This window comes from Denticeps clupeoides, chromosome 1 (assembly GCF_900700375.1).
Source record: "Denticeps clupeoides chromosome 1, fDenClu1.1, whole genome shotgun sequence".
NCBI lineage: Eukaryota > Metazoa > Chordata > Actinopteri > Clupeiformes > Denticipitidae > Denticeps > Denticeps clupeoides.
The window spans coordinates 30,735,836-30,979,628 of NC_041707.1; the positions used below are offsets into that span (position 1 = coordinate 30,735,836).

At 41.6% G+C, this 243,793-nt stretch overlaps 10 protein-coding genes and 9 non-coding genes across 27 annotated transcripts in view; 15 read left to right on the plus strand and 4 right to left on the minus strand.

The window, feature by feature from the left end:
• The window catches only part of sh3yl1 (SH3 and SYLF domain containing 1), a 99,387-nt gene extending 96,230 nt beyond the window's left edge, over window positions 1-3,157 (plus strand). The window contains exons 11-12 of the transcript XR_003751500.1: window positions 2,599-2,755; window positions 3,039-3,157. The gene's annotated coding sequence lies outside the window, so the exon portion shown is untranslated. The remainder of the gene's footprint in view (window positions 1-2,598; window positions 2,756-3,038) is intronic.
• A 92,768-nt stretch (window positions 3,158-95,925) lies between these two features.
• snx9a (sorting nexin 9a) lies at window positions 95,926-113,171 on the plus strand. The gene is made up of 18 exons (XM_028976769.1): window positions 95,926-96,167; window positions 97,252-97,338; window positions 98,107-98,181; window positions 98,810-98,884; window positions 103,571-103,637; window positions 103,831-103,972; window positions 104,062-104,143; window positions 104,243-104,368; window positions 104,448-104,565; window positions 105,198-105,328; window positions 105,542-105,645; window positions 105,743-105,846; window positions 105,935-106,012; window positions 106,087-106,163; window positions 106,505-106,594; window positions 111,026-111,140; window positions 112,395-112,486; window positions 112,568-113,171. Exons 1-18 carry the CDS (start codon window positions 96,156-96,158, stop codon window positions 112,613-112,615), a joined length of 1,623 nt encoding a protein of 540 aa, XP_028832602.1. The 5' UTR covers window positions 95,926-96,155; the 3' UTR covers window positions 112,616-113,171.
• A 1,322-nt stretch (window positions 113,172-114,493) lies between these two features.
• Window positions 114,494-120,367, minus strand: LOC114788317 (fibroleukin). Of its 2 annotated transcripts, none has more exons than XM_028976792.1 (7): window positions 120,264-120,367; window positions 118,767-119,206; window positions 117,373-117,607; window positions 116,518-116,655; window positions 116,137-116,353; window positions 115,476-115,671; window positions 114,494-115,267 (listed from the first exon to the last, which is right to left on the minus strand). In XM_028976792.1, the coding sequence occupies exons 2-7, from the start codon at window positions 119,136-119,138 to the stop codon at window positions 115,121-115,123; spliced, it is 1,305 nt and encodes a 434-aa protein (XP_028832625.1). In that variant the 5' UTR covers window positions 119,139-119,206; window positions 120,264-120,367; the 3' UTR covers window positions 114,494-115,120. The 2 variants fall into 2 exon arrangements, with proteins under 2 accessions (XP_028832625.1, XP_028832616.1); XM_028976783.1 differs by having other exon boundaries at window positions 118,767-119,223; window positions 120,264-120,338.
• An 807-nt stretch (window positions 120,368-121,174) lies between these two features.
• Window positions 121,175-123,262, plus strand: pomca (proopiomelanocortin a). Of its 2 annotated transcripts, XM_028974248.1 has the most exons (4): window positions 121,175-121,595; window positions 122,062-122,207; window positions 122,538-122,557; window positions 122,663-123,262. In XM_028974248.1, exons 1-4 carry the CDS (start codon window positions 121,586-121,588, stop codon window positions 123,063-123,065), a joined length of 579 nt encoding a protein of 192 aa, XP_028830081.1. In that variant the 5' UTR covers window positions 121,175-121,585; the 3' UTR covers window positions 123,066-123,262. The 2 variants fall into 2 exon arrangements, with proteins under 2 accessions (XP_028830081.1, XP_028830073.1); XM_028974240.1 differs by having other exon boundaries at window positions 122,538-123,262.
• Window positions 123,263-123,469: 207 nt separating this feature from the next.
• efr3ba (EFR3 homolog Ba (S. cerevisiae)) lies at window positions 123,470-149,034 on the minus strand. Of its 4 annotated transcripts, none has more exons than XM_028974211.1 (23): window positions 148,858-149,034; window positions 141,438-141,514; window positions 140,788-140,915; window positions 140,449-140,599; window positions 137,342-137,463; window positions 137,102-137,251; window positions 135,972-136,100; window positions 134,495-134,573; window positions 134,259-134,394; window positions 133,449-133,607; window positions 133,227-133,338; window positions 131,766-131,817; window positions 131,495-131,667; window positions 130,872-130,947; window positions 130,109-130,270; window positions 129,671-129,796; window positions 128,799-128,866; window positions 128,402-128,538; window positions 127,792-127,883; window positions 127,596-127,644; window positions 126,645-126,748; window positions 126,507-126,556; window positions 123,470-126,299 (listed from the first exon to the last, which is right to left on the minus strand). In XM_028974211.1, exons 1-23 carry the CDS (start codon window positions 148,940-148,942, stop codon window positions 126,194-126,196), a joined length of 2,523 nt encoding a protein of 840 aa, XP_028830044.1. In that variant the 5' UTR covers window positions 148,943-149,034; the 3' UTR covers window positions 123,470-126,193. The 4 variants fall into 4 exon arrangements, with proteins under 4 accessions (XP_028830044.1, XP_028830033.1, XP_028830062.1 ...); XM_028974200.1 differs by having other exon boundaries at window positions 126,645-126,751; XM_028974229.1 differs by lacking the exon at window positions 148,858-149,034 and adding an exon at window positions 145,843-146,097 and having other exon boundaries at window positions 126,645-126,751; window positions 140,788-140,857.
• Window positions 149,035-149,406: 372 nt separating this feature from the next.
• Window positions 149,407-161,188, plus strand: dnajc27 (DnaJ (Hsp40) homolog, subfamily C, member 27). The gene is made up of 7 exons (XM_029000530.1): window positions 149,407-149,826; window positions 149,979-150,061; window positions 150,310-150,379; window positions 151,276-151,440; window positions 153,621-153,743; window positions 153,910-154,070; window positions 157,566-161,188. Exons 1-7 carry the CDS (start codon window positions 149,740-149,742, stop codon window positions 157,696-157,698), a joined length of 822 nt encoding a protein of 273 aa, XP_028856363.1. The 5' UTR covers window positions 149,407-149,739; the 3' UTR covers window positions 157,699-161,188.
• A 1,885-nt stretch (window positions 161,189-163,073) lies between these two features.
• On the plus strand, window positions 163,074-173,452 carry LOC114787481 (adenylate cyclase type 8). Of its 2 annotated transcripts, XM_028975059.1 has the most exons (18): window positions 163,076-165,225; window positions 165,390-165,539; window positions 165,624-165,754; window positions 165,910-166,021; window positions 166,581-166,708; window positions 166,852-167,010; window positions 167,088-167,319; window positions 167,573-167,761; window positions 167,855-167,955; window positions 168,386-168,587; window positions 169,055-169,153; window positions 169,236-169,408; window positions 170,227-170,308; window positions 170,374-170,532; window positions 170,665-170,811; window positions 170,893-170,985; window positions 171,087-171,201; window positions 172,086-173,452. In XM_028975059.1, exons 1-18 carry the CDS (start codon window positions 164,284-164,286, stop codon window positions 172,487-172,489), a joined length of 3,618 nt encoding a protein of 1,205 aa, XP_028830892.1. In that variant the 5' UTR covers window positions 163,076-164,283; the 3' UTR covers window positions 172,490-173,452. The 2 variants fall into 2 exon arrangements, with proteins under 2 accessions (XP_028830894.1, XP_028830892.1); XM_028975061.1 differs by lacking the exon at window positions 167,855-167,955 and having other exon boundaries at window positions 163,074-165,225; window positions 167,573-167,790.
• Window positions 173,453-184,115: 10,663 nt separating this feature from the next.
• xdh (xanthine dehydrogenase) lies at window positions 184,116-210,616 on the plus strand. Of its 3 annotated transcripts, XM_028970914.1 has the most exons (36): window positions 184,131-184,216; window positions 184,326-184,383; window positions 186,617-186,713; window positions 186,887-186,995; window positions 187,212-187,338; window positions 187,444-187,505; window positions 187,602-187,679; window positions 188,078-188,170; window positions 188,369-188,510; window positions 189,336-189,428; window positions 189,635-189,786; window positions 190,317-190,410; window positions 190,662-190,771; window positions 191,778-191,962; window positions 192,063-192,237; window positions 192,456-192,545; window positions 193,459-193,628; window positions 193,858-193,984; window positions 196,966-197,085; window positions 197,742-197,838; window positions 198,128-198,252; window positions 198,551-198,684; window positions 199,256-199,343; window positions 199,435-199,521; window positions 199,744-199,935; window positions 200,111-200,256; window positions 200,523-200,604; window positions 200,965-201,060; window positions 201,150-201,278; window positions 201,573-201,647; window positions 201,753-201,805; window positions 201,911-202,025; window positions 202,106-202,171; window positions 202,244-202,432; window positions 208,832-208,999; window positions 209,118-210,616. In XM_028970914.1, exons 1-36 carry the CDS (start codon window positions 184,169-184,171, stop codon window positions 209,166-209,168), a joined length of 4,023 nt encoding a protein of 1,340 aa, XP_028826747.1. In that variant the 5' UTR covers window positions 184,131-184,168; the 3' UTR covers window positions 209,169-210,616. The 3 variants fall into 3 exon arrangements, 2 of the variants coding, with proteins under 2 accessions (XP_028826747.1, XP_028826748.1); XR_003749015.1 differs by lacking the exon at window positions 209,118-210,616 and having other exon boundaries at window positions 184,116-184,216; window positions 202,248-202,432; window positions 208,832-208,966; XM_028970915.1 differs by lacking the exon at window positions 186,617-186,713 and having other exon boundaries at window positions 184,170-184,216.
• On the minus strand, window positions 206,956-208,325 carry LOC114785144 (uncharacterized). The gene is made up of 2 exons (XM_028970930.1): window positions 207,759-208,325; window positions 206,956-207,661 (listed from the first exon to the last, which is right to left on the minus strand). The coding sequence occupies exons 1-2, from the start codon at window positions 208,272-208,274 to the stop codon at window positions 207,263-207,265; spliced, it is 915 nt and encodes a 304-aa protein (XP_028826763.1). The 5' UTR covers window positions 208,275-208,325; the 3' UTR covers window positions 206,956-207,262.
• Window positions 210,617-211,428: 812 nt separating the features above from the next.
• On the minus strand, window positions 211,429-211,547 carry LOC114802705 (5S ribosomal RNA). Its single transcript, XR_003751764.1, has one exon. It is a non-coding gene; the product is annotated as a 5S ribosomal RNA (ribosomal RNA).
• Window positions 211,548-224,427: 12,880 nt separating this feature from the next.
• Window positions 224,428-228,548, plus strand: LOC114795949 (Golgi resident protein GCP60-like). The gene is made up of 8 exons (XM_028989706.1): window positions 224,428-224,658; window positions 225,210-225,351; window positions 225,442-225,582; window positions 225,660-225,785; window positions 226,756-226,918; window positions 227,092-227,248; window positions 227,618-227,878; window positions 227,968-228,548. The coding sequence occupies exons 1-8, from the start codon at window positions 224,469-224,471 to the stop codon at window positions 228,177-228,179; spliced, it is 1,392 nt and encodes a 463-aa protein (XP_028845539.1). The 5' UTR covers window positions 224,428-224,468; the 3' UTR covers window positions 228,180-228,548.
• Window positions 228,549-229,055: 507 nt separating this feature from the next.
• On the plus strand, window positions 229,056-229,174 carry LOC114803021 (5S ribosomal RNA). The gene has a single exon (XR_003751862.1). It is a non-coding gene; the product is annotated as a 5S ribosomal RNA (ribosomal RNA).
• A 1,862-nt stretch (window positions 229,175-231,036) lies between these two features.
• On the plus strand, window positions 231,037-231,155 carry LOC114803069 (5S ribosomal RNA). Its single transcript, XR_003751872.1, has one exon. It is a non-coding gene; the product is annotated as a 5S ribosomal RNA (ribosomal RNA).
• A 1,862-nt stretch (window positions 231,156-233,017) lies between these two features.
• Window positions 233,018-233,136, plus strand: LOC114803118 (5S ribosomal RNA). The gene has a single exon (XR_003751875.1). It is a non-coding gene; the product is annotated as a 5S ribosomal RNA (ribosomal RNA).
• A 1,864-nt stretch (window positions 233,137-235,000) lies between these two features.
• Window positions 235,001-235,119, plus strand: LOC114803167 (5S ribosomal RNA). Its single transcript, XR_003751888.1, has one exon. It is a non-coding gene; the product is annotated as a 5S ribosomal RNA (ribosomal RNA).
• A 1,870-nt stretch (window positions 235,120-236,989) lies between these two features.
• Window positions 236,990-237,108, plus strand: LOC114802707 (5S ribosomal RNA). The gene has a single exon (XR_003751765.1). It is a non-coding gene; the product is annotated as a 5S ribosomal RNA (ribosomal RNA).
• Window positions 237,109-238,973: 1,865 nt separating this feature from the next.
• LOC114802710 (5S ribosomal RNA) lies at window positions 238,974-239,092 on the plus strand. Its single transcript, XR_003751766.1, has one exon. It is a non-coding gene; the product is annotated as a 5S ribosomal RNA (ribosomal RNA).
• A 2,346-nt stretch (window positions 239,093-241,438) lies between these two features.
• On the plus strand, window positions 241,439-241,557 carry LOC114802714 (5S ribosomal RNA). Its single transcript, XR_003751768.1, has one exon. It is a non-coding gene; the product is annotated as a 5S ribosomal RNA (ribosomal RNA).
• A 1,863-nt stretch (window positions 241,558-243,420) lies between these two features.
• On the plus strand, window positions 243,421-243,539 carry LOC114802776 (5S ribosomal RNA). The gene has a single exon (XR_003751793.1). It is a non-coding gene; the product is annotated as a 5S ribosomal RNA (ribosomal RNA).
• Window positions 243,540-243,793: the final 254 nt, after the last annotated feature.

Consider the following 243,793-nt stretch of genomic DNA (forward strand, 5'->3'; position numbering starts at 1 on the left):
TGAACTGTGCCAAACTGTGCAAACATGTTTTCAAAAAAAAAAAGAAAAAAGGGTTGCGCTCCCCAGGGCAGTCACGCACCTCAGATTGGTCAGGGATGCGGACGCCATGTCACCTTCCTCAAACAACAAACGCCATTGGCTCGTGAGGCAATTCAAAGGACTGGAGGTCCGTAAAAATGGCAGGAAACATATATCTGTCACTCTCCATTTAAAGTTCACCTGCGAGGAAACGGTGCCAGTAAGTGCTGACACAATCACAGTGCCTAGCAACACATCCTCCCCATCCGAGTGGCTTTGTGAAGCATGGACTGGTGCGTGGCGAGCCAGAAAGATTTCCTGCTTGGTGAGCACACTGTCTCTGTGGCGGTCTTCTTTGCTTTCTATTGTTCAGCACGTATTCTTGTTTCGGGGAGAGACGGCGTGAAAAGCAGGGGGACACTGATATCTGCCACCGTCAAACAGAGTGACCTCTCATCCCTGCATGCCACAAGGAAAGCCACATGATGATGTCTTCAAATGTCACATGGCCCGTGTTGTGCGGAGGCCAAGAATGGTTGAAGGTTGTGGTATAACGCTCCCATTCTTCTGCTGTACTAAAGGCCCTCAGAAAGCGGAGATGCAATGACCCTTTCTTTGTTTTCTGAAGAGAGGTAGAGTCCAGTTCCAGCGTAAAACTGGACTTTTTCCCCCCGTTTTTTTTCGGTGACCAGGGGCGCGATAGGCTCGTCCCGTCTATTGTCTTTTGTTATGTTATCCATTCCCTTTTTAGGTCTAGAGGGTTAATAGTCCTGAAAGCGCGGCTGAGGAAGGATGGAAGGGTGCGCTGTCTGTCCACCTGGCTCAAACGTGCTGCCAAAGTTTCAGTCACACCTCGCAGACCCCTCGGCCCACCGCCTCAGCTCTTTCCTGTGACAGATTGAACATTTTTTTCTCTGCAGGCCTTTTTCCCCCCCCATATCCCCAGAAGAGAGGGCCGGCCAGTGAAATGACCTCTGTGATCTTCCACCTTTCAACCAAATTAGTCATATTCATATGAAAGGCCTGTCACTTAAAAGGGGCTGGCTGCGCTGGTTTCAGAAGCGGGAATATTTGAAGGCTTCTGTCGCACTGCTGCTGCCGTCCGAGGACAAAATGTGCAACTTTTTATTTCCCCCAAAATAAGAAACAAACACAGGTACCTAAAATACACACACTGGTGTTCGCTTTACTGCTACTTGTGGGACTGCAGGCACTCGATTTATTTTGCCCTTTGTGCTTGTAATGTGCGTACAATGAGCGTTTCCCCCTCTCTCTATCATTCCTTTGTAACAACAATGAGAAGTATTGGGTTGCATGCTTCGGTCAAACAAAGATGCCTCTGAAGTATCCAGAACAGCCTTTGGGACAGTGTGATTCACGGGACACTGAAGGCTTCCTCTCCTTCTCTCTCTCTCTCTCTCTCTCTCTCTCTCTCTCTCTCTCTCTCTCTCTCTCTCTCTATCTCAGCTCTGAGCGAGGTTCGGTGGCTGCGTGTGCCAGGGCAGGGCGGCGCTTTCTTTTTCGGTGGCAGGGGTCACCTGCTCTTTGCTACGGAGGGCCTTGAATGAAGGAGGGCGCCGCCTGCAGGCGGAAGGGGCCTGCTTTTTTTGGGCGGCAGTCGCGGCGGCATGCTCCCGACAGCTGGCGGCCTCACACCATAATCACGGCATTAACGGCTCCGGTTCTGTGTCTGTTGGTGTATTTGCAGATCGCTCCGCTCCACAGCTGTTAAGCCTGTTCAAGCATTTGCACACGACCAGCATGAGGCACGAACCTTCGAGTGGCTCAACTAGACAAAAAGGGCAAATGAAGACTGGCAAATGTAGACATGCTTGGACCAAGTTATTCGGATGTGATCATCATTTCAGGAAATGTGGAGGTGCTTCATGATTCAACCTCAGCTCAGATTTGACACCATTTCTATTATAAATAAAAGAAATATACAACATACCTTTATATGTACTGCATGGTACATGGTACTGCATATGAGGTACCTCTCACAAAAACAGACTAAAATATAGTCATGAAACATTCTTGAAGAGTTTTTGAAGAGCATGCATGTTGGATAAATATTGTCTTCCATGTGAGCGTTCAGAGGTCAAGGGCCGGTGCCACACAGCTGCATCCAAAAGGATATCGAATCTGTTTTTCAACCTAAGGTGACTGGAAAAAAGGGTACTATAGCAGCCGGACATACGGTGTGAACAGTCTGTGCATAATATTGAGAATGAAAATAAATGACCGTTATTTCAAGTACATTCCTCACAACACTTTACAGCTAGGCCATACTGTAAGCTGTAAAATAAACTGTAGTTATTTATCATCACATGTGTACTGGTGTTCAAAATGCCACAAATATGCTGCCCAAGTGTCTGCAGATGCCATACATGATAAATAAATAATAACAAAAACATTAATAAATAATAATAAATAAACAAAAAGAAAACAAATTCATTAGCAAACAAATACGGGAATTATTTTTTGTGATGTTTGCCAGGTCGGTAGTATGTGTATGACAGAACCTGTTAGGAATTATGCACCAATTTATTCAGCCAATCTGGACTTCTGTCATGTTCTCAGGTGCCACCATTTCTCAAGACTTTCTCAAGTAGAAGGGCAACACAGATGTACTTTCAGAGCCACCTGAAGAAGTATTCTGATCATGGAATCCATCCTGCGCTCCCCCATAACAGATTGGACTGGTCAGGAGCAGGACAGGAGCAGACAAGACGTTAAGGTCTGCAGGAAAAATAATTGTGAAAATGACAATTAATCTTTGCCAAGTCATTGCATCATATTGCTGCTGGTCTGAAGCATCTGTAGTTTAAACTCGTTCAACCCGCAGGACACAAGGGGCCACGCTTTACAACCCAAATGTACAGAGCAGACTTAGCTGCATTAGACCCCGAATCTTTCCATGAATTTCTCTGCATGGGTGATATTAGACATCAGCGATCCAGCAGCTGGTTGTTTATCCCTTTTCCTTGGGTGCATTAACCTCTGTGACCTTATTCATTCAGGGAGAAGAAGCCACGCTGGAAGCACATTGGCCTGGCACACAGACACGCTGTAAAGTCCAGCATCCCTGCGTAAACAGAGCTTTGGGGTCTGAGCAAGTAAGGCGAGTAAAGGTTAAGGGCACTGGTGTTTTTTTTTTTTTTTCGAGTTTGTTTTTCAGGCCTTTACTTACCCATACCATGACTTTAACCGCCAAAAAAAAAGAGGTCAAGCAGATCACGGAGCTGGTGGCTGGTGGTGTGTTCCTGGTGGATTCCAGAGACGACGTGGATAAGACGCTGTCACGTCGACTGCTCTGCCCTTAAGAAAAAAGACGGTGAATAACATCCCACTGTGAGCAGCCAAATCAGGACTGCACTCAACCGCTGATGGGGTAATGAAGAAGAAGAGGCACATCTGCACTGCCACGTAACGTCCTTGGAGAAGGCCGCGCACAGGGCGCATTAGCGCTGCATTAGCACCGTAGCACCGTAGCGCTGCACATGCAATAACGTGCTGAGAGGATAGGAAGAATTGAGAATGCAGTAACAAGAAGATTGTGAATAATTGTACAGCTGATATTGATTTAAAAAAACAGACATTAAATTCAACCAAAAAATTGTGGGTACTGAAAAGGCCAACCAGGCTGGTCCAATATGAATGTGAAATTTAGTATCTATGACCACACAGCAAGGCTAATTCATCCAAAAAAAAACTAAGACAATTGCATGGCAATGATGTGCATCTTAAGATCACGACTTAATCTTTTCACCATTTCACGCTAGTCATACGTTTCTGACTTGGCCGAATGCAGCAGGTGTATTTGAATATATACCAATTCCTTTTTTATTACTTGTGCAAGCATAAATGCATTGGTAACGATATAATTCCCTGACATAATGTCTCCTCAAGTGACAGACACTTGCATGAAAATTGTCGGTCACTGACAGACACGACTCTATTTCTGCTTGTGTTAACACCTGATTGAAGTATTAAGGAATACATTCATCTACGATGCTGTATCTAGCAACGGATTATCTCAATCTAAACCAATCAGTTCAAACCAAACTAAAAACAATCAAACAGTCTCTTGAGAACAACTTTGTTTTTCTCGAGATCATGATAGCCAAAATGGAGGCGCAATTGTTATGTTGCCACAGCAATAACATTTTCATCATAAACGATTCTACAAAAAAAAAAAGACTGCTTTAAGACCAAGTACCCATAGCTCTTGAACCGTGTGCCAAGCTGGCATCACAGATCCTCCTTACGATGCGGTAGCAGACATGGGCACAGATGTTGGTTGAGAACGGTCATGGACCGGGAAGACAAAGCAGCAGGTGTTCCCATTTTCATTAATGTGCTTGAAGAAAGCAGAGCAGCCTCTTTCGTAACCATTCATAATAAAGCACTAAAGACATAAATTGTTTGTCCAGGTTCTTTCCTCAATCATATGTTAATGATGCCGAATGATTTGTCTTTGTAATATCTGTTTGGTTTTACTGTGTACAAAACAGTGGGGCGCGTGCACCAAAAAACACGTGCAAGCTCGGCAGTCGCTCGGCTCGGCTCGGCCTGCCCCCCTCTGCGGAGAAACTGCAGACAAACAAACAATCAGGGGTCAAGGCGCGATGACACCATTTCACATGACAGCACAGCGAGAAATTAATTAGAGGGGAGAGGGCTGCGCGATAGTGGTACTACCTTCAGTGCGCGCCAGCAAAACCCTACAGACATGGCCTGAAGGCACTGCTCACCTCCAGAGATGAAAAGAAAAGCAAGGAGGGCACAGCGTGGTCAACTTCAACATCAGGGTCTGAAGGGAACAGCCAAACCGCGGTACAAGAAGAGTGGCTGGAGTTCACTCGGCGTTGTTATCTGTGTCAACTGTGTCATGCGCAGAAAGCAAGAAAGCCCCAAATTGTTCCCCTGGTAGCTGAAATTAATACAACAGTGTAAAGAGCTTAGAACCAAGCACTCCAAAGTGTCTATCTGCATCCAACACTCACACACAGAGGATTGGCTTTGCTCTTTGTCACAGAACCAAATGTTTGGATGTCAGCATGCATTACAACTGCAAAGGGATCATCTTTTCAACAGAAGAATTACAAAGAGGCACAAACCACAGAAAAACACCCACACTGAAAAACCATGTGATTATGGTCGATGATGGGATTTGGGGGGAATATATGACATTTAAAGTGATGTAGCTGTAAAGTTATCAACTGAAAAAAAATAATGTAAAAAATATTCTGAATAAATAGAAGGGGCAGAGGTGGCCTAGTGGTTAAGGAAGTGACCCCGTAATCATAAGGTTGCCGGTTTGAATCCCAATCCGCCAAGGTACCACTGAGGTGCCACTCAGCAAAGCACCGTCTCCACACACACTGCTCCCTGGGCTTCTTTCATCAGGAAAGAACAGCAGTTGCCCATAATGGTTTATTTCTCAACCCATACCTGAAATGGCTTTTGCATTAGCCTTTGGATGCTAAATGCTTACACTTCATTTCAATATTTTAATAGGGTATCAAAACAGTGGTGTGGTTTTATTCAAGTTTTATAGAATTTACAGTCCTGAAATTGGCTCTCCAGGCCAAAAGTTCGAATTAAAAGCAGTCTACCAGAAAAATTACATATAACACAGATCCAGTTATACATCCCCCATATACTGATGTCTGAAAAGCATTGAAAAGTGAAAGTGAAGTAATTGTCTTTGTGAAACACTGCAGTACTGCACACGATGAATTTCCGCAGCATTTAACCCCTCACTATTAGTGAGCAGTGGGCAGCCATGAAAGGCGCCCAGGGAGCAGACTGAGGGGATGGCACTAAGTAGCACCTTTGTGGTTTGGCAATCAAACCAGCAACCTTACAGGTCTGTTTCCTTACCCGCTTGGCCATTCACTGTCCCATTTACAAGATGCATTCACTTTTTAGCTGTCAGAGTTATACCTCGTTCCTTCCGACTGTCAAAAGCATCCCATTATTCTTGTTGGAGGGATATCCCCTAACAATGACCTTTGCACAAGACACTGTTCAAGAAAAAGAAGTCACAAGATGGATGGAGGATAGAGGAAAATGGAGGCTAATGCAGGAAACAGTGACTTTTTCACCTTGTCCATGTTGTTCATTTCCTCACTGGAGGGCTGGTTTCTCACCAGCTGTCATCCTGAAGGGGAAGGAGTAGCCCGGAACACCTCCTGTGTGTTGGAGAGGATCTGTGTAAGAACCTCCGTTGATTATGGCATACGAAGCGGCCCCTGCACGGCCGAAAAACAACAGTCCAGAGGGATGCCCCAATGATCTGTACCCTACCAATGAAGCTGAATTTGGCATTGTGTGTTTACTGTACTGTAAACTATATACTTATGTGTGTGTGTGTGTGTGTGTATGAGTGTGTGTACGTATGTATGTGTGTGTGTGCTGTCTTATTTAAAAAAAATAAACAAACTAAACAAAACCCAGTTTTGATATTTTTTCACCAAATATAATACTGAATTAAACAAACTAATAACTTGAAAATATGGTCAGTGTTGGAAGCAGGTATGTCCTGAAATGCTCCCTTCCTACATACCTGTGGGTTTACACTCCAAGTTCATCTTCTTTGCTAATTATCACCTACCTGGGTTGACTCAGGGGTTGTGGAAAATGGAAGCTGGTGCCTCCAGAACTGGAGATCAATGTTCATTAGATCCTTCGCTATAAGTTAGTCTCGTGTTCACCAGAAGCCTCGGACATTTTTAAAAACAAACAAACAGCAGCATTTCGATCTAACCCAGCTTGTAAACTCTTAATGTGCTGGTGATCTTTAAAACCTCATGATGGACATCAGATCCGTTCATCTCCAGACTCCAGCACTCACGCCCAGCACTCTCATCGTTCTGTTCTCACTGTGTGCCCACTAACATATGTTTGGCATCATCTTGGTCTCACCCATAAACAGAGAATAAATCTGACAAAATAAGTTTATGAGACATTAATCAGATGGTTAACTAGGATGTCTGACTTTTAAAAGCAAAACCCGACTGTTTCTTGGCAGTTCAGCCTTTTCACTTCAGCCTTTTCAGTTCATGGAAGCATTATTCATTATTCGGTGGATAGATTACATTGAAAAAGCTGAATATTTTAATGCTCTAAAAAATTCCATCATTTCCTAAACTACTTGAATATTGAATATTACTTGAAAGGGGAGATAAACTCTCCTCAGCATGAGAAGGTATCTCTCCACAGACAGTAAACGGTTAAGCTCTATTGCCGCGCCATTGTCTCAGAATCATGACTGCCGCTTCCACAAGAGCGTTAAGTAACAGATGTTCACCTGGCTACGCGAAGCCTGTTTGGACGGGTAGACGTCCATATGCTGGGAGGAGATGACATGTGCCCACCTTCCTGGAGAGTGTCACATGTCTCACAGTTACCAATCTTACAGAGAAAACCGACACAAGGCACAGAGCCATAGGATTGAATGCAGAGAGAGAGGGATAGAGAGAGAAGACAAGGACAGATGGGCAGAAACTGGACAGGGGGAACGGAAAGGGACAGATATCAAATGTAGAGTAGTTGTAAGAACTCCACTTTACAATATTAACTAAATAAAATATGAACAGAATGTGAGTAAATGTTATCTCTGTGTCTATGCATTATTTTGGCAAGATATTTACTGAAGTTAGCATGCTCGCTAGCCTATTGTGTCTTGTAATACCACTGTGTACCTCAAGAGGCAATAGTGAGGTTGGAGAACTGGGCTTTTTGTTATTTCGTGGAATCTGTATAAAGGAGACATTTTATGTATATTACATTTCATCCCATGGCATCACAAATGATTTCACTTGCCAAGCAGCTTATAGCAAGGCGACACTCTGTTGCCTGTTACAGACCAAGTAAGGAATGACGTTTATTGAAGGGTAGATCATTGTCCCAAATTCTAGCTCTAGCAAAACATTCACCACTGTTCCGGTCCAATAAAGCTATTTTTTCTCCTCAAACCTGCAATTGATGCTTGAGAAAGTTGCATTGCATTAGCATTTTCAGCAGACATGCCTCCCGGCAGCAGGGGATACTGCTCAATGTCTTGTGATTTTAGCCTTAATCACCTATCGTATTTTAGATCATTGAAATCGGGCTCAGTCATTAATAAAAACTTCCTTTATGGTGTGACAAATTCACCGTGTTAAACGACTTAACAAAATTGGTATAGCCCGGATCTGGCTCACACAGTGCGGCTAGGTCCACACACTTGGGCCAGATACCGCAAAGAATGATGGCCCTTGCTCAGATCTGCCAGAGGTGAGTAATCCAGATCTGAGTAAAAACCTCTTCGGCACAATTGTTCCATCATGAGGTTTCATCATAGTTTAGAAAAGAAGTTTGATAAATTACAGAAATGTCAAAAAAGCTCCACACTTTTCTATTGTTGTTTTAGCCAGGTTTGATAATTATAAAGAACCCATACGGATGCAAGAATCATCCCTGATTTAGCCATTTATATTTGTAAAACTGACAATAATTACCTTAAAATCAGTGACTCTGCCCCTCCTCAGGTAACATATGAAAATGAAGTGATTGTCATTGTGAAACACTGCACAGCACACAATGAAATGTGTAACCCATCGCCCTTAGCAAGCAGGTGGCAGCTATGACAGGTGCCCGGGGAGCCGGGGGTGCTTTGCTCAGTGGCACCTCAGTGGCACGTTGGCTGATTGGGATTCTGATTATGGGTCCGTTAATTCAGACCCATGTAAGGTTCAAGAGGATTGCAATGGATGGTCTACCGGCTGAAGAAACGGACCTTTAATCAGAAGGTTCCTGCTTTGAATCCCAAGCTGCCAAGGTGCCACTGAGGTGCCATTGAGCAAAGCACCCTCCCCACGCACTGCTCCCCAGGCCCCTCTCATGATCCCACTGCTATCCAAGGGTGATGGGTTAAAAGCAGAGAACACATTTCGATGTGTGCACAATGACAATCACTTTTTCAATCACTTTTGCCCTTGATTTACCCACCGTCATGTAAAAGACTCAGACCAACATAGACCTCACTTACTTCTCTGCTTTTACTGGTAAAGCTTGATTTCAGTTTTGCCTTAGGGCTCTAAGCTGATAAAAACTCCTAATTACTAGTGATGTGCAGATTGATCCAATTTTTTTTAACATGAATGTAAAGTTAATTTTGGATCTTGGAATTATAATTCTATATTATTCTTGGTTTAGTCCCACAAGCAAAACAAAGCCACAAAGACACAACTTTAATATAGAAATAGTACAGACAGTGAGGTCCAAGTTAGTCTGAGTGTTCTTCATGATGATGGGTAAATCAAGGGTTACTTTTGCTCCCTGTATTGGTTCAGTTTAATTAATAAATCTGGCTAAAACTAACATAAGAAAGGTGTGTAACTGTTATGGTGTAATTTTTGTGATTAATCACATTTCTTTTCTAAACCTGAACTATACGCTACTGGAAACCTCTTGATGGTACATTTGTGCCTACAAAATCCTGGTGAGGGTTTGTAAACCAGGCAAACCAGATCTGGGCCGACAAAGGGTCATTATTCTTTGTGGTATACGGGCTGAGTGAAGCCGCACTGTGGACATTTCAATTTTGCTATACGGGAAAGGTGAATTAAAAAACTAAATAGTAAACTCTGTGAAAGCATTTGATTTACTCAGTAGTCATCTGCAAACTTTTTTTCTAAACCTGCGACTCAAGTGGACCAAATAAGTCTGCTTAACGTATCCTCAGACTGTTTCATCTGCTTCTCGGGCTTAATGTAGACACGAATATGTCTGTTTATATGGTTTGTTTACATGTCTTTTAAGCATGTAAACGTATATTATGCTCACACACAAGCATGTCCACTTGACATTAAAAGAATTACAGACAGCAACAGATAGAGGACACAGTGTGTGTGTGTGTGTGTGTGTGTATGTGTGTGTGTGTGCTGGCCACCATGCAGACACTGCAGTGTCTTACTTTTTAGTCCTAAGTGAGGACACAATGCACAATGAAAATAAACATGATGATTTGTGGTTATTAATATCCTCGGCTTGTTAGGACTGGAGCATCTGTTAGTCTGAAAGGAATTTCAGCACTGGGCTGTGTGGAAAATATGAAGACATTCTGCAGTCCCGGGTATATTCCAAGACTCTCATCTCACAGTCATGCAGGTTGCCTCGTAATTTAATACATCCTGGGATGTCTTCAGAGGATTTCAGAAAACAATATATTAGCCGTGGAGAAGAGAGGCTGCGCGTGAAATGACAGCGATTTTGCTAGTCGCCTAGTAAAACACTGTCAGCTGGTTTAAACGTGGTGCAATGGTTACTGAAGAGGAATTACAAACATTTTTGGTGCTGATTTGATTCCTTTAGGGCTAATTTGAATTTGGAGAAACTGTTTATGAAACATTTATGCCTAGATAATTATATGATTATAAAATGAGGAAATAACGTCTCTTGAGAAGGTCTGACAAGCCCTAGTAACCATAATAAGCATGACACTTTGACCCTATGAAATATATTATCAGCTAATTTTATTTATTCATGTTGTGTACCCTTTGAAATTCACCTCGTGTAAATATTAATGTGTGTGTGTTTGTTGTTATCGTTGTATTTTTCCTTTGTGTTACAGTTTGGAACAGATTGAATCGAACCCACTGCTGCAAAAAGCAAATCCAGTAGACATATTCATTTTGGCTTGTAGTATTTTTTATCAATTATTAAACTGGTGTCAGTGATTCAGATCAAAGTGCTGATTTTCGGGGACATTTTTTTTTACCGTACGCCTGACTTTCAAAATGTAAACACAGTATCCAAACCCCACCTCCCCAGAAGAGTTTTTAAAAGGAAGTACAATGGAGAGAGTGAGAGCCAGAGAGAAAGTGAGGCAGAGGAAGCGGTGGGTGGGCCAGAGAGAAAGAGAAGCAAGTTGCCATGAAAAATTTGTTAATACAATATTTGCACAGAAGTGTGCTCTGGGCAGGGCAGATAACCTATCTCTGTTTGAGCTTAGCTTCCGGTGTTCTAAATACCCATCTTCTGCCGGTTTGGCTTATTGATTGGCTTGGCAAGAAACTAGGCCTCTTCAGCAATGACCAAGGTCAAATCACACAGACACACACACACACACACACACACACACACACACACACACACAGACACAAGCAAACATGCACACACACACACACACACACACACACACACACAAATAAATAAATAAATGAAGAAACTGGAAAAAATGAAACGTAAAATCGATGGCATTTTCAGCAGCTCTCAGCTTTTGTCCATGGAATAAGCTATGGTAATTTTAACAGTAGCACTGTTGATAAGACTAGGCCTACGTGCATGTGTCGGTACAAACGGGACACACGGTGACACCCAGATCCAGTTGCATCTTTGCCTTGATGTGGAATCAGGCGGGTTTAACAAACAGGGACTGAACTAGGTGGCCTGTGTGGAAACAGCACCACTTCCAGAGATTTAAAGTTCCTGCTGGAGAGGTGGGGCAAAGAGGGGGATGGACCCACCCATGCGACTAGCTTCCACCCGTAATTACGCACGCTGGAGTTTGAGGGCACAAGCCACCCACTCCTCACAGCAATCAATGGTATTGAAATCTGAAGGTTATTTTGGGGACGCCGAGCCCCGGACTGTCAATGTCATTCCCATCACATGTGCATTTACCCCGGAGCCTGTTCTGCAAGTGTCGAGGGCACAGGCCAGGCAAAAAGCGTCCTTAATTTCGAGCACTTTGTTTAACCTCCGACAACAAGGACTCGTCCGGAATGACTTGTGGGCCCACGTGATTGGCTATTATTATCCCCACATCAAGCCTTGTCTCCCACAGTCCCTAAACCTCTGCTTCCCTCTGTGTCCTTATGTACACTTATACACATCAGCCTGCTGACCACAGAGACGAGCAGCGTGACCTCCTGTTGCAATGAATATCTGGCACGTGTCCCTGCCTCTCGGATTTGGAGAAGCATTGTTCTTCCAGGCTACGAGCAGCGTGCTTGTCCGCGCTTGAAGACACTGGTTGACATTTTTCGGGGCTTTTTTACCGCGCAGCCAGCCCCATTAATCAATGCGCTGCATCTGTTTTTGGAGGGAGCGAGCGAGGGGAGACTCAGAGCAAACATGCAGGCCTAATCCGACGGCAAATGGAGGAGCTGCGAGGGCCGTTTGACTTTGACTGGCGCGGCCCCCATGTCAGTTCCACCGGCGCGTTATCTCATCGCTTCAGTATTAGCACATTGCATTTTGTACTCAAGTGCTTAGCATATATGTAAATTTTACACCAGACCTCCTGTTTATCGCTTGCTATTGCCAGGGTAATGTTTGCCTACGAAACTAGAAAACAGAGCGTGTGTGCGTGTGTGTGTCACACAGAAACGTTAGAGCATTTTGCAGAGTGAAGGTGTTTAAATGTAACAATTTCTTTGTGCAGGCATATATATATATATATATATATATATGTAAGTTTAAAATAAATAAAAAAACATTAATTGCGACAATCACGACACTATTATAAATGGTACTGTGCTTTGAAGTATATTCATCTTATGGGATCAAGTTTCCATAATGAATTAAAGATGCAGGCGCATCACCGACTGCAATTGTGCAAATGTGAGAAATCAGAATCACCCCAAAAACTCTTTTACTGTCCATCTCCAGCTATATATATGGATTGCCTCTAGTTAGGATGAATTTTGCACCCATGTTAAAATGCCAGGATTTTGTAACAAAAAAAAAAGATAATAAAAAGATAACAATAATTTCAAAACTTTTGCCAACTTTAATAACTTAAGTCAACTAAAAAACAAACAAAAAAACAAAAAGGGTTTGTCAGACTGCATGTAGAGAGTAAACAAAACACAGCTGCTGAAAAAGTGTTAGAATTCATTTTAATGAGATTAATGTGTTCATTTTATAATAATAATAATAATAAAGTGAAGTGATTGTCACATGTGATACACAGCAGCACAGCACACAGTGCACACAGTGAAATTTGTCCTCTGCATTTAACCCATCACCCTGAGTGAGCAGTGGGCAGCCATGACCGGCGCCCGGGGAGCAGTGTGTGGGGACGGTGCTTTGCTCAGTGGCACCTTGGCGGATCGGGATTCGAACCGGCAACCTTCTGATTACGGGGCCGCTTCCTTAACCGCTAGGCCACCACTGCCCCTTTTGACAGCCCTAGTGTTTCATTCATAGAACTCTGTATTTCGTTCTGGCCACAATGCTATAGTTAATTTCTACAAATTCATCTTCACCATCTTTCCGATCATAAGCCCTTCAAACACCTGCATCTGGGTCACTTCAATGCTACGCTAGATCCAGATATGTGGTTCCCAAGCTCTACACCCTCTAAATGCACACACACACACACACACACACACTGCTATATACTTCAAACACACACACACATTTACTGTGTATTTACTGCTATATACTGCTACTCCAAGTGTTATGGGGCTGAGGTGTCATGGGCTCAGGAGCGTCATATTCACTAAATCATCAAATAAAAATGATTTAATAAACGCTCTGACAAAGACAGAAACCAGAGGCGGGAGGAGGCAGGATCTTGCTATCTGTCGTGCCTTGGCTAACCTGGCCTAGCCAGGCAAAGCCTGTTGAGAAGTGTATTGAGAGGACTCTTTTTATTTCAGTCTCATGTCTCTGTCGGTTTTTGAAGGACTACTGTGGTACGTTCTTGTTTCATCTGTGGCCTGTGTAGATGTTCCTGGCCATTGTGGCATTTATTTAAACCCCCCTCTCTCACTCAGGTCATGCTCTGGTGCCTACTCCATGACTCTGGTGCCTACTACTCATGCATGCACCATGACGGAAGAACCGACCTCCCGTGGGGGAGGGTCGTGGCGCGAGCTGACTTCCGCAATCCCAGAGAGTCGTACCTCCTGTTGTCGCAATATTCGAAGGAAGAACCAAAGGTTGATGACAGCGACGAGGAGGCAGAAAGACTCCACTGGTCCCAACTCCACCATTCCTGAACCTTGCCCCCTGAAGTGCCTCCACAGATTTCAGGACTACAGATGGACGACTTGCTTTGTATGTGTGTGTGTGTGTGTGTGTGTGTGTGTGTGCTGGAGGCTGATGCACCTCGTTGCTGTTGGGGAGGGCAGAGAGGGCCCTAAAAAGGCTCCAGATATGCCCCCAGGTGAAAGACACACAGCTGAATGCCAGGTTCCACCTCCCTGGAAGGAGCGTGCAGGGAGGCTGACTGAGTGTCCGGGCCCGACTCTGTTTGGGAGGAGGAGAGGAGTGTTCCCTGAGTGTTCTGGGCCCACTTTCTCTCAGAGATGCAGAAGAGGGGGATGACAGAGTGTTCTGGTCCACCTGCGCTTCGGCGCCATCATGGCCTGTAACTTTTTTGTGCGCCTCTTGGGTCGCACACATTGGGTGGGGACTGTTACACCTCGGCTCACCTGGACTAGCCAAATGAAGAGGTGTGTTGGGGTCAATTTATTAGGGCCTGGTGATTAGATGTTGGCCCTCGAATGATGCTAAACTACTGTTATGGTGCGTTTTTGTATAATTTGTGGCCTGTTAAGATGTTCCTGGCCATTGTGGTTTTCATTTATTAATACCCTCCTCTGTCACTCAGATCGTGATCTGCTGCCTACTCCTACTTTTGTACCGTGCAGTTATCAGTTTTGGCAGATTGGGCAGTTCTTTTTTTTTTTAGAAAAGGAAACTACTTTGAGAATATGACGTATTGAGGGGATTTATATTTTAGCTAGTAGTGTGTGTGAGAGCTGTCAAATATGGCTATGTGCTAAAATCTTTTTATAAAAGCACCATAAAAGATTATGGTTAAGGGTGACAAAATAATTATGCTCCAACTAAAGGGTAATCTCTTTTACAAGATACAAAAAACCTAGTAAGTGATTCTTTTCAAATCTTTTTCTATGTAAATCTTGAGAACACCTTAAACCTTACACAAGTGAATAAGCCCCATGCTCAACATCTATTATAGCACTTTGGGCTCTTACAGTGCAAACAAATACAGTGCAAACAATGACAGGGTCTCAGCACAGTGCTGGAGGAGAAGCCAACGATCACCACATTCTCCTCGCGTCTTACAGAGAATTAGAGAGACGAGATCACAAGACCTCAGTTAAGAACCAGGCAGCATATTGCAGCGAACAGAAGGAGCAATTACGCAGGATCACAGTGCGAGTGAGGAGGAACAAGAGGAGGAGGAGGAGGAGGGAAGGATTATCTTTTTTTTTATTATTTTTTTTTTCTTTTTGCTTTCCCTCTTAGTCAAGTCAATCTTCTCAAGTCACCAATGGCGGTTTTAAAGACTCGGATCATCAGGCTCTGCTCACATATTAACAGCCAGACAGATGCATTTCCTCTGGCTGACACTCACCCCAAGGAATTCCCAGCATTCCCTTGGAATAAAAGGGTTGGGGAGGGGAGCTGTGTTAATCTGTCATTTTCAACTGCAGTCATGGGGCATAATTTTTTTTTACCTTCTTTTACTCACTGCATTGCATGGCTGCATGCTAGAGGTTAGCAAGAAGTGCTTCACCCTTGGCTAATTAAAGGGGGTGAGGAGAATTGGAGGGCTATCTGGGCAGATGGACATGTCTCACCATGGAGCCACTGATCTTTGTACTTGAACTTCAGGGTGTATTTAATTAAAGACCTCAATTCAGTATCATGTTGTTCTCTTTCTGTAATTGTATTGTGCTGAATTTCTTTCAATATATGGTGAATTTATAGGTTTTGTAGAAAGAGATTATGAGCTTTATTTAAAAAGAGAGAAAGAAATTGGAAGTATTTACTACTACTACATATAAAAACATTCAGATTTTGTCTCTGTTCTTTCTGTCAAATTAGTAACTCAGGGGTTGGTGAAAGAGATGAAACAGCCTCACAACGACAGAATAAACTGGCAGAACATCTGAGAATCAATGGTAGATTATTTAGATGCTGCACCTTTGTACACCAAGTACATCCAGATGCCACTGAACAAAGCCAGCATTAAAAAAACATGCGCCTCCAAACTGACTAGGCCTATTCATATGGAATCCTATGATATGTAAATATCTGAGCAATCAAGTGTAGTACAGCAACTGAGCCAAATTATTAAAACCACTGAGATTTGAAGTGATAAGTATTCATAAACTCTCAATTAATAAATAAATCAGACAACAAGCAAACGGACCGCAAGAAAATGGGCCAAGGGGGCAATTGTACCAAAAGCCAAATTTTAACAAATCTCTAAAAAGTTTCCAAAAATGTAGTTAGTGTTTTCTAAAATGGTCCAAGGAAGGGCAACTGGTAGAAACTTGTATTTAAGCATTATTAAGTTAATATTGTATTGCAAATAATTGAAAACATTAATGTTGCCCCTTGCTCCTTATTTGCTTGTGCTGCAGATGAGACATAGTGCTCATGCTAACATTTGTCTATCACCAAATTTTCAACAGACGTATTGTAGGTATTTTTCAATGGACCAGTGATAGACTGTGGCTTGGTGTGATGAATCAAATTTTCCACCCGAAATTTAACACCCAAGATGCCCAAATTCCCTGACCTCAATCTGATTGTGCTTCTGCTGAAATATGTTAGAAAAACAGATCAAATCAATAAAAGCTTCACCTCTCAACAATGTCTCTACATTGTGTTTTTATTGTTGTGGCTACTTGGTATATATCTTTGTACAACTTCAAACACAGTATTATTTGATACTGTTCTGAGAATCATGGACCTTGGTAAAAAAGTGGCTTTCTGTCATTGGTTGGGTCTATAATATACATTCCAAGCTAGTGGCTTGTCATTTTTGAATAGTATTGCGCAAAGTACATACCATGCACAGATCTGTAATAAAAGTAATAATATAAAGTGTGTGTAAATATCTACTTGCATTTTATACCTTACAATTTCTAACATGATCCACCACCTACCATGCGCTGGTTGGAAGTTGGAGGTTTGTAGTGCATGCGTGAAAGATGACCTGAACAACACCGTTCACATTTAGTTGTCCTCTGTTGTGGCTGTAAGGGCCCTGTAGGACTTCCCTCAGCCAGGTCTTCACTCTGCAGCCTGCAGTCAACCAGCAGAGAGCCTAATTACAGATGATGTTGAGCGTGCACTGGGATAAAAAAAAAAAAAAAACACTAAATCATCCCTTGGGAGAATTCAGGGTCACATGCCAGGCAGGGGAGAAGCCTCTGTGTGAAAGCTGACCCTCTCTACCTACTGCTTCCCCATAACCAGGAGGAGAAAAGGCCAAAAGGTGAGGGGAAAAAAGAATACCTGGTCTGACACCCAGCACCTCCCCCATATCAAGCCAATTTATCCTTGTGCACCATTCATTCTCAGGATTACCACCTTTTGACATAATTTTTTTAAATCTTCTGTCAGCGCTACACATAGTGTATTAGCCTGAATGGATTGAGGAAGAGAGCAAAGACGGGGAGAGAGAATCTCTTCTCATGTCCCAAAGCCCTTTTGGCTGTGATTTATGACACAATGCAACTCAAAGTTCATAAACTTCCCGACCTGCAGATAATTTAGACAAGTGCTGTGATTTATTTTGGCCCCACTCTGTGGAGCGTGTTTTTTTCCCCACCATGTGACAGAATGATATTCCTGGAGTCCTTGCTTTGGCGACCGTTCAATTTAAGGTTGCGTGGAGGTTCGGGGTGGATTCTGGGTAATGCCTTGGACACTATAAATGTCACTCACCATGGGAGACCCAGGTAGTGTCCCATTCTTTCTGCCATCTGTGAAATTTGGCGACAAGTGTTCAATTGTTCATTGTTCAAAGTTGATTGTCTTTGGCAGGTGTCACATGAAGTCAAGATCAGCATTAAGGAAAATCCTACCAAAAAAACTATTCCTAATCCTGAGAGATTTTACCTTTTGTCCAAAAAAAGGGTTGACATTGAATTTCCCAAGAGATCATATAATGTAATAAAAACATTATAAACACAAAACTTTAAGTGCATTCCAATAATGAGTGTGTGTGTGTGTGTGCGTTCGCATATATTTATTGCTATATCGCTCTCTAACACTGACACTACATTTCAGCATACATGGGAATAAATAGATTAAAGTGATTTTTTTGTCCATTTGGGTTCTACAAAACCCCAATCTCACCTCTACCCTAAGAAGCAGATGATCCTCCAGCCTCCACCCCGAGTACAGAGTTGCAGAGATATTGCTTGTGCCATTCAGTCATCCTGTATGGACGTTGGCCTCCTCTCCACACGTTCCTGCGGGCCGGTGCCACCTGTGCTGCAGGACTCAGTAAACAGCTGTCACGGCAAACTCTGTCATGCAGGAGCATGCTCAATCACTGTCATCCTCCCATCACCTGAATTCCTTTACCTCATCCCTCGCTCCTTCTATCCATCAGCTTTTTAGGAGTGCCATCTGACAAGGTCACGTCCGCTGCCGAGGCCATGAATCACATTCATGCGGGGGGCATCGACAGCGTTTAGGATATAGACTCAGCTAATTCCTCAAAAAGGGCTGATAGGTGTGAGGTATGGGGACAAAGTAAATAAATACGTTTACCACAGACATGAGGAGGACGGGTTGCTCCACTGGTGACAAAGGAGTATGTCTTCTACTTCCTCTACTTCCGTTAAACAGAATGAAAATGAGAAGACATCACTTATATTCTGTTAAAGAATGAAGAGAGCTGTCTTTGATGGACAGTGACCTTCAGCCACCATGAGATAAAAAAAAGAAAGTGTCATAATTAATTGTGCCTCCAGTGCTGGGGGGGGGTAAAGAACTCCAGCTAACCAAGGTTGGTGTTGATCTGTTTGACTTTGTGGTAAAAAGAATCCTGGTCATTATTAGATACTCATAATTATATGAAAGCTTCATGAAGTGGTGTGGCATGTTTGCATTGTGGCCACTGGGCTCTCAATTCAAGTCAAACAAGTCAACTGCACCAGTTCAGTCCCACTGCTATAAACATGAATGCACGCATTTACTAGGCCAGTCATTACCACAGTGTGAAAAATCTATTTCTTCCTCCTCAGTTTCGCTCTGGTCCACACCCAACTCGTGGTGGAGAAGGGGGTCGCCATGGGACTGCCAGAGCTTTGCCTTAGGCCCCGGAACATTTTTCTGTGTCATTTTGTATAAAGAGATTAGAAAATGCACACAGGGACTAGCTTTAAAACCACAGACAGACTGTCATTTTTATTCTCCCTCTCATCTCCTTCAAGACAAAAAAGAAAGGAAGGATGGAGAGAAAGACATCCTTTATTTTGCCATTCATCACCTATTAACACAGACATACTTTCATGTTGTGTCCCACATGGGGACACTGGTGGAACCTGGTGGTGATATGTCTTTCTGAAGAGAATGGAAAGTGTGCGTGGGAAAGCCTTTTTAAAACGAAAAGGATGACAGGAATGAAGGGAGCTTGACTTGGAACGATGTGTCTGAACTGTTTAGGGGATTTTTCTAGGTAAAACCTGTCAGATTCATCACAAGGGACCACGTGGCAGCTCATGTCTGAAGTCCTCGTATTCATTAAATAAACTCAAGTGTCAGAATAGCTGTGCTTTCTAATGTCCCCAATGATCACTGAAGTCGATGTTTAAGCCGTGCACTCTGTGATCAGTTCCACTAAAGGACATTTGGAGTTCAGTCCCAGTCTTGGCTCCACCTTTCACTTTCTTGTCTTAGAATCTACATATTTCATTCAATATAAGATATCATTTTACACCTTAAGACCAGTTCTTCTCCCTCCCAGCAGAAAATAACTTCTGTTTTCAACACTTTTCATTCCATTAATACAGCTGGTCTAGGAGCTTGATACAACATGTCATCATCAATCAATGTTTCATAATCAATTATTCTTCAGGTTTTTTCATAGAAATCATTTATTTGTTTGACATTTCAGCATATAAAACACAAATACTGACCCATTTTTAAAATAAAATATTTAAAAATAATGTACTACGTTCCTTAAAATTTGGTCTCTGACACCATGACACATACATTTCTGCAATGTGCCAGAAATTCAGGGTATCCTGTGTTTGAATAAGAATGAATATAGATGTCTCATCCACCCATGACTGGTTTGGTGTTTCTGATCTGCTCGCACCACTCACACATTGCTGTCCTGTGACCAACACTGGAAGGGAACAATATCGCACTCATAACAAAACCAATAGCTATGTGTCATTAAATCCAAAGTCATAATTTCCCAATTGTGAAGCACTTACTTCAGAAGATCTCATCAATGGGTAATTTCCCAGTGGGAATGAAAGGGTGATCTGTCATTCATCCTGTGGTTACCTGTGGGTGCCGTGCAGGGTTATTTGTTACTTGCTGTGCCATGGGCGGTTAGGTTACTGTTAAGATGCTGATTAGTTTCAAGAAAGAACTTTTTAAAGTCATGTGTCTGATGGTTACTTGCTCCAAGAGTTTCACATACATATGATTACCAAATTTTGTAATTTTCATGCCACAGGGTGTGAAGGAGGCACAAAATCTCGACATTAGGAAAATGTGATATTAATAAACAGAAAATAATGACCGGGGAAAAAAAAATAGAAAAGCAGTAAAACATCACCATGCAGGACAAGGGTGTGAGTGAGAAAACTTACCTATAAAATGAGTAGCAGTGATTAGACCAAGATCACCAAGGCAGGACCTTGATTGCTTCAGATCATTGAGATGACAATGATGACTTAGTTTTTGCTGACAGAATTAGATTTTATAAATGTCTATTATGCCATGTACTCACATAAGTTTCCCACGACCTATCAATGAAAAAATTCCAGCAAACACAGATGCTTACTAAAGAAACCCACCTTCAGTCTTTATTGTCATAGAACACCTGATGCTTCCATTTTATTTTATTGTTTTTATCTGTCATACCTTCAAAATGATTTGATGTTATGTTGGTGGTGTCTGATGGAGGTTTTGGAGAAGAGTGGTCCTTTTTAACACCTTCTTAAGTGGGAGAAAAACACACTTGGTCCCACTTTCAGGGTGACGTCAACTTCAGAACACAGACAAAAAAATATTACTTCAACTGTGTTCGCCACGATGTCTAGGCTTGCAGTCTTTTTTTTTTTTTTTTGCTGATGGACTTGTTTTCCTCTGAAAAATTGAACAATAGCAGTGGGAGGGGGGCACCGTTTAAAACAGCATTGACATTTTTCTCAGTTTCCTTTGCAGGTTGTTCCTGTCGTCTTCAAGTGTTGTGTTACAAAATGATTTTCATTTTCTCATTCACAGTGTGTGTGCCATCCTTCTTAAATTCCCTGGAATTTCTGACTCACAAAAACACAGGAAGGGCCTCAGATAGGAGACAAGTCCCTTTAGACTTTCTTGGGCATCTCGGGTCTCAGCTTTCATCTCTTGGTTTTTCTGATAAAGAAGACTTGAGCCAGTGTGTCTGGCCAACCTGCCACAAGCCATAAACTGTGTGCCTGTGCCAGCGCTGTAATAATAACAATAATAAAAAAATAACAATGCAGAGTGCAGAAATGAATAAATAGTCTATCGTGCACCATTTTGGTCCAACGCAGCCCAGCATCTACTTCAAATCTTCATTACCGAGTGACATGGAAATGGTTTTCAGCACCTAAAAACCACAAGCAGGTCCGAAAGCATCTGCTGCACAGTTCAGCACAGTTCAGCACAGGGGCCTGAATGTTAGCACTGACACATCAAGCCCCACGATGACACTCAGATCTCAAGAAAGGATGCAGCTGCTTTCAAGTTAATCACAGCCTCTCACAGGGCAAAAAGCAACAATCATACCGGACATCTGCACCTCCAGACCTGACCAAGCAAGAATAAAAAAGTATATAACAATACCAATGTGTCAACTAAAACAAGGAAAATCTCGGTCTCTGGCTTTGTGATATTCATGAGAAGACATGACCCGCTTTGTCCGGTTGGAATTTCTGAACATACCTTCTGGACTGGAGCTCTGATAACGTACCATGAGTGGCGCTCAGACTGAACTCCAGTGGCCGGAGTGAGACAGCGCCTGGGGCTCACCCGGAGGCATCCACAGCCTGGAGGAGTTCCACGCCAAACAACAAGTAAATAAAAGATGGAAGAAATGTCACTGCAGGAAGGCCATGGACATTGTGTTGGAATGAAAGACTCCCTTTGCTCAGATGTGAACTGGAGCTTCATGGAGGTGTTGCACCCATGCCGATTGATCCAAGTTGTCCAATTGCAAGCACTGTAATGTTAGTTATATATCACAAAGGCAGGTTTTTATTGTGTTCTAAGAACAGTTGCTTAAAACTAATTAATAAACAAGTGAATGGTATACCTCAGTCTATGAAGGTCTAGTGTCATATGGCCACATTTTTTAAGCATGTCGTTTCTGGTCATTATTAACTGAGTCGATCTAGTCTACAGTGAGGTGCAACCCCTTCTCTGCTCTGCTAGAGCAACTTACAATTTCAACTTACAATGGAGGATGGCTCAGCAAGAAGCATTTATCTGATCATCTCGGTGTCAACAAAAAAAAAGGAGGTATTTAAAAAGGAGGTATTTAAATGAGGTACATTTGAAGGACCCTCCCAGTTGGTACAGCCATACCATGTCTCGATGCTTGTGTCCACTGAAAGGATTCACAGAAATTCCAATACCTACAAGTCCGATGTCCAGGTTTTGATATCAACATTTAAAAAATTCTGGCTATGGCCTTAGGGGCAATGGCAGGTGTTTCACCATGTCTTCTGCTTATCTTTAGTGTTAAATCTGACTTAACCACGTTTCGGTGATATTTTACTGTGGACTGACGTGTCACGACTGAGCTGACCCCAATCAACTCTACAAAGCAATCCCAATCAGGCACTCGCTAAACTTTCACATCGCTCCTTGAACGCTGTGACTTGGAAAATCACTTAATGCTGTGCTAGACGGCTGATGTTGGACTAACTCTGCACCCCGGAGGCGAAAGGTGAGGGTAGTCGATCTGCCTGCCTAGCGTTCCGGTGTTAAGAAACAGTTTTGCTCGTGTTTTATCTCTGCCGATCTTTGTGGCTGGAGAGCGAGGCGTGAGATTTCACTTTTCTTGCGACTCTCATTAACCGCCATTAAGCAGCTGCCTTGTTCCTCGAGACCTAATTATTCTTGTCCTTTACAAATTAACAAACTAATTTCCTTCCCGGCGCAATCATTGAGGGGACCATGAGTGCTTGTGTCACCCCAGTTCACTCTTAATTGTCTCAAATTCCTCATGAATCATTTTTATAGCCTGCAGTTAAAGCTATGTTACTTTCCAGTCTGACCAGAGGCTATGTCTTCATTCTCAACACGCTTTCTTGGGCATGCTGTTAACAAACATTCATTACCTTTGTGGACAAATGGCCCTCTGTTAATTCACATCAGGGTGCTGCGTTTCAGATTATTTAAAATTTCACAGTAAATGCATGCAAAATATCATTTCTGATCATTCATTTATATGTGGTAATTGTTGAAATAACACTTAGTACAAAATAACACACAATAAATCATTTAATCTTTTAGCATTACATCCGTAAGAAGGATTACTATATATAAAAAATATGTGTTTCTCAATTCAGAATAAAATCCCCGGACAATCCGTGTTTAATGCAGAACATGGCACTGTTTTAGAGGCAAAGTCGGTTTACATGAGATTTTCTTTGCACCAAAAATATATTCTTGAATTTTTTTTCTTGCTTTGTCTACCATTGAGGTGCAGTGTATACATGCATTCAAACGTTCATAGAAAAAGCATGGAGCTCGCTATTGCGATATTGGTGCCAAGAACACAGCTCATTGTTGTGTGTCAGTAAAACCGTGCCCCTGCGCATCCTCACTCCAGACATCTCCCTGGTGACCATTTGAAATAATTACAATGGCTACTTGAGTGAGCATCTCTAAGACATGTAAAGGACTTTTACACTCCCAACACTTACACTTACAAAAGAGATTACACTCCCAGTCTACAGCAAGATGGCATGTCCAATTTAACAGCTTTCTGCAAGTAATTGTCTGTCCTTAGCTTCCCCCTAATGATGTTTAAAGTCTCATTATTTACCATTTCTAAAGGCCTTTTAACTAAAAAAAAAAAAGAAAAAAGCCTAAGCAACTGTGAGCTAAGCTCTTCACCACTGAGTAAGATCCTTATGTGTATCAAGTGTCATTTATTAATCCAAGCTGTAATCACATAAGTCTTCTCTCATCCCTCAATGGGTCCTAACTTTTCTCACAGATGGAATTACAAGTTGGGTTTGTTCTTGTGCCCCTGATGGTTTGTAACTGCTTTCTTTGCAAGAGTTCAAGCTTCTCATCAAGCGGCTTGTAAACATACCCCACTGATGTTAATTACCAAGACTAATCCACACAACTGTCTTATGGAATTTTAAAAAGATTGGACACTGCTGGACGGCAGAGAAATAAGCAATTTAGCATCTAAACATCATTATTTGTGTAGTTTCTGAATTCTTTGATTGGATTAGACACACCATATTGGACCTCACTGTAGTATATAAAGCAGTTTAACAGTTGGAATGTGATTTACATTGAAATGTTCCAAGCACCTGTCACCAAGGGCCGAAACCATGTAACCTTTTTTAGGTGCATCTAATCCTATTGCTGTGTTGAGGAAAATGTCCTCAAGCATTTTAATAAACTGTTATAAATTTTTTAAATTATTAATTATAATAAATTATTATTAAGTGTACTCACACAAGAACATTTTGGAGAGCTTGTATCTGCATGATATTTAGTTTTTGGCTTCTTCTCTAACACTTGCTAATGATGCTAATAGTGCTAAGTGGCTATGCCGACATAGACACATACGTCTATTTAACTGCAAATTCATTTTTGTAGAAATTTATTTAGGTAGTAGTATGTAGTACAGTATAATGTTTCAATTCTGACTGCAGTCAAATCGGTCCTCTTTGTTGACAGTACAAGTTCCTTACTGTTGCACATGAGTGGGTCTGACTGCAGTGTTCTTAAGAAAATCTATAAATGTCGTGGTGAGGAAGAAAAACTGATAAAATCTTCATTGACAAGCAAATGACATTGGGCGTCCCTTGATAAGCGATTAAATCTGAAATGATCTAATCTCTCAAGATTACTGATAGGATAGGTAATTGTTGTCAAATGGGACAAAATGTCATTGACGCAGTAAACGAAAAAGTATTTAGAAAGAAAATGCATTAGAAAAGACATTTCGACATTGCCAGTGATGCTGGTACTGAAAAGATCTGGTCAAACCTACACAATAATCTATGAAACAAATGCAATTGACAGGAGCATTTAGTCCCTGTTTTATTTAATGTCTTGTTTGTAAGACCTAAACACTTTTGTAACACCTAATATGTGCAGAAGTAAAAGGGGCAGATATGTGGAGGCGATGACAATGATAGGTGTTGAGACTGGATGCAAGTGAGCGCAGGCAGTGCAGACAGGCTGATGCCGTTACGTCACCATTTCCCATTGTAATGTAGAATATATGTTATTATGGAATTTTAGGCTACGTGGGCTGGCAGCAGTTGGTAGACACATACACATAAAACATAATGGGTGGAAATAGCCTCACAGTTTGACTAGTTATATATGTCCCTGGAGCAAATACACCCTGACCTACAATAAAACTCTTGTTTATTGGAATATCTTCATTACTTTAAAGTCAGTGGCTTAATGTGGAATTTGTGTTCAATTCATAGTGTATAAAACAGCAGATTTCTAGATCAATTTCTGTCATTCTAAAGTCACTGATTCTTTAATGAAACCTATAATGAACTATGTATTTTGTTTACAATACACACATACAGTACTGCTTATTCTTCCCCATATTTATAACAACAAAGTAAATCCATGCACTGAAACAATGTGAAGTTAAATAAATGAATCAGCTCAATTTGGCCTTGTTATGTTTTCAGCCTGGTACTGAAATAGTTTGAGACTGTATCCTGCAACATTCGTCTCATCTTGTTGCATTGGAGAGCTCTTGAGAATTTTATTAACTGGGTGTTCGCCTTGCCATTTTCCACCCGAGGCAGATGGGTAATTACCGAACTAACAGTCTGATTGAGAAAAATCAGATGCAGTGGCTCACCCAATTAGATGATACATTAGCTTTCTTTCTTTGTAAGCAGCTAATGTGTGAAGCAAAGTGGCATTTTCCAAGGGTCATACTCTCACACAAGCTCCGAGCTGCAGATTACTGTGCTCATGCACTAACGCCCCCCAAACCCCACCACTAACCCCTCCCTCCTTCCTTTTTTCTAATGGACTGAAAGAGTGAAGACTTCATCACAAAAAAAGCACACAGAATGCAAATCAGGTAGCCTCCCAAACAAAAGCATAGAGGGGGCTAAGTATGATATTCATGCCTGGTGTGTCAACCTACAACATCAATTACACCCTAATACATGGCAGCTAGTGAGAGATGCTCTAATTGTCATAATTGTAATATTCTTTTGTTAGAGAATTGCTCTCCTTCTTGGGTGCAACTCTTTCTAAGTTTCTTTTAATGAGACATACGTACTAAAAGGTTCCCAAGGTGTAGACCAGGGAGCGCAATTTTAATCAGCAGTCTATCATCACCCCAAACACCAACCTTAAAAAACATGTTCATGCTGATTTTAGGCATTTAGGTTTTTCAAATAGATAAGTGTTCTTTTCTTCATTGAGCCCTTCCTTTAGCTGAAGAGCATCTATTGTGCTTGTCAGCCAGAAGAATTACCATATCTTTATCTTTGTTTCGAGCTTGTCTCTGGGTGTACCCATGTTGTTGAGTGCCAGCCAAAACACATTAGAGCACATCTGTCCACTCTGGAGCAGCAGTGCATCCAAGTTCTTCCTCCGCCATATTCTGAAGAGCTCTCAGTACCGCCATTGTTCACTTTCTGTGACTATTTGCTCTTTCATCCACTTTTATTTAATTTTTTTTCTGGCAGTGCCGAATGATGGCTTTTGGAAACCATAGAGCAGTGATTGTTTAAAAAAACAGAACCAAAAAAAAAAGTAAAAAACAGAGTGAGTGAGAGAGAGAGAGGGAGAAGAAATGGTGGATTTTCTGTTTGCTCCAGTGTCATGTTTAAATACGCTGCCTTGTCATGTGAAAGGTACAATTTGACATTCTGAAACTGATCATGCATTTGAGACACAAAAAAGTTTGATGGTTGATTTTTTTTTTAAACACTGACCATTTCACTTCTGAATATTACATGATCAAGCTAATAATGCCAATATAGTTCTAAAATCCGTTAATAGTGGACCTTTGTATCCTATGTGATCTTTGTTTATACTCTGAAGTTTCTTCTTTTATTCACGATATGTTTATTATAGTAACACCATTTTTTTCTTTTTCCTTTGGGCAATATTGGGCTTCTCCAGCGCTCGAACCATATTAATCTATTTGCCATATGGCTTTTAAGTGGAATCCGCTGTACTTCAGTGACAATACAACATTTGGAGTGGAAAGCAATGACATCTGGATTTGCAGTTGAGAAAAAAAAACCCTGTGCACCTATTAGCAGCGATGGCGTGGCAATTGGTGCAGTCATTGTTCTGAATGGTCAACAATACGCACCACCTGCTGTATCGGATAAGTCAAGGAGCAGCCCTTGCAGGCACGGAAATGAAGGGACGAGCCAGAGTGAGATAAAGCCTTACGAGCCCCCCGGGTCAGCAAGACCAGCGCCATTTGCACTCTCCTCCAGTCATTACGGCTTGTTTATGTAAATGCACAGTATAAAGGCAGTCGTGGCCTCTGAGGTTTCACGGCAGAAACTGACAATAAATTTGAAATGAGATGTATATAAAATTCGCGCAAGGGGGCTTGGCGGAGGGATCTTCAAGAGGCACAGTGGGCACAATATGTACTCAAGCTTGCAGGCTGTGCACAGCAGCCGCACTGTCGCACCGAGCTTTACACACCTTAATCAGCGCAAATTAACCAGCTCTCCTAAATAAAAAGGGGAGTAGTGAAAGATTTCAAGTGCATGGTGTGCAGGAGGGGAAAAAAAGTTATTAGGGGAGAAAGTGCACTGAAGGTGTCATTATGTGGCCAAATGGCCTTCATGGAAATGATCTGTCACAAAAGAGAAAGACCCTCAGGATTCACTTGAACATTGTTAACCAACAATGAGAAGAGAGAGCCTCCTCACCAGCAAAATGTCAACATTCACACTTGGAAACATATGTGTGTTTTATTCTCCCCTGTGAAGTGCTACATAAAGAACAATTATTCCTGCAATCTCATCCAATGAGGGAAATGTTCTTCCCTGCCTGGACTTCATTACAAAATGCAAAAGCTCTGTTACAGATACAATGGGAAGGCTTTTTTTTCGTACTTCGATTATGTGACCACATTTTTCATTTTATCCACACAATGTCCTTTATCTCTAAAATGGTAAAAAAAACTTTTTATGAAAACATTGACGTATTAGCCCAACCTCCAACCTGACCTGTGTAAGATGGGACATTCTGCAGGACCACGATTCTTCTGCAGAGGCCATCACCTCTTTGATCTACATATCTTTGTCCAACGGCACTAAGAGATCCCCCCCTCTATTTGTCTGCCCCAGACGGGAGACACCGGGGGCGTGACAAGACAGAAACAACAAATTCTGATTGGTCTGTGATGACTTCTTGTGAGTCAAATGTATAAAAGAATGTCCACTTGTGGTCTCTGGACTTCCATTTTTCTTTTCCATTGGGAGCTGAGGGGAATCTTCCCATCATTCCCTCATTCTTTTCTATTTACCTATTTTTCTCCTGGCTTTTCTCTCTGTTTCTTTAACTTTTCTCCTTTCTCTAATTTTTGGTTTTTCTCTGTAACATTGGTACCTTTTTACACTCAATATTTACATTTAAGTGCAATAATAATTGAGTGGTGTTAATAATTTAGAAACTGTTCATCCTTTTATCCTCTAGTTATCCTCATTATGCCAGGTAGTGGTTTTAATACAGTGCTTTTGTGTGTAGAGAGAGAGTTTTTATACTATTCTGCACAGTAATACCTAAAAGCATCATACATACAACAATGGCGGATAACATGTTCTTGGTTGTGCTCTCTACGGTGCATATTTCTAACGACAAGGCTGAAGAACAACGACATATTTAGCTCACCATGCAAGAGAACAAGACGTGAAACAAGCAGAGCACTTTGGGTGAGAACAGTGAGTTCAAACATTGTTTGTGTCTCCGTGTGGATGACAGCATTTCAGATAATGCTTCCGTGTGGATGCAAGTTTTTAGAAACTGATAAACTGTTTGAGAGAAAACCATTGTCGTGTGGACAGGGCCTAAATGAGCACACAAAAGAGGCATCATCTGATGATTGTTTTAGTATGAATTTAGTATGATTATGTCTCATATCAGAGTAAACAAAATGCAGCTGCATTTATTTTGTTAATCGCTGCAATGTTAATATTGACAGCCAAGTAAGGGATACTCTTGACATTCTTGTGGAACCTTACCTGGTATTTTGTGACTTCATATATCTTGAGAATGTTCCCATTGCTCTTTTTATTACTATATTTTTTACAGAGAACTACCTGGGGTTAACCTTCTCATACTGAGAGTGTACTCGAGTGAAGGCAGAAAATCAATAAACGCCATTGCCCCTTTGGCAAAACATAGTTGTGGATCACTGGGGTGCTTGTAAATCAGTCTGGCATAAGTGCCTGGTTTACTGGTATTGATTTGCTTTTTTTCTTTCAGTGAATGAAGCAGAGCTGTCTCACAGGTGCACCGTGAGAAACAATTTATATGGGCATCCATTTGTATGATAGTTACTGAGACGCTATTCAAACATTTGGGAGATCTGCGGTCAAGGTTAAGTCCTTTGAAGATCATTCAAGCATTTGAACCTCTAACATTAGCATCATTAGCCTCATGGTCCACTAGTAGAGCCATGTCAAAGCTACAAACATAGGTTTTCCTGACAATACAGGCTACACACATCTTACGTCAGCCCAGCCCCTGCCTTCTCTGGTCCCCTTCTGGAAATGCTTCTTGGTGACAGTGGCTTTGGGGAGGCTCCCAGCGACCCCCTATCCCTGCCTCACCTTGTGCAGCTTGCTGCAGGCGATCCTTTCTCATCAGACTGCTAATGCAGCTAATGAATGGAGAGGGGCCGGAAAAAAAAAAAAAACCCTCACAATTAAAGCAGTGTTTTGTCACAGACGAGACAAGCTCCTTCTCAAACTTTCTCCTTCGACAGATCCTCTATGGTCAGATCAAGGCTCTTTCAGATCTTTGCTGTACTGACATTTCATCTGTAGGCAAAAAAAGTCCTTGATGAACTAAAGGAAAAGTCAAAGATGTTTCAAAAGGTAGAAACAAAAGTTTGGACAAATCGTTTCTTCACTGGAGTTAAGTTCAAATTAATTTTCAGACAATATTTGATCTACGGGAGAAGAGTAAAGTCACATGAAAAGCAGAGAGGACTTTTTGTTTTGTGGTCCATCATCTTAACAATAAGTGAGAAAAATAATGACATATTCAAAACGTCTCTACTTTTTTGTATGTGGGATGTGTGCTTGTGCATTTGTAGAAGGGAAATGGTTTCAAGGTTCCTCGGTGTGTTCACAGCACTTTGTCGTGGAGGTGCTGATAATTACAACCTAGAATCCAGCACATTCAGGTGCATGAATGGAAACAGAAAGCCCTTTTCCATTCATATTTCTCAAATAAAAATGATGGTGAGCCCAAAGACAGAAGACTAAAATAACCTTTAATTCTAATAATTAGCTATTGGTTTCATTATGTGATTTTTTTTCCCCCTTCATATTGGTTTTTGGTTTTAATTATGTCTTCTTAATGGCAGGACTATTTGTAGGCATTTACATATATGCAATGAAATCTGCAAGTTGCGTGATAATTAAGTGGCTGAACTATATAATTATGCTCCGTATTTACAGAGGGCTTCTTTAATTAATGTAGTTACATTCTGTCCTTTGTGTGAAAGCGTTACAAAATGTTATTATTTGCATTCTTTCTGTTTCTTGTGATTTGCTCATTAAATGTGTGACTTTGAATTAATTAATGACCTCAGCGGAAAATTCAAAAGATGGCCATCACAAAAGCTCCTTCCCTATTAGTTCTGCTTGAGCTAAAGACAGAGCAGCATCCCAGCCTCCTGTCTCCACGGCTCTATTCAACTGAAAACGCAAAAGGAGCATTGAACAAGTTGCAGGTTAATGAAAATATTAACAGAAATTACTGAAAACATTAGATCAATGAAAAGAAAAGTGTTGTCCTTGTGGTGTGTGCCTGGAAGAATGTCCAAGGTTTTTTGGGGGGATGGGGGTGGCCTGGGCGTAGATTGTCCTTTTATTCCTGCTTCATATTCATCCTCATTGGAAAATTTTCAATGGTGTATATTTACCCACAAACAATGACATTCAAATAGGAATAAGAAATAATTTGAAAAATCTTTAATTGAAAGGAGCCTTCAATAATTAACATCTGCAAATGTTTTATGAAGTTGCCATTGTGCCTGCATGTAGACAGATTTACAAATATTTATACTAATCCCAGCAAAAAAGCATTTTTCGTTCATACAGTCATGAAATGTTGTTAGGGGATTGTTCAATGGAGCTGTCTATGGTGCTGATTCCTGCGGTTAAGGGCTAAGTAATTACTAGATTTAAACATTACAATGTCATTATTTATTTTTCTTAGGGTGCACTTTTAAGGGGAATACTAGTGTTGTATATATTTATTGGTTTGGGCATATAATAATCTGTCCTGCCAAGATTGTGCTACGTTCAACCGAGCTGTGGAAATCAGGCGACATTTCCGCAAATTTATACTGCCACTCTGCTAAAAAGGCTGAAATATGTCTGATATTAATAATAGATTAAACCTATATAAAATATTTTTGAGTTACAATATTACAAAAAGCTTGTTTACACTACAGGATTACAGGGCAGTGGTGGCCTAGAGGTTAAGAAAGAACCTCCCTGTAATCAGAAGGTTGCCGGTTCGAATCCAGATCTGCCAAGGTGCCACTGAGCAAAGCACCGTCCCCACACACTGCTCCTATGGTGCCTGTCATGGCTACCCACTGCTTACAAAGGGTGAGGGGTTAAAAGAAGAGGACACATTTCGTTACAGATTTTGAGCAGTTTGTGCTGTGCTGCAGTGGATCACATTGACAATCACTTCACTTCACTTTCACTTTCACTTGACCATGCACATGTGGACAATGCCCCCCATGTTAACACCATTTACTGATTCAATTGAACAAACCATGGAAAAAATGTTTAATGCCAAACACAAAGAAACACACACACACACACACACACACACACACACACCTTAAAAACACAGATGGAAAACAAGATACAGCTTGAAAATAATTAGTCTCAAAGGGTATAACCATGTGTGTATATCAGGTACAATTCACTGCAGTCACGTCTGTGGTGACCCAATGTGCCAGTGTGCCAAGAAAACTGATGTTGTGTTCATATGCGTTCAGAACATGGCCAGAGAGTCGCAGTGACACATTAAGCAGCTCTGAAGGATGTGTCCCTCAAAAAGAACTCTTAGGTTGCTTGGCACTGGGTGAATGCTTACGTTGAAGCATTCAACATAAGCATTCTTTCTGTCTTTCTGATGTATTCAAAATGTATTTGTTTTTTGTTCAGTTGCACACCCTTGTTTCAAATTCTACGTTCAGTCTACTTTTTCTGGATGATCGGGATGTTTCTCACCAGTTTGTCTATTTTGCTCACATCTCAAGAATGACATGACATTCACTGTCAGCTAGCACTGTCAGCCTACTTTTCCAACACTTGACATGTCTACTGTGGAGGATTGATCATCTTGAATTGAATCAGATTCATCATCAGTGTCACTGTAGACGCAAACTGATCAAGGAGAAGCCCTCATGCTGGTTCCTTCACTGATTAAAGAGCCATTTTACTAACAGCCTCACAAAGGTGATAGGTGTTTGGGGAGCACTGGTTCACAAATGGAAATGAGAGGCGAAACTTGTGAAGAACCCCCTTCGTGGGAGCGGTGTGAAGCTCTCAAGGGTCCTAGCCAAGAGCATCTTCCCAAGCTCCACCCCTCTTCAAAAACCCAGACCCTGTCACCTCCTGTCCCTGTAGCTTGCATTGCATAGCCTACACTGTCTTGGAGCTTTGTGGCTCAAAAAAGGCCCTGTCCCTGTCTATTGTGTACCCCCTGTGCCCCCTTCCTTCTCCAGACAAGCCCCATTCATCTTCTCCCCATGGCTGCATAAAAGCTTCTCCACAAGACAGGCCCCATTCTCCGCCTTTCCAGCAATTTGCTTATCTGAGTGGCTCCTAGTGTTTACTGAGAGAGGCAAACAAGTGGCTGGGGGAGGTGTGATAGAGGTGGTGGTGGGAGTAGGGAGGGTGGAGGAGACATTTCGGCTGAGGTGAGACTAATAACAAGGAAGCAGTTTGAGGTACTGATGGTGATGGAGAGGGCAGAGGATGGCTGCGATTCTGTGTAAAATGAGTTTGTAAAGGCTGTAGACCACTCTCACACCTATCACACACACACAGAGATACTTTGCGTTTATGGCAAATGGAAGTTTTGCTGTGCAAAGCCTGTTCCAATTTCATAATGACCCTTGTTTCTTTCCTTGAATAAAGGATTCTGTTGTTTTGGCCATCATTCTCTTCCTAAGTGTTTTTGCACGTCCTCATTCATCACCATGCCACTCCACAGAGCTGTTCACGACTATGTTTCATCAAGGATCTCAACCTGAAGTCTGAACTCATTAGGTCCTACATTATTTTTAAACTAAATTTGAAATGCAAATTTTTTTCAATGCATGAATGTATGTATCTCCAGGGAATCCAGATCTGTAAGGTGGTGGAGGATCCAGTCCTTTATGGTGGCTGAAATTAAATTTGATTATATTAAATCATAAAATAATATATTAAAATCATATATAAAATCATCCATGTTTTTAGGTATTTTTTATATAAATATTTAAATTCCAGCAATAATCATCATGTTTCTTTCATGTGTGTGTGTGTGTGTGTGTGTATCCACACTGTTTTTCTCAATCATTTCCTGCTTTCTCACACTTGTGGGTGAGATAAATCATAACCCAATTCTGATTACCCTCTCACCCCCATCCATTTGCTTGTTGTGACATCCCTGTTTAGGGTCAGGTCATGCAACAAAAGGTAGTGGCCAAGACATCATTCACATAAGATCACTGCTGTTGGGACACTTTGTGTCAAACCGAAATTCGCCACAGGAATCCACTCTGAGAACACAGGATCCAAATTTTCTGTTTATTGGAGGCCAATCACAACAAGGGGAAGGACCAACAATCATCCAATCTTAACTTGACACAATACAGCCCTGCAAAACACACACGTCAGAGGCAGACACAAAGCAACAAGACACCCAATACCACCACAAAGCACATGGGACTTGCTGAAGAGCAGCAGCACAGAGGAGTATATTGTCAACACAGAGTAACTGGATTCCTCAAACAGGTACTCTCAACTAATCAACTATGACAATGTACTGTTTCCTCTTCAGAAAGGAGACAGGGAGAAGTATGAATAATACCAAACTAGACCAATAGCCTTAACAGGTCAAATGAGGCAACGAGGGCTGCAATAATGATTGATCCCACCCATCAGCAAAACTGACAAGTCAATGCTTGTTTATCACTTGATAATCAATTGTCCTTGTGTGTCACATAATCTGGATTGTCAATCTTAGATCTGCATTTGTGATTTTCAATCAATTTTAGCAATATTATAACAAAAAAACATTCTTTCCAATATGACTGGCCACCCCGTTTCCCCTAAAAACCCTGGACATTCTTTCAGGCACATCCGATGATGTGCTGCATCCGATGACCCGACCTCCACAGACACTATAAAGCCATCATAAGCCATGAGGAAGGAGTCTTGGAGCAGCCAACAAATGCTGAGAATATGTGGGAACTCCAAGAAGATGAGAAGATGGTCAGTTTTAGATGAAGAAAAAATTACCTGTCCAAGTAAAGTCGTCCAAGAACATCCCAAGTAAAAACAAAGATTTTGCATTGCTTTCAATGTTCATACTATTTTATGATCTAAATCCACGATGAGTGAATATCAAAATCTTTCTCTTACTTTAATTATTCCATGACTCTGCCTTTGTGAACTTTGCATCAAAGCAAAAAAAAGAACAAAAGAGCAGAGCCAGCTGACAAAGACAAGAATGGATGGTATGTGGAGCCATCTGTTTTGGAGGATGCCCAAAATCTTGTGTATGGACATACTTAACTATCGCGCAATTCTCCATTCCAGGAGTGTACTAGCTCCTATTCACAAAGTGGGCCATATACTGCCCATCTCTTGGCTGGGTCTTTTTTTTTGTACAATTAAGTAATTTATTCCTTTCTTCGCCCTCCTTTTTAATGAATCCAAGCCACAAACAAGCCCCAGTTGCTCCTATTCAGGGTTTGTGATTGCATCTGGCAGTAATTGCTGCTGAAGTGGGCACAGGATGGAAGCACATTGTTTTGGGGGTAATAGGTGAGGACCTGCCTCTCTTGACCTGTAATACATTAGTGTCAGTGAACATTTGGCAGCCCTCAAATGATTAGCAATGAAGATGAATTGAGCAAAAAAAGGTAGAAATCTGCCTCATCTGAAACACTGCAGCCGCATAAATTTGCATGCTGATCAGCTGTTCTTTTGTCCACGGCCCTAATTATTATGACACATTATGTCTTCATCATGCAAGATTCAGATCTGTCTTGTTCTGAATTCATGTAGGAAAAATGCCTAGTGATTCTGCATAGAAGTGCTTTTTTTGTTGTTGTTGAATTTTTATGTTTGCTTTAATTGAAGACAAATTTGACTGCCTTTGACTGGCGCTCTCCACACGTGAGTTTTAAATCATATTTGTTTGCAAGTGTTGACAAACACACAGGTAACCCCATTTCCTGGTGGCGTGAAGAAGCACAGGGCTGTTCTTTGAAAATAATTTTTAAATGAAGTGATGCTGGCAGGGACGATGGGATGAGCTTTTCCCAGATTCCAAGAAACTGAGATTGTAGGAGGGGGGTGGGAATTACTTGTCTTGTCTGAATAATTGGGCATTATGTGACCATCTGCACTTCTGCCATCCCAGCCCTTTAATAACATATTTTGAATAAATGTATATTTTGAAATTTGCACAGATTGGCCCATTTAAAGATATGGAGGAATTAAATTTCCAGATTAGAGATTATATTTTGCGCCTTTTATTGAAGGGGGCAGGGGAAGTAGGGGTCTGTCTGGTCAACAGCCAGCCTGCTAAGGCATGTGCTGTCTCTGAATTTGGGCTGTTGCCATGTAACACAGAAGGGCAACTGGTTCAAGTTAGTGTAAGTACAGTCAAAGACAAAGAGATAATGGCTATTTTTTTAGCTTCCCGTGTCCAAGATCACTTGTTTCATGTTACCCACAGCATTGTTTAACCATGCAATACATTTAATAAATTAAAATGATAGAAATATGATTAAATTGAATAATTTATGATAACTATAACCATATACTACATATGGTTATGTCTCCTGGGAGACTGTAAACTACTCAATGTATTACAAAATAATTTCAGTAACAGTAAATATGCACTTTTGTATGAATTCAAGTTTACTCTTTTAGCCTCTTAAATAATCATATGTTTCTGTGTCATCAGTGCAGCACTACACCACATCACAGGGACATAAATGTAACCTTTTCTTTGGAGGAGGGTGTCTGCCGCCCTTATTTGTTTGACATGGGCGCATTAGCCGACACCAGCCTCCCCTCCCCTCTCCTGGCTGGGGGTTCATGGTAGAGCACAGCAGGGCACACTGCTTCCACATAGTGTGCCCAGTCAGCAACGACTCTAGGCTGAGCGGATGTGTGTATGGGGGACAGCAGAGGGAGCCCCCACCATCCATACAAAAGTGCAAGAATATAATTTACCTGATTATCTGTTAATGCTGTTGCTCTGTATATATTTCATGGAATTCATAAAGAGTGAGGAAAAGAAAAATTGATTCATAACTTGATTTTTTTCTGATTCAAAAGCCCTTTGCTTGATCTTTAGCTTATTGCCACCTGCAGCGCATTCAATATAGAGAGGTCATAAAAAGATTCTTAAACACATCTCACAAATGCACAATACTAGCCTTGGGGCACTGAAGTCTGGATCATTTGTCATTTTCACATTATTCCATGTTGAAATCCTATATGAAACCCCACTGCAATTAACACAATCAATACTAATCTGAGTAGAGAGGCAGAGCTGTAAATTACAGGATATTGGTAATGGAAGTTACAAATGTGCCTTTTTGGTTTTAGTCATTTACAGTTTAAAATGTGTTTAATAACACGTCTTCAGCAATGAAAATATGAAAATAAGACCATATCATTTTGTGTTTGAGTCTGTATATATATATATAACTAATTTAACAATTATACAACTAATTATAACAGTAAGAATATACAGTATATCTGTAATTAATTTAAATTAGGGAAAATATGGAGTTTAAAATGGCCCTGACATTGCCAATAATGATTATGGTAGACTGTAGTTCTCATTCATTCATAAGAGATCCAGAGCCGTTGTAGTATGCTGCCCTGTGGTCCGGTGTATAGTGTCAGTGGAGGCCTGGGATTCCTGCTCCACTCCTGTTTCAATAAGCTCTTGTCCCAAAGGAGCCACCAAGCTCAGACTGGCGCAGGGGGCATGGCAGGCCTGCGACCACATCAGCCAGCTAATTTGTTTACAGCCAGCGTTTAGCCATGCAGCTCTGTTTGATGGCACCTGAACACTTGGTAAAGTCAAGAAATTATCCAGCCCACTGGAGGACACACACATTGAAATCCCAGACTAAGTTTATTAACTGTTCAGTAGATCCTTCTGCGCTTTTCCCCTACTTCAGACGCAGCACAGTGTATTCTCTGAGGGCTGGCAAACGCAGCCCCTGCATGCGTGCGTATTCTTGCTCATATCCTCGTGAAAAGGGTCCTGTTGCATTCGCGCTCCATGAAATGTACTTTATTTGATTATTGTCGCTCCAGTGTCTTCATTTGTTCATGTGGCCCATGTTTGTCCTCACATTAACATTTTGAGGAACATGAGGAGAATGCGACATTGTTCTCTCACTTTCATGGCTGAATTCTGAACCATAAGACACCGACAGTTTATCAAATAATAGAGAGTACTATTTCAGAGCAGGACAAACCGAGGGTTACATTAGAACATGTAATGTGTGACAATGACAATTTGTAGTAAAAAAAAATTGCACAATTAATCCTAATGTTGGAGAGTTATTCAGACAATTGGCATAATTATCCTTTTCACGTGAAACCGTTACCCCAGTACACCTCATGGAAACCTCTAGAATAGAGTTGTGACCAGATTAATTGGTGCATCTGATAATGCATGAGGCTCCTACACTTATGATAAGAATATGCTTTACAATGTCTGCTCAGGATGTGCTGAACACATATTCAGCGAGGCTGCTGAACTCAGGTCTTCTGTATGTAATTGAATATAATTGCAATTCTTCCTTTTAATTTACAGCATACTGAAAATCTACTTACATGTGGACAGTAAGTTCATCTGCTAAGCCTTAAACTGAAATTAGTGAGCAATTAAATAAAAAAGAAGGAAAATACAAAATGGACAATGAACACGGCTGATTTCTGTCCATGTTAAGATAGACAAAGTTCTGTGGATGCAGAATGAAACATCTCTACATTAAAGAAAGAAAGTCCAGTTGCCATGACTCAACTTTCAAACAAATTCACCTGGATGACTGAGAATCTTCACAGACATACGTCCATGTTAATGTTTAAAGTTACATATCTACATTCAAAATAAGAATATGTAACGTCAGATGGGAATAAATTATGAGTTTAAGTTTGCACTGTTTGTTTGTTTGTTTGTTTGTTTTGGTTGCCATTTTATAGTGTTGTGTTTGGGGTTTGAAAAGTTCTTCCGGTTCTCCGGGGTCATGGTTGTTGGACCACCCCCTGTTGGATTAGCAGCCATGACAAGTACACATTGCTACCTACACCTACACCAATCTTCCTGAAGGGTCATATTCCTAAAAAATATAAGTGCTGTGTAGAGTGAAGCACATTCAATGCATGTTTGTTCACTTCAAATCAATGACAGTTAAATAAATGTTATATTTGCCATTTCCACACTGTTAAAGCGCTGAACCAGTGCTTGACAAAAATATATCAGTCACTAGCCAGTCACTAGTAAATAATATGCAAGAAATAGAAAGAACTTCAAAATAAAACACTTTCCAATACAACACAGCTTCTGATCATTAGGCTGGTGGGTGGTGTCAGGCAAAAGGACTATATGCTAATAAAATACTCACATAATCATAATATGAAGTTGTCAGTAATATATGAGACATGAGTAGCTGTCACTCAAAATGCATGCAAATTACTATAGCCCATATAGTGCATATGCTTCTTGATATCTGAATCTTGGAAAATAATTAGCTATTGAGCAAATGGGATAAGAATCATCTCATGCCTATTATGAAAACAATACTTTTTTTGTCCTCCTCTAGTTCGTCTATCCAGTTTACATATTTCGACAAAAACAGCTTTTTAGGAAGACTTCTGCATGATTAAACCCCTCAAACATCCTGTGACAAAGGGAACATTGTCTTTGATTTGGACATCTCATCTGTTACTTTTCACTCCATTATATTTTGGGTTCTGGGGGGTATGGTGGTGGCTATGCCTGCCTCCCATTTTGCCAGGGATACTGAAAATTGATCCAACATTTCAGATTACAACTCATATTATTTTCATTATTCCCATCTGCAAGAATGTTGTATTAACACTAATGCAAACTCAGGTAAGGTAATTGGTACTAATGGATGTGAAGGGCTCCAAAATTGGATGTTATTAAAGCCGTCAACACATTCTCTGGATAGTTCAATTGTATGGCTATGCAGGCAGAGATGGAGAAATGGAGACAGCGAGAGGGAAGAGCATTCGTCTGCCTAAAACACAAGGCACAGCTGAGAAAGGAGGTCAGCTCAAACAAATTGGGGTTGTCCATGCAAGGAACTTTCAGCAACAAATAACATATAATAAGGTTCTTTGCCTAGCCACTAATCTATGTGTTTTAAGGCAATTTGGTCTGTTTTTTTCCCCCAACACAGGACAAAACTAGTGTACCATGGGAGCTATAGTATGTAATGCTATTACTGAATGAAATATTGCAAAAGACAGATGAAAGAACAAAAGAAGAATGTTAAAAGGACTGGTAAAAAGTTTAGAACCACAAAAATTAAGGGTGAAAAAATAACCTTTCTGTTTTGGATGCGGCAAAGTCTGTTTACTTGTTATTAATTTCCCCCTTTGTCATTCACACAGAACTGGACCATTACCCACTGGCAGGTCACCACAATTCTAGGTCCTGCATCAATCTGTGAGCTGTTTTGGTCCATTATTAAAAATATGAATTCTGGCCAGGTTTTGCAGCACATGCTTGGCAATATCAATTAATGTACACCATAAAATATTTTTACTGAAAAAAGTTGAAAGAAAAATAAATTCATAAATATGCTTTGTCAATTATTGTATAATTTACATTACTCAACTACTTACGTTTCATCAAGGCAACGAGTATAATTGTTCTTGAAACATTTTACTGTACAACAAACTGTTGGCCGAGTAAGATGGAGCTCTGCGTATGCAAAACAGCATTCTTCCAGAATCATTGATCTTCTACTAGCATCTAACTTCTGGCCAGATAATGATCCAGAAGTGATTGTTAACGAATCCAAATACAATTAGGAAAAAAATCACTACAACAAACTTATATACAAAAATAATTAAACAAAACAAATGAACATGTAAGTGTTCACTTTACAACAAACAAGGAAAGCAATCATTCACCATACACTAATAAAGCAATAACTCCAATTCTCCAATAACTCAAAAACTCAAAAACCTAACCAAACCTCTTCCGGAATGTCTAAGACTGTGTTGAATCATGGAGGGGGCGTTTCCACAAAGTGTGCATCGAGGCTTACTTCATTTAGGGATGCAGCCAAAAATGATGACGTACAAAACCTCACTGCCTGGCTGTACCACATGACTGCTGTTGTTAGGCCATGTGCTGGATCCTACCCAATTTTCAGACACACACACACCCCACGCTCGTGCAAGTGGAATTTTCACTAGCACCCCATCCCACTGCTAATGTGTTTATCACAAGCTCAACCAGGAGCAACCAGTGACCAGGAGCAATGCGGAAATGAGGTAAGGCGACTTCCATAAAAAGGCAAGATGGCTGCCGCCAGTTGCTCAGTGATTATTTGCCCTAGCCTGCAAACGACTCAGCCATTTCATCATCTTCTTGATTCAGTAAGACTGTTCCTATTTCTGTTCTTTTGTGTTTTTTTCCTTCCCTCATCTCGTTTGTACTTGCAAACATCAACATCTCTGGTTTCACCTGCCTCCTTGCCTCCTTCACCTCTTTTCCCTTTTCTGGGGTTTTCATTTCCGCCTGCACGCGCTCACTCCCCTGTTTCATTGAATCGCCTTGATAATTCTGGGGCTTTTCCAAGTTAACTAACTATGCCTATTCATGCCCAGCTGAAGACACCTATAATCATGCCTACAGGCAGGAGATAGGGCAACATTGTGAGGGGCTGCACCCACCAATAAAACCAGCGCCAGGACTGGGCAATATAGTGTTGTACTTCCTTCCTCTTACTAAGGGAAAACACCACGCCTGATGACCAAGACAGGCGCGGTTTGTGGATGGCCAGCCAGGCAAAACAGAGGAGGAGAGGTGAGGTGATGATAGTGGTAATCAGGAAATGGACGTCTTCAACATGGGAATCAACTTGGGGCCACCATGCAGTGAATTATTGGTCCAAAGGAAATGGGCCGACCATCCATGGAGGTAACTGTGAGTGGAGATGAAAACGATTCAGAGGGGATTTGATACAGTCTGACAAAGTTATGGTCTATGAGGTCCCTTGCCACTCCGGAGTCCACAAAGGTGGTGGTGGAGATTGTGTGCTGGATCTACTTCAGGATGGCTGAGAGGGGTGTCGGCTGTCGAGATGTCACCGTTGATGGGTGGGAGGAAGAGTCGGGATGTCGCCGTTGATGAGGAAGGAGGAAGAGGTCCAGTTGATCGCGCTGCTCCAATCAACTGGGTGGCATGTTTCCTGAACGGAAGAGGAAGCACAGTATGCACAAAGGCCCTCCCAAAATCGCCGTTCTCTCTCCTGATCTGCATGCTGCATGGGTTCCCCCAGGATGTCTGGATGGGTGGCAGCGTGTGGTGATGGTGGACATCGGGAAGTCTGGTGCACAACAGGAGTTGAAGTGGCAGTTCTCGGATGAGCCAGCGGGTGGTTGGTCGATGTGCAGAGCCAGTCGCTTGGTGCCACTCCAGCGCTCTGGAAGAGCCAGACTGGGTTCCGGAACCAAGGGTGGCGGAGCACCTTGCGCCGCGCCCACCATGTCATGCCCCCTCCAGCCACCTCATGTTAGCACTGTCAAACGTTCAATGATGGTAGCTTGCTGGGACACCTGATCGCATAACGCAAATAACTCTGCGGGGTTAACAGAGGGCTCAGTCCTTCTGTCATGATACCAGCACAGGACCAGAAAGTGAGTGCGTGTGGGAGGAAACGAGGAAACCCGGTGAGATAGGATGTCACCAGGAACAGTACCAGTCTAAAATATAGAATTCCGATGCAGACCAGGCATGCCTTGTGGCAATCCTTACCATAGGTGGAAGGACAGTGACAAACAGTGGACTTTCCTTTCACCATGGGAGCATTGGTGGACATTGTTGTGGAATTTTCCCAAAATCAAATCACCCAAGAGAGACCTTTTTGGAGCAACTTAATGAACCAGGTAAGATTTAAAACTGTTAAATTTAAAACTGTTTGCAGCAGCTAAATTTTGATTAGTTTCTGATGCGATTCTGACCTTGTTGACAAGCACAGTGATGGCGTTCTCCAATGGCAGCGAGCTGCCCAGGTCAGATAAGCACAACCCCTGGAACACCCACCTGAGACTGATAAATTTTCTCCAGCAGAAACAACATAGCTTGGAGGGGAGCACAGCAGCACCCGCAACCCCCTGATTATGTCTCGAAGCGAGACAGGAGGCCAACAAAGTCACGCACCATTCCAGCGTCGTCTGTTCGAGCTGGAGACAGAGCTGGCGACACAACTCTGGCAGGGACAGTGCCAGTCTAGCATGGACAATTCTTAGTTAGACATGCCTCATGATGATCTTTATCACGGAAAAGCCACAGTATCATTGGACATCGTTGTGGAATTTCAGTGCCCCACAAAAAAATGACTCACCTAGAAGAGTCTGTTGTCTGTCAAACCATTTGCAGCAGCTTAACTAAATTTGATATGCATAAAAGTGTCCTTAGCAAGGTGAAGAGCATTATAACTGAGGGAAGATGACAGCAACAGGAGGTTTAATTAAGGGCCGTGATTAAAGGTGTCTTTAGCGGGGCAAGCAGAGACACAAGAAGTATGGTTATCCCATGCTTCTTGTGTTGTATTGAGTGAAAGGAAACTAAATGAAGCACTGCTACTGTATATATATTCTACACAACAGCAAGACATTCTGCTCAAGCATTACAGGCCTTATCACTCTTAGGGGCAGTGGTGTAATCAGAAGGTTCCCGATCCCGATCCGCCAAGGTGCCACTGAGGTGCCACTGAGGAATGAACCGTCCCCACACACTGCTCCCTGGGTGCCTGTCATGGCTGCCCACTGCTCACCAAGGGTGATGGGTTAAATGCAGAGGACAAATTTTACTGTGTGCTATGCTGTTGTGTATCACAAGTGACAATCACTTCACTTCACTTCACTAGGAAGCTAGTTTAAACAATCTGCTGTACTATTTGACTGAGTTATATCAGTATGTTTTTTTTTCCAAGAAACTAGTTTGAGTGTGATATTAGTAAGCTTTATAACCTGAATGCTTCAGACACTGTCATTTGCATTTTGAAATGTTGTTTGCATATGTTGTTGCATATATGTTTACATACACTTTTGCGCTTCATCAACATTGATAGGCTTTAACAGGTATTTAAAGGTTATATAAAAAAAATATTTACTTGAATGTTCCATGTTGAAGTCAACATGGAACATTTAATTGACACAACACAATAGTTGAGTGTAAGAATAGTTTGAGTGTTAGAGCAGGTGGGGGACTTACACATCATCATAAAGTGTGCAGGACCAGACATTAATAACAGCCATCCCCTCTCTGCCAAGTAAGACAAATTGAAAGTGAGTGTTGACTGCCTGATTCCACCTACTGGCTTTTGTTTCAAAAGAAATTTCTCTTTGAGTTTGCTTGTTGACCTAACTAAGCACATTTAGTCAATATAAAACTTAACTTAAACTTTTAATTGACTCAATGTTAACATGGGTCTACAGTTAAGCGTAATAAACGCAACCAACATCAAAACTTCAATTGAACCGTTTTTACTTGGAACAGAATGTTCTTACAGTGCAATTCAAAATGTACTGTTGTGTCAATTAAATGTACTTGGAACATTTAATTGACACAACATATTTCAGTTTGAGTCTGCTGGTTGGCATGTTTAATCTGCAAAAACAATCTAGTTTACACAAACTCAATTGGACCAACTAAAAATGTTAGGTGCAACAGGTCACTAAATATTTTTAGTTGGAGTAGCCAGATTTTTTTCATGGTGTATAACATGTTCACCAAACAACAAGACAGGACAAATCTAATGCTAACATCACATTCACTAATATGACATTTGGGGCACAACGTGACAGGTGTATGTCTTAATCGCTTAGCGTCTAGCGCTGTGTAAGTGCACGTTAGCGGAAGCACCAGTTTGAAAATAGTGCCCTAAATGTCAAAGTGAACGTGGATGTGTTTTAGCACTACCAAGAGTTTGTGCATCTTACAAGAAAACAATGGTCTCATCATGTTACATTTTTACAGCCTATTTTACAGCCTTAAACATTAATAGATTAAAGTATGTTTTCTGGATTTTTAAAATAATAACAGACACAAAGACGGCTGTAGTTGTTCCTCTCCAAGATTCAGCAAACTAGCAAGATAGTCCTTTTTTATTCTACATGTTACATAAGCTGACATAAGCTAAGCTATGTCTCAGTTAGTTAGCATTAGTTTCATGTAGAAGCTGTAAGAATACTGTTCTGATTAATTTTCTTTCTTCATTGTACATCAAATATTTTTCCTGTCAGGAACACTGGACGTCTTCAGAAGAAAGATATTAATTGCTAACCAGTGAACACAATGGACAAAAAAAAACATGTCTTATTGTAAACGTATCGGTTGCAGTGTGTAATTTTGAGAACTCTGAAACCCTTTATCACAGCTTTTATTGTGTTACTGACTCAAGGTATTTTGAATCTCTGCATTCATGTTCAATTCTTTTTGTGGGCTATGAGCTACACAATGAAATCTGTACTCTTTGAATATAAAATTGTGACAGCTATAAATTAATGCATCAGCCTTAGAGAAGTAAGGCATAAACAATGATTTTCACTGTTCATTAGCTCATGTCATCCGCATCCACCTTCTCTGAGAAAAAAATCTGGCAGAAAGAAGAGAGAGCGGGTTAACAAGAGCACCTTTCCATCTCCTCAAAAGAGAAGAAATGAAGGGGGATAATTGACTGGATTGAAAGAACGGATCTTTCACACTTAAATAACAGGATGCGAATGCTGTCGCACATTAAGGTGTCCGTGGCCAGTTAACAGCACTTCACAAAAGAGAAGTGAGGCAAGTGTTGTACCTTGTCAGTGCGGGGGCCAGTGGAAAGTGTTCCCAGACATGTTGCCCATTCATTTTCACACCGGGTAATTACATCAAACCCTACATTTCCATGGTAATGAGAATCTACTGTACTGTCAACTCTGTCAAGCAAAAAAACAAGATTTCCCCAGAACATTTTCAAACAGGTAGTTCAGTCACCCACCAGCTACTCATTCTGAGGGTGAGCAGTTTAAGGCAATAAAATAACTCGCCACTCTGAGCTGACAAACTGACATCATGCAGACTTAAGGGCACAATGAGTAAACTCTTTACTTCACAAAAGGCGACAGTGCTTCATTGCTATGTTAACTCTGGCCCCATTTACATTTACAGCATTTTTCAGACGCCCTTGTCCAGAGCGACTTACAATCAGTAGTTACCGGGACAGTCCCCCTGGAGCAACTTAGGCTTAAGTGTCTTGCTCAGGGACACAATGGTAGTAAGTGGGATTTGTACCTGGGTCTTCTGGTTCATAGACGAGTGTGTTACTTACTAAGCTACTACCACCCTATACACTCACAAGAGTGGTGCACATAGGAAGGAGATCTAAAATATTACTAGCAATATATTTGCTAGCAAAATATTTTTCGATAATATCTCAAATAAAGAAAAGGGGTTAAAATGTGATTTAGATTCTTCTGCAGAAGTTGTGTTTTATTCTACTTCCTTTTTGTGATGCTTGGCTTAAATGGAAAGTACAAATGATATGGATACAGCAAGTATCACAATAGGAGTGAAACAATGGGAACTATAAGCCTGTTCCTTCCCTTAATAAAGTCGCACATTAATGCATATGCATTAACCCGTCATATTTTGCATTGTAACAGCCCTGATGCTATATTCCAGATTGCTGTTTAAGGTATTGTGTCACAGCTGCTGTCCCACCACCAGGGCCCACAGGGGGCAAATGGCCGACGAGGATGACCTGGAAGTATTTGGGACCTGGAGGTTGTGTCCAACACAGCTGCCGCAAACTTATCAGTTGGATTTATTCATGTTGTTGTAAGCCGTTACTGATTCTGATAAATCTCACACCAACCGATTGCCCTCTCACCTTGATTTTTGGATCACCATGCCTGCTATTGTTTGCTCCTGATAATGACAAACCCCTGCTATGTCCCCGATGATCAAACTGCCCCTGCCTGTGATATTCCAAGCCTTTCTGGTACCGACCGTTTTCGCCTGACTATTCTTTAGACTGCTGCTTTCCTGTACTGTTATGCTGCAGTAGATCCTGCTGTTTCTCTGTTGCCATCTTGTCCCCCTCCCTCTGCGGAGCGAGCACATGAACTGTACAGCGCTTCCAAGTGCTGTACACTTCCGCACGTGCGCCCCGGGACCTGAGCCTTGACATAATTGTATGTATATTGTAATAAAGGGCTGATTCCCGGCACACTGATGTGGCTGTGAAAATAAATACATTTATAAATATAAATCATGTTTGTCCAGTGATCTGATTCAAATATCAAAGGCCAATCAAAGATATCAACGCAAACTTTAAGTCATAGACAGCATGTTTATAATGCCAAGAAAGACACAAAAGATGTCAAAAAAGGCCTAAGTAATAAATGGCTTGGACAGAGGAGGTGGGTCGAGACGAAAAGCTCTTTGAAAGCTGGTGCCAAAAGCTCCAGTAACCGAGCGCATGCTTCTGCACTTTGTGCGCAAGGAAGCTGTTCTGTTGAACTAGCGGGAAAAAGTTCTGTCATAGAATGAATTAAACCCTAGTCATAAAGCAGCACCGCTCACATTCGAGCTGTAAATCTTGCTGGGATCAATCTGTATGAATTGTCAGCCCAGAAGAGGTGGAGAAGAAACAGGATAGGGAATTGGGCACAATGTATGTTCATGTACTATATTGTAAATGACAGTCATGCTGATAAATAATGCATTAGTCTTAGCATGCTGTTGCTGACCTCACAGTGTCTGTTTGCGTGCACAATCCACACTGTGCTGGGATCACACCTTGTGATGCGTACTGTAGTCATGCATTTGTATCATATGCCAGGAACTCACTCTCGCGCTTTTTCCAGCACCAGGCAGCAACTTAATCGCCTTCTTCAAACACCACTAATAAAACATTTAGGCAATGCTTTCAGTTTGTCCTGCTAAGGGGCATTTTGGTTACTACTGCTCAAAAAAAAAATTTTTTTTCCACATTTCTAATTAAATTCACGCTTGTTTCTGGCATTGTTGGCTCCCATCCTGAGGTGCACTACATTAAGTCAGCTTTGCCCAGTATGTTCGACAAAGGCTTTGCATGGCTCTGGAAAAAAAAGTGTCCTTTTTGCACCCATGTAATGACATGAAAAGACATCTGTAATGGGTAAAAGGTTAAATAAAGAATTAGATAGCAAAAGGCTGTATATAATTATTGGCCTCTGCTAATTTTCGAGAGCACTAATGGAAACACATTTGAGGTGAAATGTCTTAGTATCATCATTTTATCTCACACATTTTCACAGAAATTTCCCAGTCTCTTTTGTGCAAATAAATAAATAAATAAATAAATAATGAAAAAAAAAAAAAAAAACCCTTTGCCCTGCTTTCTGTGTGGGGTAATTATCCCTGGTTGCAATGATATCCTGCACAACGTGTTTCCCCTTCAAAACAAGTGAAAGTTTCTGGGAGAGTAATTGAGAGAAGCAATGCATTATGTGTTATTTTTTATGCAATAAATTATATTACTCAGAGCGTGTTTATTTTATGTTCCGTATTTTTGTCAGCCTTGTTTGCCTGTTTGTTGATAAGCAAACCAAAAATAATTGGCATAATTCTAACATGCTGTCCCACCTTGTACATTTCTGTAAAAGGTCGGGTCTTCTTATCAATGTTTTACAGCGGCATTGCAGCTTTGTGTACTTTTTTATAATAATAAAAATATCCTCCCGGATCTTGAGAATTTCCGATGAAAAAGAGGATTTGCTGGGTTGGGTTTAAATAGTGGGTCAGAGCCACAGCTGCATGTACCTATTGTTCTCTGATTCAGTTGTTTTGTTTGTGTAAAGCTATGACAAAAAAATGAATGGATAAACAAATAAATAAATAAATAAATAAATAATGTGTCCCAGAGAAGCGATGTGCATGGCGGACGTCCGACAAAAAAACAAATCCACACACATATTCACAGAAGGCTCTGGCGCGTTCAGATTCCGCAAAGAAATTATAATAAAAAGAATTCAATGAAACTGCTCTGGTTTCATCCTTCGTCGATCCCTTTTTCCAAAAGCAGTCGGGCAGAGCAAGGGCCATCGGAAGCAGATTTTCTTACAGCGGGAGTGGGAATGCGTCCCGCAGACTCCGGGGGCTGTGATCTCCGTGAGCAGGAGCTGCCATTGGCACCGACAGAAATAAGAAGAGACAGGGCAGGGAGTGGGAGCGCGGGGCAAGCCAGGGATCAGCTGATACAGACATCACACAGATACCCCACACCACCCCTTTACACTGGCGTGGTGGTCTACCACATGTGGGCGCAGCAGTCCTCTGGAGAGGCCGAGCGTGCTCCGCTTAAAGGTCTTAGGAAGAAAACGGATGTACGCTTTAAGGAGATAGTCGTGGCGTGGCGGAATCTGGTTAGCGTTGTCCCCGGCCAGCGCTGGTTTCACACCATACCTTCCGGCCCGTTGGATCACTCGGCCCGTGGTGCCCCCGGGCCGCGTTTTCCTAGAGGGGGGTCCCCCCATACCGGTGCCCAGCCTGCCCCTCAGCATCCAGGCCAGGCCCCCCCACCCTCGGCTAAACCCAGCCTGACACCAGGGGGGCCATGGCTCTGCCTCCCTGCAGCCTCTATCTCTGCCACACCTGACATCTAGAGTGGAGGCGAGCCTCGCAGGAACTTTAATCTACGCCAGACACAACCTTCAGTCCCCAGAACAAAGGAGGCGTTGGATGCCACGGATCTGCACAGCAAGTGCTCGCGCTTTAAGTTTTTTTTTTTTTTTTTCATATTTAATTTTTGTTTGTTTGGGTTTTTTTGTCATTGTGAGCAACCCATCGAATTCTGTGATAAAAAAGAGGATGCCTCCATGCCACTCATGCACATCTTTCGGCTTCATGCGGCCAGCACAAAAGGATTGCTGGACTCAGACCTGCTCACAATGCGGCAGGGAGTAGGCCTGCCCAGAGCTTTTAGACCCGACCTCCTTAATGTTTTTTCTTCTTCTTCCACGATAAAGTAAGCTAAATTTGATGAAATGTCTGCAAAGAAAGTCTGCAAATATGCGATTCAATTAACATGTCCGACCCCAGTGATAAGGAAAATACATAAAAAAAAAGAACCACAAAGACATTCAGACAAACTATTCTGGTCTCACCTTGAGCTGCACCTAAATGTCTAGGGCCAGATCCCTTGTCTCTGCAGCACTCACTTTTCCTGACAAACTAATCTGGGCACTGGGGTCCCTCTCTGCACCACTGTGCCACAAACAAGGGGATGTCCGCACATCACTCATTAACCCACCCCCAACGTCAGCCGCCATTAAAAATAACCGCATCCCTGACGTGGCCTCCGAAGGGCGGCCGCATCAAAAACACCTTCCCGCCCGAGCCCAGCCTCGCACCCCCATCCCTCCACGTTCATTAAACCAGCCGGTTTGCCTCTTCCTGCCCGTGCGGCGCGCCATCTACACCATAACTAAGGCTGTTAGCATCTGTTTTACTCCGAGCAAAGTCAAAAGGTGCAGGGCTTCGAGGAGCTCTGGGCTCCCGCTAGGATTTCCCCCCATTACTTTGCATGGCGAGAAATGTCACCTTACTCCGGCAAGCTGTTACTGAGCCTCCTCCATGCCAAAACGCCGAGCCTCAAAGGACACAAATGAATCCTGCATTTTTCAGTGATGGCTCTTAAAAGGCATCGGATGCCTGAGGCACCTCAGGCGCCGGCAGCACAAGGAGATGTGATATAATGGTGTTGGAACCAAGGACTGTGCCTCAAAGTCAAACTCAGTTTTGCGACGCTGAGGGTGGTTTTGTAAGGGGAGGGGGGATGGATATTCCCAACTGCTGATTTCTTGGCTCCGACAAAGAGTCGGTTTGGATGAGCGCAAGAGAGACAAATATTAAGCCTTTTTAAAGATTTATCACAGACTAAAAACCTTGACTAAAACTGAGTTCCTGCGTGACTGCTAGTTGTTCAGAAATGTTATGTTAGTAAGAATGATTGCATATTTATTTGTATATGGTCTTTTTTTTTATTTGCGACTTAAGAAATGTACATCTTGACCTTCCACAATTTTCTTCCAAATGTATGCATTTTAGAGCAGCATGAGTTCAGTTAACAGCAACTACTTTTCATGGCATCATGCATCAGTCACTTCAGTCACTCACTGCTGTATTTTCTTTTACATTTAGGTCACTGGAAACCTGTATTTATCCAACCTGCTAAAATACAGGTTGGATAAATCTCACACACTCCATAACTTTTATATAATATATAATTGTTCTCTTTTTTTCTTCGGACGGTTTAATTCTGTGTGTTCTGCGTATATATATATCAATATATATAAGGTAATATACAACAACTGAAATTTATTACTGGTTATCAACCATACATTTGTACGCAGTTCTATTTACACTCTGTTATTAATAGCAGGTAAAAAGATATAATATTTACCCTCTTGGATGCAGAGCTTTTCACCTTTATACTCCTTTATTATTTGGTGTATATTTTTATATCCTTGTGTAAAGTGAAGTTATGTTTACATTTATGACAGACATATTTTTTAAAAATTGAATAAACCACAATTCTGCTCAGTGTTTCAGTGTGGCTGTTGACGATTAGTTAATATTATGGCATGAAGCCGATTCTAAATGAATTTTTTTTTTATTTTACAATAAAAGTAAAATAATCAAGTACATTGCCACCTTGAGTTCTCCTTGAAATGTCCAAAAAAATTTTTTGCCTAATATTTTCTGCATTCTTCTGGAGCCCATGTAGGGTGTTGGCAGCGTACAATGCAAGGTGACCATGGCACCTGAGCTGGGGAAGGTGGGGCACACGTTGTCTCATCTGCTCTTTTTTCCGCCAGGAGGGGGAGGCAGGGAGGGAGGAGAGTCCACCTGTCTCCCTTCATCGCGCCCACCTCTTCATTCTCCCTGGAAGCAACTGCACCAGGTCTCTAACACTAATCTAATTATGCCGCTAAAAAGAAAAGGAGAGGAACAAGAGCCTTAGTCTGTCCTAATTAAGGCAGTGCCAGAGGTTGGAGACAATGCCTGTGAATTTTTTATTTTTTACTTTTACTTAAGGCAAGGCTATTGAAATATGTAGGACATTTGTAGGGAAGAGGTAAAAAAAAAAAAAAAACCTGACCAACAGCAATCTGATGTTAAGGTCATACAATGAGTGTGTGTGCTGGTGTGTGAGAGAGAAACAGAGAAAGAGACTGAAGCAGGAGCCAGGCTATATGAATCATAAGTTTCTCATAAGAGGTAGTGGCAGCCAGGATCGCACAACAGCAAGGTCGTAGGTCAGAACCGAGCCTGAGGACCTGCATGTGCACTTAAGCAACAGCCTCAGACACTCGGTCTGTCCACCGCCAGGGACTGGATCTCGTCCGGCAGATTGGTCACCCTGTGACTGTCCTTCACCTCAACTCACGTATTGTTTACTATGAGAGATAAAGGGGAATAAGAGACTTTTTTTATTGCTGGAGAGACAGAGTGTTCACTTTGAAAGAGTCCTCTACGGGGCCTGGAGCTCCATTTGTACACAAGAGTCCTCCAGATCTCCACGACCACTGCCATTAGACAACTGCACAACATGCTTGCTGCCTTGCTCCACCTGCGGTTGGTGGGATGTAGGGAGCCATGGTGATCACATTGAAACAAAAGTGTTTAAAACACAAAAAAAACAGAGGAGAAATTCACCAAAAAAATATCTCAAATACAGAACAGTACATCCATCCAATCAAATGTATGAAAAGCTTTGGACATCTGTTTAATAGGAGGTCTGAGGACACCTGCCTTTGCATGGTAGCCAGTAAGTGGCTGACGCGAGCCAAATCATTACATCAGAATCCAGTGGTAGTAAAAGAAACTTGTGGCTCAAAACCTCATCAGTGCAGCACATTATCAATGTCTATAGATTTATTTAACAAAAACAGAATGCAAATGGTAAGGATAACTAAACATTTTAATAATTTGAACAAATTGTGAAAGTGCTCAATTCATGTCATCATTTATTATGATGAATACACACTGGTAGCTACACTACCAGTGAAAAATTCGGGTGTACAGTGTATCTGGAAAGTATTCACAGCGCATCATTTTTACCACATTTTGTTCTGTTACAGCCCACAATGGCAATGTGGAAATAGTTTACTTGAGGTTTTGGCAAATGTATTAAAAATAAAAAAAATTTACAGTATTCACAGCCTTTGCTCAATAATTTACAGAAAAATCTTTTTGTTTTCCCATTCCTCTTTGCAGCACTTCTCAAACTCTATCAGTTTGGATAGGAATTGTCGTACAGCCAGTACGTTTTGGCAAACTCCAGCTAGGTTGCCATGTGCCTTTTACTAGTGTCTGAATGGCCACTCTACCATACATGCCTAATTAGTGGATTGCTGCAGAGATGGTTGTCCTTTTAGAAGGTTCTGGAGCTCTGACGGGTTTTTGGTTACCTCCCTCACTAAGACCCTTCTCTCCCGATCACTCAGTTTAGGTGGCCGGCCAGAAAGAGTCCTGTGTCACGTGACCCCAGACAGGCACATAAGCGGAAGTGGGTGACCAACATATTTGACCAACCGATATCAGTTTGTGGACATCAATGGTGTTTCGTCTTCACATAGTAAAGTAGAGTTTGGTGCAGGAGGTCACAGCTGGGAGCAGATCCTTCTCCTATAGAGCTCCGCAGTTGTGGAACAGCTTGCCTGTCAGTGTCCGGGACTCAGACACAGTCTCAGTGTTTAAATCCAATCTCAAAACCTATCTGTTTTCTCTGGCTTTTTGCTTAAGTCCTAGACCCATTTCACTTCATTTTGACGCATTGTCAATTATAAAGTCCAGTTTATCAGAGTCCCCCTGTTAGACACAGACAAAGTTAAATTAACCCTAGTTAGGCTGTCCTAGTTAGGGTACTGGGCCACTGCACTAATATACCACTATAACCACATACTTCAGTAAGAATACTTACCAGATGCACTGTACCTACTCTTCGGCAGTTATGCAGACTGAGATTAAGTTGTCTTTTTACCTTCATGACTGCTTTGTTCACTATTGTCATCATCAAAAGTCATTTCATGAGATGCTAATTTACATGAGTTAATGATAAGAAAGTGTTCAGCAGAATCCTTCAGGACTGTTGGAACCATCACCATTGTTTAACTTATGAACACAGAGTATGAAATGTTGCCATCACAGCAAAAGCTCCCTGCCTTAGAGCCTCAAATGTTCAACTTTTGCTTTGTTTGCTATATTTTTGTTTATTATATGACTTCAGTCTTATTTCATAGTTTTGTGTCTTAAGATTTGTTTTATAATGAATAATATGCAATGATTTGATGGCCTCTGATATAGCACTAAAAGGGCAAAACTAATTGTTTGCTTATTAAAATTACTGTTTTTGTGTACTTGTAATATATTTTAATGTGTTTTATTTTAGAAAGTCTTGACTAAAGTGACTAAAGGCAAGCAATGCACAAGAATTCCAAACTACCATGATATTCGCATCCACAAGTGTCTGTACACTTCTGAGCACAATGGTATATAGTAGATTTCTTCTTATAAAATGAAATAGTTCACATAGGTTCAAATTCATTGACAGATATTTCAGATAGAATGTGAAAAGATATGAAAGCACCTCTTTACACAGTGTGTAGTTGGAGTATTGCTACTGTAAGGCTCCACACAACTTTACTCTTGACTGTATTTTATATAAACATTATATAACGTGGATGGTAGAATATGTATGAGTAAATATGAAAAACGTAGAAAACGAGGCATGCCAGACAGTGTTGGATGCCTCACAGGTTGTGAAAGTGATATTCAAAGATTCAAGTGCAAAGGCTTTTTTTTTATTATTTAAAAAAAGGAACTCTGAACAAAGCCAAGTTAAAATACAAAATCAAATAGAATGAATAACTGGTTGTGAATGGCAAGGCAAGGTAGATAAAGGATGATAAAGGGACTGACATGCTATAATGTGCAGGTATTGGTTTGGGGTGAAACAGGGTGATTCCCCTCCTAGCAAAATACCAAGGACCTCAAAAATGATATGTCTGTGGGAAAACTGATTCATTAACATTTAAGCATTATGCCAGTGAAGGACCTGCACTGCCAGAATGTATTATATTACTTTCACCAAATAATGCAGCCTCGAATGTATTTGCATCAGCATTATTAAAATATCAGCTTTCAGCTTTTAATTCAACTGCCACTGCTTTCTTTTATGCATTCTTGGGAAACCAGCCAGTGTATCTAATGTTGGTGTTTCAACTGTGCTGTTGTATTAACAATGAATGAACACATCTAATTGATGTCAAAGGTCTTGTGTTTTAAAAAGCAGTCCATTGGCAGATTTTATTATGGAAGTCTTCAAAGCAGATGAATAGACACCATGTCCTGTAAAAAGTACATATAAACTGGGATGTTTGCAATTAACACAAATGTAATACAGTGAATAACATCATGTAAGGCAATGTAAGACAAACTATCAGGCTAACACTGTAATGCATTTACAATTCCTTAGTTGGACACTGGGAACAATTTCAATGTATTTAAAGGCATCAACATAACTGATGAGGTAAAACACGCTGAACTTCGCTTGTATTAATTCTTCAGGCACATACACTAGACACAGGGTGGCACATGTTCTGCATTAATTTGAACCCTTAGCCCAAGACAAATGCAGACAGAACATCTGTCATTAATGGTTATTGTGGATGCTGCCAGTGTACTTCACCAAATGAAGACATGGCTTTTGAAGACTTCTGATCACACTTCTGGACACATCTGCACTGAATATATTCACCACTCAGCTGACAGACGCCACTGGCTGGGTGGCTAGTAAGTAAGTGTTGGCACGTAGAGGGGGAGATAGAAGTGCATTTGTTTGAGCTGAACCTGCCCTGGGCATGTGGCATCTACGGCAAGTGGCCCTCTGCAGCTGACTGGCGGCGTGAGCATGATACAGCTAAAGTGCTCTTGTCTAAAAAGCTGAATGTCAGTATGGCCCTGATCCAAGTCAACAAATTAGGCCTCAGAACAAGCTGACCACCGCCACGGCCTTGCATAAGGCCTGCAGCTTTCCTATCAGCCAGCCCATGCATCTGTAAGCAAAGCCATGTGTCCATATGCAACGTTGCGTCAGAATACTAGTAATGTCCAAGCACACCAACAGTGGCAGATTTAATTTATGTCTGTAGACCACATTGATAGTAATGATTATCTTCAGTACTACGCATTTGTGTTATGGAAAAATATATGTAGATTTGGAGAAAAAAAGGGCATGCATACAGCTATTACACCTTATGGCAGTTTTATATAATTTAGTAAATTAATTACCTCATAGTATTCAGAACCTCTGATGGACTGGAAGATCACCTAATTTCAAGTTGACCTGTCAGGCAGTATCACATCTCCTATTGCTGCACATTGAGTCATTACAAGATTAGGTTCTGTCCGAGGCATAATTGTACCTGTCAGGATGACATGTCACCCTAATGCCAGGTTCAATAAAGTGGTCACAGAAAAAGCTTTCCCAAGCAAATATCCAGGAAATTATCTTATTAGTGGCAGCAAAACACAGTCTCTTCAACCTATATGATAGCTCTGTGTGATTTGCCCTGGCAAAAATTTTGCTCTCTGAATTTGAATGAATTAGCATGCAGGGAAGAGCCTGTTAATAACTGCAGTGAGATGTTATGTAATCTTAAAATGTCATTTAACCTGACCACGTGGTGACATCTGTCACAACTTGGGGTCGGAAAGGAGGCACAGAAGCAGGGCATCTCTGAAATCTGATTTTATTATAAAGAAACAAAAACACCCAAAAACATGTGTCTAGAAGACAGGAACTGAGCAAACATGAAGTTCAGAAACCACATTAATGCAGCCGAGTCGACTGCCTGTTCTTATTGAGTCTTGACCAATCCCACCTAATTGATTTCAGCTTGGATTGATCTGGACTCCATAATCAGGTGTCATGACAGCAACTTTCTGCGACCAGTTGCTCCTGGCTGCGGAAGATGTTGCTGGGTTTCAGAAGGGCCAAATTATTGAACTGCATCTTGCAAATGAAACAACTATGAAGAATGCTAAGGTTCCTGCTAGTACAAAATGGCATCTTACACATCTTCTGTAGCAGTGATATCAAAGCCAATAGACATTCACTCCTTAATTTTGTGTTGTCCTCAATATTTTTTTTATTTTTAAACAGGACATTAATAAATGTGTTTAATAAATGAACATGACATTTCACATAAATTGTCTAAAATTATTAGTATGTTATTTATTAATATTCAACTTTTGGTCTCTATCACCCATGTTTACTCTATAACCAGTAGAAGAACTGGGGGGTAAAGACAATACCCAGTTTTCCTCCAGTAGCATTAAGACCCTCACCAACTGTCCAAAAAAAAGTGTGCATTTGTTAGCTATTTGATTAAAGGACACTGCAAATGGTTAGCAAATGATTTGAAAATGGGGAAAACATCATTGCTGGCACTGATTAGCATTTATCTGGCCCTGTTTCCTGTGTGCATAGGTGCTCAAGTCTTTTGCCATGCTGGTGATTATGCATTTGGCCCATGATGCAGAAATGCTTAAGTATCCTTTCAAATAGTATAGCCCCAAGGTCTGGGCTACATTCAAAGCTGTGAGCAATCTTTTACACGGGCTGGATATACCCCAAATCCAACAGAGAGCAAAACCAAATCCGCATGGAGCCATGGCATACCTACAGGTAATTTTTTTTTAAACTGTTAAAAAAGAAAAGAAACAAACCTTTAAAAGTATTTCTTTCTGCGTTCATATAAAACCTACATAGCATGTGAAAAGGCAGATAATTCAATTGCAGAATGCTGTTGTAAAATTATTCAGCGGGGTCTTTTTTAATTAAGCTCCTTTTTTTGTGCCTAAGAAGACTTTTTCTTCAAAATAATCCTTATGATTGCATTCAGTCTGATAGTCGGCCGGCCTTGAAACTTGTGTAGACAAGGATCTTGGCTTTATTACAATATTTCCCAATGTCTTTCAACAGAAGACTATTTTGATGACGCGCATTCACCTATGCCTGATTCTTTTTTTACTGCATTCTTTGCCCACTAATGAGTGAGTCCGTCTTTCATTAGAACGTGGCATTCATTAGTTAAATGCCTGCTCCTTAGGGACGCAAGATTTTAATTACCAAGAGGTTTCTCATAATGCTGATTGCTTTGAGTTGGATGGCTGGAATATTTATTCTAAAGCGAGCTTGTTTTGTCATCAGGCCTCATTCTTATGGTGCCTTTGAAGAGGGCGAGCGGCTTCGTATCTGAATTCTTAATTCCAATTCTTAATTACAAACATAGCGGTTCAAGGCAGTTAGCCAGAAGCCAAGAACTCTGAACGAAATCGCGTCTAATTACTTTTGAAAACTTTTTTTATTTTAAATTAAAAAAATAATAGATTCATCTGTTACTTCTCTCCGATGGACCTTTTTCTTCAACATGTAAAGTTTTATTTTCTTTAAACAGTCGAGTGAATGTTGTTTACAGTTTACAGATCCATGAGGTGTTTTTTTATGAAAAAAAAAATGGATATGATTAACTTTGCCTTTTGGCTGCAACGACAAGACCTCTGCCTGCCGTGTGCAAATGAGTCCCGATCCTGCCGAGGATAATTGTTTGTCTTAAATAGCGTCTGACAGGGGTAGGTCCAGGCAGACGTTAACAGCGCAGGCGGGTCGAGTTAGCGAGGTGACAGCTGACTAGGCAGCCGGAGGGGGCTGGCAGGGTGGCTGGGGGCAGGGGGTGGAGGTCTCCAATCTGCCCGGGCTCCTTCCGCAGCCAGCCGCACATCGCCAGCGACTCACTGAGATCAAACCTGCCGCCGCCGCTGACGGGGGTCTCCCTCACGCTTCTTCACACCCACGCCTCTCTTTCTTTAATGTAAAAGGGGGTCTGTTACACCGTCTCAGTCTGCATTTCACAACAGAGCATCTAAATTGGCTCAAACGGAGAAGGAAGGAAGCTGTAATTAATCCCTTTGAATGCTTTTCAAAAGGTGTGTTTGAAATCCTTTCTCTTTTTTTTTTTTTGTGTGTGATGGTTAGCCGTGTGTTAGGGGTCTTTGTGACATCAATGGTAAAAGACAGGGCGTTTGGGGGGGTGCGTGCAGCTGTTTGTGGAAAATAGATACTCTCTGTGATACGCCTGGGATTTTCTGGGCTATTACACAAGGAGGCTGCGGCTCACTTAACCGCCTTCGCTGCATGCCGTAGCTCCAGGCAAGTGCATTTCTTCTCAAGACGCGAGGAGCTCCTCTCTGTAAATGTTTGCGTTTCGTCAGCTGTTGGTAAAACCAGCGCACTCTAAATAGCCCCCGGAGAGGGAAGACGCTGATGCCGCTGAGAACGAGACGGAGGGAAATCCGTTTTTTAATAAGGGGCCTGTTCCATGGATAGATGAAGATTGGCCTTCATAATGCGCGACTGTTTGTGCGGCCCAGAGAATGCGCGGCTGACGATTTTTCAGGCGCAAGTCTCTGAGCAGATCGAGGGCTGACCTTCTCGACCCTCTCGCTCCACCAGATGGAGTGGAAGGCTGTGTGGCTGGCAGGCTGCACGTTGGCACAACTGGAAAGTGCCAAACCAGAGCAGGAAGCCAAGATGCGTATCCTTTGTCTGTCTTCATAAAAATCCCCTTCGATCCAGTGAAGAACATTTTTGATCCTTTCTCCATTCTCAATACAGAGTGAAGACAATGGCTTCATCCAGGGAGAGACAGTAGATTATTACAGATTTGGGTTTTGAAAAATCAGGTTTTAAAAAAACAAAAGAGATTCATAAAATAAGACACGTCCGTGTATGAGGATTGCATTGACCCAGATTTTCATTTTTGGGACTACCTGAAGGGTGATTATAATACTGAAAGAAGGACGGAGAGGAGAAGAGTGCAAGAGAGAGGAACTGGAAGAGGAAGGAACATTTGCAGGGGGGTTCGGCTCCTGTGGAAGACGCTCCTTGCCAGCCCACCTGTCTGTGTGGCTGCCAGCTGTACGTTTCTGTCGAGGAGTGTGACAAACAGCCACTAATTCCACCAACACATTAGACACAGTTGGCACTCTTTTTTTTTTACTCCTGTGAAGAAATAACCAGTGTAGGGGGAACATTCAGCCGAATTGTTTTTGCCCCGAAGGCGGGGTGGGCGCTCGCCCTTTTTTTTTTCCAGGCAGTGTACTTGATTCTTCACTCCGGTGGGCTTCTGTCGAGAGAAGGAATGCCAGTGGTGAGCTTGGACACCTGGTGTTGCCTGGTAGCTGAAGCGGAAAAGCGGGGCTTGGAAAAAGCTGCCACTTTCTCTTTTTATTTCTTTTTTTTTTTTTGTAAAAAAATTCCTTATGCTCCAAACAGCCTCCCAGAGAGTCTTTCAAACAGGACTGGATCCTGAGCACATACCTTCCTTGCCACCAGCCTCTTTACAAACTCTTCCAAATGTCTAAATCAAGAACACACAGGGAAAGGAGGAAAACTTAACTGAGTCCAGTTCTAACACAAAAAAAATTGTAGGAACACTCACATGCTCAAGGCATTTTGTGTAGTGCCACTACAAGTATCTATTTCCTAGATTGTAGCTGATCTCTGATCAGTCTGAGGGCTTTCCAAATGATTAACCCCCCCAGGTCACTGCCCCTTAAGACTTCGATTGAATGTGATAAACAACGGAGTCCAAACCAGACATCAGAGTCTCCACTCCACATTTTCCACTAAAACGATTTACTTGCCCAAGTGCAGCAAGGCTCATCACTCTCAGGAAAATTAGCCACAACCAGCTCTGCTCTCCAAGGAAAAGGAGTATTCAGGATAATTGCAGCAGCATTTTCCGACAAGTCTGTCTCAGCTCAACGCTGGCCGGGAAAGTTAATTCGACTGCATTAGATCTTAGAATGGAGAGGTACAGATGGGAAAAAATGGGAATAATGGAAATAATAATAATTGGCTAAATTGCTTAAGTAAAGCACAAGATGGGCTGGTTAAATAATATTGCAGGCATGGTGTTTTAACACACGTGTGCATTCAGTGAAGTTGGTGTTTTAGAATCATTTCCATTCATGCTGCACTGTGCATGAGTACAATCTGATATCTCTTATTCTTATTAATCTTATTTTAGATATTTCTATTTTTTTTTAAGAATTCATGGCTGCATGTTGATAGTCTGATCTGAATAACTGAACAATCCAACAAGGGGCTAACTGAGCTACAATTCGTACCAGTTGGGTATATTTCTGTGGTTTCTGCCCTAATCTTGTGGTACTATTGTACTAAGTATGATTGTACAATGACAATAAAGTTTTAAAAACTTACAGTATCTCCAATACCCGGAATTTGTTTTGGGTATGTTCATTGAAGCACATGGGTAGCACTTCTGCAACTCAAATGGCTAAAAAATATATCAATGCAGGTCATGAGAGGTTTCAAATTATGGTGGAAAATTAGTATTTGGTCACTAACAAAAGTTCATCCCAATACTTTGTTATATACCCTTTGTTGCCAATGACGTTTTCAAACGTTTTCTGTAAGTCTTCACAGGTTTTCACACACTGTATTTTGGCCCATTGTTCCATGCAGATCTCCTCTAGAGCAGTGATGTTTTGGGGCTGTCGCTGGGTAACACGGACTTTCAACTCCCTTCAAAGATTTTCTATGTGGTTGAGATCTGGAGACTGGCTAGGCCACTCCAGAACCTTGAAATGCTTCTTACGAAGCCACTCCTTCATTGCCCGGGCGGTGTGTTTTGGATCATTGTCATGCTGAAAGACCCAGCCACGTTTCATCTTCAATGCCCTTGATGATGGAAGGAGGTTTTCACTCAAAATTTCATGATACATGGCCCCATTCATTCTTTCCTTTACACAGATCAGTCGTCTGGGTCCCTTTGCAGAAAAACACCCCCAAAGCATGATGTTTCCACCACCATACTTCCCAGTAGGTATGGTGTTCTTTGGATGCAACTCAGCATTCTTTCTCCTCCAAACACGACAAGCAGAGTTTTTACCAAAAAGTTCTATTTTAGTTTCATCGGACCATATGACATTCTCCCAATCCTCTTCTGGATCATCCAGATGCTCTCTAGCTAACTTCAGACGGGTCCGGACATGTACTGGCTTAAGCAGGGGAACACGTCTGGCACTGCAGGATTTGAGTCCCTGGCGACGTAGTGTGTTAATGATGGTAGCCTTTGTTACTTTGGTCCCAGATCTCTGCAGGTCATTCACTAGGTCCCACCGTGTGGTTCTGGGATTTTTGATCACCGTTCTTGTAATAATTTTGACCCCATGGGGTGAGATCATGCGTGGAGCCTCAGATCGAGGGAGAAGTTATAGGTCTGTGAGAGTCAGAAATCTTGCTTGTTTGTTAGTGACCAAATACAAAATTTGCACAGAAATTCTTTTAAAAATCAGAAGATGTGATTTTCGGGATTTTTTTCTCATTTTGTCTCTCATAGTGGAGATATACCTATGATGAAAATTACAGGCCTCTCTCATCTTTTTAAGTGGTAGAACTTGCACAATTGGTGGCTGACTAAATACTTTTTTGCCCCACTGTATATGTATATTAGCACTCAGTTACTCCACCAACAATCCTGTTACTGGTCTCTCATTTTCATTTAGTGAAAACATTATTTTGTCACTGTTTTCACAGGAGTCCATTATCCATCTGCAAAGCTAAGATTATCTCATGTTTTTTTTTTAAAGGCAGGCCTTTTAATTTCTCGCCCCATGCTGATCTGTGGGGACAGAGAAAACATTGAAATCAAGCTGTTATCATGGTGGAGCCATATTTATTTCCATTAAACACGACCCAGTACTCTGGTGGGAACCACCCAAAAAAAATACAAAAACACAACCAACCCTTTGCCAGACAACTACATAAAAATATGTATATGTATAACACTTCCCATCACAGTCTTTTAAAAAGAATATATTATATATAAGTTTCTGATAATGCATAATCCAACAGGTTCCAAACTCCAATTGATCGCCCTCTTGGTTCACCCTTCATCATATGCTGTGTGCAGGCAGAGGCAGCCGAAGCTGCCGCCCTCAGGCCAAGTCTATTCCTTAGCGCCTTTCTCTCTCTCTGCCTCTCTCACTCTCTCTGTCTCTCTGCGTCTCACAAGCGGCTTCCAGCTGAGCCTCCCTCGGCCCTGACGAGGGAGGTGTTAATGAGACTCAAGTTGCAGTGCATCCCACTGTGAGACCGCACAAGTCACAACACTGACTGGCCACGCTGGTCTCACCCATTAAGTAAGCAGTGGGCCGCGGATAAAGCTGCAGCATCACGCCTGTGTGAGCGCTCACTCACACACTCAAGAAACCCAGGGCCCCTTCCACAGCACTTGCATCGCTTCTGCAACTAATGACCTCGATGGTTTTAATTGCTCCAGTGAAGAAAAAATTAATTACAAATACTGTAATGTATAATAGAATATTTGGGCTGTCAGATGGTTTTAAAAAGAATATCATATTTTGCAATGATTTTATCACAATGAATCATCATGAATTCTTAAGACTGAAGCTATGTGCAATTGTGGGAAAAAGGCTTAGACAGGAAGTGTTGATTATTATTATTATTTTAATAAAACACCCTGTAAACAGTATATAAAATCTGCCACAGTGACACATCTGCATTAATTTGTTTTAACATGCGAAACATATTTATGAATTAATTACAATGATTAGCATACCCCAGTAATACAAGATAATAGAACATGAGAATATGGCAATCATCTGCATTTGGTAAAGCAGTATAGATTGGCACTGCAATGTCACATGACATAATAACAGCAAATGCAAGTGTACCCGCATCTTGTTTCATTGTAGAGGATGGAGCCATATATTTCAAATGCAGTGGAATTGGTGGGTGGGGGCATGTAGGGGGAGAGCACCAACGTTGGCAGTGTGTGTAAACAACAGTATTTTACATATTCATCGACCAATAATGGACAAGAAGGCGGGACTGTTTCCAACACAAACTGATACGTACACCCACCAAACCAAGTTTCTTTTTTCATTTTTGCCCTCTGTCCCCTGCTTGATTTTCCCTCACTCTTGTCTTTTCCGCTTGAACCCATGGAGGTGGGATTTGACCGCGGAGTCTGTCAGGTCTCGTTGGCGCAGAGTTTCTCAAGGTGAAAGGACGCGTGTCCCCCGGTCAGTCGCCGGTGGGCCCGGTCTTGCAGAACCATTTAGGAAAGACGGAACAGACAGTGAGAGTGACAAGGAGGTCAGCGTCGAGGCTCCCGGGGCTACCAGATGGCCCTTGTTGTAGTTTTTTTGTCCGTCACGAAGGCGAATCGTTTTAGCACAATGGCCTGCAGTGGTCAAGGCGGGCACTCCTGGCTGCGTGAGGGCAGCGCCGGACTGTCCGGCAGCTCGTGTGAGAGCTGCACACTCCGATACCTTGGGGCAGAAATGACAGCTCTCTACCAGCCAAGGTTATGAAAGACTCCGACGGCCCTGTTCTGTTTACGGAGGAAAAAAGCGATATGCCAAGTACCCATGATTCAAGGGTACGCTATACCTTACACATGGCAGGCGTAAATAGTGTTTATTTTATGCAGGACTTTTGTTTGCGCAGCGCTTTCTTCAGAATGGCATTTTGAATGTGTAAATTCTGCTTCATTATTTAGCGATTTATGTACATCACATGTTTAATGATTTATGGACATTATCACACAACAGGTGCAGGCAGGTGAAGCCCTGTGGAAATATGGAACTGACATCTGGATCGAACTGCCATTCAAGGCAGAAGATAAGACATCCATGGAGCGCAGACTGGGGACTGAATTGAACTGTGGTTGCCCTCAGTTGCTCATTAAGAGATTTAGAAATTTGGGGATCCTGCAACCTGAGATCAGGGATTGCAGTGAAAGTGTTAAACAGGATGCAACTCCAGAGAAATTAACTGTAATCTTCAAATGACCCAACAACCAGCTGCATGCTAACGGACGAAAGGCATCACCTTGCCCACCATTTAACTTCAACCATCAGATATTGTGGCTTCGCCCTCCAGGACTAACATCCATTCTGTCATCCATTGTAGTGTGGGCGGGGTTGGAGATGGTGATTAAATATCTTTATGATGGTTACAATGGGCACATCTCCCCAGGGAGTGAGCAGACACCCCAATGTGTGTGTGTGTGTGTGTATATATATACACACACACACACACACACACACACACACACACACACACAGACACATGCACGTCTGCACTCATGCCCTTCGGGGGATAAACACGCATTAATGCACACATACACACACAGCTGCAGCCTTAAAGAAGATCTTACATGTGTGCATGTTTAAGGCCTTATCACCACACTCCACCTCCACGACACACACAGAGAGACTTGCAGCCTCGCTCACCCTCGCTCTCTCTGAGAGCTCTGTTTGCATGGTGTGTGTAGGCCTGTGTGTCAGGGTCTCCAGAGCGTCGCTGCTGCCTCTTCTTTTCGCCCCTTACAACCAGACCCATTTCTTCTCCCTCCTCTTCGTCTCCTTTTTGCGCATCATTATAGGATGCAGCCTTGTCCACTGGGGGGTTTCAAACTGCGACAAAATGTTGTGAAAAGAGAGCGAAAAGAGATATACGTGTCCTTCCTCAGGGCCGTGTTCACATGCACCCCCCCAGTTTGCTCTTAAACACTACCAGCCACTAAAGCAATCAGACAGTCAGTGGGAGCAATTGAAGCAGATAAATGTCTTTTTATCCGCTGTGGCTTTTGAGGGGGTCAGTCTCAGAGGTGTGTTCACAAGCAATAACAGATCCCCAAAAAAGTCAAGTACTGGGATAATCGCTTCGTTGTAAATAGAAAGAAAGAAAAAAAAACGCAGACCAGGTTCTTTTTGCCATGTCTGGAAGGTCTTCACGTGAAGATAAGTGCCTGGTCATTTAGTTGGTGCAGCCTGCACAAAGGCAAGAGTCATGCATAAGGAAAATTGCCAATCATGCTCTGCCTCACCGAGAGGCATGGCAGAACAATTTTGTGAACATAAAAGAAGCATGAGTTTTGCAGTTGTGTGACGTCCCCTTCCCGTCTTGTTCTTTTTTTTTTTTGAGGAAAACATGTTGTTTTAGCCGGCTGTTATTTATAGATCCACAACAAAAGGGAGCCCTGCTCGTTTTCTGGCACATGCTCACAAATCTGTCATCAGAAAATGAAGTTGTTGCCTCAACCTGTTTTGGCCAAGGGTGGAAGAGGAGAGACAGGGAGGCCTGCTGGACCTGGTGGCTTATAATCCTCCAACTAGTCTAGCTGGGAAAAGAAGCTCCTGACCTCCTGAAACAATGACCCTTGACCTCTGAAATCACTGTGCCCAGTTGAATTAGACAAATTGTTTGTCAGCAATAGGTATGTAGGTTTTAACAGCAAGTACAACAACAACAGCATTTATTTCTTATATAGCTCAAAATCACATACAGTATGTCTCAATGGGCTTTGACAAGCCCTACAGTTGACACCCCCACACTTGACCCTTCTGCTCACAAGGAAAAACTCCACACAAAAAAACTCTAGGAGAGAGAGAAAGAAAGGAAGAAACCTTGGGAAGGAGTGATACAGAGAGGGACCCCCTTCCAGGGTAGAGTGAGCCTGCAATTGGTGTCAGTGCAGGGTTTGTGATGATTTGTCCAATAAGAAAGAAAGAAAGAAATAATAATAAGTCCTACAATTGTAGCGTTGGAGAAGTCCAGAGTGTAGTCCAGTGTCATGGTCTACATTACATGTCCATTATGGAGTTACTGGTCCATTTGAAGATCCCTGAAGCTGTAGTTGTTACGGTGGTGGTGGCTGTGGTGACCCTCTGGTTCGTTTCATGGTAGTTAATTACTTAAACTGTAGTTTAGGCAGTTTTTTGCTTTTGGCAATCAAATTTTCGTCTCCTCCTTCTTTAAATCTTAGATATATGTGCATCATTACAGTTTGTCTTCTGGAAAGAACATGATCATGATTATCAGGTATTAAATGAATAATATTTCAAATGAAATTTTTCTATTTTATAAACCCTGATTATAAAGAATTAGCTAATTTGTTCTTCCTGAGCATAGTTTTTAAAAAGTGTGTGTGTGTGTGTGTGTGTGTGTGTGTATGAGTATAAAAATAATATATATATTCTTTTCTTTTAACAAAAGAAAAATGTATACTTCATTAATATTATATTTAACTAAATGTATATGTATTCTTAATTAATATGTATTTTAGTATGTATGTATTATTACGGGATTTTGATCAGTGTCCAAAATATTCAATCTTTTTTTTTTTTTTTGGTCTAGTCCAATCCTCAGAATCCATAAATCCTCAGCAAAGCAGAGAGGGAAACGGCCGGAGACGAAAGGGGAACTCAGTGAAGAGCAGGATGAAGGGGAGGCCCTTCTCTCTCAGCTGGGCAGAGAAACAGCGCACGTCGCCACCTAATGGTTGAGAGGAATCACTGCTTCTGCTGAAAACCAGCAATCTTTTAAAACCTTATCAGAATATAATTGTATTAATTATTTGTTAAATATATCTGTTTGTGTTAATCATTGTAAAAAAAACAACAACAACTATTTTGGGCTTAATATGTTGGGCCTTGATAGGTCATGTTTTAGAAGCTTTTTCTCTGATTTCTTTATCAGAATCACAAGGCAACTACGACGTTCAAAAATAAATAGATTCCCAAAAAGCACAAAACCATTGCTGGTGAACCCGTGGACACCATTTGATCCTCTTTTGTGAGCTCTTATAGGATCCAGGACACTCACCATCTCATCAGTTTAGCCTCTTGACCCTGAACGTCTTTCTGAGACTGCCATATGCTGGGATTTTGCCAACAACAGCCTACATGATTTAAGCCTTGAGCATTTCAATATTTGACTGATTATCATGCTTTCAACTTATTATGGAGGAGAGCATACGTTTCAGCTCGTCGAAGACCAATCTCCTTTCACCCCCTGATCTTCAAGTACTTTCTGCTGAATGTCCTAGAATCACATTTCCATCCTTACAATCATTTCCAAAAGGGCTTCTTCGGTTGATTGGACAAAAGCATTTTCTCCAAATCTGAAAGAGGTTTTGTGAAATTAGGGAAATGTACAAATTCAAAGTAATGTTTTAGTTCTTTTTTTTTTTTAAACCAGTGAAAGGCTGAGCCATTTTTTAATAATAGGAATCCCATAAAGCTTAACTCGAAAATAGGATATAAAGGTTATGTATCTCATCATAGTGTATTCCAAAAGAACAATTCATAAATACATTAATTACATATTTTGGGAAAGAAAAGCCTAACTTAGGTCAAATGCATGAAAAAATGAGCTTTGTTTTATATTTGTAGATTTAATTAGCTTTTTTGAATTTAGAGCAAAATTAATTTAAAAACATGTCTTTTCAGTTTAATTAGTCATAAAAGTATTACAATTAGATGTTGAGGCCACCTTATGTATACAAAATGCATGAAAATTATGAATTTCCTAACTCCGGTGTTTTATGTTTTGTTCACTTTCCCGTCTCCGAAAAAGAGACAGGAGACAGAGAAAGAGGGGAAGGAAGGAAAGAGGGGGTGAGGACCTCAGGTGCGTGGCAGGAACGGCCTCCTCACTCACTCACTCACACACTCACTCAGTCAGGCAAATGCTCTCCAAGCAGCGTCTGGATCAGTGCGCCGTGCGCATCAAGCCCTGTTAGCCGTGGGTTGTTGAGCAGACTGTCGGATCGTGTAAAGGAACGGACACTCTTTCCTGTGGCTATAATGCCAGACCTGATGGGATAAGCAGACAGATGGAAATTAGCCTGGCATGGAATCAGTGCAGAGTAACAACAAAGACCCTTGTTCATTTGCCTTACGATTTTGTGTCTTTTTTTGTTTTTTTTTGCTTGTTTGTTTTAACCATCCAATGACTTGCGCGCATATTCCTTTAAGCATTTGCACACAGACTGCTGCATATTTTTTTGCGAACCGGTTTCCTGTCAGGAATAAGGGCCACATTTCCTACAGCAGCCTGCAGACTCATTTCAAAAGTAATGCAAAAACACCATAATTTACCCCAAATGAAACAAAGTAGCAGGAAAATGTTGTGTTTTATATATTCAGTGGAAAAAGTCGCAGACAGCATCCATTCCCGAGAGCCCATGGTGAACTCACAGCTGAATCATCGTGGTGCAAACACTCCGACAGCTTCATTATGTTGCCCCTGGCTCAGGACGAGGCCCATTTTGACAGCCTGGAAAGACCTTTATATTTCATTAGATGCAGCAAAATGACCATCGAAAAATGCGGCGCTGTGAAGATCGATGGAGTGACTTCTCCACATTTTCATGGCATACACTTGGACATCTGGTCGGTGACACATTTGAGCACTGTGGGTTTAGATAATAGGGCTGGCTCTCTTGGAATGGCTTCCAAAGTGTAATGGCTATTTAGAGTATTTTAATATGATATTTTAGATGGCTGATTTGATCCACCAGCCATCTGATCAACAGAGGTTTTGGAAGTTGATCAACTCTGACAACTTGATAGCATCGGCCAGGATGCCACACTTCAGTGTTGCAACTCATCCTAGATTCTATTTCCAACACTATAATACATCCCTGCAATGAAATTCGAAATAAATAATGTTCCATTTTCACATCATTGTGTTTCAGGTGCTTTAGATACTGAAATGGCTATATTGAGAACCAGAATAATTCCAAAAACATCTCCACCTTCAATTATGGACTCGGTTGTAGCATTCTTCCAATTAGTTTGACTGAATTTTTGCTTTCTAGAACACAGAAAAGAAGAAAAAAAATTCTGTCTATGACACTAATGATTATATTCTTAGAGTGGCATTGCCTGAATATTATGAAGCATTATGGGAACTTTGTAATAAGCCTTGTGCTATGTTTTGGTAATAATGTGGACATAGTGAGAATTGGCTGATGTGTCTTGAGCTTGAATAGGCTGCTCTTAATTTTCTTCGTGCATTAGTAGCAAAAAAAACGAGCTTATTGTTTCCATAGCAAATTCTTTTGGCTTGAAACCAACTAAGTGACAAGAGCCAAAAACGCAAATCATAAGAAAATTGGACTATTTATGCATACATGAAAATAATTGATCCATTTCAGCTGCTTTGTCTCAGAGTGTTGAAGGGGCTCCTTTGTTTAGACCCGAAGCCCCAGGATCCACACGTGTGCAGTGGTTTCACTGTCGCTAGACTTATTTGCCTTGGAACTGTCGGAAAATGTGATAGTTGACAACAGTGCACATCCTAAAAACAAAATGACAGGAGAAATCCAAACAGTTTTTCTACTTGTGCATTTCCAGCAGAAGTGAACTGTAATTATTCCTTTGTAGCTAAAAACAGTATCATTAAGAATAATGGCATCATTAAGTACTAGAAGCTATTACTGCGGGTGAATTTGCCGCATTGATAATGAGGCTTCAGACAGGAAATGAAGATACTAATTATGGGATAAAACGCCTACTCAGTTAATTGGAAGCAAAGAGCGAACTGAAAAGAAATGCATTTGCACAAAAAAAAGAGCAAGAAAAGTCTACGACCTTTTATGGCTGAATATGATGTTTGAGCTCAGATCTCACCATGGGATGTTATCCAGTTGGGAAGGCTGCAGATGGCCTCACAGGCTTTCTCTGAATATTGAAACTCCTGTGCCCTTGTGACTTTACCAGAGGTTGAGTCTGTTGTTCTGAAACCTAAAATAATGACATAATTAATAACGCCAGTGTCACAAGAAAACCTCCACTGCCAATTCTATTCAAGGTTTCCAGCCTGTTCTTCATGATTCTACATGAACAAAGAATTTGAAAGTATATCATTATATGACATGGTTACGTCAAATAAAAAAATTCACTCAACATCCATAAGTTTTGGTTAGCCCAAGCCAGCCTCATTGCAGAGCAGATAACCTTCACATAGCATCATCTCCTTGAAGAAGGTGAGGAAGGTCTTCCAAACTCTTCTCGCTGTCAAAAACTCTTAAATTCTCCAGTGTAATCAACACCTTGTGTCATACATGAGTGGCATTCAGTCGACACAAGGAAGACCTTCAGGGGATAAATGCTCCATTTATTTCACATTTCCAGGATTGCAGAGAACAGTATTGGCTCTTTTGTCAAGAAATTCCCTGTCCAACTCTCAGAATACTTGAGACACTCGTCTTTCCCTTTTTCTTGTGTGCTGTAAGGGGAATGTGTAGAAAGTGCATTGAATCCAGAACTACCTGTCTACTTACAGATCTCTAATGTGTAAAATATCTTTCTTCAGGAATAGATATGGGACCTAAGTTGTTAGATGTTGATTCTGAATATATTTGACTTCTCTCAGAGTTCGAGATTTGCATGTCTACTTTCTTTAACAGTGCAGCTTTGCAGGCACGTCATCCGACTTGGAACATCACAATGAATTAAAATAAGAAGTTCAAATGTGGAACCTTTTACAATTATTTTATGGACAACTAGTATATAAACGTTAATGTTCTATAAATATATATAAATGTTCAACCAGTACAATCTGTATCCATGAGCTCAAATTAAAAGGACTGAATGTTTGATTTATATCTCTGTCTACTGTTCTGACAAAGAACAAAAAAACATGGAAAAAATGGTATGGTAAAAAAGTAGGGGCTAATAAAAGTGAGGCTAATATGGTATCCAAAGTGCAGTCCAAAAAGCAAAGCGTGAGAAGGTCAGCCAGGAATTCAAATGGAAGACATTTGCAGTTCCAACAAGACCGGGAGTCGGAACACACAGCTGAACCATGGTGTTTGCTGGAATAATTGTTGGACCACATCTGGTGCACTTTGAAAATGAATTGGCCTGGCACTGCCATGATAATGATAGCACGGTAGTCTAATAATTTAGGGAATTCTGCATTCCAAATGTCACCCTGAGTCCGTCCAGCACTTAGTTAGTTCACTGACATGGCCGGGCTACCCGTGAATTTTCCCCCAGCCACCTTGCCTGTTTTACTTGTTAAGTCAATTTTTTTAAATAATTATTCATAGATATAAACTTAGAACTAAGATGGCAAATGGACAGACCACTCACTGATTTCATTGTGTTTCATTTTATTTCATTTCATTTTTTCGGCATGTCCGGTTATGAAACACACAAGAGATAATGTTTAACAGGTTGCAGAAAAGAGATTGGACAAAAGCAAGGTCATGCAGAATTCATGGGAGTCAGAGGAATTTGTGTTAATTGTTGCAATCACATAATCGAATATACTGATTTAATGATAGTTAATCATTAAACACGTAAAATTAATACATACCCCTCAGAGACAAATGCGTGGACACATTAAACCTAATTGTTGACCAAATTGTCATTTTGACGGGAGGATCCAGCAGAAATGTTTACATGCAGTTGATTTGGTTGGTTTTAGTAAATACCAAAAATATGAAGTTGAGGTACATATTTAGCTTTTCGATTGGTGATTTTAGTTTACGATGTGCCAGTGTGTTCCGCTAGCATGGGCTATTTGTGTTAGCCTGTGCCACAGAGCCGCTCCTTGGTTCTTCCAGGAGTATCATGGCAGCCCCCCCAAGACAAATCCGCATTAGCCGGCTAATGTTCTGTCTAAGTGAGTCACGGTGGTGGTGCAATTGAGCTTAAGAAGGGCATGTTCTGAGTCACAAGCTGCCGTCTGGCTCCGCAGTGGTGGCTGCCCCCCCAGGCGGCATCAGCAGGGACGGCCCCTCCACTGAACACTGCTCTCCGCGGCCCTTCCAGGCAGCTCATTAGCCTAACCGGCACGCAGGTATTCTTGCAAATCTTGTCAGGGGGCGAAATGACCCGGTGTCCAATTAGGCAGCAGATCTGTGTCTCTGTCTCTCTCGCCGAGCAGAAAACAAGGAGACGCCTGAGTGTGCCTGCCCCTAATAATGACCCGCCATGCCACCTGCTGTAGGGAGCCAGGACCTGCGCCGCGCCTCCTCCTCCGCCTCAACATCTGGCCGGGCCGAGGGCAATGAGAGAGGAGGGCGGCCTAGGAAAGGAGGACAGGCGCCCGTGGCCCCTCCGCCCGACGTCAGGAACCCCTTCTGCCAGACGGGGGCCCTGATTGCAGTCATTCCCGCCGAATGCTTCAGTTCTGCCGAAGCAGTAAATTAATACAATTAGACACAGTTGTTTTTTTTTTCACCCTCCCCTTTTTTTTCCGGCACATGTGGGTATTGTTCTGCATGCGTTCACTTAAATCCTAATCCCTGAGCTCGTGTGCAACAAGGAGAGGGAGCTAGGAGAGTGAGAGAGAGAGAGAGAGAGAGAGAGAGAGGGGGGGGGAAAGAGGAGGGGTTGGGGTGACTGTAAGGTTTGTTGAAGAGGCCAGCCGTTAATTTTTAATGTGACACAGATGCGTCCATTTGTAAGTTGAGCATTAAGCACTTGCTAATTTATCTGTGTTGGTGTACATCTGGCAGGCATCAGTGAGGTAAATTAGACAGAGAAGTTCGCCCTCGAAAAAAAAAAACTTGCAGACGTGGCGTGGCTTTTAAATGCCGTCGTTTAAAAAGTCTGACCTTCAAACTTTATTTTGATCCAAATATTATTCTAATGAAAAGCATCCTCCATCGAGTCCAATTTTCTGTTTTTTTTTCTGGCCTTTTGGAAAAGAAAGCTTAAAACAATCAATGGGGAATAATAATAATAATACCTGGGCATTTTATTCCAGTCGATATCAGTCATACATCACTCCTCCGTGGGCATTTAGGAGATGTGAACTACCCCACAGACAACACTCCGGAGCTCATGCCAGCCGTAACCTTCATTTGCTCAGTGTGTATTAAAGTGTCTTTTTCACCCCGCCACGAGCCCTGGAACCGGCGCTCCTCCACAAAAGAAACAAACAGTGTGAAGCACTTAAAACAAGGGCTCCTTTCCAAGCAGGCAGCCCTTCCCTTCGGCTAAAAGCTGCCAAGACCCTGGAAGTATCAGGAGAAAGTCGTGTAAATAAAAGCGACCCCCTGACGTCCTCTCCCCTTAGCCCCGATTACCGTCTCTCGCTTGCCCTGCATAATAACAGGCAATAATAAAGACCCCGATGGAGCAAACATTTGCCTGGAAAGGTCTAATAACAGGTTTCCAAAACCCTCCCAAAAAGCTTTCCCCCCCACCACAAACACACACAGACACTGGATAAACAACAACAGTGCCCCCCCCCCAAAAAAAATGAAAAAAGAGCCTAACAATGTGGTTTTATGTAGCTGCACCTTTGCGTGGTGAACAGGGGGGAGAGGGAGGCACGGTGTCTTCGGAGACGATGTCCCTCATGCAGGCGCACCATGTTGGGCGCGCGGTCGGGGATGATGGTCTTTTTTGTTCCCGCCGCCCTCGCCACTTCTCCTCAGCCCCTGACAGAGAACAAAAAGGTCAGTTGTACCCTCGGTCGCCTTTGGAGGCACGCTGCGCTCTGTGTTTATCAACCAAACTAATCTATTCTTGTTACTCTCCACTTCAGAGGCAGGCGTTCATCTGTGGCTCCGCAGCCCCACCGTCCCCCCAGGGGCTGCGCTGATGGCATCTGGACGCCATCCAGCAAGCAAGGGAAAGATGGCACAGGGCTGCCATTAAAATCAATTACATGGGTCAATGTTTTTATTAGAGGATTTTCTCAAACTAAGTCATCAGGGTGGCAACTGCGGTCACTTCCCTGCGACCTTTTGCTGCAGAGGAGAAGGAGCAGGAGGAGATCTGAGACCATCAGAGGCTGCTGGTTCTTTTTCTTTTGGTTGTTTTTTTTTATTATTATTCACACAACTGTCCATGCAACTATGGACTACAAAACATGTCATACATGTGTGTACATCATTAGTGATTCTCCCTTTTTATTTTTTTTTATTTTGCATATTTATGAGGCAACATTAATGCGACCAACTCTTCTGCTCTCGCTGTGTGTTCTCTTAGTGATGCAAAAGCAGCACATTACAAAAGAAAAAAAATCATACTGTTGTAACTGCTTTCACAATGACCACTCACGGCACCATATTATGCACTTACATGAAGAGGCTTAGTGTTTCAAGGGTGTATTTAATTGTAAATGGAACGGTTCTCTGTAATAACTGCTACAGAGCGGCGCTAACAATAAAACTTCTCTTAATATAAGCCGCCCTTATTGACAAGTGAAAAAAGAGGGAGGAAAAAATTGAAGAGGAAAAAAAACGCAAGATGTTTCACCTGCGCGTGCATATCTTAGTGATAAAAAGTAATGATAACAGCTGCTTTAATGGCCGTCCGTCTCTGTAATGTCTGATTGAAAATAGTAATTATCAGAAGGGAGTTAAGCCTTCGGTATCATTTTTCTATTGTGGTAGGTAGTTACCCAGCTGGCCCATCGTGGTGTAGAGCTGTTGATGGGCCATCACTTACAGCCTATTGAGCGGCAAGTCTTTCATTAAAGCGTGTTCTCGAAACAAGTGTAATGTACCACTGGGGAAGAGGGTTTTTTTTTTCCCCACACCAAATTCTGCCGAGAATTTCTGGAAACTCATAATGCAGGAAGGTTAAGATGGCAAATGTTCAAGGGTGTCCAAGCCTATCATCAAAGAGCAGGTTTTCCTGATTCATTTTACTAATACATTTAAAGGATAACCACAAAAACGAAAAGATTACAACAAAGTTCGCCCAAGAGGCTAACAAAGCCTGGTACAGTGTAAATATGGACACATTTAGGGCAAATACTTTGAAAGCTGGTCAAGGATAATTCAAGACAAAAGCATTTTCCCTTCTTCTGTATACTGTCTATTTGAAAATAAGGATCACTACCATGTGCTTAACGACACCTTACCTTGTACTTGTGAGCAAGTGAGCAAGATTTGTACATAATGCCCTTAATCTAATACAGTGATAGCATTGCTCAGTATACCTCAGTATACGGTTTAATATGTTACTTAACCAACACCATATGAAACATTTTTTTGCTTGAATGTGCTCATTGGCATTCACAATCAACATGACAAACACTGAATATGACAATAACATATCATAATGTATATTTTATGAAAAATACTAGGACAACAGACTAATTATTGCCTTTTTAATTTCAATTTTCCTGTGGTCTGCATATGAGCTCCCACTACTGGCTGCCATTGGAGACCCACCCATGCCTTAGCTCAACCTCCACACTCTCTCTCTCTACTTTCAGACTTTCAGGCTGTCGAGTAAAAAAGTCAAACACATCGGCCTGCTCTGGCCTGGTGGGGGCCATCAGAGCCGACAGCTTTGGGGAAGGGGGCAAAAGCACTCCCCTCCCTGCAGTCCCCACCCTCTGTGCACTGTGGAAGGCCACGCTTCAAACAAGCACGCTCAGAGGCCTGACCTTTCCAAAGCTCCGACTCCGCCGATGGGGGTTTCAGATCAGTGGCCCTCGGCCGAGTCTGTCAATAAAGTGGCTTGATTACAGCAAATTCTTTCACCCGACATTGTGAAAATCCTGCCGTTTTTTGCCTGCTATTTCTTCTCTTGGATTGCTGTTTGATTGCTCTTTTTGTTGATGTGTGCGTATCCGACTGTGCAGATCCAGAATTCGCAAATTAGCATATCCAGGTGAAATTTTCAGGCCCCAGCTGTATGGAAACACACAGTTTCTGACGCGCTGTGATTTTGCTAACAAAGCGAGCAGTTAAAGAGCGCAGTTCTGGCAGTGCTCTTTATTAGGAGGACTTCACCCCTGTGCTCTACAACTCCACTTCTTGTATGAATGTTCACACACAGTAGAGTTGTGAACATCAACTTTTGGCAGTTTTTCACTGATCAAGGAAAGGCAGACACTGCTAGTATTGGAAATTTTTAAATCAGTCAAATGACATACTGATTATATATCACTCTATTGCTCTCTCACCCACTCTCTCTCTCTCTGTCTGACATGTCATATATGACATGTATGTATATGTTTGTGCGCTTATGCAGCCAATAAGAGCACAAACTCAAGAAAGTGAGCAACATTTAACTGAGCTTTGGTTTTGTACTTGTTTTCTGTTTTGCAAGAATATCTTTGTGACAGAATGTTGTTTTGGAGACCCATGGGTGAAAAATCATCATAGTGTGTGATCAGAAATGAACTTGTGTGAACTGTACAGAGACATTTTTACTAAGGTCTGAACTTAGTATAAATGTGTTTGTGAGCCGAGAGGAGGCATAACAGGTACCAGAAAAATTCCTAGTTCCAAAAAGGAACTAGTGGAGAAATAGGCCACTAGTCCTGTTGTCTCAGTCACTAATGTCACTAATGTCAGTGTATGATCTGTACTGGCTGCCTGAATCCATTCCAATTCTGCATCTGTGGCAAATCTAGACGTTTTGTGCAGTGTCTGTACATTGGATCAGGTAGATATTGTAATGGATGTCAATAAAAAGGCTTCACAAAAGACACATTTAGGGAACGCTGCTTGTTGAACATGTTTATGTAAAACTGGCCTACTGGAAACTAGCCTATTATACAAAATTTGGTAACATCACCTCTATTGTCATAAGGGTTACAAGATTTATTTATTATCTCTGTAAAGGTACAATGCTATTGTAAGATAAGATTTTAAATGTTTATTTTGAGAATATTGTACCTGATGAGAAGTCTCGCCTATCTTCCATGGAGACTGAATCCTGCCTGCCGCCTATTTGTTGTCATACCTGGCAACCAACTGAACTGAAACTTTACATGTCCTGGACTATTTCAGGGTCATGGCACTAATTTCACAGATCAAACCCACCTTCAGCAGGGTCACCCACTATGGTCAGACCGTTGTGAGTCACGTGGTCTGATCACTCAGCCACACAGCTCAAACCCCGTCTCTTCACCGCTAGTTTACTTTTAATTTTTTTGTACTTCATATAAAATCATAGCCCTAGTCTGTCTGACCTCAGCACCCTGACCCTCCATCCACAGGCTGCTCCCTCACTGCCTCTGTCAGACACAGGCACAGGGAAGCAAAGGCAACATTCACCATTTCCCTGCCGCCTGGACATTTCCTCTTTTTTTTTCCTCAAACAGGTGTTGGCTAAATGATTATAAATCGGCAGCGGGATGAACATCTATCGTAGATCCATGCAGGGTTGGAGCTAATATAATTAGGGGAGAAACATCAGGGGTAGAGAGGCATCTCCATCTGTCCAGCTTGCCTGGACTGTTCTACACCATGGGTCTGTGGCACTGAACCTCAATGAGAAGAAAGGAAGCAGCAGAGAAAGAAATAAAAAAGGACGGCAGTTGTCCTTGGTGACCCTGTGCCAAGTGGTTGGATGGCACGCTTGATTTGAGGTGCAGCAGCAGGTTCCAGGGAGAGTCGGGAGGAACGTCTGTAATTGTGCAGAAAAGAGGAGAAGAAGGACGGTAAGGAGACACCAGGCCTGAGGGCAAAGATGGAGAGAGACTCAACAAGGACATCTTGAGGTCCCTGTTTAGCCTCCATGAACCTTCTTTCCCTATTTTTTATGTCAGAATTTTAAATAATTGGCCTGAAGGCCAGAAATATGAAGATGAAGGATATAGTAAAAAATGTACTTAAACTGGTACTTTTAGAAAAAAATACAATTAAACAGTAAACATGTCTCTACTGTAAGCTAAGACCTATAAATCACACACAAACTCACAACCCACCCCTACACCCTTGGAAAGCAGAAGAACTTCTTCTGCACTGATGGGTCTTCATTTAAACCGGCAGAAAAAAAAGAGCAGGAAAAAAAGTTAGGAAATGAAGACCAGTTTGACCAGCGGAGGCCTGAAGGTCCGCCATCTGCCACCATCCCGAAGTGGCAGCGCCGGCCACCTTCAGAACATATGCATCAAAGCCCTGGGTGAGTGGGGCTGAAGGAGTCCTGCCGAACGCCAGCAGAAGGCGAGTGCCAGGCCCTGGGGCAGCAACCAGGCGGGCCACCAGAGGAGGAGCTGGTGGCCATCTTCGCCACCTCCAGCCCCCCACGCCATCGCATCACATGCTGCCACCAAGGTCGGCAAGGACAACATGCCGGCAGGGGCGGGGAAACAGCAGGGGAGGGTCGAACAGAGAGAGAGAGAGAGAGAGAGAGAGAGAGAGAGAGAGAGAGAGAGAGAGAGAGAAAGGCCTGGCAGTGACCAAGATAAACAAGCAGTAACTCATCCAGGGCAGAAAATGAGCCGGGGGCTTTCTCAGCCTCAGCCACCATATTCACCGCTTTTAACAAACTAGCAAATCATGCCATTATAACAGCAAGCATTTAATTTACCATTATTGGAAGTGCCTGGAAGTAAGTCCAAGTTTATTATATACAATGAGGGGCAAGGTGGTGAATTACAAGAAAAAGTAAAATCAGACACCCCCTTCATGGCAACAGATCAAAAGCCCTCCCTGTTATTTAACAGTGGAATGGATCTGTTTGACTGGGGCCAATTTCTATGATGAAAGTATAACATTTCAAAAAATGTTAAGATGGCCTTAATGACAACTGTATAATCTGTGGTATATTACATAGCATAATAGTATGATGGACTCCAGAAAACAAAAATTTCTTCCAGCACAACAATGATCCATAGCATATGTACACATCAACACAAAAAAATTATATTGGTAAAATAGAAATTCTGTTTTCTTGGGTGCTCAGAGGTGGTACTCCATGTTTTTTTTGTGTGTAAAACTTCTGAAAGATACAAAAGTGCATTTACTTCTTCTCAGAAAGAAGCACGAGAAGCACATAGATTTGTCATGCATTCAACATTGTATTTGAGACACCTTTATTCCAGCCAGTAATGGAGGTTTGATGGTCTGATCGGTCTCCACAGGAACAGATGGGAGTTTTGGGTGGCACAGCCTGATGGCTGTCCCCGTTGACTGAAGGGTTAATAGTCCAGAGTGTTGATCCACCTGCTTTTAATTAATGTGGTTAAGGGATGTGGTAAAGTTTGTCCCTCTGTTTATCACCCTGAGTTTTTCAAAATTTCAACGTTATAGTTCTATCTATATGAATATATGCAATATTCTCAGAATAAGCTCATAGACAAATATGGAAAGAAAGGGGTTATTTCCTTGGGCTGTCGCATGTCCAGCTTGAAAAATACAAAGCAATTGGCAAATACTGTAATATGTATGGATTCATTTGGCTTTGTGAAAATTTCAAGATCATGCTTGGTCTAACTTGGGTGGGTGGTAGTAGCCTAGTGGGTAAGACACTCGCCTATGAACCAGAAGACCCAGGTTCAAATCCCACGTACTATAATTGTGTCCCTGAGCAAGACAGTCCAAGGGGACTGTCCCTGTCACTACTGACTCTGGATAAGGGGTTCTGATAAATGCTGTAAATGTAACGTGTGAAGATTTGTGAATCCATTACTTTCATGTATTTAATTTATATGCAGATATTCCAAATGGACCGTCTTTTTTTTCTAGGTAATTACTTGTCTCTCTTGACCTTATATCTGCAGCGCTGACAGAAGTTCGGAGCAGCTTACACTTTCCTTTTAACCCCTTTTTAATCTTACGTAAGTTGTTGCCGTTTCCCCCCTCCTTAGAGCTCCAGGAACACAAGTGAATTTTGTGACCTATACAATTACTAAATAAATCAACGCAACCTTTGGCTTGACCTTTTCAATCCTGCGAACTTTGCCTGACCTTACAAGACGTAACTGGATTAAAGGGGGCTTTTCTTCTATTTCACAAGTACCTCCCGGCCCCTGGAGCTCCCTCACCCACCCCTGGCTCCCGATCCCTCCCTGCCCCCGGGGATAGATGAATTTCAATCCGCCCCAGTCATTTTTTGTTTCATATTCTTAAGATCTGCCACTTCAAAAGGCAGGGCTCACTGTGTCTACCACTGAACTCCCCAAGAGGCCACTCAAGAATCACCTCGATGTTCGCTGCCAGGACCCCGAAGACCTTCAGAGTCGCCATGGGGGCCCCGGTGGGGACCCGTTAAAGGATATCAAAGATTAAACATCAATCAGAGCCACTTGAAGGATACACAACTCTGAGACAGAGAAAAGGCCATAGCAAAAAATATGAAGCATGACAGTAGCAGGGATGGGCATTTAGAAATTCAACAGGAAGTTAAACAAAAAATCTAGAGTCAAAAAACATTGATCAACTTCTGCTAATTTAATCATCAAACTGATGATTTGTATAGTCATCTATGGTAGCCTGTGTACAAGGGCTGATAGCAGCATAGAGAATGGAAGAAAGCAGAGTAGGGATGATTGACAGGGGCAAGTTTAAATGACTTAGAACGAGGATGCCATCAATAATGCCCTCAGACTCTTCCCTTTTAATCATCATTAAGGCTCAGAAATAAATACCCAGCAGTTGGTTCTTCCTTTCTGACACGCAACCTACTAGAAATCAGAGTTCCAAACTTCTGCTCTGTTCTTTGTATGGAATAACGAGTCAAATTGGTTAGCAAAATATATATATATATATATATGTGTGTGTGTGTGTGTGTGTATATATGTGTGTGTGTGTGTGTGTGTGTGTGTGTGTGTGTGTATATATATATATATATATATATATATATTTTTTTTTTTTTTTTTTTTTTTTTTTATGAGAACAGCTTTCAGTCTCAGCTGCACAGACAGGGGACAGCGCTCTCTTTTCTTTCTCATCCACAAACCCCACAAAAAAGACGTGATTCGAGCTGCATCACACACAAAAAGGAGATAAATAGTTAAGATCAGGGATTACATCTTTGACAGAAAAGAACTGATTTTTTTCACTAAAGCAACAATCCTCTCAGTGCTTGGTGACGGCCTAGTTTATCTCAAAGTTCTCCCCAAGCATCAGCCAAAGGGTCCCATCCAAGAGCTTGGAAAGCAGCGGGAGCGGATAGGGCTCTGATTAGAATCCTCTCTCACAATTAGCTCTAAGCTTTGTTTTCTCGCCCCTGTTTCAGGCACTGCCACAAAGGTTTCTATCTGGCATTACAGATTAGTACATACCTTTTCACCTGACTTGGACGTGCTGTGCAGAGAATTGTCTATCTGAGAGAGCTCGCCCGCGAGCGCGGGGGCCTTTTGTCTCCGCAGCCACACGGCCCGTTTCACAGAGCGCCACTGCAGATTGAAGTGGAGGACGAGACGGGCTGCCTGTCCGCTCTGTGGGCCGTCCCCGCGGTGCCATGGCAGGTACTGGAGGATCATGGGCGACAAATGCAAAGATTAACACATTTCTAAGCACCTTCATGGCACCGCTGGCGGCCGGCAATACCCGGAAGGGAGTGCCAGGAGGAGGGCAGGAGAGTAGACACGAAGCGCTTGAGGTTTGGGGCTGTTTCCACCAACCTTGTTCTTGTAATCTTCTAGAGGAGAAATTCTTGCCTCAGCCCTTCCCCTGGAGTGTCTGCCAATGTCATGATAACGTTGTCACAGTTGCACAGGCCGCGCTTTTGGTTCTGACGTGACAATGTCTCCAATTTTGCCACTTCGTACGAATTTCAGAGCATCCCTTTCACTTGCAGCGAGCAGTAAGCAGCTCAGGAGCTGGAGAACACACAGGCCTGTGTGTTTTGGGGATGGTGGTTCAGGGGCCGGCAGGGATGGGGGGCTGGGAGGCCGACTGGAGATGGCTCCCTGCTCAGACAGTGGCAGAGAATCCTGGCTCCGCTGGCCAAGATGAGCAGCTTGCCGGAGCCAACAGTCGAAATGGCACAATATGCTGTGAAGACTGGGGGTGAGGCGAGACTGGCTGATAAAGCCCGACCCGTGAAATCCAGTGTTTGCGAACAAACACGGCTGTTTGATAAAGCTTAGGGAACATGAGTGGCACCGCGAGAGAAAACAGATAGGGTGATCCGTCCCTCTCTTGTGATACAATGATAAAGCTCTTCTTCTGATACTGTGCCGAAACTCCCTGCAAATGGGGGAGCTGAGAGTTGGCAGTCTACAGTTTCACAGATTTCGTCTCTTTCTGAATGTACTGATTGCTTCAGACCCACATAAAAAACTATGTATTTTTACTGTTTCTGGGGTATTAAATATTCCTTTTTTTCATGGACTGTTTTAGTCTACTGAACTAGTCCAAATATATTTCAACATTTTTTAAACTTTTGACAAAACCAACACATTATGACAAGGGAAGAAATAACACCATTCACTAACATTGTGTCCCTGAGCAAGCTACATATCCCAGGGGGACTGTCCCTGTACATACTGATTGTAAGTCACTCTGGATAAAGGTGTCTACTAAATGCTGTAAATGAAAATATAGACATTTTGGTTAGATTTCAGTTAGCTGCAACCCAAATCTAACACACCACCTCCACCAGCCAACCTCTCACAAAGTCAGAGTGTGACATTAGGGATTTAAATGTTCAGAGTACATCCAAAACACACATTGCTTCAAACCACATATGTTCAGTGTGCATTGTACATCTGAAAAAAAAATATATCTGGATGTCAGTTAAGAGTATGTCAAGCTCATAAGCTCATCTTTAGCCTTATGCCTTTTTCTGATCAAATCGTCTTCTGCCTAGTCACAGGCAATGGGTCATTGACATCAAGACCCAGTGTACAGGACTGCTGTCTGGACCATGTTAGTTCCAACCCGGTCTACCTGCACTTGTTTACTGCACTTGTTCACCTGAACTTACACTACCTCCACTACCAAACAAGGTGCTAAGGACCCAGTTCTCTCAATCTTCATGGGACATGCTTTTATTCCTGAAGAACTGGGTTTATTTTCTGGAATACTAACAAGTTACTCACAAGTTAAATCTAACCCTCGTTTTACACTGGTGGACCACCAACTTTACTTTACTTTACTTTACTTTATTTAGCAGACGCTTTTATCCAAAGAGACTTACAAGAGGAAGACACCAGCAATTCTCGTTCGATTTCTATAGAATATCGAGTATACAAACTAAGAGCCCTGATAAGGCTTAGACTTGTCATTGAAGAGCATGCTCGGAGAGTGTTGGGTGCTAGACTAAGAAAAATTATAATGTATTTATGCATTTTGTATTTGTTTGTTCAATGTGTATGCATGTGTATGTGTTAGATTTGTCTGTAATATTTTTGGAATAAGAGGGTTTTCACCTTCTTCTTAAAAGTGGTGATAGTCTCGGCTAGTCGTGTGGAGGAGGGCAGGTTGTTCCACCAGCCAGGGACAACAACAGAGAACAGACATGATTGGAATCGGAGACCCTGTGAAGAAGGAATTTTTAGTCTCCTTTCGTTTGCCGATCTGAGAGAGCGTGCAGGAGTGTAGCTAGGTAGTAGTGTGTTGATGTAGGAGGGCGCAGTTCCATTTACAGCCCTGTAGGCAAGCATCAAGGATTTGAACTCAATGCGAGCAGCTACCGGGAGCCAGTGGAGGGAGGTAAGAAGAGGTGTAACTGAGCAACTGAACTATACACAGTGCCAGGTTTAGCACTCTCATCATTATCGATGCCAGTACTGTATTACTATTCACCCACTGGTTTACCCATCACTGTAGCCAGTATAAGAGAGTTGGTCATAAAACGTCCATAATTTGCTGCAAGATATTCTTTTTCTGCTAGAGACTGATGAACCCCAATCATGCCGAGGCTGGAACCTCAGCTTGTGTGGGCAACAGGCATTGAGTGGGAGTCAGGGAACAGGCACATTAACATTCACTTAGTGGCATGGCAAAATTAAAAGTGTGTCCCTTTGTGTGGATGAGTCTCGGCCAAAACAACACTGCATGTAAATCTTCAGATTGGAACAAGAGCTGTGTTTATGGGAAATCGAGAGAGGGTGGGTGTATCCAGGTGAACATTGCAAATAAGACCCACCGCTGTTCCTCAGTAAAATTCCTGTTATTAAAAAGCTATCTTATCATTGTATTGTCTGAATGCCCTTTTTCCCATAAAAAAGGTTCCCTAATCCAGCACCAGGACAACTAAAATGCTAAAAGGGACAATCTGTCGCCTTTTGAGTGGACAGACTATATAGACAATGAGGTTTCTGTTGTCCAGCAGGGGTGGAAAAACAAAGAGTTGTTTGCCTGTGCTGCAATTAAATAATAGTAATCCATGGAAAAAGCATATTCTCGGCAAGGTTACGCCAGGACCCTACGATTTGCACAAATTAACACACAAACAAAAAATCCATTATCTCTTTAAAAAAAACAGCAATATGTTGTTTCTTTATCCTTTATCCATGATTGCTGGCACTTGCTTGAATAAAAAAAAAAACACTCTCCATTATTAGTGGCCACATACAAATGTGCCATTCCTCAGCACAATTACAGTTAACGTAAGTAAGAAAGTAAAAAAGGAATTGAAGCCCACGATGAAAAATGATCAGGCAGTGATGAAAGCCTGGTCCTAATGACAACCTTGCTGGGCCTTTCCTCCTATTTACTTCCATCTGCTACAGCTGTGCCGCATAGCAATCTGCATGAATGAAGGTAAATTCGCAAGACGACTCCCATTTATTTTTATTTTTGTCTCACTTTCCCATAATTATTCCCTAAACTGTTTGCACAACAATGCTGGAAAACATCTGCAAAAACAGGTAATTAATGTGTCACACCAAACTAATGCATTTCATATAGAGACTATGCTTCACTGGCTATAATTATGACACATTTTTTTCTTCCCTCCCTCTGAAATGATTACTTGTTGGATAATGCTTCATGTAACATGTAAGTGCTTATTTGTGAAGTGTATGCTCAGATGCATTTGCTGTTACACTGATCGCTTGCAGAACACAAAATTGACAATAGCCCTCAACTTGTATGTTTTTCAGCCATCTGAACCAGACATTTTTCTAAATCTTGTTACCATAAAATATGTGATTTTGACTGAATTTAAATACAAAAATATGATGTACTGTACGGAAAAAAAAATTGCAACACGACTGTGATGTAATTATTTTTATAAGTATGCAGTTTGCCATAATTTATGTAAATGTAAAAAAAAAAATGCTTGACATTAAGGAAATTGTGATTGTTTAATACATTTATAAAACAGGCATGATGCCTAAAACCACAAAATGGAATTAAAGTACGCAGAATAACAGTAAGTCTTCATCACAAGACAACCCCGAATGCTGCACACATTCTGACCTATGAAGCGTTCTAATCACAGACACAGAACGAGAGGAAGCTGTGGGTGAATAGGACCCATTCACACCTGATTCAGTGCCATGGGTACAGATCCCGACACTCAGGTGACTTCCCTCTACATGTCAGGGATGGAGGCAGGCACGGACAGTCTGGAGTAGGGTCTGGGGTCTGAGCCCTGGCCTGGCATAGCAAATTATAGGTTAACCAGCATAGGGCCAACTGGGAATGGTTCCCAGGGTGAAGAGATTTGCAGTGGTGGTGCAGTGGTGCACCGGAATTTGCAGTGGTGGTGCAGGTGGTGGATCGGTTTCTGCTTCCTCTCACCACCATTATTCAGCCTCACTGTCTTTATCCTCCATCGGATCGTGGGCACAATGGGACAGTCAAAACCATAACACTACCCCTGACAGGGGTTACTCAACTGACTAGTACCACACCCACAGGAAATACCACTGCCTGATGCAGCTTGCACAGCCACTGCACGACCGACTCCCATGGACGACAATTTGACGTTTCTCGCTGGAGTCCACTCCCGTTGAGACCGGAGTTCTTCCTCTGTCTTTGTCTTCCCCGTCCATTCTGTAATGCCACAAGGGTGTAAAATGGAGGATGCACAAACGCTCAACATTAAGGAAATAGTGATTCTTAATAAACAAGTTAGAAAAGGGCACGATGGTCAAAACACAAACTGAAACGAAAGCACACAGCATAACAGGGATTCTTCTTCACAAAGACAAACAATCTGCAACCTCAACTGCTGCATGCATTCTGACCTATGAAGTGTTCTAATCACGCACACTAGCAGCTGTATTAATTCCAAAACTCAAAACACAGATTATATAAACCATCAAGAATCAAATGTGAATTACAGAATAAATTAAGTGTAAGAAATTATTTAATAGAATTTTTTTATTTCATACATGGAATATGGCACAGAATGGGTAAATAATAAGATATATTTGAGCAGTTATAAATTATTTTATTTGTCCATTTTGAAATTATGACTTGCTGGTTGACCATTTTGTTGATTCATTGTGAAGGTCTAGGTTAGTTTTTTTTCGATTGCCATATATTCTTTATGTAACACGGATTTGAATGAACTCACACCCATTTGAGCAAGATACAACAATCTCCAGGTAGCAGTGATGCCATCTTGATGACAGAGGCATTTCATTATGAAGGATGTGAAGGTGATGGCCAACTCAACAGACATAGTGGCATTAGAGTGGCTTTTGTAGATTCAAAGATAATAATAACCTATGAAACTATACAATTGTTAATTTTGCTATAGTTTTAAATTAATATTAAAAAGACTAGCAAAAATGTGAAGTTAAAACCATGTGAATCCAAAACCCACTGCAAAGTCTTTCTAGTTGTTCTTCCAAAAAAGTAATTAACAATATAAACAAGGCTTCAACAGAGATGCCGGGAGGAGGCCTGTCATTAATTCCTTGCTCGCTCAGTGTCCGGCGCGCTTCCCTGCATGGCAGTGCCCGGAGGCTGAGCCCTTAGCCTTGCCAAAGTGACAAGAGGTGTCTGACAAGCAGGTGGGGGAGATAAATGCCACGCAGGCTTGAGCGGGATCACAGAGAAGATGTGGAGCATGGCGTTGGCCATTTGTCTGTGCTCCTGCAGCAGGAGTGTTTTGGCATGAAAGTGAAATGTGTGAATGTGTGGCCTCCTGTTTATAATTAATGCACAATATAATGACAAAATGCACTCGATACGGTTGATCCCAGCAGTTGTGACAAGTTCATAGACAGAGGAAGTTGTTCTTTTTGAATACTGTTAATGTTTTACACATTATGAGTAAGATTAAGAACTACTCCTTTTTTATATATTCTGACATTGTGAGAAGTTTTTCTACTCTTGATATATGAATAGGAAAAAACACACACATAGACTGCATGGTCTTCCCCCTTCAAGCAGACAGCCAAGCCGTTGTCCTACTGGCCAGAGCTGTGACTGTGGTGTGTGCCGGAATCCGGGCCTCCAGAGATAGCCTCCTCTTCTGTGGGTCAGCGGGACCAGTCCAGCCCTTAGCCAGCAGCCAGCGGGGAGCTCCTCGCAGGGGAAACAATACAGCCCCCGCAGCCCAGCATGACTGCAGACCTGAGGCAGGCTCTGGGAAGAAATTGGGAGGGTTGGGGCTGGTTGGGTGGAAGACATGCTGTGGTGTCACGCTTTTTCTGTGTGTGTGCGTGTGTGTGTTTGTTTTTGTTTTTTTTTCAGGGGTAAAAAGACAAAAAGAGGCAAATTGTAGCACTTGTCTAAGTTCAGCCAATATGTCAGCAGGCTGTGGTTTGTTGCCAGGTACCACCTCATGAACCACATGTGGATTCAAAAAGACAATAAATTCAGCTCTTTTGTTAGAGTCTTGGCTCCATTTAAACAACTGGAGGTGACAAAAAGCCGCTTATTATTAACACCTACTCGACTAACATTCACGTTTGATAGTCATTTTCAGTGTCTTTAAGTGTTTTGTTATTCGAAATGTTTTTCAATAACCTAACATGGACAATGATACCTTTTTTCAAGTGTTTTCTTTTTTTCAATTTCCAGCACTTCAGATTTTCCAGAGAAAAGAATCCCAACCCACCAAAAGACAAGCAAGCATGCTTAAACACCATAATTATGATTTTGCATTCTGATCTACCACAGGAACAATGCAGTGCATGGTCTTCATCCTGCACCCATTTTTCAACTCACCAATCTCAGGAACTTCCCTCCTTGGCATCGTGTGTTTCCTCTGTCTTGCCTTCAACCGCACACATTTTCCTGTACAAATTTCTCTACAATCGTAGACAATCATTCCACTGGGTTCAAAACATGCTCTGTTGAAAGAAAGTTGAGAAGAAAGTGAGATGTGTGGATGAGAGCCCTTTTCAGGGATGATTTTGTTTTTTTACATGCTTTGCCTTTTTCTTTTTCTGCCATTCTTGCTTTGACTAATCACCACAATAAATATCGAAATGGAAACGCATGGTATGCTATGTACGTACCACACAGCAAATCACCCAAGACTTAGGATCTTAAAAAAACAAACATTGCAGCCAAATTAATCAAGCCCCGTTACATACATCAATTACCCTAAAGTGGAGGTCAGCCCCGATTGAGGGACTTCATATATTAATGCAGGTGCAGTGAATGCTAATATGTCCTGTATAATGAAGTGGGAGAGTCAATACAAAAACACTTAGGGGAGCTGGGTTTGTCAAAGATACTTACTGAGCGAATTAATCATGGGCATGAAGCAAAAACATGGTTGTTTTAAAACTGGGAAAACGTCACAAGGGTGATGCCCTATGACAAATGTTTCAGAAAAGACATATATTTGATACAGACAATTTCTTGCCAGGACATTGTATGAATTCCCTCCCTTCTGTCAACCAATTGAATAAAGACCATTATTATGTTGATAGACTAAAGCATATATTTTAAAACATCATTTTCAACATAAGAATGGCATGGCATGATCCCAGTTATGTCATCTTCAAACTCAAACATGCGATCTGGTTAATTGCTTTGGATATGACTGCCCACGCAGCATGAATCATGTGATTCCTTCCCCAATGTGCATTTTAGAAAACATGAAACCTACACACTAACAACTCGCAATCAGCGCACACTTCATAAAACTGTCAGGGAATTTAATTAGCCGGATCTGAGCAGAACAGCACGACTGTAAACCGGTTCTCCGTAGAAAAGTACCTTCGTCTGATTATGATGCTCATCAAATTAAACCAAGGCAAGTAAACGCAAGTAATGAAATTAAGGGCACAACCACTGCAGGCTGAAAAGGATACTTCTATTACAATTATCCTAATATGAAACATAAACATAGGCCTGTGTTTGCACTGGCACAGAAAATCCTTTCTTTTTCTATGCCATTAAAAGGACACCACGGACTTTTCCAATTCTAATATCTGCACTGTATTCAGTGCTGCAAAACACGTATTCTTAAAAAAAACATACAATAGAATTTACCTTAACTAAAAACTAATTTAACTTAAAATAATTTAAGCTTCTCATTGAATTTAAAATTTTAAATGGCATCTTTGACACCATGATTGCATAGATTCCACAAAATGCTTTTATGAACAGTGTAAAAACCCTCCTTTGCATTCAATTATTTTGTTACTTTAAAATCTAAGCAAATACTTTGCTGGTCAAACCAATATTCAGAGATCAAAGTTCAGACTAGAACATATTGAAGTGTTTGTCCGAGGTCATTATCAAACACTCATGTGAAAGAACGTTGTTTTGTACCCAATCTGACTAGCTGGCGTACAGGGAGGACAACAGCCTTATTTCTGGGTCACAGCTGTTCCAAGACCCTCGATCTAACCCTGTTGCCCCCACTCCCAGCACCACCCATCCGACTTCCCTCCCGCGTCTGCTTCCTCACACAGGGCCACTCTGGGCATTCTGGTTATATACAGGTAAAAAAAAACTACACAGTACCCACACAAACAAAACACACACACAGATGCATGAATTTACCATGTTCAGCCAAATGCTTCAGAACATTTACAATCAAGTCATCATGAGAATAAACTGAAACACACAGACAAGAACAAGAAAGCGTGTAACACATACACACATGCATACACGGTGCCTTTAGCAGTCTGCTCCATTGTCCTGTTCTCCCAATTCTCCACGCCAGCGCAGGCTGTTCACATCAAATTCAAAGCATGCACAGATGTTTGCATTACAGATGTGCTAACTTGATTTTTTTAACCCCCCCTCTGTATAGTAATCCATAAATGCCATTTACTGTGATGCTTAGTGTGGCAAAGTGAATTGAAACGGTGATCTGCAACATCAGGCTGCAGCTTTGTTCTTCTCTGTGTATTTATGGCTCACCTGGTTGGGTTGTACATACACTTTGGCAGCCACAAAAAAAAGGGGGCTGCCAAATAAAAAATTGTATTAATAAATCTGCACCGCGGCTTGCATAATTTTTGTCATCGGCATGAACCTTTCATAGCTAAAGCGCAGCAGGCTCTGGTGTGTCCTCAGCAGCAGCCGCAGCAGCACTCAGGCATTCAGTAAAATGATAAATACAGAAATGTGAGAGAGTGCTATGCTAATGGATGAAGGGATACGGAAACGAACAGAGCTTTTTTTTCTTCTTCTGCACACTCATCTGCTGCCATTTTATTCTGGTTCAACGCACATTTGTAGGAAAAACAGATAAGTAATGTTTGTTTTTTGTTTTTTTTTTTATATTTATGGCTTTATTTAAATGGGTGCTGTTGCTGAAATCAGAAACACAGAGAAGAACGTTAATAGCCTGATATGTCACAACTTGTTTATCATTCGAAAATTGCAAACAACAACCTCCAGAAATGTTTTAGGCAAAACGTATGCCCAACATCTCTCTGCACCTGCACAGCGTTCTTCATTCTAAAAAAAATATTAAATGTTTTATTTATTAGAACTATTCATGCAAATATGCTGACATTTTTAATGATTGAAAAACAATGATCAAAGGAACAGTCAAAATTTTACCAAAAAGTTAACAAATCATAAAACATTCAACTGATGGACTTCAGTGTCAGTTGATTGTACACAGTTAACTGAATTTAAAAAAATCTGTTTAAAATTTAGTACGAATACAATTTTATACACGGATGAAAGGGATTACAGGGTGTCTGGCACAGTTGATTTACCAGAAGATAAAATTAATAATTTTGTATTTATTTATTTATTCAAAGGCCGAGGCTGCACATAAGGTGACAGACTGAAGGAGTCAGTGACCGGCACTGCAGAATTAATTTCCACACTGTCATTTCAGCCGACTTGCAGGGTTTAATGAACTGACAGTCCATTCTTTATTTTGGATAATTTATTGTGATAATAGAGGTTAAACGATATTCAATGTTCTATTAATGAACAATATGCAGATAGTTAGTGACACATTAAAACTAGGAACAGTTCATTAAATCAAATTAAAGTGCATACTTCATTTTGTGTGTGTGCTATTAACACCTCATAAATAATACATAAAACTCGCAAACTCCAGTTGTATGGAACGTTTGCTGTGTGGCCCCGTCCAGCACGGTGATGCTACAGAGACCTCTAGTGGATGTCCTGTAGAAATGCTACAGAGAAAATCCACATTTCCAGTGTTTTTTGAACTATTTAGACCGATTACTTACCTTAACAGCATAAAAGCCTTTAAAATATATCTGAATAATATGGAAAACCTTTTTTTTATTGAGTTGTAATTTTGTTAAATCTTTGTGGAAATGACTCTGAAATAATGTCTTCCTATTTCGTTTTAATTTTTTATAATTTATTTTTATAGTTTATTTTAATTCCAATTAACATTTTTTAACATAACATTATTGTGGCTATGAACAGACAGTATTAATGGTTAATATTTACACAACTTTACATAACATTTTTAATTACAGAATGGCCATAAAATGAATTCCTCATAACATGACCGGTGACCCTCTTCTGTTGAGGTAAGACAATTCAGCAAAATTGAATACATTTTAAACATTTTATATCCATGGTTTCTTTGTTCCACGCCCATGTTGTGATATGTGCATGTTGTGATATGTCTATTCATGTTGTTAGAAACATATTTTCTCCAGCATTTACAAGGGCTAGAGTAATTCATACCATTATCCAGGGACAGGAATCTAGGTTAATGTGTCATAGAACTGCCTCAGAATTCTCCCTCAAACACGCTCCCGAATGCCTCGGTGGCGAGAGCAGTGACAGATTCACAAAAACTTCTGACAGCAAAGGATAATTTGGTAATCAAAGAGACTTGGAGCATCTGGTGGGATGGTGATTGTGCTGTACTGCTGGTCCCCTGCTCTGGCACAGGCCGGGTCTCCTCTGGGTACCCGTGTGGATCTGGGGTTAAAGATGGGGAAGAAAATTGGGGTCTAATCAGGACAGGCTGGACAGCTGGTGCCTCTTTGTGACTCTCCCAAAACTTTCTTTAGCATCAGCTACCAAAAACCATATTACAGCAAGAGTTACAAGGTTACTCAGTTAACCACACACACACACACATACACACACACTTCAACATCGTCCACTAATCATTTTGCTCACTTGTGACAATTTTTCACAAATATTTGTGATAAATTGATCAAGATATCCATTAAAATCCATTAAAATCTGTTTTTAAAAATATGTTAAAATCTGTCACTATTTTGAGCAGAGCATAAAGGACAGGCCAAATGTTTGGACACACCTTCTCTTCTTTGTTGCTTTATTTTCATGACCATTTACATTGGTAGATTCTCACTGAAGGCATAAAAACTATCAATGAACTGTGGAGTTACTTAGTTAACTTAACAAAAAGTGGAGACCTGGCCTCCACAGTCACCGGACCTGAACCCAATCCAGATGGTTTGGGGTGAGCTGGACCGCAGAGTGAAGGCAAAGGGGCTAACAAGTGTTAAACACCTCTGGGAACTCCTTCAAGACTGTTGGAAAACCATTTCAGGTGACGACCTCTTGAAGCTCATCGAGAATATAAGAATATAAAACATGTTTTCAGTTATTTCACCTTTTTTTGTTAAGTACATAACTCCACATGTGTTCATTCATAGTTTTGATGCCTTCAGTGAGAATCTACCAATGTAAATGGTCATGAAAATAAAGAAAACACATTGAAGGAGAAGGTGTGTCCAAACTTTTGGCCTGTACTGTATGTCACAAGGCTTCTTTGAGTGGCTATCCAGGTTAACTCTAAATCATACCTTGATGGACGGATGGTGGGTGAACAGAAAGACAGATGAGGAATGAAAGAAGCATCAGTCGAGCAGTGAGTTGAGCAGGGCAGATATACAAGGGAGCAGGTAAGCAGGTTGCAGGCTGACAGATGGGTGGCTGAGCAGGTAAGCAACTGATACTCAAATAGTTCATATTTGACGATTAGAAGGAAATCTTTCAAAGAATGCTATCAAAGTAAATATATTGTGTGCCCGCTATGTCTCCTTCGTCCTTTGCTTTTTGCTTCCTGGGTCAAAGGTGATTGACAGCCATTTTAACTTTAAGTGTCTAACCCATACAGAACTAAGAGTCTTATACTCAAACAAAGGATCTTATTACTAAATAACTATGGGCACTCCTATATGTCAGATACTATATCTGACATATATATGACATACTATATTTTAATAATAACTCTGAGTCCATTAAATAGCCCCTACACACTCTTCACACACGGTTGATTCTGCTATGATTTCATGGGACTTCCTTTTTGTTGAAATATACATTAAAACATTTGGGTATAAAAATCCACTCCCTGTGGAGGGTTGTTGCAGGCAACAAAGGAAGCTCCTCTTAGCACTGATATTGAGCACAGCCTGAGGTGGCCAGCTCACATCATCCCCATGGGAACAAGCGACCAAACTGTGTTTATGTCTCAATATTTCATCAGAACTGACAACAAAGGCAAGTCACATTGTTTATTTGCCCTTATTTACCTAATGGTCACACCTCCTAATACGCAAGGTTTTACTCTGTCAGTGCACAGCTGAAACAGTGTTCTATGGTGACAATTCACAAGACATTAAAGTGCAGATACAAGCCTTGACAGTGCAGTATAACAGTGCAGAGATACAGACTTTTAAACAGTGAGTAAGCAGGAGGTTAAAGGTCAGACTAAGCTGCATTAATGTGTTATATGCTTATATGCTGCTAGTGGCAAGATGACTGGAATCCTACTGCGTGTCTGCATTGCTTGACTGAGCATCCTTCATTCATCAAGATGTTATTTTGTCCTTGTTTGGTTATTATTATCATATTTATGGTAACTGCATTATTATTCTATTATTTTCATGAAATATAGGTTTTAAGGAACTTTCAGCCCTATGCTATTATTATTACATTAGGACAAGAAGAAGCATTATTTATGTAGCATATTTCATAAATAAAATGCTGCACACATTTACATTTACAGCATTTATCAGACGCCCTTATCCAGAGCGACTTACAATCAGTAGTTACAGGGACAGTCTCCCTGGAGCAATTTAGGGTTAAGTGTCTTGCTCAGGGACACAATGGTAGTAAGTGGGATTCGAACCCGGGTCTTCTGGTTCATAGGCGAGTGTGTGATAGAGTTAACAAAAAAAATATTAAAAATAGAGAAAACAGAAAATAATGGTAATCACTGTGGTAATAATTATAATAACAGTAATTATTCATTAAATTATTATTATTATTACCCATTCTGTACTTTTGTTTCTTATTTCACCTCCCAATCCTTTTGTAAATGAAAATCATTTATAGCTTGGTTTCATTTAATACCTGTTTAATACTTGGGTTTTTTTTTTATTACTGAAAGATTATTAGTACTTTTGGAGCCATTATTACAATAGAAAAGAGTTTGAGAACGATGCAGTGTCAATATAATTGCGTCCTGTCCGACTGTGTCGAGGTCTTCAATGGCGGGGATGCGCTGTACATCTTATGATGCATCATAGACGACAGTCCTGCAGTGTAGTGTGAAATCACCATTGTCCCTTTCTAGCGTCACCTCCGAGGTTCCCATAGTGCTGACGTGTCATTGTGACGGGGATGGTAGATTGGAAATAGGCGGCTGATTGTCCCCCCACCCAACCACTTTAACTGGACCCATCCAGTAGATGTCGCCCCAAAACTGCAAACTTCTAAACTGTCAGATAAAAAGTTATTTTTTTTGTTTTTTTTTTTTTTTTACAACTTTTCTGCGGCGATCATTCCGTTTCCATCACTGTTAGAACGCGACGGAAGCTGAATACGAGTAAAAAGAAGAGCAGGTCTCTCACTCCTTTATTCATTTTGTCTTTATTTGAATTGAAATAAATAGCTGCTGGGAGAACATCCTTCCTTCCCCTCCTGTTCCCCAGCGAGGAACAACGTTGCGCAACTTCTCTGGCCAGAAGCGAGAAGCTCTACCTGTTTATTCTAGACGCTGCCACCACCCAAAAAAAAAAAAAAAAAAAAAGCCCAGTAGTTTCGCCCAGTGGAGCTGTGCTGGAGGAACTGGAGGAGGAACTACTGGGATGTGTCCCTCGAGTCCCCGCGAACCTGTCAGACGCGCCGCGCTTTTCCGGGTCTCCATGTTAAAGAAGGGCCGCGCCGGACATTTTGCTCTTTCCAGCGCGGTGTCCTGCTGGCCGTGTCCGGGGAGCCGCGCCGTCTTCCTCCGGGACGTATGAGCCGCTGGCGGGCGGCGGGGCTGCGATGGCAGGAAAGGTGGGTGACAGGGACGTCGTCGTTCCTCCTTTACAACTCATAACCACACGTGTGAGGAAGGAGAAGAAGAAAAAAAAAGTGTTTTACACAGAATTTTTCTGCATAAAGCCTGTCCGGTCTTCTCTTGTTGTGGCGTATTATACATTGAATTCGATGCAAATGTCGGGGGTAATTCTGCTCGCGTGCCCTCGGGACGGCTCTGTCGTGTTTTTCTCATGGACGTCGTTGACCCGGCGGCGTGTGCTGGACACCAGGAATGTGCCAACCAGCGCAGGTTGACGGCGGGGCGGATCGGGGCGCGGGGGCGCGCGCGGCGCGTGCACGTGCGCGTGCCCGGACGCGACGTGGTGGAGCTGCAGCTGACAAAGGGGCTTTTCACATCAAGATGCGACAGAGTGCGGACTGCCAGCGAAAGACAGAAAACTTTGAATATGTGTCTGTGTGTGTGTGTGTGTGTGTCTGTGTGTGTGTGTGTGTGTGTGTGTGTGTGTCCCACAAACTGTGCACTTTTGCACAGGATGGGGACAAGGTTTGTCAGGACAAGTGTGGTGACAACAAATCCCTCAGGAACAGGAAAAACTGGAAATGTTGGGAAAAACAGAAAATAATTACCAAATACTACTAGTAATACAAATAATGTATTTCATGTTTTCATTCATTGCAAAGGTCCCATTATAAATGTATTGATTATTATTATATAATAATTGATTCTCATATAGCCCCTCGATAGGATTCTGAATTATTTCTTGATTTCGATTCGCGAGTGTTGGTTGGCAGATAGCATGTGTCCCTGCCCCACCCCCAAATTCATTCCTCAGAATGTCAGGCTTTTTACTTCTCCTGGGTTTGAAATGTGCCCTGAATACCTTCCAGTGCATGTTTGCACATTTACACGAAATCTCTTAATAACGCATTGTTTTGCGGGTGATTTTACTCATATTTGGGTAATTTTTAACAAGCTCTTTGCTCCAACATGGATTCAGTTGGCCTTACAGGGTGTGTCACATTAACATTGGTTTATTAAACTATATGACCCTGATCTATATACTGATCATTTTATTTTTTATCTTTTTTTTTCTGGCAGGCTCAGGTTTTGTATGAATTCTTAGCAGAACCAGGGAACAATGAACTGTCTGTGAGGGAGGGAGAGATCATTACAATCATCAACCAGGTAAGAGAAGTTTTTTTACTCTAATTCAGTTCTTAAAAATGATGTCACGTGTAGAGTTTGAAAAGAGCCATTATTATTTCATCAGTATTTCACTATTATCATAACCAGCCTCAACTTTTTGAGAGAAGGCCACAAGAGAAAATGCTGTCATCAAATGAATAGTTTGCTGCCTAAAATATTCAAATATCTTCATAACCTAAATGAAACTACAGACTATTTGCAGTTTTTTTTTTTTTTTTATACAATATATACTCAAACTCATTTGAACCTATATAGAGTATTTACAACTCTATGAGGAGTAAACCAGCTCTAACAGCAGAGTTAAAAGTCAGTGTAAAGTTCGGCAGTCACGTAGTGAAAATTCCACTCTACACAGTGTGGATTAGTACCAGCATGCATTGTATGCAGAAGATGCAGGGAAAGGGGGTGCACTAGATCAAGTGAGTGTTGTCCAGGCTGCTCACATCCTGTTATCGACTTGGTCCAACCCAGTTGCCTGACCTGTCATTCCAACACCAAACTCTACAAGTGTATTATAGTTTAATGATATTGTCAAGTAGTTATATGTTACTTAATATCTGAAACAGAGTAAAAATGAACTCTTTAAGTGTAAAATTGTTTTTCACAGTTTTTACTGTGTACATACTTTTTGCTTTGCAGATATGATGTGTGATTACTGGTCATACTGTGCTTTGGCAGCACTGGTAGTTGTACGTTGTTTGCTTGTGGACAGCGTTGCAGTACGTTCTCTGTTCTCTTCCTGTTTAGAATGTAGGTGGTGGCTGGATAGAAGCAGAAAACTCTGCAGGAGTGGTTGGTTTGGTGCCAGAAGATTATGTGGAGGTGACTGCAACAAGCTACATTGTTTTTTTTTTACTTTTACACAGTCTAATTCATTGCATGCCATAAATTATGCTTATTGTTTACTCTTATTAGATAATTATTAGGTTAATGAAAATTTTTAATTACGGTTCATCTAGCATTGCACCTTCAATGTATGACAGGTTTCAACTTGCCATTGAAGCAAAAGAATGAGCTCTGTCTCCGGCTGACTTCTAGAGCTTTGGAAAGCATTCCTTCCTAATCCGTGTGCTTTGAATGAGCTAAGGAAGTGTTATTGCATGACATGCATGTCATTGCAGTATTAGTCATGATACAGTGGGTCAGTTCACACAGGCGTATGTGGTTTTTTTTTTTTTTTGCATTTTTTAAAGTCTTTTGCAAGTCTTTTCCATTCAGAAAAGTACATGCAAAAGTCAAGCTAAGATAAGCATGCAAAGATAAGCAGAGATATTTGAAAAAGGTTACATATGTTCCTTCAGAAGCTCACAAATGACTTCCATATGGAGCACACATCCTCGTGGCTAAAAAAAACCTTGCATTACTCAGCCATGTTGAAGAACAAGCGCCGTTTTGCAACTCCGCTTTTTTGAAAATGCCTGCATTCATTTTTATAATTTGTTGTTTCCAGTTGGTGAACTCTGTGTATGAGTATCTGCCGCAGACACAAGTTGCCGGGCCATCATGCAGTTCCTACAGTTCTCAGGTATAGCCGCAGCCACCTTTGTGGATTTTTTAAAGTGGAATATTCATGACTTGCTTTCACATTGCAGTATCAAAAACAGTATAGAAGTATGTGTCAATTGTCCATCTGAAATATACTGAATAACGTAAATCTGAACAGAGTTGAGGCAGTTCAGTTCAAAATAAAGGTCACTCAGTGTTGCACAGAATTCGGAGGTAATTCTGCTTGTGTGCTCTCGTGACTGCTGTGGTGATCTGTGTGTGTGTGTGTGTGTGTGTGTATGTGTGTGTGTGCGTGTGTGTGTATACACAAGTGTGTGATTATTCACATTGTTCATTTTTAAAATGATTTTGTTCAATATATTCAACGCATTCATGCCTGACACTGGTCACTATGGCCAGACTGGCAATATGCACTAATGCACCTTGTTCACTAGTGTACGATCAAAGGTGTCCTCAGGATTTATATAAATACATCACTTTTACCACATTTGGTTAAGTTATGATCTTCTTTCAAAATGAATTAATGTTTGTGAGTGAAAGTGATTGTCATTGTGATACACAGCACAGCACACGGTGCACACAATGAAATGTGTCCTCTGCCCATCACCCTTAGTGAGCATTGGGCACCCACGACAGGTGCCTGGGGAGAAATAAATAAAATTAAATAAATTCCTCAGAATTCTACACGCAGTACCCCATAATGACAACATAAAAACAGTTTACTTGATGTGTTGGCAAATGTAATAAAAATAAAAAATAACTGAGGAAGCACATTGATCAAAATTGATCTCAGGTGCATCCTGTTTCCCCTGATCATTCTAGAGATGTTTCTGCAGCTTAATTGGAGTTCACCTGTGGAAAAAACTCTCATCAGCAGGCCAATAGCATACCAGTGAAGCATGGTGGTGGCAGTATCATGCTGTGGGGAGGTCAGCAGCAGGAACTGGGAGACTGTTGAGGATAGAGGAAAAGATGACTGCAACATTGTACAAAGACATCCTGGATGAAAAGCTGCTCCAGAGGGCTCTTGACAGTTCATCTTTCAGCAGGACAACGACTTTAAGCACATAGCCAAGATATCAAAGTAGTGGCTTCAGGACAACTGTGAATGTCCTGAGTTGCCCATCCAGAGCTCAGACTTGAATCTTATTGAACATCTCTCAGGAGATCTTAAAATGGCACGACACTTCCCATTCAACCTAATGGAGCTTGAGAAGTGTTGTAAAGAGGAAACTGGCCAGGGGTAGGTGTGCCAAGATTGTGGCATCATATTCAAAAAGACTTGAGGTTCTAATTGCTGCCAAAGGGGCATATGTGAATACTTATGTACATGTGTTTTTACTTTTTTTTTTTTAAGAAATTTGCCAATACCGAAAGTAAACTTTTTTTCATGTTGTGACTATGGGGTGTAAAATTCTGAGGAAAGAAATGTATTTAATCAATTTTGGAATAATGATGTCAAAATGTGGGAAAAGTGATGCGCTATGAATTCTATCTGGATGCACTGTAGATTAAACTGAGATGCCCACGGGGCATGGGCCTGATTATGGAGTCCTGGTCCATCCCAGCTGAAACCAATTAGGCTGGATGGACCAGTAGCTGATATGGCAGCCTCTCCAAGAAGACATCAGAAAAGTAAGCTGGAGGGCCAGTACTGGGAGAGGATTGCACCATGGCAGCAGGAGCCGACATTCAATCACAGCAAGTAGCGCCATGGTGGCGCATCGACCCCAGTGTGGTCTTGCCTTGTGGGGAATCCGCCTCCTCCAGCTCCGGTCGCAGACTTGCCAGCCTTAGCAGGGCGGCAGTGCAGAAACTGCACCCGGCCCGCTGCAGAAAGTGTCCATCCTTTCTGCAGGCAACGATACCATCTCCCCCCACTCGACCACCAACAGCACTTTGTGTGGCTGCCATCCATTTCTGGCACTTGCCCACCACCAACTGCAGCGATGAGCTCAGCCCACTGCAGTCCAAAACAAAATGGCCTGCCAGTCGCCTGCCTCTCACATCAGTGCACACCTCCGGCCGCCAATGAGAGGGGACATGGAGCCAGTTGGCGGCCCAAGGTTCCCGACTCCCACTGTGTGTTTGTGTCTTTGTCGTCTGTCCGTATGTCGTCCCCGATTCCCCTCTTCTGTTCCACCTGGTCACAGTCGAACAGAACCCCGAAGAGGAGGACCCTTTACCGACTGTGGTGGCCCGGCCACGGGAAGCCCCTTTATCCAGCCAGGTGCCAAGGTGTTCCTCCACAGATCTTTGGCTTGTGCATTCCGGATTGGGGGCTTCTTCTGATGTGGGTCGGGCATAGAAGTGACGGTGCTGGTCCCCCAGGTAGCCGGTGTGGAGGGCGGGCCTGGCGTGGGCCTGGGTCTGCCTCCAGGGGGACAGAAATCCAATGAGACCCCGAGATGGCAGGTGGGGCCAGCCAGGATGGGCCGAAAGAGGGACTGTTCGTCCCAACAGATGCAGCTGGGGCTGAGCCAGGATGGGTCCCGCAAAACCCCCATACCTCATGCATAGGTAAATGGCCAGGTAAATGTCTCTTGCTCTGCTGGAGGCTGGGCCATACATTGGCATGGGCTGTGCGGGCCCAGAAGGTACCGCCCAGTGGTATGGTACACCATCTCTGCGTGGTCCGGGACCGCCTCCCTGTGGGCAGCAGGGAGGGATGCTAAAAGTGTCTGTAGGGACATGCACGTGCCTGGATGGTACAGCCCTGCAGGTTGGGTATCGGCCGGGACCTCCTCCCTGCAGGGGCGTGCAGGACCTGAGAACGTGCTCAGATGGCAGTTCGGTAACTGGTCTCTGAGTGGTCCGGGATCGCCTCACTGGGGGCAGCAGTGAATGACGCAAGAAGCGTTGGCAGGGAGGTGCCGTTGCATGGGCTGCACGTGCCCGGAAGGAACAGCCCTGAATCATGTTCCTGTCTTAAAGACAGATACATTTTTTTTATCCTTTGCGGTGTGTTCATTTTGTGTTTAATAAATATTGTTTACCTTCATTATGTACAGTTTCCACGCCTTTGTTCCTCACTGACCCCGATATGTGACAAGAACAAAAAGAACCACTTAGTAGGTGTCTGTATCTGAAGTACCCATTCTTCTTTATAAACATAAGAAAATTGTGTCTAAATGTAGTTTAGTTTTTTTATTTATTTATGCAAAACCGAGCGCTTAGGGCCAGTTTGAAAATAGTGCCCTTAAAGTGGATAGAAATGGATAGAAAATATTTTCTGAAATCATTCAACTTTGTGCATGCTTCATGCCAGTACATGTGGCAATAGGTGTAATCTGACCATTTATAATTTTCTTTTGTAAACATCAAGAGCCACTTAAACAGTGTGCTCTGTGAGTTCCAGCTATCAGAGATTATCTTTAACTAGGGCTGGAACAGGATTGGCCTTTTCTGCCGATGGTCTTTATCAGTATTGTTATAGACGCAACGTTTTTTCAATGTCATTGTCACACCTCTGCACATATTGGCTTCTCAAACTTTTATCTAAACGTCAAACAAACAATTAAACTTTAGCAAGCAGTTATGTGAAGTTTAGTTGGTGTAATGGCCAGAGAACAGTTGGTAAGGGTTATTAAAATATTTTTTGTGCAAATGTGCAGAGAAGCATCTGAAAGGAAGAGAAGCATGAAACCTGTATGAAAAGGAAGGATTATTATTTTTAGCAATTGTTATTATTAAATGGTCTTAGTGATCTCAGTAATGCTAAAATCAATCTTTGGCCTAGAGTCTCACAGCAACTTTTCATTTATTAATGCTTAATTGAAATGATGTCTGAAAGTTTTTTATCAGTTTAAGGTTTTGGTGTAAAATGCTGATATGTTCTGAATACAGATTCACTGAACACACTGTATGTTTTTGTGCCCACCATCTGGCTGGAACATGGGTTGTAGATGATGGCACTGTGGGTCGGGGACTTTGCGCTCATTTATTCTCTATAGGATCTGTGTTTCTTGCCTGATTGAAAACAGCCCCTCTTCCTACTTCCTTTGAGAGAAAATCTGCAGGAATGGCCATAAAGTGCTGAAAGGGTCCATCAACGGGTTGTGACTCATTGACATAAGGAGTGATTTGCTACTAAATTTAAACACTTTATCCAGCCGATGAATTGGTGTTTGTACGATGAGTCACTGGCAGCAATACGGAAGGACGTAGGGCTTTAGTGCTTTAGTGGGCCCAAGGCCACGCGTATTGACGGAATTAGCCATTAAGGACGCTTCACGCAAGCAGAGGGTCAGATAAAAGGACATAAGAGCTTCAAACCTTTTACCCCACGCTTGAATATTGGGGGAAATTAGGCTTTTGAGAATGAATGCACTGTAGGATTTACAAGGACCTTGTCTGCAGCCATTTTTTTCTGGCCATTTGCAAAGCACTCATCGAAAAATCTCCATGGTCTGCGGTGAACAAACACAGTAATGGTCTTGTCTGCATCTGAGGTATTGCTATGTGGCATGAATGACCAGAAAATACTAATAATGTACAAACACTGCTGTTGACCAGCTGTGACTTCTGAAGTATTTTCTTACTAACATTATTAGTATTGGCATTACACTGTTGCTAAGAGAGAGCTTAGTATATAAGGAGTGGTATTGTGTAGGGTAAATGTATTGTAACTTTCAGCCTTTTTTATTGAAGTCATATCACCATATATGCACAGTGCAGTGTGGATTAAAGATATTTGTCATTTCAGAAATCAAATGGAAGTGACATCTGCTCTCCTCCAGCATGGGACAGCGCAGAGCAGCACCAGAGCCAGGGTAACAATATGTCCAAAATATGAGCATTCAGCTAAATGTTTCACTTAATGTTATCATTCATATTGGATATAGAGTTCAATGCAATTCAATTGCCAGGCCTTCTTATTACCTTTTAACATCTACAACTTTATTCTTAATAAGTGGTGTAGTGCAGTGTCATCAATTGATGATCTGTCTGATTGGATCCTCTTAGCATATGTGGATGATGACGAATGGGATGATGACTCTGATGATGGCAGGCCAACTGTAGGGTACAGCGCCTCCCAGACAGAGGAGGGAACGGTGCCTCAGCGTGGAGCCATCCACCACCCTTCCATGAAAATATCCCTCAACAAGTAAGATGTTTACCAATCTCTCATCACACTAGTCACTCATTAACAAAACATTCTTACCATGCTGAATGCAGTATCTCCATACCTTCCAGATTTCCATTTTCTAAAACTCCAAATCCAGAGCTTTACTTACTTGGAAAATTTTCCAAAGGAAAGGACAGGTTACCAATATATGTGAGTAACCTCCAGCCATGTTACTGTAACTGTAGAAAACAATACGTTTAAAATATATGTGGAATGCCACTGTGTTTCTTTTTTCTATAACACTGGTAGGTGGGAGAGGTCGGTCCTGTGTGGCTATACCCTCAGAAGCCACTGGAATGTGTCGTTGCAGATCCGAAAAAGGGTTCAAAGATGTATGGCTTGAAGAGTTACATTGAATACCAAGTCACACCCAATGTATGTCTGACTTCTTGGATATTTGCCTGTTTGTAATGTTTTAGTAGAGCACTAAATGAAGCAGCGTGCTTGTTTGCAGAACACAAACAGGCCGGTCAACCACAGATACAAACACTTTGACTGGCTTTACGAGAGACTTCTTGAAAAGTTTGGATCAGCTGTCCCCATCCCCTGTCTTCCTGACAAACAGATCACAGGTCTGTAGTGTCTCATAGAGTTCTTGTGACATTATGCAAATTAAATATTAAGATATAAATATAATTCCATGTCTAGAACCTGGATTTTATACAATTATATATTCATAATTAGCCATAACATAAGGACCACAGAGAGTAAATAAAATTGATTGTCTTGTTACCATGATAACTGGCAGTGGCAGGGATATATTAGTCAGCTGTTGTGGAATAATCCCAGCCTGCATTGGTCAGGACTTAGGGACAGCAGTCTGCTCCCTGTTGTCTGATCCAATAGAAGAGCTGCTGAAAATGTATGGGGCTGCATAGCTGCTGACTGGTTAGGATGGTACCTGTAACGTCCACTTATTTGTCCTGGGGATCAGTTATGTCCGGCTTTAGGTCTACAGGATCCTGCATAAATGACCCCCCCAACCAAAAACACTCTCCCCCGTGGGTTGAATGTTTGAAAAGTTAACTGGAATAATACCTTTTATCTGTAATTGAAAAAAAATTATGTTTCAGTTTTCATTTACAATCCCTCATCCTAATTAATAAGACATTCATTTACAACTCTATGCTTAATCATATGATTTGTGCTGCTAAAGAAAGGCAGTGAGTGTCTTAGGTGTGTGTGTGTGTGTGTGTGTTTTCAGGTCGGTTTGATGATGACTTCATCAAGATGCGTATGGAGCGCCTGCAGGGCTGGATGAACAGAATGTGTCGTCACCCAGTCATCTGTGACAGCGAGGTCTTCCAGCTCTTCCTCACTTACAGGGATGAGAAGGTAGTGCTGAGCTCCACTACCAGCATATACTGACACTATTTACAGTAAATATTTAGTGTAAATCAAAGATAAAGCCAGAGTTCTGAGAGTGTTGTTAATTGCTCAGGAGTCATACTCCATCACTGTAAACACACTTGCCAATGACAGTAACTTTTTGGTGTCTGTGGTGATTACAGACAATCACTGATTTTCTTTATCTATTGTCTCTGTCAGGAGTGGAAGATTGGTAAAAGAAAAGCTGAAAAAGACGAGACAACAGGAGTAATAATCTTCTCCACTGTAGATCCGGAGGCTGCAGATCTGGACCCTTCTGAAGTGTAAGTTATGTTTTAATCCTGGAAAATTTTGTAATAATTCCATGTCCTGGTTCATGCTCGTACTGAAAAACAAATTGGTCTTTAACTTTGGACACAGGGAGCAGAAGTGTGAGCTTTTCAGTCGTTTTACAAAATCCATGGATGACGGGGTGAGGGAACTTCTTGCTGTTGGGCATTTACACTGGAAACGGTGTACAGGCCGTAAGTGTCACATATTAATGTTGCCATTGTAATAATTTGCTCAGGCAAAAAAAAAGAGTGGACTTCTTTTGTTGCCTTTATATACAAGCCCTTCAGAAGGAATACACAAAGATCGGGAAGGCTTTTCAGAACCTGTCTGCAGTTTTCAACACCAGTGGATATTCAGGTACACCAAGACTTTGGTTCATTTGGTCTTTTTTAATATGGGAGAAATAGTCACTAAATCAAATGTAAATACAGGAGAGTCCACGCTCACTGAAGCTTTGACTGCGACTGGGAAGACATATGAAGAAATAGCTGAAATTGTGGCTGGACAGGTACTGATTCTTCTTACTGTTTTTGGTTCTTTGACATCAAAAATGCCTGGAACAATGAGACTTTTCACCCTGAGATGTTCACCCTATCTATAGGAATGCTGTCCTTTATGTTAATGTCAGTCCTTGAACTTTTCCCTTGCTGAAAACAAACTGGCTTCCTGTGTTGATTTAGATTTTTCTGCAGCATATGTTTCCTCTTTTTCCTCCCATCTTCTGTAGTAAATGTCTCTTGGTGTTTTGTTATATTGGCTATGTACTATTTTTGGGTTGTTATCACAAATTTGAGGAAGAAGCTTCCAAATGAAGAATTATGTTTGATTTTTGTCGTCATCTTATCACAGCCAAAACAAGACCTGCATTTCCTCATGGAAACAAACCATGAGTACAAGGGGCTGTTGGGCTGCTTTCCGGACACCATAGGAGTCCACAAGGTATTGTAGTGTGTATGAGACTGGTTTTTAACTCTGTTTACATCAGTTTTATAGGCCACAGTAAACCTGGAAATTTTCATAAAGCTTTAAGGAACTTTTTTATGTACAGCACTTTGGTCAGCTCCTTTGTTGTGAAAGTGAAAGTAAAGTGATTGTCATTGTGATACACTGCAGCACAGCACACATGCACACAACGAAATGTGTCCTCTGCTTTTAACCCATCACCCTTAGTCAGTAGTGGGCAGCCATGACAGGCGCCCAGGGAGCAGTGTGTGGGGACCATGCTTTGCTCAGTGGCACCTCAGTGGCATCTTGGCCACCTCTGCCCCACTTGTGTTAAAGTGCTTTATAAATAAATATGGTATGGTATGGTCTGTTACGTTTTATGAATGGAGGGGTGCAGAGGGGGATTAAAGCTGCATTTCTTTATCAGATCTTAAGCAAGTGTATCAAATTTGGAAGTCAGAAGATAAGCATTAGCACAGGGATACGCAAAATGTTAGCTGAGCATGTGATTGCAAAACATTTGCATTATACCTTCATGTTAGATATTATCTCACTGACACGTCTCATTTTTTGATCCTTTGTAAAAGGGCCTGTTGCGGTATAAACATTTAATTCACTGTTCATTTTGTTTTTCGTTTTTTGTGGGTTGATCACTTTTGATCATAATTTGACTGTTGTGACCAGTTGTGGATAAAGTACTTGAGTTAAAGTGTAAATTTTTACTCAGTATAGGTACAAATTCTCCTTTTAAAAGACCATTTGAGTAAAAGTACAAAAGCATTGGCTTTTAAGTGTACATCTTCGTCTGCGTCTCCCTTCGCTTATCTGGGTCCAGGTCGTGGGGGCAGAATCCCAGACAGCCCTCTCCAACTCCGGCAGGACCCCAAGGCGTTCCCAGACCAGATTGTAGATATAATTTCTCCAGCGTGTCCTGGGTCGACCTGGGGGCCTCCTGCAGGCAGGACATGCCCGAAACACCTCCCCAGGGAGGCCTCCTGACCAGATGCCTGAACCACCTCAACTGGTTCCTTTCGATGTGGACGAGCACTACTCTGAGTCACTCCCGAATGTCCGATCTCCTCACCCTATCTCTAAGGTTGCGCCCGCCACCCTACGGAGGAAACTCAGCTCCCTCTTCACCAGACACTGCCCCAATCTGCCTGTCGATCTCCTGCTCCCTTCTTCCCTCACCGGTGAACAAGACCCCAAGATACTTAAACTCCTCCACTTGAGGCAGGACCTCTCTCCCGACCGGGAGTTGGCAAGCCACCCTTTTCCGGTCAAGAACCATGGTCTCAGATTTGGAGGTGCTGATCCTCATCCCAGCCACTTCACATTCGGCTGCGAACGTACCCAGCAAGAGCTGAAGGTCAGAGCATGATGAAGCTAGGAGGACCACATCATCCGCAAAAAGCAGAGACGAGATTCTCCTGCCACCAAACTCGACACCCTCCACACCACGGCTGCACCTAGATATTCTGTCCATATAGGTTATGAACAGAACCGGTGACAAATGGCAGCCCTGGTGGAGTCCAACCCTCACCAGGAACAGGTCGACTTAATGCCGGCTATGCGGCCCAAGCTCATGCTCCTCTGGTACAGGGACTTAAGGGCCCTTAACAAAAGGCCATCCACCCCATACACCCCATAGTTAGAGATCCCCTGGGGACATGGTCATAAGCCTTCTCCAAATCTGCAAAACACATGCGGATCGGTTTGGCAAACTCCCATGCCTCCTCCATCACTGCATCAAGGGTAAAGAGCTTGTCCACAGTTCCATGGCCAGTACGAAAACCACATTGCTCCTCCTCAATCCAAGATTCAACTATCGACCGGACCTTTCCAGGGAGGCTGAGGAGTGTGATCCCCCTATAGTTGGAACACACCCTTTGGTCCCCCTTCTTAAAAACGGGGACCACCACCAGAGATGCCTCAACCATGACAACCCTACAACATCCATAGCCATGAGATACCCAGAACGGATCTCATCCACCCCCCGGGGCTCCGCCGCTGTGTAGCTGTTTGACTACCTCAGCAACTTCTGCCCCTGAGATTAGACAGTCCATACCCAGGTATCTCAGCCTTGGTTCCTTCTCAGAATGTGTGTCGGGGGGATTGAGGAGCTCCTCAAAGTATTCCTTACACCAGCCAATTATAACCCCAGTCGATGTCAGCAGCTCCCCATCCCCACTTGCTGCCTTCCTCTCCAGAGGCGTCGGATGGTTTGCCAGAACTTCTTTGGAGCCAATCGGTAGCCTTGGAGCTTTTCTCCATGGCCTCACCGAACTCCTCCCACACCCAAGATTTTGCCTTGGCAATGCCACTGCTGCACCATCCAGAACCTGTCTGCTGCTTCTGGAGACCTACAGACCAGCCATGCCCTGTAGGTGTCCTTCTTCAGCCTGATGGCCCCCCTAAACTCGGGTGTCCACCCACAGGTACGGGGGTTACCGCCACGACTGGCACCGGCCACCTTGTGACCACAGCTAGCAACAATCACAGAGCAGAACAAGGTCCATTCGGACTCAGTGTCCCCCACTGCTCTCGGGATGTGGTCAAAGCTCTACCGGAGGTGGGAATTGAAGACCATCTTGACAGGTTCTTCTTGATTCCAATAATGAAACACCACTCGAGTTTAGATCTGGCAGGCCGTTCCCAATCACGCCCCTCAAGGTCATGCTGTCATTGTCCACATGAGAATTGAAGTGCCTCAGCTGGACAATTGAGTCCCTAGTCGGAGCACTATCTAGCACTCGTCCCAGGGACCCCAAAAATGGTGGATACTCTGAGCTGCGCAAACAACAGTCAGAACCCATTACCCAACTGAAGGCGCATGAAAGCTACCCTCTCATCCCCTAGTGTAAACCCCAACAAACAGGCTGAGAGACTTGGGGTTAACAAAAAGCCAAACCCAGCCCTCCGCCTCTCACCCGGAGCAACTCCAGCAAGGGAGAGTGTCGAACCTCTCTCAAGGACTTGGGTTCCAGAGCCAATGCTATGTGTCGCTCCTGTTACTTCCCCTCCTGAGAGGTGACGTTCCATGTCCCAATAGCCAGTGTCCTTGTCCGGGGATCGGACCTCCAAAGTTCAGTCTGCCACCAGACCCACATTGCACCATGTTCCTCCTGCGGGTGGTGGGTCCACAGTTGGATGACCCCATGTATCCGGTTCGGGCTGGGCCCATGGGAGAAAGCCCGGCCACCAGGCACTCGCCCATGGGCCCCAACCCCAGGCCTCTTTGTTGTTCCTTCCATGAAAGATCTTCTGAACTGTTCTTTGTCTCACCCTTTACCTAAGACCAATTTGTCATGGAAGACCCTACCAGAGGCACCAAATGCCCCAGACAACAGAGCTCATAAGATCATTAGGGCTCTCAAAATCCTCCAGCACGATAAGGTGACAGACAAAAGTAAATGTACAGTGATTTATGATGATTGTAATATTCTTCTTTTGTAAGAGAGGCCTTGATTAATCAACTGATTTTAGAGAAAAAGACTGTCACTCTTGGAACAACAGTCTTTTAACAGAATGTCGTTCATTTCTCTGACGTTCAATAAAATGATCATAATCACACAACACTGATTGAAAATAATTTGCATGAGATGATGAGATGAAATACAGTGACTGTTCAATAAAGGGTTTGAGAACAAGCAAAGTTTAATTACAAACCTGGCCATGGTCAGCTTTACTAATAGGAACTGGTGTTTGTATAAATTCAGAAGTAAGGTGCTTCGGTAACGTCAGGGGGCGGGGGGGACACTTTGTGTGCTGCACTAAACATGAGAAGAGGGTTCATGCTTGCTGTAAAGTTTAAACCTCTTTTTTTGTTCCTCTACCCATTTGTATGAATAGTTTGAATAGTTCCTACAAACAACTAGATATAGAATTACAGTAGATTCCATTAAAAAAACCTTTCTTATAATGCACTGTTAATATGACATATGTATGAATGATGATGTCAGTGTAGTTTTGATTGTCTGCACTTGAACATGTGAGGAGCTCTGCACACACAGGCATGTTTAAAATTCACTGATTTTAGCAAATAAATCTTGGTTTCTGGACTCCCACTGGCATGCAGCAAACAGAAATGTCAGAGACTGATTCAGGACAGAGCTGCACAGCCTGCATGTACAAAAATAACACAGGTCGGGAAGTTATGTCACTTCATAATAACTCATAACCTAAAGGGTACCATAGATGTAACATAGTGGAATAAAGAGTAAAGTGGAGTTAAGGAGTAAAAAGATATTTCATTTTGAAAGTTAAAGTACTGTAAAGCTACAGTAACACAGTAGCATATAACAATACTTTGTTACTTTCCAGCGCTGGTTGTGACATACCACTATCCAAGCACTGCTTTACACTCTCTCTAACGGCTCTGCTTCTAACAGCTTTAATGATGCAAAGCCTTTTCTTTCTACTCAGACAGCAATTGAAAAGGTGAAAGAAGCAGATCGTCTGGTGGCCATGAACAAAATCACACACCAGGACAAGCAAGTCATGTCCAAACGTCTGAGCACCATGTCCTATGCATTGCAAGGTAAGAGCAAGTGAAATGGATTTTTAATAGATTTACATGTGAAATTTTGCAAATGTTGATTTGGGATCAAAAAAATAAATATATGGTGGTGGCTGTGGTGACCCTCGTTTTATGCTATGTCCTCGTTTAGCAGGAACCAGGATTTATCTGCTGGTCTCTTCACTGGAGTCTGCCTAACTCTGTCTGTGTCTAACAGGGGGACTGTGTGATAAACTGGACTTTATAATTGACACTGTGTCAAAGTGAAGTGAAATGAGTGTCTGGGAATTTAACAAAAAGCCAAAGAAAACAGATTGGATTTAAACACTGAGACTGTGTCTGAGTCCCGGACACTGATAGGCAAGTTGTTCCACAACTGTGGAGCTCTATAGGAGAAGGATCTGCTCCCAGCTGTGACCTTCTGTACTTTTGGTACCAGTAGTGACCCCGCACCCATTGATCGAAGGGGGTGTGGCGGGTCGTAAAGAACTAAAAGTTCACTCAGGTATTGCGGGGCAAGACCATTTAGAGCTTTATAGGTCAAAAGTCGGATTTTGTAGTCAATCCTAAATTTGATGGGTAACAGTGCAGTGATTGTAAGACTGGGGTGGTGTGGTCAAATTTCCTAGTTCTAGTTAGAACTCTGGCTGCAGCATTCTGTACTAGCTGGAGTTTACTCATGCATCTCTAGTTCTAACTAGATGTTAATCTGTGAATCCTCATCTGGGCTACACTAATGCAGCTGCCTAACGGTTCTGCCCCTATACAATTTGAAACAATATTAATAATACATACATATTGTTTCAGTTTGTAGCAGCTTATGAAAGTGAAAAGTGAAAGTGAAGTGATGGTCATTGTGATACACAGCACAGCACATGGTGCACACAACGAAATGTGTCCTCTGCTTTTAACCATCACCCTTAGTGAGCAGTGGTCGGCCATGACAGGCACCCGGGGAGCTGTGTAGGGACAGTGCTTTGCTCAGTGACACCTCAGTGGTACTTGGCGGATCGGGGACCTTCCTCAGGAACCGGCAACCTTCTGATTACAGGGCCGCTTCCTTAACCGCTAGGCCACCACTGCCCATGGTAATCATGGTAATGTTGCAGGACTGTTGGCATCATAGTCACTACAACATGGAGTTATGAAATGTTTGTAGGCTTTGTCTTTAAGGCAGGCAAACTGCCTCCATCTTATTTTACATTGTTTTCCCTTCTGATTCTCACCTGTGCCTTGTGTAACCTAACACTCTGAAACTGGCTTCTATGTCCCTAGCGGAGATGAACCACTTCCATAGCAACCGTATCTATGACTACAACCGGATCATGCAATTCTACCTGGAACAGCAGATCAAATTCTATGAAACGGTAAGCAGGCTTAACATGTGCCTGTCTAAATTCCATAATTCCCTGTGTGTAAATTTTACAGAGGATTTTTTTTTCCACCAGATTGCTGAAAGATTGAGGCAGGCACTCAGTCAGTACACCAACCTATGAAGAGGATTTCAAACTGTGCTTCACTTACATCCACACAGTGGAAGACTAACATTGCAGGTCTACTATTGTAACCCACTTCCCAAGACATCAAAACCACGTTATTATTGGTGATCTTACTAAGAATCATTATAGGGTTTCTTAGGTTCTGTGTGTATTTCTCAGGGTGAGATGTAAGTCTAACATAAATATAACGCCACTGACTATAGTTAATGTGAGTTATTAAACTATCAAATTAATTTCAGTGAGCAGCCACAGAAAAGTTCTAACCTATTCATCACTTACAGAGCCCTTGCTCTTTTGTAATGAGGCATCATTCTTTAAAGGAGGTGTAGCCAATGAGGCTGGTCCTTGCGTTGTAAGCAGGCAGAAGAATGTAATTTTGCATCGTTTTAACAACCTCTTTTGTGACATAAGCAGAGATATATTTTAAAGGGATTGCATGACATTGCAGTAACACCTATAAAGCCATAACATATAAACACTCAGCATTTTTTATGCTTTTCAAAGAATTTAAGCATATATGTAATCAAATAATAAATATTAATTTGTAATTAAATCTAATTGTTTCATTTGATATCATGGTTGTACTTTATGTTCCAAAATCAGACAAAGACATTGTTTTTCTCTCCTGCATGAAAGTGAGATTAGCATCCGCTCTAGGAAACTGGTCGTTGACCTTAAACAGGAAGAGGAGGAAACCAACAGACGGTTTGCTCAACTTTGACCTCAGGTTGTCGTGTGCACCCAGCATGTTGCAGACAACAGGCCATATCTTGCTGTCATATTTTGCACTGATGTGAACATGACATCTTGGGAAAGGAAGAATGGAATCTTCCTGGCCAGGGTTTGGGCTATGAAATGAAGCGGTTGAGTAATGTTCTGGAATTCCACCCAAACATCTGTGATGGGGATGTCAAAAGAATTTATACGGGAAGAGTTCCAAGTTTCCTCTGCATCTAGGGTACTCCTTCCCATTCAGACTTTAGATAATGTACAATGTTAGAATGTATAAACTGTTGAAAGAACAATACTGCTGAATACACATATACATCGGTCATATTCCCCTACATTTATTCGAATTTTTCAGAAGTATACACACACTTATTGTGGGCAAGACAAATTTGGTGCTTTCAGTAATTTTGTGCACAGTTGAGCTGCTTGGCCATGTTTCCAGGTCAGAGGTATGGTTTGTTGGCTGCAACACTTCCATGAAGACCACTTCTGGCCAGACTTCTTCAGTCAGTAGATGAGTGTACCTGGGCTCCAAGGAGCTGATGGCACTTTTTGACACCTTCCAACAGGAAATATAAATATATTTTTTGTTTGGCTGGGAGACCTTGTTAATGCAACTTTGTTGTTGTGCTCAGTCTTGCCACATTGTGTGCCCTGTAGCATGAAACTGGCTTCCACAACCTAACCTTGGTATTAGCTTTTGGGTGTTCCCCACTGAGCCTCCTATAAGCCTTCTACACATCTGTACATGACTGTGTTTCAAATTTGTGTGAAATTGATGATCATTAACTTGAATATAATCCCACTAAATCTTCTAATCCCTCCCTACCTAAAAGAAATTATGATGGTTTGAAGGCAAGGGGTATGGTACAGGTCTGTATGTATGAATTTAGCTCTCTAGGTATTTTTTCAAAAATCTAAAACAGATAAAAAAAACATGTAAACACAAGATTGAAGGAATGATTGAAAGAAACTATGTTCATGTTGAGTGTATGTAGACATCTGAGCACAACTGTACAAAATATTTACGTCATAATCCCAAAGTGTTAAATGCTTTTCAGTACAGAGAATGACTGTGATGAAATAATGCCAGTAGTAACCCAGTTTGTAACTGGTTATAGTCTCTGAAAATCAAAATATGTTGGATTCACATAGCAAACACCTTTGTTTATTGTTCAGGCAGTGGTAGTCTAGAGAACAGCATTGATGTGGTGTGGGTGGTAGTAGCCTAGTGGTTAACACACTCGCCTATGAACCAGAAGACCCAGGTTCAAATCACACTTACTACCATTGTGTCCCTGAGTAAGACACTTAACCCTAAGTGGCTCCAGGGAGACTGTCCCTGTAACTACTGATTGTAAGTCACTCTGGATAAGGGTGTCTGATAAATGCTCTAAATGTAAATGTAAATGTAAATGTGGTGCCATGGAGTTACAAGGAAATGAAATTCACTACAGTATTTATAAATGTAATAACACCCTTAAAACAATTAACAGATTTAAATTCAAAAGCGAGTCAACATTTACATTACATATACATAGTATAAACAATAATTATCATTGGATGATGTCCAATATATAAAAAAAATTGATTAAGCATCAAATTGTTGTTTTACTTTATTATTTTGATTTGATGGCCTGAAGTGTCACTGAGCAGCCAGGGCCTTCAATTACTGTCACACAATGTGGCTCCGCAATGTCACGATCACCAGACTTCCACTTTTTCTTTCTGTTTGATGTCTGAGTTTTCTTGCATTTCACATGGTGCCGGTTGTCATGGCGAGAGGCGGGGCCTGAAGGTTCTTGGACGAATCATCATGCTGACTTTCTTCAGAGAGTAGTAGTCAGAGTCTTTCCAAGTATACCAAACTATTCCATCAGGGCCAAGGAGGTTCTTACTTTTTGCAGAGTAGCGCCCTCCCTGGTGGTCAAGAGAAATAAAAGTTAAGATAATACACCCTATCAAGTTCCCATTCAGGTTGAGGTTACAGAGATCAAACTACTGCCATTTATAACTGAAGAATGTGCATAGAAAGTAGGAAGCTGCTCTGATAACAAGTCAACCATTACAACCAAATTAGAGTCTTTTCTACTGAACTTAAAATAACAGGTGCGTTCTGAATTCACACCTTGTAATACACGCCATTCAAATTAGCAAAGAAACACTGGTGGTACCACCAGCCACCATGGGAGATCTCAGCACAGATGTTTCCTGTGTCTGCAGTGCTGAAGCTCTGCTTGTCGTGGTACCAGCTGAAGGAGTCTTCCACTGTGCCACTGAAACCAGACACGTGGAGTCGGTAACGGTTGTCTTCATTCTCAATTCTGTCAGAGAGACAGAGAGAGACGATTACTTTCTTTGGAATGAACATACAGTACAGTATTTTCATGACCATTTACATTGGTAGATTCTCACTGAAGTCATCAAAACTATGAATGAACACATGTGGAGTTACATACTTTTTTATCATCTTTTTTTGTTAAGTACATAACTCCACATGTGTTCATTCAAAGTTTTGATGCCTTCAGTGAGAATCTACCAACGTAAATGGTCATGAAAATAAAGAAAACACATTGAATGAGAAGGTGTGTCCAAACCTTTGCCCTGTACTGTATGCTTCAGCAGCTAACATAGTAAAGTAATAAAATATAAATTAAACATTTATAATGAATTGTATGGAATTGCATTACTAGGACTGTGAGTATATGGATGATGCTTCAGAAAATCATCATAGTTGCACTCAGACAAGTCATCATCCTCAGCAAGTGGAAGAACAAAGTAAAAAGTACCGGAAGCTATCATAGAGCGCATGCTTGTGCTTGCCGTTCCAGTCCTCCAGGTCGATGCGCAGTGAGTAGTCTCCCTGACTCGAGACGTCATGGATGTTGTCATTACCCAGCCAGAATTCACCCCGAAGGTCACCAAAGCCTTCCCTATATTCCTTCCATTTACGGTTGAAATTCACTTTGCCGTCCTGCCTCCTCTGGAACATGGTCCAGCCACCACCTAGGTTAATAATACACCTATACGTTGATGTCTGAACATGAGGAGTCCTTTAATGGTGACTTATTATCTAATTATCTAAATAATTTCTTTTTATGAGAACTTTTTCTGAAAATGGAAGTTATTAATCTGTTGCATACAAAATCAAAACAAACTGATGTTGTTACCTTCAGTATCCATGTCACAGTACACTTCAATAGGCATTGTCCCCAGGGATGGTACAATAGTGAATACACCAGATTTATACACTCCATTGTAGTAAAGAGAGGCACAGTCGACTGGGCAGTTCCTAATATGCTGGACCTCTGGGAAAACACAGGTTCATTATTCAAATTATTTGGATGAAGTGTAAATCAATTAATTTGGGAATTAACTGGTAACTTTTATCCATCTGAGATGCTCTGGAGTCTGTAGGACATTTAAAAAAATCACTTGTCTTAAATATTCCAACCTATTCTAAACATGTCTTAGTTATAAATCTGGCCTATAGAATGCTTTAATTAAAATCTTGAGCAATTCATTGCAATATTTTTTTTTAATCGGTGTAATCTTCTGAAATTTTTATGGTTTCATTCCAAACGATTAAAAGCAGAAATGCTCTGCTGGAGGTGTGCATTGAAACACAATTCCAGATGTAAGAATGAGTAATGGCCATTATCTGAAGATTTGTTCTGTAAATGGTAATCCATCGCCTGCTGACAGCGTTTCTGTGTGTAAGGAAGGGTTATGCAACGGCACATAAGCCTCCGCATCAAATGGCTTTTGGAAAAGTCCAACAACACAAGATTGGAGTCTCAAATTATTATATAAAAGCTCATATAATATCTTGTTGCAATTTTTGTTATGATGATTAAAACCCAACATTTATATAGTCCACAAGTTCATTTCTATGGATTTTTCCCACAGAATTCCAATAAATGCAATCAGTTCAATTCAATATGAAAATATACTGCTAATGATGGCAACTGGGTGGCTAAGGGCTTCAGTCCTTCCGACAGAGGAGTTCTTCTGAACATTCTAACCTGGGTGCAGGGTGTCCTTGGCACTGAGCAGGGGGCTGGTGCGGACGATGTTGATCATGCAGCCGGGGTTGCGACGGATGCGCTCCACCACCATTGACAGGTTGCGTATCTGTGTCTGCATGTCGTACATGAGGGAACCATGAATGTGCAGCAGTGTGGTGGCCTCTGCATAGTTCTGCTCCAGCACATGGAACCTGTGCTCCAGGGAGTGGTTCAAGCCATTTCTCTCCTCGCTCTGCCAAACCACAAACATTGTAAGACTGGGTTATCAACCAGACATGCAGGACAAGACGCATCCCAGAGAACAAGTTCTCAAACCTGGAGGCACATCAGCCATTGTCTTAATGGATTATTTGATGGATGCATTGTTTTTGGATGAAATAAAGTTGTTTGGTTTTGTATTGTTTTTATCACTCTCATGTTGCCCCCCATAGTGTTTCAGCTCCTTAATTCTTTAAATGCATTGCTTTTACCCAAGCCCAATTAGAATAAGTAGAAGTGAGCGCACCAATCACCGGATCAAATGACACACACCATATGCCACTAGGAGCACCTTACCAAGTCACTTGTTTTATCATAGTAAACTGTAGGCACACCGTATGACTATTAGCTCAGGGAAGAAATGTCAGGCAGGATTTCTTATAGACAAGACCACCTGATGGGCCCTCGCAATGGGAAACGAGTGAGACGTATGCAGCAGAGCTGAGTTTAATCCTGTTACAGTCCAGGGTTAAGGAGGCATTAGCAGAGGCAGGCTGGGCACTTTCTGTGAAGTTGGAGAGATGAGGTCTGGGTTTGTGAGCAGAATCTCCAGCCACTGTGTTACCAGGATTAATTCATAGTGGAGTCATCCCTTGCAGAAAATGAAATATGATCAGGAAACAAAGCCAGGATCTCTCGCTTTCGACCTGCTCCTATCATCACGACACAGCGACTATTTTATGTACAGTATAACAAGTTAATTTCATTGGTCTCATTGCCTCAATGTGAATTTGTTTCAATGTTTTGAACTGTGTGAATTTCTTTCACCACACCAGCAACCCAACCAAAGTGGCATGAATCTGGTATGAAGAAATCAGTGGATCAGGTGAACAGTGTGAAGAGCTAGCAGTGACGTGACATGTAATAGAAATATGATATGATATTTAATTCAGATTTAATTTGTCACAGGCCCTCCATCATCCATAGTGAATCAGTTAATAAAATGAATAAAAATATTAAATAAACACTTAGAGCGGTAACACTAATTCCTACACACAGTCACGTCCCAAAAGTTTTAATACTGTAGATACTTTTTATGGAACACTGGGAGTTTCCTATGACATCCTTTGATTCATTAAATCGATAAATCAGCAATTTGTGCCATCAATTGAGCGCAAGAACCTTTGCATCACCTGCAGTTCCAGGACTTTAATGCGATGGCGGTGGTTACGGAGCTCCTCCTGCAGCTCTGAGATGGTCTCCTTCAGGTCCTGCATCTGCTGCTTGCGGTCCTCGTTCTCATGCAGCCAGTAGGACACCTCGTCGGTGCAGCGGAACATGTCCGGGCAGCGCTGGTGCTCCAGCTGCGGCAGAGTGGCCATGAGGCGGCACTGCCCATTGGGCATGACCTCATTGCTGTACTCCCCGCACTGCATCAGGCCACTGCTGATTTGGTGGGTGTCTCCCTGCTGCCGAAGGTTGTAGGTCTCATCAGTGACATTGTCCCCAAACACAAACCAAGTAATCCCCACCAGGGTGAGCCCATGGAGCAGGGAGACCCTCATGTCTTGGGGTCCGGGGTGTAGGGTCCTCAGCTGAGGTGCAGTCAGAAAAGACAACTGGTCTAAAGTTTCTAAGAAAGAAGATGTCCTGGAAGTTAAATTAAAATAAAAGACAACAAAGAACATATTCTGAGGTAATATTGCAATAATTATGCATACAATAATTAAATATACATAATATCAGAATATATTTAAATGCATGTATATGTTTATGTACCATTCAGTTCAGTAAAATAGAAAACAATTCTTTAATCGATTTTAAAATCCCACGTCTTAATTTCACAATAGGGGACAGGACATGGAACTGCAGTGAGTTCATTATGCTTTAATATTGTATAATGCAAATATATATAGAAATTATTTGAAAAATTTATCTATTATTCTATTATGAAATGAGTAGCTATGAATCTTCCACTATTCCAAACTTTTTAAACTGTAATTTGGAGTTGAAGTTAAAAGGTTTAGACTACACTTTTTACAATAAGTGTGTTTTCAAAAATAAATGCATAAAGACAGAAGTAATATTTGCTACAATATTTCATTCAAACCACAATATGACAGTACCTCAACAACAACAAGACTGTTAAAACATTTAATTGATCTACTGAGTCAGGGCTTACAAAAAAAGATATATACTAGAAAATAGATTTTCACACATTAAAACGTATCTTTCCTCATTAGAGTTTTTTAATTAATTCAACCTCTGAACAACACAGCGGCCTGCTTGGCCCGTTAAGTGCTCACTTCCGCAAAGTGGGAACATTATAGCCTGTAAAAGCAGCAGTTGCCAACTAATAATGAACCTGACTTGGTGGCATCCTCTTAATTGGTCATTAAGTCAGTTTAACCCTTGCTATGCTGCTTATGATTTCTGATATAGTTCTACATATTCTGAATGGATTTAATCATAGCACATCTTTATCATCTTCATTGTCTACTTAAACTCAAAACAGTCATAGATATGCTTTAGATATGACTGGCTGTTCACTGTTTTGTAGATGTTGCTATAATATTAGTTATATTATAAAGAAAAGGAAAAAGAAAATGTAAGAGAAAATATTTTATATAATTTAAGATTGACATATGTTTCAGAAATTTATGCCTTTTCTGATTCAAAAGCTTCAGTACCTTGTACCCCACAGTGAAGATGTCTCAGAAGAAAGGCCGGCTGCGGTGTGTAGGGTGTGCATTTCTATCCTCAGTGTAGAGTTACTGTGCAGCAACAAGACATCTTATCCTCATAATCCACTCTAATAGGATTCTTCTAGACGAGAGTGCAACGAGACTGTAAATGCACAGCATGGCACACAGTCGCTTGCCTCTGAAATATGAATGAGTTTTAATCTTATCACGACATTATTGTGAAAAATGGGCAAGAGACTGTTTTTTATTAGTTAATAGCTGTTTGCTATTTACATGGATATACAGGATTCAGAATTTAATTGTCCATATACTATGTGTTATTACATGTTTTCCGTTTCCTATTATTCTTTTCTATTGCCTTACTGTGCTTCTCTAATGCAGAAAAAGAGTTGCAGTGACAGCGCCATCTGCTGTTTCCTAAATCTATGTCTAGTGATATGTATTTTAATTCAATGTTACTTAATTTATTGCTGTGCTTTATTCCAAGCATAAGCCATTTGTTCTAATTTCATTGTTATGTAACTAATTACTGAAATTAATTGGAAACTAATAACCTTTTATTTTTAAGATGTACAAATAACTGTATTCCTCCTAAAACATATCCATAATTAGAGGATATAGATAATCAATCTAAAATGCAAAATGCATATTTTAAAATGTATAATGAGACAGTTAGATTAAACAACTATTTTATCTGACTAATTCAAACTAAATAATATTAATACCAGTAATAATAATGCAAATGTTTACATTGTTTGAAATATTCATTTGGAAACATGAGAGTCAAAAAGGTATAAATGTATAACATTTCCACACTTGATGACAGGATGTGGAATGATGGCTTTTTTAGGAAGTCCTTTATTTCTGTGCCCTTTAAAAAGTGGAACTAACACGTTTATGCCGCTGTATTATGAAAAAATATCTTTAATTTTCCTCCATTCACGTCACACAAGCGGAAATTTGAACCCTCACACGGGTCATGAGCTCCCAGGTTAACCAACTAGCAGCCACTTGCTAATCCCCTTCCAACATCTTCTGACATTTAAAGTGTTGATTGCTGGGGCATTATTCAGGCTTCATCTTCCTAAAATGTTCCTGTCTGTGGCCCTGTTCTCATTTGAAAGGCATGAAAGGACAATGGTCTGAATATATCGACCATGAAAGGTTGAGGCAGAAGTGTGGTTATAAAAGAGCCCCTGGTCACAGAGACACACACACGTAGAGAGTCGCTGCTCTGAGGACACACGCTGAAGACAACTTTAGCCAGAGAAAGCGCAACTCACCGGCCAGACAGAGAACACAGATACATGAGGAAAGGTTAGTAAAGAAAGTCCAGAATTTTGTTACTTCAATTTATTTTATACGTTGCTGTCTCTTTTCCGCAGGTAAAGAAAAAGTGCACGTATTTGTTTTTGTTTGTTTGTTTGTTTTCATTTTTGCTGTTGCAATATATGTTGGTGAAATATATTTTACCTGTATTGTACTTTTTTTTTATTTCTCACAGAATTTCTTAAAATGATGAATGACGTTCTCTTTCTTCATTTAAATTATGAATTTCTGTAAGGTTTTGGAAAAAAAAAATTTAAATAGACAATTTGTAAAATTTGGCTTTTTTTTTCAAAATTACCAAATTTTTCTGTTTTTGTACTGTACTGATTCTTCAACCAAATAAAAGCCACAGTTGTTCTAAGTCTTACGCTCGAGTATAAAACAGCCCTGGCCTGACCAGTGTCTTTAAGCTTTTGACTGAACGTGTGAATACAGTGTGACTGTGCCCCTGCAGTGATGGTGAAGGAGGGCAGGATGCTCAGTCCAGCCAGGGTTCTGGCTCTCGCCCTGGCGATATTGTGTGTGAGCAGCACTGGGGCGAGGGGGCAGTGCTGGGAACACAAGCGCTGCAAAGACCTCAGCTCCGAGGAGAACATTTTGGTGAGTCTTCGTTATGCCGGTTTAAGCTATGCACGTGAGTGTAATGAGTAGAGCTGAAAATGGGATGATCCGTCATTGGCTGCTCATTGCAAACACTATTAGTACCATTGCCATCCCGATGCGAGTAAGATGGGACTCAGTCTCTGCTGCATTGACACTTGTTCACCACCAGAACACATCCACCCAGCAGTTATAATGTAGTCAAAACCCTATGACTGATGAAACAACAGAAAATGTGCTGTATATATCAACAGCTTGATACAAATGGTTTCATATAAAGTGTCAGAGGTCAATTGTTTCAAGTACTAATGCAGCTCTACTCAACAACAGGAGTGCATCGAGTTGTGCAGGTCAGACCTCACAGCCGAATCCCCTGTCTATCCCGGCGATGGCCACCTTCAGCCACCACCGGAATCAGAGCACAATGACATCTCTGCAGCCCTTATGTCCCTCAGCCCAGTGGAGGGGATGGAGGAGACGAATCAAGGCGGATCACGGCGTGAGGACAAGCGATCCTACTCCATGGAGCACTTCCGCTGGGGCAAGCCAGTTGGACGTAAGCGCAGACCCGTCAAGGTCTACACCAATGGGGTGGAAGAGGAGTCTGCCGAGGTGATGCCCCCCGAGATGCGGCGAGAGCTGCCTGGTGACATGGACTACGCCCTAGAGGAGAATGCCATCTCTCCAAAGAAGAAGGACACATCCTACAAGATGAACCACTTCAGATGGAGCGGCCCACCAACCAGCAAGCGCTATGGGGGCTTCATGAAGTCCTGGGACGAGCGCAGCAAGAAGCCACTGCTGACGCTCTTCAGAAATGTCATCATCAAAGACGGACAGCAGAAAAAGGACCAGTAAAAGATGGAAGGTTATTGAAGCACAGGGAAGGTGTAAAGAAAAGTAATTAGTGGATGGAATGAGTAGGTTGACATGTTTTTCTTTAAAATGTTGACCTCCTTCATTTCAGCATGACCATTGACAGATAGGTTGCTTTTGATTTAATTCTACAAAAACATATTGTTGCTCTCAACAATAAATTTTGAACATTGTACATATGCTTTTGTGACTGAATGCTCGTTTAAGATGGTTTTTATCTATTTATTGAGATGCAACATAAATTGTAAAATAATGCAATGTTCCACATAAAAGAGTTTTATTGCAAGCAGAAAAAAGCAAACATTATGACTTATTTCCTGAACACTTCTCACGCAAAACAAAGATGCTCAAAAGAACTGGACCATTATAAAACAAACAAAAAGAAATCATTTAGATAAATTTCCATTTTATTTAGATATTATTCACATCTATTTCTGTATGGTGATACTGAATATTTACATAGTTTTGGAAGGAAAATGTCCAAAAATATATAGAATAGAAGAATATTAGACATGACATGAGCATGCTCTGGCTGGAAGGGACAAAGTCTCTCATCAATCATGTTCTAAGCATGCAAAATGTGAAATGTGACCTTCTGGTGCAAACTGAACAATCCCAGTATCTTGAAATCTTGTCAATATCTCTCCAAAAACAAAACAGACAATAAATAGAAAGCACAACTTTAGCAGCAGGATGGGGGACTTGGATGAAGGCATCAACAGGCACAGAAATACAACCGCACATTGGACATAGACAGAATCATTGTGCAATTTCACTGACCCTAATAAGCAGAACATACGGCACTATGATGGTGCAATGGATGAAAGCTTTTTTTAATTCACAGGGACAGAACAGACAAAAAAACAGGAGAAGAACACTGGAACCAAAAAAGATGAATGCTGAAGGTGGAACAGTAACCCCGGCAACTTTAGTAGAACAATTAAAATTAGGCTGTTACAAGAACCCATCTTCTCACGTACACAGCACTCGTCACAGTCAAAACATACAGTACAGCACAGCGGTTTCAACGTCACCACATCAGTTTTCATACAATATACAGTGATATAGTACATATATATTTTTTTTTTCATAAAGGTAGAATGAGTAGCTGGAAATAGTGGACAGGAATGAGAAGAATGCAATGAAGGACCATGAAACAATAAAAAAAAAAAAACAGTGCTTTTCACACTGTGCCTTGTGGCTCCCCTTCTTCATGAGGGCTAAAAACGAGGAAGTATGCGCTGTACCACTTTCAGCAGACTGTGCCCAGCAGGGCTCACAGTAGATATCCATTATTGCTTTTGTGTACAAAAATTATTGCAGCATACAGTACTGTCTAACATACACCACAGATATGTTCCTGTTTTGACCTGGTTGGACGACTCGCGGCTGACATATCTCACTCAGATCTGTCACATCTACTACTGGAATGACTTTAAAGGCATTTTTGCACAGTAACCCCAACCCGCAGCCTCTACAGCATTGTTGCTCTTGGTAAATACCAGAATATGAAAACATGAAAAGTGCATTTGCCACTTCAGATTAACGCCACTAACAGTGAACTACAGTACACTGTCCTGAATACATTCATTTCTTCTGTTTAAGAGCTATTTTGCATTACAGTAGCATTAATCTTTCGTTTCTGTGCATTGATCCTCAACAGTGATGAAAAGGCAGATCACTTGGAGTAAAAGTGCAGTTCTCCTGCAGGAAGTGGGTCACTATTTAATTCAGTGAAGTTTGGTTACCATGCAGGAGATTAAGTGGTTAACAGAGTTGTAAGGTGTAAGGTTTAATTTTTATTAAATTTTTATCAGTTGATCTCCAATTGAAACTTCCAAATGAAAACCATGATTCAAAGAATTACATTTTAGAAACAATACATTTTTGTTCACGTGCCCTCAAGAAATCCCATTGGAGGACTATCCAGTCTGGAAACCAAAATCTCCAGGGTACCAAACATGCAAGTTCACAACTGCACCGAAGGGCCTGGTTCATTAGTATGGCGGTCACAGTGCTTTACCCAACCACTGCAACAGCACTCTGCCACACCTCCTCCTGGAAATCTCACTCCCACTACCAACCCCATAACAATAGGGTAATTAATAAATATCCTAATTTTTATTTAAGAAAATAACATCAAATTAATCAAGAATTGTGACCAGATATTGTTAATGTTGCAAATAACTATGGTAGCTGGAAGAAGCTGTTCATGAATGGAGTATCAGCAATAATAAGTGTTTGAGTTCCAATGAAGTGGAGCATGTCACTTTACTGACTTTCACTGATTGTTAGAAAAAACACATAAAAATTTAAATAAACAATTACTATTTCTCATTCATTTCATAATATTTTCTATTCAGACTTATTTCATGGAGCAAGAACTTTTCTGAATGGCCTTAAACTTTTGATCATCAACTAAATGTTCTTAGTCAGCTATATTGCCAAGAGTACATAAATAATCAAAATCAAGAGTCATTTGGAAATCAGTCTCAGCACACTGATTCACATCAAGCTATGGACATTCTTTGTTTTTGGTCCTTCTGTTAATTTGGTCACCCCTTGATGTTTCTGCACCAGTGTGTCTCATTGTCATGCCACTCCTGTTGTCAACATTTCTGTGCTCGCTTAAGGCTGGAATGACAACAGAAGATCTACAACTCTGCATACACTTAAATCCAAGTGAACTTTGTACTCGTTCTACAGACGCAGCCCCAAGTGACAGCCTTTTAAGCCAAGATCCATGGCTCAAGTGGAGATGCGTTGCTAGAACAATGAGCCATTCTGGCCACAGAGGTCACTTTAAATTCACTAGCTTATTTAATTTATGTTCTTTATTTATATCTACCAAAAGTTACGATGTAGCTGAATGGAGCTCACTGTTCCCACTTTACAAAAGAAAAGTGAAGTTCTTTAAACTCATGTTAATATTTTGCTTTCTTCTTGTTATCCGTTATCATTTATTTTTGTCATAAACTATAAACTAATATTTCATTGTGTTGCATTTCTTCCCTTGAAGCCGGTGAGTGATTGGAACATCAATTATGAACAGAAACCAAAATAGTCTGATCAGCATGGGGAATGACCATTTTGCCCTTCTGTCTCAACCTTCAGTAGACACAGAGGTCTGGGAACTTCATTTCATAGATGGGTATGGAGCGACTCTGGGCCTGTCCGTGTGCTGAGGAGAGGGTGCCGGAGGGGCTGGGAGGGGGTCTGTAAAACAGAGCAAATCAGGAAATGAGACTAATACAAAAAGAATAAGGGAGAGAGTGGAAAAAAATATCTTAGATTCAAAGTATCTTAGATTAAAGATGAACTCTGTGTAAATGTAAACATAGAGTCTGTGATCATGCAAATCATGCCGAATAGCACACATGGAGGCATATACATAAAAAAAATAATTGCTGTAGAAAAACATACCTGATTGTGATTTCAAATATTTGGTTGAGCTTGCTTTGTAACAGTGAAGCCTGGAATAAAGAACAAAACATTTTACAGTCTTTATCAGTAACATCAGGATGTCCATACGCCATCTGAGAAATGCTGTACTAATCTCACCCTGGCACCACAATGGGCCGCAATCTCCTCAAACGGGGCAGTCTGGAACCTCTCCACCACCAGCCTCCGACGCTCCCTCTCCTGCTCTTCCATGCTCACACTGTCTACTTAAAGAGACAAAGAATGATAGCCTCCGCCCATCTCCGTCCATATTATGACTATACCAAAGCTTCTTTTAAATATAGCAGCTTCAGTTGCATTTACTGAAGATTTGAGCAACTCGTTTATGGGTCTTCCTTTTTTTACATTATAGAACAAAAACTAAACAATAAGCAAAATTTTATGCAAGAAACAAAAAATACCAAGGCAGGAACATTTCAGGATCCAAAGAAGGGACCTTTTGTTGTTATTGCAGCATTTCACACTGGTTTCTCTCAACCACCTTAAGTTAAACAACGGGGATGTATTCTGAACAATTTCTTGTCATTCATTCATGTTAATGAGCATCTCATAAAGCAGCTTTTGACAATAGTGACAATAGTGAACAGAGCAGCCATGAAGGTAAAAAGAAGCGATTCTGAAAAGACGTATTCATCAAACATACTTCATTTTCTCTTGATACAACAAATACTAAATATGTTTCTTGCATTGTGTTCGTATAAAAAGGACTCCATCAAACCGCCTACTCGGTGTAACCACCGAGTAGAGTAGGTGTGTCCAAATGTATAAGTAATGTATAAGTAGTGTATAAGTAATACAAAGAGATCAATTATGTCACCATTTTTTGACAAGATGACAGGTTTGTAAATAGTTTGCTTTTATATTTCTGCATTAAATGTGGGGCTTGGCTTGAATGGTTTAAGATTCAAGACACTGTATACACAGTATACAGTGTCTCGAAATGCTGCTTCACACAGACCCTCCATAGTGTGATTACAAAAGATACAAAAGATTACACATATACACATTGAGATGAATAACTAATTCTGCGTGTGTGAAGGGTTTTCTTACCAATGGCTTGTTTCAGTGTTTCAAATGTGATCTGCTCTGTTGGGGTTTTCTGTTGACATTTAAAAAATGACATTATTTGTTATGCGTTAAAGTATAAAATAAATATTTTACTGTGAGATAATCTTTAACAAAATGCTTTCAAATCCAGAATAATTTCACTTTAATGGCAAGTAAAGGGATTTTCTCCCACAACTACCGGCTCTCGTTCAGGACTGTGTCTTTGGTCCATCTCCAGCTGCAGAGAGACTGTATCCCCAATGCTCTTCCTCTTAGACAGCCGGTCTTCATCTGAAGAAGAATCACAGCACAGCAATCTTCTTCATCTGCCCAAAGCTAGTTTTGAGGAAACTCTTGTGCCTGCATTTTGCTCTGTTTTGAGAACCTTCTATTCCAAGTATACAGTAAACATCAGTGATGAAAACCAGTAAACCAGTAACTAACAACAATTATGTACAACAATTATGGGATCCAAGCATACAGCTTTGCACAGACCACATTGGTCATATTTTTAATTAAGTTCTAATTAATTACGATGAATATTATACTTGTTGAGTTTACTAATGTACAGATTCATTGCCCTGTTTATACCTCATTGATTTAGTGCCCCTGACCTACACCAAATTTTACATTTTAATGCCATGCTGAAGTTACAAGGTCATTCTGAGCTTAATGGCGTACACAAAGTACCATACAACATATCGTCAAATCTATGAACAGTTGCTAGTTAATTATTGCCAACAATATTGATTAAAAACTGTTATATGTAATGGTCTGTCAAGTCTAGATAACATGTAGAAACCCTGTACCTGTTAGCTGTGGGATGTAGGGTGTGGCCAGCCTCTCTGTGTTGTAACCACTGCCACCAAGTGTCTCTGCAATTTTTGTCTGTAGGAACAACACATCCCCCTCCATCTTTTCTAGGGACTCTGGCAGCTTAGGGAAACTGTGAACATTTTAATGAAAGATGGAGGTTTCATTGGACGAAGAGAAGGGGGATATTGGTGTACCACCTTATGATTGAATGTCAACTTGGAAAAAAAATGCTACAACTATGGTTTGCATGATTTTCAGCATCAAGGGCAACAAACATCAGCAACAGAATCAGTCAAGTCCACTCCAATAAACTTCAAGTGTTCAAGAGCCTGAATACAAAACAGCAGAATGAAGGACATGAAATGTAATGATGCTTGTCCCTAAACCAACCTAGGTTTCTCAATGAAGACATCTTCTGGTAGCAGGAAGGGCACTTCTTTCTGCCTTGCCTGGATCACCTTAAAGGGAAAAGCACAAATGTTTTGCAATCAAGTTCACATACAGAGAACTGAGATCAATATGCAATATGCATAGCCAAACAAAATGTTAACATAGTATACAGGGTTCAATATAATTTCTGTTCCAAAATATGAATGATCAGAGCATCTAAGTGCATCAAAAATGTTGGAACGGATTTGTCATAATGTAGTAAATTGCACACTCTGGTAGTGCTTGCACACCAGGTGGCGCCATAACCTTGTTTGTCATTATCTTTAATGATGTGTTCCTAACTCACTAATTACATCCTGTATTTAAGATCCCATGCTTTGTCGTGCCCCTGCCATTTGTCTCTTGTGCATATATCTATGTCTATGCATTTGTACTGTTTAGTTTCAGACTCACCTAAGAGAACATTTTGTGTTGTGTTTTGTGGCCCTCATCCTTTCTTTATTCTGTTTTTTTTTTTACTTTCACTATGTCATGCATTTGTGCATTGTGTCATCAGTCTGATGTGGCATAAATTATAATCTTTACAAAATCAAGACATTGTTATACACTTAAGATATTTAGCAATTAATGAAAAAAGATGCCATGCAACTATGATATTATGCACTTTGAGCTGTTTGCTATTCCATTGTATTCTCACTTGCAGTTCACATTATTAATGCTTTAATTCATTTGTTGCACCTTACATAGTTTTGTATCCCTGCATATTTGACAAGACAATATTCCAGATTAGAATTTTAATGTAACATTTCTGTTAAATGCATTTTAATTTAATGCCTTGCAATATAACTGGAACAGATTAGTATTTTGCAAACCTCATGAACATGCTGACAGAATGTGGGCACCGTGGTCAGCTGGCAAATGAGATTTAGGTAGGAAGCAGACAGGGCGTGGATGGCACAGCGATTGAACAAAGGAAGTGCTTCATCATTGGCTAGGTCCTAGGGTGGTAGAGCAGAGAAAAAAAGTGAAGAGAGACCACAAAGACTTGAATATGTATAAATGCAATGTATTTTGTGTGTGTTGAAATGTGAAGCCAAAGTCTTGCTCTAGTCTTCCTTTTCACAACATTTACACATTTATACCTGTGGTTCTCAATCCTGAGAGTTATTGATAAATCTCAGAATGGTTACAACCTGCCACCTACATTACTAACCATTACGCTGGATTGAAAATTTTCTGCCAAAGTGTACTCCAGACACAGAACATTTCCTTTGAACAGATCATGTACAGTCTAGTAAGAAACTGTGCACCTGCAGAGCCAGAGCCAGACGAATCAGGTCCACCACCACCTCCTCATTAGCCAGCTCCATGGAGATGAGTGCCAGGAGGGTGAAGAGAGACTCGAAGTGGCGCTGACTGCTGTTCTCCTCTTTACAGACTAGGAAGATGTGACGGCACAATCTCTGGGAGTTCTGTTTGGTCAGACGTTACACAACAATATATAATGAAACCACTGTGGCCTTCATGGCTATGGGTGTAGTTACGGGTTGTGTACAGTGGAGAACATATTGCACAAAACATTAAAATACATTGAACAGACTACCATTGTAATATATGTGGTTATTCAAGTATATATGGCTGTTTTATTGAAAAAAGGTCACTTTGGATAACAGCAAAAGGTAATATAATATGTTCTGCTAATTGTTTATGGTGTTGATATTTCTTTGCACACAAATGGCACAGAAACAGAGCCGGACTTCCTGTGTTGACTGTTTTGTTGCCATTATTTAACTTCTCCTAATGAAGATATGGTTGCCTAGCAACAAAATTGCATGTGTTGGATTTAATTACTACAGAGAGTAGGTGGAGGATTTTTACAAGAATACAATTCTGTATTCTATTTTCACAACTGGTGTCATATTCAAAGCTCATATTTACAGTAATATGTATTGTGTAATCTGCTGTGAACATTATATTGTACATATGTTACTTGTTATGCAGATATATGACAAGTGATATTAAGCATTTCATTCAGATTTTTTTGTAAGGAATCAGGGTGTATGACAGAGACACCTTCTTCATGAAGAGGTTATCTTGCCGCGAGCACTTGTCCACCTTGAGCTTCAGCACTGAGATATCTGAGATGATGCTGTAGAAATTAAAGATGTTCATGTTAGACACTCTATGTCAGAGTCTCATTCATGGATTATTGAAGTTTAATAAAGTTCCCCTTTAGTCTAGGATTCTAAGGAAGCAGCCACGTAATCAGAACGTTGAGGGTTTGAATTTCGATCCGCCTAGGTGCCACTGAGCAAAGCACCGTCCCCACACAGTGCTCTCCTGGAGCCTGTCATGGCTGCCCACTGCTCACTAAGGGTGATTGTTAAAAGTAGAGGACACATTTCCTTGTGTGCAGTGTATCACAATGACAATCACTTCACTTTCACTTCACTTAATTAATAAGCGGTCTTAAATGTATTTAACCATATGAATAAGAAATCTGGTCTTATAACTCAAGATCCCTGAATCTGGGATTCAAAGCCTTTTTGGCTCAAAATCCTGATGGCAAGAACTGGAATGTTCATCAATCTAATTGGCCAGCTCTATTTGCAAGACCAAAACTGCTTCAACACCCTGTTGTGTTGTGGGAACCATTTCATGCTTTTTAAAATTTTTTAAGAAAAAGAAAATCTAACCTAATGGAAGAGAACTTGAGTCGATTCTCATGGCGATCAATGAGGCTGATGAGGATCTCCAGCACCAGAAGACGAACCTCGGCGTCCTCCATCAGGGTGAAGGACAGTAAAGGGTCCAGGAAAGATGTGGGCAGAGCTGTTAACATGTTTGTGCTCTGGAAACCCACTGTCACCTGGAGACAGTCGGTGCATGGGAAAAAAAGAAAGAATGACATAGTGTAACGTTTATTACTATCCCTTACACCAACTTATCATCAGTACAGCACTTTACCTGAAACAGTGATTTCAATAGCATGACCTGAATCATCCTGCTGCCCTCGTACCTGTAAAAAATTTAAAAAGCATTACAACACTGAATGTTTTTGGAAGTTTTTAGTTTGTTTTTATTTTTAGCTATTTTAGGGGGATATCTGTGTGTGCAGGTGACTATTACTGTGCATAATTATTAGGCAACTTAACAAAAAACAAATATATACCCATTTCGATTATTTATTTTTACCAGTGAAACCAATATAACTTCTCCACATTCACAAATATACATTTCTGACATTCAAAAACAAAACAAAAACAAATCAGCGACCAATATAGCCACCTTTCTTTGCAAGGACACTCAAAAGCCTGCCATCCATGGATTCTGTCAGTGTTTTGATCTGTTCACCATCAACATTGCGTGCAGCAGCAACCACAGAGAGGTGTACTGTTTTCCCTCCTTGTAAATCTCACATTTGATGATAGACCACAGGTTCTCAATGGGGTTCAGATCAGGTGAACAAGGAGGTCATGTCATTAGTTTTTCTTCTTTTATACCCTTTCTTGCCAGCCACGCTGTGGAGTACTTGGACGCATGTGATGGAGCATTGTCCTGCATGAAAATCATGTTTTTCTTGAAGGAAGTAGGACTGGGAGTTGAGCTTGACTCCATCCACAACCCGAAAAGGCCCCACAAGTCGGACTGGAGCTCTCTGCCCTTTACAAATCCAGCCACGGGCCCATCCATCTGGCCCATCAAGACTCACTCTCATTTCATAAACCTTAGAAAAATCAGTCTTGAGATATTTCTTGGCCCAGTCTTGACGTTTCAGCTTGTGTGTCTTGTTCAGTGGTGGTCGTCTTTCAGCCTTTCTTACCTTGGCCATGTCTCTGAGTATTGCACACCTTGTGCTTTTGGGCACTCCAGTGATGTTGCAGCTCTGAAATATGGCCAAACTGGTGACAAGTGGCATCTTGGCAGCTGCACGCTTGACTTTTCTCAGTTCATGGGCAGTTATTTTGCGCCTTGGTTTTTCCACACGCTTCTTGCGACCCTGTTGACTATTTTGAATGAAACGCTTGATTGTTCGACGATTACGCTTCAGAAGCTTTGCAATTTTAAGAGTGCTGCATCCCTCTGCAAGATATCTCACTATTTTTGACTTTTCTGAGCCTGTCAAGTCCTTCTTTTGACCCATTTTGGAAAGGAAGTTGCCTAATAATTATGCACTCCTGATATAGGGTGTTGATGTCATTAGACCACACCCCTTCTCATTACAGAGATGCACATCACCTAATATGCTTAATTGGTAGTAGGCTTTCGAGCCTATACAGCTTGGAGTAGGACAACATGAATGAAGAGGATAATGTGGACAAAATACTCATTTGCCTAATAATTCTGCACTCCCTGTAGATATAGAACAATCAGGACAGAACTTTCTCAGCTCTGTATATGAAAGAGCAGACCAGACAGTTCCCCCACCCAGTGTTGGCCGAGCCCAGGGCTGGATACATCCCAGGAACAGGAATCTTCCCCATAATAAACAGCATAACCTCAGAGCGTTGGTAGGTTGGTAATGTGCTGGCAAATGACCCTGAACAGAAAGAAAGTTATTTAATGGAGTACAAACAAAGAACCCATTTTATGAAATGTTCTGCAGAAGATCAATCAATTCAACTATTCTCAATTCATTTGTTATCTCACCAATTGTCTTAATGACAGACTCCTGCAATTGTCTTTCCTCATGCTCTTTGATGACCTTGGTGCCAAGGTTGCTTAGGTCATTGTAGCCAGAAAGCTCATAGTCCACACTGAGGCGTAGTTGCTTTAGCAATGTGTTGAACACCTCAAGTACAGTGGGACCTGACATACGGGAGGCAAAAGGATTTACAGTTCTTACGTAATCAGATTTGCAGTCATTTGTGTACAATACATTTGAAACAAAAGGATGACACTCACTCAATTTTCAATTACCATTTAATCCACGCTAGACTTGTGGGTGCCGGAGCACGCTCTGGGTCACACTCCACAGAGCACAAACCCCTTCACACACACAAACACACACACACACACACACACACACACACAACTATATCTAATTTTAAGTCCTACATCCACATATTGGGCAAGTCATTGGACATTGCGAGCAAACTAGCCAACCCAAAGGTTCTCTGGACCATTCTTAGATCAATGTCTAATTACTTTGGAGGGCACTTCTTCTTTAAAATACTCCACTTTAAAAGTGGAGGAGTCCTTTGCTTTAACAGAATTGGTTTTCAACATCAGTCATTAAATATATTATAAGCATTTTCTATGCATTTTCTATGCATTTTCTTTGCTGTGATTAAAAACATTTTTGTATGAATTTTATGTGCATAAATGGCTACTCTGTGAAGTAATTTTTGTTAATGTACAGTATTAAACTGAATATACTTAAAAATAAAAACTGTTGCATCAGAAAAAAATATTTTAAACATTAAATCTAGCAGTGCCTTTTGTAAGAGGGTCACGCACCTATGGAGCCACTGGCCTCAATAACTGCAGCCTCAGACAGAACCTCCACGATCCCAGCCCGAACTCTCGCTGAATTTTTACTGTTGGCATCCAGGTGCCCCAGCAACTGCTGGATAACCAGGTGTGAATGCTGTGACTGTGTTTGCAAAAAATATAGAAAAAAATCATTGTTACATTGTTGCCTCGTGAGCCTTCTCATGCCTTTTCAAAAAGGAAAACATGCGACATGTGCTTACCTGTATGGAGTACATGATTATCTTGAAACAACGGACTGCAAATGTTTTGCTCTCCCACAATGAATGGTTATCGAGATGCCTGGATATATGAACACAAGATCAAGGTCAGTGTCCCTAATATGCCCTTATATGCTTCTAGAGCTCACACACAGATCACAAAAACTCACATCAAGCTGCTGACCGGCAAAAGATACAGGTTCAACCACTGTGCTTCTGCGCAGGGTGCTGATGTGTCTAACTGGACACTGCTCTTCATAACAGTTTGAAACGTCAAGAAATCTAACACTTGTCTACAGACATACAAGACACATAGCCTCCCAGATAAACAATGCAAAAGGCTAGGTAAAATGAAATATGCCTTCTACCTAAGATGACTTTGTAGCTGAGGTTGACTGTTTGCAGCAAGCCCCACATGGTGTGTGGATTAATAGTGAACTGATTCCACTATCGCCAGCAGTGTAGATCATCGACTGTACAAATTGAGCCCTAGTTTTAAAAAGTGCTATTATATAAAAGATGTTGCCCTTGGGGAGCATTCGCTAATATTCACAGATACTGAAAGGACTGCTCATCCAGAACCTTATAAACAAAGTTCAAAATGGATGGAGCCCATAGCAATGACTGACAGCTCTCACACACTGATACCTCCTCATTCTGGATGTGACTTTGGCCTATGAGGTGGCCCCTAGTTTCTCTCATGTGTCTTCAATTATCCTAAATACCTTTATTAATTAAGCCATTATGTTTCCATTGTTGCTCAGGAGTAGGACATTTCCCTGTGATTCTTCTGTTCTGTGTTATATAGTGTTATTCCTTAGTTGTTTTTTGGCTACTGTTCCACTGTTCCTAACAGACGCACATTTTTGGGTCTGTTTTGTTTTTTTAATAAATCACATATGATAGAGCCTTGTGCCTATACTATATATCTGTATTAAACGTGCTGTCAATGTCAAATGGGTGAAGAAGTGCAATCAACATTGCCTGATTCATAATTCTTTCAGCCCATAATCATGCAAAAATGCACCAAAATTACACAAATCTGCAAGATCTTGCCATCTACTCTTCTCTTCTGTTCCCCTTTGTTTTTGCTCATAGTAGTTCATTTCACTGTATAATAACAGCCTGCTACCAAAACAAACGTGCAGACAGATTACTTGTGCTCCCAAAGAATAATTGTGATTGCTTTAATTTGCGTCCTATTGTCTTAATATTATCTATAAAAAGTGATTCCATGTCGGCCTTTTGGGTTGGATAAGATAAGTAGCAATAGTGCAGAAAAAAAGTAATAGATAATAAATACAGGTCATTAATAATTAAAGTGACATTAATTAGATAAGTGATTTGAAAAAGTGATGGGGAAGGAGGTGCAGAAGCTTGTCATTTTCAAATGAAATAATATTTATTGAACACAAAATAAACAAAGGCTCGGTGGGCAAAGGCTCCTCTGAAGCATGTGTGCATTGTCTGTTTAACTCACATGAGAACAGGCTTCACTGCGTTCTTTATGTTGCCATAGACAGCGCGGCCAAGTAGTTCTCTGAAGCAGCGCTCGGTCAGCTCTATTGGACTTTCCTTCTCTTTCTCCACACCGGGAGATGGGGACTGGCTGTAAACACATTTAAACACAATTTTATTTAAACAATAATCTTATGATGCCATAAATCCCATTATTTCATAACAGTTCCACATTTTGTATGCTTGTCTTCCAAATACCGCTGAGCTACAGCGGTAAAGTTCAAAGTTCAAAGTTCACACACTTTGTTCTCACATCTTTGTGATGACCAAACACATTCATTATAAATCCATTTCTATACATTAATCTAAGACCTAATCAACTCAAACTGTAGGTTTTTATCAATGTATTATGGGACCAGGCAGGCCTGCATTCCATGAGTCTTGCCACTTCACATATTGCCATTCCTTAAACCACTTTTGGGAGGTACTATCCAAAAACACCCTACAAGACCATAGGAGATGCTCTGACCCAGTTTGTATACATAAGAGCATGCATGTGGCTGAGTCAGTGCAGCCTCTGGTTCACAATGCAGTTGATTAGATACAGAGTCACTGTTGCAGGATCTTTGGGCTGTCAATGCACTGTTCATCTAAAGACCATCACTGTTCTGAGTATATTCCGAAGAACATTTTGAAGACATTGTCATACATGTTCTCTTGTTCCTTTTGCCTGCTCGTGTTGTCTGCACTGTGGCATCACCACAGTGGAACAACTGGTCTGGTTGTTTACATAATTGATTTGGTAAAAGTTTAACACTGGATGCCCTTCCTGACGCAACCCTCCTCATTTCCCGGGCTTGGGACCGTCAACAAGAAATGCACAGTCACATGCATCCCCAGCAGCTGGGTTCTCAAAGAGCAGATACATTTATTATAAATAGATATAAACTCTGTATAAAATATATGCAAAATTACATAATATTTAATACAATTAGTCATTAATGTTCTAATTAAATAGCAATAACCATAACCCATTATATATATCACTTTTTTTTTGTGTGTTATACTACTATTACCATAATATAATAATACAATAATATATTGTAAAGGCATATTTCAAGAACTATCACAGACCTGTTTCCTTTTACCCACCTCTCTGCTGCTTCGTCCTGCTGAAGGTTAAAGAGCAGTGATGGGACAATTTTGTCCATGTGCTGTGGGTCCCAAATATTAGCCTGCAGCTCATCGTTAACTGTCTTCCTCACAACCCCCTGCAAACCCCTGATTCCTGCCATGCGGATCCTATCAGAAAAAACACTTTTCTTTACACAAAATTCCAGTTGGTTATCTAATAAATATATAATGGCAAGAGTGAATCCACTGCCTCCTTACTTGGTCCGGATGTCGGGGTCTTCAAAGCTGGAGTGGCACATTTCACTAAAGCGTGATACAAAAAAGTCATAGCTGCGATGATAGGATGGTGTGTCTTCTTCAATGTTGGCAAACTTCACAAACTGAGAGGAAAAAATGGAAGAGCATGTATAACTGCACATAAAAAGTAATTAAGTAATCATATAACTAAAAAATACAGTCTGTAAAAATCTGTGACTTAAGGTTCACAGAGGGTGACATTTTTTAATAGAATAACATATGTTTAATATAAAGCACACAAACTGATCTAGGAAAGATTTGTGCATTCGGTTTGCAAATCACTGTCAAATTTGTTGTAGCTGCAATGTTAATCTCTATGGTGTGTGTCCTACATCTGCTAAAGTAATCTCTCGTTAATCGTTAAGCCTTCATATTTCCCTCACTGGGGAATGACTGCCCAGTGGGACAGATGTGATGGCTTGGCACAAAATCTCGAATTTGCTCTGATACACAGAGTCCTCCGCTTACAGTATGTTCTGTGAAGTAGTTTGCGATGCTGGTCATCAGGGAAGAATTTCATCTGAATGAAACACTATAGCCCCAGCACTATAACCCAACTTATAGCATCTGACAGGACTTAATGCAATCTAAACAGTTTCCAACACCCACCTCTCTCACTTTCTGTCTCATACAGTGTGCTGTCAGCCATTCTGTTAATCATTGTGAGCAGGAACTTCCTCTCTGTTTGATGAAGCCTAGCCCTGAGGAAGCATTTGCCCATAATAAGCTTTTACTGTCCAGTTGCCACAGGGACAAAACTGATCGTATGAGGAAAACAGACATTATATTGTCTACTGATTCAAGTTGTGTTGACAGCGCTGAGATTATAGCTGCTGGCATAGCCTGAGAGACAGATCTCTATTTGAATATTAAGAAAAAAAATCTCTGAGGCAGAGTGAGCGGGGGTTAACTCAACATGTTAAAATTCTCACTATTCCAGGCCTGCTACTAGAAATGGGTCAGATGCAAGGTAGTGCCTCAATAAGTACTCAGAACAGCATGAATCAATGTGACATTGCCACATCCAGATGGCAAAAGTGTTGAGGGGTTATCACACTTGCAAAGGTGCACAGATTAAAAATGGACATGCCCCTAAAGAGAGCCCAAGATGCTGCCATCCCCCTGTGGAGTGTCGACAGGCATAGCAAGCACCAGCCTGTTTTATTGAAGATAATGTCTAGAAGCATGTGTGACAGTATTTAGACTAAATGGATTAGCAAAAAAAAAATTATTGCTACACCTCATACACGTACATCTCGTACACACCAAGAACAAACATAGTACCAAATAACTCAGGAACAAATGCTGGATTAGGTTGTTCAATCATTTTAGTGTCACCCAATGCATGAATGCAGAATGCATTGCTAAATGGAGTAGCTTACCCTTTAAAAGAGTATTATTACATAAAATTAATCTTGTATGATTCTTGGTTCAGTGCAATGTATAGAGCTAATGGATTATGGATAGTGGATTAATATAAACTAGTGGAACATTTGTGGCATTTATCAGAGTAGTTACAGGGAGGTTACCAACCTGCCATAAAATCACAGCACCACCATGCCTCAACTCCTTCCAGTTTCAAATGACACTCTCACACAAAGCCTTCTGAGCATTTCATGGGCCAAGTATACAGAAAACCAAGATCCATGTCTGTTACATACTCTAATTGTAGATTTGGTGATTTGGTGATTATTGTTTCCGGGCACAACAGTGCAGCCTAGGAGAGCACTCTGTGATTCACATAGTTGTAGTGTTGACCATCCAAATAGTATATGATGACACTCAAGATGTGGGCAAAGCTTGAGTGCCATGACAAAGCTAAAGCTTATTGTTCTCAATTCTCAATGCTGCACAGACTTAAAATGAGTCCTTGGCATCCCCAGTGATTCTTGGGCAGAGGATATTGAATGTGTGAAATAAGGGGCATTAATGTGGTCCTGGACTGGCACTCTAGAAGGGTCCCTGAGCATAGAGATGGGACACTTCTCACAGGGATAGATTCTATGTGCCTATAAATCTGATACCAGACTGCTTACTTCTTCCTTTAACCCTTCGAGACAGCTAGTGCTAGCACCTTTGAATTGCTGTCTAGGTGCTTGACTTCCTATTCACAGGAATTGGTTGCGAAGATGGATGATGGTTATCTTCATTTATCTTAGTATCAACTGATCCTGTCTGGGAATAAATGACATAAAGCATCCATAAAATATCTACTAGAATGACAGGTTAGTCAAAGTTGGTCCATGACAGGTTGTGCATAGTAGACTTGTTTAGCCACACCCAATTTTCTGCCCATCAAGTGAACAGAGAAGAACAACTCATTGGAGAATTAAAACATCATTACAGGATTTGACAACTGTAATGCTAATATCTGTCGCATTTTAGCACTAAAAACTTTCATTTGTAATGAAAATTTTTTCAGAAAATGTGAAAATGATTAATTGTCACATATGACACACCACAGTACAGCACCCAAAGCACAAACGTGTCCTCTGTTTTTAACCCATCCCCTGAGCAAGCATTGGGCAGCCAGGAAAGGCGCCCATGGAGCAGTGTGTGGGGATGGTACCTTGCTCAAGTACCTTGCTTACCTGGTAGGCCACCACTGCCCCAATAGCGTGCAAAAAAAAACAATCAAGTTTTATTTGTGCATACAAACTGGTGTATGCAGTGTATAGGTGTATAGAGCATGTTCAGATGGATAGCCAGGAAAGTCTGTCTTTGCCATGCCATCTTAGAAGGAGGAGGAGTGGCTCCTTGCAGAAATTATATGAAGGCAAGTTTGAACTGGGCATCAGCAAATGACTTTGGAATGGGTTTTTAATATCGAGATGTCCAGCAAATCAGCAAGTATCCAGTGGTCGCTTAGCAGCTAAGGAAGTGGATATGTAATCGAAAGGTCGCCAAGGAGCCACTGAACACTGCTCCCTGGATGGCTTTTAGGGCTACCCACTTCTCTCCTCATGGGATGGGTTAAAAAGAGGCCACAATTCACTCGACCGGTTTTATTAATTCCGCACATATTTTTCATTCTTTGCTTGAGTCACATTTAAGTGGGGTGAACTCACTGAGTTGGTGCCAAGGATCTGCAGGTTGGGCTTGTCGGCCTCCAGCAGTTTGCGAACCATGGTGAGGAAACTCTCCACAAACAGGTTGATGCTCTGACAGTGGCAAGCCATGAGCAACTGGTCAAGAGCTTCCATTGCAATACACACATACCTGAAGCACAAAGATGCCCACACAAACACACACACACACAAGTGAGGATGATCCGCTGAATTCAATAATCCCCAGATCTGCAATGATGCCAGTCAATCACACAATATTAAGTATTGTGGAGTGATGAAAAATGACAATAGGAAAAGCTACAAGTAAAAAAAAAAAAAAGATGAGAACACCACTCTGACCCATATCTGTGTCGAGCTACATCCCTGGAGAGCCTCTCAGAAAGGTATGCGCCTATCCGGTCCAGCTTTTCTGGGGCAGAGAGGGCATAAAACGTCAGCTTCTCCATGTTTGCTTTCACCAAGCCATCCTGTTCAAAACCACATGGGTAATGAGAAGAAGTTCATACATTAAAAAAAATCTAAATCAAAATCTCTCATACTTATCTTATCACCCATTCTTTAAAAAAAAACTTCTAATCATGTTTCTGTTGCTTTCCAGGAAGCAGACAGATGGCGAAATAAAAATCTATACTCCACTAAAATACTTTATTCCATTACATAATCCCAGGGCTACTATAAATAGCTCGAATCAATGCAGCTGCCGGAAAGTATAGGCATTAATGAAGCACTCTGGGTAAAAGGAGTGTCAAGAAGTGCAATGGGATCTATAAAAGCAGATTACAATTTAAATTAAGGTAAAAAAAGGGAAGTGGGACCTTAACAACAAATGATTTCCAGCAAGAACGTAATGATGAGTATAAATAAACATTAAATATTGGGTTAATTAATTGCACAACACTACTATATTACATTATGGGCACTATTAACGGATGTCTCGTTAGCATTATCCTAGTATTTGTGAGTCTGTGTCGCATAAAAACCAGACTCACCTCTGGGTCTTCTGGGAAAATGTTGTCCACCAGCCTTTTGTACCGGGGTCTCAAAGCCCCACAGCAGCCACACACTCCTGCAAGAGGTGAGAGGAAACCACTGAGAAGGGAACACAGACCCCTAGTCATGTTTTCTGACACACACATATAGCTTAGGAAACAATAAGGTTCTCTAAAGACTTATACTGTCATACTGTCCAGCTCATTTGCTGTGGCCCTTGACTGATTAAATGAAGCCGTAAGCAATTTGTTGACTGAATTGATTAGCTACCCACATTAAATAAATGTCTCAAAGTACAGAGAACGCCTCCATCGAAAGTGATTAGATTGGCAATGGGAACATGCTTTCTCTCTAGACGTCTAGCCTTGTTTTCAACAAAGCAAAACAGTAAAAAGAGTTAGGATGCCATTCCCTCAGCCCCCTGCACACCACGTACCACAAAACCATCTAGACTCAGCAAAGTTACATAATTAATATGTTCAAAAGCCATGTATGTGCAGAATTTTAGATAAATCTGACAGATGGACCTTCTCATTCCCTGCACAAGCCTGCAAAAGACGATCACATTTTCGAAGGTGAATTCTCACTAAAACCTTCTGCTCTAAATGAACAGAAGCAGTGTGCGCACTTCTACCCACTCTAGTGACTCACAGAAAATGGCCTGCAGGAAATAATTTGTGGATTTTCTTTAGACAGCAACTTGGATCCAACAGCAGCTGGAGAGAATTCTTATGCAAGCTGCTCAAGCAGCCATGCCACAGGCCAATAAATATTAGCTTAAGTAGAAACTGAAAATTGTCAAAAGATGGCATTCGGTCAAAATTTTTGTTAGAAACTGGTACTGACTGGTGCAGCCAACACAAAAGCTGATCAAATTCAGAGTTTCACTTGATGAACACAACATTTCTTTTTAAAAGGTAGTCTAAGAGCAGCACCACTAGTTGGTAAAGGTGTCCGCAAGATCTCCATAAATAAATAGATAAAACAAGAAAACATTATCTTTAACAATGTTTGCACATGGCCATGGTTTTAAATCATACAGGAATCTGAGAATATTGTAATCCTACTGTTCATTAAGCTCTAGAAAGAATAAAAGAGAAGTGTGATCCTCTGCAATCTTCTGCTGGAAAATCTCATGTCTTGGCACTCACCTGACTTTAAACAAGGTTTCTCTTTGCTGGCACCATTTTTATGTGCAGAATTAACACCATTAAGTAATGAGGTACTAATTCCCAAAAAGCATTAACCATCCCTCTTTATTTAACCATACAATGTATTGAAATATTCTAATAAAGGCAATAAGAGTATTAAACATCACATCTATTCACTGGCATATGACCGGTATTTGACCAACAAGAGTGTTGACGCACACTACTAAATTATAAAAATTGGTGAAAATGGTTTTCAATAGGCCAGATAATGCCTACAGCACAATGGGCATTAAAGTAGGCACCTGTCACACACTGCTGGCAGCACAGCACAAACATTTGAGGATTGTGTCTGATGAGGCACACAGCGTCTGAAGAAGCATGAGACGTGGGTGGGGAGGCTCTGAGTCACGGATAGACGTGACTGAATTTGTGCACGTTAGCTCTTGCCCAACGTGCCAGATCCTCATAGCCCCCAAAAAACATGCAGACAGCTGAGCCAGATTTTGACAGCCCATACAGAGACTTCCACCAATGCCAACAACCCAGACCCCATCTGGTCAGATGCAAAAACCAGAATATTATCTGTAAGCCTCAGACCTTTTCCTTTGAAAAAGAAAAGAAGTCCCTTTTTTAATTTAATTTACCAGATGCCAATCAGTTGGCAGGGCCATGTGCTGACAGCGGCATAAATACTGCACAAGGACTGTTTCGTTTATGTCTGCCATAATTCTTCCTACACAGTGTACTCATTGACATCATCTTGCCAATATATTCAGTCTTCCAAAGAAAATGTGGTGCAGAGGTGGCAGAGTCAGTATCCATGATAAACTGGTCAGCTTGGTGGGCGGACATTTTTACCACAGTGTGTTTGCAGTCAATCACTCTTGTCACCTGTCAGCCCAAGCAGCCCCTGGCTGCCCCATAGGGACCACAACATTTCACCTTGCCACTTTTGGTTTTCCTTTATTTTCATGTCTAGATTAAATTTTATTTTTATCTTCTCCATGCTCCGGGTTGTCAATGGCCTTGGTTCAGTCTGTCCTTGTTAATACATACACATACACTATACAGTTGTTTTCTTTCACCTTGGGCATCTTTCCCACTACAGCCTGTCAGTTTGCAGACAGGACTGAGACAGAATGGAGTGATAAGCAAGATAAACGTCCAGTGAAGTTCCCAGGTCAAAATAACTGTTACCCAACCAGAAAACCTTTTTCTGGACAATATCAATATAGGTGAGGTCCAAACTCAGTTCTACAGTTCTACATGGCACAGTTCTGGCAAGTAAATGGAATTATGGATGAGGATTATAAAGCACCTGTGAGCCTCACGAAAGCCATTTATGCCATTTAGCACGTATGTCATTTACCATACACCCTTATCCAGAGTGACGTACAATCAGTAGTTACAGGGACAGTCGACTGTGTTAACCACTAAGCTACTACCACCCTAATCATTTTTTATACTACTTATAGGCAGGTTTATACTTAGTTTTCCTAGCTGGTCTTGAACTCAGGACTCCCAACCTCTTGCCTGGACACATAGACCACTACCCCATTGGTTAAGAATAGATGAAAACCCTACCACAGAGTCAGTGCCTCTCTTTCAGTGCTGACCTCTATGGTTCACACTAGCCCAGTTTCCCAAAATCTAATCTGTACTTGCTTTCAGTTCAAGAGGACACTGATGCAGGTTAGTCCCTCCTTTCTAGGCTCCCCCAGGGGGGTGGGAAGATCTAAGGAGTGATGTAGGGTCTGAGGGGACACACTGTATTTACCAGAATGTCTGATGATGTGGTCTTGTCTTATATTCTACATGTAGAGATTTTGCATGAAAGTTTACCTTGGTTCAGTCTTTAGTCTTTTTCTAAAATCATCTCTGGTGCTTTTTTCAAACAGGCACTAAGTGCAGTGCTTTGCATGCTAAGTGCAGGCCTGAGGATGCCTTTGACCTTACACTCACTCCACGCTTAGCAAAAATAGTGCCCCTCATATCTATTATGACTTTAGCACATCAACCATCTCGTACGTTCTTATTTGTTCCCTAAGTCAGTCAATTTATGCTTGTGCCTTCACATCCTTATGATTGTGATTGTGTTATGAATTATGCATGCTACAAACAAACCTCTGTTTGCTACATCAGTAGAGGCGGAAGATTACATTTCTAGTAAGTAAAGAAGACAAATGGAAAAACTGGACATATTCCTGCTGATTAAGGCTTCCTTCTACTACTTTGATTACATAATACAATGTTTATTTAATCCAGTCCATTAGAGCTGGTATGGACAGATCTTTCAGTGCAGTGAGCTTTTCAATGACCAGTCAAATTTATTCAGGAAATACTTTTAGCCACCCGAATCATTACCAAACTTTGTATCGCGGGATAAGGCACAAGACATATTGTCTCCAGCAAGTCATGTCATAGAGCAGCAGATCTGCATATTACAGGTCCTTTCATTTTTCTCAAAACCCTTTTCTAGAACAATATCTGTTCCAGCTAAACCACAAGATACAGAAATGTATTTTTTTATGAAAATATGACTTTGTAGCTTCTGTCATGCTATCAGAGGAGAAGAAAAGCACAAATGACCTTTGTCCTTATCAGTTACCAGTCACACAATGAAAACAAAAGAAAAAAGTTTTGCAGCATTTCAAAGACCATAGTCTTTAAAACTAAAGCAAAATGCAAATTGGGAAAGGGGCATATGAATGTACTTTTGCTTCAGTGGTTTAAGCCAACATTGGTGAAGATTTATGAAGATTCAGTGTATGTTTTAATTACAGCTTGAATCTGGGTTCCACACCAGTAATCTGTTTGATATGAAACCCTATTCACTTGGGATCGACCGGAAATAAGTTGTCTGTCTCCAAAGTATTTAAGCATTCAGACATCATAGCTGGGAAGAAACCGGCCACCTGGTAAAGAGAGCACCGTGGCCCAAATCGTGGCCCAAAAATGCTCTTGTTGTTATGAGCTCCTGAGCAAAATGCAGTAATTTAAATGGTCAGCATGCTCACTGCCCACTGCCTAGTAATCATGACAATTATATGAAAATGAATCTCTTTTGAGCATAACCTCATAAACATCATCTGAATCAGCTTGGGTGCATGAATTCCCACAACACAGCACAATGATATCGAGAGGGGAAAAAATCAGGGACAACAAAGACTGAGTGTGACTCACACTCACACATACACACACACGGAATGTGCACATATAATAGCACATGTACCCTGATGAGCACTGGCCTTACCGTACATCGATGGAAACAAGGCTGAAATCCCACCCTCCTGTTCCTCGCCTGGAGCCTCTCTGTGTCACAGGCAGCCTGAGCAACGCTCACACACAGACACGCACACACATACACACTCGCTCTCAATCACAGCACATGTGACCAAGCTCCAATGACCTTGGATTTTCTCAATAATGCTACACGCAGCTCGCTCTCCCAGAAACAATGCTGGTTGCGAACACAGGTGCATCCACACACGCGCGCACTCTGCCTCTCACACACACATTCTGCTTATGCACACGCCCCCTACCCTGTCATGCGTAACAAAGACAGGGAGGGGAGGGGTAGGCAGGGAGTAAGAGCGAGGGAGGGAGCAAGAGAGTGAAGACTAGGAGAGCAAAAGAGGAAGAGCGAGCATCAGTGTCTGTGTGCGTGTGTCAGCCTTTGACTGACATTTCTGTGAAAGTGAGGACTTCCTCACTGGATATCCAGACCATAAATAAATACATACACACAAACGCACAACATGTGCATGGTTGCAAAGATTACTGATGTAGTGAACCATGTACAACTACACAGAGAGACTACATTGAAAAGCTTTGGGCATTCACAGTGTACAAAAAATGTGATGCAAATGGAGAATAAAAAAAGGAAAAAAAAAAAAAAAACACAACAAAGAACAATGTGCAATGACCCATAATACATGAATGTGTGTGTGTATAAAAGAGAAAAAGAGAGGGAGAGGGAGAGAGGGAGAGAGAGAGAGAGAGAGAGAGAGAGACTACCTTTATTACAACAGTCATGTTACAAAAAACAAAAGCCAAATAAAATCAAACAAAAAAAGCAAAGAACACCATACAAAGTAAAAGCAGGAAAGACAACCATTGATCAAACTCACAATTCAGGAAAGCAGTCAGTTCCAAAAGCTCAAACAGAGCTCATCATTATCGTCAAGTGTGCCCCCAAATGTCCATAAACACAGTTTCCCCAACAATTTGTAGACGCAGACATGTTGCCACTAACCCCTTAAACACAGCACAGTGTTTTCCAAATTGACAACTTTGCCACACCAGACAGAAAGTTGAGTAACACAATCCTTTCCCTTGACTTCACAGAGTATTTTGGCCCAGAAAAAGAACAGTACAAAAGAAAAACTCTTATCCAGTGCCCCACTGGGACAACAATGAGAAAAGCTCCCACAGCCTAGGACATGAAACTTTTCTCTTTTCTTTCCGCCATCAAACCCAGCAAAACTAAACCCCTATTCATCCGTGCTAATTCCTCCCCACAACAGGACCTTAAACAGGATCATCTCTCCTTCAACCACTGCTAGCAAACATGGACAATTCCCTCTCATACTCTTCTCCAATGTCCCTATTTCGTGTCAATTCCTTCTCTATAACGATAGGAGGATTCATCCATTTCTATCAACTCAGGCTACTCAGAGACTTGTCCAGTCTCTGGTCATCTCCAAACTGGAATACTGTATCTCACTCCCGGCTGGTCTTCCTCTTAGCGCTACGCGACATCTCAAGCTGATCCAGAATGCTGCAGCATGACTTGTTTTCAACCTTTCCAAATTCTCTCACACCACTCCGCTGCTGTGTTCCTGTAGTGGCCCACATCAGATCCAAAATACTGATGTTTGCCTACAAAGCCAAGGAAAGCACAGCACCCTCCTACCTCAAATCTCATTACATTTACAGAATTTATCAGACACCCTTATCCAGAGCGACTTGCAATCAGTAGTTACAGGGACAGTCCTCCTGGAGACTCTCAGAGTTAAGACACAATGGTAGTAAGTGGGATTTGAACCTGGGACTTTGTGGTCTTCTACTACCACCCCTCTGATCTCTCATCACTCCTCACTCTGCACATCAAGCTCTTCCAGTACTGCTTGACTGGTACCACAATCTCTCAAAGTACAAGGAAAGCATTCATCTAGACTCTTCTCTGTCTTGTCTTCTAGGTGGTAAAAAAATTAGCTTCCAATAGATGTACGAACAGCTGGGCCATTAAAGATCTTCAAACACAAACTGAAAACCTTCCTGTTTAGAAAATATTTGGACTAAAATTGCTCTTACAGACACATTCAAAATACAATTTTTATTAAAAAAATTATTGGGTACTGAGTTGTTATGCGAACAATACAGATGGGGCCCCAGTGTACCAAACAAGGGTTTTCAATGATGTATATTTAAAAGCAGTCATGTAAGTCATTGTGGATAAGTGTGTCTGCAAAATGCTGTAAATATAACCTTTTTTAAAAAGATCAACTGAAGAAAAGCATACATTTCTGAAATACTCCAGATATTGTTTGAAAATATATACAGATATTTTGCCATAAAAAAAAATGTGATAAGCCAAATTGCACAACAGAAATTTAATAAGAATTGCTTTTAAAAAAAGAACTATTTTATTTTTGATAAACAATGAATGACAGTTGACAGAGGCTTCAATCTGCATAACAGATTCCTATCTAAAGAATACTTATTGCAACAACAAAAAATTAAAAAAAATAGAGTGCACAAGTTGGTATTTTGAATAACACTCTGCTCAACTGCTGCACGATGAAACAAAAAATAAAAGAATTTTTTCAAAGCCAATTCAGGTCATTTTCAAAGAAAATATTTTTAGGTCTACGCACCTGTGGCAGGCATTGGTCTTGAGCGAAACCATCCTCCAATAACCCATAAAATTATTACATAACAATGAAATAATGTCACTTTTAACAAGTAAATCATTTTGAGAACCATAAAATCTTTTTTTTTTTTCAGCATGGTAATAATGGAGAGTGGAACAATGGAATGAGGGCTGATCCTAAGCATGTGAGTCGTCTCAGGGGTAATCTGGTTACCAAACTAAACCATAAGCCACAACACTGAAGATCAAACTTTCACTGCCCTGTTCTCTAAAATTATTTCTCAGAAATGTATTCAGGGTCAAAAAATAATTTTCAAAGTGCCTGCAAAAGTTGTAGGGTTTAAAACATTTGTGTAATTTAATATACTATTTTTTTAAGATATATCTGCTTACCCCCAAACTGATGATCCAGCATGACACTGCAGTCCAGCAACATCCTTCGGGGGGCTTCTAAACGTGGCAGGGATGGCAGTGGCATCTTCACAGGTTGCTGTGAATGTGGTTTTTTGGTCAGAAATAATAGGTGATGCAAACTAGGTGGTTTGGTGAAGCTGTTCTGCACAACCTTACATGCTGATGCTGGGAGAGTTTTAGTTAATCTCTCTCACTCACGCACTCTCCATCCGCCCCTCCCTCCCTCCGCCTAAACTCTTTATTCATGCATGTCATTCATCTTCATTTTATGTGTTTTTGTGTGACGTTTAGCCTTTGCAGCTTCTGGTGAGCACGTTTTTCATGTATTATGCAGAATGGTCAGTGGTTAGCCTGTACCTCAGTGGAGAATCTACCGATGCGTATCATTACAAAGTCTCAGTGCTTCCTTGCGTATATTACAAACTTTTGCCTTTTGGTCATTGGTTATATAATATATTAAGTTATTTATAGTCATTTTAATTCAGTCCAACAGCTCATCCCCTCCTGTAATTTTTTTCTGTGTCACAGCCGAATCTGCTGCCCGGAAATGACAGATGGAGAATAGCTCTATGTAGCCGTAGCTAGCTGCCTGCGTTATGCTCTCCCAACTGGACCTTGATTTCTCTTCAACATTTTCATCTGTGCAGCGAAATATAGTAACATCGTCGTTTTATTAATTATACCATGTAGTATCAAAGACACCGTGCCATTAGTGTTCTCTCTTTTTAGCCGCTGTACGTTGGCAGGCACAGGGACGCACAGTCGGTGCATCACCTGTCTGGTCGCGGTAAACGCTGACAGAGCGGTCGGTTTTACGCCTACAATATCTCACGGACGCGCTGTCCGCCAGTTCCAGCAGCAATGGATACAAATGTTCAGAAGCGACGGGAAAATAAGAAGTCGCTGCGCGTGAAAGTTATCAGCCTGGGAAACGCGGAGGTCGGGAAGGTAACCGTGCAGCGTTACTCGGCTGTGTAACTGTTGCGTACTAGTTGGAATTGAATTGGAGTAGGCTTGCTACTTCTGGCAGCCGACGTTTGTTGTTGTCCTGTCCTCCGTGGCGTCATGACGTGACCTCCGAAGTTTGTTTTCCCTCTTAGAGCTGTATTATCAAGCGCTACTGCGAGAAGAGGTTTGTCCCCAAATATCTGGCCACGATCGGGATCGACTACGGCGTTACAAAGTAAGTGAAGCCTTCACTTACCTGACTATTCACCAACATGTAGTAAACGACGGTCGTTTTTGTAAACTAAGCGTGGATTTTACCAGATTAACTCAACACATTAAATTACTGCACTCCATAACGTGGGTTATGGATCATGCAATTATATGCACTTTAAATTTTGGGAGAGTTTGTAGTTCTGAATCCATTTTATTTAATTATTTTTGCCTCCATGTTTTTGCTTTCTTTGCAATCTTTTGCACCTGCAGAGTTCAAGTTCGAGACAGAGAAATCAAAGTTAACATTTTTGATATGGCTGGACATCCATTCTTTTATGAGGTGAGTGAATTGAGGAGGTAGTCAATGTCCCTGGTTTAGCAGTTCATATTTTCTAATCTCCTGTGACAGAGGAAACAGCAGGTAGAACAGAAAGCCATTGGTAAGAAGCGATGAAAGAGTAAAGGCTATTTTAGGAGGTGATTTATGTATATTTGTCACATACAATGTGTATTTCAATGTGTGTGTCTTAACACAATTGTAAAAGGCAATAGCAGCATTTGTGCAGTTTCTAAAGTAGCACTAAAACTATAGTAGCCTACTGTCCACTTACTTTGTTGGGTCAGACAGACTGACTGAAGTAAATCATGCTACAAAACCACTTTAAATCTGAAAATATGATATATACAGCATTATACAAATGGAATATAAACATGTTTATGTAATGCAAAAATACAAAAATGAAATGCAGATATGAATATAATGCATATATTTCTCCAAGCAAAATGTAAGCCAATTATTCAATCAAAGCTATGACAGACATGATACTGCAACTTTTTGAGCTGCAAAGGCTGTTATATATGGAATGCTCCTAATTGGAGCACTTTCAGTGGTGAGGCACAGGGGTAAGATCTTTGAAAATGGGTGAATTAACCTTGTAGATGCTATGTACCCCAGAAATGTAGTCTTTTTATATATGATTTACAATTTATTAAATTTTTTTCTTTATTTATGTAATTGTAAAGGCATCTAAATGAACTTAAATTTAATTCATTGTGTAGGGTGCATTTCGTACCAGAAGGGGGCAGTATACTACATTACACTAAATTCTTCATGTTGAGGATGTAATATAAAAACATTGTATTCAAATGTATGATAAAGTATTGAGGAAGCAAGAATCTTTGGAATCATGGGGTCAAATATCTCTTGATACACTCCTGACTGTAATCTTATTACAGGTGCGAAATGAGTTCTACAAAGATTCCCAGGGGGTGATCCTGGTGTACGATGTAGGGTTAAGGGAGAGCTTTGATGCCCTGGACAGCTGGCTTGCAGAGATGAAGCAGGAGATGGGTTCTCAAGCCAATATGGAGAGTATCGTCTTTGTTGTGTGTGCCAATAAGGTGAGGTGGATTGTTCAATAAAAATAATGATTTAGATAAGGTAATATGGAATATTCAGCTGCATTTGTCATCATATCACAGTACCACACATTCAAAACTGTATGTAAGCTAGTTCTCATTGCTTTTGAAACAATATTTCCACAATATAGATAAGGAGTTCAGACAAATCTGAACTAAGAAGCTCTTCAAATTAGGGTTGGACACATGATCAATATAGTAAACTATCATGTGACATTACCAAATAGAAATGTTGTATTTGTTTATTATATTTACTTTACTTTATTTAGCAGACGCTTTTATCCAAAGCGACTTACAAGAGGAAAATCTCGTTCGATTTCTATAGAATATTGAGTTTACAAACTAAGAGCCCTGATAAGGCTCAGACTTGTCAGTGAAGAGCATGCTCAGCGATTGTTAGGTGCTAGACTAAGAAAAATTATAATGTATTTATACATTTTTGTATTGTTTGTGCAATGTGTACGCATTGAACAAGAGGGTTTTCACCTGCTTCTTAAAAGTGGTGATAGTCTCGGCTAGTCGTGTGGAGGAGGGCAGGTTGTTCCACCAGCCAGGGACAACAACGGAGAACAGAGATGATTGGAATCGGAGACCCCGTGAATAAGGAATTTTTAGTCTCCTTTCGTTTGCAGATCTGAGAGAGCCTGCAGGGGTTTAGCTAGGTAGTAGTGTGTTGATGAAGGAGGGGGCAGTTCCATTTACAGCCCTGTAGGCAAGCATCAAGGATTTGAACTCAATGCGAGCAGCTACCGGGAGCCAGTGGAGGGAGGTAAGAAGAGGTGTAACATGGGTGTATTTTGGCTGATTGAAAATGAGACGGGCTGCCATATTTTGGATCATCTGGAGTGGTTTTATGGTGACTGCAGAGGCTCCAGCCAGGAGAGAGCTACAGTAGTTTGAGTTTGGAGATGACCATTGCCTGGACGAGGAGCTGCGTAGCCTGTTGTGAGAGAAAAGGCCGAATCTTGCGAATGTTGTAGAGAGTGAACCTGCAGGATCTGGAGATCGCAGCAACATGATGGTTCAAACTCAGTTTGTCATCTATCCAAACTCCAAGGCTTTTTGCAGATGCCGTGGGTGTTAACAGTAGCGATCCAATTTGAATTGAAAGGTTTTGCTGAGGAGAATTGTTGCCCGGAAAGATCAGAATCTCGGTTTTTGGATAGGTTGAGTTGGAGGTGTCGCTCAGTAGCATCTTCTGGTGGGAATGACAGATAGAGCTGGGTGTCATCAGCATAAGAGTGATAGGAGAAGCCATGTGATTGGATGATGTGAGCGAGTGTATATTGAGAATAGAAGGGGGCCAAGGACAGAGCCTTGTGGAACCCCTGTGGTTACCCTAGAGAGGACAGATGTCTCACCTCCCCATTGATACCTTGAAGGACCTGTCGTAAAGATAAGAGGTGAACCAATCTAGTACGGTTTCTGTAACTCCTAAATCAGAGAGTGTGGTGAGAAGAATTTCGTGGTTAACTGTATCGAACGCAGCATATAGATCAAGTAGGACAAGGACAGATGATCTGCGGGCAGCTCTTGCAGCACGAAGGTCATCCATCATTGCCAGGAGGGAGGTTTCAGTTGAATGCCCTTTCCTGAAACCAGACTGAAAAGGGTCGAGAAGATCATGCTCGTGGAGAAATGAGGAAAGTTGAGCCAGGACTGCTCTTTCAAGAATTTTTGAAAGAAAAGGAAGGTTGGAGACTGGGCGGTAGCTATCCAGTAGAGACAGGTTTAATGTGGGTTTTTTGAGCAGGGGAGCAATGACAACCTGTTTGAAAGCAGTGGGGAATATTCCTGTTGTGAGTGAGGAGTTTAAGACGTGTGTCAGAGCAGATAATATGGTGGGCTGTATGGACTGAAGGAGGTGTGAGGGGATTGGATCCAGGGAGCAGGTGGTGGGGTGACTAGACTATTTATGTTAACATGAGTTTTATTGGTAACATGAACTAAGTGTATGTGTATTTGAACCTGATTTATGGTTGCCCATAGATATTATCATGTATCATCATCTGCGATAGCTAAGTTTTTTCTTATAAATGTACACCGTCACATTAAAATAGATGGCAAATATGTTAAGGCTTTCATGTATATGTGTGTTAAATATATAAAACAGAGCAGTGTAAAGTTCAATTATATTCTGAGGTTAGTTTCCCTTCTCTCAGGTGGACCTGACCAAGAGGCGTGTGGTGGACGAAAGTGAGGGGAGACTGTGGGCAGAGAGCCGAGGTTTCCACTACTTTGAAACATCTGCACAAAGTGGCGAAGGAATCAGTGAAATGTTTCAGGTGTCCAGTCCATTATTATTATTACACTTGACAGCCCCATGCCAGTATATATTTAATTTATTTATTCATTTTATTTTATTTATAAAGAAACTAATTTATTTGTTGGTTTGGACCTTTGGTTCAGTACTTTGCTTTACATGTAATTTTTTCCCTTTGTCATCAACAGGCCTTCTTCTCTGCTATAACAGACATGTGTGAGAATGGAGGGAAGCGGCCCACGCCAGAGGTCAGTGTAGGCTTTACTAAGGAGCAGGCTGACACAATCCGTCGCATCCGCAACAGCAAAGACAGCTGGGACATGTTGGGGGTGAAACCAGGAGCCACAAGGTGTGTTGAACACATACACCTGAAACACTGGTACAGCTATGATGTTGTACAAAACTTAATGCTTGCAGTAGGAGAGCAGTATAATGACATCAAGTAACCTCAGTAATGGAAAAACATGGAATGTTGAATACGTTCCATGGGACACAGGGTGGTAGTAGCCTAGTGGGTAACACACTCACCTATGAACCAGAAGACCCGGGTTCGAATCCCACTTACTACCATTGTGTCCCTGAGCAAGACACTTAACCCTAAATTGTTCCTGGGAGACTGTCCCTGTAACTACTGATTGTAAGTCGCTCTGGATAAGGGCATCTGATAAATGCTGAAAATATAATGACTGGAAAACGGTATGGAATTTGGTGCAGTCATGTGATTTTTATGCAAGTGAACATTCACATTGTAACACAGTTCTGTCTTTTAACATGATACTTATAAGAAAGTTAACTCAAGATAAACATTATCTCAAGTAAATAATAATCTAAATGTGTCTGATATCATTGTTACTTGTTTTCAAAAAGAAATTAGTAGTAACACAAGATAGTTCTCAAATCTTGTTCTGCCTTTACATCATGTGACAGGAAGTACAACTTTTTGGAGAATGTTTGATTATTGTTGATTGTGAAACTGCTCCTCGGAGCTATTCACAATATAATAATGGAATACGCACTGTGTCGTTCTATGTTACCACAGTGTTACAGTACCATCTCTGCATGAATCCTGTAAAGATTCTGTGTTCCTGCAGTTTAGCCTGTGGATTGCATAGTTTTGCACATTCAGTTGGCAGGCTTGAAAGGCTGTCCTGTAAACCATATAGCTGTCTTGGTGTGTGGAACCTGTGTGGAATGTCAAACTTGAGACTGATACTAAGGATATTTTTTTTAACCTCCTAATAAGGTCTCACAATATAATTAATTAGCAATGCCTTGATATTGATGCATCGTGATTCATCCCATAAATTTACTATATTGTCACATGATGTTTTCAAATACAAGTGTTAAGGACTCGTACACCTGTTGACGCATTGATTTGCTGCAATGAGCATACATGCACATGGCACTACGCTGTGGGCAGAGTTAGTCGTCTGAACCAGTCCTGATGCAGATCAACTTTCCACTGAGCAGACTGGTCCAAGCTCCTGTGGTCCCTTTATTATTTCATTTTGTATTACTAAAAAGCAGTAACGTTTGGTACGTGTAATGTCCTCGTCTCGTGTACGAGTGGTTACCAACATTTACCCGGATGTGGCAGAACTGAGGGGCTGTAAGCATAATAAATAGAGAGTGTGATGGAAACCCCAGCAGAGGCATGAGATTCTCCTTTTCTTCCTGGCGGCCTCTTTTCTCTGCATGCTTCACCAGAGCTTCATCCACTACACAACCCAAACACCTTAAAATCTGAAGCCACAAACACCAGAAAAACACCTGGTTCAGATGTCTGTGGTGTCATTTGACCACAGACTGAGCACGGACTGAAAAAATACTCAATACTCAATACATCACAGTGTGAAACTACGCAGAGTGGTGCTGTAATCAGATCAGGCTACCACAGTCACTACGTGCTCGTACTTTTTAACAGGAATTTTTATGCAGCCAGAACATAATCGATATATATAGTACAGGCCAAAAGTTTGGACACATCTTCTCATTCACTGTGTTTTCTTTATTTTCATGACCATTTACACTTGGTAGATTCTCACTGAAGGCATCAAAACTATGAATGAACACATGTGGGGGAAAAAGGTGAAATAACTGATAACATGTTTTATATTCTAGTTTCTTCAAAATAGCCACCCTTTTCTCTGATTACTGCTTTGCACACTCTTGGCATTCTCTCGATGAGTTCCAAGAGGTTGTCACCTGAAATGGTTTTCCAGCATCTTGAAGGAGTTCCCAGAGGTGTTTAGCACTTGTTTAGCCCCCCCTTTGCCTTCACACTGCGGTCCAGTTAACCCTAAACCATTTTGATTGGGTTCAGGTCCGGTGACTGTGGATTCCAGATCATCTGCCGCAGCAATCAATCACTCTCCTTCTTGGTCAAATAGCCCTTACACAGCCTGGAAATGTGTTTGGGGACATTGTGATAGTCCAACTAAACGCCAACTGGATGGGATGGGATGAGATGGCATGTCGCTGCAGGATGCTGTGGTAGCCATGCTGGTTCAGTGTGATTCCCATTTTTAATAAATCCCCAAAAATGTCACCAGGCAGGTGGAATCCATCTGTTCACCTTTTCTGCATCTCACAAAGACACGGCGGTTAGAAGATCTCAAATTTGGACTCATCAGACCAAAGCACAAATTGGATAGAAATGCAAGGTCTTTTGTGTTACACCTGGGGTGCTGCAGGAAACGGGGAGCGAGTTTGGGGGAGGGGGCACTTGTGGGAGCAATGCAGTTTGCTGGCGGCTCCACAAAGGGAGACACGGCGCACGGTAAAAGAGAAATGACTGGGGTTACTGTTGTGTAGGCAAATGTAAAGATGGCAGAGTGTAGAAGAGTCAAGTGACAATCAGGAAGAATTGTTTTACAATATTAGTGTGAACATAAATAAATGCAATGGAATTGATATACCTTGGTTCTCAAACTGGTTGAGTGCAATTAGATTATTGTTATTGACAGGTTCTGTGTATTTAAATGCTGCATAGTAATTATTAGTATCCTGGCCCGTTCGACTGCAGTATTGATAGGTAGATTACTATGAAAAATAAATAATATTGTACTGTCTTCTATTGACTGATGTTGGCAGCTTCCAGCAGGTGTAGGGCTTATCCTCAGACAAACTCTATTAATAGTGATCTCCACAGTAGGTCACTGCCCTGGTGTGAATGCAGGACACAGGGGAGTAATCGTATGTGAGATCACTAGAGGACACCCAGAATCCAATTAGTGTTCTCCTCTCAGATTAATCAGACCTGTGGCACATGATCAAAGCTGCTGACGTAGTTCAATGCTTGTGCTGGAAGTGGCTTTTATTTTTTAATGGCCTCTCAGCAGGGGCTTTTTTACTTCAGTAGTGATGAAGTCTGCATTTAGGCTAATTTGACATCCATTGTTTTTAAGAGAAGGTGTTTCGGATATAATTTACCCCACTTAATAAGTCTTATTGCGGTAGTTGTATCTTAGTGGGTAACATATTTGTCCATCAACAAGAAGACTGCAAACATACAGATTCAAACCCCACTTACTATCATTATGTCCCTGAGCCATAAATGTAAATGTGTTATTGAATTAGGCATGTATGCTAACATCATGTTTCTCTATTTCTCCCTTGATTGAATCAAAGTGTGGATTAATTTGCCTGTTTGACATGGTGGCATCTATGAGACCGAGATGCTTGTAAGAAAGATCACATTTTCAATAATCCCCATAGCTTAGGTTTGCTATGAGCATACAAAATGCAGAGAAAGGCAGAAGGAACATGGGCATTTGATGTCTTGACAGGGTGTTTGAGAGCTGTCTTTTTAATCAACCACTGTTTCTCTCATTTGGCTTTTCAGGGAAGAAGTGAACAAGGCATACAGAAAGTTGGCAGTCCTGCTCCACCCAGACAAGTGCGTGGCACCGGGAAGTGAAGATGCATTCAAGGCTGTGGTAAATGCCCGCACGTCACTGCTCAAAAATATCAAATAGAACTCTGAATGCTCTGTTATTTCTACTGAACTTTTATTTTGCACTGATGCTTACAGTTGTATTTCATGTGACTGAAGCAAATCAAAGTGTATGTGCCACAGTAGCTTTGATATTACAAATTTACAGGTCTGTGTATTCACTTACCTAATACCCATGGCGTTTACATTTCAAAAACTCGACTGTTTTCCAGTAACAGGATTGTTCAGTAACAGGACTAAATGGCTTAATGGATTTTCCACCACTAGAAAATGACAAAAAATAATTAAACCCTTGCTCACTAAGGGTGATGGGTTAAAAGTAGAGGACATGTTTCGTTGTGTGCACCGTGTGCTGTGCTGCAGTGCATCACAATGACAATCACTTAATTTTCAAAATAGGCATGCACCAATGGAAAATAATCATGATAGATACCAGGCATGTCTAAAGATCTTATTCACTTTACCTGACATAGTTTGCTTGTCATGTAATTGGATGATCTTGTGCTGTATTGTCTAAAATTCATTTTCTTCACTTAGAAAGTATTGGTTTTAAAGTATGACTTGTCTGCGTTTAGCCAATACAGTGCTTGATTGCCTCTTGGTACCAGGGCTAAATGGAGGGATTTTTCCCCCCCAAAGGAACAGTTATCCACTTTAAGTGAATACACTTTTAGTGGACAAGTCATTGTTTACATAAATGTTCCTCAGACTTTTTAAATATTAGTTGCATGTCACAATATGTGTGTGCTTGGATTGCTAGGTTTAAAAAAAAAAATAATAATAATAACAGAAATGTGTGTCTAACCATGATAGAGTTCCATGTATGGATCTAATTATCTTGTGAACAAATTTGGTGTGTATAATGCTTATCACAGCTTCGGTCGTTGCATGTTCTACAAGACTGTTCCTCAAAGCAGGTTGATGTGATGCCATGACTAAAATATAGTGTATGTACAAGAAGCACTAGCACTAGTTTTTGATGTGTTTATGATTTGTAAATATCTTAAGTATAATATGAAAGTGAAAGAAGATTTTGTCCATGGTTTTGCACATTCTACATGAATAAACCTATTATTATCTTCCTTTTTGCATAATTTAGAGAAAATGGAAATTGAATGGAAATTCCTGTATCATACTGTCAAGTTGTTAAAAAGTGGGTTGTCTGTGACATTTTAATATTTGTTTTTAATGGTTTAAAAGGTACAGAGTGCAGGAAATGTCATGTGTCCACTGTATTATGTCTGAAGGGTTTAAAAGAATTGTGTTCCCTTTTCACCCAAAACTAGACAATCAGCTGCTTTTTTTTTTTTTTTTTTACTTATTTGAGCTGCATTAATATTACAGCAGCAAATATCACTTCGATTGCTATGACTATAAGCAGCACCAAATTAAAAACAAATCTACCCCAAATACTTGGCTTTCTTGTAAAATTATGCTTGTGGAAAAATATGTGTCTTCAGAAATGGCTGCACAAATACTGAAGAAGTTACAGATTCTTTTTGTTTTCTATTTTGGCTTCAATAATGCATCCTTCCTACAGGATCAGTGCAGGGCCAATCTTATTCTGCAACTGGAAATGTTTGTTTATATATTATTTTTTTTATTATTTTTCAGTTTGTGAATGCTAGATGCCAAATTTCTGCACATTGTACCTTTAAGTGTCATTTATTTTAGAGAAATTATACTCTAGGCAGTTAAAATTGTTTATTTTCTGAGCAGAGAAGTGGTGCCAATGTGGAACGGTTTTGTCGATGTTTACATTTAATGCAGATTTATATTCTTGGTACTGTTTGCAAAAATATGTAATGGATTTGGCCCTGGAATTCTGTTTATACTCTGTGTTCTAGTTTCCATGTCCAGTAAGACCCGTGCCAACATACTGTGAAGAGATATTTAAGGCGCCTGTTGCTACAGTTTATTGCAAGTTCTACTGTTTGTGAATGTGTTGCGTTTCTTTACCCTACCTGTCCTTTTTCTGTATCCTGTATGTTATAGTCATCTTTTTGTTGGAAGAGTTTTTCTTTTTTGTTTTTTTTTCTCTTGGAATTTGCTGGATTTTAATATTTACTGTTGTTGTCTGTTACATTCTTTATCTTGTAAATAATATCTGTATTAAACTTTATATTGTTTATGTTCCAGTGTCATTTTGATAACTAATGATAACAATAACTAATGAATACGTAATACGAGTACAAATTTGCTAACTTGCACCTTCTGGAAAAAGGAGTCTGCTCTTAAAGGTGTTTACAAGTCAGACAATGGATTTCCATTTTCTATTACATTCATCAGGGCAGCCTCTAATACTGTATTAGATTTTTAGACCTTTAAACCAGGAGCTTTACAGGTGAGTGTTATTATTGTTCTATTGCACTACAATACATGTTCAAGGCATTAAGGAGCCATTTAGCTATAATATCCAACAGTTACATTACAGTAACAATACATTTAAATAATCAATTAGAATGCAAAGGCTTTAGAGTGTCATAAAAGAAAGACGTCAATTTCAGGCAAGAAAATATCAAAACCTGTTAAGTTTCATGTTACAAATTTAGCACATTTTGGCTTTTGTTAAGTGTGGTATAGATAGGTATGTTTTTCATCTTAGAGGTAAATTCAGTTTCCAGCAGTTTAAACTTAAAAATAGACAAAGCAGACATAGTACACTCCCCATAGACATGTAAACAAGGAGGAACTTGTCCAGTATAAAACAGACCATAATGCTTGTGTGGTATAGATTGACAATTCAGTATAATTAAGGTGCAATGTGGGTGGTAACATTAGCGTTTCCCCTCATGGTGTGGGAAGAAACCTTGTCCATTATCAGTCTGCAATTCGAACGTTAACATAATATTAGCATGCTGCCGCCACTCATCAGAGAATCAGTACCAAATTGAGGCAGTGGTGGTTCAGTGGGTAAGGAAATGGAGCCATAATCGGAAGGTTCAAATCCTGAACTGCCAAGGTGCAACTAAGGTCCCCTTGAGCAAGGTGCTGTGCCCACATACTTTCAAGTTCCTCTCCCAAACAGCCAGAGTGTTAATTTTGTGAAAATTAACAGCCCAGTAATAGAATTAGAAATTAGGCCGGTCAAATAGAGTATTGGACTTGTGGGTTCTTCTCTGCCTATATATAATTAGAAATGCTAATATGCATTTTATAAAGGAATGATTTATAGAGAAATATAGCACATTTACTCACTTTCCACTTAGTCCTGGGACATACACAAACCACCACTCACTCACACCCTCACAATTATGGACAATTTAGAGTCATTGATCCACCCATTGTGCTTGCCATTGGAGGAGGAGGAAATTGGAAAACCTGGACAAAACCCAGGCCAACACAAGGAGAGCATGCAAACTCTGCACACACGAGGCCTGAGCCAAACTCATAACTTGTCATATTTATGTCATATTTATATCATATTTATGTTGTTTGATCAACAAATCATATCACTAGAAATGTATTTAATATACAGTACAGTCCAAAAGTTTGGACACACCTTCTCATTCAATGTGTTTTCTTTAGTGGTGGGCCGTTATCGGCGTTAACGTGCTGCGTTAACGTGAGACTCTTATCGGGCAATAAAAAAAATATTGCCGTTAATCTATTCACAAAGTTTGGTTGGGAGCTGGGTCTATACTACGCAAGCTATTGTGCCGGAGTTAAATGGTTACACTAGATTATTTCTAGTATATTTCTTCTTTCTTGTGTCTTTTAGTTTCTTGTTTTCTAAAGACTTTTATTTTGTTTTTGAGACCCGTTTCAGGTCACACATGGCGTGAGCTGTGAGAGGTGTGTGGGGTTTGTGTGCAAAAAGTTATTTCTTTCATTTTAATTTATGTACATATTAGGAATATTTTGCATGTGTGTTATTTTGTGAATATTTTTTATTTCTTTTAATACTGTATATTGTAGGGAGAGGTGCAGAAAGACGTGATGTGTGACGCGATGTTATGATGCGATGTTATGATGCGACCTTGCTTTTTGTACAGAATACACTTTGCACAGAAAATCTCTTGGGTGTCAGCTCATCATTTGTGGTTCAAGAGACGAAATCAAAAAGTTACACAACTCAGAAGAAGAACCGCTACACTATGATGACCTTGATATTTCACCTTGATATTTTAGCGCGGATGTATACCTAGCCGAATAGCACTGTAAGGGGCGAGAACGAGTCTTCGAACTGTGAAATTACCACATCAAACGTGGATGCAGCTATTTAACTGAATAAACAGTTGGTAAACACAAGTACATCTTATTGAACATAATTTATTTTCATCACCAATTATCATAGTAGAACAGTTTTCTCAAGCAGTTTGTGATGCATTTTGGAAACATGAGATGAGCCCCTGTCTAATGCGCCACCTGGCTTGAGAAACCCGTTCTCAAAGACTTACTTTTAGTCATTATTTGGGTAGCACACATATTCTGAATGCCTTCGGTAGAATTCAAATGAGCCATTTTAATCTAGATTAATTTTGCTTACTCTAGATTAATCTAGATTAATTCCAAGATTACAGTGAGATTAATCTAGATTAAGAAAATTAATCTATGCACACCTCTAGTTTTCTTTATTTTCATGACCATTTACATTAGTAGATTCTCACTGAAGGCATCAAAACTATGAATGAACACATGTGGAGTTACTTACTTAACTTAAAAAAGTGGAGACCTGGCCTCCACAGTCACCGGACCTGAACCCAATCCAGATGGTTTGGGGTGAGCTGGACCGCAGAGTGAAGGCAAAGGGGCCAACAAGTGCTAAACACCTCTGGGAACCCCTTCACGACTGTTGGAAAACCATTTCAGGTGACGACCTCTTGAAGCTCATCGAGAGAATGCCAAGAGTGTATTTCACTTTTTTTTTTTTTAAGTACATAACTCCACATGTGTTCATTCATAGTTTTGATTCCTTCAGTGAGAATCTAACATTACAATCTAATGTAAATGGTCATGAAAATAAAGAAAACACATTGAATGAGAAGGTGTGTCCAAACTTTTGACCTGTACTGTATACATATTAATTTGATGTTTCTCTTGTTAATGAGAACGAGGTCACACAGTGAGAAGATGGACAGTCATTTCTGCAGCTGGAGGTTTTCCTTCAGAATATAAGGTTTGTGTGATATTTTTAAATTGAGCATGCAGTAAGATTCATCACACTTGTAAAGTCTGGTGTAATGTAATGTAATTCTGCAGCAGGAAATGAGAATTCAGTTGCACAGTTTCAAGCAGAAATTAGATTTTAATTTTTAAAAATGTGGAAATTGCCTGTTACTAATTTAATTACTCCAGGTGCATAAAAATCATATAATGATTTGTACATTATAAACAGGAAAATGCTAGTGGCATTTTCTTTCTTGTCCTAATTTTTGTTCAATCCTGTTTAAATGTATTTTTCTTCACTGGCTTTGTTGTAACTAAGCATGAATTTCTGCATCCTCCATGAATGTCTTTGTTTTGTAAGCAAATATTATTTTGGGAACCTGGAAACTGAGAGGTACAGTGCGTACAATGTGTGTGTGGCACAGATGGCTGGGTTTGGTGGATTTCTGACCACATGCACGTTATTCGCAATTAGCCAGATCAGTGGCAAGCACTTCATCCAGCTTATGGGCCATGTTGCCTGAATCAGCTCACCTGCTCAGCATTCTAAACCCCAGCAATACCCCCGGGTCAGGGGTCAGCCAATCAGATCATGCCACCACGACAGAAAAAAAGTCCCTGCCCTGTCAAGACCTATATGCCAGTCTGATCAAGCCATGACACTCCCAATAGTGATTCAGTCCGCATCTGCTCTTTGCTTTTGCTTCTGTAGACCTACACGTCTTGGCTGCTGAGTAAGTAATCCCATACAGAGCCAATGCAGATCTGTCAAAGCTCATTTGTACGGTAGTGAGTTGTTCCGCAAAGGAGGAGACCCTTTTCACCTGCTTGGGAACCAGTTTCCATCTTTGGGAAAGTGGGGCATTCTTGTGGATTAACCCTGATGGACAGATTGCATCCTTCTACTGAGCAGACATGAGAAACATGATGGCTTTCTGGCCATCTGCTCGGCACCTGACATCCTTCCTTCAGGATGGGAGCGCACAGGAGAATCCTCATTTGCTGTAATGGACCGTCGGTGAAGAGTCAAAATTCCTCTTCTTCTCCAGGGACAATCACTTGAGGTACTGTGAAGAAAAATGGACTTAATGATGGATCAGAAGAATGATCTCAAGAAAGGATTTGATTGTTGAAAGTAATTGAGAAGAAACTGAAGACTGTCTATGCAGGAGATTTGCTGTGAAATAGGGGTTCATATGGATTTCTCACCACGCTACGCCGCTGACAGGAATTCGTAAGACAACAAATTTGGATTATACACTTGGATTTTATCCATTTTTGAACATCAACCTTTCTTTTGTGTTAATGAACCAGCCCTAGACCAGAAGCCTGCTGCATCTACTGAAATAGGTTCATTCTGACACATTTCCTATGAATTATTTGTCCAGATTGACAGAATCTTTGATTGAGATTGACATAGTGTAGATCAATATGACACTTGATTGTAAAATTATCCCACCCAATGTGAGGGTCCGCTGCATCCGCTGTGGATGCCGGCATGCTCTGTCACACAGTTCTGGTGACTTGCTGTGTGCCGTGTGAGGTGAGCTGTTGTGGCAGCATGGCAATGTCTGAGGAGGTGCGGAGCTCCAGCGACGTTACACTTCAGCCCCCGGCCTGCTCGGCAAGCGCCGTCTCCCCCAGCCTTAAACGCAAGCAGCTCAAGTGGCAGAATGCTGTGCGACACATCCTCAACCAGAGGGACATGCGCTCGGCTGGCGCCACTCACAAGATCATTGTCACCGACGCCTACATTGATGACATCAACCGGCAGATACGCAACAAAATGGCACGGGGCGCGGGCATGCACAAGCGCCGTTCCTCTGCAGCCCGCGTGCACCCGGCACGCGATCGCAACTCCACCAGCACACAGAAAAGCACCGACTCCATCAGCGATGCCGACTTCTTCATCAGCTGGGGCCCGACTCTCTGGGGAGTCTTCCTCCCCACGCTTCACCACGTCTTCAAGTCCGAGGACCTGGAAAAGCTTTACCAGCACTTCTCTTCCCACCAGCGACGGATCTCCCTGGTGGTCACCAACGTCATCGACATCGTCACCAAACTCCACATCATCTTCATTTACCTGGCCGTGGCACCCGAGATGGTGGACTCGCTTAGCGGCTGGCTGGCAGGTCTCTTCATGGCCCTGGGTGCCGTCTTGTGCGTCCTGGTTCTGGCCTGCAAGGGCACCATGTCACCCGAATACCTGCGGTACGCCGGCCTGGCCAGCTGGCTGTCCCAGACAGTGCAGGTGCTGGGAGGTTTGGTGAATGGACTGGAGAAGGACCAGTCCTGGTATGTGCTCTTTACACTCTTTGCGACCTATACACTCCTTCCCCTGCCTCTTCTCTGGTCCATCTGCACCGGCACAGTTACTGCAGCACTGCACCTCCTGGTGGAAACCATAAGCAACTACAATGATGTTGAACTTGTCAGAAAGGTAAAAGTCTGCCGAAAAATACCTAAATAACAGTCGTTAAAAAGTTTATTATCTCCATGAATGTAAACTCTATACTCTGGTAGTATTTTAAAATAAATAAGAGATCTGAATTAGGATCTGGTCATTTTGTATTTAAAATGATTATAACTGTGCGGGAGTTGCAGGTGCTTTCAAAAGGGCTGCTGTATGTGGGCATGAACACAGCAGGACTCTTCATTCATTACCTCTCAGACCGAGCCCAGCGCCAAGCCTTCCTGGAAACACGACGCTGCATTGAGGGCCGGGTGAGGCTGGAGAAAGAGAACCAGAGACAGGTCAGGCCTCGATGAGCTTAAGGAATAGATTCTAGCAATGTCCTGAAACAGGGAAATGTAAAGGCTGATGCCCACTTGCTGCAGGAACGTCTAGTTATGTCCATCCTGCCTCGTTTTGTGGCCTTGGAGATGATAGCAGACATGAGTGCCATGGAAGACGAGCTTCTATCTCAGCAATTCCACAAGATCTACATCCATCAGTATACAGACGTTAGGTACCCCATCTCCATTTCATGTGTAAAAATAATCTTCTAACTAGGCTGCAACCTGCATTGTAATTGAATATGTGTCAATTTGTAGTTAGTGCTCAACATCAAATGTAGTCAGTCCCCGTAGTGCATAAACAGGGTGAATTTTCTTTTTGTCTCAGTATCCTGTTTGCTGATATAAAGGGCTTCACTTCATTGTCAATGACCATGTCTGCCCAGGAGCTGGTGCGCACTCTCAATGAGCTGTTTGGTCGCTTTGATCGCCTGGCTGAGGTGAGAGATTGAAGCTGCATTAATGGCAAAAGAAAACATATGGCACTATCTTTGAGCTACCCCTACACACTTAGGTTTTTGCTTGTTAAAGTTAATAAAGAACCGCTTGGCAGCTATCTGTAAGAAACTACCTAACATTCACTGGGAAGATGATCTTTAATTATCTTAAAGTTTAAAGTTAAAAAATTGGAGGTGTCTAATGATTGGCCGCTCTCGCACACGCTACTTTCACGTTTTAAACCTGCATTTGACAGTACGTCACATGCGCAAATATTACGTTCCTTTCTTTATAGATCAATTTCTTTCTTTACATGTCTATTTATGTTTTCTACATCTGTATGTAAATCCTCAGGCCGTTTTGGACCTTGTATAAGTGAATAAGCCCCATGCTTAGCAGATAGCGCTGCACTTACAGTGCTAACAGATGACTTGTAATAAAATATCCAGTCTACCTGGCAACGCTCAGTAAGCAATCAGAATCTAGATTCCCCTCCCTGCATGTTTATTGTGAATTAATTTGTACTCTGTTGTACTAAGAGGATTGTCCTATGGCTTACAGGATCACCACTGCATGAGGATTAAGATCTTGGGTGACTGTTATTATTGTGTTTCGGGTGTGCCAGAGCCCGAACGTGCTCATGCCCGGTGCTGTGTGGAGATGGGGCTTGACATGATCAACACTATCCGGTGTGTTATTACGTGATGTGGGGAAGCTCTGTACACATCAGCAGATCAAGTACAATACTGTGGAACTATTAAATAGCATTAAATAATTATGCCTGATGAAGGCTTATGTTCTTTGGTAATAACTCGGGATAGTTTTTCTTTAGATTTGTCCGTAAAGAGATGAACCACGATGTGGATATGCGTATTGGGATCCACTCTGGCTCAGTGCTCTGTGGAGTCCTGGGACTGCAGAAGTGGCAGTTTGATGTGTGGTCCTGGGATGTAGATATTGCTAACATGCTGGAGGCAGGGGGACTACCAGGGTAAGCAGAATGTTTCATTTGAGCAAAGTTAAAGAAATCAGGCAAAGAGCTGAGTTGTATCACTGTCTCTAATTCAGGAGGATCCACATCTCACAGGCCACCAAGGACTGCCTGGGTGGCATCTACGAGACAGAGGAAGGGTGTGGATGTGAGCGCAATGAGTTCCTCCGCAAACACAAAATCGAGACTTACCTGATCTGTCATACCCCTAAGGAGGATGTGGAACCTCCCAAAGTCAGGAGGCCAAGCAGAGAGGACACATCATGGAGCACAGAATTGCCTTTTGACAACATCATTGGCATGAACTGCGTGAGTTACTGATCCCATTCTTAACGGAAATGTATTTATCTTGTCATTGGTAAATGTTAGTATGAACACCAGGTGTTTGAGCTATTCTTTACACAGAAATAAATGTCTAGAGATTTTCAATTAAATTGTCTTGAGATAAGGGTATATGTGTGGTTGGTGTTTAAGCAACCATAGTATTTTAAGTGGCCTGTTCACAGTAAAATATTTAGTCGCTGGCACTGTCACAGTTAGGACATTGTCTTCTGTTCTATAGATCTTGGCCACTTTCACTAACGGCTCATTGGTGCAGTTGCCCAATCAGTTGGCTGCAGGCCACTCTGGCTCACGTGAGATCAACAAGCGCATCAAGCAGTCCATCGAGGTGCGCAGCAGTGAACGTATGAGGAAAGAACACATTACCCCATTTACACTGGTCTTCAAAGACAGCAACATTGAGGGCAAGGTGACTGGATGGATTGACACCATTATAAGGTTTGAACTGTTGTTTCTTAGGTTATAGCTGATGGTATTGTTTATCTGAACCTTCTTGTCCCAGTTCTCCCAAATGAGGGATGAGATGTTCAAATCCAACTTGGCTTGCTCTTTCCTCATCTTGCTTTTCATCATGGCGGTCCAGGCACTCATTCCATCTCCACAGTGAGTTTTCATTATTTGTGTGTCATGTATTCTCATCTATCCCATCCCATTGTTAGCCAGCTAATATGTTCTGGGCAAACTGTCTTTGTCACCAAAAATATTAGATTGGATGCTTAATGACTTTTGACATGAGAATGCAAAATCTGATCATGCTTTTCTTTTGGACCCGGACTACAAGCCTCCAGGCATAATCCCTGAATTTGAGTTTATCCATCCTGATCCAAACTTGAGCTAATTAGTCTAATCATGCGAACCCAGGTGCTCTCTGAATAGGGGCTATGATCATCTTCTCTAGGAACAGACTGATTTCACTTTATTTTTGACTGTTGGATGGTATAATTTGAATTGAATTGTTCCCATAAATGTTGTTATTCACGTGTTGAACTATGTAAGAAAAAATCTACCCCATTCTCCCTCTTTCTCTTTCCAGGCTCAGTCCAATGGTGGTTCTGTTCTCTGTGTTCCTGCTGGTTTATGCAATGTTGTTGATGGTCACCCTGGCTGAGGAGTTCAAGTGCTCTCCTGTCCCACTGCAGCACCTCTGCTGCTGGATCCATGAGACCAAAAGTGTACGCAACATCCTCACTCTGGCAGCCATCGGCTTAAACTTTGGTGTGGCGTCTGCAGACATTGTGAGTGTCACATCTGGAGGTTAAATACAAAAACTACATTTACATTTACATTTACATTTACAGCATTTATCAGACGCCCTTATCCAGAGCGACTTACAATCAGTATTTACAGGGACAGTCTCCCTGGAGCAATTTAGGGTTAAGTGTCTTGCTCAGGGACACAATGGTAGTAAGTGGGATTCGAACCCGGGTCTTCTGGTTCATAGGCGAGTGTGTTACCCACTAGGCTACTACCACCCTCTTACTAAACTAAAATGAAAAAGAACAGAGCTCATGTTCTGAATTGGAAAATTCATATGCCATAAATGCCATGCTATGTGCCATATTTTGGTTTACAGGAGTACATGTTAAATCTTGTGGATTTTTTCTGCTTCCATTACAACTGAAAAAGGGGGAAAAAACAGTACATTTATTTGTGCCAGCTCATTGTTCGCTCATTGGCACATTTTTGTGTATATGTTATGCAGCTGTGGTGTAACACTGTGGAATCTGAACGTGAAGAACACAACACCAGCACAGAACAAGAGATGAGCAGATGGCCCATCGATATTTGCACTCATCCTGAGGTGATCCAACTGTAAACCAACTGTTCCTTGTAGCACAACTGCAACTGGTCAGAACTCTAATCTCCCTCTCCTTCCATTTCAGATCTTTGTCTTGAGCGGTGTGATCGCCATGGTCACTTGTGCAGTATTCCTGAGGCTCAGCTGTCTGCTCAAACTAGCAGTGCTGATGTTGGTCATCGCTGTTTACACGTATCTCATAGAGGTGGCATTCCATGTTCTCTTCATCCGTGAGCACCAGAATGGCCAGTTTCAGTGGTAAAGTCTACATTTAGATATACTACATTTATCCATAGTTACAGGGACAACCCAGGATTAATTGTCTTGTCCAGGGGACACATTTCGTTGTGTGCTGCACTGCAGTGTTTCACAATGACACATTTCGTTGTGTGCTGCACTGCAGTGTTTCACAATGACAATCACATCACATCACTTCACTTTCAAATGACCACAAAGTCACAGATTCCCCATTTGTGGGAATTTGAAGTGAAGTGATGTGATTGTCATTGTGAAACACTGTAGCGCAGCACACAACAAAATTTTTACCCATCACCTCAGTGGGCAGCCATGACAGGCGCCTGGGGAGCAGCGTGTGGGGACGGTACTTTGCTCGATGGCACCTCAGTGGCACCTTGGTGGCTCGGTATTCGAACCGGCAAACATCTGATTTTGGGACCGCTTCCTTAACCGCTAGGCCACCACTGCCCCATCTGGTTCATAGGCTAATGTGTTACCCACTACTACCATCCTCTCTAGAACAAGAGTAGTTTCAAAATGTTTCTTCTCCAGGAATATAGGGGAGAAGGATATTGCTGCCATGGCTTGTGCCATGATTATTCAAGAGTGTTTACAGGAGGGTTCTTCAGCTCTGGACCATAAGTCATTTTTCAGGTGGTTACTGATTCTGATTGGTCACAGAGGCTTCACACCTGACTGCAAAGGAAACTGCAAAGTCACCAGTACCAAACATCAAGGGCCATGAGTTGAAGAACCTTGCTTTAAAACTTGATGATCTTACAGTCCCACATAGCACATATATGACATGTTCTTGTGTTTCTGCATTTGTCAACGTCAAGGTCTCAGTATCTCAGGAGAAAGGGCATCTCGGTGTTACTCATGGCTATGTTTGTGGTGGCCGTCCTCTACAACAGTAGACAGGCAAGTCTTTCAGATATAGTTTACTGCCCACCAGATCAGAGTGACTCAGTTCCCTCTTCCCTCAGTTGGAGACAACAGCCAGACTGGACTTCTTGTGGAGGCTACAGGCCAGGAAGGAAGTAGAGGACATGAAGGAGCTCCGGGAGCACAACGAGTGCCTCCTCTACAACATTCTGCCATCCCACGTGGCACAGCACTTCCTAGAGAGAGACCGCAACAATGAGGTACCAAATCTACGGCTCTGCATTTTTCTATAAAATCTTGTTTCTGCATGAAACTCAGCAACTCTCTAAGCAGTTATTTTAGAGGAGTGTGAGCCAAGTATTTTTTTTTTGCTTATTCTCTTCAAATGCCAGGATTTATACTCTCAGTCTTATGAAAAAGTGGGGGTCATGTTTGCATCCATTCCTGGGTTCACTGATTACTACGAACAGAAAGAGCTAAATCATCAAGATGTGGAGTGTCTCCGGCTTCTCAATGAAATTATAGCTGACTTTGATGAGGTAAAAAAAAAAAAAAGGTAAGGTAAAGAGTCTTTGAATACACTTGAATACACTTGAATATCATGACTATTGTTCTCTCAGCTGCTTGATGAGTCCTACTTTCAAGAAATTGAGAAAATTAAGACCATTGGCAGCTGCTACATGGCTGCATCAGGCTTATCTCCTGACAGACAGGCAAGTGCCAAGATTTAGATGGTAACATTTGATTTGTATTGCTCATTGTGACCCTCCAACTCATATGCTAATCTGAGAACTGTCTCCTGATTTTCCTGTAGGCAAGTTCAGATGAATGGGGTCATCTGAGTGAACTTGTGCTGTTTGCTTTAGCCATGCAGGAGACCCTGAGAGAAATCAACAAGATCACCTCCAACAACTTCCAGCTTCGCATTGGTGGGTGTACTACCAGCATTGACTCTGCCTTTTTTGTCATTTGTACATTTGATTTTGGTTCTTGCAGAGGACATGAACCCAGCATGCTCCAAAGCCTCCGCGCAACTTGCCACTGCTACAGTGAACAAAATCCCTTGAGTAAATTACTCGCTGTTGGAGTTTACTCAAGACAGATGCTAATAGGCTTACACTTGGCTGTCTGTCTAACAAGATTACATTTTACGTCAATGTTTCTATGTCATTGCTTCACAATTAGTCTGAGACATGGCACATAGGAGACAGATCAACCATAACATTATAAATATCTGAAGGAAATAACATTAAACATCTTGTTACAATGACACCAGGCATGGGGTGAGATGTATTAGGCAGCAGGTGAAAATTTTGTTCATAATGTTAAATAGTTAAACAGATGTTAAACAGACAAGATAATGCATCCTTGCAAGAATAGTTTGATGTTTGTTGACTTAACCTCCAAAACCTCCCAACTTCTCCAAATCTCAATTTTCACCCGACGATAAGTTGGGCTGAATCTCAGCTTGATCATGTGTTGTGTCTCCTATAGTGTACCCAAAGTAAAGAGCACTGATTACCCAGATCATAACCAGATCATAACCAGATCACGATCAGATGATCAGACCTGTTTGAGATTTTTCGTACTTTGTCCTCACTTCGCATGTGCGATAGACAGAACTGAAGTACAAGCAGCAGCACATGGCAACTTGTGTTAGATACACACCAGCCTTTTCGACTTGGCCTCTCCCAGTTATCATGACAGGAACAACAGAGACTAAATATGGCTGATTGGTAAACATTGAACACTTTTACTTGATCGTGTATACTGAGTTTTTTTAATGAACCCTTATTTTTAACAAATGCCATAGGTATTGCACACGGCCCTGTGGTTGCGGGCGTCATTGGTGCCACAAAACCACAGTATGACATATGGGGAACGACTGTAAATCTTGCAAGCCGCATGGACACTACTGGAGTGAGAGGCCGCATCCAGGTACCCGAGGCGACCAGTAGGATCCTGGCAGAGCATGGCTTTAAGCTCCAGCTTCGGGGGGACATCTACGTTAAAGGAGTGAGTGAACGACAGGGCAGTGTGCGAACGTACTTTGTCAGCAGTCGTGAGCAGCATTCCAGCTACATGGAGAGGAGCATTAGCCGTTCGGTTCCTCATGGACGCAACACCCTGTCTGCCGTTGTCTTTGCTCTCGTCCAAGCACGGAAGAGAGAGAAGTTAAGAGAGGAGAATGGAGGCTTTCATATTCTGGAGGTGTAGCAATAAACAAAACCAGCCTCACCGTTCTCCTCCTACAGACACAGGACTCATCTCACCTCCAGGACTCACCACAAGAAATTTTCAAATGTGTGCAGAGCTTTGTTCTCACTGCAGCAAATCATGGACTTAATGAAAGGTTGTTACACTAATTATATATATTTGTGTACGTTTTAAACCACTTTATTCATCAAGATTTGTAAACTCAAATATAACTGTGAAGATGGGACAAAATCCACATTCAAAGTGAAGTGATTGTCATTGAGATAAACTGCAGCACAGAACATGGTGCACACAGTGAAATTTGTCCTCTGCTTTTAACCCATCACCCTTAGTGAGCAGTGGGCAGCCATGACAGGCACCCGGGGAGCAGTGTGTGGGGATGGGGACTCTGGTGAGCAAATAGTGAACTTTCATACTGCCTTTGTCACAGAGTGTCAAAATGAGAAAGCGCATTCAGAGGACATCAATTGTGGACATCAATATCCACTTAATCCACACTAGCCAGACCACTGCAGTTTTTCTACAGTTCAAACAAGCATTATGCCTACTAATAGATTTGTCTGTTGAAATACTTAATTACCTAAATAACTTTAATGAAACTACTGGTCAAACAATCTTTTCATAATGACCAAAGATTATTCAGGTGTATGTACTATTTTTATATATTGTCTGCATGAAGCACTCTGGTTGTTAACACAAAATGCAGTGATTATGATCATTTAAGCCATTCTGGTCTGTTTCTAATTATTTACTGGTGTGAATTTCACAATGCCATTCACTTTAGTGCACTTATGTAAAATTATTTCAAAGACAGCTATCTGGTTTTGAATTATTCTATGCCCAGGCCTCATAAACACATTTTTTTATTTACTGTTTATCAGTACTGAATCGTTACTGAATATCATTTAGAGAAACAATGTCCTGTATGATCACATATTAAATATGATGTTTGCCTGTACATTTCATTGAATAGATTCGTTGGATTTTGTTTAAAACCTTAAATGACGCATTTTTATTCCTAGAATGAGGTTTATCTTTAATTAGTTGTAAGAAGTGGTATCATGGGAGCAAAGCACTAGGCAGTCGGTAACACAATGTTTAAGAGACATTCTTGAAGTTGTGAAATACTTTTTTCTCTATATTGGAAAATGAGCAGCGCATTATGGTCCCTGCATCCTACAACCAAGAACTGCACATCTGCCCATTCTTCAGCATGTACACCTGCAGTCTTCAGTTGACCTGAGCTTCAAAATCAGACCACAGATCTGGCCTGATTACAGATCTGGTAGGTTTTAATGAATGAACATGGCATGTGGGCCCACATGAAAACTAAAGCATGAATCATGCACCCAAGGCAGGAATGACAGAGAACATGGAATGGATTCATTTACAAGATGGAAACAATCAAGGTGATCAGTGACTATAAGACTATGCAAACACAAAATTCAGAACGACCCATGACTTTCTATGCATTGAAATACACCATATCTAATCATTTACAGCCTTCTTCACTTGTATTATTCACATTTAAATTGACACCTCTGTTAATTGTGTGGCGTGACTACTGCTGATCCCTTAAGTGTGATTTTGCAAATGAAGATGCCACTATATAAACATTCTTGCAGCTTCTTAATTCCACAGATTCTGTTTCCTTCACACAGCATCCTCTGTAGAACCAATCATCACACACTTAGAATGAGGGACAGTGTCAGGTATGTGCTCTTCATCATCCCACATTGGTCATGGTGACGGTCAGGTGGTTTAAATTCTCTCAGCAGGACCCTGAAATCACACCAGAATCCCCATGTCTTGATTGTTCATTGGGCCATTGGGTTGAAGTAGCCAAGTGGGTAACATTCGCCCATGAACCAGAAGACCCGGGTTCGAATCCCACTTACTTGTGTCCCTGAGCAAGACACTTAACCCTAAGTTGCTCCAGGGAGACTGTCCCTGTAACTACTGATTGTAAGTCGCTCTGGATAAGGGCGTCTGATAAATGCTGTAAATGTAAATGGGTTAAATATGAAATGCTGATATGGAATGCAGCTATGACTAGCTTTCATGTTATAAGTAATCAGTTCTGGATCACAACTATGAATTCAAATCATTTTATTTGCTCAGTTATAGTTTTTCTTACATAAGTCAGACTATGAGAAGGTTACAAGTTAGTCTAAGTATAGTATAAAGAGGAAAGTCTTAAGCTGCCATTTGAAAATACTCAGCAACTAAGCTGTTCTGACCTTAAAGGGAAGTTCATTCCACCATCTAGTGGCCTGTGAGGCAGGAATGTCCACGTCTAATTGGGTGAGCTCAAGATGGCAGGGTGGAACAGCAGGCGGTCATTTTCAGGTCAACTCTAGATCAACATATATATTCACAATTTACCATTTCATAAGAAAAAGGACATGACTCAAATCATACAAAGAACACTTATACATTAACAAAATAAACACAGCACACAAACACTTCCCCCTCCATCAAACACCATTTTCCCCTGTCCCAAGCTGACCTAGAAAGGCACTATTCTCACAGGGCGCGCGTTTCCATGGCGAACATTTCTGGTGCCAGAGCAGAAAAAAACACACTGAAAACATGAACAGTGTGTATGCGTACTTGTTGGAACTTTGGATGAATAATGAAGCTGAAGCACCTCACTGTTCGATGGGATGGTTAACAAGTAAATAAATCAATGAAACTGGTAACCTATGGTGTGTTGTGTTTATTTGAGAAAGCTCAGCTAATTACTACAACAGGGGATGTGTAGTCAATATAAGTGGTGTCCTTGGCACCCATGCAGAAAATAACCTAACCTAAGCCCATAATACACTGACAACATACACCATACAGTTAAAAAGTTCCCAAACTTTTTACATTTCCTCCCCCCTCTGAAGACTTATCATTGGGGTAACAAGACAGGAAGTCCAATACCAGGTTTTGCTGACCTACCCTGTAATTTACCCCAAACCGATATTGCAAATATAGAAACTACCTGTTCACACATGCATTGGAGTCTTTCATCTTCCCCAACCACTGTAAAGCTCTGTGGTCAGTCTCTAGTGTGAACTCTTGCCCCAACAGGTAATATTTTAATGATTCCAAAGCCCACTTTACTGCCAGGCACTCTAGCTCTATGTGTTAGTAGCCTAGTGGGTAACACACCTATGAACCAGGAGACCCAGGTTCAAATCCTGGGTCTACTACCATCGTGTCCCTGAGCAAGACACTTAACCCTAAGGTACTCCAGGAGGACTGTCCCTGTAACTACTGTAAGTCGCTCTGGATAAGGGCGTCTGATAAATGCCACAAATGTAAATGTAGCTCTACCTAGTCTCATGTGGGAAGAGCTTGTGGCTTATGTAAGCCACATGCTTCTCCTCAGCCCCTTCCCCCTGAAGGTGGACTGCCCCAGCCCAAACACTTTGAAAGTCTTGGCATTGCAACACTGGTCCATAGAGTAAAACCCCCTAGAGGTCCTTGAATGCCTTTCCTGTACCTCATCCCACTGAATCTGTTTGGTACCAGATGTCCGGATCAGGTCTATAAGAGGTACGGCTCAAGATGCAAATTTGGGATTGAAATGTCTGTACCAACCAACAAGCCCCAGAATGGAACACACTGCCTTCTTGGTCTGTGGCCTTGGACAATTCACAGGCATCCATCTTTTCCCTTTGTGTACAGATCACCCCATTCCCCAAAACATGCCCCAAGTAACGTACCTCCATCTGAGCCAGGGCACACACTGTATATAACTATATCATCCAGGTAGGCCGCTGCAAAGGCACCAGTACTGTCTAATATCTGGTCTAATACCTGGTCCATTAGCCTCTGAAAGGAAGCTGGTGCCCCTTGCAGGCCAAATTATTCATCAACAGCAAACATAACATTTGACGATGTTTTTTCTACCTCCTGCACCTCCTTTTCCGGCTTTTACCACGACTTCATTCTGGATCAATTGAAAGAGCATACGAACAATCCCAGAATCCACGAAAAGTTAATTATGTCCTTGGACGACCTCATGCCCACCAAAGCTGTGGAACTAGCTTTTCAGATGTAGTCAGCAGCCAAATTATCATCTCACCTGGCACCGGTGCCCCCTCTTTAGCCTGCAGTGCCCACGTTTACTGTCCAGCCACCTGCTCTCCCGGATGACACACCTGACCAAGGCCTCCCCATAAATTATGCTGCTCGCCGCAGCGCGTTGGCCCGCCGCCGGTGTGGAAAATGCGGATCCTCCATGCATAATACTAGGGCGGCTAGCTAATGACCAAATTTGCTCACAATGCAGGAAACGTAACCATTTTGCTTGTGTTTGCCATTCAGCCGCATCCGAGCGCCCTCTGATTCCATCTTCTCCAGCGCCACCTACTACTATTCACTCTGTTAGTGCAGCATCTCCCCCATTCAAACCGTGTATGGTGCGGCTGGATGGTGTTCCACTGGCATTGTTGCTGGATACAGGGGCTTCACGCTCCTTGCTGAACCTGTCCACTGTCAAGCAGTTTTTTTCCCATCATACCCTCCACCATGACTGTGAGCTCCTGAGTGGATATGGGAATTCCAAAATAGACATGGTGGGCACTGTTTCCCTACCACTTCAATATCAGAGTGTAACTTTATCGTCTTTTACCTTTCACGTCTCTCGTCACAGGGCTAATCTAATGGGTTTGGACTTGTTCAGCAGTCTGGGCTTTTCATTGATGGATGTGGATGGTGCCAGCATTCTCACGGTGGGCTCACCCTGGCAGCACCCTGGCAATGTCTGTTCACTTGCCTGGGCTGTCTCACAGCATTTAAGCACCAGTCCCTGCTCAAACTGGACGTGCGACTGGTCATTCAGCCATTGCGCCGCCTTCCTCTGGCTCTTCATGATGAAGTCACTGCGAAACTCAAGAAGTCCGGGACTCTCTGGCCGTGCGTGGATCTAAGGTCAGTCAACACAGCTGTTGTCCCTGACAAATACCTGCTAAATTCCATGGCTCTACTGTCTTCTCCAAACTAGACCTTCAACAGGGTTCCGCTGCATCCCATGAGCCGCAACATGACCGCTTTTGTCACACACATGGGCGTCTTCCGCTAGGATGCTTTTCGGGCACAGCTCTGCCCCTAGCTGCTCTGCCCCTAGCTGCTCAACCATCATTGTTGCAGTTTCGGGGGTAGTGATTTATCTGGACGATATTGTGGTGCATGGTCCAACCTTCGCATCACATGATGAGCGCCTGGATCACATGCTCAAGATCCTGGCAGGTCACAATCTTACGCTGATTGGGGACAAATGTGTCTTCACTGTGTCAGCGGTCGATTTTGTGGGCTTTCGCTTGTCTGGAGAGGGCATCACACCTTTATATTCTAACATGGAGGCTGTTCTATGTCTCCCTGAGCCCTCCAGCCCAGTCCAGCTCACATCCTTTCCGGAAATGACTGCATACTACTTGCGTTTTCTCCCCTTTGCGTGTGCTTCTGAAAACCGGAGCCCCATGGGCCTGGTCCTCAGCCTGCTCCTCAGCCATCTGTCAGCTAAAGACCCAGTTTACCTCACCACCAGTGCTTGCTCACTTTGACCTGTCTTGCCCCACTTTTCTGACCTATGATGTTTCTGGTGTAGCGCTAGGTGCTGTCCTTTCTCAGTGCCAACATGGTTCTGAGCACCCCATTGCTTTTGCCTCCCGGTCTCTGACTCTGGCTGAGCAGAAGTATTCAGTTGGGGAGCAGGATGCTCTGGCCTGCATCTAGGCATGTGAGCGGTGGCATATATACTTGTATGGTCGACATTTCACCCTCCGCACAGACCATCAGGCCCTTAATGTCACATGATTCCATCATGTGACGGGGAGTAACACGGAAACAAGGTAACGTGATTCCTATAAATTGGCTAGAGACTCATTGAGTGACTTATGTCATCAGACTCGGCTCCATGATCATCACGACCTAGTATGACCATTCCTACCCTCTCTTCGATCCCGAAGCGACGAACCCAGTTTGGCGCTCCCGGAGCACTGGAACGGGACCAAGGGGAGCAGCGAGGCACTCCTCACCACCCTGTCACTGATTTTCGAGCTGCAGCCTCGCCGCTACCCCAGCTTCCGATCTCGAATCGCCTTACTCCTTACCTTGCTTGTCGGTCCCGCGGTGGAGTGGGCGGCCGCTCGACTCAATTCCCCCAGTTCGGCACGATCAGCTCGGTCACTTCCTCCTCATATTATGACGCCGACCTCCCAACTCACTCTTCTGGCAGTCCTGGAACAGAATCAGCGAGTCATCTCCACCACCGCCTTTGTGGATTCTGGGGCGGCTGGAAACTTTATAGATCACTCCTTCATCAGACTACATCACATTCCCCTGGAACCCCTCCCAACTCCTCTCATGATTACCTCTGTGGACGGTCATTCAGTCTCCTCAGGACCCATCACTCACGGTCCCTCTTCAACTCTGGCTCGACTCCCATGTGGAAAAAATCCAGTTTTTCGTGACCAACATCATAACCACTCCTCCTCGGGTTCCCCTGGCTGTCCCTCCATGAACCACATCTTTCCTGGTCGTCGGGCGTGGTGCTGGAGTGGGGAGCGCATTGCAATCGCCATTGCCTACTGCCACAGCCCTCCCCATCTGCCACCTCGAACCCAGAGCCGACCCGTCCTGTGTTAGACAATGTCCCTTCCTGTTATCACAACCTAGCCGCCATCTTCAGCCCATCCAAAGCTGCCCAGCTGCCTCCCCATCGGCCAGGCGTCAGGGCCATTGACCTGCTACCGGGAACCACTCCACCGAAAGGACATCTTTACTCCCTCTCGAAGGCAGAGCAATTGGCCATGGAGCGGTTTGTGGCGGAGGCGCTTCAGAATGGCACCATCCGCCTGTCGACTTCCCCAGCCGCGGCAGGGTTCTTCTTCGTGACCAAGAAGGAACGTGGTCTGCGACCGTGCGTGGATTATCGTGGACTCAATAAAATCACAATCAAAAATCGAACACCATTACCCCTAACGAACACTGCCCTCAATGCCCTCTCGGGGGCAAAGTACTTCACCAAGCTGGATCTCCGCTCGGCCTACAACCTGATTCGCATCCGAGAGGGTGACGAATGGAAGACAGCCTTCATCACCCCCACTGGTCACTTCGAGTCTCTGGTCAACCCATTTGGTCTGTGTAATGCACCCGCCGTCTTCCAGCAGTTTATCAACGATGCTCTCCAGGACATGCTGGGACAGTGGGTGTATGCCTACCTGGACGATGTGCTCATCTACTCACCCACCTTGGAATCCCATATCCAACACGTGAGCAAAGTACTGAAGAGATTTCTCGCCCATCGACTATACTGTAAGTGGGAGAAATGTGCCTTCCACCAGCGCTCCACCACGTTCCTGGGTTTTACCATCTCGTCCCAGGGTGTGGGCATGGAGCCCAAGAAGCTGGAAGCAGTGGCATCGTGGCACCTACCCACGACACTGAAACAACTGCAACGATTTCTTGGGTGTGCGGTTTTCTATCGTCGCTTCATCCGTGGCTACAGTACAGTCGCAGCACCCCTCACTGCTCTCACCAAACCTTCATCACATCCGTTTCAACTAACCCCTGAGGCCATTCAAGCTTTTAAGTCCTTGTGTCTTCATTTCACCTCCGCTCCCATTCTTCAACACCCAGATCCTTCCCTTCCATTTGTGGTAGAAGTGGACGCGTCAGAGGTGGGTGCTGGCGCTGTCTTCTCTCAATGCGGTCCGGACTGGGAGTTGCACCCGTGTTGCTTTTTCTTGCGGAAGTTCACCCCGGGGCAGCAACGATACGGGGTGGGGGACCGTGAGCTGCTGGCAGTCAGGTGGGCACTCGAGGAGCGAGCAAACTACTTAATCCCCGCCAGACGAGGTGGGCGCTATTTTTCGAGCAATTTAACTTCCAGCTCTCCTACCGTCCTGGTTCAAAAAATCAAAAAGCTGACGCACTGTCCCGACAACCCGCTCCGGACTCACAATCAACCCCGAACCCATTCTTCCTCCTCAACGCATCCTGGGTCCTCTCCAGTGGTCCCTAGAGACTAAGGTCCGGGCCGCCCAGGCGTCCGACCCTGGCCCAGCTAACACACCACCAGGGTGCCTGTATGTCCCAAATACCTGCCGGTCCGATGTACTGCATTGGGGCAATTCCTCTGTGCTCCCAGGCCATCTGGGACCTCAACGGACCCTCTCCTTCATTCGCCTCCATGGGTTCCCCCAGGACATCATCTCCAATCAGGGACCTCAATTTATCTCAGCTGTGTGGAAGGCGTTCTGTCGCCTCATTGGTTCAACCTACATTCTCTCCTCTGGCTACCATCCCCAGACCAATGGCCAGGTGGAGAGGGCCAACCAACAGCTGGGACGATACCTGCGGTGCTTTGTGTCTGAACACAAAACACAAAGCACCGGTTTTCTCCTTTGGGCGGAGCTGGCCCATAACCTGGGCCTGGGGCAGTGGTGGCCTAGCAGTTAAGGAAGAGGCCCCGTAATCAGAAGGTTGCCGGTTCGAATCCCGATCTGCCAAGGTGCCACTGAGGTGCCACTGAGCAAAGCACCGTCCCCACACACTGCTCCCCGGGCACCTGTCATGGCTGCCCACTGCTCACTCAGGGTGGTGGGTTAAATGCAGAGGACAAATTTCACTGTGTGCACCGTGTGCTGTGCTGCTGTGTATCACATGTGACAATCACTTCACTTCACTTCACTAACCTACAAGTCTCCTCCGCCACCGGCCATAGACCCTTTGAAATCTGCTATGGATATCAGCCCACCATCTTCACTCACCATGTGCCCGCAGTAGGGGTCCCCTCGGCCCATCAGATGATCCGTGGCTGCCGAAAGGCCAGGAAAACAGTGCGGTCGGCCCTCCTTGCCGCCTCACGCAGGATGTCCACCCAGCACGACCACCGGCAACCCCACCGACTGCGCTTTCGAGTGGGACAGAGAGTGTGGCTATCCACCCAAGACATTCGTCTCAGGACTGAGTCGCACAAACTGTCCCCTCGGTACATCAGACCATTCCGGATCCTCTGTCGGATCAACCCCCTCACCTACCATCTCCAGCTCCCTCCTACCATCCATGTCCATCCAGTTTTTCATGTCAGCAAACTGAAACTCCGGATCCGCCACCGGCACGCATCGTCGACGGGGGACCAGCATATACAGAGCGCATTATTGTCTCTCGCGCAGGGGTCGGGGAGTACAGTATTTGGTGTACTGGACCGGCTATGGACCAGAAGAATGGTCTTGAATACCGAGTCGTTTCATCCTGGACCCTTCCCTGATGACTGAGTACCGGCAACGTACCGCCTGTGCTCCGGGGCCGTCGGGGGTTGGCCCTGGAGGGGGGGGGTACTGTCACATGATTCCGTCATGTGACGGGGAGTAACACAGAAACGAGGTAATGTGACTGCTCAGTCATTGAGTGACTTACGTCATCAGACTTGGCTCCGTGATCATCACGACCTAGTAAGACCGTTCCTACCCTCTCTTTGATCCCGAATCCTGAACTCCTTCCTTCCGTCCTGTTACGTCCTTTATTGTGCCCTAAACGCGAACGACAACATCAGTGTGGTGTTGTGGCTCCCGCCAGTTCGCGTTCACAGATTAACTCGGAGGGAACTTACCTGCCTCCTTGCATTCCACCGCACAGAGGTTCCTCGTCTCCTCCTACACGCTTTCTCTTTCTGATTCTGGTATCCGTGACACTTACAACTCTACTCGCATCTTCAGGCACAGGGCACAGGTCACTCTGGCTGGTCGGAGAGGCTCCTCCAATATAATTTCACTCCGCTGTTTACCCCCGGCCAGGACAATGTTGTGGCAGACCTCCTTTCCAGGGCCACTTTAGACACTCCTCCAGGCCCAGAGCTTATGGAGCCAGAGCCTATCCACATGCTTCATGGGCCATTCCGGGAGGTCATGTCTCTTGCATTCGAGAGGGGTGGCCACGCACGGTGCCCAAGGATCTTGTGACATTTCAAGAACTGGTCTAATGGATCATCCTCCTCCACTTTACTTTACTTTACTTGGCAGACGCTTTTATCCAACGCGACTTACAAGGAGAAGACACCACCAATTCCCATTGGAGGTTGTGTACTGTTGCAAAAGTGGGAATGAAGTCAGCTTTGTTGACCAACAACTGACAGTTCCACAGCCTGAATGAGTACTCAGGGTGACAAGACAAGGCCTGAGAGAGTGTGCGCAGGTTGTGTGGGTTGCGTGTTCTGTGTGTATTGAATCTAAGAGGGCGCCTAGAGTGAACGACGGGAATGCTCTGGAAGCACATGATCAGCATAAAGAAATTGGAGAAGAACATAAGCGATTTTACCTGTTTTTGGTTTTACTGCTCGGCTGAGTCGCACAGGATGAGTCGCAAGTCTTTACCCAAGTGGGTCTGATGCAGTAGCACAAGAGTAATACCCTTGGCCTGCCAGCTCCTCCATCTTGTCCCGCTACTCTCTGTTGGATGAGGCTGTTCACAAAACTGGAAGCCTCTGCCCACAACCCTCAAAAACTCCACAACATTTTCTCATCTCTTCTCAACCCTCCGACTCCCCCTGCCCCATGTTCCCTAACTGCCAACTTATTCACAGGGAAGATTGAACAAATCTGCAATACATTCTCTACCACAACTCCTACTATACCCTCTGAAGATTCTACAATTGCTCTACATCAGTTTTCTAAGATCACATCAGATTACATAATTCAGATTATATCTACAGGCAATCCAACCACCAGTTCACTAGATACAATCCCTTCCACAATGTTCCAAACCATCTCTCCTGACCTCATCCCTTTCATTTCTTATATCATAAACAACTCAATCACATCCAGCCATGTACCATCTGCCTTTAAAACAGCCAGGGTTCTTCCAATTGTAAAGAAACCCACCACTGATTCTACAGATATCAACAATTACCAACCAGTTTCTCTCCTCTCATTTCTTTCTAAAATCCTTGCGCACTGTGTCTACAATCAGCTATCACTTCATCTGTCACAGAAGAACCTCCTGGATCCTAACCAGTCTGGCTTCAGAACAGCTCATTCTACTGAGATGGCCCTTCTGGCTGTTTCTGAGAAGCTACATGCAGGCAGATCAACAAAACTGTCATCGGTTCTTGATGTCCATGGTGGCACCACACCATGAAGAAGAAAGCTGAGACTGTACCAATGGTGATGAGGGGTAGTGTGGGAGCAGCTGTATGCGTCGTCTTCAGAAATGGGTCAGTACCGGGAAAACAATCATCAAAAGTTTTAACAATTTGTGTTTTTCAGAAGTGAAGTGAAAGTGACTGTCATTGTGAAACACTGCAGCACAGTACATGGTGCGCACGGCGACATATGTCCTCTGCTTTTAAATCATCACCCTTGGTAACCCATGGGCAGCCATGAAAGGTGCCCAGAGAGCAGTGTGTGGGGACGATGCTTTGCTCAGTGGCACCTCAGTGGGATTCGAGCCAGCCTTTTGATTAAGGGTCCACCTTCATTACCTGCTAGGCCACCACTGCCTACCAAAAATCTAATGAAAGATCCTTTTGTTGTGTCAGTATAAAGGTCTCCAGGGCGTTTAATGTTTGATAATCAACTTTATGTCACGTGTCGGTGGAGACACCAATGGTTGCAGAGGGGCGGGGCTGAAAGGAACCTGACGCCTATCGAGAGCTGCGGTGCAGAGGAGGAAGAAACTGGAGCGATGGAGCCCGCGGGAGATGAGCTGCTGTTCTATGTTAACGGGAAAAGGGTAACATTAACGTTTTTTTTTTATTTGCCAGGGGAATAAATATTACTTCATGCTGAGCTTCAATAATGTTCGAATCATGATTATATTATTATGTTTTCATTCCCTGCAGATTGTTGAAAATCATGCAGAACCAGAAATGACACTTCTGACATACCTCAGAAGGAAATGTATCCAGAAAACCGCATGTGAATATATATGACATGCAATTTTACCTTGTATATTATCAATCATAACTTAACTAAAACGGCAAGATTAGTCATCCAAAAATGTTATAAATGGATAAACTTTTGTGATGCGTCACTTTTTATTTTTCGAGTTCGTTGCCAGGTTCTGTTCCGAACTGCTTGTAATGCCGTCACCGTAAGTTAATATCAGTTTCATTTTCACACGCACTGCCTAATTATTTAGTTTCCCTGAATGATTAAACTTTTCCACGCACTAGCCTCAGTTGAACGTCTAAAAACTCGTACACGGCAAGTGCACACACACACACACACACACACACACACACACACACACACACACACACACCGAGGAGCGGGGAAACGGTAAAGAAGCGATGAACGGTGCAGTTCTGAGACGAAATAAAAATATATAAAATGAAAGCAGATCAAAAAGCGACCCGAAGGGTACGACTTACAGAACAGGCCAAAAGTTTGGACACACCTCCTTCAATGTGTTTTCTTTATTTTCATGACCATTTACATTGGTAGATTCTAACTGAAGGCATCAAAACTGTGAATGAACACATGTGGAGTTATGTACTTATGTACAAAAAAAGGTGAAATAACTGAAAACATGTTTTATATTCTAGTTTCTTCAAAATAGCCGCCCTTTGCTCTGATTACTGCTTTGCACACTCTTGGCATTCTCTCGATGAGCTTCAAGAGGTCGTCATCTGAGATGATTTTCCAACAGTCTTGAAGGAGTTCCCAGAGGTGTTTAGCACTTGTTGGCCCCTTTGCCTTCACTCTGCGGTCCAGCTCACCCCAAACCATCTCGATTGGGTTCTGGTCCGGTGACTGTAAAGTCTCCACTTTTTCACATTCACATGTGTTCACTCATAGTTGCCTTCTGAAAATAAAGAAAACACATTGAATGAATAGCAGATATACAAAAACTATTGTTGCAGAGAAAAGTTTAAAACTGTTTGAAGTTTTGGTTTGGCGGTGGTTTCAGTGACCAATGAGTTCCTCGTAGCTTGCATCTTTTTGAGAGGTTGGAATGCGGTGAACTTACAGTATTGCTGCTAATGGCTTGGAGTGTTTTGTGCATGTTACATGAGGTACATTAAAATGTAGTTACTGAAGCAGAAGCTGAGGAAATATTCTGCTCTAGTGGGACACGGAGTGGGACAGTTTGCCTGAAGCACTGCCCTGTTGTAGACCATAAAGCTTTAGAACGGTTTCTGTCAATCGTGTGAGAACCCTGGCAGGCTGAGGGTCAAAAAACTCCTCATAATGTTACTTGAATTTGAATAAGTATATCATTTTTACGTCACCGACTGCATTTGGATTTTGATGTGACTGACACAAATTAATGTGTCAATTTCAGGTTTATATAGATTTCAGGTTTATACGTGCAATCATTGTACATTAATGATTAAGTATAGACCTGTGCATGTTGTTTCATTTTAATTTGCATGGTTTCTCACTGGTGCACATATATTTTATTGCAGGCAGATACGAGTCCACAGTGTGACTACACAGAGTGGGTTAAAAAAAAGGCCACTTAGACACTGGTTACTGAAAAATAAAGGTAAAACACAAGTCACTGTGTAATGTAGTCACCAGCAACTTCACAACCAGAGACCTAGAAGTGAGTTTTGATGACATATGGCTCAGTGTTTTTGCATAGGCTGCTACACTTATTGGGCTACACACAATTTTTTGGAGTTGGTTGAATAGTGTGAGCTGAGAAAAGATTGTAAAAAAAAAAAATGTTTCTGTGATAATGAAACATTCATGCTTAATCTGGTGAAAATGGAAGTGAGACCACATGCAGCACATGACGCGGATGGCATAGTGTGGAAATGAATTGCAAGGTAGAAGTGGGGGTGGAAAATAAGAAAATCTTTCTTTTTTCTGATCTTGTCTATATTAAAAATGTATTTTAAATATAAATGCTTGTGATAATAGTAATACAGCAGGAAATATTTAACCACTGTATTAGGTTTTTTCCTGCTATTTTTCCCTCTTTCTCTAGGCAACTCCAGTCTCATAATCATTAAAAAATCCACTAATATTTGTAACTATCCAGTGTTGTCCTAACTTTAGAAAATCTGACAGCCAGTTACATGCTGTTGTTTTCTTACTAAGAATTGGAGTGTAAAGATGGAATAAAAATTGCTTTCAACGAGGCAAGTTGTAAGTACTGCTCCTTAACCAATCTGTGAATCAGTGGGACTGACTGGAACTAAACTGGGCTGTGCAGAAGGGGGCTGTGGAGCATGTACTGTAATGATCTCCAAGTTTCATCCTCACCTAAAGTGCATTGTGTATCCTTTTCACTGACCTCACAGAACTGTTTAGTCAGAAATAAGTCGTTCCATTAGATTTCCTAATTTGGAGGTTTTTATTGTTGTCAGATAGTTAATTATTATTTGGAGAAATGTGTTTCAGAATTATACACTTGGTTCTGTGTGAGTCCTTGACAGTATCTTCATTGCAGTCACCATGCTGTTAATGCATGCCTCGCTCCTGTCTGCTCACTACACCACTGCGCTGTCATCACAGTGGATGGCATTGGCACTGTGGCCTCCAGACTTCATCCTGTTCAGGCAAGAACATTTGTCTTTTTGAAAATGTATGGAATCACTTTTTGATTCCATACCATTATAGCACTGCAAAATCAAAGTACTCGCACTGTTTTCATGATCTCTCTTGATTGAGCTGTGTAAAGAACATGAGGTGTGCTAGTGACTATTGCTCTTTCAAGTTAGTCAATTGTGACATTCTATCATATTTATAAGACAAACTTGTGTAAAAATATGCAGGAGAGAATTGCCAAAGCGCATGGCTCACAGTGTGGTTTCTGCACTCCTGGAATGGTCATGTCCATGTACACTCTCCTGAGGAACAACCCTGAGCCAAGCATGGTGGACATTGAAGAGGCTTTCCAAGGTATTTTTCTGTGAACCTCTTACATATTCCACACACTGGCCTACAACATTAATAATAATAATAACCAATAATTCTGTCTATTTTTTCATTCTTTGCCTTTTATAGGCAATCTTTGTCGTTGCACCGGGTACAGGCCAATATTGGAAGGTTACAAGACATTTGCAAAGGTACTGGACTTTGGTCTCTGGTACTGTGCTCTTGTGTTGCTTTAGTGCTTTGAGCCTGATGGCTTCTGCAATGTCATATGTGTTATTATTTTTCAGAAAAGTGCTTGTTGTGGAGGTAGAGGAAGGGGAAAAGGCTGCTGCATGGCAAACAACTGTAACGAGGAAGACATCAGTGTGAGCATCCTACCATTCTTAATAATGTTTGTTTCAGACACTCATGATCTGTGTTGGGGCTGAGCCCATGTTATTTCTGTGATAATCTGCTGTGTTCTCCAGTGTTATGGTTTTCAGACACTTTCACTGAAAATTTCTATCTTTGACTGGAATCCTCTGTGTGGGTTGTAAATGGATGTGCCATGGTTGTATGCAGGACATGTAGACATTCAGTCACATGTCTGATCACAAATATGTGGCCTAAGGTCAAAATCCAGTTATGGAGCAAACATCATCTAGGTCATGATTTCACAACCTTTGATCAGCTAATGCAGTGCAGATTGCCAGCCTCAAGTCCCATTGACACGTGTTCATTTGTTTTATCATCTGCTTATGGCGTTCAAATATGTTTTATACAGGAAGACCCCACTGTTCTGAATCAGATGTATGATCCTTCAAAATTCATACCTTTGGACCCAACACAGGAGGTCATATTTCCACCAGAACTGCTGGTAAACAACAATACAATATACTAAATGTAACCTTATCTTTTATGTCATATACATAATCATGTATCATATTTATTGGATTTTTGTACAGCATACATACACATGAGATGCCTCTGATTCTGATTCAAGAAGGGCTAGCAGCTTGAAACCGGAATTGAATTATTTTTTTTTGTTTGTTTCAATGCATGGTTGTTTCTGTAGAATTTAGGGAAACAGCCTCCAAGGCAAATGAAGTTCAAAGGTGAAAGAGTGCTTTGGATACAACCCAGCACACTGACTGAGCTCTTGGATCTGAAATCTCACTATCCAGAATCAAAACTCGTGGTTGGGAACACAGAAGTCGGTATGCCGGTTTTATTTATATATTAGAAGAAATCAGCAGTATTTCATATCACATGACTCTTTATTTCATCATCACATCACAGCAGGAAATAAAGCAGAAGTAAGTAGCTCTACCCTTTATTAGTAAATGTAGTACCAGGGTGTGGTGCCGCAGTTTTCATTATCATGAAATCATGTGATGGTGATTTCTAACTACTAGTGGGGCAGTGGTGGCCTAATGGTTAAGGAAGTGGCCCTGTAATCAGAAGGTTGCCGGTTCGATTCCCGATCCGCCAAGGTGCCACTGAGGTGCCACTGAGCAAAGCACCGTCCCCACACACTGCTCCCTGGGCGCTTTTCATGGATGCCCACTGCTCACTCAGGGTGATGGGTTAAATGCAGAGGACAAATTTCACTGTGTGCATCGTGTGCTGTGCTGCTGTGTATCACATGTGACAATCACTTCACTTTTTTTTTTTTTTTTTTTTACTTGCATCCACGGTCTCCCAGATATATCAAGAAAACTTGTAGTATGAATTTTGGTATCATAATAGCATACATTTTTACTGCTCAAAGCTTAAGCATTCACAGCTCAGGGGTCACCTAAAAATAATTGAAATGAGAAACAGAACTTTTGAAAGAAAAAGTGTCCAAGTGAGAATTAGTATAACAACATTAATATAAACTGTTTGAGAAAATGTGAATGTTTCAGAAATAAAATGTTCCTGTTATTATGATCTAGACGTCTGATATTATGATGATGAGAATGTTAAGTTAATGTTTCGGTAGTGACTGACCCTGAATGATGACATAGCTGAGACGAGATGTCCGAAAACCTGTGTTGTAGGCATAGAGATGAAGTTCAAAAACCTGCTGTATCCTGTCATTCTGGCCCCAGCCTACATCTCAGAGCTCAATAGTGTTCAGCACACAAAGCAGGGTGAGTTCAAGTTTAAGAAGTTTATTTTCAATACAACAATATACAAAATATACAGTATAATTACAGCATAATATACATAATATACAGTACATGTAAAAGAAAAAAAGCATAAACATGAAAAATATTAAATATAGCCAGTTTATCAGTGTGGTTTGTACGTTTGTCTCTCTGAGACAGTGGCCAGACAATTTTTCCATCTAACACAGGTATTGTCTTTGGAGCGGCTTGCACGTTGACGCTGCTGGGGGAGGTGCTCCGGGATGCTGTGGCCAAACTACCGACCTACCAGACGGAAGTGTTCAAGGCCATACTAGAGCAGCTTCGCTGGTTTGCCGGCAAGCAGATCAGAAATGTTGCCGTATGTCTCGAGCAAACAATAATCAAGTATTGTTTCAAATTTGGGGCAGTCTTGGCCTAGCTGTTAAGAAAGTAGACTCGTACCCGAAAGGATGTGGGTTCAAATCCTGAGTAACAATGACAAAAATAACCACTTTCAAATTTCATATCTCGAGAAATAATGTATATTTCAGATCGGTGCTGCAAACATGACATTTACATTTACAGCATTTATCAGACACCCTTATCCAGAGCGACTTACAATCATTAGTTACAGGGACAGTCCCCCTGGAGCAACTTAGGGTAAAGTGTCTTGCTCAGGGACACAATGGTAGTTAGCGGGATTCGAACCTGGGTCTTCCGGTTCACAGGCAAGTGTGCTACCCACTAGGCTACTACCACCCTTTACATAAGTATTATTTTGTCATCTTACAAATCATCTGAGATTTACTTTTTTCCCCCAAAGGCATTATATCATACTTCTTTAAAATCTTTGCTATATTGGTAATTTTTTCATGTAGTTTCTTTTAAATCTGTGCTATCTACTCTCAGGCCATTGGGGGTAATATAATGACCGCAAGTCCCATCTCAGACCTAAATCCAGTGTTCATGGCTGCTGCATGCAAATTAACTACCATGTCCAAAGGTACAGTTCACTTTTTTCTTGGAAGGTCATGTGCTTTCATTGCATAGTCAGATAAGGATATGGATAATGTTTTACTAGTTTTTCAAAGCTTTTTGAGTTGATATAAATTGCTGAAAAGGTACTTGTCATGTTATTATTGAGCTATGTTCATTCTGACATACATGCATTGTGACATTGTAACAGATGCTGAACACCTTATGATGTCAGAAGGGATGAATGTATGTGAAATCATTTTTATCCCCATCTTCCAGATGAAAGACGTGTTCTTAAGATGGATGACAACTTTTTCCCAGGCTACAGGAAAACTGCTCTAAAGCCTGAGGAGATTCTACTGTCAATCGAAATTCCTTACACAAAAAAGGTAAACAAACAAGGAAACATATATTTTACAGCATTTACCAAACGCCCTTATCAAGAGTGATTTACAATCAGTAGTTACAGGGACAGTCCCCCTGGAGAGTTTTGCTCAGGGACACAAGGTCATCTGGTTCATAAGCGAGTGTGTTACCCACTAGGCTACTACCACCTTATACAATTAAAAAAAGCCAGCAAAATTTTTGCTGGCTTTTGATATTTGATGTCACTTTTAGTGGATTCATATTTACATGTATTTATTTATATATTAGAAGAAATCAGCAGTATTTCATATCACATGACTCTTTATTTCATCATCACATCACAGCAGGAAATAAAGCAGAAGTAAGTAGCTCTACCCTTTATTAGTAAATGTAGTACCAGGGTGTGGTGCCGCAGCTTTCATTATCATGAAATCATGTGATGGTGATTTCTAACTACTTGCCTCCACGGTCTCCCAGATATATCAAGAAAATTTGTAGTATGAATTTTGGTATCATAGTAGCATACATTTTTACTGCTCAAAGCTTAAGCATTCACAGCTCAGGGGTCACCTAAAAATAATTTAAATGAGAAACAGAACTTTTGAAAGAAAAAGGTGTCCATATAAACTGTTTGAGAAAATGTGAATGTTTGATGTCACTTTCAGTGGATTCATGTTTACATGTATTTTTTCTAGTCTGGAAAATTGTATGCATATTTGTTTATAACTTATTTCTATTCTCACTGGTGTTCAAAATAGTTCAAACCTTCAGGCTTTAACCTTTTTAAGGTCCCCACACTTCCTGAGGTTAATTACCAGGTTAATTCCTATTTCATTTACAATGTTTATGCATCTGTCTTATCAAAGACTGGATCTTTATAATTTCAGAAACTTAAGTAAAGTCAGTGTATCTTCTTTTTATAATTATTGTAAAGAACTACAGCTGGTTTTTAGAGAATGTACTTTAAACACCATCAAACTGAAAATTGTCATGCTCTTCTGCAATTTCTGTTTATGTTGCATGTCGTAGGGTCAATACTTCTCAGCTTTTAAACAGTCTCCACGACAAGAGGATGATATTGCAATTGTGACCTGTGGGATGAACGTTGTGTTCAAAGAAGGCTCCAACATTGTGGAAAAAATCTTACTAAGCTTTGGAGGAATGGCTCCTACCACAGTAATTCCAAAGACCACCTGCAAGAAGCTCATTGGAAGGTTGGGCCTGTGGCTCATTTATCAGTGTTCCTTATATAACTCATTATTTCTGTAAAGCTCATGTAGCTCGGATCTGTTACACTGGAATTCTTGTTGACAGCGCATGGAATGAAAAGTTGCTGGAGGATGCATGTGCTTCTCTGGCTGAGGAAATGGTTCTGCCACCCTCTGCCCCTGGTGGGATGGTGCCCTACAGGCGAACTCTCACCCTCAGTTTATTCTTCAAATTCTACCTGACTGTCAAGCATTATCTGGCAGTGGACCTTCAGCATGAGGTGCTTATCAGATGTTAACAAACAAATAAATATTACACCCAAAATAATTATCACAGAAAGACTAAAAATACTGCAGATTTCGCTGGTCAGCTGAACTATAAACTTAATGCCTAGAGCGAGTATTCATAATCAATATCACAGCACTAACTATGATGTCAATTTTGTGTTTATGTTCAATAACATTAAAAGGCTCACGCTCCTGTTTTGGCTTTGTGCAGAATGTCACTGTGGAAGATGTTAAACCAGATTACTCCAGTGCAACAGAGCTGTTTCATAAAGATTCTCCGTCCAGTGTCCAGCTGTTCCAGGTAATCTTTTCCCCAGGGAACTACACTGTTCTTGTTGATTATTAGTAGAGGTGTAGATCTTCTCTTGTTTCAAATTTGGAACAGATTGCAATTACAAGGACAACCAATTACCAGTTCTTTTAAATACATTTTGGTAATAGAAAAAGACAATTAATCAGATTATAACATGTTTTTTTTTTATTTAACTAATAAAACAGTATGTATGTAGAGAGTATAACAGAAGACTTTTTAATTTATATAAGGAGACTTGCTTTTGTATTGGCGTGAATGACTTAAACTCATGTTCTATAGCATACATAGGTAAATAGTGTTGAATGTGGACACACAGAGTTAGCGTTCAGTATGAAAATGTGACAGGCAGTCCTAGTTTATCTTAAACAGTTTTGATTTTTTTTTTTTTGGATTTTGGGGGTTTTTGCATTTTCAAAGTCATTTACCTTTTTTCATTCGAACATTGAAAAAAAATCTCCGCCCTTATGTAGTTTCTCTTTTCAAGATTAACATTGTTGAGTAGAATTCTCACTTATGAGTGGATGGTTGCATGGGGTTGATCCCTGGGTTGATCATTTACTTGGATGCTATAAAAAGAATTCCTCTGACGTTTCCTGTCAGGGAACCTTTAACGTTTTATGATGTGAACACTTTTTTTTTCTTTTCAAATAAAGCCACATCTCAGTACTCAGACACACAAATAGTGGAGTGATGCAGTGCTTATGAATGTATATTTAAACGAAGGCATTTAAATGAAGGGGCTCATTGTGATGTTTTGTGTGATGTTCACACAAAGACAAGGGAGAATTTGTTTAACATTTTGTGTACGGACTACATAAGAAACACCAGTATGCTCTGATTTTCAGACCTCACGAAGGTAACAAAAATGTGATGTTCTTATCCTTCTGTTGTTTTTATACAGGCTGTACCTCCTGGACAGAGCTCAGAGGATTTTGTGGGCCGTCCCATCATGCACCTTTCTGCTCTCAAGCAGGCCACAGGGGAAGCTGTGTACTGCGATGACATCCCATGCTATGAGAATGAGCTCCATTTAGCTCTAATAACCAGCACCAAAGCACACGCTCACATACTGTATGTGCCACCAGTGCTCGTAAAATTTATTGCTTGTATTATCACCATCGATGGCTTATTCTGAATTTATGAAATTTAGATTCACTGGCATGTGTCATTATGTTTCTTAATTAAATTTTGGTCCTTGGGTCCTTTTGGCCAATGAAATTTTTTTAAACAAACATTATTTGTCATTAAAAAGTCAAACCTGTATAATTATTCTTCTGCATTTACTCCCTGTACTTGGTAGCTCTATTGACACAGGTGAAGCCATGACAGTACCTGGAGTTGTTGCCTTTGTCTTTGCGAAGGACATTCCCGGAAGTAATATAACGGGTCCTGCGTTCTATGATGAGTCAGTCCTTGCCGAGAAAATGGTACGTTTTTGTAGCTCAGATGTACATATTTTCACGCACTATACATAAATGCTTAGTCCTTATTATGGTTGTGACTGACAGAGCCCATCTAGGGACACTAGGGCAAAGACAAAGTGAAAGATAAACACTTTCAACAAATGTAGCATTTTAAAATCAGTACGCAATCGGTGAGTAAAGTGTCCTTATTGAAGTTGTCCTTATAGAAAGTCCTAATAATGAAGAAAAGCACAATTTTACTGCTCTCATTTGTCTTGTAACTCCATTATTGTCTTTACATGTTTAATCCTACAGCAGCCAAGCATATTTGACTTTGAACATGAACATGTGTACTGACTGTCTGCAATTCCTGTCAAGTTCAAAGATCTCAGTGTGTTGGTTACACTCATTGTAATGATTTATAAATGAAAAGGCCTAAATTGAATTTTAACCTTAGTTAAAAGTCACAGATTCAAAGAATTTAGAAGGGCATTACTACTAGGATTTTTTTGCTATTTTGTGCCATGCTAGACATAATTTAAATGTTATGTGCACATGGCATGTGATGGCACAAAAAGATGTGGTTTAACTTTTTCAGCTCTAGAACTTGTTTAAACACACAAAACCGATGAGTATAAAATATAACTGCCATTACAGTTTACTGTAGACACACACTTAAGTGTGAAATAGCTTACTCTGTACCTATGTCAGACATGCAAAATGTAATTTAAACCGATTATAAAATAAAGTGTAATTTTTCTCAAGCCACATTTCTCCACAGGACCGAAGTGTAAACCTCCAGACAACATTCCCTTGTGTCATGAAGGTTCGATATTAAAGCAAAATTGTGCCGAATACTTTCCATGCTGACTTTATTTGAAATTAATATAAAATATTACAAAAGGTATGATTTAAATGGTGCTTGCTGTTTGGTAATGAGTAATGGCTGAAATTACTATCAGTTTATATATAATTTGTGTATCGCTCATAGAATATGATGCATATAATTAACTTTTATTAAAAGTTAATTATATTAATTATGTTAAGGTACAGTGGGGCAGCCACAAACAGTGCAAGTTGTTTTGCTTAAAAAGATTATAGGTCTGTAATTTTAATAATGTGATAGACAGAATGTGAAAAAAAAATCCAAGAAATCACATTGTATGATTTTTAAATAATTTATTTGAGGTGAAGTGCAGTACAGCACAACGAAATGTGTCCTGTGCTTTTAACCCATCACCTTGGTGAGCAGTGGGCAGCCATGAAAAGACGGGGGACAGTGTGTGGGCACCTCAAAGGCACCTTAGTGGTTCGGGATTCGAACCAGCAACCTTCTGATTACAGGTCCGTTTCCTTACCCGTTAGGTCACCACTGCCCAAATTATTTGTATACAGTTGAAAACAAAAGTTTACATACACTGTATACAATAACTTTTTTTTCTTACTGTCTAATATTAAATCATACAAAACCCTTTCAGTTTTAGGCCCAAAATCATTTCTATTTACTAAATGTCAAAATAATGTGCAAGAAATTATTTTTATTGCTTTCACACACGTCTTTTCAGCTTTGACCACAAATTTTCTTATGGGATTGAGATCAGGGCTTTGTGTTTAAATGCATCCTAACCTTAGTGTATGTAAACGTATGTCTTTTTATACAGTTGATGTAAACTGTTGGTTTCAACTGTAATTGTGCAGAAAATAAGTATTTGGTCAATAGCTAGGCCATTCCAGAACCTTGTAATGCTTTTTACATAACCACTCCTACGTTGGTGTGTTTGGGAACCGTGTCATGCTGAAGTGAAGTGAAGTGATTGTCACATGTGATACACAGCAGCACAGCACACAGTGCACACAGTGAAATTTGTCCTCTGCATTTAACCCATCACCCTGAGTGAGCAGTGGGCAGCCATGACCGGCGCCCGGGGAGCAGTGTGTGGGGACGGTGCTTTGCTCAGTGGCACCTCAGTGGCACCTTGGCGGATCGGGATTCGAACCGGCAACCTTCTGATTACGGGGCCGCTTCCTTAACCGCTAGGCCACCACTGCCCCTGGAAGAACCAGCCACGTTTCATCTTCAATGCTCTCACTGATGGAGGAGTTTTGCCCAAAATCTCATGATACATGCTGTTACTAATAGTAACCTTTGTTACTATGGCCCCAGCTCTCTTTGACCAGTCATTGATCAGTTCCCTTCATGTAGTTCTGGGCTGTTTCCTCATCATTCTCAAGGTTATTTGTACGTCACGAGGTGAGATCTTGCATGGAGAATCAAATTGAGGGAGATTGTCAGTGATCTTGTATATATTCCTTCAAGAGTTGATCTCACCAAGCTGCTTGCCTATTGTAGATTGGCTGATCCAAGTCTTGTGCAGGTGTACAATCTTGCCTCTGGTGTTCTTAGACAGCTCTCTGGTCTTGGCCATGCTGGAAGTTGGAGTCTGACAGTTTGAAGGTGTGGACAGGCCTCTTTTATACAGATAATGAGTTCAAAAGGTGCTGTTAATACAGGTAATGTGTTAAGGCTGGAAGACCTTCTTAAAAAAGAAGTAACAGGTATGTGAGGGCCAAAATTCTTGCTTGTTTGTAGGTGCTAAATACTGCACCATATACAAATAAAATCATACTATGTGACTTCCTGTGATTTTAGCATTCTGTATAAGACGGTTAAAGTGTACCTATGATGAAAACCTCTCTCATCAATTTAAGTGTCACAACTTCAGTGTGACACAATCAGCGGCTGCTAAACTCTTTTTTGCCCCACTGCAGCTGGATGTTCTACTTGGGGGAAATTCTGGTGTTGGAAAATTGCTGATTTCTGGACTTTTTGCATCCTTTAAAAAGTTGTTAAAAAGCCTTGCGCTAATGATTGAATGTGACTTTTCGCTGTTATGCCACAAACCATTGTAACTGCCGGATAAAAAAATTAAATGCCTGTTAATAATCATAGAGTTGACATCTTTATGAACAATTGTCTATGTTCACTTTTTTCTGTGTGTCTGTAGGTCACATGTGTCGGCCACATTGTGGGTGCTGTTGTTGCTGATACCCAAGCACATGCCCAGAGAGCTGCAAAGGTGGTTAAGATCACGTATGATGAGCTGAAACCTATCATCAGTATTCAGGTCAGTACAGCTGTATTCATGAAATCTGTGTAGGCTCTGCATTACCTAACATATAATAAATTACACACTGCACACAAAATACTTCTTCTTGTACTAGCATATGCATTTTACTGCTTACTGTTATTCAGCTTGCTCTGTGGTAAGCATGCTATATCATTCATAATTAGCTAACAGTTAACAAGCCTCTGGTCTCAGACCTAAGCGAAACATAAATATTAGCTCAGCTTTTGTGGTTAGAAAGCTATGTTGACCAGTATAGAACCAGTCCAGATAGAAAGTCATTCAGAATGTACCACCTCCTGTGGCAGTGACAGCCTAGTGAGTAAGGAATCAGAGGTGTAATCAGAAGGTTCCTGATTTGAATCCCGATCTGCCAAGGTGCCACTGAGCAAAGCACTGTCATCACACGCTTCTCCCTGGGTGACTGTCATGGCTGCCCACTGCTCACTAAGGGTGATGGTTAAAAGCAGAGGACACATTTTGTTGTGTGCACATGTGCTGTGCTGCAGTGTGTTACAATGACAATCACTTCACTTATGATTGCTCATTATAATACAAAAAGAGAGCTGTATGAGAAATATGTAAATCAGATCAGATTGACTTTTAACCCTTATTGCAGAAACACTGAATTGTTATTCTGTTGTTGTTTTTTACAGGATGCCATTGACTCCCAGTCATTCTATCAGCCAGTAAGAACTATGAAAAAAGGGGATACTGCACAAGGTTTTAAAGACTCAGATCATATATTGGAAGGTACGTTTTATGATTTTAAGAACGATTTTATGACTTTAAAGGACTAGTTGGCTTCAAGTATCCCTTTGGGGCAGTAGTTGCCTAGCGAGTAAGGTTGCAGGTTCAAAATCCGATGCGCCAAGGTGCCACTGAGCAAGGTACCATCCCCACACACTGCTCCCCGAGCGCCTGTCATGTCTGCTCACTGCTCACTACAGTGATGGGTCAAATGAAGAGTGTGCACCGTGTTCTGTCCTGCAGTGTTTCACAATGACAATCACTTCACTTTCACTTTCTTTTTATATCATAGGTGAAATTCATATAGGAGGCCAAGAACACTTCTACCTGGAGACAAACTGCACTGTGGCTGTTCCTAAAGGGGAAGATGGAGAAATGGAGCTCTTTGTGTCCACACAAACAGCCTCAAAGACACAGGTGTCCTAGCTACCAAATCAGCATGTGGTGTTTCTTGTTTCTGCCTTCCTGCACACTCAAGACAGTAGAATCCCAGTATATGATCTGGAGTGGGATTAGTTTTCAGTTCTACTTTTCCTACATTTGTTGTGCTGTGTTGTGGTAGCATATTCCAATAAGGTGGCAGAAAAGGAATTTCCAGGGAATGTAACTGTAGATATTTGAATTCAGTGTTTTTATTTGTGTTTATCATGTTAGTTACCTTTTGGATATGTAACATTGTGTCACACACATACTAAACCCAAGTCTTAACTCCTAGGCTTTGGTTGCTAAGGCACTGGGTGTGCCAGCCAATAGGATTGTGTGCAGAGTGAAGAGGATGGGAGGTGGGTTTGGTGGAAAAGAGAGCAGAAGCATAATACTTTCAACTGTGGTTGCTGTGGCAGCAAGCAAGTGAGCTGATACACTTACAATTGCAGCCTGCTCTCAATGTGCAAAAAAATCTCAATATCATTTATGTAAATATATGTATTAATATATGGTGAATAATACTTTTTGCATTTCCCCATCACTATATAAGACGTAGTGTATGGGGAGTGTTCATGAATGTCACACATACTAGATCACAGATCAGAATGCCTAGATTAAACTGCTGGTAATTTGCATGCTTGGTTTGATAACAAATGTGGTCCAAATATGTCTATAACAGAGACATTCTGCTGACACCCTGCATGTACAAAAGTTATTACCATAAGTGGATTTAGGCTTGGGTAACAGCCATCTTGTCAGGGGCCACAAGAGCATTCTTTTTCCTTACTTCTGAAGAAAATTGGTTTGAATAGAATTTTGTATTTCATTTATTATAGTCTATTTGCTTATTTTCTTTATGTTCTTTAAAAACTGAACCATGCATCAAAATGTGAAGTTACAGTATTATTATAGCCCTAGCATTTATCTGTTGATGACACCAAAATTCATATTTACAGACTGTAATTATGTCATTTTTGCATGTTACCTGTCTTAGAGTGAAAAGGCCTGTCCGATGTATGCTAGACAGAGATGAGGACATGCTTGTCACTGGTGGCCGGCATCCATTTTTGGGTCGTTATAAGGTAATAATTATTGTTTTTAAGCCACATAAAAATGTGTGTGTTCAACATTTCAGTTTTGTGTTTGGTTTTTATGCTAAGCATTTCTTACTAGGTGGGATATATGACATCAGGAAAAATTATAGCTCTGGATGTGACCTTTTATGCTAATGCAGGAAACTCAAAGGATCTCTCATTCTCAGTAAGTACAACGACTATGAATGAAAATACTACTGTGGTTTCCTGTACAGGCAGAATACTTAAACACCATTATCCAAGGTTTCTTTATCTTTGTCCCAATTGAAACAATACAGAACTCCAAATAATTATGTATCAATTCATTACTAAATTAAACATTGTGTATAAAGATCCAAATATCCAAATATTCTGTTTTGTTGAAGATTTTCGTTCTTCTATTTGATAGATTGTGGAACGGGCTCTATTCCATATGGAAAACAGCTACAACATTCCACATGTTTGTGGCACAGGCTACATGTGCAAAACCAACCTGCCCTCCAACACTGCTTTCCGGGGATTTGGTGGGCCACAAGGTATGATGGTGGCAGAGAGCTGGATGAGTGACGTGGCCCTGGCCTGTGGAATCCCAAGTTATGAGGTGACTTGCAGTCTATGAGCATCAATTTATGCACACCTAACACATTTTTATGAAGGTACAACGCAGACTGGGTGGAAACATATTTAATTATTCCTGTTCGTCATGTAGAAGTATGATCAAATGCATCAAAGTCATGATAGAGACAAATATGTGAGGAAACCTTAAAATACCACAGGTACGCAGGATGAACTTGTACAATGAGGGGGACCTGACGCCATTCAACCAACGCTTGGAACAGTTCACCATTGGCAAATGTTGGGAAGAGTGCCTGGATATCTCCAACTATATGAAACGTCAGGGTGCTGTGGAAGAGTTTAACAGGTATTTTGTTATTTAGAAGGTTCCAAGTTCCATGGGTCAATGGTTAGAACACTGATCTTTTAAATTAATGTTCAGTCTTCACAGCAGCTTGTCTTGCCTAATTTACTCATTATGTATATGACAGTCTTGAAAAATAAATAATAATCCTCAAACATCTTATGTTCTCAACTGCTCAGAATTTAGTTGGAACCCAACCCAGTGTGCCTTCTTGTATATTCATCTTGCCATTGCACTGCTGATTTTTGGAAATGAATGTTTTTCTGCAGACAGCATCGCTGGACAAAGCGAGGACTCTCCATCATACCTACCAAGTTTGGGATTAGCTTCACATCTGTATTCCTCAACCAAGTGAGTGCTCTCAATATGTTTATTGAACAAAATCCTTTGGTTTTACGGATATACCTTAGTCCATCACAACTGTGTAGCCAGTTGCCCAGGGGGCCAAGCTGAAAATTATTAATTATTAAAGAAACATACTAGCTAATCATCTTCATCATCACACTGGAAACATATAGCTACTGTCGTACAACAGATCTGAACAAAATAACTAAATAATCTCAACATAAGAGAAAATGTGGTTGTGTCATGTCTTTTTGCCATGAAATATGTGTTATTAGTGTTTTGGGAAGTGGTTTATGTTATTTATTGTGGCTACTGTTATTATTTATTTCTCTTTTTGTCATGTAATGATTTCTTATGGTTGCATAGGCAGGAGCACTGGTTCATATTTACACAGATGGATCAGTGTTGCTCACTCACGGAGGAACAGAAATGGGACAGGGGCTGCACACCAAAATGGTTCAGGTAAATATTAGCCTCAATTCTTAATCAACCTTTGCCAGAAACCTTTCATACAGAATTGTAATTGTGTAGGTTTTTTTGTCCATGTACAGGTAGCTAGCAGAGCCCTAGGTATACCTTGCTCGAAGATTTTCATCAGCGAGACCAGCACCAACACAGTGGCCAACACCAGCCCTACTGCAGCATCTGCCTCTTCTGACCTCAATGGCATGGCAGTTTATGTAAGGCTGTGCAGACCCTCAGTATCAGGCTCACATACATGAGTGGCCATTACATGGTTATTTAAGACACTAATTTAGAGGCACTACATACAACATCATCATTAGGTGTTAGTGGGACATGTACTTGTACGTGATAATGACGTTCAAGGAAACTGAAATTGTGAATTCTTGGGGGGGGCATGTTTTATATTATTTGTCCAGTCTATTGGCTTTGTAAACTAACATCTTTTCACATGCCTGACAGACCTGCATGTACACTTAAATTTCTAAAATATAAATGAATATCTGCTGCAGAACGCATGTCAGACTCTGCTTCAGCGCCTGGAACCATACAAAGTCAAGAACCCCAAAGGCAGTTGGGAGGACTGGGTCAGTCTTACTATTTTTATTTGATGAATTTATTTATTGTTTTTACATGACAAAATCTGTTTACCAAGCAATTTTAAAATGTGTATAATATTTTCTTTTTAAAAGGTGAATGCTGCTTACTTTGACAGAGTAAACCTATCTGCAAATGGCTTTTATAAGTATGGAACAATTTGTTGACTAAAACATTTTAAAAATCTAATTGAAATGTATTGTTGACAAATGGATCCAAAAAAATACTGTGCTTATGTATGTGTCTGTTTTAGGACCCCGGATCTGGGCTACAACTTTGATAGTAACTCTGGAAGAGCATTCAATTATTTCAGCTATGGTGTATCATGCTCTGAGGTGGAGATTGATTGTCTGACGGGCAGACAGAAGGTACTTTACCTGATGTCATAGTTCCTATAAAGGCCATAAGGATCTTCAATGATAATAAATCTGTAATTATCTAATTTCAGACTCTGCACACCACCATTGTGATGGATGTGGGTAAAAGTCTAAACCCAGCCATTGACATTGGACAGGTATGTTCAGACATGTGGACTTCTGTGATGTTATTACGTCTTCATAGAAGTAACTATGTTTATTCTGTTCAGGTAGAGGGAGCATTCATGCAGGGGCTGGGCCTGTTTACTCTGGAAGAGCTGCACTACTCACCACAGGGAAGCCTGTTAACACGGGGCCCAGGCATGTACAAAATCCCTGCATTTGGCGACATTCCCGTGGAACTACAAGTTTCATTACTGAGAGATTCCCCCAATGACAAAGCCATTTTCTCATCAAAGGTACGTGCATATATGCAATTATTAATCTAACTTTGAACTGGCTGTCTGAAAAACCTGTTGTACTTAATAAATCTGGAAAGTACTCACATCATGTCACAATAGAGGCATGAAACATATATGCACGACATCACTAATGCTTTATTAATTAACATAAAGACACATGGGGGAATAAAAACAGAACATTTCTATTAACGTGGGTTACATACAACCATACACTAGGGCTGCACGATATATCGAAAAATTACCATTATCACGATAATAGTAGACGCGATAGCTGTATCGCAAAGAGTTGCAATAAATGAAATTCGCACACTATACACTATATACTGGGACTATTATACTATCACACTATATTGTATGTGAAGAACAGTATCCGAGGCGTTTAGTAGGGATGCACCGATACCACTTTTTTGGAGAACGAGTATGAGTATTGAGTACTTAATAAAAAAAAATTTTAAATTTACAGCTTTAGTCATATAATTTAACAACAAAACAAGGGACTAGTTTGGAATTAAGAACATTTATTTAAAATGAAAAGCATGTTGTATACCCCATGTCTGGAGCATTTCCTCAAACACATGCGTTATAGCCTGGCTGGTGTGCGAGCCGCGGAATTGTTCAGGCATGAAACTCTTGTCTATCCACAGGGAGGTTAGGCTACTTAGCGACACGGGGCTAACACTGCTTGTCCTAATATCCGTGGTGAAACTAAACGCAGAGGAGGCTTGCAGTAGGCTGTGGATGGGTTTTTTCACTGAGAAGTGTAGTTTAGGCGAGAGTGGCTGGTCACTCAATGCAATGTACTCGTGTTATTTGTCAGTGTTATTTTCACAGCACGTGGATTGTTTTGTCGTCTTCATGCACTTTGAAATAGTTCCACAAGGCTGACAGGTCTCGCCTTCTCCCCGCTCTGAGCTGCAGCTGGGGCCTGGGGGCGGGCACTTGGCGCCTGTGATTAACCCCTTACACGCCGCTCAAACAGACATTTCTCAGAGCGTGGTATCAGTCCCCGGTATCGGGGGACTTTTAACGAGTACGAGTACTTAAGAAAATGTGGTATCGGCATCGGTGCACCCCTTGCGAGTAGTATGACCGAATTCATACTATTCGAAAAAAAAAGAGTAGACGAGAAGTACCTGGATGACCTACTACTTCCAGACGAATTCTGTAGTAGGCATTCGATGGACACTTCACTTTCCACTACATACCAATTTATTTGAGGCCTGTACACATTGTTTAATAGTATTTTCTTATTTCATTTTTGTTTAATAATATTTTTTATACATATAAAAAAACAGGCAAGGCAAGGAAATATTTTTTTAAAGATGCTCTTGTTTTAAGACACTCTTGATGAGTGTATGGTTACATGTAAATAAAAAGTAATCTTTGAAAGCAATTCATATTGTGTTGGCAGGTCTATGGTAACAGCAAACCAGAAATCAGAATATCTGCTGAGGATTTTAAGTCATTCATAATGTCTTGAAGTCTAAATATTTGCAACTTCCATGACATATTGTTTCTTTTTATTAGATTTAATTAGATCAGATGAATATATATATTACCTGTTTATTTTAGTATGATCATTACATATATAAATGATTATTTTAAATAGCTAATAATAATTATTATTATTATTATTATTTAAAAAGCATTTCTCTAGGGAAATGTTATATCGCAAGAAGTATCATTAGCGCATATTTTCCCAATATCGTGCAGCCCTACCATACACAAGAGATGAGTGGCAATGACTGGTGGCAAAGCACCCATCCACACCAGAATGTTTTTTTTTATATATATAAATCAGGAAATTGTATAAACCGATTTTGTTTGAAGGACCCTGTTTATTTTTTTGTGAGTGAAAATTCCTCACCCACATATGCATGTGGACAGCAAAATGCCTCTTTTGTGAACAAACGCTGAGATATTAGCCCCACCCATAGATATAAATACTAGATGTTGCGTTCACCCCCTCAGTATGCATCAATAACGCCGCCTAATTGGGACAGGGTTCCAAACTCATTCAATCACACTTCTCTGATGGTATCAGGGAAGATGCCGGACTTTTGTGCCTCGTATGGCTGTAATAACGAACGGTCAAGGATCAAGGCATAATTTTTTATAAGTAACATTTCATTTTACATTTACATTTATGGCATTTATCAGACGCCCTTATCCAGAATGATTTACAATCAGTAGTTACAGGGGACAGTCCCCCTGGGGCAATTTAGGGTTAAGTGTCTTGCTCAGGGACACAATGGTACTAAGCGGGATTTGAACCTGTGTCTTCTGGTTCACAGGCGAGTGTGTTACCCACTAGGCTACTACCACCCTAATATTTTATCATCTTGTATGTTACAAATTTTGTGTTCGACAAATAACGTTATTAGTGTTATCTTGTCTTGGTTTTAAAATTTAAGAGAACGCCATATTGCAAAAGTACATACTCTCCAACTACAGAGCAGCAGTTCCAAATAAGTAGGCAAATTGACGCTCATCTTTCTATTAATAAAAAAATAAGTTCTTTTCCTTGTCTGTATTGTGTACAGTTCGTTGTCTATAGTTCCCTGTTGCTTTGGATAAAGGCTTGTGCTAAATGCATAAATGTGAATATGGATGGCAATGCTACAGGGTTTATCAGGGTCCAGGGTCTTTCGGCTTACATAGTAGGAGTGTAGTTTAAGTTCAATTTGAATAGAAGAATGACAACAACGCCTCTCTAACATTTTATTCGCAGCTCGGTCATAAATACGTGTCTGACGTTTGTAACGGACCAAAACAATAAAACTGCTTCTTAAATTTGCCGATTTGAGGTTGTTTAATTCTGTATGCCACCTTGTCACTGATAGAGCTCAACCCTTCCCAAAATGGCGGCTCTGTTGACGCATTCGAACTGACAGACTGCCGTATTCAAACGCGACCTGACCTTTAACCCCAAACGCGTCATAGTATATACAACCACAATGGCGGACTACATGTCCGTGGTTATGCTGCAGCTACACCTGCTGCAGAGCCTCATAAATCAACTCCAAGAAATCCTCTGCGCGCTGTACATTTTGAACGAGAAGAGAAGGCTGGTGAACAACGCCATATTCCGGATGCTCGACACACCGCGGAGGAAAACTAGGCGCCAGACAAGGAGAGCACTTTGGGTGAGACCGGGGAGAACCAGCGCCTGGTGGGACAACTTCGCCAACGGCGTTGTGGCGGACACAGAATGGAGAGAAAACTTCCGCATGTCCCGAGCACCACTCTTCGCCCTGCTCGAAGAGCTTCGTCCGTACATCGAAGGGCAAATGACCAATATGCGAGCACCAGTCGATCCGATAAAAAAAGTCGCCATGACGCTGTATTATTTGAGCAACGAGGGAAGGCTGCGTGAGACCGCGGACGCGTTTGGCGTGTCCCGGCAGTCTGCGTCTGCCTTCGTCAGGCAGACCTGTAAAGCCATCGCGACGCACCTCGGGCCAAAATACGTCAAGCTGCCGTTCACCGAGCCCGAGGCGGCGGAGCTGGTCGAGGGCTTCCACCGTGCGCACGGCGTGCCGCGGTGTTTGGGCGCGGTCGACGGCACCCACGTCGAAATCAAGCAGCCGCCGAGCAACTCCGTGGAGTTCGGGAACGGGAAAGGCGGACACTGCGTCAGCGTCCAGGCGGTGTGTGATTACACGTACAGGTTCATGGATGTTGTGATCACGTCACCCGGGAGTGTTCGTGACGCACGGGCCTGCGCCAACACGAGGTTAATCCGGTTTTTAAGGACAGGAAGGGTCCCGGCACTAGAAAAACAGACTGTGGAAGGTGAAGAGGGAATTCCCATTTCCTTGCTTGGTGACCCTGCCGATCCTCTGCTGCCTTTCCTCATGAAGGAATATTCAAATGGTGGGTCTATGCCGCAGGACCGATATGTCGGGCTGTGTTTGTGCAGGGCACACATGGTGATCGGACATGCTTTTGGTCGCCTCAAGGCAAGATTCCATGCGCTGAAAAGGCCCATGGACATCAACCTTAAAGACCTACCCAATGTCATTTATTCCTGCTTTGTTCTGCACAATTACTGTGAGGCAAACAAGGACTATGTGGACGAAAACTCTGTTTTGGAAGCAGTACAATTTGACAAAAACCAATCATACAATGCAATAATTCCATGACTGATTCCTTCCCCCTCATTGCAATCATAAGTCTGTTTTGGGGGATAGCCTTCTATGTTTTCAACCTAATAGGTTGTGAAATAAACTTAAACTGAAATGATTGTCATTGTGACAATCAATCGTTGTGCACACAAAAAAATAGCGAGCGCTAACTGTTTGTCATAGGGTGGCCTATAGCGGGTAACACACTCCCCTATGAACCAGAAGACCCAGGTTCAAATCCCACTTACTACCATTGTGTTGCTGAGCAAGACACTTAACCCTAAGTTGCTCCAGGGGGGGACTGTCCCTGTAACTACTCATTGTAAGTCGCTCTGGTTAAGGGTGTCTGATAAATGCTGTAAATGTAAATGTCATTACAATGCACGGCACACACAGTGACACAACAAAATGAGTCTTCTGATATTAACCCATCACCCTTAGTGAGCAGTGGGCAGCCATGAAAGGCACCCGGGGAGCAGTGTGTAGGGACGGTGCTTTGCTCAGTGGCACCTTGGCGTCTTGATTTTGTTTGGCGTGATAATAATCCCATGACTCCATTCCCACCTGGATTTTTTTTTTTTTACTTTGCATTTACTTTAAGAAGAGTGTTATATTATAACATTCAAATATACATCATGGGAAGAGGGAAAAAAAAAAAAAAAAAGTCTTTCAATGCATGACAAGTTTAAGAGCAGATGAATTAGTCGTATTCCTGCTTTATCGGTGGCGTGAATGATGCCGCGGGCTGACAGCCTGGCGCAGTCAGGCCATGGCAGCTGCACTCATGCCTGGACGTGCCCTGCACAGCAGGACACTGCGGCATGTGCGAGCATCGCAGCGGCTCCATGCCACGGTCGTGGAGCGGCGGCGCGGTATTTTGCTGCTGCAGCCTCAGGAAGTCGCGCATCAGCGCCAGACTCTCCTGGATAGTGTTTGTGATGTTTGCCACATTCAGGTTGATCTGTTGCAGATTTTCGCAGGCCCGCCTTTCCGACTGCTCCATTATGTCCAGCATCCTTTTCTTAATTTTTAAGTCTTCCAGCACTGCAGGGTCAGCTGGAAGGTTTCTCCTCCGCTTTTCCCCTCTGTTCAGCTTCGCCTAAAAAGCCAGATAAAAGCAGCACGGTCGTTTTAAACGCAGCTTTATTGACCATAAAACATGCGGAGGCGTGTCGAGCATTGAAATGTCTACATACCCGCAGCAGATCTCGCCGCTGCTTTATCACAACCGACGGCAGACTGTCCGGCGTTTCTTCGGGCGACGACTCCTGCTTCACTGCTGCAGGCGACGCGGAGGACGCCGACGGCGACTCGCTCAAGTCCTCCGTCTCGACGATGTCCGTAGCGGGCGAGCCTCCCCAGATCTCGCAACACAACTTAAAAAACATCAGGACTACGCGCCCGTGGCCACTCCAGCGCCCCGTGTCCAGCGCCTGTCTGTATTTGCCTCGGATGCTTTTAATTTTGGTGCTGACCTGTGCTTTTGTTATAACTTGAGGGTCGTGGCGAAAATCCTTCCCGCCGCCCACATCGCCCACTGGGTACAGTGTTTGGAAAGCGACCATTATATCTCCGTATTTCGACGGACACGACTCCCAGTCGACGCCGTCGTCAAACTTTTTCGTTTTGTAATCCAACGTGACGTGGAGAAGGAGCTCGACCTCGTCGTCACTCCATACAAACGACTCCACTCGCGCCTTGTTCTTCGGCATCCTTGTTTTGGGCTTGTGTGGGGGCTCTGCGCCTGTTCCGGCGTTTCCGGGTTCCTGTTAGACTGCGGTGGCGAATTACAGCGCCACCTACGGATGTGGAGGTTGAAACAGCGTCCAAGTGCCTGACAACATTTTGGACATGTATTTTATCTAAAAAAATTTTATCTAAAAAGTGTCTTACGTTTTCTTTGTTTAATTTAATCGAATTCGCCTTTGAAATTTGCACAACCTTATTGGGGTACATTTCAATGCAAATTGTACTTGTATAATTGTGTATGTGACAAATAAAATTGTCTTTTTGACAGAAGTATTGATCATTTTGTATTTCGGACCATCCTCCTGAGCAGGGCTTTTTAAATCTGATCCTGATCCTCTTGTATGGTGTATGATTTTTTTCCCCTATTATTAACATTACACAGCCTGTGTGTTATTTTGGGGTCCCATTTTTTGTGTTTACGTAACATCTGTTATTGTCTAGTTAAAGTAATGTCACTTGCACATCTATTTTAATACAAAGTTTGTACGCAATGATTATTGCTTATTGTTTCCCCCTATAGGCAGTGGGGGAGCCACCCCTGTTCATGGCAGCCTCAGTATTCTATGCAATAAAAGATGCCATAACAGCTGCCAGGTCAGAATCAGGTCTGAGTGGACCATTCAGATTAGACAGTCCTGCTACTTCCGAGAGGATTCGCAATGCCTGTGAAGACCGCTTTACAAAATTGGTAAGGATTAGTGCATTAGTCCCACTTGTTGGACTAATAAAGAATCATCTTATTTCACTAAGGCTTTTTCTAAACTGTGTTACAAGTGTGTGTGTGTGTGTGTTTGTGTGTGTTACAGTGCCCTCCTGCAGAACCTGGTACATACACTCCATGGGCAGTGAGGGTGTAAAACTGGATGGTACAGCATAACATGTACACGGGGAACTGTTCAACCAAGCCTTTTTGTCTTAATCCTAATTTATCCACTTCTGAATTAACCATATACATGTTACTATTTAAGCAGACTGTTAGCATGGTACGTTTTAGAGCTCACTTAAAAGCAGAAATGTAGATGTATAATATATATAGACATAGTGCCTTCATATCATTGTTAATGTATGCCAGATAGGTTTTAACAGTCATTTTAACACAGTAAAATACGAAACAGTATTACTTCACATACATGTCATGTAGTTTTCTAAACTAATGCAAAAGACAAGACATGGCTGGGACACCAGTTAACCAACATTAGATGGCATTGTTGTTTGAACTGGCACTAATCATTTTGAAAAATGATTTTTATACTGTAGATTTCATAAGATCAATTTAGATACAAATGTTTGTGTACTCAATCCAAATTCATGCGATGAAAACATATTTTACCTGAAATACTACATTGGCATGTATTTTTCATTTAAAAAATATAAGAATTATCAAAAACCAATATATCAATCAATTTTAAGTATGGTACATGACTGCTCAATAAATGTTAAGATAAATGTTTAAAAACATACATTATGTATATAAATAAATATATATGAAAAGTACAGTAAGTGCATATGGGCATATATAATTTGGTACAATTTGATGCATGATTGCATGAAAACAGAACAACATTTGCCCAGTTAATTTTCCTGTACTTCAAAATGAGAACCCAAATTAAATTTATGGTTAAATTATGCCTTTCATAGTAGATTCATGTTTGTTGATGCAAATAAAGTCATATTTGGTCCACTGGAATCACTTAGTTTTTTCACTTAGGCTGAAGTGACATCAATAACAACAAAAAACTATAAATACCTCATCCTGTAGGCATAGAGAATGGGATTGATGGCAGAGTTAACATGGGAAAGCAGTAAGGTCAGCAACATTATAGACAGGGGCATGTCACAATCTGGGCACAATAGCAAAAAAAAAAAAAAAAACAGTTAACCACCAGAATTAGCATCGAGCAGAGTGGAAAAAACGAGGAAGAGCCGGGGCCTGTGATTAACCCCTTACACGCTGCTCAAACAGACATTTCTCAGAGCGTGGTATCGGTCCCTGGTATCGGGGGACATTTAACGAGTATGAGTACTTGTACATGAGAAAATGTGGTATTGGTATCGGTGCATCCCTAGCGAGTAGTATGTCTGAATTCATAGTATTCAAAAAACAGTAGACGAGAAGTACCCGGATGACCTACTACTTCCCGCCGAATTCTGTAGTAGGCATTCGATGGACGCTTCACTATCCCATAAGGCAGAGGATTCCACTACATACCAATTTATTTGAGGCCTGTACACTTTGTTTAATAGTATTTTCTTATTTCATTTTTTTAAATAATATTTTATATATATAAAAACAAGCAAGACAAGGAAATAGTTTGTTTAAAAGATGCTCTTGTTATAAGACACTCTTGATGAGTATATGGGTACATGTAAATAAAAAGTAATATTTGAAAGCAATTCATATTGTGTTGGCAGGTCTATGGTAACAGCAAACCACAAACCAGATGAATATATATTATATGCTCATTACATATCTAAATGTTTTTTTTTAAACAGCTAATAATAATAAAAAGCATTTCTCCACGGAAATGTTATATCGCAAGAAATATCATTATCGCATATTTTCCCAATATCGTGCAGCCCTACTTTTCATAATACTTGAATGTCATTTTACGTGCACACCCACAGGAGGATGTATTGCCCTAATCTCCTCCTCACCATCAGGAAGATGTCGGCACAGATAACACACATGACCACATGCAAGAGCATACACCCCAAAAAGTTGAAGTGCACCATGAACCTCATCTTCATTGTACATGAAAAAGAAGCAATAGCTGGACTGAGCCCATAATCAGAGCCATGACCCAGGTGATGAGAATAACTAGCCTGACAAACCCTAACCCAGCCATTAAAAAGCCATGGCAAATTATTATTATTATATTTATGTTCAAACAATTTAAAATTCCTAAAATTTCATGAAATCAATTATGTCATGTACAAAAGAGTTGTAAGGGTGTTTCCATGAAACGAGGTTTCATGTTTTTTTGTTGAAGAGTTTTAATAAACAAATAAATGTATATATTTTTAATTTTGTTGCATGTTGAAGTTAATATTGCAGGGTGTAATGTGAGTTTGCCGGCGGTTTTGAACGGTTCGGGGCAACAAAAAAAAAAAAAGAAAAGCTTACAGCACCTGGTATTCCCAGGCGGTCTCCCATCCAAGTACTAACCAGGCCCGACCCTGCTTAGCTTCCGAGATCGGACGAGATCGGGCGTTCTCAGGGTGGTATGGCCGTAAGCGAGAGCTGCTGTCGGAAAGGCTGCTTTTAAGAGGAAGGAAGCAATGATGGTTTCACCTCTACTAGCAGCCCACTGGCCCACAGTCTGACAGCGAACGCTGGGACCAGATAGTGGACAACTTTAGAACGCTCACAGCACATGTGCTCACATTCAGCTCACGTTTGTACACTCTCCGATCAAAACGGAGCTCTGTGCTTCACGGTCAGCCACAAGCCCAGTCCGTTCCGGGTTCGTTGGCCAGCGTTTGTTCCGCCACGTTTTTCTGTCTCTCAGGGTAAATGTGGGATTTAAATCTAAGCTCTGCTTTGAAAGAGAAGCGTGAACATGAGAAGTAAAGAGGCGCCGTGTCACAGCGCCCCCTGCAGTTCAAAAGTTGCAATGTCGCTGGAACTCCGCTTTGCTCACAGCCTGTGGACGCCGCATTTAGCTCCTCACTGGCCCCATTCAGTAGACGCTCTTCTCCAAAGCGACGAACATCAGTGCGGGGAGTAAGGGCGCTGCTTCGGGGAACGGCAGGAGATTCTCTGACTGGTTGGAGCGGTATCTAATAACCAGCTCACAAAGTAAAACACTACACTGAAGTAAGCTCCTTATTCACACTGTCAGTTCCACCTTAAATACTGTGTAGACTGTGTAATCATAGTATCAATAGTATCAACTAATACCTTTCTGGCCCTAAACATTTTTCACTGTAAAATTGACCTGGGGACATAAAGATTTGTGATGAATATGGACATTTCAATGTAAAGTAAATAAAATTGCAGCCTGCAGTATTTAAGTATGTCATAATAATTTTTTTATGTGCTGTGCGAAATCGCAAAAAAAAAATTCAATCCGAATGTGCGCAAGTGTCTATTAGTTTACATTGGGGCCGCCTACATTTCATGGCCGCCCACTGCTCACCAAGGGTGATGGGTTAAAGCTCAGCACAATCGTTGAGTACCGGGACAGGTATGTTCCAGTCCTGTTCCAGTTGTGATCCAGTTCAGCCAAAAAAGGTTACCATCCATACTCGATTTAAACAATTTCAAAAACAAGATAATCCTTCAGATAAAGTGATTTCCGTGTTCAATCTTCAACCTTTAGCTCAACATTTAGCTCAAATGAGAACTAACAATCTTTTAACCACAAAATTCACTATAATAAAGTAAGTATTTTGTCACCAAAATGCTCATCTGATTTGATCTAGATTCTGTTCTGGTTTCTTTTCTCTTTCTCCCGTTCTCTTTTCTCACCTTAAAAGACACCAGATGACACATTCTGAAGAGTTGCCCTACCCGTGTGCAGAGTGTGGGAAGTGTCATACCTCAAAGAACATGAGATGGTACATACTGGAGAGAAGCCCTACACCTGCACCGGGAAGAGTTTCTCACGAGAATTACATCTCATATAAGAATACATACTGGAGAGAATCATATGTGGCAACAGTTTTTCACAGGCATCAACACTTAAAATACATCAGAGAAGACACACTGGAGAAAAACCCTACCAGTGTGTAGAGTGTGGGGAAAGGTTTGCACAAGCATCGAATCTTAAAGGACACCAAAGGATACACTTTGGTTATAAGGTGGTAAAATTCCGAAAGGGATGCTGAATACAGTACAAAACAGCCCACTTCAAGGTCTTAAGTCAAATTTTTTATATAAAACAAAAGGCATAATCAATCAAAACTAGTATAGTAGAATGGTTCAGAACACAATAAGGTAGAGCTGAACAAATGCAAATCTTGTCTGAACAACTAGTCGAACAGGGATCTCTCCAGCCTGTCTGGCCACTTTTCAGTTCTAACACTGCTGCTTTCATGAAAACAATTCACCCATTTGTTCTTCACATTTTGGGGGCTGGTTGTGCTGTTTCTACTCTGGATCTCTGTTTCAATCATGCTGGAGCTGTCAGAGCTGCAGGAATGAACATTGTAGGGATCTCACACTTCACATCACAATGTGTTATCAGAGCCAATATACACATTGCGAGAAAGATCAATTATTTCGTAATCAACTTAAATGCCATGAAGATGCTGGCTGCATGACTACATTACATTTTAAGATGGAAGTTAAATCTAGTTAAAGCGTAAAGTAAGCAGTTATGTGACATTCAATCATGAGTAAACCGTAAAACAGCTACCCAGGAACACTTTAACTGTGTGTAGACTTTGCTACAAAAACACCAAAGGTCAAAGTTTAACTGGTCCTGCTTTGAGTTTTACTAGACCAATGACCGCATGTTAGTGGGGCAGTTAGGGAGTAAGTTGTGTGAGACTGAGTAAAATGTAGAGTATGGCTTTTAACAATATTGTCTGTCCCGGAAAAGAAGTAACTTATGTTGCTGATGGCAACATAACAAAGTTGTGACACTGTAACATATTACACAGTGAAATGCTGTCATATCCTCCTGAGATGCAGGAGAAAATATTTTTTTGTTGTTGTTTTTTTAAATAGATGCAGGAGAAATAGATTTTTTTTTTTGTATCTCATTTTTTTTTTTACCTAATCTTGTTTAAATTGTACATGTGGACTTCAGAGCACAATAGGCTTTTTTCTAACTTTGTTTGTTTGAACTATTTGGGCGTGAACAACTAAGGCAGCTCCAGTGACACAGTGTCGGTCGAGCCATGGAGGGTCTCATGCAGATTCTCCTGGCGACTAGCTGAACTGTTCACAGGCAGCCTTTTAAGGACGGGTGAGTCTCTGTACTGTGTGCAGCAAAGCACTTATTTCATAGGAACATAGCTAATGCATCGCATTAAGTTACAGTATAGTTATAAGTTACGCATTTAGTATGTTTAATGTTTACGTTACCAACCCCCACCAAAGGGAAAAGGCCAACAACTAAGTATCCCACCCGTGCCCATCATCATGAGGAGCAGCCATCTCAGGAAAGGACCCTCACCCTCTTTGCATCGTGTGCATGGGAGTAAGGCATGCCCAGGCATCCCTGGCAGACCCCCAAAATGTGCAGCCAAATAAGGAAAACGGAGACTGAGAGTGGCAGCGGCGTATACCGACAACCCGAGGCTCTCCGGGGCCAAGCCAAAGGCCTCCACAAGCAGCCATAAGCACCTCCACAAGAAGCTTGGTGGACATGATGGAAGCTGAACGGAGTCTGTCAGGGTTGAGCAGCAGAGTGGCGCTACGGAAGTGTGCTGGGCCCGTAACCCAGAGGTTGATGGATTGAAACCATGCCCTGCTACTTTCTTCTGGGGGCAGTGGTGGCCTTGCGGTTAAGGAAGTGGCCCCGTAATCAGAAGGTTGCCTGTTCGAATCCTGATCTGCCAAGGTGCCACTGAGGTGCCACTGAGCAAAGCACCGTCCCCACACACTGCTCCCCGGGCGCCTGTCATGGCTGCCCACTGGTCACTAAGGGTGATGGGTTAAAAGCAGAGGACACATTTCACTGTGTGCACCGTGTGCTGTGCTGCAGTGTATCACAATGACAATCACTTCTCAATTAAAATTTAATTTGATGGTAAACGACTTCCACCCGTTAACCCTCCACCCAAACAGCTCCTGCCGGACAACAATGATCTCATTTTTATGGTCATCACACAGCGCAGTTCAGGGCTGCGGACACATAACGGGCCTGACGGATGGATGCTGGATGCTGCACATGACCCCACAAAGGGTCTTTTTGGCATGGCGCTGGAGAAAAAGAGGGAGACAAGCACCATCAGGAAGCAGGAGAACAAAACTTTTGATGATGGGCCTCCCCACCCCAGCGTGGCCATCTTCGTCCCATCTTGGCTCTGCGAGTGGTAAAAAAATACCTGCGAACATATATGTTCAGGATGCTGACTCATAAGGTGCTCTGCCAGTCAAATCATGCAAACTATTCATGTAACAATCCTGTCATGATCCGGTCCGAAAGGGGTTACTCTGTTTCACTGTTGTCATGTGTAATGTTCCCTAATCGGTTTCACCTGTGTCGAATGTATAAAGCTGCCCTGTTTCTTTTCTGTTCGCTGTTAGGCCTTTGATACATTACTGACATGGCGATGAAGGAGGACGCATTCGCACGACTTCACACGACAGGGGTTTTAATACGAACTGCACGAGACTGGGGAACATTAACACGCAATGACCTGACGGAGAACAGACACGAACAGGATAGTTTTATACAATTATATAAATATACACCAGGTGAACACGATCAGGGACCATTACACGAGACTAACATGAAACTCTGGTCCGAACTCCGGATCCGGAGTAATCCCGGCAGTTACATGTTCACCAACATCTCGGATGTCTCCCCAGTCTTGTTCTTCACCCATTAAACCCTGGTTACGTGACGTTGTGCGATTGCGTCCTTTTTCCTTGTCCAGATTTGTCATCGTCTCCGTTCACCTGCCTAGTCATGCCACCATGGTTGTGACAGATCCTGATGATGTGAATCATCATCTGTCAGGATCCGGTCCGAAATGGGGTTACTCCGGTCCGGATCAGGATCCGGACCGGAGTTTAATTGTTGTCCTGTGTAATGTTCCCTAATCGTTTTCACCTGTGTTAATTGTATAAAGCTGCCCTGTTCGTTTCTGTTCGCTGTCAGGTCTTTAACGTTATGTTCCATGTTCACCAGTGTCTACGTCTCAGATGTCTCCCCTGTCCTGTGATTCACCATTAAACCCCTGTTCCGTGATGTCAGGTGAAAGCGTCCTTCATTCCACGTCTTCTCGTCACTCTTAGTCCTCCTCTCCGTTCACCCGCCGCGTCATGCCCGCATGGACGTGACACTGTCGGACTAATTTTTTCACATCAACAGAAAATTCCTCAGGTTTGCTTTTCGGGATGGAATTTCAAAATCTCCCTTTTCGTCTGTCTCTCAGTGTTTACACTGTCTCCGCTAAGAATGGCAGGATCAGAATTTTTTTTTTGGACATAGACGATCATCTCAAAATCAAAGGAGCAGGCGATCAGGGACGCCACCACTGTGCTAAGTACCACTTTAAAGATGTTGGTTTTCATGTGAATGTTGAAAAGGGCTGTATGGAGAACAGTCGCTATAAAAATGAGAAATTCTGACTAGGTAGGACAATCCGACAGAACACCTTGTATAGCGTTCTACTGCTGCATGTTCTACCGCTTCACGCCTTTCACTAAGGGATGAGCCACGCCCATCATGTCTGGGATATTAAGATGTGACCCCCCCTTTCGGGTCTGGACCAATCACCAAAACCTCATCACCATCAAAGCGGCCAATCAACTCAATCCCCGTCAGGCGAGGTGGGCTCTGTTCTTCGAACAATTTAACTTCCAGCTCTCCTACCGTCCCGGTTTACAGAAAAGAAACAGGGCAGCTTTATTCATTTGACACAGGTGAAACCGATTAGGGTTCCAGATATCAAAAGGCTGATGCACTGTCCCGACAGCACGCTCCAGATTCACAATCTTCCGACCCCGAGCCCATTCGTCCACCTCACCCCATCCTAGGTACTCTCCGATGGTCCCTGGAGACTAAGGTGCCGGGCTGCCCACCCACAAGGGTGCCCCAACACCTACCGGTCCGATGTGCTGCACTGGGGCCATTCATCTGTACTCTCAGGCCATCCAGGATGTCAGCGGACCCTCTCCTTCATTCGGCGGGCGTTCTAGTGGCCTTCGTTACGACGGGATGTACAGACCTACGTTGACGTGTGTGCGTGTGTGTGCATGCATGCACACACACGCATGCATGCATGCATCTGAAAATACAGAAAACAAGTACTTGTGGCTGAACTAGCAGAACTGGATGAGTGTTCTGCTGCAAGTTGCTCTGAGTTAGAACTGAAGAGGGCTGATCTCAAAATTGGCATTCAGAAGGCCAGATCCATTATGCACACACCACTTTGGGACTACTGTGACACTGATGTGTATGCAACGATGCAAATATTAAAGGTCAAATGACATGCAAATTTCCCCCAGCCTGTCTAATGTCCTGCAGTGGCACTCCTCAATCCTCAGACACTCGTATCTGGAATTTGTCCCCTTATTGTCCCCTGTTTCATGCTTTGTCCGTCACCCCTCCCCTAAAAACTCCACCATTGCAGTTGCTTGGTGATGTAAAAATGAGCACAAATACATTTTTTTAGTCACGTCACATGAGACTCTGAAGAACCAGTGGGTTAATTTTATTTTTTTCTGGAAAAACACCGGCACAACTTCCTGATTGCGGCAAACATTGTGATTGGTGAACGCTCTTCAACTCATCCCGCCTCTCTCCTCCTCATTGGCATTTAAAGCTACACACACAGAAACGGCGTGTCATTGTGTCTCAATCTCATCTCAAAGTGGCTGTGATTCTGCACCAAGGCTGAATTTTTGAATGAGACTTCAGATACAGTATTAGGGGACCACTAAGAACAATTTAATGTCAGGGGACCTTTAAATGGAGATTAAGTTAAGAGGACCTGTGACATTTGGTTCATAGTGTTACCCACTAGGCTACTACCACCATAAAATGCAAGTATTAGTATTATTTGTAAGATCCAGCAATTTCAGTGTCAGTTGAATCACATTGCTAAGAGGACATAAAGAAATCTTCAGTGGAAAGGAAATCCAGTGCATTGTTTAAAACTGCTCCATGAAGAATTATTAGTGTTATTAATGTTATTATATATTTGTAATCACAGCAGTAGTCCAGAAAATACTATATGTTGTGGACTTCAATTTTAAAGCCAGATTATTGCTGACTCTTGAATGTTGTATGTGATAGATACTAGACATTCACAAGTCTCCCAGGGATGTAAAGCCATTTGATCTGAGTTGTTTGTCCTTGGGATCAAGATTCAGGTATGCCCCATACTTCCCACCAGATCAGTTTAATAACACCATTGCTGTTGGAAAACTTGTCACTGGATCTGGTTTCTCTGGTCCAGTTGATTTCTGCAAACAGAATAAATAATGCATACAACTCCTCCCAGGACACATAAATATGTGAGTTTATTGTTTAGTCATTTTTTTATATTTGTTTACTTTAGCATATTGTTTGTGTGTGTGTGTGTGTGTGTGTGCATGCGTGTGTCTAAGTTCGGGAATCAAGGTGAAAGACATGATGGCAAATCGAGCTTCCATAACTATACTGAATGAGAGAGAGTGCTTTAATTATTCCATTAAGAATTGCTGCACATGCTGTCGCTTAATCATTGATATTTTTGATTTATAACACTTTAGATGTACAGTGGAATTATTAGACATCATTAACATTTGGCCAACCATGATGGATGGTTTGTGAATTTATGTTTAGGTTTAGAAAACTGTTGTTATTGGACTTTGTGGTAATAATGTGTGTGTTCTAGCATTTGAAGATTGGGTGGTAGTGACCCACATTGTGAACCCGACTCATTTCTATGTTCACTACACCACCAAAAGATCAGTTCCACCTGTAATAGGAACCAAGGCCTTTACACTCCCCAGCACCTCATCCAGATTGGTCAGTGTTGTGCTTTGCATGTGCCTGATTCATCCTGTGTATCTGCAAAAGTTTTATGTTTGTCTCAGTTAAACAACCAAACTGAGCGATACACAAATATCCTTGGTCAAGTGTCTTTATAGCATTATTTGTGTGCTTGAATCAAACTGAAATTCATTTTCCTCCTTGGTGCAGTTCGTTTACCAGGGTGGTAGTAGCCTAGTGGCTACACAGGCACATTTGCCTATGAACCAGAAGACCCAGGTTCAATTCCTGTTTACTACCATTGTGTCCCTGAGCAAGACACTTAACCCTAAGTTGCTCCAGGAGGACTGTCCCTGTAACTACTGATTGTAAGTCGCTCTGGAAAAGGGTGTCTGATAAATGCCGTAAATGTAAATGTAAAAGGTGCTTAATAGAAATAGTGTGTTCTCTCTCACCACATGTTGACTTTGTAAGTTTGTTCACTGGAAGTGAAGAAGAGATAATCAACCTGGAGAAAACTCATGCACACAAAGGGGAGAGTATGGAAACACAAGGTCTGAGGCAGGATTCAAACTCAGAACCTTGGAGATGTGAGGCCACATTGCAAAGTATTTATAATGTAATCTGAATGTATACTATATATAGAACCTTTCATATATTTGAAAGCTACTGACGTAAACGGAGTGAAAAAAATTGACTTAATGTGAACGTTGACTTTGTGAACATGCTTGTATTTTCTCTACAGCGAAACATGTATTTATTATAAATGGATTCAAGTATATATTGCATTATTAAAAGACCCGTTTATTGATATATGCATTCAGTTTTGTGGATCTGTTGACCATATTATAAACTATAATTATAAAAAGATATAAAGGGTATATTGATAAGTGGCAATGAGCACAAAATTGCACTATATGCAGACGACATCCTATTGTTTCTATCATCACCTGAATTATCTATACCAGCAGCATTATCATTATTTGATGAATTCAGTTTATTCTCAGGGTATAAAATTAACTTTAGCAAATCAGAGGCATTACCTTTAGGTCTTTTTGATACTGAATCTATAACTAACTTCCCCTTTAAATGGTCGAAATCTGGATTTGTTTATCTTGAGATTAATGTGCCAATTGATTTAAACAAATTATGGAAACTTAATTATGCTCCAATTATTCATACCATTAAAAGTAATCTAAGTCGCTGGCAAGCACTCCCTCTTTCACTGCTTGGTAGAATAAGTTTAATCAAGATGAATATTCTCCCTCGACTACTGTACCCTCTTCAGATGTTACCCTTATGGTTAAGCAGGAAAATCTGTACTCAAAAAGCGCCTTTTCTAGATTTATATGGAATGGAAAAAAGCCTAGACAAAAAATCAGGTCTTTGCAAATGCCAGTGGAATTGGGTGGATTAGCTATGCCAAAAATGTTATACTATAACTGGGCTTGCCACTCCAGATTCATTTGGGAATGGTTTAGGTCTTATTATGATCTGTGTCCTACTATAGATTCCTGGTCCTGCTCCCCATTATCTGTCTGGAGCTTGTTTGCCTGTGCCCATAAATTTGATGATTCAGTGAGGAAAAATCCAATACTCTATAATTCCATAAAAGTTTGGCGACAGATGTCCGGATTCTTTGGGAGAGATGAGTCTACACTTATGCTGAATCCAATATATGCTAATTGGGATTTTGCTCCTGGCGTGGGCTCACCTCTCTTTAAAACATGGTATATGAAGGGGATTCGTGTACTAGGGGACTTATTTCAGGATGGCTCTTTAATGTCCTTCCAACAGTTACAACAGAAGTTTGATCTTCCAAATCAACATCACTTTGGATATCTGCAAATTCGGCACTATGGTATCTCAAAGCAAAAGCAGGTACCGGATCTCATAGCACCTAGCAGGCTGGAGAGTTTATTTCTCAATACAACCAATGCTGCTCATTTCATTTCTAAATTTTATTCCTTTTTATATGCTAATGACTCTGGACTGTTGAGCACGGTGGCCCGGAAATGGGAGGAAGATCTGGGTAATATTTATATAGACGAGCAACTTCACTGAAACTTGATGCCAAAAGATTATTAGACAAATTACTACTTGTGGCAAGAAAGTGTATTCTTATTAGATGGATAAAAAATACTCCCCCCTCTGTCACACAATGGTATAGAGAGATTTTTGCAGTTCTGCCTCATGAGAGGCTGGCGGCTGTGCTTAGGGATAATATAAATAGCTTTCAGAATATATGGTCTCCCTTTTTAGATCACTTATCTCCGAATGTGAGAGAAATGGTTTTGTGTGTCAATTAGGGTTTTGCGATGGTTATATTTTTATATCTATATAAAAAAAAAAATGATAAAGAATGGTCTTGGTTCTGTTGGGTTTTTTCGTGTGTGTATATGTGTGTTATAAATGACATGTTTCTATTATGGTATTATTTAAATTCTTTTTTGTGTATTCTTTTTGTTTATAGACTTGTTTTTATTGCTTAAGTTGTTTCTGTATTTTTGAAGTGAAATTCAAGTCACAATACCTTAATGTGTTTGTACATCTATCTGTAAATACTGAATAAAATAAATAAAAAATAAATAAATAAACTCCACTCATTCTCTTAATTACTGTACTGTTCTAGTAACACGTTGTGCTCCCAGAGTGTTAACGTTGTTTAAACAGTCAGCCGAAGTCCTTTAATACTTTAGAGTTACCGTGACTATATTGAATTGGAGTGAAATTGTTAACGAACAGAAAATACAAAGTCTGAGAACCTAATCAACGTCAGACAGTAAATACGTAGACAAGGCACCTGCTGCATAATAGTTAAAGTCATAAGACGTCCCTAAGATGTCTCACTTAAAGTACAGCATTTACAGTCATTGCTTTCTGAAGGATGACGAACAATCGCGACAGACAGTGCAGAGCCAAAAAAACCATGCTTAATTTCCTTTTAGGTGACTAATGAATCCAATGTCCACGCAAGTCTGGAATTCAGAATATTGATTAATTTATATATATTTTATCTCACACGTTTACAGAAAAGAGCAGTAGCTTTTGGTTTGGTTCTTTACTGTCTTCCCCGACTCCTGCACACATGACTAGGCCGTGACCTAAACACAAAAGGCATTTAAAGGCACAATGCACAATTCACATGTACACCTTACATGACAGTGACGAACTCTAACTTCAAAATAAGAGTCTCTTTCTGCTCTTACTATAACTTCTCTATTAACATTGTGTGTCAAAGCAACTAGAAAAACATGTCTGCAGGAATAATGGCACACAGAACAATATGAAAAAAAGTCCTTATCCCCTTAAAGGCTCTTTCAGGGGTGAACCCATGTACGGGGCTTCACAATTACTGTGTCCCTGAAGAATTGGGAAGGGTCTGGCTGCAGATCCACTGTGGTGCCAGATGTTAACTTTGATGTTTTCTGTTTTTTATATTTTAATATCACTAAATGTGTTCCATCCATGACTAATTATTTGAGTTTCAATAACCGGAAATTGACGCTGAACATGATGTCACTGAAAGTAAATCTGATGTTTATTTGTGCCAAACATGTCACTGCATTTATACGCGCTATTGGCCAGTTTCAAGTAGGCAGATAAATCTTGCGTTTCTTAAACACCCCACCCCACGGAGTTCACGTTTGGGCGCGCATTAAAGGTTAAAAACGTATTTGCTGGGAAAGTATTCTCAGATTTGGAGGTTAGTCGAGGGGATGTTCTCCTAACGCAAGGAACTTAATAACTGAGCGCAGCTGATAATAGTGACAGGTTTTTCATGAATGTCCACCTACTTACTCACACCTGTCCATGGCTGGAGCCCTGCTGTCAAGCAGATTGGTGATATCAATTATATCTGAAAAATTGTTTCTCTTGTTTTCAACATTGTCCCCAAACAAGTCAATTGAAAATCGTCTAGTCGTCTGGCATACAGTAAGAGTGTGGGCCCAGATGAGAGGGAATTTTGGCTTTACATGTTTCTCACACTTACATTTACATTTACAGCATTTATCAAATGCCCTTATCCAGAGCGACTTACAATCAGTAGTTACAGGGAGCAACTTAGGGTTAAATGTCTTGCTCAGGGACACGATGGTATTAAGTGGGATTTGAACCTGGGTCTTCTGGTTCATTAGCGAGAGTGTTACCCACTAGGCTACTACCACCCTAGTGGTAGCACGTAGCACTTGAGTCCAATTATATTAAATCCTTCTTTTCAGCCATCTTTATCTAATCCTATGTTCGACGATTGGCATAGAAGGGGCATTGTATGATTCCATGATCTGTTTACTGACAATAACTGTGTATTTTGCTCAGCTTTCTGAAAATTTTTCCCAATTTCATTTCTCCAATTCTCCAATTTTTTCCCAATTTCATTTTCTCCAATTTCAGATACCAAATTTCCCAGAAGCACCAGCATTAGGTACAATGGATACTTTCCTTAATTTAGATCCAACTCTCAAAGGGTTAATTTCTGTTGTACATGACAAATTGGCGGGCATGAAAGGTTCTCCTATGGCTGGGATTAAAAGGACCTGGGAACAGGATTTAAATGAGTCTGTCAACGTGCGAGTTCGGGGATGCACTTGCAGACATGCTTGGAGCGGGGGGACAAGTCGTCCTATGGGGAGAGGACACTGGAAGAGCTGGGGAGGGCGACCGGAGGCGCTTGGCCGGTGAGAGGGAGGCAGGAGGTGAGTGGGAACAGGAGTGGAGCAGTGGACGCGACATCATGCGGCAGGTAGGGAGCTCTGTCTTTATGGGAAGCAGCAGGGAAGGAGGCGAGGGGATGAGGCTGGGGTGGACCGGGGCAGAGGAGAACAGGAAGACAGCTGGCTTGAGGATGGTCCAGGAGCGTGGGTTGGATGGGAGGGTGGCTTGGGTGGCAGAAAGGTGGGGTAACATATAGTCTCGTCATAGCAAAAGGGTCATGGTCAAAAGGTCGAATAAGTCAGGTGTTTGTTAGGAAGGCTACAACCTCTGCAAAGCCTTCGGGTTAAAGACCTGACACCCAGCATTGCTCAGTAATTTTTTTGGATTACTGAAAACTATGTTTTCTTTTTTGGTTTGGTTTTAATTTTTTTGTATTTATCTGTACCTGGCTTGTATATGGGGTTTTATTAAGCATAGACAGGGTTTTAAAAAATCACTTTACTCTGCTACATTTCAGTGTTTTTATTTTAGTTATTTTAAGTGTGGTATTTACTCACTGGATATTACTTTTGTGTATATTTTGCTCCAATCTGATAAAAAATAGTTTTTGATGGGGAAAAAATGTGATCTTCAGGTGATGAAATCCCGGTCTCGATCCCGGACCGTGACAACATTACAGCACGCAAGGCAAAAAAGAAACAGATTAGATATCAGAGCGTGATATTTAAATTAACACGAGCTTCTTCCAAATGAGTTGGGTGTTCATTTGTGAATGTGAAGCTTATTCTAATCTGTATATTGTTTTACTGTATTTACAGTACTGACCTAGGCGAGGCAGGAATTTCCGGGGGTGCGCGTAAAAACGGAAGGCGGACGGGGAAGCAGGTGTACGTGGCCATTATGGCGGAGGGTAGAAAAGATCCCGACGCCTCGCCGGCTGCGGCGGGTCATGCGGGGGAACCGGGGTCCGACGACGTCGCCGCCGCCGCCGACGCGGAACACGGAGACCCTGCAGCCTGCTGCACCGCTGGACCCGGCTGGGGCTTCACGACTGAGGAGGTGTTCGAACTGGCGCACACCTTTCTGAAAGGTAGAGGACGCGGTATACAGTGTACAGACAGAGTAAAACTATATTTAAACTTCCAGTTCACTACTCTACTATACAACAACAAAAAAATGGATCTGCTTTATACAAGATTCAAGACTGGTTTATTGTCAGTACAACAGTATAGACAGTAGACCGTGTATTGAAATAATGTTTCACACGGACCCCCCACAGTGCAATAATAAAAGAAAGAAAAATATATATGTATATACACACTAAACTTTAAAATAGTGTATTTTTTTTTGTTCCTTAATTCATTGTTTGTTTTACTCATGCTGTTGAGCTTACATTTTGTCAACCAAATTGTCTGGAATTTAAAGAACAACCACACATAAAACAACATAATATCACACAGGTTATCATGTAAACTGCTACATTACTTGTGTTTGTTGGCTTGTGGCTTGTTAAGTGCAGGATTGTTGCCTGATTGTAATAGAGGTTGGACAGGTTCCTCAAGGTGACAGGTTCTTTGAATAGTAAGAAGGTGTACCAGGAAAGTGACTCGTTTAGTTTTGCTGTCCCGCTTGCTTTTAAAGAGAAGGACGGGAAAGCCTTCCACACAACGTACGAGGAGAAGCTGCGACTAGTCGCTCTCCTTAAGCAGGTCACAGTCGGCCCATACACACCAGAGGCTTGTCCAGAGGTGGGCTTTTTCGACGTGCTAGGAAACGACCGGAGGTGAGTGTCTCATCTGGTCCAAACAAATCGAATTTGGAGTAATAATCTATTCGGATGGATAATATTTCAATTTGATTTACCCACCTACAGGAGAGAATGGGCACTCCTGGGCAAAATGACAAAAGCAACAGCTATGATGACCTTTATAAAGCTGATGAACAGTTGCAGTCCTTTATTTGCCCCGTATGTGAAATCTCACAAAATCGAAAAAGATGACCGGGAGCAGAAATGGTAAGCGCAGCTGCAGTTGTTTGGAGGGCAGTGAGCTGCTCCGTCTGGGCCAACTCTGTCAGACTTTCCACCCTCAGGAATGAAGAGCAGGAGCGCATCAAGAGGGACAGGGAGGAACAGGAACGGCGGCGGCAGGAGCAGGAACAGGAAGAGGAGGAGAGGAGGAGGCAGGAGGAAGAACAGCAACTGATGGAACAGCAGAAGTGAGTGAGGCCACAGTAAAGCAAGAAATGTAAATATGTAAGACTAACAAAGCCTGGACTGTAGTATTAATCACTAGACCAATTGCAGCAATTTGCATGCAGCAGTAGGAGAGATCATTAAAGTATTTTAGAATTATATAACCTATTGAAAAATAGTCATCTGCATCTGTCATATTGAAAGTGAAAGAAAGTGAAGTGATTTGTCATTGTAAATCACAGCACATGGTGAGACAATGAAATGCATCCTCTGCTTTTAACCATCACCCTTGGTGAGCAGTGGGCAGCCATGAAAGGTGCTGGGGAGCAGTGTGTGGGGACTGCAGTTTGCACAGTGGGAGCTCAGTGGAACCTTGGCGGTTTGGGATTCGAACAGGCAACCTTCTAATTACAGGGATGCTTCCTTAACTGCTACGCCATCACTGCCCCACGATTGAACATAACAGTGGGACATATGGGACCCGTTAGTGATTTGATTACGCAAAACTAGAAAAGTTTTTTTTTTCTTGTTGTCAGGAGTGCTCACAACAGTTGGTGTAAGTAGAAAAAATATCCTCTACAGGCCTAAATAGGCCCAAAAAGAGCCTAACATTTATTAACACTGACCGCCATTACTGTCATGGTCATGCAGAAACGGGTTAAAAATGGTATGTGTTTTGAAATACATATGTAATGATAACAGGGTTAGGGCGAGGTTTACGCTAGGTAATGTTGACAGATAATAATTGAGTAGCACTGGGCTAATACGCGTAATGAAGCCGCTTTCACACCGAACTCGGAATGCGTCTTGCTTTGCTTATTATTTTCTATGGCTAGCACAGCACAAGAGAAAGTTTCAATTTCAAAAGAAATGTTATTGTTTTGGAGAAAAACATTCTCATGTGGACAACCATAAAGTGTTTTTATAATAATAAAATCCAGGCTTTAATTTCACTACATCCCTCGACCTCGCGTTGTCACAACACTTCGACAGGCGTCAGATCATGGCGGCCCTCAATGCCCAGACATCAGAGCGGTTCCAGCAGCATGCGTCCTTGCAGTGCCCGGATGACTCAGTGAAGCAGCAGCTCCTGGTGCAGCAGCTTCAGGAGCAACACTACCACCAGTATATGCAAGCGCAGCTAGCTCAGCCACAGGTAAAGCTCATTTCATACATGAATGATCAGTATGTTCTTCCATATTAATCTATTGTACTTGCCTGGTGTTACTCTAGATATTGACAAAATGTTAAGAGGTTTTTTTTTTTTTTTTTTTTTTTTTTGGGATACCTGCTCCTCTGATTTTACTTTATCACTGTGATTTTTTGAAGGCCTTGCAGGAATGGCATGACCAAAAAGCTCCAGCCATGAACAGTAGCCAGTTGGATGTGGCCCTTGGTGCCCCTGATAACAGTGTGGAGTTCAACAGAGATCTAAGTCCAAAACAAGCTGGTCAAGTCCTGGACCTAGACCCTGCTGAACTTCAAGGTATGTATAATTTGGATGGGATATTATTTATGGATTTTTTTTTTACATTACTATGGTGTTCCTAATGAGCCTCCAATTCTAACCTGCTAACAAATGACAAGTTGATAAATGTCCACTCTGAACACTGGGCTATTTCTCAACAACCAACAATAAAATAAATTTATCGGGCGTACGCTCTTTAACGTCATGCAGAAATTGGTGTTACCACTCTTTTAATCAGCTTGTCATAACTTATTAATAGGAAGCCAAGTTGCAGTCAAATTAAAGCAGAACTAACGTCACATGAAATTAAACTTTATTTGCTTAAGAAAATTATATTTGTTGTAAAGTAATTATTGATTCTCTGCTTTGTTCTTCATGTTTCCTCAGTTATCACTCTCCCATCCATGTGGACCAGGTCACAAATAAATGAGTTCAAAGAGAAGATGCATGATGATGTGGACGCCGTGATCACGGTTGGGAGAGGCGAGGTGGTCACAATACGTGTTCCTACAAATGAAAGTGGCTCCTACCTCTTTTGGGAGTTTGCTACAGATAACTATGACATTGGCTTTGGGCTTTACTTTGAATGGATGGTCTCACACCAAGCAATGAACACTGGCAGTGAGGCTTACAAAAGTCTGAATGAACGTAAGAATGACTTCTGTTTAGATTTTTGAAAAAGTGAACCTGTATGAAGCATGTTGTAATAATGTCTGTTTCGTATTTTTCTATTCAAGGTGAAATATCAGACAGCATAGGGATGAAAGACCAGAAGACAACAATGCCCCTGGTAGAGATCGTTCCTGTGTATCGGCGTGACAGCCACGAAGAAGTGTATGCCGGTAGCCATCAGTATCCTGGTCAAGGCACCTATCTGCTCAAATTTGACAATTCCTACTCACTTTGGAGGCCTAAAGTAGTCTATTACAGAGTGTACTACACCAGATAGGACATATAATACAGGGCATGTAGTAAGTCATTTAACTCGGATGTTTTATGTGCACTGCTAAGATTCTGCTTAGATGAAGATATTCTAAAGATTTGTCAACCACATGACAATATTTTATAAGAGGCCAAACTTTAATGAAACAATTTTATATGATTTTTTTTCTTTTTATATGAGTTTTTTTTTCACATTTTTATCTTGTGTGAAGGCTGTGGGTAACCACTGATTGCATTGTGTTGAATGAAAAGTAACAGTGCATTGTCTAATTATTTAAAGTGAAGATATAAATATAGAAAATATTAAAGGCAATAATTTATGTGATGTTGGACATGTGTCTATGTGAATAAATATGGCACGTTTGTCCCTTTTTTATCTGTTTTATTTTTGTCTGGAGAAGCCTGTTTAATTAGTAAAATATACATTACATTTTGAACATCGAAATTGAAAGAAAGATTTTATTTATTTTTTTAAATATATTTGCAGCTCAAAGAATTCCAGCGACATTGCAACTTTTGAGCTGCAGGGGGCGCTGTGACACGGCGCCTCTTTACTTCTCATGTTCACGCTTCTCTTTCAAAGCAGAGCTTAGATTTAAATCCCACATTTACCCTGAGAGACAGAAAAACGTGGCGGAACAAACGCTGGCCAACGAACCTGGAACGGACTGGGCTTGTGGCTGACCGTGAAGCACAGAGCTCCGTTTTGATCGGAGAGTGTACAAACGTGAGCTGAATGTGAGCACATGTGCTGTGAGCGTTCTAAAGTTGTCCACTATCTGGTCCCAGCGTTCGCTGTCAGACTGTGGGCCAGTGGGCTGCTAGTAGAGGTGAAACCATTGCTTCCTTCCTCTTAAAAGCAGCCTTTCCGACAGCAGCTCTCGCTTACGGCCATACCACCCTGAGAACGCCCGATCTCGTCCGATCTCGGAAGCTAAGCAGGGTCGGGCCTGGTTAGTACTTGGATGGGAGACCGCCTGGGAATACCAGGTGCTGTAAGCTTTTCTTTTTTTTTTTTTTGCCCCGAACCGTTCAAAACCACCGGCAAACTCACATTACACCCTGCAATATTAACTTCAACATGCAACAAAATTAAAAATATATACATTTGGGTTTTTTTTAATAAATCTCTCCAACCAAAAACATGAAAACAATCTGACAATTGAACTGACTTTTGTAGACACATAGCAAATCGGTCTCTGCATGAAGCTGCAGGGGGGGGGAAATGATAATAATTAAGGCAGAACTTTATACTTGGTCCTTGTGCAAAACTGCAACATAATCAGTACAACTCCGCACACACAACTTCTATACGAGTTCATTGTCGTGGGCAGCAGATGGTGGTAAATCGTAGCGATTTTTCGTCTTCACACATCAACTTACTTTGCAGGAACAATCAACTAAGCCGTTCTTTCTTCCCAACAGGAAGTTTCCTGTAACAAACAGGAAGAAGCAACAAGTGGGCAACCATGTGACCTGAGACAATTTTGTACAGTTTCATGCTTTAGCTTCAAAGATCAAACATTCCCCTCTGAAACATCTTGTTCCTAGCAGCAATGCAAAAGAGAAATAAAGACACCTCACCACTGATTTGTGTTGGACTTTTGTTTATTTGAGGGCCGAGCAGCAGTACGCTGTATTTCAAAAAACAGAATACATCAAGGACATACGAAAATGAGCCGAGGAACTGTGAACATCTTCAAGCTGACTTTTATATCATGTTAACTTTTCGCTTCAACATTATTGCGTTTATTTTTCTATTTTTCATTAACTAGTACCATTCGTCTTATGTGTTTACTTGTAAAATGTACAACCTTTGAGCTTTTCTCATTTTATCCTCAAGTAGAAGAAGAAAACAACAGCATTTTGCATAGGGCATGTATGCCCATTCTTTTCATCATTTTGAGTTGTGCGTTAATTTATTTAACCAACTAACGTTTAGTGCTGTTAAAATGTTCAAAAAGCATCATTCCACCTGTTTTGCATGCTTTCCACAGCTGAAAATATTGAAGTTTATTTACTGGACATGTCCATCAGGAACACATAAAAACCGCGCATTGCATTCAAGTCAGAGTTGGTGTCTTTTCCACGTTTGGCATTTACTTTTGTGACGGTTGAAGATGGTATTGATTTTTTTTTTTTTTTTTTGCTATAATGTTCCTGTTTAATTTTAATTTAAAGTCTCTAAAAACATGCTCATCACCTTGAACACCCAGGTTGTAAGACAGAGGAAGTTTTCCTGGAAAATTCTGGTTCCTGACTGTATTTTTGTTTTCCAAGTGTTAGGCTCCTTGCACTTTAACTTAGCCGATAGGCTCAGTTGAACCACACTTGTTGAAATAAGTCTTGCTATACGGGTATGAAGAACAGATATGGACGACATTGCACTGATGTTCGTCGCTTTGGAGAAGAGCGTCTACTGAATGGGGCCAGTGAGGAGCTAAATGCGGCGTCCACAGGCTGTGAGCAAAGCGGAATTCAAGCGACATTGCAACTTTTGAGCTGCAGGGGGCGCTGTGACACGGCGCCTCTTTACTTCTCATGTTCACGCTTCTCTTTCAAAGCAGAGCTTAGATTTAAATCCCACATTTACCCTGAGAGACAGAAAAACGTGGCGGAACAAACGCTGGCCAACGAACCTGGAACGGACTGGGCTTGTGGCTGACCGTGAAGCACAGAGCTCCGTTTTGATCGGAGAGTGTACAAACGTGAGCTGAATGTGAGCACATGTGCTGTGAGCGTTCTAAAGTTGTCCACTATCTGGTCCCAGCGTTCGCTGTCAGACTGTGGGCCAGTGGGCTGCTAGTAGAGGTGAAACCATTGCTTCCTTCCTCTTAAAAGCAGCCTTTCCGACAGCAGCTCTCGCTTACGGCCATACCACCCTGAGAACGCCCGATCTCGTCCGATCTCGGAAGCTAAGCAGGGTCGGGCCTGGTTAGTACTTGGATGGGAGACCGCCTGGGAATACCAGGTGCTGTAAGCTTTTCTTTTTTTTTTTTTTTGCCCCGAACCGTTCAAAACCACCGGCAAACTCACATTACACCCTGCAATATTAACTTCAACATGCAACAAAATTAAAAATATATACATTTGGGTTTTTTTTAATAAATCTCTCCAACCAAAAACATGAAAACAATCTGACAATTGAACTGACTTTTGTAGACACATAGCAAATCGGTCTCTGCATGAAGCTGCAGGGGGGGGGAAAATGATAATAATTAAGGCAGAACTTTATACTTGGTCCTTGTGCAAAACTGCAACATAATCAGTACAACTCCGCACACACAACTTCTATACGAGTTCATTGTCGTGGGCAGCAGATGGTGGTAAATCGTAGCGATTTTTCGTCTTCACACATCAACTTACTTTGCAGGAACAATCAACTAAGCCGTTCTTTCTTCCCAACAGGAAGTTTCCTGTAACAAACAGGAAGAAGCAACAAGTGGGCAACCATGTGACCTGAGACAATTTTGTACAGTTTCATGCTTTAGCTTCAAAGATCAAACATTCCCCTCTGAAACATCTTGTTCCTAGCAGCAATGCAAAAGAGAAATAAAGACACCTCACCACTGATTTGTGTTGGACTTTTGTTTATTTGAGGGCCGAGCAGCAGTACGCTGTATTTCAAAAAACAGAATACATCAAGGACATACGAAAATGAGCCGAGGAACTGTGAACATCTTCAAGCTGACTTTTATATCATGTTAACTTTTCGCTTCAACATTATTGCGTTTATTTTTCTATTTTTCATTAACTAGTACCATTCGTCTTATGTGTTTACTTGTAAAATGTACAACCTTTGAGCTTTTCTCATTTTATCCTCAAGTAGAAGAAGAAAACAACAGCATTTTGCATAGGGCATGTATGCCCATTCTTTTCATCATTTTGAGTTGTGCGTTAATTTATTTAACCAACTAACGTTTAGTGCTGTTAAAATGTTCAAAAAGCATCATTCCACCTGTTTTGCATGCTTTCCACAGCTGAAAATATTGAAGTTTATTTACTGGACATGTCCATCAGGAACACATAAAAACCGCGCATTGCATTCAAGTCAGAGTTGGTGTCTTTTCCACGTTTGGCATTTACTTTTGTGACGGTTGAAGATGGTATTGATTTTTTTTTTTTTTTTTGCTATAATGTTCCTGTTTAATTTTAATTTAAAGTCTCTAAAAACATGCTCATCACCTTGAACACCCAGGTTGTAAGACAGAGGAAGTTTTCCTGGAAAATTCTGGTTCCTGACTGTATTTTGTTTTCCAAGTGTTAGGCTCCTTGCACTTTAACTTAGCCGATAGGCTCAGTTGAACCACACTTGTTGAAATAAGTCTTGCTATACGGGTATGAAGAACAGATATGGACGACATTGCACTGATGTTCGTCGCTTTGGAGAAGAGCGTCTACTGAATGGGGCCAGTGAGGAGCTAAATGCGGCGTCCACAGGCTGTGAGCAAAGCGGAATTCAAGCGACATTGCAACTTTTGAGCTGCAGGGGGCGCTGTGACACGGCGCCTCTTTACTTCTCATGTTCACGCTTCTCTTTCAAAGCAGAGCTTAGATTTAAATCCCACATTTACCCTGAGAGACAGAAAAACGTGGCGGAACAAACGCTGGCCAACGAACCTGGAACGGACTGGGCTTGTGGCTGACCGTGAAGCACAGAGCTCCGTTTTGATCGGAGAGTGTACAAACGTGAGCTGAATGTGAGCACATGTGCTGTGAGCGTTCTAAAGTTGTCCACTATCTGGTCCCAGCGTTCGCTGTCAGACTGTGGGCCAGTGGGCTGCTAGTAGAGGTGAAACCATTGCTTCCTTCCTCTTAAAAGCAGCCTTTCCGACAGCAGCTCTCGCTTACGGCCATACCACCCTGAGAACGCCCGATCTCGTCCGATCTCGGAAGCTAAGCAGGGTCGGGCCTGGTTAGTACTTGGATGGGAGACCGCCTGGGAATACCAGGTGCTGTAAGCTTTTCTTTTTTTTTTTTTTGCCCCGAACCGTTCAAAACCACCGGCAAACTCACATTACACCCTGCAATATTAACTTCAACATGCAACAAAATTAAAAATATATACATTTGGGTTTTTTTTAATAAATCTCTCCAACCAAAAACATGAAAACAATCTGACAATTGAACTGACTTTTGTAGACACATAGCAAATCGGTCTCTGCATGAAGCTGCAGGGGGGGAAAAATGATAATAATTAAGGCAGAACTTTATACTTGGTCCTTGTGCAAAACTGCAACATAATCAGTACAACTCCGCACACACAACTTCTATACGAGTTCATTGTCGTGGGCAGCAGATGGTGGTAAATCGTAGCGATTTTTCGTCTTCACACATCAACTTACTTTGCAGGAACAATCAACTAAGCCGTTCTTTCTTCCCAACAGGAAGTTTCCTGTAACAAACAGGAAGAAGCAACAAGTGGGCAACCATGTGACCTGAGACAATTTTGTACAGTTTCATGCTTTAGCTTCAAAGATCAAACATTCCCCTCTGAAACATCTTGTTCCTAGCAGCAATGCAAAAGAGAAATAAAGACACCTCACCACTGATTTGTGTTGGACTTTTGTTTATTTGAGGGCCGAGCAGCAGTACGCTGTATTTCAAAAAACAGAATACATCAAGGACATACGAAAATGAGCCGAGGAACTGTGAACATCTTCAAGCTGACTTTTATATCATGTTAACTTTTCGCTTCAACATTATTGCGTTTATTTTTCTATTTTTCATTAACTAGTACCATTCGTCTTATGTGTTTACTTGTAAAATGTACAACCTTTGAGCTTTTTTCATTTTATCCTCAAGTAGAAGAAGAAAACAACAGCATTTTGCATAGGGCATGTATGCCCATTCTTTTCATCATTTTGAGTTGTGCGTTAATTTATTTAACCAACTAACGTTTAGTGCTGTTACAATGTTCAAAAAGCATCATTCCACCTGTTTTGCATGCTTTCCACAGCTGAAAATATTGAAGTTTATTTACTGGACATGTCCATCAGGAACACATAAAAACCGCGCATTGCATTCAAGTCAGAGTTGGTGTCTTTTCCACGTTTGGCATTTACTTTTGTGACGGTTGAAGATGGTATTGATTTTTTTTTTTTTTTTTTTTGCTATAATGTTCCTGTTTAATTTTAATTTAAAGTCTCTAAAAACATGCTCATCACCTTGAACACCCAGGTTGTAAGACAGAGGAAGTTTTCCTGGAAAATTCTGGTTCCTGACTGTATTTTTGTTTTCCAAGTGTTAGGCTCCTTGCACTTTAACTTAGCCGATAGGCTCAGTTGAACCACACTTGTTGAAATAAGTCTTGCTATACGGGTATGAAGAACAGATATGGACGACATTGCACTGATGTTCGTCGCTTTGGAGAAGAGCGTCTACTGAATGGGGCCAGTGAGGAGCTAAATGCGGCGTCCACAGGCTGTGAGCAAAGCGGAATTCAAGCGACATTGCAACTTTTGAGCTGCAGGGGGCGCTGTGACACGGCGCCTCTTTACTTCTCATGTTCACGCTTCTCTTTCAAAGCAGAGCTTAGATTTAAATCCCACATTTACCCTGAGAGACAGAAAAACGTGGCGGAACAAACGCTGGCCAACGAACCTGGAACGGACTGGGCTTGTGGCTGACCGTGAAGCACAGAGCTCCGTTTTGATCGGAGAGTGTACAAACGTGAGCTGAATGTGAGCACATGTGCTGTGAGCGTTCTAAAGTTGTCCACTATCTGGTCCCAGCGTTCGCTGTCAGACTGTGGGCCAGTGGGCTGCTAGTAGAGGTGAAACCATTGCTTCCTTCCTCTTAAAAGCAGCCTTTCCGACAGCAGCTCTCGCTTACGGCCATACCACCCTGAGAACGCCCGATCTCGTCCGATCTCGGAAGCTAAGCAGGGTCGGGCCTGGTTAGTACTTGGATGGGAGACCGCCTGGGAATACCAGGTGCTGTAAGCTTTTCTTTTTTTTTTTTTTGCCCCGAACCGTTCAAAACCACCGGCAAACTCACATTACACCCTGCAATATTAACTTCAACATGCAACAAAATTAAAAATATATACATTTGGGTTTTTTTTAATAAATCTCTCCAACCAAAAACATGAAAACAATCTGACAATTGAACTGACTTTTGTAGACACATAGCAAATCGGTCTCTGCATGAAGCTGCAGGGGGGGAAAAATGATAATAATTAAGGCAGAACTTTATACTTGGTCCTTGTGCAAAACTGCAACATAATCAGTACAACTCCGCACACACAACTTCTATACGAGTTCATTGTCGTGGGCAGCAGATGGTGGTAAATCGTAGCGATTTTTCGTCTTCACACATCAACTTACTTTGCAGGAACAATCAACTAAGCCGTTCTTTCTTCCCAACAGGAAGTTTCCTGTAACAAACAGGAAGAAGCAACAAGTGGGCAACCATGTGACCTGAGACAATTTTGTACAGTTTCATGCTTTAGCTTCAAAGATCAAACATTCCCCTCTGAAACATCTTGTTCCTAGCAGCAATGCAAAAGAGAAATAAAGACACCTCACCACTGATTTGTGTTGGACTTTTGTTTATTTGAGGGCCGAGCAGCAGTACGCTGTATTTCAAAAAACAGAATACATCAAGGACATACGAAAATGAGCCGAGGAACTGTGAACATCTTCAAGCTGACTTTTATATCATGTTAACTTTTCGCTTCAACATTATTGCGTTTATTTTTCTATTTTTCATTAACTAGTACCATTCGTCTTATGTGTTTACTTGTAAAATGTACAACCTTTGAGCTTTTCTCATTTTATCCTCAAGTAGAAGAAGAAAACAACAGCATTTTGCATAGGGCATGTATGCCCATTCTTTTCATCATTTTGAGTTGTGCGTTAATTTATTTAACCAACTAACGTTTAGTGCTGTTAAAATGTTCAAAAAGCATCATTCCACCTGTTTTGCATGCTTTCCACAGCTGAAAATATTGAAGTTTATTTACTGGACATGTCCATCAGGAACACATAAAAACCGCGCATTGCATTCAAGTCAGAGTTGGTGTCTTTTCCACGTTTGGCATTTACTTTTGTGACGGTTGAAGATGGTATTGATTTTTTTATTTATTTATTTATTTTTTGCTATAATGTTCCTGTTTAATTTTAATTTAAAGTCTCTAAAAACATGCTCATCACCTTGAACACCCAGGTTGTAAGACAGAGGAAGTTTTCCTGGAAAATTCTGGTTCCTGACTGTATTTTTGTTTTCCAAGTGTTAGGCTCCTTGCACTTTAACTTAGCCGATAGGCTCAGTTGAACCACACTTGTTGAAATAAGTCTTGCTATACGGGTATGAAGAACAGATATGGACGACATTGCACTGATGTTCGTCGCTTTGGAGAAGAGCGTCTACTGAATGGGGCCAGTGAGGAGCTAAATGCGGCGTCCACAGGCTGTGAGCAAAGCGGAATTCAAGCGACATTGCAACTTTTGAGCTGCAGGGGGCGCTGTGACACGGCGCCTCTTTACTTCTCATGTTCACGCTTCTCTTTCAAAGCAGAGCTTAGATTTAAATCCCACATTTACCCTGAGAGACAGAAAAACGTGGCGGAACAAACGCTGGCCAACGAACCTGGAACGGACTGGGCTTGTGGCTGACCGTGAAGCACAGAGCTCCGTTTTGATCGGAGAGTGTACAAACGTGAGCTGAATGTGAGCACATGTGCTGTGAGCGTTCTAAAGTTGTCCACTATCTGGTCCCAGCGTTCGCTGTCAGACTGTGGGCCAGTGGGCTGCTAGTAGAGGTGAAACCATTGCTTCCTTCCTCTTAAAAGCAGCCTTTCCGACAGCAGCTCTCGCTTACGGCCATACCACCCTGAGAACGCCCGATCTCGTCCGATCTCGGAAGCTAAGCAGGGTCGGGCCTGGTTAGTACTTGGATGGGAGACCGCCTGGGAATACCAGGTGCTGTAAGCTTTTCTTTTTTTTTTTTTTTGCCCCGAACCGTTCAAAACCACCGGCAAACTCACATTACACCCTGCAATATTAACTTCAACATGCAACAAAATTAAAAATATATACATTTGGGTTTTTTTTAATAAATCTCTCCAACCAAAAACATGAAAACAATCTGACAATTGAACTGACTTTTGTAGACACATAGCAAATCGGTCTCTGCATGAAGCTGCAGGGGGGGGGAAATGATAATAATTAAGGCAGAACTTTATACTTGGTCCTTGTGCAAAACTGCAACATAATCAGTACAACTCCGCACACACAACTTCTATACGAGTTCATTGTCGTGGGCAGCAGATGGTGGTAAATCGTAGCGATTTTTCGTCTTCACACATCAACTTACTTTGCAGGAACAATCAACTAAGCCGTTCTTTCTTCCCAACAGGAAGTTTCCTGTAACAAACAGGAAGAAGCAACAAGTGGGCAACCATGTGACCTGAGACAATTTTGTACAGTTTCATGCTTTAGCTTCAAAGATCAAACATTCCCCTCTGAAACATCTTGTTCCTAGCAGCAATGCAAAAGAGAAATAAAGACACCTCACCACTGATTTGTGTTGGACTTTTGTTTATTTGAGGGCCGAGCAGCAGTACGCTGTATTTCAAAAAACAGAATACATCAAGGACATACGAAAATGAGCCGAGGAACTGTGAACATCTTCAAGCTGACTTTTATATCATGTTAACTTTTCGCTTCAACATTATTGCGTTTATTTTTCTATTTTTCATTAACTAGTACCATTCGTCTTATGTGTTTACTTGTAAAATGTACAACCTTTGAGCTTTTCTCATTTTATCCTCAAGTAGAAGAAGAAAACAACAGCATTTTGCATAGGGCATGTATGCCCATTCTTTTCATCATTTTGAGTTGTGCGTTAATTTATTTAACCAACTAACGTTTAGTGCTGTTAAAATGTTCAAAAAGCATCATTCCACCTGTTTTGCATGCTTTCCACAGCTGAAAATATTGAAGTTTATTTACTGGACATGTCCATCAGGAACACATAAAAACCGCGCATTGCATTCAAGTCAGAGTTGGTGTCTTTTCCACGTTTGGCATTTACTTTTGTGACGGTTGAAGATGGTATTGTTTTTTTTTTTTTTTTTTTTTGCTATAATGTTCCTGTTTAATTTTAATTTAAAGTCTCTAAAAACATGCTCATCACCTTGAACACCCAGGTTGTAAGACAGAGGAAGTTTTCCTGGAAAATTCTGGTTCCTGACTGTATTTTTGTTTTCCAAGTGTTAGGCTCCTTGCACTTTAACTTAGCCGATAGGCTCAGTTGAACCACACTTGTTGAAATAAGTCTTGCTATACGGGTATGAAGAACAGATATGGACGACATTGCACTGATGTTCGTCGCTTTGGAGAAGAGCGTCTACTGAATGGGGCCAGTGAGGAGCTAAATGCGGCGTCCACAGGCTGTGAGCAAAGCGGAATTCAAGCGACATTGCAACTTTTGAGCTGCAGGGGGCGCTGTGACACGGCGCCTCTTTACTTCTCATGTTCACGCTTCTCTTTCAAAGCAGAGCTTAGATTTAAATCCCACATTTACCCTGAGAGACAGAAAAACGTGGCGGAACAAACGCTGGCCAACGAACCTGGAACGGACTGGGCTTGTGGCTGACCGTGAAGCACAGAGCTCCGTTTTGATCGGAGAGTGTACAAACGTGAGCTGAATGTGAGCACATGTGCTGTGAGCGTTCTAAAGTTGTCCACTATCTGGTCCCAGCGTTCGCTGTCAGACTGTGGGCCAGTGGGCTGCTAGTAGAGGTGAAACCATTGCTTCCTTCCTCTTAAAAGCAGCCTTTCCGACAGCAGCTCTCGCTTACGGCCATACCACCCTGAGAACGCCCGATCTCGTCCGATCTCGGAAGCTAAGCAGGGTCGGGCCTGGTTAGTACTTGGATGGGAGACCGCCTGGGAATACCAGGTGCTGTAAGCTTTTCTTTTTTTTTTTTTTGCCCCGAACCGTTCAAAACCACCGGCAAACTCACATTACACCCTGCAATATTAACTTCAACATGCAACAAAATTAAAAATATATACATTTGGGTTTTTTTTAATAAATCTCTCCAACCAAAAACATGAAAACAATCTGACAATTGAACTGACTTTTGTAGACACATAGCAAATCGGTCTCTGCATGAAGCTGCAGGGGGGGAAAAATGATAATAATTAAGGCAGAACTTTATACTTGGTCCTTGTGCAAAACTGCAACATAATCAGTACAACTCCGCACACACAACTTCTATACGAGTTCATTGTCGTGGGCAGCAGATGGTGGTAAATCGTAGCGATTTTTCGTCTTCACACATCAACTTACTTTGCAGGAACAATCAACTAAGCCGTTCTTTCTTCCCAACAGGAAGTTTCCTGTAACAAACAGGAAGAAGCAACAAGTGGGCAACCATGTGACCTGAGACAATTTTGTACAGTTTCATGCTTTAGCTTCAAAGATCAAACATTCCCCTCTGAAACATCTTGTTCCTAGCAGCAATGCAAAAGAGAAATAAAGACACCTCACCACTGATTTGTGTTGGACTTTTGTTTATTTGAGGGCCGAGCAGCAGTACGCTGTATTTCAAAAAACAGAATACATCAAGGACATACGAAAATGAGCCGAGGAACTGTGAACATCTTCAAGCTGACTTTTATATCATGTTAACTTTTCGCTTCAACATTATTGCGTTTATTTTTCTATTTTTCATTAACTAGTACCATTCGTCTTATGTGTTTACTTGTAAAATGTACAACCTTTGAGCTTTTCTCATTTTATCCTCAAGTAGAAGAAGAAAACAACAGCATTTTGCATAGGGCATGTATGCCCATTCTTTTCATCATTTTGAGTTGTGCGTTAATTTATTTAACCAACTAACGTTTAGTGCTGTTAAAATGTTCAAAAAGCATCATTCCACCTGTTTTGCATGCTTTCCACAGCTGAAAATATTGAAGTTTATTTACTGGACATGTCCATCAGGAACACATAAAAACCGCGCATTGCATTCAAGTCAGAGTTGGTGTCTTTTCCACGTTTGGCATTTACTTTTGTGACGGTTGAAGATGGTATTGATTTTTTTATTTATTTATTTATTTTTTGCTATAATGTTCCTGTTTAATTTTAATTTAAAGTCTCTAAAAACATGCTCATCACCTTGAACACCCAGGTTGTAAGACAGAGGAAGTTTTCCTGGAAAATTCTGGTTCCTGACTGTAATTTTGTTTTCCAAGTGTTAGGCTACTTGCACTTTAACTTAGCCGATAGGCTCAGTTGAACGACACTTGTTGAAATAAGTCTTGCTATACGGGTATGAAGAACAGATATGGACGACATTGCACTGATGTTCGTCGCTTTGGAGAAGAGCGTCTACTGAATGGGGCTAGTGAGGAGATCATTCCACCTGTTTTGCATGCTTTCCACAGCTGAAAATATTGAAGTTTATTTACTGGACATGTCCATCAGGAACACATAAAAACCGCGCATTGCATTCAAGTCAGAGTTGGTGTCTTTTCCACGTTTGGCATTTACTTTTGTGACGGTTGAAGATGGTATTGATTTTTTTTTTTTTTTTTTTGCTATAATGTTCCTGTTTAATTTTAATTTAAAGTCTCTAAAAACATGCTCATCACCTTGAACACCCAGGTTGTAAGACAGAGGAAGTTTTCCTGGAAAATTCTGGTTCCTGACTGTATTTTTGTTTTCCAAGTGTTAGGCTCCTTGCACTTTAACTTAGCCGATAGGCTCTGTTGAACGACACTTGTTGAACTAAGTCTTGCTATACGGGTATGAAGAACAGATATGGACGACATTGCACTGATGTTCGTCGCTTTGGAGAAGAGCGTCTACTGAATGGGGCCAGTGAGGAGCTAAATGCGGCGTCCACAGGCTGTGAGCAAAGCGGAATTCAAGCGACATTGCAACTTTTGAGCTGCAGGGGGCGCTGTGACACGGCGCCTCTTTACTTCTCATGTTCACGCTTCTCTTTCAAAGCAGAGCTTAGATTTAAATCCCACATTTACCCTGAGAGACAGAAAAACGTGGCGGAACAAACGCTGGCCAACGAACCTGGAACGGACTGGGCTTGTGGCTGACCGTGAAGCACAGAGCTCCGTTTTGATCGGAGAGTGTACAAACGTGAGCTGAATGTGAGCACATGTGCTGTGAGCGTTCTAAAGTTGTCCACTATCTGGTCCCAGCGTTCGCTGTCAGACTGTGGGCCAGTGGGCTGCTAGTAGAGGTGAAACCATTGCTTCCTTCCTCTTAAAAGCAGCCTTTCCGACAGCAGCTCTCGCTTACGGCCATACCACCCTGAGAACGCCCGATCTCGTCCGATCTCGGAAGCTAAGCAGGGTCGGGCCTGGTTAGTACTTGGATGGGAGACCGCCTGGGAATACCAGGTGCTGTAAGCTTTTCTTTTTTTTTTTTTTGCCCCGAACCGTTCAAAACCACCGGCAAACTCACATTACACCCTGCAATATTAACTTCAACATGCAACAAAATTAAAAATATATACATTTGGGTTTTTTTTAATAAATCTCTCCAACCAAAAACATGAAAACAATCTGACAATTGAACTGACTTTTGTAGACACATAGCAAATCGGTCTCTGCATGAAGCTGCAGGGGGGGGGAAATGATAATAATTAAGGCAGAACTTTATACTTGGTCCTTGTGCAAAACTGCAACATAATCAGTACAACTCCGCACACACAACTTCTATACGAGTTCATTGTCGTGGGCAGCAGATGGTGGTAAATCGTAGCGATTTTTCGTCTTCACACATCAACTTACTTTGCAGGAACAATCAACTAAGCCGTTCTTTCTTCCCAACAGGAAGTTTCCTGTAACAAACAGGAAGAAGCAACAAGTGGGCAACCATGTGACCTGAGACAATTTTGTACAGTTTCATGCTTTAGCTTCAAAGATCAAACATTCCCCTCTGAAACATCTTGTTCCTAGCAGCAATGCAAAAGAGAAATAAAGACACCTCACCACTGATTTGTGTTGGACTTTTGTTTATTTGAGGGCCGAGCAGCAGTACGCTGTATTTCAAAAAACAGAATACATCAAGGACATACGAAAATGAGCCGAGGAACTGTGAACATCTTCAAGCTGACTTTTATATCATGTTAACTTTTCGCTTCAACATTATTGCGTTTATTTTTCTATTTTTCATTAACTAGTACCATTCGTCTTATGTGTTTACTTGTAAAATGTACAACCTTTGAGCTTTTCTCATTTTATCCTCAAGTAGAAGAAGAAAACAACAGCATTTTGCATAGGGCATGTATGCCCATTCTTTTCATCATTTTGAGTTGTGCGTTAATTTATTTAACCAACTAACGTTTAGTGCTGTTAAAATGTTCAAAAAGCATCATTCCACCTGTTTTGCATGCTTTCCACAGCTGAAAATATTGAAGTTTATTTACTGGACATGTCCATCAGGAACACATAAAAACCGCGCATTGCATTCAAGTCAGAGTTGGTGTCTTTTCCACGTTTGGCATTTACTTTTGTGACGGTTGAAGATGGTATTGATTTTTTTTTTTTTTTTTTTGCTATAATGTTCCTGTTTAATTTTAATTTAAAGTCTCTAAAAACATGCTCATCACCTTGAACACCCAGGTTGTAAGACAGAGGAAGTTTTCCTGGAAAATTCTGGTTCCTGACTGTATTTTTGTTTTCCAAGTGTTAGGCTCCTTGCACTTTAACTTAGCCGATAGGCTCAGTTGAACCACACTTGTTGAAATAAGTCTTGCTATACGGGTATGAAGAACAGATATGGACGACATTGCACTGATGTTCGTCGCTTTGGAGAAGAGCGTCTACTGAATGGGGCCAGTGAGGAGCTAAATGCGGCGTCCACAGGCTGTGAGCAAAGCGGAATTCAAGCGACATTGCAACTTTTGAGCTGCAGGGGGCGCTGTGACACGGCGCCTCTTTACTTCTCATGTTCACGCTTCTCTTTCAAAGCAGAGCTTAGATTTAAATCCCACATTTACCCTGAGAGACAGAAAAACGTGGCGGAACAAACGCTGGCCAACGAACCTGGAACGGACTGGGCTTGTGGCTGACCGTGAAGCACAGAGCTCCGTTTTGATCGGAGAGTGTACAAACGTGAGCTGAATGTGAGCACATGTGCTGTGAGCGTTCTAAAGTTGTCCACTATCTGGTCCCAGCGTTCGCTGTCAGACTGTGGGCCAGTGGGCTGCTAGTAGAGGTGAAACCATTGCTTCCTTCCTCTTAAAAGCAGCCTTTCCGACAGCAGCTCTCGCTTACGGCCATACCACCCTGAGAACGCCCGATCTCGTCCGATCTCGGAAGCTAAGCAGGGTCGGGCCTGGTTAGTACTTGGATGGGAGACCGCCTGGGAATACCAGGTGCTGTAAGCTTTTTTTTTTTTTTTTTTTGCCCCGAACCGTTCAAAACCACCGGCAAACTCACATTACACCCTGCAATATTAACTTCAACATGCAACAAAATTAAAAATATATACATTTGGGTTTTTTTTAATAAATCTCTCCAACCAAAAACATGAAAACAATCTGACAATTGAACTGACTTTTGTAGACACATAGCAAATCGGTCTCTGCATGAAGCTGCAGGGGGGGGAAAATGATAATAATTAAGGCAGAACTTTATACTT

Coding starts and splice junctions, on each gene's coding strand:
- LOC114795949 (XM_028989706.1), top strand. CDS start 224,469: ATGGCGGAGGGTAGAAAAGATCCCGACGCCTCGCCGGCTGCGGCGGGT. Junction 224,659..225,209: donor GGCGCACACCTTTCTGAAAG/GTAGAGGACGCG, acceptor TTGCTTTTAAAG/AGAAGGACGGGAAAGCCTTC. Junction 226,919..227,091: donor CGCAGCTAGCTCAGCCACAG/GTAAAGCTCATT, acceptor GATTTTTTGAAG/GCCTTGCAGGAATGGCATGA.
- LOC114788317 (XM_028976783.1), bottom strand. CDS start 120,325: ATGCACACCCTACACACCGCAGCCGGCCTTTCTTCTGAGACATCTTCA. Junction 119,224..120,263: donor TCTTCACTGTGGGGTACAAG/GTACTGAAGCTT, acceptor TTTAACTTCCAG/GACATCTTCTTTCTTAGAAA. Junction 117,608..118,766: donor TTAAAGTCCTGGAACTGCAG/GTGATGCAAAGG, acceptor GTGGTTTGGCAG/AGCGAGGAGAGAAATGGCTT.
- efr3ba (XM_028974200.1), bottom strand. CDS start 148,942: ATGCCACTGCCATCCCTGCCACGTTTAGAAGCCCCCCGAAGGATGTTG. Junction 141,515..148,857: donor GCTGGATCATCAGTTTGGGG/GTAAGCAGATAT, acceptor CACCTCTTGCAG/GAGTGTGTGGCTGCTGTGGG. Junction 134,574..135,971: donor GCAGTGAAGCCTGTTCTCAT/GTGAGTTAAACA, acceptor TCATATATCCAG/GCATCTCGATAACCATTCAT.
- snx9a (XM_028976769.1), top strand. Junction 97,339..98,106: donor TCATTACAATCATCAACCAG/GTAAGAGAAGTT, acceptor CTTCCTGTTTAG/AATGTAGGTGGTGGCTGGAT. Junction 106,164..106,504: donor CTGAAATTGTGGCTGGACAG/GTACTGATTCTT, acceptor ATCTTATCACAG/CCAAAACAAGACCTGCATTT.
- dnajc27 (XM_029000530.1), top strand. CDS start 149,740: ATGGATACAAATGTTCAGAAGCGACGGGAAAATAAGAAGTCGCTGCGC. Junction 149,827..149,978: donor GAAACGCGGAGGTCGGGAAG/GTAACCGTGCAG, acceptor TTTCCCTCTTAG/AGCTGTATTATCAAGCGCTA. Junction 154,071..157,565: donor GTGAAACCAGGAGCCACAAG/GTGTGTTGAACA, acceptor TTGGCTTTTCAG/GGAAGAAGTGAACAAGGCAT.
- xdh (XM_028970914.1), top strand. CDS start 184,169: ATGGAGCCCGCGGGAGATGAGCTGCTGTTCTATGTTAACGGGAAAAGG. Junction 187,506..187,601: donor GTTACAAGACATTTGCAAAG/GTACTGGACTTT, acceptor ATTATTTTTCAG/AAAAGTGCTTGTTGTGGAGG. Junction 199,522..199,743: donor CAAAGGATCTCTCATTCTCA/GTAAGTACAACG, acceptor TCTATTTGATAG/ATTGTGGAACGGGCTCTATT.
- LOC114785144 (XM_028970930.1), bottom strand. CDS start 208,274: ATGCCGAAGAACAAGGCGCGAGTGGAGTCGTTTGTATGGAGTGACGAC. Junction 207,662..207,758: donor AGCGGCGAGATCTGCTGCGG/GTATGTAGACAT, acceptor CTGGCTTTTTAG/GCGAAGCTGAACAGAGGGGA.
- pomca (XM_028974240.1), top strand. Junction 122,208..122,537: donor GCTCCGAGGAGAACATTTTG/GTGAGTCTTCGT, acceptor ACTCAACAACAG/GAGTGCATCGAGTTGTGCAG.
- LOC114787481 (XM_028975059.1), top strand. CDS start 164,284: ATGCTCTGTCACACAGTTCTGGTGACTTGCTGTGTGCCGTGTGAGGTG. Junction 166,709..166,851: donor GACATGATCAACACTATCCG/GTGTGTTATTAC, acceptor GTTTTTCTTTAG/ATTTGTCCGTAAAGAGATGA. Junction 167,011..167,087: donor GAGGCAGGGGGACTACCAGG/GTAAGCAGAATG, acceptor TCTCTAATTCAG/GAGGATCCACATCTCACAGG.